The 250596-nt window shown below is 44.0% G+C and overlaps 4 protein-coding genes across 8 annotated transcripts; 1 reads left to right on the forward strand and 3 right to left on the reverse strand.

Moving 5' to 3' along the window:
- Positions 1-15966: 15966 nt before the first annotated feature.
- Positions 15967-75633, reverse strand: MGA (MAX dimerization protein MGA). Of its 4 annotated transcripts, XM_084208284.1 has the most exons (25): positions 68101-68188; positions 62405-63546; positions 56225-57155; positions 55806-55893; positions 55566-55661; positions 51869-51997; positions 50408-50506; positions 49237-49880; positions 48232-48589; positions 47103-47326; positions 46119-46259; positions 45630-45705; positions 43740-44260; positions 41973-42273; positions 39626-40249; positions 38718-39014; positions 35600-37290; positions 29168-29292; positions 27779-27830; positions 25924-26106; positions 25116-25227; positions 23348-23581; positions 22517-22693; positions 21936-22088; positions 15967-20963 (listed from the first exon to the last, which is right to left on the reverse strand). In XM_084208284.1, exons 2-25 carry the CDS (start codon positions 63466-63468, stop codon positions 19663-19665), a joined length of 9621 nt encoding a protein of 3206 aa, XP_084064410.1. In that variant the 5' UTR covers positions 63469-63546; positions 68101-68188; the 3' UTR covers positions 15967-19662. The 4 variants fall into 4 exon arrangements, with proteins under 4 accessions (XP_084064410.1, XP_084064408.1, XP_084064409.1 ...); XM_084208282.1 differs by lacking the exons at positions 41973-42273; positions 43740-44260; positions 68101-68188 and adding an exon at positions 75511-75633; XM_084208283.1 differs by lacking the exons at positions 41973-42273; positions 43740-44260 and having other exon boundaries at positions 38718-39011.
- A 12434-nt stretch (positions 75634-88067) lies between these two features.
- Positions 88068-129350, reverse strand: TYRO3 (TYRO3 protein tyrosine kinase). 2 transcript variants are annotated; one of them, XM_084207727.1, is made up of 19 exons: positions 128932-129350; positions 125469-125652; positions 123338-123438; positions 119145-119315; positions 116372-116458; positions 112325-112440; positions 109351-109528; positions 108766-108908; positions 107356-107500; positions 103135-103264; positions 102206-102306; positions 101167-101262; positions 99387-99467; positions 97644-97736; positions 96817-96938; positions 96395-96504; positions 94815-94974; positions 93358-93494; positions 88068-90509 (listed from the first exon to the last, which is right to left on the reverse strand). In XM_084207727.1, exons 1-19 carry the CDS (start codon positions 129017-129019, stop codon positions 90134-90136), a joined length of 2619 nt encoding a protein of 872 aa, XP_084063853.1. In that variant the 5' UTR covers positions 129020-129350; the 3' UTR covers positions 88068-90133. The 2 variants fall into 2 exon arrangements, with proteins under 2 accessions (XP_084063853.1, XP_084063854.1); XM_084207728.1 differs by having other exon boundaries at positions 125469-125617; positions 128932-129046.
- A 5855-nt stretch (positions 129351-135205) lies between these two features.
- LOC311154848 (transmembrane protein 151B-like) lies at positions 135206-155647 on the reverse strand (the record flags this gene model as incomplete). The annotated part of the gene is made up of 2 exons (XM_084207632.1): positions 135206-136636; positions 155558-155647. The coding sequence occupies 2 exons, from the start codon at positions 155645-155647 to the stop codon at positions 135206-135208; spliced, it is 1521 nt and encodes a 506-aa protein (XP_084063758.1).
- Positions 155648-179850: 24203 nt separating this feature from the next.
- On the forward strand, positions 179851-215480 carry RPAP1 (RNA polymerase II associated protein 1). The gene is made up of 24 exons (XM_084207989.1): positions 179851-180090; positions 180988-181136; positions 181673-181765; positions 183090-183270; positions 185345-185521; positions 188319-188525; positions 191970-192085; positions 192500-192598; positions 193063-193164; positions 193983-194150; positions 196395-196577; positions 198237-198371; positions 198549-198728; positions 200707-200864; positions 202215-202385; positions 203152-203353; positions 205266-205375; positions 207231-207426; positions 208327-208476; positions 208920-209062; positions 210196-211000; positions 211743-211919; positions 212591-212647; positions 213405-215480. The coding sequence occupies exons 1-24, from the start codon at positions 179901-179903 to the stop codon at positions 213558-213560; spliced, it is 4305 nt and encodes a 1434-aa protein (XP_084064115.1). The 5' UTR covers positions 179851-179900; the 3' UTR covers positions 213561-215480.
- The last annotated feature ends 35116 nt before the right edge of the window (positions 215481-250596 follow it).

The raw sequence follows: 250596 nt of genomic DNA on the forward strand, positions 1-250596 counted from the left end.
GCAATTCAACTGCACTGTCAACGCTCTGACTGTTGTTGTTCCTTTCAAACAAAAGCATTTACAAATTTTGGGCGCTTCCTTCCCCTTCAGAGTGGGTCGGCACACCACACCTGGGGTGTTGCTGTTGCTGGGGGTGTCACAGTGACCTGACTGCCCCACACACCTGCCTGGCCATTCCTGGCTGGTCACCACATCCTGCCTGAGGAATGACAGGGAAGGGGACCATGAGACCATGTCACCCTGCTGCCTGGGGTGGGAGAGGGGACAGAGAATGTCACCCTGTGCCCCCATAGTGTGGGACAGCTGACACTTCACATCTGGAGTGTGGATCTTTTACTGGAGCTGTGATGTTCACAGAGGTGGTGCGGAGGCTGCTGGCAAGAGCCACATCCATAAGCAGTTGAGCTGGGTATTCCTGGATGACCGCGGGAGCCCACAACCACGCAATGGCATGGCAGGGCCACACTGCATAGGTTCCCAGCTATGAGGAAATCCTGGAGTTCCTTCTCCCCTCAGCTCTTCAAAGTTTTTGTCAGGAGTCTGGCAGCACGCTGGCACATCAAGACACCCATGGAGTCAAAAATTTGGACACTTGTGTGCTGGGTCCTAGCAGGTGAGAGCCTAGAAGCAAATACACATCAGGCCAGCAAGAGGGCTTTGCCCTGGGGCTGTCTAATACCTGTTCCCCAAGGAAGAGTTCAGGAGCCATTATGCTAACTCCTTTGCTTCCCAAGTGGGAAGAGAGACAGCTGCCCTACCGTGCCTTGGCAGCTACTAACCACATGAGAGGAGGTGGGGAGGTAGATTTCACAAGCCAGCAAGCCTGAATTGCTGTCTGAGGGCATACATTTAGGACGTAGCTCTCTCTCTTTCAGCCCAAAGAGATTGCAGGTATCAACACTAGTCACACCACAGCCCTGAAGGTGGGGAAGGAAACCAGCCTTTCGTAGCATGGGAAAGTCCTGCTAGCTCCCTCTTCCTTAACATGCCCTGCCATTTACTGCAATTTGTCCTACATCCTTGGAGTATCTTTCTGGCTCCCTATTGCCTACTGTGGGTGACCTGCTCCCTTTTCTGTCTTTGGTGACTGTCCTGTCTTCAGTGACCAACTCAAACCCAGACTATTCATAGCAATTGGAGATAATCCTTCCAAAAATACAGGCTGTGAAAATTTGCTGAAGTTCAGGCAGAGATTTACAGTGACAAGTGATCCACACGTGCTATGGTCTTCCCCATGGTAGCCAGCACACTGCCAGCATCACAGCTTGTGACTGCAAACCTGCACCACCGGAATTTCAGGAAAAGTTTGTTTGCATTCCAGGTGGGATTCTGAGCAGGCACAAGGGCTTGCAGGACTAGGATCTTAAGGTTTATCTGGTCAGAAACCTGCATAAATTGATGAAAACACCCATAGGGCATGCTTCTAATCTCTATCAGTAACTTGCAGGAAGTGAATTTAAAATGTCAGTGTCTAACCTTTGATAGCTTTTGTTTTGATATGTGTGCCAGAGAGAAATCCGTGCTTGTTGCTGCATCACAATGTCATAAGGTTCTGGGAACTATGGCTTTTTAAAAGATATCAAATTTTGTGGGATTTACAACAAAATTGCAAGAGCTGGTAACATTGCAATTGTTTTTAAAATGGAAGTAATTAATGTCCATGGAGCTAAGAGTGTATATATAGAATCATGGAATCATGTGAGTGTCTTAGCTTTCAGCCCCAGACATAGTCTGCAACCTGAGAGGAGGCACATAAGAAAAGGATTCTTTTAGAAAATGGGAATATTGTCTATTCCTACCAAACCTGTTGTCCTATTCCTCAACAAGAGTATCTTTATGCTAAGGGTGAAGAGAAACTCATGAAGGAAACCAGGCCTGCTGTTGCAGCAAAAATAAAATCCCTCTTCTAGGAAGATTTACACATATGGTTAGCTTAATCCAGGTTATCAGTTCTAGTGAGTGGAACTACTCACAGTGGATGTGGAGTTTGAAAAGGGCACCAGCCTGTACAGGACTGGGACCTGGCACAGCACAGGGAAAAAAATGTAGTCAATAGTTCTTAAATTTCTGCTGTTCAACACTAAAACATCAGAGTCATCACATTTGGGAGAAGTGCATACATTTGAGAAAGAGCTGAGGGATGTCTTTGAAAACAAGGGACAGCTGAGATGTATGCTTGGGAGACGCTGTTTAAATGCAAGTAGAATTGTTCCTCTTTTTTTGGAAGCTGAGCACAGCATAATGAGATTTGTGATTACAATTCTTTGTGTCTGTGAAGTGACTGGAGACAGGCTAACTCTGAAGTATCACTGAACTTCTAAATTCACTGAAAAGGAACTGGGACAGGGAACGGATGTTTCTGATTTTCAGACTAAAGCATACCACCTTTCTAGTTATTTTTCAAGCAGCATGAAATGTCACAGTTTCTTCAGTTTGTCCTAAAGAGAAAGATCTTGCCAGTGGTTTTTAAAGAAACTTTTTCTATAGTTTTGTTAATAGAAACACTTGCTCTTTTTTCTTTGATCTCAATAATACAAAAGGGAAACAGGCAGGAAACAACAGTTTCCTTTAGGTATTGCGGTACAAGTCTCACCACACACCTGTTTCATTGTTAGAGGTATAGGATTTCCCAGTTGTAGTATCAAATTTACGGAAGGTTATGAAAGTGAAAAACCCTTGCACTGACTCTACAACCACCAGAGCTTTAGCTGGAGTGAAACCAGAGCAGATGATGCTGTCCTGCATGGCTTCTGTTCTCCCAGCCCTATCCTCCAAGAAATACCAACCCACTTGAAACAGAGAAACTGCTTTTCATCCAGACTAGAAGCAGTTGGTAAACCTGCTGCCCCATGACAAGCTTCCTGATGTTGCTCTTGCTTGTGGTGTCCAAAATAAACTCTCCTATGGCAGTAGTCAAGCTGGTTATCTGCTGGCCAGCCATTGTGTCAAAGCTCATTAAAGGTGCATGTGTGGCTTGTGCTGGGGCAAGTGTTTCACTCTGTGCTCACTCACCCCAGCACTTGCTGCTGTTTCTTTTGTTGTGCCATTATTGCCTCCTCGCTATTGCCACAGATGACCTTTATTTCTGAACAAGGCTATGTTCCTGTAGAGCCTATCTCCACAGGGCAGCACCTTGACTGAGATCAGTTAATGATAACCAAAAGCAACAGGACTTTCAGCTTCACTCTAGAGTCATGAATTCTTCCTTGACAGAAAGGATAATGTACCATGAATAAATTATGTCATTTATCTTTGGTGTTCCTGCATTTGGTCTTGAATTATGTGTTCTCAAAGAGGTCTTTCTGAGAGATGCCTTAAATAATGAAAGAACAGATGCCTCAACAAATTAAATGCCATATTTTTAAGCACTAGGTAATGAAGTATCTGAAAATGTTTTTCTCTGTTGCAGAAATCTGCTGTGCTCTTCTAAGAAATAGCATTTTGCAATAGTTCTGTAATCCTGTAGGGCTCCAAGTAAAAGGAGCACTTTCTAGTTAAGAAAAATGTTACTTTTCTAGTAAAAAATGTTACTTTTCTAGTTAAGAATGTGGTGATAAAATAAGAGCACATAAAAGAAGACAAAGCAACAGAGCAGAAGTGCTACATGAGCCCTCTCAGTGTGATATTAAACCTTTCCTTTGAAATTGTTGTCCTTACAAAGCTCTTCTCACTACCTGCGGCCAGGCAGGGAGCATGGGCTGAGTCGCCCGGCAGCCGCGCTGACAGGCTGAGAGCAGAGGTAGTCCCGTGAGTGGATACACTAAATGCTTTCCAAACTCTCTGTGTGATGGGCCTGCAAGGGGCTCTGTGCCTCTGAAACCCTGACATGCTGATACCATGTTGCAGCCAAGCCCCTGGGGGGTAGCTTGCTCAACTTGGGGTTTTGCCATTTTAAATTTGTTTTCTTTGTCAGGGAAACAGATCTGAGAAAGGATTTTATTTTTTCAGACACCAGGGTGCTGGAGCTGACCTGCTCTCTGGTACTAGAGGGAGCTCCAAACTGGAAGCTGCGGCAACCAGCATGAGCAATTGAGGCCAGCTCAGCGACCAGGTGAGTTAGTCAGGGCGCAGCATCACACTCATGCGGATTCATAGCTCCCACACAGCTTAGAGGACGGGTTGATCACCTTCACATGTGCCTGCAGAAATAGTGCGGACAGACATTTTACTCCATGCCCTCACTGCTATGTTCCTGAGCAGCTTTCAGGCCAATTGAAGAGCAGAGAACATATTTTTCTCACAAGCTTTAAAGTCTGTGTAAGAAAAGCATTTGGTCTTCTGTAAGAGCTGCCTACCCTCCAACCTCCAAAGGACCATAGTGCTGCTTTCCAGTTAGGATAATGACTGTCATTTCAGCCTCACAGGATGTTGATTCAGCAGGGTCATTATGGCTTTTTCCTCATGTTGACTTCTTGTTAGAGCAGTGAACAGAAGGCACTCAGATGTGGAGAGAGGGTGGAGGAAGAAAGATAAACAGCTTTGGTCTAGTCCAGAATAAAAATAACATATATGTAAAATATATGAGAAAATAGACAGGTAGAGTGTAAAAGAAAAGCAGCTACCAGGCAGTATACAGAGGACAGTTCATGTTTAACTTTTCTCCAACCATGAAAATGACTGTGAACTTACTAATAATTTCATTATTAACCTCTTAATTAAATATGAATTTGCCGTGGCAAAAGCACCAATAATTCTTTTCTGGACATACAGAGGTTTCCAAAACTCAATGTGTCAGGTGATGAAACCCAAGCAGAGTTAGTTGTTTTTGTTGCCTTGTTTGCTGACAGTGAGCTTTGTCCCTTCCTCTCTCTCATTTATTGCCACAGCTACAAGGGACAAGCAGAAGGAGTTTCTGGAAATTGTTTCCAACCATAGCTTAGGCCTTTTTAACAGGCTCCTGATACCTGACTTAGAATGTTTAGAATCCAGCCAGCAGTTACACGGGATCTTTTCTTCATCTGTTCCCATTGAAAAGTCATGTAGACATCTATGGTTCATAATGCATCCAGGGAGAATATGCTTATATCATAGATCCCAGCTGTGCTTTAAAAAAGGAAAAATATACATGCATGAATGCCATTCAGCTGGTTGCTAGGAAATTGTGCTGATAAAGAGAAACCATGGGGAATGCAAACAAAATGTGTAGTATAGAAAGTTCAGCTGAAGACATAAAGTTACTTCTTAGAAAAGGCTTGTCTCCACTAAGGACTGATAGTTTCTGGAATAAGACAAAATGTGTAGAGATGTAAATCCTAGGCACAGCTACACTCATTTTTTTCTGAATTAGAAGAATGTCCCCTAAACTGAAGGAAAAAATTACAAATCCATTTCAACTTTGACTCTGCTATTGTAACAGGTGAACTAGTCTGCTTATGTCTCACTCCTGTATTTCAAGGGATCAGCAAAACCCATGCCCTCAATTAAAACTATTTTGAACATAATTAGCAAAGTGCAGACAAGTGTCCATTCAGCTGTCAAAGCAAGGCCATGTTCTGACTCACCTGGTGCCTGAGGCACATGTGCATCCGGTACACAGTGAAGAGCACTTTCAAGCCTGCTGTGCTGTGGCAGATATGATTGATTAAAAAAAGAATCTGTGCTGGCTGACTGAAGCCTGGAGGAATGGCTGCTGGACTTCCCACAGCCACCTTGGGCAGCACACATGGTGAGCGGTGCTCAGGAGAGCGTCAGCAGCACCTGAGTGCTGCAGGGGCAGACAAGCCTGGAAAGGCACTGCAGGGGCCAGGGGCCAGGGGCTCCCTAAGAGCAAGGCCACAGCCCCCACTACTTCTGTTCCAGCCCCTCTCCTAGTACAACATTAGTTGTGTGAGCAGCTATCCCCACTAGCTGTGGCCTGGCTCACACATTTGTGCATTAGCCAGCTTGTGGAGGGAGATAAATGATGTTACAACCCTATTAAATTTCCACCGGAAGTAGGACCTGTCTTTGTTGTCCATTTCTCAGTGGCAGGGGCTAAGAATGCTACGTAGTAGCTGCTGAATGAAAATGTGTTGTGCTTCCTGCTGGCTGCATGGAGGTTATGAGGGAGGATCATCAAGTACATCAAGTACTGAGGCAAAACTCAGCCCGGACACTGCCTGGGCCAGTGAGTTCAGCACCATCACAGCTTTGGCTGGTCAGACAAGCCATGACATGGTACCCAGGCTAATCCCCAGGGGTCCTCTCAAGCTTAGATCTAGCAGAGTATGGCCCCATTTACACATAGGACCAAATGGTTTGACAGTCTCAAAAGCCCTTGGTGGGACTGCAGTGTTGCATGAACTCTGTCACTTTTAGACCGTAGTCATCTGGGACCTTAGATGTGGGTAGAGAAAGAGCAGCACCATGCAGATAGGAGAAGGCTGTCTCCCATTGACTGGACAGGTGCCAGGGCTGGCAGGCACACAGAGATTGGATGTTGGATACTCCTACTTGCAAGGGGAGTCCAGATCTGAAAACCGCAGGATAGGCAAGCATTAGACTGAACTGGTACTTAAATAGGGGATGCCAAATCCTTGTTCCTGTTTGTAGGACTTATTTGTCTTCCATTGTTCTCCCTAATTACTGCTCTCTGGAAATGCCTACCACAGGATGAAATTACCATTGAACTCTGTGAGGAGGGATAAAGGCCTCCCTTAGAGCAATCACCTTATACCTTTCCCAGTTTTGGGCCCATAAACTTTTCGAATGGGGCTTCAGGCATTTGCATGTTTCATCTTGTTGGCAGTGGGTTTAAGGTGGTTGTGAAAAGTAGCCAAGAAGAGCTACTTTCCACAAATGTCCTAAAAATACTTGCAAGGGCTCACTGAGCAGAGGCTGAAAGTGCTGCTTGACTGGTCTAAGATCACCCAGAGGCCAGTTCACTGTAGAAAGGTTGGATTGAGCTATGTTATATTGGACAAGGTTAGGTTAGAGAGAGCTTCTTACTGTTACAGGCACAGAAAGGGATCACAAGATAGGTTTTCCAGCATGTGTCTAAACAACTGATTGTCCTTCACTTGTCCTCCCTCTGGCAGCATGAGCAAGAGCATACAAAGTAACCATCCTCACTCCCAGCCTGTTCTGCAATGGAAAGCAGGGAGCTGTTATTTTCCAGGTTCTGCCCTCACAGAAGAGGCCTTGCAGCTTTCTATTGGGCTAAACAGGAACAATGCCACCGCATCGCTTGGCTGATGTCTGCCTGAATGCTCTTATGCGTTTAGGCCAGCTCTGCACAGACTTCATGGATGGCACTCAGCACAGAGGCTGGCCCTGGCCCAGGGACCTGAAAGGAGAGATGCTTGCAAACCCCTCTCTGCTGAGCCGGTACTCCCAATGGCCTGCTGTCTAACCTCCCCCCACTCCCCAAGAGAATGTAGGTCACTGTTCACATTGTTTTCCTCTGAGCCTCCACCGTTCCTGTTTTGCCACTTGGTTTGCAATTAGCCCATACTTTTGTAATTGACCTAAATAAGCCTGTTTGTTTCATTTTCCTCCATCCCATGCCTTAAGTTTCCAGAGAGTTGTAATTAATAAGAATGATGCAGCATGAATATCTTCTGCAAGCCCAGAGCAGGCAGTGCCCTGGCTGAAGTTAGTCCTGCTCTTGGTGCTCAGCAGCAAGCTGACAATATAAACCAGATCTCAGGCAGCTTTGGGTTTTGCCCTGAGAAAAAGACAGCACGACAGATTTTACAGCTTGACTGTGTTGTATGGCCACCACAGATGGCTTTTATTGTTACTACTGTTAGCAAAGTGAAAGAACTAGAGCAAAACGGTAAGTGAGCAAGCAAATAAGAAATACCTCCAATAACGAGTGATGTCCAACGTTATATTGCAAACCATGAAACTCACCCATTTCTATCAGTTTTCACAGCTGCTCACTTTGCTCTCACAACCACACTTAGCACAGTGATGATGTTCTAAATTTCCTCTCATGTCACAACCCTGACCTCCCCATGATGCCTGAAGTGTGAATGCTGGAAAATCAAATGCAACAGAGCATGGAAGTTACCCCACTAAATCTCTCATGCTGTTGGGCAATACTCAGCTGGACAGGTTTCAGGCACCACTTTTTGCCTCAGTTTTCCCATCTGTTCACATGAACTCCTGCTTGGAGAGGAACATCTCATGAATGTTTCCTTTATTTGCACTACTTTTTGCCTCTCACATCTTTAAAAGACAGAAGTAAACATAAAAACAAACCTTGCAACAGAGCTTTTCCCAAAATTTCCTGTTATGCTCCAGACCCTCCCGCAGAGATGTTCTGCTGCTTCCCACCAGGGTGCCCATCTCTGAGTCCCCCTCCTGCAGGCAGGGCTGTGTTGGGGTCCGTATGTCAGGTTGGCACAGAGGTCCGTACCAAACCTCATAGGAGTCACAGAGCCTGTAGAGGGCTTAGCACTGTGGTGTCCCTGAACACCAAGCTCCAGCCTCTCACTTTAAAGATGCTGGAGGAAGGCACAGGGAATGAAATGCAAACTACATGTCATGCTGTTCAGAAACCAAATACCAGAAATGCTGGCACTGCATCTATTTGTAGTTTTCCTGATGCGTTGCCAGTATCCTACCTAGCAGTATGCAGTCAATGTCTGTCCCCTTGCTTGGTTCTCTAGAAAGACTCTGAGAGGACTTTAGTAGGTGTCAGGTGCAAAGCACAACTGGGTGCCAGGGCAGCCTCTGTCCAGCAAGCCGAGAGATGACATGGAAATAGGCACAACAAGAGCTGTGGCATACGGTTATGGAACTGGGGTTTTCCAATAAGCCTAAATATTGTACCCAACTCTAACTTAATTTCCTTAGGAACTATAGCAACAAATTACCATAAACCTCTTTTATAATCCCCTCCATTTAACCTCTTGCTCCTTGAACACAGACTTGGAGATCCAGGTTTCCCGCTTTCCCTGTAATATACCCTGGCTTGCAAAATTCACCATGCAGAACAAAATATGAATTTTCCACTCCCCATGGCAACCATAATTCAATTAAACAAGACAAACCTTGGACAGCAGTTGGTCCTTGGACAGGACATGGTATACTAAATACGATACCAGCAGGAGGAGAGTGAAACACAAAACTCGTGAAACAATCCTGTTAAAAGAGAGTTGGCAAGTGGGTGCCCTTCAGGACAAGGACACACACAAACACACATGCTCTCCCCTTTCTTTAGTCCAGCACACTTCACATGGATGACAACAAATAGGAAGGACTGGGATTAATGGCAACTTTTGCGTGCTTGCAAGTCTATCTGAAGAGCACCCAAGGACACATTCAACTTGTATGGATGGATGCATTTGCTCCCTTTGCTAATGTGCAAATACAGGTCTGACTAGGGATGCTTTCCTTAAGCAGTGCCATTGTGGGCAGAAAACAAATGTCAAATACAAGAAAATTGCACACAGCCCATTAGTCATCTGGCAGGACAACTGACTGAGAGGGAAATATAAAAGTATAGCCAGATCACACTCTCACAGAGGTGAAAAAAAGAAAACATGGTGACTAAATACCAAAGTCACGGCAAACATTATTCTCAGAATGACTACAGTTAGGAAAGCTAGAAGGCAGGAAGCAACAGCCTAGAAATGTTGCCCAGGAAGAGGCACTATCTCCATCCCTTGAGGTTTTTAAGTCCTGGATGGAGAAAGACCTGATCAGCCTGATTTGATCTCATGACTGCCCCTGCCCTGGACAGGAAGCTGGACTATAGATCTCCAGAGGGCCTTTCCTATGTGAATTTTTCTGTGATCCTATGAGTGCCTGTGATTTGGCATACAGAGAAGGCAACTACTGACATTGCCATGACAACAAACTGGATTTCTGCTGGTCTTGCAACTTCCTGCAAAGAGAAGAGTGCACGCTTCCTTGAGAGAAATGCTCACAAACCCCCCAAGATTTATAGCACTAGTTTCACTGGAGCTTTGCTCTCAATCTAATGAAAGAATTAATAGGTATCAGCTTGTTGCTCAGTTCATTTCTGCTTCTGCTTCAATTTTCTTTTTTTTTTTAAGATAGTGAAGAGAAAATTACATGCAATTTTGCAAAAAGAAGATAATTACATCCTCCCCCTTGGGGAGACAACCAAAATGGCTCCAGCCAAATACTCTCAATGCCAGTGGGAGGCAGCCAGTCAGCAGCCAGGGCCAGCTGCATGTGGCTCAGCACAGCCAGCCCAGGGCAGTAAAGCATTTTCCTTCACCATTTGCCCGGTGGTCTTCCTAAATAGAAGCACATGAAGCAAAACGCTTCCAATGTTTTGTCCAAACACTGCAAATGAAATCTCAGCTGCAGCAACCAGGAGTTGAAAACTGGGAGTTGGGCAGATCCGAGGCAGAGGTGCTGCTGTGGCTGGTCACACACCCGGGGGTGGTGAAAGGGCTGTGTGACCTGCAGGGGTGTTGGTCTGCCTGAACCCCTGTGGGCTCCTGGGGCTGCAGGCAGAGGATGGGGTTGTGGGACTCTGCTACCGCAGCTTCTGCCCCGGCAATGCCCATGGGGGAGCTCGGGGACACGAGAGCACTGGGGCCTGAGGCAACGCAGCTGCAGCAGCAGCAGCTCTGTGTCCAGCCACACAAGGGCTCTGCTCCCTGCCATGTCTGCCTCGCACCCGGGTGCCGGCAGCACAGAGCACCCTCAGAGGCAGAGGAGTGCTTGGTTTCCTGCAAACTTCCCACTTGCACCGTCTGCCTCTCAGCCAGAGCCAAAGATCCAGCCCCCTGGGACTCACCTTCAGCCAGGAATAACTTCTGACTTGAGGCAATTTTAGTAGGTCACCAATGCTGCTGGCTTTTTACTTTGGCAGTTATGCTTTTCTTCCTCACTCTATGAAAATCGAGTTTTCTTTCAAACATGAATGTAGCCCTTGTAAGCTGATCTGCAATATAATTATTTTCTCCCTTGCTCAGCAAACTTTATGAAACTGGACATTTTCCCCATCAAAGCCAGACAATGAGGCCTTGTCTACACTGGAGCACAGTAGTAACAATTCCCACTGTGGCTGCCATCAGTTCAGCTCGCCTGGTGGGAGCCGTTTATTAAATTTTTTTCGTGAAGACTGAGCCTCCCAGTTCAAGTTGATTGCCACACATGTCAGAGCCACAAAACATTTGTGGGGTGAGATTTTTTTGCCATGGGCATTCAAAAGCTAAGGAAGCAAATTCAAAGCTTTCCAAAAGCAGTCACGTGCTACAAGTCTGCTTGAGCCATTTTTTAAAACCAAGTAGCCATTGAATTGTAGAAGTGCAGACACTGGTTGGGGAGCAGGAGTTAATCATTGTCCTAGCAAAAGGTTTGCCAGCCCCTCCTTTTCCTGTCGTGGTTTTATAGCCAGTCACCCTAACATAAGTTAAAACACGATCACATCAGACCTACACCATTAAAAAAGGTATCAAAATAACCAGAGCAGAAAAATCGTACAGCTGTGTTATCCATCTCATATGTGGAAACCTTCACATGTGTTTGAAGTTTGCTGAAGCTTGGCCCATCTGAAGTTATCCAGCCCCATAACCTGTCCCCCCATCAGAGGCCACACCACCACCTCCCACACAGCCCAAACCCAGCCAGCCCCAGCCCCACCCTGAACCCGAGGGGGACATGTGGGGCTCCACGGACCCCCATCCTAGTGTCTTAGTGTCCTGTTCCCACACAGGGCTGCCCAGGCAGGGGGACCTTTTCCAGGCCTGCTGCCTTTCCAAGGCTGAACACACAAACGTGGCTCCAGCCAGGCCCCAGAGGGACACTAATGGTTGATCAAATCACGTTTTACTCCAACTTCATAACGTTTTATAGTAACATCCAGGTCCAGCACATCTCCGAAATAAGGCACAGCATTAGTTCACACCTTTTCAAAGCTCAGCACTGCCTGTGCCTCTGGCTTAGGCAGGGACAGACAAGGGAGGGCCACGGGGGCCAAGGGCTCGTGGCCGAGGACAGCACAGCTTCATCCATGCCAAGCAACAGCTCCTGCAGGAAGAGGCACCTTTAGCTGCTGTTTACACAAACAGTTCCAGCCTTCATTGGATACCAAAAGAAACCAGACACCTTGTCTCCATTGAGGTTTTTCCTTCAGAAGAACCTCAGCAAGGAATTCCAGGATCCCTTCAAAAATTTTACTGCTATTTTAGCACTCCTTAGGTTGGAACATGTTTCGTAAATACAGAGTACATCTGGCAAGCCCTCAGCCATGCAGAGGGCAGGGTGAGCAAGAGGGAAGCAGAAGTGGGCAGAGGGATTGGCATGGCACTGCTGCTCTTCAGAAAAGAGAACCCAGCACATGCTTAGCAGTTGACTTGGTGCCAAAAGGCAAGTGTAGCCACAGGCCTGGGCATTGAGGTGCTGGTGTGTGGGTCATGGCAGGGCAGGGAGCAGTGCAGGAAGCAGCAGGGTCTAAGCCCCTTATTCCTTACACAGAGGATGGGGCTCAGAGGTCCAAGCCTGAGCAGGCAGAAGGACTGGTGGAAGGAGGGGAGAAAGAGGAGCACCTGCCCCTCAGGCCAAGAGCAGCTTGTGCAGCTCCTGCAAGGGGCTCTGGCACACAGGGCACAGTGAAGGCAGCAAGGGATGGGTGGTGCAAGAGCTGGCAGCAGCTTCCCCAGCTGCTTCTGCCAAAAGTCAGAAAAAACTCAGTCATACCGAGTCAGCTCCAGCGCAGACCCACCCTTCTCTTCTCACTGCTGCAGGAAATCCTGGCCAGGCACTGAAATGGAGGCTACAGTGGCACGTGCTGCTGCAACAGCCTTCAGCAGACAGCAGCATGCTGTCCTAAAAACACCTGTAAAGCTCTTACTGTCCTGCTAATGGGCTTCTTGTTAAACAGAACAGTCAAGCTGCTACAAATCAAACAAGTCTTGATCATACTTTCACTCTACAGAAGGTCCAGAAGAAGGGGAGGTGGTCATCAGTCATCCCATCCCCATGGCCTGAAATGCACTGTACTGTTCCATAAACCAGTGAGCTTGTGTCATGAATTCATCCTCCCTTTGGTTTTTTATGTAGGTTTGGTCCAGCACAATTTCAAAAACAAATTCTGGCCTTTTTTAAAGATGATTGGTATTAATAGTGTGGTTACTTGACATTTTTTATCTAAAAATAATCACAGATCACTGGATCTGAAAGTCCAGGGGACCCAAGTTCATTTTCCAGATCCAGTGGCACCTCAGAGGCATGAAGAGTTTTATATCTTGCAGTGCTCAGCTGCAAACTGGAGCCCATTGCTCAGGTAAGCTCTGCAGACCCACATGAGCCTACAGACTTTGCCCAGAGGCTTCGTGTCCGTACAGCCCCATGCCCTGGAGAAGCCAGGGAAGAGCTGCACACCCCCAGGTTTTGCTGCCCTGCTGTGGGAAGCCACAGCCCTGCCCCAGCAGGCCTGGGGTTTGGCCAGCAGGACAGACCAGGAGGAGCTGAGCAGGCTGTTTCATACAGCTGCTGTCTAAAGAGTTAATCGGTGCTGAAAGCGCTAAAAATGGCACACAGCTTATGCCTGCGTATCTTTTTTTAGCTGCTATTTAATTGCATGGTTTCAGCCCACGAGGCACAGCACGGGCACTTGCCAGGGGCACCGCTCTGCGTCACACAGGGGAACTACAGGGAGCCCTGTGCTCGGCAGGGACGGGAAAGGAAGGCAAAGGCAGCAGGAAAGCCTTTCTCCTCCTCCTTGGAGCTGGTCCCAGCAGGCTGGCAGAGAGACTGAGCCCTGCTCTTACAGCACAGCAGCCTGCCTGCTCACACCACGTAGCTCTGACTGCCCCTTGATACACCCCCCATCACATCCACATCTTACACAGGCAGGGATCCTGCTCCCCGGCAGCTACTCCCATGCTGAGAGCTGAGACAGCCTAAGGTGAAATGCTGCCTTTGGGTTCAAGCGTCACCAATCCGATTTCCAGCATCTACCTTACATTAGAGAGCCATGGCCAACAGCTGTACCCTTGAGGAACCACAGTCCTGTATGTTGACAGCCCTGCAAAAACCAGGGAACCCTCACAAGAGCAAGATGTACCAGGTAAGTGACCAGCATTAAAGCAAGGACAGGTCTTGGAGTTTTGTGTCACGGCAGCTCTGCTGGCAGCACCAAAACAGGGGACAGCGGGAACATTCCCAAACACACCAGCACAGGTGAGAAACCCCTGGCTGCTGGCAGGGTGCATAATTGGATTAGATAGACACAGCCATAGGTCCCAAAGGCCTCCCCGGCACCGGGATGTGGGATGTGCTCACGCTGATGAGCGTGCAGGAGGTGCTGTGGCTGGAAGCCTGGGGCAAAGGGCTCTCCAGCTGCCTGAAACACTGCAGGGAGGGTCGTGCTGGCAGCCTGCGAGGCTCAGGTGGCTGGTCAGGAGGACACACTGAGGCTTTCCTCTTCATCAGAAAAGACCCAGTCAAGTGGAGACTAAATCTTTCTAGGGTAGAACTCCATCAAGAGAATGAAGACAGGGACACTTCCAGAACAGCTCTCATCTGGTCAGACACCTCCAACTCCCAGGAGACAAGATGGACAACTAAAATGCGAGCTGAGGCACCACAAACTCCAAATGAACAGGAACAGTCAAGTACACTGTGGTGTAACGATGCCTTCTTGGTGAGTAGCAGCAGTTAAAAGGGCAAATAGATGAGGCACTGAGCTCAAGTGACAACAAATGGCATTTAATTCCTCCACTACCATGACCCCAAATGATAGTTATTTAGATTCCATTCACTGCCAATTATGGACAAACTGGTCCTGCAAATTTTGGATTGCATTTACGGACTCAAATCTGGCTGTAGCATCAGTTACTGCACAGGCTGCCTGTAACTCTGTATTGTCAACAGAGTTTATTTGTACTACCATCTGCATCTCTAAGAACACAACGAATATGCTGGAAAACACAAATCCCCAGCACAGATTATTGGCCTCTATTAGAAAGTTCTTTCCATTGCAAGGCTGACTGGATATACTTCATGCTTGTATTTCTTTCTATTCCAAGAAGTAACTTTAGCCCTTAAAATAAGTAGTAATAGGATAAGTAAGTAGTAATAGGATGAGACCTTGCTGAAGGGTTTAATGAGAAATTTCAGAAAATATGTTGACTGTGTCAACCATTTTTATTAATTCATTCCTCTAAGGTCTGATGTTTCTCTTTAAATAAAAATAAATTCTGTGACATGTCTTCTCCAGTCAGCTGCTTACCCTCATGTGTAGCTCTTCTCCTCATTGTATTTCTTTTCTCAGGTCTGTAAGACTAACTTCTCGTTTGCAGAAATGTACTACATAATGAAGAAAAAAATACCACCAAAAAAAGGAAAAAACCCAAACAAAACCAACAACAACAACAAAAAAGCACCACAAAAAGCCCCCCAACCACCCACCCACCAAACAAAAAAACAATCCCAATAAAAGAACCCCCACACACTTTCAAATATTATCTTCCACTTACTGCATGTGAAAGCCATAGACAGCTACTTGTTATGGGCATTTTATCTATTTCTTTTTAAAAAGCGTCTCTCCTGTGACATTTAAAGGCAGATCTGCAAACCTGTTCCCATTAGGACAGCCCTTGTGTTCAACTTCTCTAAAGGAAACAGATACAAAGGATAAACCTGGGCTTGGGGTGGGGGTAAGGAATCTAAGCTTTTCTGTGGGCCTAATCTCTCAGCTCTCTTTTTTTTTTCTTTTGGTGCCATGACTAAATGTTAAGCCCCTTGGCTTCCTGCTCAAGGTACATCTTGCTGAAAAGAAAGTCCCTCCCTTTAGGACCTTTTCTGCACTCAGCAAGTCAAGATCCCCTCTTACAAGGGATTTTCTGCATACTGCTAAGACTAAAGGGAGAAATCTCTGAGCTGCCTGGTCACTTGAACCAAAAGCCAATGTCTGAGCTGCCAAGACGGGCCTCAGAGCATTCATGTACCACTTGCTCAGGTCCAATGCCACATGTCACCAACAGCCCACTACCACGTCATTTCTGCTCCCCGTCTCTCCCTGTAACAAACTTCCAGAGCCAGTTTCTAGTTGACCTTGATTGGTTTATTTTAGTTTTACACTTTGTCCCTCACATACAGTTAAGAGTCTTGTACTGTTAGATTTCTACAAAAATATCAATTTTCCAAAAGCAAAAAAGAGGGAAAGATATATTTTAATATATAAAAGGAAAAAAGCTAAATTTGACATTTCATTATATTCTTAAAAACATTCCAGTCTATTTACAGATGTGTAAAAAAACAAAGAAAATCTCCAGGTCTCTTGGTCAAGCAAGAGCGTGTGCCTTGCAGGGGTTTCCTTGTTTCTCCTGTTTCCAGAATCTTCTCATAAAGTGTTAAATTCTATGATTATTGCCTCAAATGACAGCATATGTAATTTTTAAAATGTTTGGGAGCTTAAGGGAAGAGCAAAGAGTCAGCATTTAAATTCATAGCAAAATAATCTGCTGCAGACACAAGACAGTGAAAGGAGCAAAACCCAAGAGCATTTCAAACATGCTTTGTTGGCTGGTAGAACCCATCAAAGATCTTTCTCAGAGCCACACCAAATGCCACCTTTTACAGCCAGACTGGGGAGCTGTTCTTAGGTAATTTTCTAGTAACATTTAGGGACCAAAAGGTTTTGCTGTCACCTTGACATCATTACATGTTTACTGCAGTAATTTTTTTTTTCTGCCCAATGTCAAACAGTAAATTCACATACAGAAATTTTATACTCCCAGATAATAAACAGAACACCCTCAAAAGTTCATTTTTTTTTAGATCATGTGTGATCGGTTATCATGTTATAGCCTCTCTGTCTCACAGAGAACACACAATTCTGTGTGATAAGTAAAACTGGCTGTTAGGAACCATAAAAAAATGAGGTGCAAAACCAAAGGTTAGTGATTAGGAATTTAAGTGATCACAGAACAAGTCTTGCTGCTGTTTCTTGCACAGGAGGAATGAAATCTACTGGAAAAACAAATAACTACAACTTAAAACAATAAGCAACTTCAGCCTATTGGAAATACTCAGAACCAGATTCCCATGTAAATAAATTTGAGTGTGATGTAGTGCTAGTAAAATAATTTAGTTACTCCAGATTTCTACTAGTTTAAAATAAGGTTTAAATCCTCAATAAGAAGCAACATTTGTTTCTACTAGTTTAAAATAAGGGTAAAATCCTTAATAAGAAAAAACATTTGTTTCTACTAGTTTAAAATAAGGGTAAAACCTTAATTAGAAGCAGCATTTTTTTCTACTAGTTTAAAATAAGGTCAAAATCCCTAATAAGAAGCAACATTAGTTTCTACTAGTTTAAAATAAGGGTAAAACCTTAATTAGAAGCAGCATTTTTTTCTACTAGTTTAAAATAAGGTCAAAATCCCTAATAAGAAGCAACATTAGTTTCTACTAGTTTAAAATAAGGGCAAAACCTTAATTAGAAGCAGCATTTCTCTCTACTAGTTTAAAATAAGGTCAAAATCCCTAACAAAAAGCAACATTTGTTTCTACTAGTTTAAAATAAGGGTAAAACCTTCATCAGAAGCAGCATTTCTTTCTACTAGTTTAAAATAAGGTTAAAATCCTTAATAAGAAGCAGCATTTCTTTCTACTAGTTTAAAATAAGGGTAAAATGCTTAATAAGAAGCAACATTTGTCTAATTACTTACTGGGATTGTAAATCCCCTTTCCTAAGGCATTAAGTGACATCTGTAAAACCCTGCAGGACTCTCATAATGACCTAAACTCTCTTTTCCAAATCACTAATACCAGATTTGTACGAAATATTAGACTAGTAAATATGCAAAAGAGAGTTGTTCATAACTATTTGAAAACACACTGTTTAGAATGCCCAGGTGAAAAATCTTTTTTAATGTAGTCTCTGGAGTAACTTTACACACACTGAGCTTGAAGGGCTTCTCTCCTCTGTGGCATAATATAAATAATAAAAACGCTGAGGAAACACCCAAGGTATGCTTATTCCCTGATGGATCTAACCTAGACATGGATCCAGAAGATGCAGCGTACTGAACAGGGCTATGGTTGTACAAACGCTGCTCCCTCACTGTGGAAGAACATCGCTCGCAACACCTGCACAACCTCCGTGCCGGAAGGATGAAGTTCCTGGATTACTGCATCACCAAAAATGGGCAATTTGGATGGCAGGGGGTAATCCCAGCTGCTGTTGCTGGAACAGTTAAGAAATGGAATTACATTCCTAAACATAAAACAAAATGCACCATCGAAACTGTGTATGATTTTCAAATTTCATGGCAACATTTTTGACCTTTTTGGAACAGTTAAGAAGCCCCCCAAGCACACCGTAACTTATATTTACAAACTTGATAGGAAAAGATTGTGTATACTCATTAACAAATCATCTCTCCGAGGCTGAAAACTTCATTTGTCAAGAAAACTATGAAAACAGAAATTGTGTACAAAAATATAAATATCTTTACAGTCTGCAGGCCCCTCACAGTTCAACAGCTGAACAATGACGAGCATCTACAGGTTATTGAGTAAGCAGTGGCAGAGAAGAATAAAAAATACATCTTGTGATTCAATACTGCCCTATTTCCCTGGTAATGAGCTTTTTTGTTGACTTTTTTGCTATACACAGCTTGTGCAAATGCAGTGAGAAACCTCTGAGTACCTTTCCTGAATTTATAAAGAAATGAAAGGTTTGGAAAGCTATACACATATTTTCATATTTACACTCACATGTACACCTCGCTCACTTATGCCAGGCTACAAGACTCCTGAAAGCATTTTCTGGGTTTTCACAAAGCAATACTTGGTGTGAACATTCCCAGCCACCACATACATCTTGAAGAATGACAGAAGGAAAGAAAATAGGACCTGGGAAAACACTCGAGCTACTTCAGCAATGTATTTAAAAACCTGGCAACAGGGTGGCCACATTTCCTTTCAACTCTGCAATTTTTCCTTACGGATGTCCTAGGCATCAAAGGGGGAAATATTTGTGTGGGGGCAGGAGGTGAGAGTGAGGACAGTATTATTAAAGTTAACACACTGTCCTCCTTCTAATAACATTGTGAAATGCGGAAATGTGTTTTTCTTCCCCAGCAGTGAGAGTTGAGTTTATTACAATTTTCTGTGCATAAGCTCTTAAAAAGTCTCTGCTAGAGAACTGTCTAGCACCAAAGAAAAAAACCTTTTCACTTCAGCCCTCTGCAGCCTCAGATTTCCCTTCTGCTGCTCTAGGTATCAACTTTGAGAGTAACTACAACCTGATTTCTGCATATTTATCATATTCTGCAAATATTAAAACAAGAAAATATGAACAATGCCATTTCTGCATAGATAATTTGCCTGGTACAAAAACAGATAATCCTTTTTTTTTCCCCCAACAAAACAGCTGCCTCCCTACTGGGGAGAGAAAAAAAATCTCTTTCAACAGCGTCAGTTTCTCAGTCCCTCCATAAACTATTCCTGTGAAGAACCCAATTCTGGAAGGAAACCATGTGCCCAGCAATGGTTATAGATCATCTTTGTTGTCTCGAGAAGGGGAAGGAGAACACCCAGAATACAACAGCGAGGTAAAAGTACATCAACATGCTTAAAGTTTCCTAACACTTACTTGACAATTTGGGGCCTGCCCCTCAGATGAACACAGTACTGATGCTATACAGAAAACAAGTGTTGCGGACAATGGAGGCTGCTGAACAATGACACTGGCCACACTGCTCTAGACCTCTGTTCCAGTCTGATAAAAAACATCTGCACTTATTTGCCTGCTGAACTTGAAGGCAAGATCCCAGTAGTATTCACCTTCGCAACCACAGGTGCTAATGTGGGCATTACTTTGTTATCCTGTCCTTCTTGAAGAGTTGCAGGTAATGAATTTTTTACCCCACTAGGTGCCAGTTTTGCAACTATAGGTGCCAGTAAGGGCATCACTTTATTACTCTGCCCTTCTGAGTCTACTGGCAGACTTGCCACTTTTAAACCAAGTGGTGCTAGCTTCGGCATGGGCCTCCACGACTTGTCAGCATTACCGGCTTCTGGATTAGTCTTCATCTGCAAAATTGGTGGAGTCACGTTAGTGGTATCTGACAGGGTTGTTACTGTTTTGCCATTCCCACCACTAGTTACAGACAGATTGGAAAGTGGATTTTTCATTTCAGTACCTATCACTATCTTTAAGACATCTGCCTCAGATGAAGGCTCCCCTGAGTTCTTGTCCCCATCACTAAGGTCATCATCTTCCAAGTGCAGCAGGAGGGGGCTTAAAGAGCCACCGCCTCCTGGAACTTCAGAAAGGTCCTTAAAACTGCCTCCCAAATGGCCAAACTGGAAGGAAGATCCATCTGTAGCGGAGAGATCACTGGCTGTTCCCCGACGAGCTTCTGCGTCTTTATGAGAGAAATCTGAGCTGAGGGCACCAGGCAGCTCAGACATGGCTGAGGCATCATCGTTCAGCTGCTGGTTGAGGAAGGCGATTTCATTGAGCAGCGAAGTGAGGGTTTCATCGGTGTCATCACTCTCCTCAATGCCGCTCAGTATCTCACTTGTATCCAGGTCTGCCTCCTCCATTGCCGATGCTACTTTCCTCAATTCCATTTCTATCCTAGAGTCTTTGATCTGCAGCTTGCGGAATGACAATTCTTTGGATTTTAATCTTTCCCCTCCAGAATCACCATCTTTCCTCCTGGTTTGGCTTCCTACAAACTCACCAATGCAGAGCTTTTTGCTGAAGGACTCTGAAGGTTCCTTTGTACATGATACATTCCAGAGTTGTGGAAGGACATCTTTATTTTCAAAGAAAACCTTCTTTGGACCTGTGGTATTTCCTCCATCTCCACCACTGTCTACCAGACATGGTTTAGCTTTTTCTTCTGAAAGGATTTTGTCACTATTCATAGTTTCAAGGGGTGCTACAGCCAAGGATTGCTCAGAAGCTGGAGTACCTGCAGCTGCTGTTGCATTAGAATTTTTGTTTCGGTTCAGGTTTAGATTCATGCCTGCTTCAGCAGCCAGTGATGTTACATTAACAATCTTTGGCATCATGAATGAATCTTCACTTTCTGCAAAACCACACAAAGCAGCATCCATTAGGGCATGTGTTAACTGCAAGGTAACTCCTAAGTAAGTATAATTAGCTCATTTTCAGGTTTTCCTCAAGTAAACTGCAATTTAGACTGCTTACATAGCTCTGGTCAACTGAAGGTTTAACACACCAATAGCTTCATTTTCAACTTGTAGAACAAGAGCAAGCTCCAGTGCAACCAACTGCAATGCTCACAGTTCAGATGGTGATGCACAAGGCAAACAAAATGAGAATTTTCCCTCTTACTGTTTTTTTTTTATGCTTTGTTTTTATGATCACATCTTGCACTACTGTTTTTGTGCACCACAGAGACATTTCAGGGACTAAATGATTACCTATTTTCTGCCTCCTAGCCATTCCCTGTTAATAGCACTCAGATTTTTCCCAGCCCTACATCTGAAGTGAACTTTCCTTTTATGACCAAACAACTACAAGGAAGCAGAAAGTGAGTGGCTTGCTTTCAGCACAACAGATGGCAAGCAGAACCCTGCTGGCAGGAACCACCCCACATCTAGATCCAATGTACAGCACGAGGTCCTGAAAAACAGCCCTCCCATGGGCAGCAGAGCTGGCAGGGTATGGGAAGGGGCTGTGCCACAGTCAGAATCAGATGTTACAGGCAATGATTTTCAGCAGCCCCGCCACCACTCTGAAATGAAGGTTCCCCAGGAGGATGCAATACATCAGAGACACATCTCAGTATCTAATTTTCCTGACTTTCCTGAGGGCAAGCAGGCTCAGTGAGATGAAGGAAAGTTAAAAAGCTCTAATCCATAATCTCCTAGAGGCCCCTCTAAACTGTTCAAACATTTAATCGTGATTTTCTTTGAATACCCAGACAATAACACCTACGATTACTCCCTAGTGAGAAAACAATTTACCTTCAGCGTTGCAAGGATAATGTTCCCTACATGCAAGCACAAAGATCCACGAAAAACAAAGAGCTTACCTGAATGGGGTGGTGTAGCCGATACCACTGTTGAGGGTGCTGGATTCCCAGCAACAGTTGACAGTGTAATAGGAATGGTTGAGTTAGTAAGGATTCCTTTTACTTGGACAGGAACTGTTGATCCTGGCAGTTGAATCATCACAGAAGTAACACCTTATCCAAGAAAAGAAAAATGGGATAAAGAGGAAACAAAAGCCTTTCAGATACTCAGATACAGTATTTTCAGATACTTCAGATACTCCTGGTAAACAGGAGCAGTGCACTTCAAGACAAGACTTCATTAACATCTTAAAGCACTAAAAATAGAAATGCAGATCGCTTATGTGATTCTTCCCTATGTTTCCTTAATTTCTGAATAGCAAAATTTTAACACATTTTACTAACCTGTTGATAAACTCACAGTTTGAGTTAATGACAGTTTGAGTTAATAATCTAATCTCTCTTATCAGAGTCAAGTTATACCTCAGCCAAGTTGTAAAAAAAAATCCGAAATATTAAAGCAAAATTTAGTAACTTCATAAACTGCTCTGCACATCTATGAACAGTATTATACCGATTAACATCATCCCACATGATCCTACCGGGCTGCGTCGTCATGGTAGTACCAACCCCTCGAGGCTTTAATTCAGCCTGCAGTAGCGTGGAAGGAACAGCTGCCACCTGCCCTGGGACCAGGGGGCTCTTCAGCGTAAGCACCTGCCCCTGTGGAGTCATCACGACACTTGCAGCCGTGAGTGTGAGAGAGGTTGAGGAGTCCTCTGCAAGAAAAGAAGTATGTAAAACACTCATTTATTCTGGCACAGCACCCTGTGAGCCAGCATTAGGTACGGCTCTGGAAGGAGCCATTCTTTTGTTCCTTCCTACATTTATTATGGAAAGGTCTCCCCAAATGTTGAACACTTCTCTGTAAGTTCTCAGCTACAAAAAAAAAAACAACTCTCCAGCATCTGACAACTCTGCCATTCAATTTAAGAGTCAACTTCCATCCTTGTTAAGAGCTAGCATTTTGAGGAGGGAAGTTTTAAAGAGTCTGTTCTAGCAACCTGAGCATTCTGGGGGTTGAACTTCAGGTTTTGAGTCAGCAGAAAAAGAACCACCTTCAACTCTTAGAAGTTACTGCTGGATTGTAGTGAAACTCCCTCAGATTAAAGGACAACTTAGTAAGAATTTACTTCCCACCATTCTGAAACTCTGAAGTCACGTTCACCTGAAGACCTCAGTCCTCCTGGTCTCATCCTTACTGAAAGCAGTGGTTTCCACACCTATCATATGGACATTTCCCGGTCCTACGCACAATTCTGTTTCAGGAGTGAGGCTGCCTGCTCAAGCCAGCTGGCATTTTGCCTCCCCACAGGGTGCAGCTTCAGTGGCTGTTTCCCCTTGATGCAGGACATGCACCACTTGTAGCCCACCTGTGGCCCGGACTCCTCTCCTGGCAAGTATCAGTGGCTTGCCCCTTCTGTTTGTCATCGCTATCGGCGTTGGCTCTCTGGGGGCAGCAGAGGATCCTTCTTGCTGGGTGCTAGCAGTGGAGGGTGCAGCTGATTTCTGTGGCTCAGGTTCTTTCTTCTTTTTTTGTGCTTCTGTTGCTTTTTGTTTAGCATAAATATATTCCAGCTTCTTCAGGACAACCTCTTCTGTCTTTCCTACAGAAAAATTATCAGAGAGTCAGCTAACTTTCAAACTCTCTTTCCAAAACTAAAATACTGAAGGTAGAACTAATAAAGTGTTAAGCTCTCATCATTCAATTACTGTAAAACAGATAACCACCATCCCCACCAAGTAAATAGTATACTTAATATCAGAGTGAAGCAATTACCTATTTATTCCAACTATTTTTTTCCCTTCAGAAACATCCACACATTTTAGAATTTGTCAGCCACTTTGATAAGCAGAAATCAGCCTGGACAAGCACAGGCTCTTGCTGAACAAGTACTAGTAGAAAACACCCACAGCTATAAAAAAATCCACCCACATCACCAAATGATAAACATAGGACTACTGGATAAAATGTTACCTTTACCTGGAATGAAATTTTTTGGTCTAATGAACCCTGGTACTCAAATGACATTTGAATGTAAACTCACATACAGTTTACCATTGCCATGAAAATTCTAACCTTGGACAAACACACAGACTCCATAAATAACTTGTTTTCTGCATATACACACAGTTTTACAGGATCCAAGTTCAAGTGGCTATAATAGCTTGTTTTCTCCTTAGTGCTTATATTTTAACATCATGGTATATCTTTAATTGAGTTTATATTTAACTAATTGTCCTGAGAGAGGACTTTTTCCTCAGCAAATCTGAGGTCTCATTAGGAATGCAAAAAAATTGGATAACTACTTGAAGTTTTTTCTTTCAATCTCTGCTCAAAAGGCCTCTCATACATTTCTAGATTACTAGACTTCACTACAACACCTTTTACTTTTTATAAATCAAAAACCTCATATATGGATTAATGGATTCACGTAAATGCAAAAGATTTAAGTATCTTTCATTTCTACTTTATGGGTATTCCACTGTTTACAGTCCCAGACTGCAAGATTAGAATAACATTTTGTTTGTTCACACATTTTGACACTGGTTGAAAATGTGTCACATCTCTCCTACCCTTCCAAATGAGCCAGAAAGACACAGTAAGTACAAGATATAATGTCTGGATTAGACATTAGCAGCTTAGAATCTACTCTGGTTTTGTTCTGTGTACAGAGCTGGCATGTCCTAGCCTGTAGGAGCACTGGTTCTTGGAAAAGCAGGACAAGGAGGCATTTGCAAAGCTCTGCAAGGAGCTGGAGGTTTTGGTACTGACCAGAGACAGCTGTGTGTGACTGTGAAGTGCTGAGCAGAAAAGGCATTTCAGGAAGTGACCAGTGACAGAATGAAGTGACACCATCACCATCACCCCACCCTCCCAAAGGAACCCAAGCCTGTGGTTCCCAGCACAGAGAGCGCCCCACACTTCCTTTAGGCATGAAGGAAAACAAAAGCCATTTCTATCAGCATGATGAGCCTGTCACTGAGTCACAGCTTAGCACAACTTTGTTTGGCATCACAAGTCTGAATTTTATGTGAACCAATGACACACCTGGATGCACCAATTACTCCACACATTCTCACTCCTAAAAGCCTTTTCTTTCATTATTACAGCAAGTTTGCATCCAAAACCAGTCTCACCTGAAAGCGTGGAAACTTTTCGAATCAGACCATCTCGTTTCCGTGTCAGTAACGTCTTCTGTCCAATAAACTTATCTGCCTGATCTGTCAGTCCTTGGATTTCCTCAAAGGCCTAAAATAGTATCAGGGAACTGATTTATAAACCAGTGACACACAAAATAGTAGTTTTCCTTCCCAGAAACCTTTACAAAATTTATTTTCAAATTTCTGTAATCCTGAGAAAATAGGATTGAGAGAAAGCATGTGAAGTACCATGAATGCCAGCTTTCCCTAAATGCTGGTTGAAGAGTGATAAACATCGTTTGCCCTTTCTCCAAATGTCAGCAATTTTTAAGAAAGACCCCAAACTTTTATCTTCCAGTTTCTAGGTACAGTTGATAAACACAATTTCATATCTACCCCCCATGTTTAGTTTCTTGTCATTTACATCTTTACAATTAAGCTTTTAATGTCTGTATAGTGCCTAATGGAACGCTATCTTCTCAAGCATAAAAAGTAATGGATTTAATGGATTAAAAAATTTCCTCATGTACACAAGAAACCACTAAAGAATTAAGACATAACGTTCCATGATACACAAAGAATACAAAGGGAGGGCCAGTCCAAAAATATATGTTCATGTCAACAAGACTATGCATTTTGGAACACAGATTCTTTCAGGTATTGTTTTGTTCTAGAGAGTCCTGCAGAGATGACAGAAGTCCCCTTTACACAGGGACTCCCCTGAAGAGTTCATACTAGCATAATTACTCTGTCCAGATGAAATTATTCTCCTCCTCACTTAAGCTTCCTCACTTCAAATACCTACCTGCTTGAGAATGTAGCATTTGGAGACCTTGGGAAGGTTCAGCAGCCCCAAAACTTTCTTCAACTTGTCAAAGAGACCTCTCATTTCATTACGTCGCCGACGCTCATTTGCCGTGTGTGTCTGCCGGTAATGAGCAAAGGCTTCAGCCTGGGACTTCAGCTTTCTTTTCCAGGTCTGATGCTTCTGCAGGAGGAGCAACCAGATTGACCAGTTTAAGTAAAGAAGGCAATAATGTAGTGGCAGACAATGTTCAAATGCATGTGAGATTTACAGCCTTTCTACAGACACCTGAAGAGTCCACGTCATGCTATCCTGCTACTATGTCTTCCTGAAAGTTCAGAATCAGAAGGACACACAGTAAGAAATGAAATGCTGACCAAAGAAGTGACCAACACAATCACATCAACCCTAAGGGAAAAGAGCATGAGTCCCTCCAGTTCATAAGCTTTCAATTTTTGCAACACAAGGCTACTTAGATAAAATCAAAGCATTACAACAAAATCAAGTATGTTTGAGCCAAGTATTTTTTGTTTGCTTGTGAAGAAAGTCTACTAATGAATGAAATAATTACATCAAATACAGGAGACTTCAATCTTTCCCTAGAGTTAAACTAGTTTGATTTCCACTTTCTTTCATAGGTTCATTATGGGTTGGTGCCAAAGAGACATAGTAAGTCAGAATGTGAAAGATGGCATTGACATTTATCACCCCAGACATCCACCAGCAAACAGAATGCAGCCAAGAGCCTCTGGTTTTGAAATGTGCTTAAGTTTCTAAAATAACTGCCAGACAATAAGCAAAATTACTGATCTCCACAGATTTAGAAGTTTGTTATGTCATCATTACTCTTCTGGGTTTTGTACAGCTATGCTATTTATTTAATGGGGAAGAAATTAACACAGGTTTTTAGATAATTTTAGGTCTGCTTCAAACCCCAGATCATCAGCGGAAAGACTCCTCAGATTTAGTGATGGTATTTCTGAGCCTGCTGGTCTAGGAGGAATCTGAAGACTTGTCTCCTGAAATCTGGCTCTTGAGAGCCATTTTGCTCTTACAGGCAGACTTGAGCACAGTACAGCTGCAACCGCTCCTGTGCTGGCCATGGGTCCTGTCAAGGGAGGGCCTTACAAGGTAAATTCAAGGGCAGAGAGGAAGACACATGGAAAAGGTGAGGCAGACAGAGCATCCTGGACCCCATCCAGGGGTCTCAGGCAAAGGCATACATCCCATCCTGCTCTAGTAGCTAAGGCATACACCAGGTTCCCACCACACTCAAAGCCCCCCCCCACCACAGAAGGAAGCCCTTGAGCTGATGTCAAGAATATCACAGTTATGGACAGAGAAACTGGCTTCAGAGCCACCCAAAAATACAGCACAAGATTCTGAAGGACTGCAGTGAGTTTTGGTTTGAAAGGATTCTGTGATATCTTTAACTTGCCTAAACATATATTCAAACTTCTGTTTTTAGAAATCCTTCATCTAGTCCTGTGCCTATATAATTCTACATACTGTCTTCAACACATGAAATCTTTGCTCATTTATTATTTAAAGTGTGCTGTAAAAATTATTCATGCCGAGAACACGAAACCTAAGCAAACACAGTCAAAAATAAAAGGCAGATCTTCCTCCCGTATTGCCAAAGCTGAATCTGAAACCCACTGATGCCAGCACCAGCCCTTTTGTCTTAAGGAGATTTGGACTGAGCAAATGCCCCCCCCAGTACTTTTTGTTTCTTGCATTTAACCACAAGTATCTGCAAGGCAGATAAATCATATTAAGAGCTGCATGTGAGATGAAAATTTATCTTTAAAATGGAAGTGTGATACTAAAAGGAAAGAGGAGAGCAAACATATACCTTTGAATGTTTTTCTGATAATGTTTCATCCGAAGAATTAGGAGCATGGTATCTGGAAGAAAGGTAAAAAGTTTTTCCCAATGCTACTCATCTCATACACTCTATCCTCATTAACTACATTCCAACACTCTAGAATTGCTCATTTTTATGCCTTGAAATTAACTTTTCCTGTGTAATTGCATAAAAGCAGGAATCTGTTGAGTTTTCTCAAGAAAGTGAACTCTTATCTCCAATGCCATCATCCTGGAAGTAACTGAGCTGTTTTGAAAGTTGTGAAATTATCTCAGAGTGCAGAAGACAAACTATTTCACTATATGCCAAAAAGAATATAAATTCAGCTTGTGACTATTAGCTGCATAAAGTATCTTTTTAGATTATGTTTTGGTTCTGTTTTTAATAAACACAGATTTAATACAGATGGCAGAGCAATCCCTCCCCCACCAAGAACCACCAAAATCCTCAAACTTATTACTACCCTAATATATAATAACAGCAGCTTCCTCATATCTCAGGAGCTGCAACAAAACAAAGAAAACACACATTTGAAAATTATTTTTAACAAAACATGACATCTGTTTTTCTCTCTCAGTGAAAGACCATCAAAATTTAAAGCAAAGTCACCACCTAAGGATAAAAGTTGAGCTGTTATCCCTAAAGGGGTGGAAAAAAGAGGTAACTATCTGGTAGACATATAATAGCACCAAACAGTTTTTTTGAAGTTTCTAAAAATAAATCTTCAAACAAAAAGAATGATAGATGCAGTGTTCTCCATTCTTTTGTTTGATGCAACTGAGAAACAGCCACAACTATCATTACATTCCTCAAGTAAGCCATGTTTTTATTTTGCCTTTGTCATTATAAATGCGAGGGCAACAACAGTAACTAAAATAAACCAACCGAAAAAAAACTAAGTCAAGCTATCCAATCATGGCAGACTATATGTCAGTAAGAAAATACTTTCTTTGCTGGGGCAATGGTCCCAAAGACAAATCTTTCATTTACAGTGTCAGGGATTAACCTAATGACTGTTCCTGCCCAGAAGTCCACCAGCAAGAATAAACAAAGCTTACAAAATCACATGTAAAACAAAGACAACCCTGCCAATTTTCAGTTTGCAGGAAGGGAGGCTATTTGCTAGATAATTTTACAAGATACATCCCCATAAATGAATTAATTAGAGGGGAAAGAGGAAAAGGCACCTTGATACTACTCTTAGTGCTGCCAGCACCATCCTCACAGACACTGGGAAGCACCAGCGCTGAGGAAGGCATGCCAGAAGCCTTGCTTTATCTCGTCAGCACATGACACCTGTTGTTTAATGGGATCACTCCAGGGCAGCCAGCAGCAGGATACACAGGGGATACACAGGTGCTCTCCAGGGGTGCTTACTTCTGGTCGGAGGGTTCGATATGAGCAGCTGTGGCCTTCAGACGGGCAATGTTAATCTTCTCTGAAAGCTCCTCCACGGTCTCAATGTCCACCTGCTCGTCATCCTCTCTGTATTCCCACGCATCCTGGAACAGGTTTTGTTTTGGTTTTTTAAAATGAGTATCTACTCAGCAACAGCGCTCAGGCCAAAACAGTTTCACTTCAGTCTCAAATGAGATTACATTATAACATTTAGAACCATCAAGGAATCAACATCTCCAGCTACACTAGCCAGTAAACAGTGCTAAGCAGGGGGTTACTTTATCTGTCACCTCCAGGAATTCCTCCCACTAGCAACTCTATAAAATGCATTTAGGTAAGGGCAGAACCCATCTTTGTCCTTAATGTTTTTATTATGGCTGAGACAAAAGCTTTCACAAGGCAGAATTTTCCTGCCTCCACTTTCCAGTAAGATTAGACTGCCCTTACAACCTAATACCGTAGACTCTTGCTATTTGTACAGAATTTGAAATAGTTACCACCTTAGTAATGGTCTCTCATACCTAAGACAGCAAAAGTCAAGATGTCATACAGTCAGGCTTCTTTGGATCACATGGTAAACTGCTTAAATGATGAAGAGTAAGATTTTGGCTCTTTACAAAATCATTTTACATATTTCTTATATTCTGAAGAGTATGTTTTCTCCATGCTTGCCTGACCAAGAAAACATGCTATTTTGTGAAGAGAGAGATAAGGAACAACTGCAATTCTGTAGCAACAAAAAGAGTTAAATATCAATCTTGTGGCCATCTGTAAGTCCAGATGATGCCCCTCTCGCAAGAAAACATGCCTATTCCACCAATTGTTTTATATTACAGTTTTTAGTAAAGTTTTTTAATTATAATCTTTGGTCTGATTACAACAAAGAATGAAGAATTCTTCCTCCTTAAGCAAGAAAATGTGATTACACTTCCATTCTCTATTTCACTCAGTTCCCTGAACTACCCTGACTAAACAAAAACTATTTAAACAAAGATACTATTTAAATCACAGAACTACTGAATAGAGACTGCTTTTATGCCATTATGTTGAAAATACTGCATGCACAAAAGGTAGTGGCAACATTGATCTATTTCTTTACACAAAGAGCACTTCACAGTCTTGCCTGTTCTCTTGGATCATTCATAAATCCACCTTGATGTTGAAAGCCTCCTGATACTTTCTCTAAGCTTTTCTACTTTATACAGTACCATTTCTGTGTTTTGTTCAGTGGGCAGTACTACCCTGTCCTAACTACATTTGGACATCATTACATTGCAGGACACATGGTTAGGCAGGGTAGTTCAAAAAAGATGCTACAATCCAGAGAGAAAGAGGAAAAGCACCCCAGGAAATTAGCTTACCACAGAAACACTGCTGTCATAAAGTCTTCCAGTGTTGGTAAGTTATACTGAGCTAATCAAAGGGTTGATAGCAATTTTCCAGGCTAGAGCTGCTCTAGAATTGCAACAGTCTGTATACTATCATATTAGAAAAATGGTATTCAAAACCCAGTATTTGGTATCTTTTTCATGAAAGATGGACCAAAAAATAACAGAAATAAAAAACTCTGTTGCCCACCAGGAACTTAACATTTTTAAGTTCACACATTCTGAATGTGGATAAATGAAAAGCAGAAGTAATTTTTTCATTCTTATATCTAGCAACAAAGGGGAAAGTGCATCTGGTTGTAGATTTTCCTCTCCAGCCCTGCAACAGGAAAATATCATAATCATGAAGATCACCAGACGTAAGTAGTTCTGACATTAAGAACAGCTATTCCTACACAAGTACTGCCAACCTGCCATAGGCTGAACCTTATCCATGGTCCAGCATGATTCTTGAAGATGCTTGTGGAAGCCGTACCTTTCTAGCATCACTCAATCCATACTACTTTCAAACGACTTTCTGTAGTTACATAAATTCTAAATGCCTTTGAGTAAGGATGAAATCCCTTATGGAAGGAAGACACCAGAGGAGCAAAACCATTCTACAACAGAGTTCTGAAGTTGTTATGGAAATTACAGCAATTTTCCCTCTCTTCATTTCAATGCCTGTTTCTAAGCCCTCTCCTCTGATTTTTGTCTGTTCCAGGCAGCCTAAACCGCTATTGCTGATACCTAGAGCAAATTACTGGATGGTAGAGGAACCTCAGCAACAGTGCTGAGGGAAGAGCTTACATGACAATGGATGTCATTACACATTACCCAAGTAAATGTGTAATTTCTAAAGCTGCCTTCTAGGCTACAATATCTGCAGTTTACACACATGCTCTGAACTAAAAGCTCACAACATGCAAGAGGTTGTTAGAATTTATATTGTCCACAGAATGCATCACTTGCACTTTGTATGAAGCATTCCATTTTATAATAATTGATAACAGTCCTTATAATTTCAGTGTTTGGCTCAGAAAAAGAATGACTGAAAAGCACTTTTAAACAACGCTTACAATGCAGTACCTTGCCAGACATAGAAGTTGTTTTTATAGTGGTAAGCTGAACCATGGGACTCTTATCTGTAGCATTACAATACCAAAACAACCCCTGGCATGGTCTTGGCTTACCCCAACAAGGACTTTTGAACAATTAAGGAGCCACAGCCTGTGACTTAGCCCAGGCCAAGTAGTCGTCCTCAGCAGGAACTCTGTGTGCAATCATCCTGCCTTGGGGATCAAGAGTTTAACATCACCTCCCAAACCATGGCACTTGAGTTTGTTCAGACAGCATGTCCCCATACTCATTAGTCTGCTTCTACAGATATTCCCAGAAAGTTTTATTCATATCACCAAACCCACAATGATTAACCACCTTAAGTTCTTCTTGATGCAACTCAGGGTAGGAAATGCGAAAGGGAAAAGGTACCATCTCAGGAACCTTCTTTCTGTTGGACCCAAAGTCAGCACAAGGTAAGAAGGTAATCTGAAAGGCACTGATGTGCAAAACTAAGAACAATTAACCAGTGTGAGAAAATGTGCTAAAAAATAAACACTAATAGCTACTACAGGGAGGCAGCAATCTTCCTGACTCTCACCAGAGTTCTCTAAGGTTTAAATGGCCATTTGCTGAGCAACCAACACCAGTCCACATTCCAAACTAATAGAAGAGCTCTCTTAAGTATTTTCACTAAACAAAACTGTTAGTGGACATGCATGTACTCTTTGCTTCTGCTTCCACGAGTTTAATGAAGCAGATAAACATCATCTACTAGCTTGTTTACATGATGTGACTTCATACAGTCTGACAAAAAATACAGTGCAGCCTGTCTTGTAAGCACTATGATGAGAGAAGAGTACATCCCAGTGAAAAATAACAAGTTTAAATCCACAACTGATTTCTCCATTAGGCACTGATGTGCTAACTCAACCTGCCAGCAACAGCGAATGACAAATCCAAATTCCAGACAGGTTTTTACAGATCCCTGAAATCTCATTCCTTAGCTTCACTGCTCTAGAACCAAAGCTAGCTTATTGTATTCATGTGAGCTTGCAGTGAAGACATACCCTTACATGGCCTTCCAAGCCATATCAGTCAAAACCTGTGAGGCATGTTTCTTCCAAAACAAACATTTCTTATAATCTCTAATATTACTCATTTGCTTCATTATCCTTTTGCAAGATGAAAGAAAATAGTTTTCAAACATCAACCTTGATAAAAGACTACTCTGTGACCTAGACACTATTGTTGGTTTACCAACAAATTCCTAAGACTACCATGTCAGGGAAGTTTACCTGGCATCAGGAATGAATTAACAGTGGTTCTCAAAACTTGATAATAACTCTGCTCAAGTTATTAAAGGATACAGGACGTATGAAACTGCCACCACCCAACTGAAGACAAGGCAGCAACAATTCAGTTTTCCACTTAAAAGGTACTTCCAAAAATAACATCTGTATTCAGCTTTTTCACCTTCATGCAGCTGAGATCCTATCATCTTGTCTAAGAACAGCGAGCTGGAACATGAACTGATTAGTCAATTTTTCTGGAAGTTGAAGAGATTCTCTAAAAGCCAGAGTTGTTCACTGGGCTATCATGGAATAATAGAATATCCTGAGTTAGAAGAGACCCACAAGGATCATTGAAGTCCATCTCTTGGCCCTGCACAGCACCATCCCCAAGAATCACACCTTGTGCCTGAGAGCATTGTCCAAACTTTTCTTGAACTCTGTCAGGCTGGTGCTGTGACCCCTTCCCTGGGGAGCCTGTTCCAGTGCCCACTCACCCTCTGGGTGAAAACCCCTTTCCTAATATGCAACCTAAACCTCCCCTGACCCAATTCATTCCATTCCCATGGGTTCTGTCACTGGGTATCACAGAGGAAAGATTGGTGCCTGCTCCTCCTTCTCCCCTCATGAGGAAGCTGCAGACTGCAACAAGGTCTCCCCTCGGTCTCCTCCAGGCTGAACAGACCAAATGATCTCAGCCACTCATTACAGAGCTGTTCCTCACTTCTGTAAGGCCTTCTGCCACCCTCACAGCCCTCCTCTGGATGCTTTCCAACAGCTTAATGTCCTTTACACATTGTGGCACTCAGAGCTGCACACAGGGCTCGGGGTGAGGTCACCCCAGTGCAGAGCAGAGCAGAGCAGAGCAGGACAATCCCCTCCCTTGCCTGGCTGGCCATGCTGTGCCTGATGCTCCCCGGGACACGCTTGGCCTTCCTGGCTGCCGGGGCACTGCGGACTCACACCCAGCTTGCCACAGCCCAGGACCCCCAGGACCCTTTCCACAGCACTGCTCTCCAGCCTCTCATTCCCCAGGCTGTTCGTACACCCAGGGTTGCCCCATCTCAGGTGCAGAATCTGGCACCTGCCCTTGTTAAACTTCACATGGTTGGTCTCTCTGCAGGGCCTCTCTACCTTTGAGAGTCAACAGCTATGTAAGTTTGCATCTCTGGCAAACTTACATAGCATCCCTTCCAGTCCTGCCTCCAAATGACTTATGAAGATGCTGAAGAGCACAGGCCTGAGGATGGAGCCCTGCAGAACCCCACTAGTGACCAGTCACCAGTCTGATGTCACCCCATTCACTATCACCCTTCACTCCTGACCCATGATCCAGCTGCTCACTCATCACTTGACGTGTTTATCCTGATGAGCGCTGGGCATTTTGTCTACAAGGATCCTGTGAGAGAAAGTATCAAAAGCTTTACTGAAATCCAAAAAGATTGCATCAACTGGCTTCCACCAGTCAGCTAGGTGGGTAACCTCAGGGACCTTCCTAACTCATTCCTTGAGCAGCCTGAAGTCTGCTCTCCTCATATCCAGGGTTGAAGTCTGGCTGGCACTTTTCCTCCTGTCACCAGAGATTCGAACTTGATTGCTTCGTGGCTGCTGTGGCCAAGACAGCAGCCAACTGCCATTTCACTCACAAGCCTGTTAACAAGCAGCAGTTCAAGGAGGGCACCTTTCCTAGCTGGCTCCTGTAGGACCTGTACCAAGAAGTTATTGCCCAGGTGTGCTAGGAATCCTCTAGACCTGTTTGTACCAAAGAACTCTAGTCTGATTTTCAACTACAAGAAGATTACATTAACACAAAAGGACTAAAAGAATTCTATCCTGAAGACACAACCATTCTCTCTATTTTTAATTTGTCTGTTTTTCAACCCTTCTCCAGCTTAATCTTTCTCTTTTCACTTGTATCTCATTCCAAGAAAAGGCTATCTTAGTTCATATGTCCATTTGACTGATTCAGAAAACAGCAGCTTCATAATTTTAGGCAACAATGTACTGTTTCTTAAGTGACGTAGTGATATGTAAGAAATAAAGGAATTACACACTGGATTACTTCATTTTAATTTGAGGGTTATGTTTGATGGGAATTTTATGAGCATTAAAATCTAAATGTATCTTAGCTACACTAACCACAATGTTTTACCCTTTTCTGTGACTGGAGCAATTTGTTTTCTATCAAATAAGGAATGACAGCTCTAACATACTATTTAAATATATTATTAACTTGAAAAAGGAATTCAAGAATGGATTCAAATACTCCTTCCAGAAATAAATGTTAACCAAGGCTACAAAAACAAAATAGAAGAAAACATCTTAAAATAACAGAAATACTAGATTGGCCGCTAAATTTTTGGATCATTAAGTCACATAACAAGTAAGCAAATTATTTGAGTAAATACTGGAGGAAGACAACCTGCAACAGTTCTATTACAAACTGTTCAATATAACTCCTGTTATCTGAAAAACAGGCAATTTCTACAAGACCATTCCACTGCTACCTAAAAAAAAAAAAAAGCATGCAACTAAGAAATAGAAGATACTTCCACTCAGAAGCCAAATTTACACTTAAAGAAACTGAAGTCCAAACCACTAACATCATACTTTGTCTTTCAAATCCATGGGTTTTGACATGTTAGTTGGTCAATTAAAAAAAAAAATCCCTTCATAAATAGCTAAACGCTTACCACTTTTTCAACATCTACTTCCTCTTCACTTGGGAAGTCAGAAGCACCATCCAGCATCTCATCAGCAGAATCATCAGTTTTTTCATCCTCTTCTTCCTCCTCCTCATCTTCTTCTTCATCCTCTTCCACATCATCAGAAGTTATATCAATAGTGGGCATGCAATCCTTTTTGTGTGCCTTCTGTTCTGGTGCTGTCAGGAAGTCACGTTTCTCTGATGTATCAGCTTTATCTACTTCACTTCTATTTTCGAAAGGGGGCACAATGCTAGATATTTTGCTCCAAGAACTGTTAACATGTGTTAGAATATCATGGCCTGTTTTCATTTCTTCCAGAGAATCACAAGCACCTTGTTCTTTGCTGTTACTGCCTTCCTGCCTAGCTATGTTTCCTTTGCCTTCCTCCATATCAACTCTATGCTGTTCTCCTGAAGCATTATTCTGTTCTTTTGCAGAACCAGTTTCAGACCTACTTCTTGTTTTCTCTTCTATGTTTTCTACTTCTATAGGGCCCTTGTACTCCCTCCTTTCCACATCTGGCTGTGCAGCATCACCCTGGAATTCTTGTTTGCTCTCAAACAGTTCAGTCTCACTTTGTTCCTCCTTGATCTTCACCTGTATATCTTGCTCTTGTTGACTATGTAACTGCCCAGAACTTGCTCTGTTGTCCCCGTCCATCTGTGTCTGCGCATCTTCTTCCTCCTCTTTCACTGGTTTCTCCTCCCATTTAGCATGTGTTTGTTCCTTCCCATGGTTCTTCAACTGTGCAGCCTCCCGATTCTTGAGACTCTGTGAATGTGCATTATCCAGAGGAGCAACCGAAGACTCATCTGATGACCCACAAACAGAGCTAGCTGAAACTGCCTCCACAACAGTTTCAGAACTGACAGAACCCTCCTTCTCTTCAGAAGCCCCTTTTTCTTCCTCATCATTTGGCTTCTCACTGATGTACGAATGGTCAGATGATATGACATCTGCAGAAACATCATGCTGAGAAGAAAAGCTGTCATCACAAGAACTCTCTAGCACCTTTGAGTTCTTTTCCACTATCTCTAATGTAGTGGAATTTTTATCACCACTAGGTGTGACTGTGCCACATGCAGACCCTTCAGCAGCATTTGACTCGTTAATCGACAACTCACTTTCTTCTTGTTTCCCATGTGGCACTGTGACATCAGACTCTGTAACTTCTGCGTCACCTGAGCATGGAGCCTTGCCATTCTCCTTCTGCTGAGCAGCACCTGAGTCCTCTTTCTTGCATATTTTCCTGTAATCCTTCTTCATCTGAAGAGATGCAAAATGGTGAAGAATAGAGTTTGGCACAGTCTTCTGTCCTGGGAGCTGAAGTAAAGCAAAACTTCCAGACTGTAAAGGTATGAGATTAGCGGTGGTGGCTGACAGACCACCCGAGCTGCAGGCTATTTTAGACTCAGAGGCTGTTTGGTTTGTGACATTGCTGACAGCAGAGGAAGAGATCCTCAGAGTCAGAGTACCTGCCTGTGACACAAAACTTGTCACTGAAGGAAGAAGAGAAGATGCTTGAGTGGTTGAGTTGGATGGGGGGGATAACTTGGGTACTGCAGTTTGTACAGCTGAATTTGCAGCAGGAGAAGTGGAAGACACAGAGGAAGTGGGAGAAACGGGTGACTCAGGAGGCTTGGAAGGTGCAGGCAACCGGATTCCTACAATAGATCCTGTGAAGAAAACAAAAACATCAACTGAGACTTTCTCAAAGCAACTTTTTTCTTCCAGTTTTAGTATTTGATGCTGTACTAGAAGCAGACTCCACTCTCAAGGATCATAATGGAATCAGGTGTTTGACCACAAGCTCTCAGTGGAAAAGGTCCTGCATAAAGATATATAAAACGTGAATTTTTTAAGTAACACCACAATAAAACGCATGAATTTGCCATTGTAAAACTAACAGACCTAATGTTAAGTTCTAGCATTAAGATTTTTGATCAAAAAAGACATAGCATTGAAAGTCTTGCATTTTACTTTCCCATTTTACATTTATTGGAAAATGTTGAAACTGGGATTTTTCAAAGTAAAAAAGAAAGTAAAAAATACTTAATTTTAAAATATTTTTGTTTTTCTCTTGGAAAAAGACTTCCAAAGAGAAAAAACTATGTCAAAATTACACAGTTATACCACCATCCTTTTTACCTTTATGAACTCTTCTGCAGCACTTCAACACTCCATAAACAAGGAGGAAAAATATTACCAACTGGCAACTAGTTTCTCTTGTTCAGCAAGAGCCTCAAAACAGAAAGAAATTAAATAAACTTGTTGACTGATTCTTTACTGCACCTCATGCTCAAACCTCAACTAAAGCTCACCACTGTTTGCTCTCCTCCCCACAGTTTCATCTACTGTACTTGCTTCTGCTCTCCCTTCCACCCCACTCTATCTCCCTCTCTTTGAGGTGTGTTTTGAAACAGGGAGAAAAGAAGAAAAGGTCCTGCTACAGAGTAAACCTGCATTTAAAGTACATTTGTGTTAGAATTTACAAATGCATGCATACAATAGCATACCCAACCTGCAATTTCTAACTCTTCCAACCCTGTCTTCAACTGTGTACTTACTAGAGAAATAGCTGAAAATCACACTCATTTTTCTTCTCACACTCTTAAGGAGGAAAAAACCTGGCAATTTCATACTGTAGCATAACATTTCATCTGAATATCTTCTGTAAACATACTAACCAACCTGGAAACCTAACAAAAACAGAGCAGCACATCCAATGAAACATGGGTAACAGCTCATTCTCTTTAAGAGAATCTCCAACAAGAATTGTTTTCAAATCACCAGGCTGAGTCTCGTAAGTTGCAACAGTACAATGGACATGGCTCCACTGCCACACATACACATAGGCTCTTCTACTTGCTCCCAAATTTTGCTGACTTAGCTATTACCTGCACTTTCTGAATATTACACACATGGTATTTAAGTTGTGCTGCAGCTGAATAATTACGCTATGTTCTTCAACCACTCACACAGAACCAAATTAGACCCTATTCAATTACTTTCAGCAGATGAAAGCATCACAGAGACATTTATCTCCTTGTTCATTTCTGAGTGACACGCCGGTCAGTCACGAAAGAAGCACTGGAGTTTGTACCTGGATTGCGGAGCATCACTGGCTGCACGCTGGGCTGAGCACCCGCAGTTCGAACCTGCTGCAGGGGAACAAGCTGAATGATCTGCCCATTGGGATGCCTGAACAGGTTCACAGCCCCCGGGCTCCTCAGAGGCTGAAGGACCATCTTCTGCCTCTGTGCCACCTGCGTGTTCAGCGGCCGCAGAGCAGAGGCTGTCTGGTGCACCGGAATCAGCAGCAATCGAGGTCCAACACGTTTGTCTGTTCCAGGAGCTATCTTTGGGGGAGTCTTACTTGCAGCTTGTGGAACAGCATCTTCTGAAATATTTTAACAAGTTACAAAAAAAAAATCACTTTAAGAGACTGACTACAAATCAAACATTATTCTTAATAAATACAAGTGCAAATATTTTGGAAACAACTGCATTTCTTTTAAATTTATTTGAAAGCAAATTTTTCTCTTTTTATCCACAGAATACATGGAACCAACCAGGTCAAAACAGTTCTGGGTTTTTCTGTGCAGTTCCACTGATATTTTCCAACCATGACACAGGACAGTAATTCCCTACCTAATTCCTGAACTCTGTGCCAACCATGAAATTCTAGCAGTCATAACTGCACTATATATTTCTATAGGTCAAGAGATGATGCGATGCTTCCAGCTCACTTCACAGCAGTCACTGACCAGATAGTTACAATTTTTCCTTTCTCTACCAGTTCAGGCTCTTACAAAGGAATACAAAAAGCAACCTAAGAGATGACATTAGGGTGATGAATAGGATTTTTTATCTTGTTTTGGAAAGGGCGACAAGGCAAGTGAGTCCATATTTAAAACAAAACCAGACACAGACTGTATTATAGCTTTGAAAAGAAGCAGAATTTAAAAAAGCAAGTGTTTGCAGAAATAACCCAAAGCACCTAAGCATTACCTCTTTTTGGAGGACTTGAATTAACTCCTGATAGTATCACTGGAACAGAGACAGGAGAGGAAGTCAGTGTGGTCACCACAGGTGTAGTTGCTGCAGCTGTTGTCAGTACAACTGTGGAAGTGGATGTTGTGACAACAGCACAAGTAACAGTTGGTGGTGTTACTACAGGTTTTGGGAATGACGTAGTTGCTACTGCTGCGACAATGCCTGCTGTTTTTGTTGTGGTCACAGTAGCAGTAGGAGTGGTCGATGGAGTGGTACAAGTGCTGATTCCAGGTGTTTCAGGAGCAGCTGTAACTGCAACTGCAGGAGGAGAGCAGGGAGGTTCACTGGCTTTTGTCTGGCAAGGAGTGGTCACAGTAGATGCTGCTACACTGGTACTTTCCACAGTAACTGGAGAAGTGGTGGTAGCTGCAGTGACTGAAGAAGTGACTGTGCACAGAGCTGGAGATGCCACTGAAGGAACCACGGGAGCAATAACCGTGATCGGTGTGGGCTTGATACTGAGAAACTGTCGCCCTGAGGCAGCCTGGCGTGTGCTCGCTCCAGGAATCTTCTGCTGTAGAGCTCCCGCTTTGTTTATCACAAACTGGGCAAACACACCACCAGGTGAGGGCCGGGCAGCTGCAAATAAAAACTTGCAGGTCAAAATTTTAATAGATTTCCTCTTTGCCTTCCATGAGGTGCTACAACTGTAACTTCAGCATGAATTTGAGCCTCCTTTTTCTATGTACCTTGTAATTAAATCAAAACCTTTATGGCAGTCCTGGATATGCCTTACATGTTAGAAAGACCTCTGCCTTATTCCACTACTGTAGCTTTTTACTGCATTTCTTCCCAGATATACAAAAGAATCAGTTTCTGAAGGGTTGTTCCTCATCATGAAACTATGGACAATCCTAACTAACAGTGCAGGAAAACAAACATCTAAGTGAAATAATGGGTCCAACTATTTTCTAAACATCAAATTCTTTGTGTAACATTTTGTGTCATGTTTCCTTTTTTTACTGCTTCTTGATTTTCATCCCCCTTCTACTGTATTCATCTTACACAGGCACAGGGGAAAGGGATGGGAAGGATACAGAGTTTCCGCTTCTAACTGCACTGACATTCATGCAACTGCAGACTAGATGGAACAAACTGAACCAATGGAAATTTATCACTGTTAGGAAGATCCTTTACCTCATTCCTTACTCTCCAAGGGACCAGAATACTGCATTTACATCACCCCAGATGCCTACAGATGTAGACAGAGTACAGAGTACAACAGCACAGAGATTATGGACCAAGACCAACTTAAACACTGCAGTTATTTATGCATACAGCATTCTTAACCCAGATTATGCCAGAACTGGTACTTTTTACTTAAATCACATAAATTGCAATGACTTCACCCATCAGTGAAACACAGCCAGCTCTTTCACACTGCATAAGCACACAAAACAACAAGTTTTATTACAGGACAAAAAAAACAACACACCCATTTACGCGGCAAAGAAAATTTGGCAGAAAGAATAATAGATTATCAATCACAAAATAAAGTTTTTCCAGGACACAGGAAACATCCTTTTCCCTTGCAAAGCTTCAGATCTTTAAATAATGTGTGGGATTATGTGTATGGGAACTAGTCTTCTCTTTTTAAACTCACACAAAATGTAATAGTTAAGGCAAATTTCCTCTCTTGCCACACTGGGGTAACCATTTCAGTACCAACTCAGATATACAGTTTTGTGTGTCCAGTTGGATACACAGTTTTGTTGTTGTATTTACTTTTTTTTTAACTCAAAGTGCTGTCTAAATCCAACCCTGTTTAGCTTGTGAAATCCAATGAGATTGGAGACTGGCGTGGTTATTGGCTGCACACCTGTTGTTTCACTAATCCAGATTTGGACCATCCTGTCTTTCACTGCTGCTTCACACATCTTTGGCAGTCACAAGAATTATGAGTGCAACATCAACAGAAAATCTCATCAGTGAAGAACCATGTATTAGTGGTACTTTACTCATTTGAAGTTAATCTGTGTTTGATGGAAAGCAATTAAAAATTACAGTAACGAAACTCCAAACAAAAATTCCAGTTTATAACTGGAGAGTCTCCATCCACTCTCATCTCTTGAAAATATGTTCTAGTAGCATTAATAAAACAACTAATAGTCAATATCTGTAATCTTACTCTGAAGTCAAAACTTTCTGCTTTGAGGAGGTTATTCATTGCAGAGGCATCTTAGGTAGGCAATGCAGCCAAAGGCAGCACGCACTGTTGCACAGAAATCAACATTGACGCCGTACACTCACTCTGTACTTCAGCTTCACGCAATTTAAAACACAGTAATAAGTTCCAACCTACCTATCTGTCTCTGTGCTGGGACATGGGTTTTCAGAGTCGTCACAGTGGGGGTTGAAGTACTGCTGGTGGAAGATGTAGTTTTAGGAGCTGATGTTGTGGGCCCCTGGACTGATGGTGTCCCAGAAGCAGGAGTTTTAGCACTGGGTGCTACCTTGGAGATCACAGTACTGAGGGCTGCAGCAATATCAAGTACTGTGGGCTGCAGCCTGCCTGTGATATAAGCTGCTAGCCGATTGGCAGGATGTAATGCCCCCATCTGTCCCAAAAGCAGTTTGGCCTGAGGATACCTTTTATCATTAACCTGAAAAGAGGGGAAAAGGGAAACTTTGTGAAAAGAACGCTAATTCACCACTTCTGGAGAAGTGTTTCATTCTGTGGGACTTCTAGACGTCCTTTGCAAAAAACCATTGCAATTCCGACTGGGAATTCTTAATTTCGTCACTGCTTGGGAGAACTTCAAACAACTTGTTTTATCTTTGTAATACAGACTTTAAATGCTGCTCAGACTCTGCATAAAACCAGAGAGTCTAAGGAACATGTGAAATCACTGAAATTAGATAAGAATGAAGCTAGCACCTGTTTTTCCTGTCCCCTGCTTATGCTGTAGTCCTGAATTAAAAAAAGTTCCCTAATTGAAGGACAATTTTGGATAAAATTCTCAAACCTAATTAAGACCTAGCATCACAAAAGAAAGAATACTGATGACATATACATTGAGACAAAACTTTAAAGAGCTTGTAAAAGCTGCATCAACTTTTTCCTTATCCCCACTGTTGTCTGATACTGTAATTAAGGTACAATGAGTTCCCTAACTTCAAATTCCAAGCTGTAGTGGTAATGGACTGCCCTGGAAAAAACCAGAACATCTTGCTGAATGTCAGGCTTTATGCCTAGTGGACAATGGGAAGTTTTGGTAGTGCTGCATTCTGCTTTCATGTTGTTTGATAATACCTTCTAAAAGCCAAATGCATTTAAGACACTACTAAATAAACAGTAGTTTTTATTGATCAACTTTTGTTGACGGTAAGAAATCTCCTCACCTTTTTCTCTCCACTAGCTTCTCTTTCTGAGGGTGTCATATCTGCAAAGTGTCATAAAAACATATTTTAATCTCATTTTTTAATTCATATGATTTTCCTCCAAGTGGTTTTACTACAACCACAAATAGCTATGATGGAAGAAAAAGATCTTCATCCTAATCCTGTAGTTCCTACTACTAATTCTTAACATCATGCCAACAAAACTGCAGGGAAAAGACCCTGTGAATTTAGGATTATGAAGTCTCTTGATGAAAAATATATATTCTACAAAGAGGATTCAGGCTGTACAGTAAGCTGTGGCAAAAAGAAATCTAATGTTTACATTTTCATTTTAAAGTTTTGTCCCAGTGTATACTTCCCAAGGAAATATTCTTTCTGTGGACTCATACAATCGTTCTTTTAGAAGCATTACATGTCAAATGCAACTTCAGGGGGTTTCACGAAGAATTAAAAAGATCTTGAAAGAGATTCTGCACTTGGGTCAACAAGACCCAAATTGCCAAAAAGATATGTTAAACCATCAGATTTAAGGATTCCAGTAAGATTTCCTGTTATCGAGTAAATCTTGAAAGGGATAAGCTTATGGAGAGGAATGCCACTAGATACCAAGAACTCTTGTCTGGACAGGCAAAAGACATATTAAAGAGTGTTCTCCCCTTCAAGGAGTTCTTGGATAGTACTGGATGAAACTGCATCTAATCTCCACAGTAAAGGCAGAGAGACCCACCTGAATCAAGCCCGAGGGGCTCGTATTAGCATTGCATTTGTAGGCAACCAGCTTTCCCGCAGGAGAAACCCCTGCATAAAAAGGCAAGCCTTTGCCCCCATGCAGCTTCTCCCGCAGTTTGTCCACTGGGTCTGCTCGCATGACCTTTACATTTTCTGAGTTATTGCATGATGCCACTGTGCTATCAGGAGTCTCCAAGACAGGGATCTCAGGCTTCTCGTCCTTGTCCTGGTAGGACGGCACTGAAATTTTCACTCTGGAGGAGCAGACAGAAGGATGGTTCTCATCCTGGGCCTTGTATTCCGAAGCCAATTCAATACTGAAGCTACCCACTTTGAGGCACTGTGGCGTGTTACTGTTGATATGCTGTGATAAGATGGTCAAGATCTTATTGTGATCTTCCTCCAAGTTGCAGTCAGAGATAATCTCGATAAGTTTGGTTGGTTCACCTTGAGTGGTGTGATGAACATAGGAGGTGGAGAAAGAGTCCCCCTCACTACGGGAAGAACACCAGCTTTTCTCTGAGAAAGAATTGAAATAGGTTTCTGCAATACTATGGCATTTTAAGCACCTGGATAGTAAAACAATTCCATTCTGCCCACACCTCCACCCTTAGCTCAGCTGCAGGCCAACAGCAAGTAAAAGAACTGTTCAAAGCATCACTTTTCCTTGCCGAGCTTCACAAACAAGCAAAAATTCACTGCAAAACTCATGTAATTATTTCTCACAGTTCAATCCCTGCAGCCATACCACGTCACGTTGTATCCCATTGCATCACAAGCTAAACAAAGCCGGGTTGTTTTAATACATGGGTGAATATTCTCCAAACACACCAACACGGTAGAAAGCATCACTGGCCATTCAAGAGATGGTACTTTTCTCTTTGAGTCAGAAAAGCACCCGTGTCCTACAATGGCATAAGGGGACATGCCACTAGCAGAACTATCTTTTGCAGAAGATGCGTAAACAGGAGTGTGACCTTTTGTTGTCATTAGAGCTACAATGCCCCTTTTTGCAAAACTAAGGATGTTGATCCCTGTGTCCTGGCCATTTTAATTCCACCTACCAATGCACCAGCATTTTCAACTACTTGTATTATTTTTCCATTCCCATCCTTAAATGTAGCATGCGCTGCTGTATACATTAAACAGTAAAAAGATCAGCTCAAAAAGGCAGATATGGTTCATTAGTGGATGACACAATGCCTCTAGTATATGTCTCATTTACGGCTTGTAACATGATTTGGGCCGCCTCAGATGGAAAGAGAACATGGATATCTAGCCTATTTCTTCACAAGCTAGAAACTCAAACCCAGTATTACTAACACAGCAAAACTTCAATTTTTCAAACTGAATTAAACAAATTCAACATCAAACAATTCCAAATAAAGCATAGGCGCTTTCAGCACTGTCTCAACCAGTTCTGTGTGAAGAATATGAGGATCCCATCCTCCCAGTATTACTTGGATATTTAATTCTTCAGTAACTTACAAAGTGATTGTAAAGAAAAAAAGTGGGAGAAAAAACACCCAGACAAAGCAAAGCCATCCATCCCACTGCTTTCCAAGTATCTAATCATCTGTCTTGAAGACAAGTCTGCTGTGCAGTTTTATACTTTATTGCTAAACAAGCTACTGGCAGCACTGGTCATTTTTACACTTAGAGCAGCAGCAAGCACTAGATATTTAGTCTGCTGTATCTCCATGTGCCCCCCTCCAGATGCTAAGAAAACAGGAAGCTGTATGCATGTCATAAGATTTTTATTAACAACTGCAACAACTCCCCCTGCAAAACCACTTCTGTTTCATCAGTAGATACTTTTTTTAAAAGAAATACTACAAAAACATGTAACTACCAAGAAGTGGAATTATACTCCAGACTCAGCTCTTACCTCTTGATGCATCTTTGTCTTTGTCTACCTCACAGGTTGCCCTCTCAGGAGACTGAAGCTCTGGTTCATGCTCCTGCTGGAGGAAAGAAATACAAGAAAATATTCACCCTATACATCTTACTTCCACACTAAAAATCACAGCACAAGATTAACTAGGTCACCCCAAATCATAGATATATGCTGTCTTTGACTGTGTTACAGGCTTCATCTTGAAAGAGCTCTATCAACAATGAACATTTAAGCCTTACATAATAATGCACTTGTGGCAGACAGGAATCTCCCCAAACAAGAAAACGTAATATCACAGTAACAGCGTAAGTTTACCAACACTGCAAAGTGATTTAGGCTCCACCTTCCACAGCCCTACCACCACTAAATGCAAATCAGGTCCTCATGCCATGTAGGAGTTTCTGGGGAAAAAATTACTTCACCATTTTCAACATTTCTGCCTATTCTACAATATACACTAGTTACAGTGTGACTTCTTACCTTTACACTACAACTCTGTGAATCACTTTTGTCCTTTTGCTGCTTGTTCTCTTCTCTCCTGTGTTCATAGGGTCGCACCCTTGCACAAGTCATTAAACTTTCAAAGTACATGTAGACAGGATCCTTGTCCTCCTCTCGAATCTAAAAGAAAAAAGAAAAGAGACAAAACCCTCTTTTCTCTATTCTGAACGCACATCAGATTCACAAAACAGCTCTGCTTTCCCCAAATCTTCAACATAAATGCTTCAATAGTAAGGGTCAAAAGAGAAGTCTAGCATTTAAAGCTAGATCTGCCTCCTCAGTATCATTGCATAGCCACCACCAGCTCCCTGAAATTCAAACACATTCAGATATTCTTCTAAGTAAAGAAACAAATTTTAAGAGCCATGCATTGTTTAACATTATCTGTTATACATTAAATAGCTACTCTGGTATGTTAGTTCTTCAGATATAACTACAGACCACTCTACAGCTGTTTTTCCTCTACTGCTGTTTTGTCTGATACTAAGGTGAGGGGAGACACAAAGCCAGATTCTTAGAACCCTGGCAGAGAAACCTCAAGAAAGAACAAAAAAAACCCAACTTCAGAACTACACTAAACACATTGTGTCTGTATCCCAACATTTTTTGCAAGTAATTCATACTTAGATAGGCTACATTATGTAGGTATTAACTTTAACAAACATTACAGGACTAAATTTTGACAAAAATAGCACATATTACTGTATTTTTAAATGAGACTATTAATGAATCATAATCACCTTCCACCATTTCCATACTGCTATAATAAACTCTCAACAGAAGATTGACATAGTAAAATTCTATATACAATCAATCTATCCTAGCTTACCAACACACCTATAGGCAGTCAGTTCTAGGCTTTCATCTCAAACTTTTCTAAAATTGCCTAACACAGAGGCTTTTGGCAGTATTTGTTTTAATTTTCAATACAAGGAAAAACACGCTTTTTTTTTTCCCTCTTACCACTGGATTTGGTCTAGGAGTATACATTCTGACTGGTTTTGTTCCACTGGAAGATCTGTTCTTACTAGGAAGCCAGACCTCAGGGCTGGGCAGTACCATGGATTTAACTGGTTCAATAACAGATGGTGTCGGGACATAAATTGGCTCTGGATCTACTTCACCTTCCACCCTCACCCACAATGGACAATTCCTAACAGGTTGCTCTGGCTCTGAATCACAGATAGCTGAAAAAAAAAAAAAAGAAAAAACAAAAATTACTTACAAATAAAACACCATCTAACACAGCAGTAACAGAATTTTTTGTTTGAGTTTGAGGTCTAGCCATGCAGTAATCACTAATCCAAACTGCTAGAAAATACTTCTGGATGCTTTTCTTGCTTCAAATTCTAGTCAAGTGACTGGGATTTGTCTACAAGGAAGAAAAAATGAAAATAAAAATGTTTCCACACTAATCCTCATTTCTCACTTTTACTGTGATAGAAAATCTGAAGAACCACTGAAAATTAGTGACCTCCATTGATGCGGCTTACTGAAAAACTGCAAAACACCAAAAAAAAAGTCCCAGACCTGTATACTGGACATACATGGAAGAATTAATTTATTCCTGTAGAACACCAGAATACTTTGTGTTAGATATTGCTAAATATATTGTTAGGAAAAAACTGAAAAAGTAAATTCACAGGCAGTTTCTACCAATTTGGTTTTCTGAGCATACTTAGGCCAGCTCTGAAATTACCACAAATAACTATACTTCCAAGGAAGTCCAGCTACATACAGCAACTGAAAATGCAGCTCTAGATACTGACTTGTTTACAGGGAAAGATAACTGCACTGCAACAGTGAACATTACCAACAATGACAGCAGTAATTATCCCACATCCATCACAGTCTTTAAAGACATTTGGAGAGCTGAACAAGAGTTTAAACTACCAAAAAGAAACTCCAACTATTTGATTCAATAAATAACTACACAATGCCCAAAATGTTGATCACATAATAAGAATTAAAACAAAAAAAAGATATTTCCTGTAAGTAAGCTGGATTTAGAAATGGCATCACTACTACATCCTAAGAAAAAATGCCCACCAAGTTTGGTGGTTTGCTGTATGTAATCTCGACCAATACTCACTGTATTCCACTCTTTTTCTCTTCTTCCTGTCCTTCTGCTTTATTTCCTCTTCTTCCCCATCACCTTCTTCTTCCACATCTTCATCCTCTTGCTGTTGTCCTTGTGTTCCGAACAGCACAAGATTTCCACGCACAGCCTTTTTTATCATTTTCTTATGTTTTGATCCTCCCTTTACCAGCAAGACCCTTCTCTTGAGGCAGGTACACCCAAACATGCAGTCTGGCCTGCGGCAGTGGGTAGGCTGACGTTTCTCCAGTGCCAGACTGGCACATATGCAACCCAGTCGGCAGAAATCATTGTTGCAAGGAGGTGCTCGTCGTCTTATTATCTTGTGGATAGGTTTGCTTTTAAGAGATGCCTAAAGGAAGTTTTAAAAAAGCAGAAACTTCAAATTTTCATACAAGGAATATTTTACTAAAATGTAATCAAGTGTATGCAAAATTGCTATTTAAAGTCCATTTAGAAAACCCCTTGAGCTACACTGTTTACGTACAAAAACTTGTCCTCTACACCACAAAATCCACAAAATCCCCACAAAACAGAGTTTCGATTTGAAGTCTTTTGAGAGGCAACTGGAGGCAGCAAAACCATCCTGGTAATAAGCAGGAAGTGAAAAAAAGCAAAAGTTATCACATGACAACCAGGTTATAAGACCAGGATTTTCTTGCAGTTAGTTCAACTGAAAACAGCAACATGAAAATAGCAAGGAAATGCAGTTACTGAATAAGAATTGTTTTAACTCAAATTTCAATGGTGAGAATTTTAAACAATTCAAATTAATAATAATTTGTATCAATACACTATTATCACTATTATCTTTTTCTCATACTGCTAAGTCAGCACTCCTCAAGTTTCACTACAAAGACACACCACAAAGGAATCTCATGCTTTACTGTGATCTTCAGAAGCTTCAGTCTTATTTTCTGCATCGCTATGCAACATCCATAAGCGGGCAGATTAAGAAAAGCAACAGTACAGAAAAGAAAGAAACTATTACTGATGTACCTGAGCTGTAAGCAGGGTTACCAAAGAGATGTCTGCTCGCTCTTCTGTAATATAGGTCCGTGGTTTCCCATCCCAGAGAGCACAGTCTTCCAAGTCCATTAACTTCACTTGAGATTTAGACAAACCTGGTGGACGAGGTGCTTGGTGATGCTGTGGTGCTTGACGCAAACTGATCTGTTTTGGAAACGTATTTTCATCCACAGTTGGCAGCACAAAACCATCTGCCTGGTTACTCAAAGTGCTAGCAGACTTAGCAGACTTTTCCCCTGACACTGACACGTTCTGCTTCTGCTTTGGAGGAAAAGGTGAAGGCAAAATAGGTTTGTAAGATGATTTTGCTCTACTGTTTGTAGATGTCTGTCTGGTTTGAGTCTTTGTTTTCCTAGAGGTAGATGATGGAGGAACAGGCTTCAATGCGTAAGATGTTGATGGAATTACAATGGACTGCTTCTTTAAAACACTGTCAAGTGTTCGAACATAGCTAGTGCTCTTAGTGGGAAGCTGATATACCACAGGAGAAGTGGGAGTGTCAGTAGAGAACCCCATACTTGTTTCCATCAATTTCCCTTCATTTTCCAGGTACTCATCCAGCTTGTCACTACAGAACGCTGAGCGATTCTTCAATGAACCTTCTGAACTGCCACCTAAATAAATGGAGAGTACTTTAACTCCTGGAGTTAAATTTTATAATAATCAAACATGGTAGGATAGGTAAATACAGCTCTACAAGAACAGTATGTAATATAGGCACGCCAAATATAATCCATTTTGAAATACAACCAGCAGCCTGCACAAGTGTTTTGTGGAGATCTTACACATGTATTTGTGGTGGGTTGGCCTTGGCTGGACTCCAGGTGCCCACCAAGCGACTCTATCGCTCACCTTCTTGACAGAATGGGGGAGTTAAAAGTAAGCTGCAAAAAACCTCATGGGTCAATATAAAGGAAGTTTAATAAAGTAAAAGCCAAGTTTCTCTCTTCCCTCATTAATCTCCATTCTGACTATGGAACCAGTACTAAAAAATTCTTTATGGCAACAGTCTCAATATTAAAAATTACATCTCTCATTAAGACAGACACAAATACCAAACAGCAAGGTCTGTGAAAGGTCAGGAAAATGGCCACATGTTGGAAATATGTACATTGATCTCTCTCTTTTTATGTGCTTTTACCTTCATTTCTAGAAGCACCATGAAGTTTCCCTCGCCAGCCTTTGATTTTTGTGAAATCATTTGTCTTTCCTGTCCTGGAAACAAAAGAAAATCCAGTATCTGGAAAAGAAGAAAGCTAGCCTCAGTTTATGAACCAAGTTTTTAATTCCATCAGTGTCTTAGCAAACTCTGCTATTCCTTTTCAGGGATAGGTGAACAGAAGCAAAATCGAAAGATTTGAAGCAACTTAATTTTTCCTATTTGTTTTTTAATTAACAGAAGAAGAAGGCCAAATTCCCTGTACAGTTCTGCTCTATGGCTGAGCATCTGCAACCCCCCACAAAAAGCGTTTCCTTTTATTTTCTGTTTTGGTCTCCTTGGCACAGAGCAAAAGCATTTGGCTTTCAAAGTCTAATGGGCTAATCGATTAATTAGCAGGCTAAAATGGAAGAGGCAGGTTTTGAGCTCATACTACAGCCTCACTCAGCAAGAAAAGCGATTTCCCTCCCCTCAGTTAGGCCAATGGCTTTTATAACACCTGCCAAAACTTCATTTAAAGTTCACTGCTTTGTCAAATTCAGATGAGTATCTATTAGGGGCATGGCCAGTGAATAAGCACAAAAGGCAAACAGCTGCATCTCTGTCAAGTTATGCATCAACTGTGGGAGCTAAGATGGAATGTAAAGGTACAAACAGGGATCTGTGTGGCCATTTAACATATTCTTAGGCTAGAAATAAATGCATTGGACACTAAGCTGACTGAGGTCTTCTGAATTGAATCTTCCTCTCCTGCAGTGTAAATAATCTGAAATTCAGTGTCTGCCTCTACCAGATTCAAAAAGCAGTAGATTAAGAAAGACATAAGTAATCAGAATATTACAGTGGGAGAAACAGTTAACCAGAAGAAGATAAGCATATAAGATAAGCTACACTTTGTCCATCCAGTTCACTATTGAAAATAGTACCTACCAACAGTGTGAGAACCATAGTCATAGTATGAGAAATGCACTTGTTTGGATACCAAGCAAATGTAAAAAAGAACAATCAGTCACAACTTTTGTAATAAATAATTATCGTGAATTATAGGGTAGCCCCCATGTGGCATCTCAAGGCCTTCTTCTGGAAAATTCTGATACCTCTGTGAAAAACAAGTTTTTTTTCTTTGGTATGTGAGCAACATCAGACAAATTCAGATTGCTAATCTTTTTCTGAGCAATTTGAGAGGTCAGTATAAAATAGACAGACACTATTACTGGATCACAACCATCACAAAACGGGAACCCTCAAAATAATCCAGCCACAATTACTCAGGACTCCTTGCCCAGTAACCACAAAACGATCTACAGAAGTTCTGCTATTTTGTTATTTTAGTATCATTTTCATCTCTTTAGATACCAAGTTGAACTAAATAGTCATTCTCTCCTTCTCATTGACAAAAAAAAGGTGACACGTAAGATTACAGAAAATTCATATTCCACCCACCTGGAGAATTGGGGTTGGTACCTGGATAGCTCCACAGAGAGTAATTTGAATAGGAAAGAGGAAGTTGCACACCTAAATATTTCAAATCAATGCTCATTGTTGGGTCCACAGAATTCAACTTCAGTCCCACTACAAGAAACAAGTAACAATAAATGTCTCAAGGAAGCAAGATGTTAAGAAAAAGAAAATCAAGATATTCACTAAAAGATAAACCATTCAGTGACCATGGGCTTTTCTGGCATTTCCCCACCATTTCAAGAGACTTGAGAAAAGCATTAGTGCCATAACAGTTACTTACATTGCATATATAGCAAGTATGAATTAAAGAACATCTTACACAATGGGAATTTGAGAAAAAAACTGAATTACTTTTCATCATTTTTTTGACTGGTACTGAAGTTTTCACAGAAATTTATTAACCACTGTGCCAGTGTTGTAAAAAATCTCACAATAAAACCCTCTGTCTGTTTTTCTGAATAAATCGGCATCATTTACATCTTTGAAGGCCAGAGTTACTCTCTGAACCCAACCCAGCTGACTGATATTTCATATCCCTAAGTTACCATGCCTGCCAGAAGTACTCACACATCCCCTTTTGTCCTGAGCTAAACTCGAGCAAGAACATATATCACACATACATCTGCTTCAACTAGCAGTAAGAGACAAGAAACCACATTTTAGCTCTGAAGAATGTGTGCGTGTTTGTTTGACTGTTATGATATAAACATGAGTTTAGACAGCAATTTCAGGACCCATCTGGTCCTGAAATGGGGAAAAATGGCTATAAAGAAACGAAACAACCTGTGTCGCTAAAGGCACTGAAGCATTTTGTGGCGGCATTAACATGTTCCTTCATTAACAACCCCCACTCAAACTGAAAGATTTACTTGGTAATAAAAGCTACTTTTGTCAATGGCAGAAAAAATATAGATACAGAAGTGATGAGAAAAGTAAAAGCTAGGAAAATTGATATTGTACCTTTTCAGGAAATGCTGTTACACTGAATTCAGGAAGCCACTATCAAGAAAATTCAGCTCACAGCTGGGAGCTAAGAACTTTTATTTTGACTTTTAGCTATAGAAACTTTCAAGTGTTGCTCCTGTTGCCCACAAGTTTGAAATGAATACGTCAAATGTATGAATCTTGAAACTGAGAATGTATGGCTTGACAAGGGTCAAGAAACAAAGTCATATTTGCACATACAGCAGAAACTTTGTGCTGGCCATACACATTTATGTTCACAAGTGGAAACACAGTGACCAGATTACCAGCAGCCTGAAAACAATTGACATGAAACAAATCTCAAGCATGGTTATTTAAACAGATACTGTTATCACAGGCAGTCTAGTGAGATGTAATTTTCATATCTACATAGGGAAAACAAGAAGTTAGTCAGTCTGGTGTTTTGTATAAAAATATGTCGACTGACAAGGGTCAAGATGGCATCCATTTCTTTTTTTCCTATTCAAATCAAATTGAAAGAGAACTGAGTTTATTTTTCTTTACTCTCCTTTCTGCCACCTGCAAAAACAAGCCTCTCTTTGTTTTACACCTAAACAAAAATACAAACATGCACAAAATCTATTTTTTCGTTTAGGATCCTGAAGTAAAAAACACCCAAGACAAAACCCAAGAGGATGAGCCCAAGAAGTGCAACACGGAATGATTGCAGGCAGCCAGAGGTGAACAAATGGTAACAGCTAAGTATTACATCAATAAAGACATCCCCATACACAACAGGTGAACAATCACTTTTCAAAATTTCTATCATTTCCAGAGCATTGCTACATCTCAGTTGTTGTAAGCAAACAGTAGCAATGAAGAACTATAAGAACTTTCTCACCTCTATCAGCTGCAGCTGATTAACCTGAAATATGTTAACACGTTAACAGCGCCTTCAATTTTCAATAATATAGCCTGGGATTCAAATTAGCTCAGATAAAAGCAGCATCCCATAGCATTGCATTGCTCCAGCAGGAACTTTAACACACTTAAGTTGGATTCCCTTCTTTCTGAAGCATTTTCCTGCAATTCTGGTGCCTCTAAACAGACAGCCTCCATCACCCTGTTTTTAACTTCACAGATCAAGAGCAATTGTAACGTTCAGGTACAGCTCCAACATTTCATCAGTGAATCTCATATAGAACCTTAAACTTCTTAACTACACTGTTGAGAATCAAAAGCAGAGTTAAGATCAAAACTGCTGTGTCTGTTCCTTGAAGGATCTCAAGTCTGCAAGACAAGAGATCTGTAACTATTCGGAAGATGAAGGCAATCTGGAGAAAGTCTGGTTCCTTGTTCACATGCAGCAGCTGAAGTTAAACAACAAGAGTATTCATATTGTAATTCATTTCACAGCTCAATCAGATTACATCTATTGTAGTAATGCTCTTGATGCAAGTAGTTTTCCTGTGTCTTCTTTTCCCTCTAAAAATTAGAAGCTGTGGTTTATCTCCATCATTGCTGAATTGCAATTTCACTATTTAACAGGCTCAGCAGATTACCATCCAACATGATGGAAATGATGGCCATTACCAACTCACCAACTCAAGAAAATCAAAATTCTTCAGATATCTTTTCCTTAGCCTAATGCTTGACATTTCTTGTCCACTTTGTAGTATCTGTGAAGTGCTCAAAGCCCTTCAGAAGGCACCTCACACTTCAGCTGGAGAAAAAGCATGTGGGTTGTACATGTTCCCAGTTGCAGGATCATCTCATGAATCAAACCGCCCTCACAAGTGCTGTAGTTGCCAATGTACCACATGGTTGCCAACACACTGAATTTTATACTTTTTTTGGGTAAAGGTAACACCTAGGAGGTCCACAATAAAATCCTAAAATGGCTTAGCATTGCTAGTTCTAATCATATACCATGCATAAACCATTCAAGACAGCCCAGTATTCTTCACCACAGAAGCTCTGTGAGGGCCTAGAACAGCCCACATCAGAGACAAGATCAGTATTTGGAGACTCAGTCCCTACAGTGTTACAGTTACCTTGCTTAAAACATTCAGGGCCACAACCTCAGGAGTACGCAGTACAATGTTTCCATGTGTATCAACAATTTCATCACTTGCTCTGCTGCCAACCTTAATGTCACTGGTCTCAGGACTACCATTACAGGCGTCTTTCAGCATCGTCCTTCAGCATCATCAGAAGAGAGAACATGAAGTTCCACTCTGTGGATCCTTAACTTTCCTCCATCTACCTCAGGATAACATTGTATATAAACAGATCACAAACTACAAGTACCTTGCTTGGTCCTTTACCATGGCTAGTGGACTGGATGAATAGAGACTCATAGAAATAAGGACTCATATCACAGTAAATGTAGTCTTGGTTAAGTGTTGCTGGATCTCTAGGTCTTCTACTCATCAAGAAATGCCTGCTTTATGAAGAAGTAAAACCAACCCTAATTGCTTTCAACCAGTTCATTACAAAACAGGCACCATCAAAAGGCTCAGCAACTTCTGCAAGAGGCACACAGCACGCAGACTCCTGCTCTCCTGTTGGAGATTCAGGAGGCACCTTTTGCCACCTCCACATTTTTAATTTGCAACAAAAATGTGTGCAGATGAGAAGCCAGGTCCCAGCCGTATCAGGCATGCACAGTATTGGCACCAGTAGGAAATTATCAGCTGAGTATGGCTAAGTGTAATGATCAATGAGGCTTATCAGTATGTACATGACCACTCACCTTCCTGAAGGCTAGGATGTATTACTTGTTTGTGCCTCAAGGTCTTCAGCTCTTCCATCAACTCCTTTTCCAATACTTGTATTCTTGCTTGACAATCTACTCAAAAAATAAGAGAACATGTAAAAAACATTTGCCGTGCAAAAAACCTGGCCTAATTATTAATTTTTCAGTGTGTCTTTACAAATTCCCTTATTGCAGGAAAGAGCACTCACAAAAAAAAAAACCCCAAGAAAAATGTACCTGGATCACTTGTAGTCAACAGGGGAGCCTGAAGATTCTGTGACTCTTCTCCGCCAGCTCTATCAACAGTGTTAATGTCAAGAGCTTCCTACATACATGAAGAGCTTTGAGTAAGTTAAGATACCTTAAAACACTTAGATGCAAAGTAGGACACATCAAATATCACCAAATTATTCAAAACATGACACTGTTCCATAAACAAACATGCATTCTTTTATACAGAACTCTAGATCCCTCTACTTTTCCCTAAGCTGCAAGAAGTAACACCATGCTATGAATAACACAGAATCAAAATAAGAACAGATTTGGAAAGAGGTCACAAAACTCTAAACTCAGTTAAAAAAAAAATGTAACTTCAGTTACAAGCACAAAGGCTTTACAAAGTTTTTGAATTTTACTCCACAACAATGAGGTTTTACCTTTGATGCAAAGGACACGAAAAGAACACCATCAACATCTTCAAGGTCCGGTTTAACATCTGGAAGGATATTCCCAGGCCCCAGAGAAGTGTTCTTGCTGGCTACTACATTTTTCCCTATACCTTTAGGTGGTCGACCAGCCTTGGAAATTTTTAGTTTCCGGGGCCTTCCTCTTTTATTTGAAACTGATGATAGTGTGCTTTGATTGTTACCAGAGCCTTTGAGGGACATAGGGTTCTTCAGTATGCCAGGCCTTTTTCTGCCACAGAGCTCTTTATCTGGAAAGTCACAACTTACTGAGCCCCTGAGATTAAAATTAGGTAATTTGGATAGAGCCCACTGGGCCTCTCCGATTGAACAGTATTTCTGTGACATTTTACTCCCAGGAGATTCTTTCTTCATAATTAACTCCTCAGGCCCAGCGACTGTGCCTGAGCAAGAGTCTTTGTGATTTTCGAAACACACGGGCAAGGAATCCAGGACTGAACTCAAAGGGGATTTATCCTTCTTGCAAGAGGAAAGCATGGTTTGCGGTAGTTCAGATATCTTCACTGTGCTCTTTGTGACTGTACAAGGTTCCAAATAGACCACAGGCATCTTACCACTATCCAGTTTTAACATTTTCGCTTTGGCAACACCTGAAGGACTGGTTAGCATACGCTTCCTAGATGTGAATTCTTCATCAGTTCCTTCTGTTTCACGGCGTCTCATTAGGTGTTTTTGTACAACGGGATCATCATCGTCAGTGTTGGAATATTCATCAGTTTCTTCATCTGTGTCTTCCTGTTTCACAGTTATTCCTTGTGTGCAAATATTTGATTCGTAGTCATAGTCATCTGCTGGCTCCTCTTTAATGACTACATTAAATTGTCCATTTGGGTCCAATGGAGATGTCACACGCGAATTGCTTTCATAACTGCTAGCAATGGGACTGGGGTGGGAGAGAGGGGAGAAAACCAAAATACAATGTAAGATTTTTATTTTATCAAATCTCCTTTACCAAAGTTGCACCAACTCCCGTAATTCTTGGTTATATTGTAAAAAGCCTCTAAAATGCTCATAGACATAAGTCTGCTAAATAAGTTGTCATTTACAAGCTTACATTTTTAGAAGTACTCAAGAAACCCCAAGAAACTGCCATTATTAAGAACAATCCAACTTCTTATCTGAAGGCAGCAGCACAACTTCCTTCCTTACTAATATGAGGGTGACATTTGCATTTTTTCCTCTTTTACTCAACATGAACTCATGGCAAGCTGTCATATTTGAAATGCTCAGAAGTGGCCTTAAGTTTGCTATGTATCTTGTTAAGACACTAAAGCCACTGTGCTTGCAAGTAAGAAGCCAAGTGAGCCCTTAAAGCACCAAAATTTTAGTAAATGCAGCCTGAAGCCATATACAGACAATTCCTAAATTCAACTGCTGTTTGAACACTTACAGAATACTAATATCCTACTGAATTCTGCTGCATTTTTCACTAGGTCTGAATCCTATCTTAACCAGAATTCAAAATACCACGCATTAGATACTGAAGACTAACAGCACAGGCAGCTCATACTGGGCTTCTTTGAGGGCCAGACACATCAGTCAAAGAACTACAGTCACCAGTTTTCTTTAGTGTATCACAACCTGGCTCCTTGTCATAAGAAAAAAAAGGCTAATGTATGAAGCCAGAAACTCATATCCAGAATAAAACTCAAAAAAAAAAGTCAGAACTTATTTACTCAATGTATCACATAGTATTCCAATAATACCTTTATACTTATTGTATGATACACGATGTATAATTTAATTATATTAAATTATTATTGTCAACTTTGTGTTATTAAAATGTTATTAAAAGTAAAATTATTTGTTAATTACAACAATTTCAAGTAAAAATTAATGTATATGTAGTACTAATATATTATATAGAGAGTAAATATTGCTTTATACATACTGGAAGTATATATGTATGTGTGTCTATTTTATCATTAATATTATCCATGCCTACTCCTTTAAAGAAGTGCTAAGCCCAGCTGAACCCACAGCTAGGACTGAGAAAGGGAAAAAAGTGGAGGAAGAAGCTGCTTCCTCCTTGTGTAGACTGACTTCAGGGAGAAGTGCTAGGGCACACAAGAATCACAACATGGAGCTGGGAGTATTCCCTTTATGAAGAAACACTGCAGTATTAAAACAGGGAGCTGACAGTCAAGATACAAATGTATATATTTACATACAAAATTCTAAAGTGAAGCTACCTAGAAAATTTGTTGCAACTCAGAAGGACACTAAGTAATCAGCATTAAGCTTAAAGCAAAAACATGACTCCTGAGGGAACAGCAGGCAGCAGGAGACTGGAATACCAGTCCTGTTTTGCCTACTGTTTTCTCCTGACAATGAGCTTTCTATTAGAAATTTTCTAACTTTTATGTAATTAATAATGTGAAATGTAAGATTAAAAAGCCCTTCTGGGTCAGTGAGTTACTGTGAAAGAAATTAAAAGACAGACTACTCGTAAATTACTAGCAGCTGAAAATCCTGCTACAATACTAAGCTAAGAGGTTGATTCAGCTCATCCACAATTAAAATGAATATTATCAAGACTCATCTGCTCTGCTACTTTAAAATTGTTGAAAATCAAGAGGCAAAAAACCCTAGCAAACTTGCAGGCCAGGATTTCTATTTGATATCTGGAACTAAAAAGCCCTGCTGTAAAACTGAAACTTCTAGACCGAAATATTGTTTTATTCCGGATAACGCAACAAAAAGCCGGGTGGGTAAGAGTGAGGTATGACCCATGCATGTACATGCATAAGATAAAGGATTTGCACAAAATCCTGTTTTAAAATTTTGATGCAATAACCAACTTCTCAAAGAATAAAAAAGTTGCTTTTAAGCACTGAAGCAATTTCATCTGGCCTTAGTTTCTGAAGTTACATGCACCGTAAGCAGTCACAGAAAGTCCTCTTCCTCTAATTATGGGAAGATGAATCAAGGAAGTTTGTCCTCTCAAAATCTTCAATCCAAGACCAGATAAAAGTGGTGAAATAGTGTCTTAACTAGCTCTTTCTTTACCTGATATGGATATTGCATATTTAAACCAGCTTTCTTATAGCCCAAGTAATATATTTGGCACCCTTGCAATATAACAACAAAAGCAGAGACTGCCTTTTTGGCTTTTTCCAGATTAAAAACCATTAAGCTGCTCATTTTTTGAAAGCTGCTCATTTTTAAAAGATACATAATTTTTTTTTGGTACATCATTTTAAATTACACTGGGAAGGAGTTGGAGGGGGAATCTGATTTCTCATGGAATTAATCTAGCCATATATGACAGAGGTTTGAAGGATAATCACTTGCCTTTCTCCCCCAAAAGAAAGGCAAGAAAGAAAAAAGACTCAAACTATCAAGACTAAACACAAGACAACTAAATTAGAATAACAAGACTAATGGAGCATTAAAAATCCCACAGATGTTTAATTTTTGAAGGAGAAAATTCAACAGACCTTGGAAAGGAAGAGGAGTATATAATTATGCCTGTAAGACTTAAGAATTAGTAAAGTTTGTCTGTTCCATGGCCTAAACATCTGAGTACGTCCAGGGATAAGCATTTCTACTGAAGTATCCACAACCCAAACACTTTTTTTCTTTACAACACACCTAATTAAACTGAACATCCTATCAGGCCACAGAAGCAGAAGGAAAAAACCCTGGAACCTTGGTTAAAGAAAACAGTCCTTTACTTCTGAAGTCCTCTAATAACTAAGGATTAAAATTACTCATAGGTATATATGCAAGCTTTTACATGGTTCTATTATCAAAAACGTCAGAAGAACTGAGTATGGGTGGTAAGTATCACCTCAACAGCACTAGAAGCTCCACTTCTTTTGCAGAGGATTGATTGTCTGAGCGGTTGCATTTCCCAGCTTGCTTCTCAAATCTATGCTCAGCAGAAATCACTACCCTGCCTAAAAGCAAGATAGTGCCTACCAAGTACTACCTACTAAGAGCTTGCCCACCACAAAAACAAAACAAGAAAACAAACAAACAAAACAAAACAAAAACTCAACAATACAACACAACAAAAACTCAAACAAACAAACAAACACCACCACAACTTCCCAGTCTTCATTAATTTGTAAATATTAATGTGTTTGGTTTGATTAAGAAAAATGTCACACTCTCAATGCTGTCCTTGAAAGCTGACATACTTCTGAAGCTGACATACTTCTAAACTCAACTGTATGGCATGAAAACCCTGTAAACAGATCAGAATAAAGGAGGAAAACTAATGTTCTGAAAAACTACAGCCCTTAGAAAGATAGTTTTGCCATTTCTTGGATAAGATCAATTTTCTCTTTCCAAGTAAAGAATTTACTTTTTCACACAGATTACAAAAACATAACAAAAAGCTGGCCAATACTTGAGAGTTCTAGGACAGTGGTAACATTTATTCATCAATGACAGGTGCTTCCAAGTCAGACTTTGCAAAAACTTTGCAGTCTTTTCCAGTCTGCACAGATTTTAGCATATTTCAGAGATCAGCTGCCTTGGAGGCAAAACCAAAGAAGGAATCTAACATGCTCTGGATCAAAAGAAATTAAATATGCCAATTTGCATCACCTATTTTTAAGGAAGGTCCCAGAGTCCTTAAAACGCTTTTTATTTCTTGGTAATAAACAATTCTCACCTAAATCTGCTTCAATGACCCTCTCCAGGCAAATGAATACCATTATGAAAGCAAAATAAAGCTGTCAATAATTATTTTCTGAGTTTTATGTCTAACATGCAAAGTTATCTAAATTTTTCTCCATGCTCTCATTAACTCAAAAAAGTCCATCTTTTCTGTAATCAGTGTAGTTTCAGTATTTAAGCTGGGATAGAACAGTGTTTTCTGAGAATAAAGTAACTCTAGAAGATCTTTTTTCTAACAGACTGACACATGAAAATACTGCAAAAGAAAGGTTTGGGCACTCTAACTCTCCGAACAATTCTAGTACTCTTAAGAATTACTACAAATAAATTCAATAACGTGTCAAAGTATGAGTAACTTTGTAATCTGAAGTCTTTCAGTTACTCCAAAGGCAAAGAGATCCTTCTTGCAGAACAAAAACACCAGAGGAAACCTCTGACTTCTCTAAAACACACTGCAGTTGTATAGTAATACAGGCATTGTATAATACAGTCGTACAGTAATACAACCTTTGTACAACTACATCATAAATATAACTTTTCTCCAATAAGAACTGACCTCTAATTTCACCATTTATTTTCACCACTAATTTAACCATTAACATCATCCTGGTATCCTGCAGTTAAATAATTTTCTTGCGTACTGGTCTACAAAGGCTGCTTTAGTCACTAAACCTTTGGCAGATCAAGCCTGGTATTAACAAACTGACACGAACCAACATGGCAGAAAAGAAACTTCTAGGTTTTTTTAAAATAATTTCTTCTCATTCAAAGTATCTCTACATGGACATTAACTATTCACTAAGTCTGCTCCATGCTATTGCTTGGATTTTCAAAACTAAGTAAAAGTGCAGTAAACGAATTGGTTTTGCCAGGCTTGCTTTAGAAAAACCAAGTTGTTCTGAAATACTTCCCTTACCTCAGAGCAAATATGAGGCAACTGACTACCAACATGCAGGCTACCTCACACTTCTTTGTGGAATAAAAGAATTCACACCAAGCAGTTATTGACTAAACAGTGGCTCACTGCCAATTACAACTGCCTTGCAGCAATCCCTACACTTATGCAAACCTAAATACCCACACACCATTCACTTTCACTAATGAAAACTGAAGCTATAGATAGACAGCATGTCAATGTGGTGAGCAACCCTAAAAGCAAAGGCAATGTTTTGATGACTGCAATGTGCTCTGCCTAAAACTCTGAAAAAATTAATTTAGTCTTCTAAAATGCTAAGAAGGTTAAGAGAAATCACTCAATGCTTCAACAATAAGAACTAAAGCAACACAGAAAATAATACTGAACTCTTGTATTCCCCAGACACCTTAGAAAATCAAGACTGATACCATGACTGAGCAAAGAAAAGCTTTTAGTAATATTAACTGTTCCGCCATTTCAGGTCATGCAACCTTTAGCTGCAAACCTCTACACTGAGCATCCTGTTATGTATTTACAAAACATCCCACTTAACCAGCGGTTGTACTGAAAATGCAGTGTTAACCCACCTTTCAGAGACTTCTTGTTTTAGCTTTGGCATAACACCTGAAGGCAGGTCACTGTCCAGGAGACCCAAGAAGTCTCCTTCGGCATTAAAGGACTCTTTATCCAGCTCAGTGTCTGATGGATTTTGACTAATGAATGAAGAATCTAAACTTCTCTGATGCACATCTAATGCATTAATTTCAGCAGGGCGACCACAAATGCCAGGAGCGCTAAAAACACCACCTCCTTCCAATTCTGAGTTGTTGTTCTGCTTCACATCACGCTGAGGCCGACTATTCAGCCCATCATCTCTGAACCCTTTAGCGAAAGGATTGTAATCTATTTTCAGCTGGGTAATCTGGATGTTCTGGTAGGCTGTAACTGCGAAGAACTCTGTCTGTGGAAAGGTAAATGTATGGACATCAGGGCCATTAAGCTGAATGACTTCTGTGGCTTTGTTTGCAGGCACCAAGTGAAGTCGTGGCAGATATCGGTGCATAGAATGCAGGATTATGTGACCCTCCTGGTCCAGGGTATTGTTGGTAAGTTTGAGTTTGTAGAAGGATACTGGCTGGTGCATCCAGAACTGGCCAGTGGAAGGGGATTCTGGATGAATAAACACTCGTCCTAGAACATGTGGTTCTGCCTTCCCACTGGGCTCCCACCAACGGCCATTCCATTTGTATCGGTGGTTGTCCACCGGGGATATGTCCATGACTAGGATGTACTTCTGACTGGAATTCAGCCCTGTGATCCAGTATCGGCAGTACGGAAACATCCGCCTCCCCTGCTTCGTCAGGATCATCTCTGTGTTGCGATGGTAGAATTCATTCCACATGCTGTTGTTATCTAGGGTGACAGTGATGCCCCCTGAGACACAGTCAGCTGGGAGGCAGGTCTTGACTCTGGGTTTGACTGGAGTTGATACACTGCTGGCGAGAGCACAAGCATCATGGTTTGCTACTAGGATTCCTTGGTCAGCTTTTCCATTTCCCTGCTGCGGTTTCAAGATGACAAAGAAAGCAGGCGCTGCACCAGACACAGTCCCACCATCCCGGCTAGCCAAGACAATCTGCTGTTTCTCCATGATGAGCACTTTCACAAGCTCTCAAACCAAAAGCAAATTCTACAGAGTTCTGATAATCTTCTATGTGTGTTCACCATTCTGGAAGAAATGGAAAACACAGTTAAAATTATTCCAATACAGTTTAAGAAAGTAATTAAGTAGCATGAGACATCCTTTTTGCAATAGCTCTCCACATTATAAGCTTAAAAGATAAGCAGTACTATAAAACAGAGCACAATCAGGGTGAAACAAATCAAGACTGCATGTGTTTATAGAATTTTGACCTTCTAGACATGGGGGATATGACACCTTTAAATTGCTTTTTCATACAAGGTTTGCCCCAACAGAACTCCTTGCTTTCTTGGTATTTCTAAGCACTTTGTTCAGGCATTCCCTCTAGTCTGCAGATCATTCACTTAACAACATTAGGCAGAACATGCAAAGTTTTCAGGAGAGCAAATGGCACATTTCTGACACAAAGATAAAGGTCTTGCCAGAAAGAAACAAAGAGTTCCCTGAGGTCGACAACTTGTCAAAAATGTAAAGGAGGAAAGAAAAAAGAAATGTTAAAAACATTTTCTCTTAATTTCTTTATTGAAATTGTTGAAGTTTGTGTGTTTGGAATTTCTTTGCTTTTGCTACACTCCCCAGCAATTTCTAACTGTCTGTCAAGGGCAGAGAGAAAAAGAAGGGACAAAATACTTCAAATGGATAAGCTCTGGAAAAAGACACAAACTAACCCCCAAAAGACCATACAGCTAAGATTAAATGGATGAATGTGAAGCGTTGGGCAGCCTTAGCTTCCTTTATCTTCTCAATTATGGAAATAATTTAAACCAAACAAGAAAACATTTGTACTGTTATGATTAGCATAATCACTGTTTAGGGAACTAAAGAAATTACTTTTATCTGTATATACACAACACCACTTCTGTGTGTCTACCTCCCAGGTTAGAGAATTACGTCAACACTGTAACAAAAGATTATAAACTACTTCATTTTTCAAATAGCCTGTATATTTTTCTACATGAAAATTTAAAATATGCACTTCTGGCAACACAAAAATCTTATTTCCACATCCAGATGTTTGTATTTTGATCCTTACTGTATGTGGAACACAACACTGACAAAAAATGATTGATCCTCTTATCAAATACGTAGTTGGTGGGAGTCAGAGACCAGAGTTAATCACCACTGCTAGAAGCTGAGATACATCCCAGAGTCCTGAGGGAACTGGCTGATGTGCCAAGCCACTTCCTTAGTATTCAAGAAGTCGTGGCAGTCAGATGAAGTCCCAGGTGACTGGAAAAGGGAAATACTACACCCATTTTTTAAAAAAGGGTAGACAGAAGTATTCTGGGAACAACTGACCTGTCAACCTCACCTCTGTGGCTGGGAAGATCATGGAACAGATCCTCCTAGAAGCGATGTTAAGGTGCATGGAACACAAAGGTAATTTGCCAGCACAGTTCCACCAAGAACAAGTCCTGCTTTACCAGCTCAGTGGCTTTCTACAACAGTGACTGCATTGGTGGACAGTGGAAGAGTTACTGATGTTGTCTATCTGAACTTCCATAAAGCCTTTGTAACAGTCCCCCTTAAAGTCCTCTCTAATTTGGAGAGAAATGGATCTGATGGGTGGTCTGTTCTGTGGATAAGAAACTGGTACAATGGTCCCATCCAGAGGGTAGTGATCAACAGCTCTGAGTCCCAGGGGACATTCAGGACAAGTGGTGTCCTTCATGGGTCCATACTGGCAAGGTAAGTGAAGCTAACATGCCTGAATGTCGAAAAGGACCGGACAAACTTGATAAGAGATTTGACAAGTCCAAGTGCAAGGTGATACAGCTGACATGGGGCAACCCCAAGTATCAATCACAGGCGGGGGGATGAAGAAATTTGAGTAGTCCTGCTGAGAAGGACTACTTGCATAGTTGCATCCAAAGCAGTGTGGCCAGCAGGGCAAGGGATGGGATTCTGCCCCTCTGCTCTGCTCTGGTGAGACCCCACCTGGAGTGCTGTATCCAGCTCTGGGGTCTCCAGCACAGGAAGGACACAGACCTCTTGGAAGAAGTCTAGAGAAGGGGCACAAAGATGTTGAGACGGATAGAACCCCTCTCCTGTGAAGAAAGGCTGAGGGAATTGGGGCTGTTCAGCCTGGAAGAGACTCTGGGGAGACATAATAATTGCAGCCTTTCAGTACCTAAAGGTGACCTACAACAAATCTGGAGAGTGACCCTTACAAATGCAGCGAAAGAAAAAGGGGAAATGGCTTTAAAATGAAAGACAGAAATTTAGATTGGATATTAGGAAGAAATTCTTTACTACAAGGGTAGTTAGGCACTGCAACAGGTTATCCAGAGAAACTCTGGATGCCTCAACACCGGAAGCGTTCAACACCAGGCTGGAGATGGGGCTTTTAGCAACCTGGTCTAGCAGAAGGTGAACCTGTCCATGGCACGAAGGCTGGATCTAGGTGTCCCTTAAGGTCCCTTCCAACCAAAACTATTCTATAATCCTATGGGTTGGAAAATAACCATATCTCTTTCAGGAGAATTAACTCCTAATGCACAAGTTTTAAGTGAACTGGAGATTTCATAAGGCATCTTTATTTTGTTAGGACTGGAGTACTGTAGGAGAAAAAATTCCTCTGTGCTAACAAGCTGTCACACACATGTAGCAAATGACCTCAAAGCTCAAGAGACAATTTATACCCCATTTATCATTTATATGATAAATGTGCTTAACAGCTAAGAAATATGAGAGATCCAATTCTACCTCTTACACATCACACTTCAAAACTTAATGTAAAACTTAAATTAGAGAAAATAAACCAAAACTGTTCTGCCCAGATTTTGATACCTGTGAAGTTTCAAGGTCTGGTTTTCAGCTTAACTTTGCAGAGGAAATTTTTTCCCACAAACATACCCATAACCACCTACCCACTGAGGACTCCTTAACAGAGTCCAGGACACAAAATGAATTCAAGTATATTGCTCTGCTTTTTCAGTAGAATACACCTCAAGTCCCAGCAATGCAAAAGGTTATCCCCAAGAAACAAGCACTTTCATATTCACCTATAAGAACAGAATAGAAATAAATCTCAGATATACAGAGTGGTGAAAAAGGAACCACAGAAGTTCTACATGATTTTCCACCAACTTACTTTGCATATAAACACATAACACGTTTATATATATAGTAGAGAGAGAGTTGGAAAGTGAGTTCACACTAATGCTATATTGGCTCATAAAGGAAACACACCATCAAAGCGGTTTCAGATATGGTTTAACGTATGCAGCATGCCTGTAGCTTTACATTTACTTGAATCCTTGAAATTTATTTGACTAAATTATCTTACTAAGGACATACCAGAAAAAAAATTACAAAAAAAGCTCAGAAGTTCTATGCATTTAAAGACCTACAGAGTAAGAGTTTCTGTTCTCCAACACTCAAAGTTCTTATGTTGTATACTGCAGTAGCTATTTCTACCACAAGCACCACGCACACCACGCAAGTCAGTCTAAAACATACGTGGTTAAAATGTGATTATGAGCAATTAGAGTAATCAAAATCTACCTTATTTCAGCACTAGCACAGTCTGTTACCAGAAAACAATTCAATATATTGTATTACATTTGGTGACACACAGGAGCCTGTTTTATTATAGCATATAGACTCTAATCCAGTATTTCAGGGGAAACACGTGTATTTGTGGAAGCTGACGTTCTGAACAACGTCAGAGATTTCCCCTCTCTACACAGAGACCGTGGATTTGAGAAGCAGCGTCCAAGCAGGGCACAGTGGCCAAAACCACTCACAAGTCGCACTAAGACCGGCCAAAAGCAGGACGGCAATGAGATGCGAAAGCGTCCTTCTCAAATAAACAAACCAACCCAACTCCCCACGCGGCGACCGGGACGCGCGCGGCTCCGCGCGCGGCGCTCCGGGCCGGGAAGCGCCGTGGGAAGGGGAGCAGCGGCGGCGGCGCGCGAGCCCCGGGGTTGCCCCGCCCGCCACCACCCGCCGCGCGGTGCCGCCGGGAGCCCCACGGCGCGCGCCCAATGGCAGCGGACACCGCGCGCGCCGCGCCGCCGTTCAACACCGACCGACCGAGCGGGCACCAGGAGGGGCCCGCCCCGGGAACGGCGGCGAAAGACGGGGGCCCCGCCCCGGGCAGGTGGCGTCACGGCTGCGGGCCGAGCGCAGCACCTGTCGCTTTGAATGCCCTCCCCCCCCAGCCCGCCCCCCGCTGCCTTCCCCGACCGCGCCGGACGGACCCCAACCAGAAGCCTCGGGACGGGGAGCGGCAGCCGCCCGGGAGCAGCGGAGCCAGGACGAGTGCCCGCGCCAGCTGGCTGAGGGCAGCGGAACGAGCGCACGTGGGGAAACCGCGCCGCTCTTTGCCGGGACCCGGCGCGGCTCTGCCCGGCGGGGCGCGCGCTACCGGCGCTCGGAGGCGGCCCGCGCGCAGCGGCGCCTCGCGTGTCCGCCGGGGCGCGGCCGACGGGCCCGGGCCCGGCCGCCTCGTGCCCGCGCCTGGTGTCAATTTTCGCAGTTCGGGCGGCAGGCGGAGGGCGCGCGCAGAGGCGCGCGGGGTTCGCGCGCGACGCGGCCGCTGCTCCCGGCGCGGCCCCGCTCCCCGGTCGTTACCGTGCGCGAAGCGCGCGCGGCCTCCCGCTTCCTTTCTCACGCGGACCGTGTGTCCGCCAGCTGGGGACAACGTGCGTGCGCACCGTGCTGACGTCATGGCGCCGCAGCGCGCGCAGGCGCACAGCAGGTCGGCATCCCCCTCCCTCCCGCCTGCCCGTCACGTGCCCGCGCCGAGCGCAGGGCCCGGTGCCCGGCCCGGCCCGGCCCGCGCAGCGCCGCGCGCGCGGGGAAGCTTCTCGAACGGACGCGTTCGCGAACCGGCGGCCGTCGAAGGCCCCGGGGGGCCGGTCGCGCGACTCCGTCTCCCTCCGCGCCCGGAGTGCGCGCGAGGCCCGCGGCGGACGGCGCCCCCCAGCGGGCCGAGCGGGGCGACGCCGCCCCGCCATCCCCGTGCCCAGGGCAGCGGCCGCCTCCTCCGGTTAAGGAGCACCGCTCTCTGCGCCGGCAACGCGCACCGCGCCTCTCCACGCTTGGCAGCGCTGCCGCTGGCAGGAGCCGGCACCTCCCGTGGAAACCCTCAGCCGAGGAAGTAACGCAGTCAGCGGTATTTCCATCGTCTGAGCAAGTTCTCGCTGACCGGCCAAAGCGCGGCTCAGACCCTGACCACGGCAGCTGCGGTGCCTCTGGGAGGGCAGGCATAGACCTGTCACACCGCGCCCCCTGAGCCGGGCCCCGGGCGGTGTTACCGAGGCGCTGACAAACGGAGAGACCGGGCTCGGGGCAGCCCTGGCACGGCCTCGACAGAGCTCCCCCGCCCGAAGAACGGCGCCCCATGCCCAGCCTGCCAGGCCTTCACAGACACCAAGGGAATTACATGTTATAAACCTGGCGCTTCTGACAATAAGCCCACTAAAACACAATTTTGAACGTTCCAGGAATTCACACCAAAATGCGTCACAGCTGCAGGCAAAAACATCTCCATGAAACCCTCCATCCCATCCCTTTTTCCGTTACGGTTATTTATTTTACAACACTGTATCCACTATGAAACGACACTTACACATGGTGCTAGAAGGCAAAGACATCAGTTAGTAGGGCGACACCAGGGTCCAGGCTCATCCATACTCCCTAATTTTGCACTGACCGTTGCCTACCACAAACTATAAATTTGTCAGGATTGCTCTTTAATCTGTCAGGGTTTTTTTGTCTTATTTGAAAACGGGCAAAAGAAGAGCAACATTACAAAAGGTCAGCACCCCTTTGGAAATTTCTTGGCAACATAAGTTTATACTATAGGAAATTATCTCAGAAGCACAGAACTAAAGAAAATAGATTCTTAAGAGACTTGACAAACGTGCACCAAAACATTTATACAGGTGGGTCTGTTTGGAGGCCCAGAGGAATGTCACCAGCTCTGTGCGTGGATGCACACCTCTGTCTCTGATGGGCAGGCTCTTGTGGGTGGAGGGGTGCTGGACATCATGTAAGCAGGGCAGTCTCAGCCACCTGAGAGACAGAGCAGGTGCCAGGACTGGGAACAGCACTGTGGCCTGGAGCTGCTGTGTCCACATGGCAGCAACCAGGGAGAATGGGATTCAGGAGCCAACAGTGCCTAAACTCTGCTGCTGAAGGGGCTCTACCACACACACACACACACACACACACATATATATACATGTACATGTATGACCTCCTCCTGTTCAGACAGGGAAGGGAACAGGATATGGCTGTCTCTGCTGTGCTCCTGTATGTGTGTCTGCCTGATTGGCGTGGCCAGACATGTTTACATGTAAATGTCATGCATGCATGTGCTCTATGGGTTGTAGCTACCAGCAATACATTTTCAGCCTTACTACTGGTCATATTTGGGGCATGGAGCTGCAAGAGCCTCAAGGTGTTGGATCCAGCATAGTATTTTTACTGTAACAAATCCAGTCAGAAATAATTACACCAATTTCAGGGATAGTCATTTTATACCTATAGTCATCACATTCTGTGGAGCAGTCATCGAGTTTTAGGACCACAGGATAGAGATGCTATTTTGTATTAACCAGTTTGCTTCTGAACAATGACAATACAGAAATAAGTGGGGTTTTTTTTCAGCAAGAGAGTAATTTGTACAACTAAGAACAGACACAGAACTAAAGAGCAGACAGTATCCCCTGTTCATGGCCCAAAAGCCACATGTTCCAGTCATGATAAAAGAAACAAACCAGAGAATGTTGACATTGCCAGAGATTTTGCTACAATTTTACCTAAGGCAGGTAGAAATGCTTGCCTGCACCAAAATTGAACCCCTGGTTTATCAAGAGAACGGATTCATCAGTAGAAGTCACAGCAGTACTATAGACTCCCACCAGCTTAAGTAACCCAGTTCTAAGCAGCTTAAAGCTGACAAGAAACAGCAGTGCTGCACTAAAGAACATCATCTCATTTAGATCACTATGAACATCAGTTTTAAGGACTTGTTTGTGCTAAACATGAATTGGCAGCACAGAATTGAACTGGCTTGCATCTACTGAATCCCTGATCAGAGGGAGTTACAACCATTCCATTACTGGGTCGTATAAGGTACTTGAAATGCTCAAGTTCACTACCAATACGTACACTCTTCCCCCAAATGCTTCTTGTAGACATACTCCCTTGAAGGTATGAACTATAGTCTCTACAAGCTGCATTTCAGCACCCAGTAAATCACACTCCTGTTTTCAGTAACGCCTACATGGCGCTATAAAGCGCCCATTCAAGCTTACCTGCTACAAGTAATAGGAAACTGTAACTGTTAGAGCTGCAGCAACAAACTGTTCTTCAGCCATTCTTATGTTTAACCCGTGGTAAAGAATCAGTAACAAAGCAGGTATCAGAGGGTCACAAGTCCCAGGCTTCGCTACACATACATATATGGGAGAACAACATACCTTGTAGAGTATATACATGTGTAACGATACATAGTTAAGCAAAACAGAGCAGCTGCCAACTTGTGAAAAACACTCGAGAGGTGTTAATTACATTTTTTGTTAGCAATCCCCTGAATACAAAGATTGCTACTACACCAGTAGATACATGATAGGACATTTCTGTCACACAGCACAGAAAGACACTACTACAGGAGCACTACATGAGTATAAAGGAGGCTTTCAGCTCTTAAATTCACTTGCTAAAAACAAGCACTAGCTGTAACTACACTCACTACCTTGAAACAACAACTATCAAAACCAGCTGTGTCAGTGTAACACACCCACAGCAGCAGTCAGCAGTTTATTACAGCAGTCTAAAGTTTACCACTAACTACAACCAGACAGCCCTGACTGGGCTCAAAAATCCCACAGTTTGGACATTAAAAAATAAAACAAACCAAAAACAAACACACAAACAAAACCAATTCCCCCACCAACCAAAAAAAACAAAATCCACAAGCATTTAAAGAGCTGAAAACTTAGTGATGTTACAGCCAGAAGTGTTGAGCAATGTGCACACTAGAAGTTAAAATACAAAAACCATTCTTTCTTTAGATAATGTTTTGCCACTTTGGAGAATGATTAACAGTAGCAACCCACAGGAAATTCTGTTAATCCAACATAAACTCTGGATTAAACTGCATGTAGAAAGGTATCTAGTCCCATCTTCTATGCCATAACCAGCCCCACTGGCCTCCAACTCCTTCTCCTTCAGTAGTAGTCTCCCCGAGCTTAATGTTTCCTGTACACAGATGTCTCTAGCAGCATCTATGTCAGCTCCAGACCTCTGTCCTTAAGCAACAGAACCAGGCCAAATTTACTTTAGGAAAAGTTTACCTAATGTTATTTTTGATAGGAAACTAGCTTAAATTATTTTCTTAGCTTTGGTGAAGAAATATAGTTCAGTGCCAAGAAGATAAAAGATGAAAGTGGTGGCAGAATCTAGACGAAAAGTGAGATTAAGAAAAGAAAATATTGAAAGAAATGGACTGTTTCAAGAAAAAAATGTTTTTCAGATATTTTTAGAACATTTTTTAGCTTTCTTGCTGATGCAAACATACAGAAACACGTTACAGCTGCAGTCAGAAAGCACTTATGCCCACAAAAAGTCTGACACAGCTTGTGCACTGCCAGCTTTCAGCCTGGAGCCTTGCTTTATACTAAAACCAAATTCACGTCACACTCAGAGTCCCAACTATTGCAGGATGAATAGGTGGTAGTTCAGAAAGTGTTTCACCAACTGAGAACTACATGCCTGCAAGAGCAGCAGCTGCTTTTGGAGGAACAAGGCACATATCTGGGAGGGTGGAGGAAAGAGAGAAACTCCTGCTTTCCCTCTTCAATAGCCATACCATGCCACAAGAGTCCAAACTCCCAGCTTCTCATGAAGTCAGTAGTTTGTCAAACAGCATTAATCCTGCAGTATATAATGTACAGTATTTTACATTTCTCAAGAGTTACCAGAACTTTTGAGAAACACTTCCCAAATACTGAAGATTGCAAAATGGAAATGCACCCAACTGGACGTGGCAGTCAGTGCCATGGTCTAGCTGACAGGTGGTGATGGGTCAAAGGTTGGATTCCATGATTTTAGAGGTCTTTTCCAACCTAAATGATTCTGTGATTTCTTTTAAGAATGAACCACTCGTGAGAGGCCAGGGGGAAAAGCCAAAGTTAACTAATAATAAATGCTCTTTTTTATCTGTATAAAACATGTTATTTTTAGGTTAATGCATTTTATATTCCTTCCCATATTTCATCAGTCAGTGATATGCCCACTACTCATACATTCAATGAATGCTGTATTTTTTTAACATACTATTATTTCAACTACCAAAAATCACAAAATAAAACAATAAAGCAATGCTTTATGCTTTTTGCCATGCAACACTGGCAGAAACCAGACACAATCAGCAGGAATAGCACCATTTTGATGAATTTCAATCCCTTTATGGCCATCATGAGGAACATTTATCACATACATGAATCTTCAGCTGGGGATCTTGTCCACATCATAGAAGAGAAAGAAAAATGATGCAAATAGTCCTGAGCTCAGGACTATCCTACTCATCCAGCTATTTTATAGCAATACTCATTGCTACAGAGCCACTAATGGCTCAGCAAGTTAGAACTGCCAAGGAGCCTGTATTCCCCTTTTAAGTAAGGGTGAAAAAGAAAGTGACACTAATTAAAGTCTACACTGTTGGCAATGTGTTCTAGGTTTATATCTATCTTCATTACTGTTTATTGACTTACCCTATGGTAAGGCAGACCACACCAAATTAACAGAGAGCACTATATGAGAGTTAGCAAAACAGCACAATTCCAACATCACAAGTGTTTGTTTAACAGTAACTGGGTCACAGTCTGGTCATTCTCCAAATTGGCTTTTCCTGAAGATTGTGGTTGGAACAAAGAACGCATTTTTATTGTAGATAGGTTTTATCTACTTCCCATTCATTTTCTCTCTTTTATGCTGTTCAAATTTCTTTAATGCCTTTCTGTTTTGGGCTTGATTTAAAATAAAATAAAATTAAAAGAACTTTCTTCTGGTTGCTTTCTTCTTATGACACACCTTCATCATCCTTCTCACACATATTCTCACTGCATTCTTCCTTATCCATTTCAGCAAAGGATTTATCCCAGGTACTAAAACTAGCCAAAATCCAACAGTGAAAGCACATTTCATCTTTGTGTGGAAAGAGAAGAGCAACTCCACCATCAAAACTTGATTCTTTGTTCTAAGGTTACCCAGCCTTAAGAAAGATTAACAAAAAAGCAAACCAATACAGCACAACACATCCTTAGTTATGGAAGAATAAAACAACAGGGAAGCCCTGCTGGTGCTGCAGCTAATGGCATTGCTCCCTATGCACACACCATGGCTGAGGGTTTTTTGCAAATCCTCTGCTGTCTATGAAACAGCAAACAGACAACAGCCTCCTCATAGAAAAGAGCTCTTTCTCACTCCACTAGCAGATACTTATTTCATTGTGTTTGTAACGAAAATGTCTTGGACTTCCCATTTCTTAAGAAACTAGGTTTTAAAAACAACCACAAACTTAATAAACCATCTAGTGCATGTGTGTATAAATGAAGAGGTGGCCTACAGTCAAAGAGAAAGAATTTCCTTTTTTTTGACCTGGAAGGTAACCAAACAAGTTTATTCACAAGCAGTTTCCTCCAGTTGCACATTTTCCCTCATGGCAGGCACAACAGCATCTGCACCAATACTGAGCCAGCAATGAGTGAGGTTAACAGCCATCTGCTGTTAGATGAAATACAAAAGTGAACGAATGCTGCCCATCTCCACCAAACCTAAAAAATATGGGGTTTTTCCCTACAAAAAGATGTACAAAAATGCTCACCTACGGGAACATTTTTCAACCAGACTCAATTTCCCTTTCCAGTTCTCAGTACAGATTCACAAGGCACTGTGCCCGAGGGCATTGAAAGGGTGCTGCAGCTGCATCGGGCACAACATCTGCAAGCGACAAGACCAAAGCTTTAGCCTCCCGGTCTTCTTTAAATCGCCCTCGGTTTTCAGTCTGCAGCAACTTCAAATCTTGGGGGCACTAGCCCATCCCATCAAGTGCGACTACAGACGGCCCATGCCCTCACACAGTTCACGTCGGGAGAAAGGCAGCGTGACTGTTGTGCAAGATTTGACATCTTAATGAGTCAGGCAAGATGCTCCAACCACATAATGGGAAACCACTCATCTCCCCGGGCTGCTGAAACAGCCGCTGGCCCTCGTGCCTAGCTACTCCTCACTGAGCTCGCCTTCGCGCTTCGACTTCCTTCCAAACTCATCAGCTCAGTACGCGCACTTCCAAACAGGACGGTACCAAGGGCCACCAACGATGGCTGCCCCGCGCGCCCCCGCGGCCGCCCCCCGCGACGTGCCGGGGCGCACGCGCGCCGCCTGCGGGCCGCCCCGCCCCCGGCCGAGGGGCCCCGCTCCAGCCCCGCCCAGCCCGCCGGCCTCTGGCACCCAGGGGGCACCGGGGCCGCTTCCCGGGAAAGGCTCTCTAGCACCCCAGCCCGGTCTCATAGGTGGCGCCGGCCACGCCCCCACCGGGGACAGGTCCCTGGGAGCGCGATGGCTTAGGGAGCAGCGGCAGCTGCCCAGGGCCGGGCCTCACCCGACCCTTCCCGGCTGGAGCGCCCGGATGCCGCTCGGTTCCTTTAAACAACCCCCCCCGGTCAGGTGACCGCCGGCCGCTACCCACTGCCCGCTCCCCCGGGTCCCGCCCGCTCGCACCCCTGGACAGAGCGGCGCGGGGACGCGCGAGGGGTGCGAGGGGTGCGAGCGGCCGCCGGTCCCGTTCCCGTCCCCGTCCCGCGCGCGACCCCCTCGCCTCAAAAGCGGGCGCGGCGGCAGCGCGCGGGCAGGCGGCGCGCGCGCGCGTGATTGGGCGGCCGCCGCGCTCACGTGACGCGCGCACGCCTCGCGCCACCTCGAGTGAAAAACTTCCGAGGAGGGAGGGGAGGGGGGGCGGACGGCTCTTACCTGGCTCCGCGCGCCGCCCGGCAACGCCCCGGCCCACGCGGCCCTCGCCCGCCACGCGCGACCTCCTGCCGTTCTCATTGGCCGCCGCGGTCCATCACGTGCGCCGCGCACGTTCCCTGCCCCTTCCCCTGGCTTCTCTCCCGCCCCGCGAGGCCCGTGCCGGAGCGCGGCCGTGCGGGCGGAGCGCCGGGGGCACCGGGGACCGGCGGCGGCCGCGCGGAGCAGCTGCCTCACGACGCCCCGCCAGCGGCGCGCCGCCGATTGGCCGGAGCCGCCCGCCGACGCAGTTCCGCTCCCAGGGTGCCGCCGGACACGCCCTTCCCGCCCCTCCCCCGGCCGTGCGCGAGGGATAACACGCCGCTCGCGCGTGGGGCCGCGCAGCAGCGCCTCTGCTGGCCGTGCCGCGCGCGCGCTCTTCCCGAAGGGCGGCCGCGCCCCGAGCGCGTTCCCACGGCCCCGCCAGCCCCGGCCCCGCCAGCCCCGGCCCCGCCAGCCCCGGCCCCGCCAGCCCCGGCCCCGCCAGCCCCGGCCCCGCCGGCGCGCACCGAGCGCGACACCGCACTGTCTTCGGCCGCCTGCAGCGCCTTCCCGGGGCTCCTCGTCTTTCCTCCGCCTTCCGCATTTGTAAATCACGGGAGAGGGGCTCGTGCGCTGCGGGGTGCGATGTTCTGGCGGTAGCTACGGGCGAACGCCGGCGGAGCGCTGTTGGAGTTCAGAAGGATTTCCCACGCTGTGGGTGCTACTGCCGCTGGCGCGAGGCTCTCGGACCCTGCAGGGCTCCCGGGGACGGGAGTGTTTGTGGAGCGCCCACGAAACTGCACTCACAACAGTCCCCGAGTTACCGGAAAGCTACTTGTGCACCGAAAGAGTTAAATAAACCCCGCCAGCATAGGGACGTATTCACTCTGAATGCAACAGCCTACGTGGTTTAGGCAAAAGGTGATTCTGGAGACTCTTATCCGGAAAAATCTATATTTAGTATACAATGAAATAATGGAACAAATGTTGTTTGAAAAAAATACACAAACCCCCATGAGCTCTGGGCAACATGGATGTGTGCAGGTTGGCTGAGTTGTGTGGTCACTGAGGAAGGCCAGGCCTCCTGTGCAGTCTTGAATAATAATTGCAAGTTGACTAAGGTAAAGGCAGATCACATGTAATGGAAACTAATTTAAAACTTAAACAAAAGCTGATGGCAAACAGCACCATAATGTAGCCCTGGGCTGAAATTTCTGTGTTGGAGGTCTCGCCTCAAAAGGTGCTCAGTCATCACAGCAATCTGCATTCCACAGGCATTGTGACATTACTGAGAATGTGTGACAATGTGGCTGGGGCCTCCATGAGGGAGGTAAAAAGGGAAGTCTCATTAGACAAAGATTCATATTTCTGCAAAATTGAATTTTGTGTTGAATTGATACTGAATGGAGTGGTAGGTTCTCAGATCACTAAGAAGATCAAAGATATCTTTCCTCAGGTCTTACATCAAATTTGAGGAATCTGTATACAAAGGTTACAGATATATTAATTGGTACATAAACTTTTGTTGGGCTTTTATATTCTTACAACTGAAGTTCAGAAGGTTTTGGGTGTCAATGGAGAAAGCACTGGTGGGCTTAGGACCTGTCTTTTTGGAATTTCTGGGCTGATTGAGGGATCGTGTTTTTGAAATTCCTGCTGCTGTAAGGGATGAAGTGCCCAATTCACAGCTGCAGAATCTGTTTTACTTAATAGGCCAAACAGAGGAAATGTCACCCAAATAAAATTTACTGTTTAACATTAACATTTATATGTTGCAAGCATATAAAAGGATAAAGAAGTAATGCCAAGGCAAGCAACGACATTGGAGTTGGAAAAATGAAAGATAACACATGGAGGGGAAGTTTTTGAGAATCTCTCAGGGGGAAAAGACATTATGACTAGAGTGGTTTTGAAGAAAACCTGATGGTGTTTGTGAATATCACAGAAATGAGCCAAGTGTGTGTTTCAGCTAAAAAAATAAAAGTGTTGGTTTGGTCTCTAAGTGCAAAAAAATCCTTTATTGGAAAGAGGTAGATCTCATGACTGCTGTGTTGAAAAAGTTCCTATGCAAGCTAGATTGGGAAATCCTAACTTTAAAAATGTACACATCATTTGAAGCAGAGATACCCAAATTACAAGTGAGGTTTTGCAGAACAAACCTTCTGTTTGTTGGCTTTTTTTTTTTTTTTTTTTTTTGAAAGATAAGTATTGGGAAACTAAAGTTCATTAGAGATTGAGGAACCTTAAATAAGCAAGAAAAAGAATTATCCTCCTCTCCCCCTCCTTTCCCTTCTGAATAAAACCTTTAAAAGGGGGAAGTGGGGAAAGAGCAGTCAGTACCTGTTCTTCCAGGGGCGTGTTTGCCCGGAGACCACACTGCGCTTCAACATCTGTTTTCCCAGAGGCTCCCACTCACTATCCCATTTCTCTCCACCCTCCTGTTCACACATCGTTCACTGTGGGCCTCTTCACTTGAAATCAACACCCAACTTTTTCAGTTCTTCCATCCCCACCCATCCCATTAAGAGTGATAAAATGGGCCTGGAAATCCAATAGGAGTGCTCCTACTGAGGAGCATATATAGGAAATAAAGGCTTTAAAAAACTGAGCAGAAACAGGCACATCCTTTTATAAGAAGAAATTATGCAGGTTTTGAGTGGGCTGATCTTGTGGGAGGAAGGAAGTGTGATACAAAGAGAAAGGGTGGTGCTAAATCTGGTCTATGCCTAAGGCTGGCATTTTATTGCCAAACTCATTACCTGCTCTGTTTATTCCTGATGACTGTAGAAATCAAACCCCTATAAACAAATTTTGTTCTCCCATCAATAATATCCATTTATAATTAATCAAAATGTAAAAATAATTACCTTTAAATGACAATAATTGCATTTAACAACCACCACAACCCTTATGTTTGAAGTATGTTATGTAAATGCTTTAATCAATCACTCAAAGTCTACAAAATGTCAGATTAAGGATGCAACTTCCTGGGCACTGAGCGAGTCAGGATCATATGAAGAAAATAAAGTGTGAATTTTTCATGAAATCAGCATTACACACATGGGAACCAGATAAAGATCGCTGAGATAATTGTGAAGCTGACATTTACTGGCTTTGCAGCATGGATTTTGCATTCCAAAAAATGACCTTCTTAATACATGGAAAGGGTTCATTGATGATGGTTGCTTTCTAAGAGTTTCCCTTGGTTACACTGGAGCTGCTGTTATTGTGCATCTTAGTCACAATTTAAACCTGAACCTTCCCTTTATACCGGTCACCAGAGCTGCACATTACAGTGCAATTGTACAGCAAGAAAGGTTCTTCTTTCCAAAGCCAGAGGCCAGGAATCAGCCACTGGGACTGGAGAGGTAAGGTGCAGAGGAAAGTCTGTCCAGGTTTTCTTAAATAATTTGACAAGGAAAAATGGCAGGCAAAGCAGAAGACATGCCCCTAACTTTATTGCTGTTTTTGTTTCACAGATGTGATAAAGCCCCCCAGGATCTCATTGAGGTCTCTAGGATGTTCCCCCTTGCAGCCTTCCTTCTTACGTCTTCCTGTCTCCTGACACTCGCACGAGCCTGTGCCTCTCAGGCTGGGCTCCTGCTCTCTCTTTTACAGAAAACTGCAAGGAGGCTAAGTCCTCCCTTCTCAGGGTTCTCCCAGCTTCCCTCCACGAGGGCCAGGGACAGTTGCGACCTCCGAATTCCCAAGCTGCTGCCTTCCCCAGCCCAAAGAAGGCAGGGCTGAAACAAGGCTGCACTTCAGCTCCTCACCTCAGTCACTCTACAGAGAGCTGGGAGACGTGCTGCAGCACCCACAGGAGGGGAGCTGCTGGCGCCGGCGCGTCTCTCTGCAGTTTACTCCCGGCACGGTGTTTATCGAACGCAGAAATCCCCTGGGAATGCATCGGTGATGAGACGCTGGGATTTGGCTTTCTTGCTGCAGGCGAGTTCCCTAAGGGCACAAGGTACCTTTGGGATCAGGCCAAAGACCATCGCTCGCCCAAGGGAGCAGCCCCGGCTACCCCGGCGAAGCTCTCCCAGCCTCGCTGTCTTTCCCAGCTGCTCTGTGTGCCGCAGTTTTGGCTGCCACAAGCCTAGCCGAACCCTGTCTTTTTTCCTTCCTTTTCCCGTTTTGAGGAGACCGCAGCCTAACAAACCCTTTCCTGCCCGAATGGTTCAAACCCACCGTCTCTAGGCCTTGGGCTGCCCCCTCCTCACGGTGACGGGCGACACCGCACGCCAGGGGTTAAACCTTCCCCCATGCCAGCCCCGAGGAAGGAGGCTGCCGGCACAGCTCCCGGGTCAGATCGCTATCGCAGCGCCATCGACCTGAGTCCCGCTGGTACATGGGGGAGGGGGCCGGGGCACAGCCCTGCCCTGCCCTGCCCGGAGTGCGGCGGGGGCACGGCGTGCCAGGGGCCGGGGCACAGCCCTGCCCTGCCCGGAGTGCGGCGGGGGCACGGCGTGCGAGGGGCCGGGGCACAGCCCTGCCCTGCCCGGAGTGCCGCGGGGGCACGGCGTGCCAGGGACCGGGGGCTGCCCTGCGCCCCCGGGGCCCCCGGGCGGGCGCGGGCCTCGGGCGCCTCCATCCCCGCGGCCCAGGGCTCCTCCGCGACCGTACACACGCCGCGGGAAGCCGAACGCCGATCGCTCGTCATCCACGTGAGCGCGGAGCTGTCCCGCAGCCCCGGCAGGAAGCTCCAGCTGCAGACCGCCTGCACACGTCTGCCGGCAGCAGTGCGAAAGCAGCTGCGGCGCGGAGGCACCCGGTGCCAGCGCTCCTGGCTGAACTTCCCGACAGCACCCAAGCCTCTCCCTGGCTCCTAGAATTATTTCCTTTTAAACTGAAAGTGGTGGTGATTTCTTAGATATGTGAAACCAGTAGTTCTCATGCTGCAACATCCCCATTTAAAAGAGTTTTGAGAGCCCCAAACGATATTACAGATCTAACAGACAGACTCTCCCCGTGCCCTGCAGCCTCTCCCGGTGAAAGGAGACATGAAGCAGGCACAGCTCGTCCCTCCTGCAAGAGGCAGAGCTCTGCCCCTGCAGCCCAGATGGCCACTGGCATACTGGGGTCAAGGCCTTGGACCTTCCCCAAAGCGGGAGGCCCACCCGGTGGGTAACAGGGAGGGAGGAAAAGGGAGAGAGAGGAGTAGGGGAAAGGGACAAGGCAGGTGCTGGGGTACTGCTCAGAGGCAGAACAATGGGGTTACAGGTTTTCTGGGTGGTTGGAAACCATTCTTAGATTGTTGTTGACCATCTAGAGGCTCCCACAGATTGGCAAAGTTTTTGCCCTCCCCAAGGGTGTCTGAGTGGTCAACAGCAGGTGAGGGGAGCTCAAGGTATCGGCTGTACCACCTGGCCATGAGGGCACCCTCTGCCCTCCCCATCTCCCAGCCCCAGCAGCACTGCCCTGGCAGGACTAAGCAGCAGGGCAGACAGTTTTGCCATTCAAAGCAACTCGCTGCCCTAAGCACTTGTCTGCTACCCACATCCTGACTCTGAGGCTGATACAAAGGAAAAATAAAGCTCCTGAGGCAGGTGTGCAAAGCAGATACCAGCTCAGACACCCTGCAGCAGAGCACCAGCTCTCAGAGTCTGGCCTGAGGCAAGGAAACTTGCTCAAAAAGCTACAGCTGCATCAGTGAACAGCGCAGTCAGAGCATGTTCACAGACCAAAGCCACTGGCTTTAGCAGGCTGCTGCTTGTGCTGTACCCATTTGGGCAGGGATGGTTTCTTCAGTCCAGCTTCTCACCAGGTCTGGGAACTGGCAGCCCTTGGGCAGCCTGTGAACAGTACATGCATTCTCACAGCTCATCTCCCAGCATGTCCTCAGTCAAAACTCCCCCAGTCAATGTGAGGAGGGACTGTCAGGACACTTCACTCTGAAGGCAGCATCCTTATCTAAAACAAGGACATGCTAAGGTGTCCACTTCAAGTCAGCGTTTTCATGTTATGTATTTCACTGAAACGCTTCCAGAGAAACTACTAAAAAGGCACAGGCAAGGCAATTATCAAATATGGACTTGCTTCATAGATGCTGCTGATAAATAACATAACCACATCACAAAACTGCTCAAGCAGCTTAGGGCACAAACAAGCAACGAACTCTGTAGGGTCTGAGACATGGCACTTTGAAGGTGTTTCTGCATCCCTCCCAAGCTTGCTTCATAGGACAGCTCACCAAATCTATATCCAGAAATCTCATCAGGTTTTGCATGCTGAATGTCAATGCATGAAAAAATTACTAGTTTGGGGCCAAATTCTCATTTCAGTTGCTTCCTGTAGTTTTGCAGGAGTCAATAGGTACAACTGAGCAAAGGTAAAGTTTGGCCAGGAAAATCTCCCAAATCTTAGCCTGTATGGAGCTAGAATATAGAATTTTCTCTCACTCAGCAATCTGCTACTCCTTCTTGACAACTGAATCATGTTAAAAAACCATTCAGAAACATAAGCAGGATTACCCTTCACTGTTCACCAGCAAAGGTCTCTAAGCAGAGTGAAGCACTGAGACCATCTCAAGAAATGTGCCTGCTGCCAAGGACCCTTAGAGCAGTTCAGTAGCATGGTGACAAGATCCTGAATGGGTCAGCGAGGAGAAGGATCTGGCTGGTCACACACCACATCCTTGTGGGTGTAAGTGCTGTGAGTGCTAGCGGGGATCAGGGGCTGCTGCTGGCGCTGGGGCTGCCCCAAGCCAGGCAGGATGGCTGCTCTCAATCTGAGTTGGGGCAGGGACAGGAAGGAGAGTGTGGCCATAGGGAGGTATTGAAGTTGCATTTGTGAGATGCAAAATAGGATTTCATGGCTGAGCAGGCAGCAGGGAGAGCTGCAGGGGAAACAGAGCCTGCTGGGAAAGATTTCCCCTATAGACCTACAGATCATTAAATGACTTCAGCTTTCTGAAGGGCCTATGTTCAACTGCCTTTATGGGCATATTTCTTAGGATTATAAACAATGAAAGTGAGGGATTTTAAAAATCAGACAAAGTCTGCTGTTATACAAGTCCCAAGGGCAGCTCCAATTTGTTCTGCAGGAGAGGAGACTGGCACTTCTGAGACACAAATGTCATGCTAGAGACTACAAAATGTCCCCAACTGGCACATTATCCCACCTCTGCCCTCTCTGAGCTTTCTTTGGAGCAGACAACACTGGCTCACTGGCCAGTCCTTAGCAGCTGGCCCTGGGGGTGCAAAACTGAATCCATCCCCAAACTTCCTCAGGATTGCTCACTTCAGGCTGCCCCGGGCTCTTCTGTGCATGAGGGATCCTACCACCAAGGCTTGCTCCTGTTTCCAGCATCCTCCCTGCAAGCAAAAGCTCAAGTGAGAAGAAACTTCTGTAATAAAAGCCATTGTCTGTGGGTTCATCTGCACTGAGGGAAAGGCATGTTGTGCCCTTTAACCACACCTGGTGAAAATAAGGCAGTGCCTTGCTTCTATCTGTGCCAGCAGGTTCAGGAAAAGAGTTGTGGGAGAGACACAGATACACCTCATCCTGCTACTGTATGGCAAGACCACAGAAAGCCTTGTCTTCTTTAAGATTTAATCCCCCATTTGCACTAATGTTGTGCTAAGAGCAGCTTTTTCTTTATTTGCCAAATTCAGTGTCAGTGATGTTCTGTGAGATGTTTACTGAGGAAATAAATCTATTAATTTTTTCTCATGAAATTTTAGAGCCTTCCTGGAACAAAGGAAAGTGAATATTTTCTACATTCACAGATTTCTGATAAACAGGCAAGCTGCAAAGCACGATGTTGAATTCTTGCCAGCCTTGTGACGGCATCATCCCCTGGACTTCCGTGAGCTGCTGCGCAGTGCCCCTGCTGTGGGATCAGCATCAGGGCTCAGCAGTGCTACATAATGCTTCAGCAGCTGAACAGGCTCAAGGAAGAAAACCAACGTCATCCCAGCAGATCATCTTCACCCAGGAGAGGTCAGGCCATGGTATAAGGGCAGACTGGGTGCATTTCCAGGTTATGTACCACATCCTTCCCTCAGCTGTGCTATTTTCATGCCAAAAATCTGATCTGATGATCTCAGTGCCTTTCTCACAGATTTACACCACTATCAGCAATGGGTGGTTCAGACCTGCAGTGCAGGAGGCCTCTGGGATGAGATCTGCTCCACTGAGACTAAATGGTCAAGTGTGTGAGCATAAATTCCCCCAAAAAAGTCTCTGTAGGCCAACTGTGTCTTTAGTTCCAGCACTACAGCTCCCTACCATACAGCTTGACAGAGCTCAGCAGACTGGCAATATTTTGTGGAGTATATTAAGAAAGCAAACAGAGAAATACTGAGCCGTGCTCATTTCTGCCATAAATTAATAGGTTCAGCCCCTCTCATTTGGATCCTTGCCTGATGGTGCCTGCAGAAAAACCCACTGGCCAGTAGGGCAGCACCCCTGACCAATTTCAGTGGTTACCCAGGGAGACTTCATCAATAGGTAGAAAATTTGGGAAAGATTTTGCACAGTGAGCCTGATCATTGCCTCAGGTACAGCCCAGAGTATCAGTTTCAACGGAGGTGCATTGGCGTAATTGGGAGTGTTGGCAGACAAGCTGGAGTGAATCAGGTGGGGGGAGGGAGTGTGAGAAGTCACCGGCTGTTTGCTCTGCCAGAGATTTCCACCCCCTCAGCAGTGCTGGTAGAAGCATGTGCCTGTGCTTCATCCTTTTCTGTGCATCATTAGGTATATCTTCACTACCCTCAGCAGTACCAGCACTGCTGGCCCTGGCTGATGGGGTCCCCAATTACAGCAGAGAGGGAGCAAAACAATATTGGGGAGAGGGTCCTTAACTGCCCCAGCTGTATGGTGAAATGCTAAGGCTTGAAGTTCAGATATGACACAGGTTTTTTTACTTTGCAGGGCTTCTGGCAACAGCTAAGTGTCTGCTTCTTTCTGGAATGCAGTCTGGGTCCCCTGCATAAGCCCCAAGTCTGCATCTTCCCTTGCCCTTACACCCTGCAGCTGAGGTACAAGGTTCATGGTCACCAAAAGGCTGTTAAAGCTCAGTCCATCCTCATATGCCCTGCCACATGCCTGCAGAGTATTTCTGCTCCTCCTTCTCTTTGTGTATCTTTGTGTAAGAGGGATTCTGTAGGCAAATAACACCAGGAAACGTATTAATTAGCTCTGAACCTTGCCTGACTGTTGGGGAGTCATGCTGCTTTACATCACCTAGCAATGTGAACCTTGGGGGCTTTTAGCTTCCTTAAAGGTAATTTAATAAGAAGGAACAGCGAGAGGCAGCAGCAAGGGACCGAAGGGCTCTCTGCTCTGGCTAGCACCGTGCCACACAAGCAAAAGTCACTGTCGCAGAGGCATTCATTGGCAGAAGTGGGGAGGCAGCAGCAGCCTCCCACGCAGCTCAGGTAATGACAGGGTAGCAGCCAGGATCATTGTCTTATATATTAACTAAGAGAGCAGAGACCTTCTGAATTTGCTGCAGTAACTGCCATGTTGCAGTGTGCAGTCTGCTGCTCTCCAATGCCCCGTCATTTCTGTCAGCTCCCCCTTCCTGTCACTTTTACTGGCACTGTCTGGTTATCAGTATGTGCAGCAATCTCCTGTACTCCAGCTGGATCATTTATGCATGCAAGCCCTCCTTCCTTGTCACGAATTTGTGCTTCTTTATACCACATGCTGCCAAGAGCCAGCTCCTATAGACTTTTCTGGAAACTAGTCCAGTTCTACAAAATCTATACTGAACTGAGCAAAGCCTAAATCAACAAGTGCCATCTATCTCCTGGGGTCTCACATTTCTTTCAGATCTATTTCAAGCCAGTGAAAAGAAACTGGAAGAAACAAAAGCTGTTTAGATACTTGCTGTGCTGCTGAAATACCGGTTCCCTAATTTCAGTCCTACTGTCATATGTAACCAAAAGATGTTCCGTTTCACCTAACTGCAGTTGGGAGTGACTTGGCTTGGCATGCCTCAAGCTGGAGGATCCATGGAGTAATTAGGAAGTGAGGAGTCAATCATCTTTGTTGTTGCTAGACCTCAGTGCAGTGACTGAGGTCTGATTCATACCAACATTGAATTCCCTTTATATGACAGAAAACACAATCAAAACCCATGTCCATCAGTCTTTTCTGTTCTTGGACTAAGTAATTGATTTCTAGCTCTGTTTCCCATGGTAACAAGGCTCTCTGATCACCAGCTGCACGTGTTGGCCCTAATAGCTTTTGAATCCACTGCTTTATTTCAGCCAAATGCGATGGCAAGATTGAGGTCTGAAGGATAATTAAGTTCCCACAAGTTTTCTGAAAAAAGTCTGCATGTGGCAGACCCTATTACTTCCACATCAGTACTTTCACTGCAGATGGAAATTCAATGAGCATTAGATGCCAGAGACCCCACCAAAGCAAAAAGTCTTGTAAGAACCTTAACTAGGGGCAAGCTTCACCCAGAGGTTGCAATCATCCATTGGATCCAAATCCACAGGAATCCAGTGTTTGTAGAAAAACCTCACTATTTTAAGGGAGCGCAGCAGGTGTGAAATAACAAATCAGTATAAAATTAGGACTGTCCACGAGGGTTCCTCACAGAAATCCCTGGTGGAAACTAAGAGGATTTGCAAAAGTTGGTGATTGCTGAGCCTCCGGAGAGGATGAATAGTACCAGCAATGTATAGAATGTAAATCAAGAAAACATCTATGTGCAAACATTGTTCCTTTCACTGGTCAGCAAGACTCAGATTTTTACTCAAAATTAATTGCATTTCACTTCTAGGGAATGTTTTTAGAGAGTCAAGACTTCAACACTTCCCTCCAAACACATGTCAAGAAGGAAGGTGGCTGGTTCCAGTGTAGCTGTGCAGTAGCTCCAAAGTATATCCACGCACTCGCTGCAAGCATCTGCTGAGCTGCCAGCCCTTAGCACACCATTCCCCACACTGATCAGGTACCAGGTCAGGCTGCAGCAGCCCTGGATCTGCAGGCTGAGCTGCCAGCACAGCCCAGCTGAGGCCCATCATCAGCCCTGGCACTGGAGGTGACAGGGGCATGTCTCTTCCTGCACTAACTACTCCTATGCAACACAGGCAGTGCTGTGAGCTTCTGCTGTGCTCTTGCTAGGTGCTGTGGAGTCATGCTGCCTCACAACTTAGCTGGTAACTGCCCCACGTGGCCTGAGCCTCTGTCAAAAAGAAGGAGACCCTGTCTCTCCCTGTCTCAGGGAGATGTGGATGAAAGAGCGTGGTCAGGCTTACCCATATGGGACAGAAGTTGCTTCAGCATGAACGTGCACATGTTGGACATGCCACTGCCCCAGGATTCCAGGCAAGGGCTGCTGCTTGGGAAGATGGGAGGGACTGCACTGTTGGACTGGGTGATGGAAAAAAAGGGTGGCTGCGGGAGAAACATTTTGTTTAATTAAGAAAACGGTGTGCCAGGCTGGTGCTTAAATCAGAGCTGTTGGGCTGGAGCTTCCCTGGGGTCAGGATCACAGTGCTGTCTCCAAGCAGATGCAGGGTCAGGCCAGCTCTGTACAGCCTCTTTGTGATTTGAGAGCAAAATACTGCAGGGCACCTGGGCTGGACCAGAGAGAGCGCCCCATCCTTTACCAAAACACACAGCCAGCCCCCACCTCAGACACCTGCTTGGTCTCAGCTGAGGCAATGCCATCTCTGTTCTGTATCTCATATTTAAAATTTCACATTTCTGCTTTCTGACTCCCTCTTGACAGCTCATCCCATCTGTCCCCATTTTAAAATCTCCTTCCCTCCCTCTTTTTTCACTAGTTCTTCTTCTGGTGTTGTCTCTCCCACCCACAACACAGCCTCATTTGTACCTGGTCTCTCCAGGCTTTTATGCAAAAGGATTAAATCATCATTTGAAACAGATCTAAGGGACATAACTGGGCACTGGAACTTTAAAATATTAACTAAATCAGCTGCTTCATGCTTTGGAAGTCGTTTTTCCTGCATTGCAGATGGGGGGTGAGCGCTTGTGCTGTTTCCCATCACTCTTCCTCTCTGTGTGAGCTGCAGGCAGAGGGCGTGCAGCGTGCTGTTTGCCTGTGAAGAATAAAAGCGTGAGGTACGCCTTTTCTTCTCTGCAAGTTGGAAATCCAGGGGCTCTTTTATGTTGTGCTTGGAACATTTGAGTCAGGAGCTGAATTCTACCCACCTCCTCCAAAGCTCTTTTCCACTGAGAGCACTGCCAGTAGCTGGATGGGCACAGGTGACAATTTTCAGGGAGGAACTGACACACAGGTCTTGCATTCCTGGGTGGGAAGCACCACGTCCCAGTCAGGGCTTTTCCCCAGGTTCCTGCAGAGCGGTGGCAGCAGAGCCTCTCTTTGTGGAACCACTGGCCCCTGCCCATCAGATATTTAGCCTTCACAATCTCAAGGCCGGAGTAATGCAAGGTAACTGTCCCTGGGCAGGCCAAACATGTTCTCTGCCCCCGAGATGTAGCTCAGTCATGCTTGGTGAAGGAAGAAAGACGACTTTCAGCTGGGGCTGACTATGACCCCACACAGTTAGCGGGCATCATCACACGTTCTGCCACAGTTAAGAGGCTGGGACTCAAACACAGTACAGGTTTTATTATTAAAAAAATGCATAAAAACTAAAGACATGCTTCCCAGAGTTAGAGTCTATATGTACATCTGCACTTCCTAGGCAGCTGCAGGGAGCATAGCCTTCTGCCCTCGCTGCAAAAGTGCCCTGCACAGGTTTTTGTTACCCTTTGTTAGGTGTTATCTTCTCACCTGCATTTACAGCATTCCAGCTAAGTGAAGAGAAAACCCTGTACTGCCTGGGGCGTAAGATGGTAGAATTTGTATCTGTGACTGAGAAACCATACTGAATTTCTGGAGACACCTCTGGGACATCTCTGTTCAGTCGGAAACTTAACGGAAAGGACCCATGCTCAAGTCCCAGACTGAAATTCCCCTTCCCTAGGAAGAGTTCTCATAAGGGCTGAAGCTTGACCTGAATTTTATATTTAGACCCCGACCTTATGATAAGCAAATACTGTGTATTGAAGAGTGGAGTGTTCTGATACCAAGTCTGCAATCTCATTTGACTTTTTGGTCCCACCTTTGCCAACTCAGTAAATGCTGACATTTGTGGTATTAGTTTGAGGAAGTGCGATGTGGAATCCTAAGAAATACTGCCAAGTTTTCAGCGCAGTGAAAATAAAAGAAATTAAGATCTAGCAAATATTTAGGATAAGTAGATTAAGATGTAACTGCACTTCCTTGCTGGGAACCACTGCACAAAACAAATGCTGATTTACAGTAAAATATTAAATTATTAAAAACCACAAAAGCACTTGCAGTTACAGTGAGTCAGACATGCTGATTGGAAAACAAAACAAAACCCAAAGAGCAAACCCATTAATTTTGCCCTGTCTGGAAGGCTGCAGTGATACTACTCCATGTTTTATGTGACTTTTACAGCATGCCAGAAAGCCTCCTAAATAGGAAGGCCAGTGGTTCTCAAGCTTTTTCATCATGAGGCCTCTCTCTTCAGAAAGAATCTTCCAGTTGATCCCTCCCCTCAACACACATCTTTCTGAAATTGATTTCACATGTCACTGTAGCAGCTACAGTTCCTTGTTATTTGAAGAAGACATAGGACTAATAGAATGATTGAAAGAATCCAACTTTGAAGCAAATGCTGAATCCTGCTCCTGCTGAAACTGAGCAACTCTGTCATTCTGTATCTCAGTCTTCTTCCTCTCCTGGAGGGCAGCACTTAGCATTAATTAACACTGTTTCCCCATACTGCTGTTAAGTCCTCTCTACACTGCTTCCTTTCCATTCCTTTGAAGTTGGATTCTGCCCTCACACAAGCCAGCTGCTCTCCCTCCCTTTGCATTTTAATGTCAGCTGCAAGTCTAGTCAGGCCTGAACTGTCATCAAACAGAAGAAAAAGAAAGACATAAAAAAAAGGTGCATGGGGAGAAGAGGAATGCTGGATTTTCATTTTTTTTTCTAATTTCTTTGCTCACCAAAATTTCTGAAACTCTGAAAAGAGCCCTGGACTGAGGAAGCAGCAAATGTCACTGCATGAAATGAGCCAGATGTTCAAATGCAGCGCTGGGTAGGAGCAGATCCGCTGATCAGTTTGAGAACCACTGAGGTAGGCAACAAGTCTAGGCAGTACTGCTGAGTGAACACGAGGGGAATTTTGCCCTCTTGTCCTGAATGACAATATAAATACCCACTAGAGTTTTCAGGGGTACCAGTCCCAAAGTCACGCAGCCAGGATTGAAGACAACATCTACACAAGAGCAAGCACTGACTGAACAGAAGGTGTATTCAGCTCTGCTCCAGCACTCAGTGAGAAGAAGCAGAGCACAGATTCTGACTGCCGCCTTAGCTCTGAACTCCTTTCAGCAGGATGTGGTCAACCTGTAACCCCACTGCCTCCCTTCCCAAATCCAAGGGGTTGTTGGGGTTGCAGCTCTTCCAAGCTATTTGCCAGAGCAGCCCACACAGGTGGTGGAAGCTACAGAAGCTGCCCAAGAGCCCTGGCCAGTGCTGTTCAAAGCCATTCCAGATCCAGCATCAGAGCCCCAGGAGACAGCACCATGCTGCACACATCCAGTCCCAGGGAAGCAGAGTGTCACTGCTATGTACAGGCTAGCAACTCTTCTCTCCTTCTGTCTCTAGCTCACACAGAAGGCTTTTGTCCTCCCCTTCTTGTCCATCTGGATGCCTTTCACCCTCAGCATCATCTCCAAGGCACAAGGGGCTCATAATATAGCGATAGTCACTTGTGACAGCAGCAGCTGCCCCAGCAACAGTCTCTTCAGCATCCATGTTTCCAAAGGAGGCGTGCAGGGCAGGGTCACTTGCAGACGCCTCTTTGTCCTTCCCAATGTTGACATAGAGAGGATCTTGACTGGAAGAGAGCGTGGACATCCTCCCGCGAATCATTTCCAGCTGGGACCGGAGTACGCCAAAGCTGGGCCGTAGCTTGGGCTCAGGATGCCAACATCTGCACATGAGATCATAGCTGCAAAATAGAGGGGGACAAGAGCACTGAGAAGTGGAGCAGCCATGCCCTGCACCTCTGAACAGGGGCTCTGGGCAATGAAGCTTAAAAAACACAGACACTTCCCCCAAAACCTGTCAGCTTTGGCCTTGCACAGGTGACACAGCATCAATGGCCGTTATGGGTCTAATTTCTGGTTTCTTCCCATTTCTAAGGGCATTCTCCCTTTGGTCAAAAATGTTATTTATATGGTATCAAAGACCCAAAAGCCCTGTCAAAGTATGCTGAATTTCCTGGTAAAGCCCTTGTTCTGCTGTCTCTAGGGAGCTAGAATAGGACTTTGAGTGTGACATCACCTAGTAATAGCTTTTGAATTTATTCACAAAAAGCACCCTCACAACCTCTGCCACCCTGAAGCTGAAGCCATCCCTCCAAATTCTAGTTCAAGAGCAGATAAAACACAGGAAGAAAACAAAGATCAAACTGCGGGAGGTGCATGTTATTCCCAGAGTATCCTTTCTTTCATGCCATGTTAACTCAGCTCCCAGAGTAACGGAAGTGTGCTGCTGTGGCTGCCTGACAGGTTGTCAACAGGACTGGAAAAAGGCACACTGGGTTTGTTTAGAGGGCTGTTAAAGAATGGCCAACGGCTTCAGTGCTGGAAGAGGGATGCTGAAATGTCCTTTCAACTACAAAGGTGCCACCCCTGTGCAGAAGACATGTTCAGGGCCATTACAGGTCCCATCCTGCAGCCTTCCTCCTCTGGTCAAATCCCAGCGACCTCAGCTCTGGGTGCCCCAGGGGCAGCATGAGGAGACAGTCACTGGCTCTGCTGGCCCGTGCTTGGGCAAGGGAAGAGGAGCTGTGCTGCCCTGCACTCACAGCTCCGTGTCTCCGCTGGCCGCCCTCCCGCCCGCCAGGCCCGCGGCCGGAGCGCTGCGCTGGAGCACGGCCAGAGCCATTGTCCTGCTCCTCTTTGTGCATCACCCACAAGACTGGCAGCTGCATTCCTGTGGTGTTATTGTTGCCAGTTTTGCAGGGAACAGGAACAAAGCACAGTGCTGGCACTGAAAAACACTGCATACAAATGAACCTCAGTTGAACTTGTAAATGGAAAAAAATCTGATGTGGCCTGTACTGGGAAATAAAGCATTTCATGATGGGTTTTATTTTACTTTTTGTATTCCTTGTGATCAGATTTACAAGACTGTTTCTGATCTCACACTACTTTTACAGAAAGCTTCTATGGTTCAGTTGTCTTAATCCTGATTTACATCCCTCACAAACAGTAGAAATGATTATAAAAGCTGCAGATAAAACAAAAACTTTCAATTCTGTGCAACCAAATTAAATACTTGCTTTTACCTTTGCTGTCCATTGAATAATCCATTTGAAGGAAAGGTAGAAAAACACTGGCTGTACTGAATCAGCTCAAAGGTCCCTTTGCCCCAGTACCCTGTGCCTGACCGAGTCCAGTAGCAACACTTGGGGAAAGCATGTAAACTGAGGGTGAGCATGAAGTGAGATCTTTCTGGTATATTCTCTCAGGTCTCCATAACCTGTAGCTCAAGCACCTCACAAAAAAATGGTTGTACCTTTTCAATAGTTTTTGATGGATTTTTCTCCAGTGCCTATCTAGTAGGTTTTTGAGTCTCTTCTCTACTTTCTTCATCTCTAACATCTTACAGCCATAAGCTCCACAACTTGGAACCAAAGCTCCTCAGACCAGTCGAGATGCAGATGTGTAATTAATTTAAACAGTGATATAACTATTTTTATTTATACTCAGTAAAAAAATGAACTGCTCAGAAGATAAATGTGTTCACCTTTAGTAACATGAGCACAGATTATTCCCTATGTAGGAAAAAAGGAAAAAGCAAAAGCAACTACATTAAATAATCCACTATCAGAGCAGGAGGGAAGAGGGAGGAAAGAGGTCTTAGACCACTAAAATCAGCGCTTATAGTTATATCTTGCTTTGGGCACAACACAGAAAACAGAGCCTTGCTTGGGCCCTCAGTGAAATGATTTCATCTTGTCCAGGCAAGGCAAGTTTTACCTTGGGATAAGTTATGGTGACACTCCCTGGGGGATCCCAGCCCCGTGTGAGGAGACCAGGAATCTCCAACCACCACCCGTGGAAGAAGGGTTCCTGAGCAAGCATTTCTTGTGACCTGCTGGCCAAGAGTGATCCCTTGGCAGCAGGATTAAGGCAGGAGCACAGGTTGCAGCATGGGGCTGCCTGCTGCCCTGTGGACTATCTAGGTCCTTCCTGTAAGTCTAAAAAGTCTGTAACCAGAATCTTCAAGATTGTCCGGGATTTGTTCCTAGATGTAATTTAAGGTGAGACACTGATCTACACAACCTTAGTTTGTCCCATCTGATCTCTTTCAGCCTGCTACTTCTGAGAGTAGTAGATCAAAATCTGAAAACTGGGCCAAGATTTTGAAAGACACATGCAGGCCACTGCCTCTGCAATCCAGTTTCCTTGTAGTCTTGCTAGACTGCCCCTCTGTTCAGCCTTCAGGGTGTGCCACGGAACTCATCCCTTTGCTCAGATGCTGGCCTGAGACGGCAGGGTTCAGTGATTCTGGAAACACAACTACAGTTTCCACAAAGCCAAGAACTGCTAATGTTGACCCTGCTGAAACCATTGAGCCAAGTTAGCTGCTTGTGTAGTTACCACAGGTTCCTGGGAGCTCTGCCAGCAAAGAATATCTAGTAGCTAACCCAGGGACTTTCTAGTGAATGGCTCTGTGTACTGGAAAGTGGAGAGATTCAGATCAGTGTCCCAGCCAGCTGCCTCTGTTTCCTTCCAGCGAGCCAAATTTCTTAAAAAATCATGTCAGCAGGGTGAGGAAGTACTCACACATCTTCCAGGCACTCCGGGGGCTGCTTCAGCCTGTTCCCACTGATGAGGTAGTTGTAGATTTCTGCATTCTCAATGCCAGCATAAGGGGTTTGCCCTCGGGTCACAATCTCCCACATGGTCACCCCAAACGCCCACTGAAAGAGAACAGCACACAGAACAAGTGAACAGACCATTCCCTGCTCGCTGGGCTTGCTTTCAGTGTGCTCAGACTGCGCTGGGGAATGTCATCTGAGCAGCAGTGATGCAAGGACTATCCAAATTCTAGCTAGAAAACAGAAATGACCCACCAGATGCTGCTGGTGCTGGCACATCATCCTAGGAGACAGCTGAAGGCCCTGTCCTGCAGTGGAGCAGGGGAAGACTTGGGAGCTACTCCCTCCTGTCTTCCACCTGCAGATCTTTCCTACTTATGTTCTTTAAGGTATGTGGTATCAGTTTTTTGGTTCCCAGATAGAAGAATATTTTGGTTTGGGGATCACAAATCAGTTTCTTAATTCATTTAACCAGATTCTGAGCTTCTAGTAATGTACAGGCACAAGTGAAAGCAGAATTTAGCCAATAAGCACAGCAAGAACAAACCACTTATGGCTCACATTCATTTCTGCTTTACACTGTGCAGCCGTACTTGTACTTTTCAACTAAACTGCAAGGTTTGTGAGGTGCAAAAAATTATTATTTTTATAAGCAAACCCCTGTCCAATGTTTGTTGTAAACAGGCTGAACTAGTGATTGCCAATCACTAAACCCTGTCTGCAGTGGATGCAGCAATGGCTGGGCAACACAGCAGCCACATTGCAAGGCACTCTTGGTTATTTCAAGGACATTGTGACAGGGATAACTGGATAGGCAAGACCACAGGACTGAAGGGCAAAATTACTGTGAAAATAGATCAGAAGGCAGCAAGGAAGAGGGAAGATGGTATCACAAAAGAAAAATCCCAAAAGGAAAATTAGTAACAATTTCAGATGAATGGCTTTAGCCTTGCTCCCCAGGGGCAAAGACATGGGGAGTGTCTAAGCACTGATGTATCCAGATCTACGGAGTTCCACCAATGCCTTCTGCAGCACAGAGCACCTTTGCTGCACTTGTACCTAAGTGTGTGGGTCTCCCACGTTTCCATGTCACCTTCAAACTGTCAGGCAGAAGAGAAAGGAAAAATAATAATAAGAGAGAAGAAACTGCATAAAGAGAGGAAAAGGAAGAGGAGAAGGGGAAAGATGAAGAGGAGGATGGGGATAAACACTGAAAAATAAAGGACAAAAGGACACCAAGAAGAAAAGGTGGATGTTTTCTGCCATTAACCACTCTCATATATTTTTAGCCTTGAGTTCTGACATCCCTCAAACACAAGGTAAACTCCCTTTCCTATCACCAGGGCCTTTTCCCACCCTCAGTGGGATTCCTTCCCTCCAGCAGGAATACAAGTGGTCCCAGTGCACCAGAGCAAACCTCACCACATCGCTGTGCGTTGTGTACAGATTATCCGCCAGACTTTCCAGAGCCAGCCACTTCACTGGCAGCTTGGAGGCACAGCCCTGGCGGTAGTAGTCTCCACTGTAGATTTTCTTAGAAAGTCCAAAGTCTGCAACACTCACGTTCATGTTCTCATCCAACCTGCGGGAAAGTTTTCACAGTTGAGGAAAGGAAAGCATTTATTGGCTACCTCGGGGGGGAAAAAAAAAAAAAGGTATATAGCTCACCAAGTATTACAGAAAAGGAGAATGATTTCATCTATTGGTGACCAATGTGAAATAGTTTAGTGGTCTCAAACTAGTTCCTTCAGACTAACAGGGAACTAATCATGACTAAGGAAGTAAGAAAGTGGCTAGGCTCAGATAGTCTAGACTCTTACACACAGCAAACTCAGATACTTTCTGTTTCCAGGATTATCAGAGGACATCTGTAATGCTCACTGCTATCACCAAGGCCTGCACCCCGTATTAGAAATCAAAAAAATCATAGGGTTATTGCCTAGACTGCCTGTTAAAACTGCTTGAACTGCTAGATCTGCAACATCTCTCCAGGCCTGGTTAATGGTCTGAATTGCTCTGTCACCCACTTAAACCTATACATGTTGGCAGACGGTCCAAGTAAAGACCACAAACTTCATGCTCCCAGGCCTCATAAAGAACTCACTGCTTCCCCCAGACGATATGCTGAAACAGGCATTCAGCTTCCTCTGGAGGATGTCTTTGAAAATAGAAAATCAGTATGGGTTTCTCATAAATGCCAAAGCAGGCTAACCCATCATTTTTCATCATAACTATCAGGCTCTTTGTCTGTACATCTGGACATTGAAATGCCTTTGGAAATCTGTGTCTCATTGTGGATTTTATTGGTTGTTGTGGTTTTGTTCAGAGGCAGAGCTCTGCTGTCACGATGAGCTGTTCCTTACTCCATTCTCAGGAAGAAGCAGAGTGGAAAGGATAAAAAAAGGACTTTTCTTTCCTTCAAAGCAGTCAAGGTAGTCTGGCGTCAAGAACAGTCAAGTGGGATCATATGGTCTGTTCACCATGCAAATATTTTCAGAGGCATTCTCTACAAGCTTTCAAGGAAACTGCAATTCTTATATTGTGATAATAAAGTCCTCAAAATAGATACCAGAAATACAGACTTCATCATACAATGAACGTTCTTTTCTCCTAACACAGCCAAACCCATTCCCTCCTGCTGGTTACTTTATATTGTGGAACAAATAGCCTATGCTGACACAAAACCACTGCAGTGGCAAATTACAAATACATATTGTAATCAACTCTATGAAACTCTATCTGCAAACCAGTGATAGAAAAGTTCATTATAAAAAGGCTCTGTTGGAAAGATCAGTGGGACTTTAGGAGTTGCTCCCTGCTCCCAGCATCACGACCACACACCCCACCACAATGACCATGACTCCTCTATGTCTATTGTCACTTAATGCAAGGATCAGCATTCTTAGACAAGACCCCTTACACTTCTGTCATGCAAAGGGTTTTTCATCCCTCCCTCACCTACTCTGGTCTTTCTTTTCTCTAAAAACTCATGAACCACTTACATGCAGTTCCGAGCTGCAAGGTCCCTGTGTATGAAATTTTTTGAGCTCAAGTACTCCATCCCGCTGGCAATGTCAATCATGAACTTGAGGAGTGTCTGAACAGGCAAGTTCTGTAAGAAATAACAGTTTAGGTTCTATTCCTGGAGGCTTTCAAGCAAATATGACAGAACTGCAAGGTTTGCTGGCACTTCACAGAGCAGGGATGGGGAATACAGGGGGGGGATGGGATGGGATGGAATGGAGGAGCTGGTGCCCAGCATGCATGGAATGAAATACTTTAGGATCACATCTCACAACTTCCCCTAGTACTAAAATCCAATCACCTGCCAGTGCCTTTGGGAGACCAATCCTGAGCTGCTCCAAATACATTCTCTGAAAATCCCTAACCTCCCAGAAGGAATTCTACAGTAAGACAGACTTACAAATGGGTTTTCTCCAATCCTTGACATCAGCAAAAAAGCATGAAGGTCTCCATGCTTCATGAAGGGCAGGATCACCATGGGAATTGGGAGACGGCCCTTGGGACGGCTTCGTAGACTGACTCCTGGTGAGGACACACACAGCAAAGGGGTGTTAGCAAACAGATTATTCCCAGGAGGAATCTTACAGGCTGCTGTGCCTTCCTCTTACAGATCTGGAGGAGAATGTGCACTTTTAGTGCTAGATTCCATGCTCCAAGCTTCTGTGACTTTATGCCACGTGGTAAGATGCCTCTAACTCTGTTTGCTTCAGAGGCTGTACTAAGAGCCTAGTGGCCTCTCAGCTCTTCTTGCAGGACCAACTAAAAATGCTTCTAGGATCACTCCAGACCAGACAGCCCCAATCCCAGGCTCTGCAGAGCACTCTCCACATCATGGAAAATACCTGCATTCCAAAGTGTCTACCCATGAATGTCTCGCTTCTTACTCAGTATTTTGGAAAAGCACAATCATCCTCCTATTTATAGCCTACCTGCCCACATTTCACAGGAGTTCAGCCACGTCTCAGCCAGCCAACGTCTCCCTGATGCATTTGCAAGAACCAAAGAACCACTAAGTAGGAGATGGCTGTTCCTGATGTGTGAGGGCAGGTGTGGGGAGCATTACACACACTCCAGCCCCCTGGGGCCCGGGAAGGAGCAGTGCTGACCTGCGCAGGACTCCAGGCAGCACAGAGGAGGCTGCAGCAGCACTGCTGGGGAGAGTGAGGCTGTGAGGGATAATGCAGGAGCAGGAGGTGCTCTGTGGCACGAGCAGCAGCTCTGTCTTACCGATCAGTTTGGTGACATGAGGGTGGTCAAACTCCTTCATGCAGGCAGCCTCTCGCAGGAACTCCTCAATGTCAGTTGAGGTGAAGATGTCCGCTGGAAAAAGTGACTGTAAGTTTTCTTTCTTTGTAGGTGGCTCCAAGGGGCTTTACAAATAATGATTGTCAAAAGCTTGTTCTTTGTGGCACAGCACATCTTCTCAGACCTATAGCTAGATAAGCCATTTTACAACAAAGCAGAGCCCAACACTCTCTCCTGGGATGGGCAGCAGCCAGCCCATATCAGGGACATCTGGTAAATTAGTTCTTGGTAAAGAACTACTGGTTAGCAGCTCTTTTCTCAGTAAGAACTTTCTTTGGAAGCTCTGCAAACCGTGTGGGGGTGAAAGATGTAAGAATTAATTAGGTAAAAGAACCTAAACTACAAATGTCAGGGAGAGGAGACGTCACGCAAATGAAAGAAAATGTTGAAACTGAGGAGATGGCCCAGAGCCTGTGACTGGCACAACAGGACCCAACTAATCTCTGACAAGGAAGCCATGAAAGATAAATACTTTATATGTCTCTTAGCATGATTGAGTCTTATCAGGCACTAGAGCTAAGATTTCTTAAATAACCACACTACTGGACAGCTTGGAACAAATTCAGCAGTGATGTACATCAGCAAAATTCTGAAATAAATTATTTCTCATTGCTATGACTCCAGATTTATGGAAATATGTCAATATAATCAAGAAGCATCCCAGTCTACTATTCCCACCACTGCTGCTGCTGAATTTATCAAGTCCTCCAGTCCTGCTGCAAGATCAGACTCAGACCTGTAGGGGAGTGTTCACATTATCTACTTTAGACAAGTAATTTCAATATAATTCAGAAGACAAAAGGAGATTCCCTTTTTACAGTCAATGAAGGAAGGAAGGTGCCTCTGGAGGCTGACAGATTGTTCCTTAGTTATACGCCTGAAGGGAGACATTCTGACCACACAAAAGCTTGCAAGCTAATTAGAATCATTGTTGAAACTGGATAAAATGATACAAGTTACACTAGAATGGTACTAAGTGTATTTAGTACAAGCTGTTACTCCATGACAGCAAACTGAGCTCCAGAGATAAGTGAGTTTGACTGCTTTCAGTCAGTCACAGTTAATTTTTGCCTTACAGGCAAAAGGGATCAAATAACGTAGGTTAACATACATAAGCACAGATATATGCACATTTCCTCTATTTTATACCTATCTCTTAATTGCTTTTCTTGTTACAGACTTCTGCCTGTTAGTTGCCCTAGTTATGTACGCTCACCAAATGGCAAATCTGAAGGGAGCTGTACTGCTCAGTCAAAAGTGCTGACTGAGATGAGTTAGCTTGTCACTGCATTCAGCCCCGACACTCTTCTGTTTATTCCAGGCTATGTGCTTGCAGGAATACTGTTCTTTCACTGCTGAATTATTAGGGCAGAGCAGACCTGTCTGAACTGTCTGTGCTACATGATGTAGTGGTTTTGGTTGCATTCACCACGTGCTACATGTTGTAGAAGCAACTAGGTGGTATAGGTCCTTTCCTGAAGAGCTGCTACTACAAAAAGAGTGACATGAAAGGCATGGGAGACAACATGGGTGGAGTGGCTGAGTGGGAAGCTCAGAGAGAAATAAAGAGCACCAGAGGATGTTTGCTGAGAATAGGACAGACAACATTTAATCTTTGCAAGCTCTCTCTTCTTGAGTAATTCAGGTAGCCCTGCTCCCACATACCTTTCAGCATCTTCACTGCCACTTTCTGGAAAGAGCCATCATCTAGCTTCAGTAGTGCCTCTCGAACTGACCCAAACTCTCCTGTAAAATTATCAGAGTAGGCTGTGAGGGAACAGCTTCTTGTGAAGAAAGTATGATTCACAGCAGGTTCACTTCAGGGGTCACTGGCAAAGAAGCTGAGTACCCATAAGAAATGCTCTGTTTTTCATTCTGCAGTACCAGACAGCAGCTTTCAGCACATGTGTGTCTAGAAGATATCACTATCAACAGACAGAGCTCACTGTGCTGGCAGTCCAGAAGGGAAAAGAAAATGAGAAGGGAAAAAAGCAATTCCTGGCCAGACAGATGATGCAGAGACAGAGTTCAGGCTGGGCAGACATTTTTGGGGAAGCCATAGCATGAGGGATGAGTCTGATTGAGGTTCTGTTCAGAGAGGAGGCTCTTTGCTGGAGCAGCAAGTGGATGGGTTGGCTGAGGAAGCTCTTGGTATTGACAGCCATCAGAGCTGAGTGATAGTGCCAGGGCTCAACCATTTGAGACACAGTTATCTCTCAAAACTCAGTGAATTACTTCTATGAATCACAGCTGACCAGAGAAACCATAGAGTATCTACTTGTGTGTGAGTGATATGTTGATTCACAGAAGGCAGTATTTTGCCCTGATGTGTTCTCTAAGGGAGTTAAGAGGAAATGCAGCGGGCCAAAACCTCTTTAAATTATTTAGCCTAAAGAGGCCTTATACCTCTTTAGCCTAAATATTTATAACAGCCTCTCTGGATTAGATCTGGCTCTAGATTTGCTCTCCCTAATTTTGTAACTGCTTATCCCACCCACAATGTTTTAGTATGAGGAACTCTGATACTGAAAAGAAGGAAGCAAAATATGGCACTCAGGACACCTACCCCAGAAGTATTATCTTCCCACTGGCTTTTCACCAGTGTCCTTCACTACTCTATGGCATGTGCTTACTTCACAAAAACCATGAGCAGTGGATCTGACCACAAATCAGGAAAATGGGAAGGAACAAAGGTATTTTGTGCTGCTCCCATACTATGGAGCAGTTGCTCAGCTGTAGAGTCAGATAATGCAGTTATGTCATCTTATAACATGTGACCTGGGCTTGTGGCAGTGGGGCTGACAACATGGACCTGGTCCTGCCAGCTGGCATCCCCACACCAAGGCCATGCCCTGGGACCCCTCTGCAGCCAGTTTCAGTTTACCTGTCATGGGAGCAGCCCAAGAGGTTTGAAATAGGATCCCAGAAACTGGCCAAGAGCTAACACTCACAGATGACACGTGTTTGATTACTTAGCATTGTTAGGCCCTCTGAGATCACTTCTGCAGGAAGGTCATCTTCCTGCTCTGAAAAAAACACATTTGTTTTAGGAGGGACGGAGTGGAAGAATGCTCCCTGTGGGAAAGGGTCAAAAAACCCTGCAATAAAACTAGTCTTATAAAGAAAAATGAAAAGGTGAAGTTTAATTGAATATTCCTTTGTTTAATCTCTGCAAGAAATTCACACTGCTTTGGAAAGCTGAGCATAGGCTGCAGTTCATGGTTGTGTAGAGCCATATTACAGGAATGGCTTAGCCAATATCCTCTTAGTTATGCTAAACCCCTGAAACGTTTTATCCCAGCGGAAAGGATAGGTCCATTTAAATTTCCATCTACAAGCTGGAGAGAAAACAGGCTGTTTCTTGTAATTGCTTCTTCCTACTCAACAGTTAAAATAACACAAGTGGGATTTTCAATGTAAACCCTTGTTCAGTTTTGGTTCTTACCCTTGCCCAACATCCTTCCCAAGGTGAACTGCTGTTCTTGGATTAAGACATCTTTTAGTTTTGTCTTCAACTCATCACTGATCCCTACACTCTCCACTGGGGAAAAAAAACAACAACAAAACAAATGAAGCATCAAATGAGGGATATTTAAATATTCTGTCACAACATCAAGAGTCACCTGTTCTAATCTCCATCTCCAATCTGGTTCCCACACTGTAAGCAGGAAAACCTGAAAAGGGCAGAATTCCCTTCCATGTCCTCTAGCCTCACCTCAGACAAGTGGCCAGTACCTTTCAACCATCAGAAAATGTACCTACAGTACTTAAAGGGAGAGGGTGTGATAATACCACCCTCAAACAATCCAAGAACAACAGGAATACAGAAATAATGTAAAAATGCTGAGAAGACAAAATCCAATCTGAAGGGCCACTGATAGACACTGGTTCATGCAGCTTAATTTAAGCTGATGGAGCTGCACCATTTTAATGACTTGACTGGAGCATGATTCTACCCCAGCTAAGCAGTGCTGCCACAGAGAGCCATGCCCTTCCTGAACCAGGAGACAGAAATGGATGACCTCAATGGATCATCTGACCATTCCTGGGACTCCATCTCCCCTTTGATAAGTTACTAACTCCTGGCTTTCCAAGACTGATTAATTGGTTCATGCTTGTAGCACAGTTCAGCTTACTGAGTTTAAAAAGTCCTGCTAATATTGTTCAGCCATATTTATCTCACCACTGGATTATATTCCAGTTGAAGGAGTCCTTGTATTGTGAAACTGGGGCAAGGGAGTGGTGAATTTATGTCTTGCATTATTATACATAATGACTGTAGCTGTAATTAGCAAGGGCTTTGTAATTGGTATGGAAACAGCCACTCTGACCTTTCACCTCTGCAATTCACAGCGTCTAAGCCTCATTGTAAATTAATCCCATGTTTTTGATCAAGAAATATCAGTTTCAGTGAAAACAGAGAGAGCATTGTAAATGCATGAACACGGCTTCCCGGCCAGAATCACTCAGGTCATTTTACTTACATGTTGCTTCAATGAGCTCTGGGCCCTCCCTGTTGAAAGACCTGGCAGCTCTGAAATGGACTGCTGGATCCCCTCTGCCAACCACACTGCCAAAGGCATGGCTAGAAGGCAGAAAAGACACACAGGACCATGATTACATGGGGCATTCACTTCTAAAAGGGTGTGTTGAACAGTATGGATGATTTTTCGCTCCTTGCCACATAAATTCTGCAGACTGTTTTGTTAAAGAGGGTGTATCTGGAGAGGAGGAGCATGCTGCTTTGCTGATGCACCTACAGCCTTCCAAAACAGGGGAATCACTCCTCCCAAGTGAGAAGCTGCAGGTTGGGGCTGGTTGCAGGAGTTATAGGAACAGAGATGCAGGAGTTATAGGAACAGAGATGCTGCTTTGACAGGGAGGTCTGGGAGACTGGAAAGAACGAGAACCTTGTTTGCAGTAGGGAGCAAACCACAGCCAAATGTCAGAGGTGATGGAAAGGAAGCTTTACTGGGGATCCAGAAGGTTTTGGGCAGTCAGGAAGTTACAATCAGCTGATAGAATGAAAACCAGCATGGGATAAAGGGCTCAGACCATAAGAATACAGATATTTCACCTGTGGATTTTTCTCTTAAGCAGCAGTGCTAAGAATTACCTTGATAGAGTTTATATTTGTATAGTCTAATAAGGCCTTGCTATTAACATTTTTTCTACTGTATTGTTGGTGATGTCATTTTGAAGAAAAGGCAGGCTCCCCAAAATTATGGAAAAAACCCAATGACAACAAACCCCCCAAAAAAATCCCAACAAAAAAACAACCAATACAGTTACCTAAATAAACTGCCAAAAGTACTCCATCCACAATGCTTTTTTGAAAAATATTTGAGTCAGAACCCACAATAGAAGAGAAAGCAGAGATCTCTCTAACCAGCACAAGGAGAAACTGCCTTACCCAAACCGAGTTTCCTTTCTTCTTTTTCGAAGGAGAATAAGAGCCAGGGCAACAGCTGTGACCAGAGCTGTGAGAATGCCCAGTGCCACAGGAACCCAGGACGTGCCATAAGGAGGTTGTCTCTGGCCACCTAGATGATGGAGAAAACACCAGTCAGAAAACAGAAGACTGCTAATGTTAAACAGACCAGTTTCTCCTTTAGTTTTTAAATGGGAAAGCCATGCTGCTGGACCTGGTTGATCTTTGTATACTGGAATTTGGCATAAACAGGCACTCAGCCAATCATCAGGAAAAATAGCTGTTCCTCACAGCAAAGGCAGAGCAGAAGCATCTAGTTGTCAGAAACTATTGGTTTTGAGCCTTGAGAATGAAACAGGTGCTGCACCAGATTATATTATTTCACATGAGCTCATGATCTGGGGCACTTCGGACCAGAAGGTTCCTTAGCATGATCATTCTGTGTGTGGGCTTCACCCTGTCCTGTTTGAGACAGACCAGAACCTCGACCAGGTAACACAGCACTACCTGAATGTCAGCCAGGCAACATTTTGAAAGACAACAGGGAAGGACAATTGCCTCATGGCAATATGGTTAAAAATATTTACATTTTTTCTCTAACCCTTCCCACAAAGAGAAGCGCCCTGAGGGACTTGGTATTTAGCTGTAACTCTACAATGCTGTTTGGTTGGTTGCAGCTTCTCAATGTCTCTCCCCAAAGAAAAGAATATTTGCTCCCAGAATACATATAGTTTTGACTACAAAAGATCTACAGAAGAAATGAAGACACTGCCAAGCTGAGCAAGCTGCTGGGCAAGGAAGATAAGCAACACAGTTCTGAATAAAAAGAATATTATGTATGCCAGGCAAAAAAATGATAAATTAATCCAACTCCCTGAGAGACTTCTTCTCCAAATACAATTACTAAGGATTAAATGTGAATTTGAATGGATTTATAAAAATCTAGCCCTCATTCCAAATTGTTTAGGAGCTACCAAGAAAAGGTATCAGGTTCCTGAGCACCTCCTTTATCTTCATGCTCACTTGCTCACCCTCAGCAGCTGACTGCCCTTTACCCGAAGGTAAGGAAGAATCATCTTTGATGATGTAAGTAATCCTGATATAAGTCATGACAGTATAAATAAACCTGTTCTTAAAAGAGATGTTAGGTTCATGGGCTGGAATTTGGATGGATCTCTGCGTAGATGCATATGAAAAATAGTCAGACAGCCCTTGCTGGCGGAGTCCTGGCAGGCAAGAGGCTTCTGAGGCTTGATTAACAGCTACATTGAGGAGCCTTAGCATCCAGGTTTTTAGAGAAGTAGTATTAGTTAATAAACAGGTAGAGCTTAAGAACACAGAATTGTGACAAAGGAGGAAGCAGACTAGTACTTCTCCACTTGAGGCAAATTATCAGGTCCTTAGTACTTGTTTTCCAGCATCTTATCTCCTTCAGTGACTCACATTTTCTTTTACCACCCAGAAGGCTTTACAGGCTCTGGGGCTTATGATACTCCCTCTTGCTGCAGTTTTCAACCCAGCCTTCAAGGCTGTTTATGAGGAGGGAGAGATCAGAAACAGAAGCTATCTTTCTCAAATAAAATAGAGGTAACTCCAACCCTCTCCCCAATCCCCAAGCCAATCACTTGGTCTGATCCTGCCTAACAATCAGGGTAGAAACAGCTAACAACACGGATGAAAAAGGTCCTCTCTCATAGTTAACAATAAGGCTTCCTTTTCCCTGTGGTGACACAAACCTCTCTTGGCTTATTTTTCTAGTTTCTGTCTGGTGAGAGAGCAGGGATTTAGGTTAACTTCTGGGGAGCTCCTCCAAAAGGAGTATGGATGAAAACAAAACTAAATTATTCTCCCTGTTTCTAAACTTCTGGGAATCAGAAGCCCATCTCACAGTTTATAGTAAATGTGTCAGAAATAGAAATGAATGTTGAAATTCACTTCTTATCCTGCTCTGCCCCACACATCCTTGCTTCCCACTTGTGTCACTGAGCTTGAGAGGAGGCTGCAGCCCACAAGTTGCCTCTCCTCTCCCAACTCTCTCTCTGATCTCCTGCAACCCCTTTTTCAACCAGCACATGCCTTAAGACTGCACCAGGCAGAGAGAAGATAGTATTCTTAGAGGAGTTTAGAAGAGTATTTAGGAGCCCTTGGATGATGAACCCTTTTATTTCACAGTAAGTTTATATCTCAAAGGTGTGCAAAGAACATAATCCAAGAATCTTCTCTTGCCTACAATTGTGAAGATTACAGATAGGAAAAAGCTATGAAACCATTCTGTTCCTTGCTCTGCACTGAAAAAATGAGGTTTCTTCTGAGAAAGTTTCTGAAAATATTAAAACAATCTTTGTTAACAGCACACCAGATCTCTGCATAAGTAGGGTGGAGCTCCCACTAGCTTTGCTCTGATGACAAATTCGACTTAAAGTTTATAGGAGCTTAGTCATCCTTATTGCCGCACTGGGAGCTGGGCAGAAACCACCCCTGGCATTTCTCACATAAAGCAACCACTGCCAGTTTGCTATTTTAGGAAAGGAAGCGACTTATGTTTTCTACCAGGCCTGAAACAAAACTGCAGTCTTTCTGCAGTTCTGCTGCTTAAGGCCTGTCAGTGTTTCCACAGTGAACTTTTACTTCCAGCCTATTATGCTTGTGAAGAAATACATGTGCTTCCAGACAGCATTTGGCCAAAACAAGCACCACTCCCGATGCTGCTTTTTTTGAAGTGGTTTGTAAATAAAAACAATCGAGCAACAACATATAGTGCTTTCAGGATTATCCCATTCCAGCTCCCTGTAAAATGCGAACCCTAAACATTCCCTGGGGCTTCTTGCCAGTGATGGCTGTTTTCCAAAGGGAACTCCCGGTTCTTTCAGACACTTTTGTCTCTATTTGGGTGCCACAGAAAGTACCTGATCAAAAAGTAGGAGGAAAAAATTGATGGAGCCAATGACCAACCTCAGTAGGTTCAGCTCTGAACCTTCACACCCCTTCAATCTCTTTTAAATAATTTGAAGGCTTTGATCCCACAGTGACTGTGTGCTCACACTTGACCTTCAGTGCTGACTTTGCCACAGGAACTGGGCTGCCAAAGGACCTGAGTAATGTGCATGCTAAAACTAGCATTAAATGCACTACTGCAAGTAAGGATGCAGCTCTCTGCTGGCTGTTCTACCTGTATCCCCACCTCCTGCTTGCTTGGGAACTCGTCTGTTGAGTCCCCTGCCATCCCTCAGTGTGGAGGGATCAGGATTGCTCCATGTCCATGTGATTCCTCAGAGACATGTGGAGTGGGAAGATGTAAGCAGCAGGTGGATCAGCATCAGAAATTAGAGACTGATATCTTGTCCTGCCACGGCCACTTGGAAACAAAACCTCAGGAGACTGTGGAATTTTTGTATGGTCACACCTCAATGACTTCTTATCACCAATCCTTATCTTTATTTGGAATATTTTCCTCTTAGTTCTGTTACAGTTTCCTTCACAAGCAAGGCATTTTCCCTTCTCCCTTCTACCCATATAATATCCTGCCCTGCTTCATAGCCTGCCTCCCATTTCCCACTTACTGTGAAACACAAGCAGCAAGGAAATCACCCCAGGTGAGCCCAACTGCCCTTCAGCACGAGGAGTGCACTCCACATGTGCTGTTCTTTGCTCCCAACAAACCCTTCCACATGGTCCAGATTGCATGGTACAGCATCTTTACCATCATCTTTCTTTTCTACCAGTAGCACAGCTTTTCCATGGAGACAACTAAACTGGTTTAATACAAATACATTCAGTAAAACCATTATGAACCTCCATGTGGCCACAGTTTAAATTAAGCTTCACTAAAACTAGTCAGGAATGGCATAAAATTCAATCAAAGAAGACAACCTGTACTAGAGGAGTTTTCTGTCACATTTACTAGCGTAAATCAGTGTAAACATTCATTTGCATATTTTCTATTGTGTCTGCCCTTCTGCTCTGCACTAAGCACATTAAAACCCTGTTGTAAGAAGACACAGTAGAGGCCAGAAGCTGTTCTGTTTACACCAGTTCTTTGAAGATTATTGAATTTCTAGCCTCCTTGATGAAGTGTGCTGTTGTATAAGCCCACGTGTCTCAGTAAGTAGTAAGCACTGAAAGAAAAAGACTCAGAAAAAACAACAGTCCCAGTATTTCTGACTTCTTTCCCCCAAGTGAAGGGAGAAAATAATGGACACTTACCCATGACCTCCTGGGCTTCGAGCAGGAAGAGGTCACTCCAGGGCCCACACCCGGCAGAGTTCAGCACGCACACCCTGATAATCAGGTCTTTGAGAGGATTCCACATGGTGAGATTGGCTTTTGTGTCCTGCACAATCATCTCCCCCTGAGTGCAAATTACAATGAACTGTGAGCTGTCTTAAAAGGCATCTAATGTAAAGTTTCACCTTTAAACCAAAACAGTACCAAACATGTACTTCACTGACACTATAACAAGGGCTGGAATTGTGACTTCTGGGCCCTTACCTAAGTTTTGCCTGAGATTTGGGCTGTTGTCTTGGGTTTCTCTTCCCAAAAATTGCTAATAGTTTCCCAAGGCATAAGGGAGACAGGAGGTTTAATAATTTCTTCCTTTGAGGTCCTCCCATGCACGTTGCTATAGAAATATGGGGTTTTTTCTGCTATTAAAAGATATACCTCCTTCTTGTGGTTTACTGTAAAGCATCTGGTGGTTTTAATCCAAGGGAGGAATCTGTCTGTTTTAAATTGCTGACCAAATCCTGAATGGCTTCTGAATTTCAGGCCAAATTTTCACTTATGATGCCAAGGTCAACGTATTTTCAATAGTTTTATGGGCCTTCTTCATACAGCAAACCCATGAATGGGTGGCACCACTGACACAGTAAATTCAGTGAGAACTCAAAATACCATCACTCAAAGTCAATGACGCTGACCTAGTGTGAAATGGGTCATACAAAATAGGAAATAATTCTTTTTTCCCTCTAGCTGTCTACTATTACAGGCTTGCTCTTCATTAATAAGCACTGGGTAAACACCTATTAGGAAGCTGGAAACCATAAGAAATGCTGTGAACTTCAAAGGCTGATAGATACCTGGGAAAGGACGATGCCGAAGAACAAATGAAAGGCCTTCTATCCTGTCAGAATACTTACTTCCTAAGTATTATAAATGAAGCTAAGGAATCCACAACCTTCTTTCTGGGATTTACAGCACAACTCATTCACTTGTTAAATACACCTTAGCTGCTAGGATTTGGAAAGCCAAGGGCCAGTCACAGGAGACAGCCCACATCCTGTACTGTCTGAGCTGGACAGCCCTAGAAAGAGGCAGAGACAAAGTGGATTCTCTTTATGTTGTCCTGCTTGTGCAAGGAATGGCAGAGAACTGGTCTGTCTGCAGATGAACATTCAAGTGAAGGAATTCTGAATATGCCAGGAAGGAGGAAATGGTCCTATATCTTGAAGTCAAATGCTGAGGCATTCCCTAAAGTCAGAATACATCCATTTACACAAAAGCAATGTCAGTAATCTAAACCCCTGGTATGGATGAGGGACTTTAATGCCTAGAAAATTTAGTACAAACCTTCTGTAATTCTGTGCTCAATGGCTCAGTACCTTCTCAATCTCTTACCTGAGTTACATTATCCTGAATCCATTCCAGTCTGTATCCCAGGACATTTTCTTTCAGCACATCTGGAGCCACACCTTCCCACTCCAAAATTAGACCAGGATCTCTTTGAATAACATGGATATTTTGAGGGGTGCTGTTTGGAGCTGAAAGCAGAGAACAGAACACCATCACTTGTGCAGGAAAATAAGGCACTATCCACTCTGAAAATGGCAGTTTCACCCTCTTTCCTGAGATCATCCAGAAAAGAGAGGGTGTGTGGGGCGAGAACAACTTCTGCAAACCACCAGCACTCTGTGTATGGTTTCAAGTGGAGAAGACAGGTCAGCACCTCTCATTTCTCTCACAGAGCTAAAGGGACCAGCATGCAGAAGCCCCGTGGCTGGGTAAAGCCCTGTATTACACATTGCTGCTAACCACATTTGACTGTGTATTATTGTTTTGCTCTAGGAGACCCTTGGAGTGGATGAGCAATCTAACAGCATAATGTTTCCCACACTGCAGAAGCAGCAAGGAGTTAATGACATTTATAATCGTCCCCTTTTCCGGTTCAGAACTGCTGTCCTGCTCTTGTCTGCTGTTTCTTACCAAGCTCCAGGGTCTGGAAATAAACCCTGTCAGTGAAAGGGGAGCTGCCCATCTCATTGCTGCACTGCACACGGACGCTGTAGTTGGTGGAATGCTTCAGGCCTTGCACGGTGTAGGAGAAGGGTGGCACTGGGGTGACTTCAGTGGACACCTCCTGGCCATCTGGTGACTCAGCTACCTGTGCCAAGAGTGAAACGAGATGACTGTTACCATAAACAATATGACTAACATGTCCACATGCACAAGAATTCATTTAATTGTCAGTTTTGGAATGTGTAAGAATAGATACAGCACCAGTGGTGCTTAAAATACTGAAATGGGAGTTGCCAAACCAAGAATCATGAAGTGACATCACTTAGGCAGTACAGAAATTTTCTACCAGATGAAAATTTGGTTCCATATTTTAAAACATTTCCTTCCCTATGCCACAATTTCTACAGTTAATTATTATTCCTTCAAAGAAAACTAAATGTGCTTGCTGCTTTGAGCGGTAGCAGCTGGCTTCTGTGGCCTGTTTAAATCTGGGCAATGAAAACCAGTAGAGCAACTTGCCAGTTGCCTACTGTCACCTTTTGCCCAACTCTTTTTTCCAGAAGTTTGTATATTTTCAATTCTGTAGTGGATGAGAGGTATGGTAGACATAGGTGACTTGGTTCAACTAACTTGTTTCAAATTAAACTGGAAAAAAACTTCTTACCACTCCTACATCTCTTCTTTTTCCTGTTTCCAAATCTGAGCTTTAAAGCAGCATGAATGTTAATCTAAATCTGATATCACTGTGTGCTTTTAATGCACAGACAGAGTGAGTGTTCCTACTTTTGTACTAACAATAGCAGAAATCACTGCATAACTCCCAGGCTCAGACATTCTCTTCAAGTGCATGCAAAGTAGCAAAGCAGAGAGTAAAAGCAAGATGTACTGACAAAAGTGAAAAAGTCATATGGATTTTATGTATTTTACATGGCAGCCCTTCTTCCTTTCTCACTGCCCTTCTGCTCACTCTCACATACACTTTTGGCACACTGGTTTATTTGGCTGGTAGAAAGGAAGAATCTCAAGTTTCCTGAATAGAAAAGCATATTGTTGTCATTATCACTGTCACCCGCAGCACGGAAAAAACAAGACAGCTATTTTGTTAAACCCTGTCTGCTGGATGATGTATTTCTGTTCAACACTCCCAAGAGCTGGTGCATCTGCCCCTTCACACTCTGGAACTTGGCTTGTGCTAGCAGTCAGAAAACACTGCCATTCCCTGCCCCATCCCCAGAAGCAATCTGCTTGTCTGAACACGGTGCTCCTGGGGCATTGCTCCGCTGCAGTGCCTGAGAGCCAGAACAGCACAGCAAACTTCCAATCCCCCTTCTCTTTCTGGGAGACTCCCAGCAGAAGTGCAATCATGAGGAGCCAGGAACATGTGCATTTTCACATGGAAATGTAGGTCAGGGCCTCGCACAGAATCTCTCAATGTGGGAGTCAGAGGAAGCACAGTTTTCTGACAGTGCAGGGTCATTGCCAAGTTATCCCGCTCCCAGACTCAAATGCAGGAACTCCGTCCTCCCCAAATAGAACAGAAAAGGCTTAGAAAAGGGGTGAGAGACTGCTGAGTTGACAGAAACTGGGCTGCTCTGATTCAGCCTCTTTTCCACATGTCCCATCCCCCACCCCTGCCCCTGCCAAAAGTGAGAGGGAGAACTTAAACCCCAGAATGATTAGCATTGCAGCGTGCAAGCCAGAGAGAATAGGGTGCTCCAGCTCAAGATAACTGACATTGTAAAACAGAGGAAGAAAAGTATTTTCAACTGCAAAAAAGAACAGAAGTAGCAACAAAACCCACAAACCAGGGCCAGCTGCATTCAGGAGTTCTTTCTGCCAGTGAGTTGAAACTAAATTATGATTTCCTTTACTTCTGAAATATAATAAACATCAGAGCATAAAACCTCTAGTTTCCCCTCAAATAAAAAGAGGACTACAAGTAAATTAGCTAGACTGCTTCCAGCATACCTTAAGTTTATAATCCTCCTCTGCATAGTTGGCAACACCACATAGAAATTCCACTCCAGCTCATAAAGCTGCTGTAATCAGGTAGGAAAAGCATGGGGACCTGGCAAATAAATCCAGGGGGAATGTGCCTAGCTGTGTTTGCACAGCCTGCTTTGGGTATCACCATTTATTTTCTCACTGGGCTACCCGCTCTTTAATCTCATTCTACAGCTAAGTATGCAACGATAGAAACTAACTCTGCCTGAGGTTGGACACATCCCATTGTTCTCAGGAACTTCAAGAAGCAGACCGGTTTTTTACAGATGGGGAGTACTCTGCACCTAGCAGAGCTACAGAATAGTATCAAGCTTGATTTTCTGGGAAGAACTGGTCTTTGGCAATGGAAAACCAATCAAGATTTAGAGACAGGGCTTAAATTTGCTCTGAAACATGCAAATAGCCCTGATCTTGTATCAAAAAGCCCAATCTGCCTCCTGCCTCCACCATTCCTACCTTTCCTGTACCACATCCTCTACTCTGCAAGCTCCTCATCCCTTGGATTCACTGGTATGTCCGAATTCCTGCACTTCTTCTGGCACCTGCCCTGGAACAAGCTACCAGGGGCCACTGCTCCATGCAGGAAGGGTGAGCACCCTGCAGCCACAGCTGCTCCAGGGCATTCCCACAGAGTGCTGTGTGCTTCGTGTGTGCTGCAGTGTAATAACCTCTGTGGACTAGCTGCCACGAAGCAGCTGATAACCTGCTGGCCAGGAGAATGTGGCCAGTCTTTAACACTCAACTTTTGAGCATGAAGTTCATGACCAGCTCTTTGGCACCTATGAGTTGCCTCCTGTTAAGTTTCTATGTTTTAAGGATGTGAAGTAAGAATTGGAACACTGCTAAAAAGTTGGGAGAGCAAACAAGAGCCCAGGAAATGTGGCTGAGAAGAGTCCTATGATTTATGCAGGGCAGGCACAAGGCAGAGAGGCCATACCTGAAGAGTGCAAGAATGGAGAGGTGCACGGCCATCAAATCCTGGCACCCAGACCACGCTGGCATTGCTGCTGGTGACTTGGCTTACAGTTACATTGAGAGGCGGGAGAGGCATGGCTAGAAAGGAAACAAAGAGACCTTTCAGTGTACACAGAACTGAGCAGGTATTCACGTGGAAATGGAAGAGGCTTGAGGCTAAAAATTACGCAATGAAATCACCAACAGAAATGTGGTAAAATATCACATCTTTAGAAAGTGTCCCTGACTTGTTGAGAATGAAACTATTATTTTAACATTGGACAAGCTATTGTCAGCCATTCATCATTATCCATCGATGGACACAGGCAGTGGTTGATGTCTTTGATAGCAATGCCAGGGTGTGATGTTTACACCTTTGCTACTCAGCTCTCTTCCCTTCCCCCTCCATTGCAGGGCATGACTCAGCCCTGTACACAGCTGCCTGTGGACCCACATTGTGAACTAAATCAGGGCTTTAAAATCCCACCTCAGGTTTCTCAGTCCAGCCTCTGACACCAGCTCTGCCAGCACTGGGTGGAGGGTGGCTTGCTGAAGTGACCTGAATACCCTGGAGCTGGATTTGCAGTAGATCCCTTTGTGCTGCCTCCAGGTGTTCACTGCAAACTCCCACGGAAACACCCTGCGACAGAGCCTGGACTGAAAACTGCCTCCTCAGGCTTGGGATGAAAAAACTCCGTTTTACAGAGGGGAAACTCAACCCTAACCCTAACCCTTTCACACTGCCACACATGGTTGATACCACTCCACAAATTAAGGGCAGGGCCAGGAACAAAATGAGGATTCCAAGACTGGACAGTTAATCAGATGCTTGTGCTTCCTACCACCACAGTACAGCACCAAACTGCTTGACTTCCTTTTAGGACCCTGGCTTCCCTTTGACTTCTCCTTTCTTTTCACTGTAATTCCACATTGTTAATTCCTATCATTCTGGTCACCATCTCTTTTTCACCTCTGAGTTTTCACTCTGGCACTTCACTCCAGACAAAATTAGCAGCTTCATGAATACAAACCTCTCCCCTGACCTTCTTCTCATTTAAAAAAATTGTACACTGACGCTTGTAATAGTTTTCCTGCAGCACCTCAGTAAATTGTACCCTCAGGAGTCCTCTTTCAGAAACCCATCCTCAGGACAAGGCTCTGCCTGCAGATTGAATTTTCCATGCCTCCTGAGTTGTATCTATCAGAAAGCACCAATAGAAAAGTAATTGCAAGCCAGGATTTCTCCAGCTGCATCTTCTACCCTGCCAGAGCACCTTTGTATTTCACTGCACCAAGGACAACCACAATACTTCTGCCTTCAGCATACCCACAGGGCCATCTTGCAAGAGAAATGCAGAGCCCAAACACTCAGGTCTCTGCAGAGGGCCTGGAGGAGACCAATAGATGGTGACACAGATTAACCCTATAAAGCCTTTGTTGTCTGGTTAACCAGTTACCAGGACCCAGGGCAGAGCCCAGCACCTAGATAAGAACAGGGTGTGTGGGTGGAGGTGGGGCAGCAGACCAAGGGTCTGGGATGGAAGCTGGTCAATGAGTAATTAGTTAATTTAAGACTTTCCTGCATCTTTGTTTCATTCTCTTTTGATGTTTTGTGCTCATGACTGCAAGCTCTTTAAGGGCAAAAAATCCTGCCTTTACTGCTTACTGGGTACTGCTGAAACATTGTCAGTAACTCAAGTTTTTGCAGACACACCTGTAACTTTTGGGTTTAGCAAGGTGTACTTTTCGACATGGGATGGCAGGCCCAAAGGAGGTACTGGTGCTGGGCCACCAGTGAGAATAATCAACTGCTGCACACCCCCTGTGTGAAGGAGACAGTGGCTGAGCAGGGCTGGCTTGCCAGCACCTTCCCCTAACCCTGCAAGCAAGGGCCAGACGCATTGTCCCCCCCATCTCTTGGGAAAAAACTGCGGGAGGCTGTTTCCTGTTGTGCTCTGAATCACGGGATACAACCCTAAAAGTGTTAGCTGCACACATAAAGCAGAGAAAAGTCTGTCAGAAAACAGGACCTTGAGTGTTAACATAAGAGAGTTAGCTGCCTCTGTGCTTAGAGAGTGGCTGAACAATGGGGCTTTGTAATGGCTGGGGACTGTGGGCTACAACAACAGTAATTTTCTGCTTGGAGTACACCCAGCACATTGTGGGCACTACAGAGAATAGATAATGAACAGCAACAGGAGCAAATAGGAAGAAATATTAACAGTTTGTCAATGTCCTAGCAAAAATATTTGCCTCTGGAAACACAGAAGAAACTAATTGTTTAATAAATTGTAGAAAGATTTAAGAGTCCGCATCAGCAGATGGATTTGTGTAAGAGAGGAAGGCCCTGAACATGCATGTGCAGACAGCTACTTCCAGAAGTAACTTCATTGAATTCTGCATGTTCATAGGATCAAGAACTAAATAAACATTATTTGGGCCTGCCCTATTTCTGCTGTGTAGGAGTTTTGCTTTGATTTTAACAGGGCTATACTAGATCTTCGAAGCTTTCCTGTTTAGAAAAGCCTTGTCACTTAGGTAAATTTATAACTTATTTTTTAGACGTATTTTTGAGGTACTACAGACATTACTTTTATGACTACAGCACTGGACTTGCTATTCAAAACCGGAATTTTTGTTTCTAGGACATGCCACATACTGGTGCAATGTTAGCTGAGTGACTTAATCTTGCTCTTTCTCAGCTCCAGAACATCTGTGTGTGACCCAAGTGTGTGATGGCAATGTGTCCCTCCTAAATAGGCTGTGTGCTTTCATTAGCTGATGATCCCTGAGGAACACTTTTCAGCTAAACATAATTGCTGGGAAATGAGAGAATTCTGAGGTCTTTACCTCTTCATCTTATTAATGGTTAAAAAAATAATAATCTGCATTAACATCAAAAACTTAAAAAGTTCGTTTATGCTAAATTTTTTTTCAAATTATGGCTTGACAAGATTTTTTAGAGTGTAATAGCTTTGTGAACTAAATTCTATCCCAGGATAAAATATCCACAGAAGATACATTCTACAATAACTAACTGCACTGTGGAGACAAGCCTTTAAGGCAACAATTCCAAATGGTTTTAAATTAAGTTATAAATCTTACTAGCGCAACATACTGCATTCTTGGCATAGCAGTAACCACAATGTCCTGAACAAAAACACACTCCAAGAGCAGTAGGTTACAGCTGGATTTCGATCTGTCCTTTAATGAACATGAGCTACTACAACTACAGTACATAAAGGATCGTTTGTATCTGTGCTGAGCAATAAGCTACCACTTGGAACAAATTATTTTTGTGCCATGCCTCTCCTGGAACTGATGATCACGTAATTAAAAGTGCATTAAAGCATGACTAAAAATTTAAATGCAGAAGCATCTCAACACGAAGAAGAGGGGAAGAGCTGATTGCTCTGATTATCCCTGTTTCAGTTACCTGGAGGAACAGAGGAAATGTCACATCAGCCTGGAGACTTCCAAATAGCAACTGGTCATGCACAGGCTAGGAATTATTTGTTTTCAATGAGCTTTTAAAGAGCAAATAATTTAAAAAATAAAATTCATAAACCCAGTGTGGATGAACAGACCTTACTGGCCACTGGTGATCACCTTCCTTGACTTTTTTCAGCATCTAATATGATGCTAATAAAAGCAAGCAGAAGCAAGGGCCTCTTTAGCTCTAACAAGCAAGACCCATCTATTCCCAAGAGGGAAAGACTTCCCTGCTACAAATATATATCAGCTTCATCTCTCACAAACAACTTAATCACCCCAGCTCTCTCCTTTTCAAGGAAAAGCTGCCATTTGACATCACATTTCCACTCCCAAATCAGATATGGATTATTTTCAACAGCCTGGGATACGGCCCTGCATAGGAAGTGGGAACTGCTGTTAGAACACAAAGCATTGTTTTGACTGCTGAGAGCTCCAGCCAGCCTTGAGGCAACTCCTTGCATTAAGAAGCCCTACTTTCCCTCCCCAGAGAGCAAATCTGAGGCTCTTGCCCAGTCTCTGGCACCCAGTCTCTCACCTTTAATTTGAACAGTGGCAGTCCGAGATGAAGACAATCCCTTTACGTTGTGAGCTTCGCAGGAGAAAACTGTGCTTTGATTAATACCTGGAGATCAGCCAAGAAAAGGAAAGGAAACACAAATAGCTATATAATCCAGCTTCAACCTTCAGCAGAATTTCAGTTATTTGTGACATCCAGCTCAAGTTGTACAGGCAGTTGGAGGGGTGAGCTGGATGCCAATCAAAGGCATGCAGATTTCAATGTAATTAAGGTGCTAAACACATTTTTAATGGGGGGAGTGTGGCAATGCAGAAAAGCTTTCATGGAAGTGTCAGAAAGCACTGAAAAGGAAGGAAGAATCTGTCAGGACAGCAGCTCATAGTGCTCAGGTAGTAGATGTCTGCTTCTCACATTCTGGTGAGGATCTTTGGAGCAAGGATTGTGCTGAACTGTGAGCTCACACAAAACCCAATGCTTTGGGTCTCAGCCTACACCTGAGCAACATTCATCTTCCAACTGGGCTATAAGCCCAGGGAAACTTTTAGCCAGATGCTGTCTATTTCTAGTCAATGCCCACCTGTCCCTCACCTTGCATCAGACTTCTGAAAACACACAAAGGAAGTGGAAGTTAAATGCTATTGCATCAGCACTGAAACACTTTCCGGGGTGATACAAGTCAGAATGTCTTCTGTGAGCATCCATCCATCCATCCCATGGCATCACGGCATGATGTCTGGCTGTCCCAGGACACGTATAGATATTGCAAATGGGAATTGAGACAGATTTGCAAGGCTGCCTGGAGAACTGTGTCCAGCAACTATTGTCACGTGGCTTGGCCCTCAGTTGCCTTAACAGACTCTATCTGAGAAAAGTTAAAGACCGGCTCACTGTGGGCATACAATTTAGGAAGGAAAAACATTTCAGAGCTGCACAGAGCAGCTGGCACAGTGTCTCTGACCTTTGACTCATCTCCCAAGCCTGAGACTAACAGCATTGCAAAGAAGGTGAAATGGGAGAGAGGAGGGAGTGCTATTCTCATCCCTGTGAAGCAGAGGAAGATGCTGCCAACAGGCTGAAGGCCAGGCAGCAAAGCAGAGAGAGCAGCACCTGATGTGGTCGGTCTGTCGCAAGACAGAACCTAACACAGCCCTGCCCTGAGGAAAATACAAAATACACCACAAACCAGGAACTGCATGTTCCCTAACACCATGCCAGCACTGCTTTCCAAATACAACATTGCTGAACCTTCTAAATGCTTGCTTTCTAGCCAAGTATTTTGTTACTATTTTCTTCAGAGCGTGATACTTTCCTCAGCTAGCAATACTTGTTTTCTTACCAACTGCCTCTTTTGACATGCTTTGGTAACCCAACCATGCAGATTGTGTCCTGCTAATGTTTTAAGTTGCAAAGACAAGATACGTCCACAAGGGACACCTCAAAGTGCACTGAAAGAGGGTGTGCCCAAGGGGCATCCCAAAGAACACTGGAAGCAAATAAAGGTGCTGAAGACAATAAATAAAATAGCAATACATTTGGAGAATCGCTACGAGTAGATGTCTTTTTCAGGCTTCCAAGCCACTGCCCCCCAGCAACAGATATTTTGTGAGGCACTGTGGGATGAGTTAGTGGAGGAGGGGTGACATTTTTTTATTGTCTTTCTTCTCTTGACTATCCATCTTTCAGTTTCCATTTCAACAGGCAGATTATATCATAAGGGAGCAGTTTTCATTTCAAGCTCAGAACAGCATTGGTGGCTACCTAAGAGAGGGAGCAGATGATTAAAACTATTTCAAATCACAAATCATGGTTTGATTTGTGAATAAAAAAGGTTCTAAGGAAAGCCTGAATAGGACTGGACAGCTCAAAGGGTGGCCAAAGACATACAAAAACTCACCCTGGGTGTAATTGTATTAACACTGATAAAGAGGCCCTAGAGACAATTCTTAGTTGTAAAACCTTTTCTTTCTAAATAGCTAGTTAAACTTTGGGTCAGGGGTGTTGAGAATAATAAAACAGCAGCAAAGAGAAAACATAACACAAGGCTGTTGGACAACTAACTACAATGAAGTTACTTTTAAGAGCTAACTGCAAGAATAGCTGCAGTCAGTTCTAGGTAGAGAAACATCATCCTTTTCTAAAAGTGGTCTGAACAGAGGCCCTAACACCTACTAGCTCCTGAGCTTTTCTGCTGACTCTGCTGAGGAAAGCTCTGCTCTGGGGCAAACCTCGGTTTTGAAGGGTATCAACCAGCCCATTTCAGCACTGATACAATCACTCTTGAAGTATCAAACAATTACATGAGGCAGTCAGATTTTAATGATAAGAGCGTCCAGCGAGCCTGCAAGAACAGAGATGGGGGGGTAAGAGAGGGAAAAGCACTGTGTGACAGGGCTGTGCACAGGAGGGGGTGGCATCTGCTACGTGTGAATACTTGGAGAGTTCCAAGAGAAGCGGCACCAACAGAGTCACTTCATATAACCATGAACACCCTCCACGAGGTGGAACAAGAGGCACCCAATTAATAATGTGTTCAACAGCATCTTCCACAACAGTGCCAGGCACACCCAAACTCTGTAAGAGCCTGTGTGCCTCAAGCCAGCAGAAAACACACGGGGCAACCACCACCCCTCCAGATAATCTTTGTATGTGATCATGACCACTCAGCCTTTAACACAGAGTCAAACATCATTCCCACACTATGTGGCTACCCAATGTACAGGGCATGATCAGAAGAGAGCTCTTCTCCTCTTCTGATGCTCCAAGAGATCCCCTGCAGTGGCAGCAACCTTACCTGACACATTTAAGATGGAGGGGGAGACGTCTGGAAGCCCCACTCTAGAGTCTCCCATCCACCAGACAATTGTCACTGGTTCAGGGGGACCAACAGCAGCACAGGCCATATGAAATGGAGCATTAGGGGACACAGACACATCCTCAGGTTCCACAGTAAAGTAGGGCACACCTGGAAAATCAACAGACAAGTGACAATAACTGGAGCAACTGCCTCTTATTTATTTCCATTAATACCAGTGCCCAACACTGGACATCCATCTGTCCTGCTGCTAGGCTGAATCCGACGCCCGCCAAGCCCTTCACAAAAACCAAGGATCAGATATGTTTCATCACCTCAGGGCACGAAGATTTAAGTACCACTACTACTGGAAGTCAGAGAGAAAGAGTGCTTGCTTCCCACAATGCCTTCGAAAAACCACTTTCGATTCAAGACTCCTGTATGAAACAGCTTTTAGTGGTAGTATTTTCTCAATTTTTCAGCTGGAGAGATTGGAGTTTAAAGAGGCAACAGTCAATAACTTCAGTGGTGGCAGTCACCACTTTAAAAGACAGCTAATCCAGCTGCAGATACTTCTTGCCATGCATTAAAAACTGAAGCTTGAGAAAGTGTTGAACTACCGGCTTTAACAAACCCATGAATGAGGAAAGAATCCCCGCGGTGAGAGACTGGCAGCATTTACAATGCTCTCTCTGGAGCTTAATTGAATGGAGATGCCTTCCAGCACACTCTGACACCACGACAACCGGGCTGCCTGGGAGTCAGGGGTAATTTGTTTCAGAGCTGAAGGCTATCCACGGACACAGCTCTCTGGGTAATTATCTGTTCCCCACCGTGGAAAGACTCCTGGTTGGTACAACAGGCATCAGGATAGGCCCACAGGGAGCAGAACGCAGCTGCAATGCTACCTACCTTAGGTGATTTCTAAGTGGCAATAGTCGAGTGTAATTCCACACATCAAGAGACGTGGCTCCTCTTATGGGCAATGCCAAAGCTCTTGTGGTTTCAGCGCTCCAAACCAGTAGCACAAATTTCACCAGCCATCAGCGGCAGTGCTGACCATGCAGGACAGCCAGTATGTACTTCTGGTGATTGTTGGAAGAGCTGAAGGCCCAGAGAAATGTTCAGTTCCCTTCTATACAGAAATCTTCGTGTGTCAAACACTGCTGCTACCAACAGCACTTACCCCAACCAAAGTCAGGCATTCTCAGCTGGAAAAAGAGTGTTCTGGAAGCTGCTGATCTGTTGCCTCACAGAAACAGAGGAACTGACAACACTGCGCATTCACTGAAATTACACTGTCTGTCCCTGGCCAAAGATGACAGGCCCAAGCACCTCCACCAGCAGGCAATTAATACAGGTGCCTAAACAGGGATTTAGAAGCCTAACACTTGACATTTCCTGCAAGCTACAGCCAAAAGTGCTTTCCTCAGTCTTTCACTGACTGTCCAGTCACAGTTTGTGTCTTTCAGGTAGCAGCTCCTTTGTGCTTTCCTTGCCTCCTCCCCTTAGAGTAGTAAGTAAATGAACAGATTAAAACAGGTCTAAAGCCAAGTCTCTTGAGGAATGACAGCGCCTATCTGTGCAAAGGTCAATGTTCAGGACAGGTATATCCATTGTCACGGCGTACTGCTTTTTCTTGCTGACATATTTTATTTCATTTTTTTATTGCATTCGTACATAAACAACAAAAATGAGCAAGCTTTTGAGATACCAGCTGCGACACCTCTGCCTGCTTTGCTCTCCTTCTCCAAGGAAGATTAGAAGAGAAAATAATCACCATTTCTCTACCTGTGAGCAGGATCCCTGCCTCCTGTCCATTTGTCATGACACCCAAGGTAAACTTTCAGGAAGATCCTGCCCAGCTTAGCAGGTTTTCTCACTTTGGGAGCAGCTAAACAGAGCAGACAAGACCACAATTAAAAACTTTCATAGTTGAGGGAGCGCAGCTGACTCATCCAGCTGAGGAACTCGCACTGCCCCATCCGTATGTTACCTGGACAGCTTGCTGCCTGTGGCACATTTAGCCTCCCAGTTCCTGGTACAGGAGGTGAGTGCCAGCACATCCCTATCACAGGTGCCCCATGGAGGCACTGAACAGCCAGTAGTCAGGAAATCAGCAGAAAAACAAGGAAATGATCACACCTATTCCTCTAATCCAAGCCAGCATCCAACCTTTAAGGCTGATTTTTATGTACAGCTCAGTTTTGAGACAGTGCTGGTTCAGGGGAATGTGTCCATATGGGTGTGGCTTGGTCTGTAGCCACAATAGGGGCTAGCAGCCCCAGGAACAGCCATAGTCAGAGGTGTAATTTGAGACAGAAAGTGCTGTAAGAAACACAATCCATTTTTTAACACTCCACAGTGTGCCTCTGAGATCTCCAGCCCTCAAACACTACCATGTTCTCAGTAAGGCCAGAGACTAGTTTCTAAACCAGGAAACAGGTTCAAAACAGTTTTGGTTTTGTAAATTCAAAGAAGTGTTTCATAAGATCAAACATTTTTATTACAAAGACAGTTCAAATACCATTGCTAGAAAATCTGGCAGATACAGACTACTTAGGCAATATTACACAGCACAGAAATCCAGTCAAGCTCACATTAAGTTAGATCACCAACAGTCCACATTTGTTTGTGTGCCATACTGAAGCATGTCAGCACCTAGTGAAGGCTGCAAATCAACAGAGTAAAGATCCTTTCAGTCAGAGGACAGTTGTTATTGATAGAACAGCCCCTGCTACACAAAGCTGGCACATCCAGGGAAGAAATACACAGAGATAACAGCCAAGGTGGGTCTGATATCCCAGGCGCTTTCTTATGCTAAGAGCTGACACATTTTTTAAACTCCACCCCTTATCACTGCTTGTTAATTTTTAATTATATCCACCAACTCCCTTTACACATGACTACATGCCCAGTTCAAGTTTAACTACCTTCTGCAGTACTTGTTTTTCTCATAAAGGCAACTGGTTGCATTTTTTTTCACTTCTGCTGTAAGCTTTGGCCTTCATTCTCAACATACTCCACCTTACCTAACTGCAGCTGGTTTTTTGTTTTGATACTTTTTGCCTGTGCAGTCCAGAAGGGCAGCATGTTTATTTCAGACAGCTTAGCACACTGAGCTACCCAATCACTCCTAATGCACCCACCATGCAAATGCAGCCATCTCTGGAGCAGACCATGGTAATTGGACAGAAACAAAAACGCTGCATGAGAGAGTGTTTTAAGCTGTAAGCAATGTTCTCCAGTTGAAACTGCACCTGAAAATTTAGGTGGACAAAAGCCTGGGATTTATGGAAGGCAGAATGTGTTACTCCTGTTTGTGGGAGCTGCTACAAATGTTCCCATGCTCTGAGAGAGCGAGATGTTAGCTGTAAAACATCCAGACCACATCACCTCCCACAACACCCTCCCTGCTCCCCCCGTCTAGGACTGTCAATTCAGCTCTGCCCCAAAATGTTACCAAATACATCCAAAAAACGACTTCTTGATGCAAATGCATTGCTCCTGTTAACTTCTTCACCAAATATTAAGCCATCTTATGACTACTAGCTTCTAACAGAGGATCTAACAGAATCATGGCTCAAGGGAAATGAAGCTAGAGAAAATAAGAAGCCACCAATCCATACTGACTTGGGTGATGTTTAAGCCATGTAGAAGCCATTCCTATCAGACAGCCCCGGACAGAAAAGTGCCACGTGGAGCAGCCACAGCTATGAAGTGCTGATGTACAGCACTTCTCACAAAATTCACAACTGCGTTAAAACTGTACCTTGCCCACAAAGACCTGTTTGGCTGACACACAGTAGCAGGCTGTGACCCTGCTTAGAGAAGTGGGTTGGACCAGATGAGCCCCATGGATCCCTCTCAACCTGAACTATTCACCATTCTATGAATTATTTAGAGATGACCGCAAAAATGGATTTAAAAGCTGGAAAGAAATGTGCTTGCACAAAAAGATCTTGTTTCCTAACAAGCCAAAATAAAACCAGAAGGCAATGAACGGACAGCTCTGCTCTTTGAAGCAGTTCTCCTAGTTCTTACTCCTGCTCTGTAGCGATTTCCCTGCAGTCAGCAGCAATGGTTCAGAGCCAAGAAGCCTGTCACTGGAGCAATCTGCTCTCACCACTTCGACCTAGAGCATATTAGTGGGTCAGCCGTGAAAGGAAACCAGCACTACTACTCCTCCTTACCTTCCACTATGAGCCACACTTGTTGTGATTCTTCCTTCTTCCCCCCGTTCTCAACCTGGCACCAGTACTTCCCAGAATCTGTCCGCTCGACGGATTTCAAGCTGAAAAAAGTCAAAAGCCATATCGATATTTTATGTGGATAAAGCATGTTTTTGCCCCAAAGGACCCTCCAGTGTTTGGCAAACCAGATGCATGGAAAACACCCACTGAGACACAGCCAGCTCTGGGGAGGAGATCAACAGCCAGCCAGCACAAAGCACATGGCAAAACAGAGCAGAGATGGGAGGCTCCTCTCTAAAGTGGGTGGAGAAAGTCCTTGCAGAGCAGACAGTCTTCCTCCAAAACATTCTTGCAGAAAACCAGTCATCTGTGTCCTCTGAGGATAGGAAGGGGTCATCTCCATCCTGAATCGTGACTCTAGCTAGCCTTCAAGTGCGACAGCTTGGCCTACAACATCTGAGCTAGCAGGAAACTCCACACTGCACACCTCCAGCGAGCTCGACTGCTTTGCCTCAGGCGACAGGACTGACAACAGCCTCATACAGGAGCAGATGGGCCAAAAAGGGTCCCCCTTGCCTCAGCTGCACTCAGCACTATCCCAAGAGTGGCTCACGCTGCAAAACTCCTTGGGCCTCCCAGTTTGTGATTTCAAGGGGTTATGCTGGTGCATGGTGAGCAAGGGCAGAATTTGGTACCAAAGCAATGAGGTCTCAGCTACCAAAGGCAACAGTGTGACTCGGAGAGCCCGTCAGTGCACCAGCGCTGCCTGCTCCCTGCTCCGTGCAGCCCTGCGTCCGCTGCCATGCAGAGCTGATGCCCACCTTTCTAAGGCTAGCAGTCCTCCTCGGAGAAGGGGAAGGCTGTCTCAGGAAGGAAGACAGAAAGGGGAGAGTGTTTGCCGAAACGCGCAAAATGGACCCACTACAGCCCGATTTTCAGAGCTGGACCGTCAAATGGCATCAGCTGTCCTGCCCATGTTCTGAAATACAGTGATCACAGCAGAGAGTCACGTGTGTGTGGTAGAAATGATCTCTTTAGGAGAAGAAAGGAAAAAGGAGAGAGAGATTCAGATGCATCCAGATTTAGCACCCTAACTTATCTCTGGTGCTGCAGAGAGAGTTCTCAGCTGAGAAAAACAGGAGGCAAGAAAGGAGATCAGAATGAGATTGTAAAGGACAGAGTTAACTAGTGGAACAGGAGGGAAGTAAACAGTATAGTTTCAAGACAAACTGTTTCCACAACATAATGTTATGCAATAGTTTTACTGTGCACAGATGTTTTTTCCTACCAAAATGTTTTTTCACAAAGACTTTTAGTTGGTGGAATTGGAGACCCTGTGCAGTGTCAATCCAAGAAACGTAACAGGAGATGAAGCCAGAGCTCAGGGAAGAGCGATCCTCAGTCAGTAAAAGGTTTTGAGCCCTCGTGGTGTTGGTATGTTTGTCTGTACAAGCTCTTTTAATGCATAAAAAAAGAGCAGAATCTTGCGTCTTTTTTATCTCAGTACTTCCAGAACTAGCTGACATCCCTCTTCTGCTGAAATAAAAGTACAGAGATCTGCTTTGCACAAGAGTTTCATGCCTCTGAATGGGTCAGGACTGGTTTCATATAGTGTAAATGTATTAGGAATAAATTAGGATTCACTGCAAAATGAATCAGTGATGGTTCAGAGGACAAACACTCTTCCCCAAAGAAAGGAAGGGGATGTTGTCCTGGGAGTATCATTTCAATCAACAATCCTCACCCTTTAGGCAAACTGACAGCTCAAGAGAGAGAGTAAGAGAACAGGATGAGTACAAGAAAGAAAACCTATTTATACCACTGCATGGCAGAACAAGATGAACAAACAAAGCAAGACCATCCTTTCACCCTGAAGTCACGTCTCAAGCATCACAAGCATTAGCAAAGCACCTGTCCCCACAGTAGTCAGAAAACCAATATGGTTCTAGTGGATAAAATCTCAGCACTCAGTGGCTTCAGTTCTGCTCTCAGTTATGCCCTTGCCACACAGTGAACTGCAGACCTAAGGACTTTGCCCCACTGAGGGCACTGCAGTTGCAGAGATATAGCTGACAGCAGAAAACTGTGCAATAGTTTCCATGATATTCTTCCTTCTCTTCATCTGTTGTACCTGAGGAAGCCGATCCAGTGTTCTTCATCTACTGGAATGTACACCTGGTCTACGCTTTGCACCACTGCTCCGTCCTTGATCCACAACATCTCGGGATCTTCCATTCCCTCGAGGCTGCAATTTAGTTTCACGGGTTGACCCTGGGACACCTTTAATTTGATTGGAGGTCCTGTAAATTTCATACCTAAAAAAAAAATACTACTCCGCCCCACCCCCAGAAGAAGGGGGGTTGGAGTACAGCAAATTACTCTAGGTTGGTGGTCTGGAATTACATACCCTACCAGCACACGCTGCAGAGGAGTGTGTTAGTCTCAGCACTGCTCTACTATGTCTGCTAAGCAAATGCAAGCACTGAAAGCACAATTGCTGGAGAAAAGTGGTGGTTCAATGTGTACATGGGGATTTTTTCAACTCGTGTGACAGCAGGGTGATGTTCTGCAGAGCAGTGCCCAAGCAGAGATGCACAGAAACGCTGGGAGCTTCGCCATGTCAGTGATCCAGCAGTGCTAACTGCATCCCTTCAACAGGCTACCACACCTCCCTCTTTTCCCCAGGCCTGGATTTAAGCTATGGTGTTCTTGTGCTGTTAAGAAAACATCGTGCTTGCTCCATTGTATGCATTTGCAAAGAGCGTGGATATGAGAAAGAATCAATTATGTTTTGTTATTCAGCATACACTGTTCTCCTGCCTTAGAGAGAGCTTCTCTACAATTTGCAAAACCCACGAAAGCAAAGCCTATTCCACATCATACCTCACTGAGGAGCAAAACTGTTTAGAGAACAGATATTTCTGTCGCGTGATGTGGGTGTATGCTGAATGAGCCGCCTGGAGGACCCTTCAGTCCAGCCAAAGGACCACACTGTACCCAGAGCTACACCACTGCCACCCCAAAGCAGCAGGGCCAGAGCTGGTGAAGCTGCTCGGGTTTGTATGGACACAGAAGTGATCAGAATTTGGCCTGGAGCACTGTTACATGTGTGGGTGGACGGGGAGTGTTTCCCTTAAGGAGAAGCGAACATATGGAATTTGTTACCATGAGAAGACACAGAAGCCAACTATCTAAGCACATTTAAGAAAGACAGGCATATAAAGAAGGAACCAGAAGATCAAAGGAGACCGTGGGAAAGCAGGAAGGTAGAAAATAAATGTAAAGTTAGTTTTGTTAGGGAGAGTGGCTGTTTCCTATGCAGTGGCACAGGATTGACAGACCAGAACAGGTCTAGCCTAGTCCAGTATTATGCCCTGGCAGTGGACTCCACGTCCTTCAGAAAAAAAATACTCCATCACTCTTACCTGGCCACATATCACAGTACATTACAACTTCACACACTTCACTGGTTGGTCAGCTTCTCACAGGATGCCTTGCTACCCACACACAGAGCCAGTCAGAAAGTGCTGCTTAGTGAGCAGCCCTGTTGCTCTCAAACTGTTACAGCCTTACCAGCAATTCAAGACAGATTTCGGATCTGCCACTTCCCTTCTTGCTAAAACACCACCCTCCCACAGCCATGAGGGCACCACCTCACAGGGCAGAGGAGCAGCAGAGGAACTCACAGCATGATTGTAATAGCTGGGAGAAGGGGAGCCAGCACTGTGGGACCAGCCAGTGCTCTGCCACCAGCAGCCTGTACCCAGATGAGTACCAGTAGTCTAGGAGAAAACCCAGAACACAGGCAGAAGGTCTTTTTTCCTTTCTTTAATGAGATTCCCCAGCTGGTTTCCCGACACTCAGTCTTCTGCCTTTCTATCTGCTGTTACTCATTTAACAAATTCACGGAGAGCAAGCTGATCATTTGAGTTTAGTTATTACAGCTCATTAGCTGGGCTAAGGATTTGATCACCTTGGGTGAGGATGATCTAACCTCGCACTACTTAGCTCAATTGTGACACAAACTACATGTCCCAGTGCATGCCAGAAAGCATCCGCCCTTTCACCACTCACAGCACTGGAATACAACATGAAAGCTTCATAGCAGCTCTCTCTGTGTTACAGAAAACTGATACAGCCAGCCTGCTACACACGCAGAAACTGACATTTCATTACAGGTGCCTTTACGAAAAATCAAACTATTCATCAGCATCCTTCAGACTGCCCTGCTGAAAGAGTTAGCCATAAATTAAACCAGGAACTATTGTTAGAGATCCTATATGATTTTCAGTTAGCAGAGGAATGAATGATGTAAGAAATTAACATACAGTACAAGTGTTCAGTCAGAGTTGTACATATTGTCCAAGTATAATCCCTCCATCAATTTCAACTGAAATGAAGAATTACAGATCAGGTATTTTTAATAACTTCACAGGTCAATAATGCAGTTTTGGCTGCAGCATCTCTTCCTGCAGGTATCAGGAAGAATCACACAGGAGGCAAACAGGAATTTTAATTTCCACCTATTCCTCGTTTTACTCTCCCACTCACTATTTCTCATCTGACAACATTCTTGATTCAACTGTGCAAGAAGTAATTTCATCCAAATAGGTTCCGCCAAGCCTACCTGTAAGAGCTGCAGATTGTGAAATGTATAGATAGGAAATAGAACTGTTTTAAATGACTTAGCAAGCAATTGTCTAAATTGACAGCAAGCGAACACACTAGTTGTCAAAATACATGACACATCTGTTTGTTTGCTTTTTAAACTTGCTATCCCTGAATATTTTAATTCCTAGGAGCAGAATATGTTTTTTTGTGATGTTGGGAGTGGAGAGAGAGGAAGACGTCTGCTCATGCATGCAGGGCAAAGGTTTTTTGCTCCTCAGATTCCTGAGGACACTGATCTAGCGATCCAGCCTGTGCCACAGCCTCTCCGGCTCCGTGTCACTGCACGCACACCGCTCCACATACAGCGCGGAGCCCAAACTCCCGCCGAAGTCAGGAGGAGGTTGGCCGGGGTGCCGAGACGCTCCAGCACGCTGCCTTACCCTGCCGACCGGGGGGTGAAACTTCGGGAAATGAGTTCATGAGGGAAAAAAACAACAAAAGCCACTCAGGAATGCGTTAGCGCCCGGCTTTCTAGACGACGGCCCGCGCTAGGCACATACCAGTGCAATGCCTCCGCGAACACCGGGGAGGATTACTCGCTACTCTACTCGCAGGCAGGCGAGGCTCGCACAGCTCGGGCTCCCCGCCGGCTCCCGAGCGCCACGTCGCTGGCCCCACAAACGCGGCGGAGACGCCCGTGCCCGGCCGGGAGGGGCAAAATGCGCCGGCCCCGACCCCACCTGTGGCTGCCCGAGGCCCCGCGGCCGCCGCGCCGGGCGGACCAGGGGCCCCGGCGCCGCGCCCGGCCGCTCCTGCCCGGCGACCCTCAGCGGGCTGCCGACACTCGCAGAGGTGGCGGGGCGGGAGCTGCCGGCGGGGAGACTTGGCCCGGCGGCAGGAGCCGTGCCCCGCAGCCCCTCCCGCCGCGCCCGGGGTCTCGGGGGGCAGTGCCCCGCCGCCACCGGGCTGTCAGCCCCGCTCACCTGCCACGGCAGCGACGTCCCGGAGTGCCGCAGCCCAGAGTCCCAGCACGAGGAGCCGCGGGATCGCCATGCTCCGCTTCAGCTCCATCTCTCCCGCACCACCATCCTCTCCCCTGTTCCCGGCGCCGCGGGGGGCTCTCACCGCCCGTGCAGGCGGCGGCGGCGGCAGCAGCTGGGGCAGCCCCGCGTCGCCGCCCGATACCGGGCTCGCCCGGGAGGCTACGGGGACGCTCAAACTTCTGGATCCGGCCGAGGCGAGCCTTGGTAGAACCTGCTGCGGGGCTACGGCGCGGGTCAGTGGGGTCGGGTCGAGTCCGCTCCGCTCCGGTCGCCGCCGCCGGGCGATCTCCCCCTGCCGGCTTGGCCGCCGCGGCGCCACTCTGCGGGTCGCTCTGTCCGTCCGTCCGTCCCTGCCCAGCCGCCGCCGCCTCCTTCAGGAAATGGCGCTCTCGGGCGGTCACCGCGCGCTGTGCTCCCCCTCTGACATCACGTCATGAATATGCATGAGCCGGGCGCCCACCGCCCCCGAAGCGGCGAATCACCGCGCCCGCCGCCCCCGCTCCGCCGCCCCGGGACGGGACAGGGGCTCCGAGCCCCCGGGAGGGCGGGACGGGACGGGACGGGACGGGACGGGACGGGGCGGGGCGGGAGCGGGAGCGGGAGCGGTCGGGGAGGTGTGTGGAGGCGGCGCCCCCCGAGGGCTGCTCCGCCGAGCGGCCTGGTTTCCAGAGCGCCGGGAGCGGGTGACCCACATCCGCGGGAGCTGCCGGGCCACCGGTCATCCCCCTACCTACATGTGGCCCCTCTGGAGCCCCAGCGCACCAGCCAGCCCTCCAAGGGAGGAGGACCAGGGGCCACCACCGGGACTCAGCCCCCCCAAGCCGAGGCTCTGCCGGGATGAGCAGAGCCCCGCCTCAAGCACACAGCACCCCCAGCCCCATCTCCCTCGGCCGGCCCTCTCCAGCTCCTTGCTTGGGCCGCACGCTCTCACCGTTCGGCCCCTTGCTCCGAGGATGTCGGTCGCCCCATCCCGACAGCTGAGCTGTGGAGGAGCACCGGCAAGGTGAGGAGATCCACCCGTGCCCTTCAAGCAGGATCGGCTCGGCCTTGACCATTTTTCCGCTAGCGGAAAAGTAGGGAGAGAGCTTAGGAGTGAGATCTCTGCTGCCACAGGGTTAGTAGAACGGCGTGGAAAAAGTCACTTACAAACAGTTTTTTAAAAAATCTGGCGCTGCCTTTTCGTAGGAGTTAGGGTGAGAATCTGGGTTGAAAGGCGCCATAAGGAGCAATATCGTTACAACACGATGCAGCTCTTAGCTCTGCCACAGCCATCAGCGTGCAGCACTTGCCCAGCAGCTCCTGCAACACTGTGGAAACCTAGCTAAACGGAGGAGTGCAGGCAATCTGCATTATCCCCAGGAGGGGGAAGGAGAAACTGAGGCACAACTAGCTCTATAATTCCATTCCAAACTCTAATCTTCACTCCCCCTCCCAAGTAATTTGCATTTCTGATAGGAATTCCTAGGGGACTGGAGCAATGCCAAGAAGGTTTCATTACGGGAATGGAAATGTCACTCCCTCCCCAGTGCCTCCTGCTGCAATGAGGTAGCTGGGAGGAGACACTGACAAAGCCATCCATTCGAGTGCTTGTGGGAAGTCTAGTTGCACTTGGGGACAAGAAATCGCTGGGATCACTGCAGCTCTTGGGCTGAGAGGTTCTGTGCTGGTGCTTACTAAAGGCTTCATGCACACTTGCTGTCGCTGCTGCCTCTCCCCCAGGTATCCATCCAGCTACATGGTGTGTTTCTGCACTTAGGGCAATAGCACCCTCCAGAAGGTAGCTACTTTTGCAGATCTTAGTTGTCTCATGAGAAAAAAAATAATGGCCATTAGAATAATGACATGTTTCTATGGTGTTTTCCTTCTAAGGATTTCTTCCTTACAGAGGAATTACAGAGGCTTACACTACACTGGTCCCATGGGCTCAGGAAGTGCTCCTGTTGTAGCATGGCACAGGCCACATTCAGGGCTGGTGTAAGACAGCGAAGCTTTGCTGGAAGCAGTAGACCAAGGGGGATTTTCCCCATCAAGGGATCTGACTTCAGCTGTTCTGAGAAGGCCTTTGTGTTAACAGTGATAGGCAGGAAGAGCCATATGAAAATTGGACTGAAATTCTGCACACACTGCCAGTTGAAGTGCAAACTGCAGTGGGAAAACTTATCACCATGCAGAGAGCAAAGGAACTGGTGAATCTTAAATGTTTTTAGGAACTGGAGACAAATAAACTCTCTTGGCCTCTTGTGGCACTGATTTAGCACCATGGCTTTATTCTTCAGGCTGCAACATCAGTGACAGTGCTCACTGTTCACACACACAGGACACAGCTGTTGGCTCTCTGGATTACATTCTTTCCTTACTTCTGCTGCAATAGTGTTTTGCCACATCTCACCAGATACGCTGGGAAGTGTAGGTATATTCCAGAAAATGCCTGAATACCTATTATTATTATACAATAATCCAGAGGTGAATGCCCAGTGCTGGGAGACTTCTGAAGATGAAGAAAAAAAGAAGAAAGGACAAAAGGGAGGGAGGGGAAAGTGAGAAGGAAGAAGGAAGAGAAGTATTTGCTGGACTTCCTCACCTTCTTCTACTGTTCAGCCTTTTCTAACTACTGAGACCCAACAGGACTTCTGGAACAGGTTATCCCAGTCAGAAAGAAAACCCCCCCATTTCTACATGAGAAGCCAAAGCCCTAAAAGTTCAACAAAAGCTGCTGGCACATACCACTGCTCCATTGTCAAAGTAGTCAGTCTGCAACTGGATAGAAAATCCTTGTGTTTTGTACAAGGTGTTTTCTATAGAGGTGCCTGGTTTGCACTGGGATTGAAGAACTTGCCCGCTGCATCCTCCAAGTTGGGATTTGAAAAGCAGCATTAACCCCTCCATTGCTAGGGGGCAGGTCCCTCATCCTGCATCGGGAAGCCGTGGCAATGGCAAGAACAAGGATGAAGTGGCATTCAAGGATTGCAGGAGTACAGGAGTAGCTCTGCTCTACAGTGTAGTAGAGCCAGGATGGCTATTCAGGTGCTTCCTGAATGGGAGATCTGTTGAAGCCAGCATATTTAGTCCCACACTAGAACAAGAGCTGCTCCCAGCTTTTTGGTCACCACCAAAGGTTACAGCAAGTGATGGGAGAGAGCTCCCTGAGTGCAAGGGCTTTTGCAGCTTAGGGATGTCTTCTCAAATTAATGCCCCAAAGCTGGCCCAGAATACAGTGGCTGAAGAAGCACAAACCCTGAGGACTTTCCAAAATTTGACAAGGGCACAGCTTGAGAGCTACTGGATAATGCAATGGCTTTTCAGGTCACTGAAAAGGACTAAACTGAGAATAAACTGTCTCCATTCTCTGCCCAACCCATCATAATAGATTGTTCATGTCAGATAATAATAGTGTTTAACGTGGCCACTTCTGAGAACCCAAATAGAACTCTCCATCTCGGCATACACGTGGGATAAAACTGGCCATCTCAAGACTTGGGTATGGTATTTAAAGCCACATGTGGCTGCAGCAGCAACAGCAGCTCACAAGAAGGCTGAAACTCATCCTGCCTGTGTCTGGGCTAAGCTTACCATAACTGAGTTATGCTGCTCATTTGGGAATTCTCTTAGCTACAGCTGAACTCTGTTCTCTTTGAATTATTCTACCATCTCTTCCCTTCTCCTTTTTTGTCTTTCTCTCAACCACCTTCTTCAGCAAGCAACTGTGTTGAAATATCCCAGCCTCTCTGGTTCAGCCTCGTCCATCTCTTATATCTTTCATATGTGCAGGTTTTAACTTTCCATGTGAATACAAAGAAGGCTACTAAAGACCTGCATTTACTTTGTCTTCAGAATACCAGGATATCAGGTATGAGTCTGAGCTTTGAGCTCTGGCCTGGTCCTTTCCTAGTTCCAAAACTCTCCCAGCTCTGCCTGGGTGTGGCAGGTGGCATGGTATAGATGAGGGAAACTAGGATTAGGTCTCATTGGTGGATCTAAATTTGGATTTTTCTCTAAGTTTCAAGGTTATCCAGTTTGGCCCCAGCTCAATCATAATCATCACCCCAAGCCCAAACATTGTTCCTCCACATGTCTGGGATGGTTATTTTTTTTTTAGAGGTGATAATCTAACACATCATATGTGTTATCTGTCTTTTGTGATAAATGCCAAGCTGTCAGAATGAAAATGTCACATAAATCACACATGAAGTATTTACATTAAAAAAGATCAACTCATAAGAATTTTAAAAACCTTTCTGATGGTGCCATCATTTGCAGCAGGTTAACCAGGTATTGCCAATGTTTCTATTTCTGGAGTTGAAATAAACACAACACATCAAAACAGAGTCATCAAACAAAACCAAAATGTATTTAACATGGTGCAACAGTCAATGCCGTAAGAAAACACCATATAAGTATGCAGAGTTACATATAATCTACACATATCAATATGACTTGACAAATTTCATATTACACGTTGATACACACAAAATGGACTTGGGAGGAAGCACTTGTTGCCAGCCCCTCTGGGGGCTCAGTTTCTTACCTACTTGCAAGGTAGGGTGAGACAACACTGGTTTTGAAAGTGTATTGCGATTGTATTGCATTCTCCTGTGAGTCAGAGTGGGTGATGATCTCCACCAGCCACGTGACAAAAGGGTATGGAGCTTGCTCAGCATACAACCATCCCTTGTGGGATGGAGGCTTGGCAGGTGCGAGGTCCCTGCTGGGTCCTCAGCGTGGCCACAAGGTTTTTGGACCAGCCCCCGGCTCTGGGAGGGGACCAGGCCAGGGGGGCAGAGCCCACAGCCCAGAGTGCAGTGGCATGCTCTGTCAGGACCAGACACCTGGTGGATTTGGAGAGGCTGGCATTAATTCTGGAAGGTGCTACCCCTGCTCCAGGGGAAGTCTTGCAGGAAGAGCTTGGAGCCCCAGCAGGAATGGCCAGTGGGGCTGGCTCCCAGCTGTGCCCTCCGCCTGGGGCTGGGGTGGCACCACATTTTGCCTGGGAAGGTGAAGTGGGCTACAGACCAAAAGCCCTCCTCAGGGCACACAGAAAGCTGAAAGGTAATGTAGGCAGTCCTACAACTGCTGTAATAGACACTGTGGGTGGAAGAGCTTCCTAACAGCTCCAGACTCTGTGTGGGAGGGTTAATACCATATTTACCTTTCCCTCTCCAGCCCCTCTCCCCTTGTCAAGCCTGTGCTGCTGCACTCAAGTCAAAGGAATGAAACAACCACAAACCAGGCCTACTGTCCTAAAAATAGTGGCATTAACAGGGCACTAATCTACATTATGGCTCTCAAGGATTGCTGTCAGGGGTGGAGCTGGACAAGGTAAACTACAGCTGAAAATGCAGCAGCATCTCTGCTGCAGACCAGGCAGGGCAGTGAGAGTAAAGGGCATTTTGCTATATCGGTGTACATCACTGCTCCTGAAAGAAAGTCCTCAGCACTTCTCAGGGGCTTCATTTGTGGCTGTGTGAGCAGTCAGTGACAGTTGTGCCATGAAAACCTTACTTTTGCCCAATGGAAGATAATTACACCTCGAAAGATACCCTTACTGGCAAAACCCCAGAAAAACTGTAAAGCAGAAGTGAGAGAACTGAAAAAAAGGGAAGATGAAGGTGAAGCGAGAGGAGAAGAACATGAACAAAGGAGAAGAGGAATGACAAAAGAAGAGGAAAAAAAGATTGGGGAAAATGAAATTTAAAAAAAAGCACCTTGTTTGGGGTTTGCAGGAGGTGACTCAGCACCTGCAGATCTGAATTCTCCTTCTGACTTGACTCTGGCTGGCTGTGTGCCTTGTGCCTTGCTCTATCTAAGGTTCTTACCTTGCAAAGCATCCAGGAGGGCAAATGTACTGGCAAAGCACAAGCATTTAAAATCCTCCAGCAGCCACAACAATCAAATGCTGTGACTGAAATGCAAAAAAAAGAATGAGGGTGGGATGGGAGGAGAGGCAGGGAATCAAGGAGCAGAGGAAGGGTGAGGAGTGAAAGAGTGAGAGTAATGGGAAATGAAAGACGTGGGAGATCAGACGCAGGGGGAGAAAATCTTGGAAATGAGGTTAGGTGTTTGTCAGAGTCTCTATGTCCTCTTGCAATGGCAGGGGGAAGAGCTGAAACTCGTCCTGCTGACCTGCTGTAGAGACTGACACTTGCAGGCTCCCCACGGGTGTCACCTCTGCAATCCCTGTCCCAGAGCAGAGGAGCCAAGTGACCATGGAGGCCTGTCACAGAGAGGTTTCTAGGCAGGAAGAACGCCTGATGTAGAAATGCCGCCTGTCCTGCCCCTCCGGCCTGTGCACGATCAGGACAGGGAAGAATCGGGCATCGTGGTAGGTGGGGGGGTTCTCATTGACAGCCAGCTGGCTGGAGTAGGAGCAGCACTGCTCGTCCTGGCAGCCCCGGTCTGCAATGCTGCTGCTGCGGCTCCTCCAGAGGCCTGTCCTGTGGGAGCCGTGGATGCGGCAGAGGGAGAAGCGGCTGGTGTTGAGGGAGAGGCGGGAGTTGCCGCTGCAGCTGTGGAAAGCGTGGCGCGAGAAGATGGAGGAGGTGCTGGAGGCACGGTTGCAGCGCTCACAGCCGTGGGCCGTTTCACCGTAGCGACACACGGTGTAGCTGTTGTAGGCCGGGGAGCTGGCCAGGTCCATGAGCATGGCCTCCGAGTAGCTGGGGATCAGCTGCCGGTTGGTGCAGATGTGCCACTCCAGCTCGGTGCTGTCCTGCGTGCTGTCCCGCGGCATGCGGTACCGGTACAAGGGCTCCTCCGCCGTCGCGGGCGCCGTGTACTCCAGGCCCAGCAGCTTCTCCACGTGGTAATGCACATAAGCAGTCCGATACTCTATGAGTACCCTGAGCGGCCACGAGATCATCAGGATAGCTGCCACCCAGAAAGCATAATGGGACACGTACCACGGGAGGTGATCCGGGTCTCCGTAGGCCATCATGAGCTCTTTAAAATCCACATTTTTGAGCTGCATGCCTTCCCTCACCTCCATGTAGTCATCTAGCCCCTCGATCTCTGTGAAGAAATGAGCTCTCTGAGTCAGGTAAGAGTTCTCGGACTCGATGTTGGCAAAGCTGAAGCACTTGGTGAACCTCAGCTTGGTGGCTGTATAGCTCTCCAAGCCCAGGAGCTCCTTGGAGATGTCCTTGTATCCACAGTGAGAGTAGTCAAACTCAGCTTCAGCCACGTGCGTGTTGACCCTCTCATGGTAGACCTGCGTGGTGGTGTAGGCATCACCGTTGCGGTAGCGGGTCACCTGCCGGGTTCGCCGTACGAAGTGGTAGCTGATGGCCTTCCACCAGATGCACGGAGTGGCTTGCTGCATGCGGTTGATGCACTCGTACACGCTGTCCACGTCTGCCTTGTACTGCAGCTCCCTCTTGACGTGGCAGTGCCAGCACTCCACCAGGTACACCACGTACAGCATGGAGAGGAAGGCCAGCGGGATATAAACATAGCCGTCCGAGCACGGGCTGTCATGGTAGATCATAGACTTGCCCTTGAAGGAGCTATCGAAGCTGAGCTTGGTGACTCTGGCCAGCTGACACCAGGCCACTGCACCCAGGCAGCCATACATGAGGATGGAGAGGAGGAGGCATTTCCAGTGGGACTCTCGGCACATGCAAGCGCTCAGGGACTGTTTCACAGGGCGTTGCTTCAATCACACCGTGCAAGGGGAGAGAAAGACAAAGAGAGAGCGAGGAACCTGTCAGTCACGCTGCTTTGCACAACACACACAGTGGCTGCTTGCCATCAAGGCTGCGTCTGGCTTTTCTCTCGACTCCCTGAGAACTGGGACACCACCCTACTTAATAAAAATGTCAATATAAACAGAAACACCGTGCCAGGGACAGAGGGCTCTGGACAAAGCTCTTTCCTTGCTTCCTTCTGGCTCTGGGGAGGGAAGTTGTTTGTGCAGCAGTGACACGCTGTGCCCGCACCCTGGTCAGATGGGCACCTCTGCAGGGAGCAAGACAGGTCTCCATTTCCTTCTCCCTGCCTGCCACCAGCATAATTTACACACCCTGCCATCTTCAGAGGTCGAGAGTGCCGAGCAGGTGAACAGCCAAAAGTGTGGGGCTGTGGAATTGCCCCTTTGGTTTGCGAGTGCCCCATGCTTAAGTTCCCACATGCTGCTGTTGGGGAGGCTCAGGAGCAGTGTCTGTCGCAGAGCTGCGGCCCCACAGGTTGTGCCAGCACAGGAGGACCAGCACTTCATGAAGCTAAAGCTGCTGCCTGACTCAGAGCTGACTCACATCCAACCCTGAAACCTACCAAATGATCGACATCATTTTCTTGGAGATGAGCCATCAGGAAAATGACTAGATTCAAGCACATTTAGTTGAAAAAATTGTCAAGATTACTGCACGATGCAGCATTGCTTCAGGCTGGTTACACCAGCTCTGACCTAAAATACTTGCAAGCTTCAGTGTTGAAGCTAAGGGTGTATGCGTGAATATTTAAAACAGCACATCCCCCTCTTTCAAGTCCCAAAAGTCAGGCTGGGAGCAGAGCTAGGTTCACACTCCTGTATTCCCACTTCGTCCCCTGAGAGGGCACAATTGCAGTCCTTACCCCAGCCTGGTGCAGTGAATCAGCTGCATTGTCATGCGATGTTCAGCTATAAAGAAAAATGCCAAATGGAGCCAAGCAGCTCCAACAGAGTCGAGTCCCTGCAAAGAGCAGCAGCATGAGTTACACCACTGGCTGGCAGCTGTCTGTCTGTCTGTCTGTAGAAAGTGCATGTAGAAAGATCCCCCCCACCCTAGTAGATAATGAGGAGGGCTGTTTGCATCCCTTTGGTTACTGCCATCCTCTGCCTCTCTCCTAACTGAGGAAATGACAGTGAGAAAGCAGATACACACCGATACTCATGCATCATCATGCCCTCTGCTGAGCCTGATTTCATGCAAAAATAGAAGCACACTGTTACTCCTTCTCCCAAGGGCCCACCTCTAATGCATCAAACTGCTCTGTAGATGCCAACAGATGCTAGGTTCAGGAAATGTCTACTCTTTCTTTCTCCACAGACAAATTTCTCCCCAAGTAAAGCTTATTTTGGACCTACAGCAGTTAGGACTCAGTAAGTGATCTTGAACCAGCAAGGAATTTAAGAAGCAGCATCTTGTAACTCAGGAAATAATAGCATGGCGCCACTGGAAAGAGGAGTTTGCTGTCTTCTCAATAAGATGGAAGCACTGGCATCTAACTTTGCAGGGCTGTAGGGTCAGATTTAATACTGCTTCATTTTTTTTTTTCTCCTGAGAAAGAGAACCACTCCTAAGTAACCATAGAGGGTTTTATGACTTGCTGTGAACAATGCAAAACTAAATTTCATGTGGTTTGGTTTTGACTTCATAGCTTTTAATCTGACACTGTGTAAGTGCAGAGTAATTTTACTGATTTTAAGAAGTTACACCAGTATACACTTGCAGGGACTTTGAGCAGAATCTGGCCCTTGATTCTTCCTGATGCATCCAGAAGGAATCTGTAAAAAAAGTATATTCTTATCCCAAAACTTTTGTACATGTGTCAGAATAAAGTACAATTATTCTGGGCTGTATTCTGGCTTCTGAATCTCTTTACAGCAGCTAAAACAGATGTAGAGAAGCTAAGTGGGTTATAAAGTACACAGTACATAACTTCTGTAGGTATGGCAGTGAAAAAAAACCAGTATAGGTCAGAATAAGGCTGTTTTTCTTAGCCTTTTGCACAAAACTTAGAGGAAAGCTACAAGGTGGCTTCAGGTGGTCCCTAAATCAGCTAAAAAATAACTAGAGAAGTTTTGGGAGTGAATCCCCTACGTGCAGCCTATGTGCAGTCACAGAGAGTTTCAGCTCTTGAAACTCTTGTCAAAAGCCCACTGCTCAGTCTCAGTGTGGTTACTGCCCCAATGTAAGCTTCTGCCCCAGCTGTACACTGGACCAGGTCAGAGGCCCAGGCTCTCCTGACTCACGGGAAACCCACTGGAAATTACTGACTTTTATTCTTTGTCTCCTTGACATGAAACTAGAGAGAGTTTTTAACTTCTATAGTAATGCAAAAATATAAAGTGTAATGAAGCGCTATCCTTTTTTTCCTCCCCTGAAGGTTTTCTGAGGTGAAGAAAACTTTAACATTAACATCTCTCTAGGCCAGGCCCTGAGACTGTGCAGAAGGAACAGTAGGACAATATCCCAACACATGAATTTGTGTTCTCATTCAAGCTTCTGCAGGTACCTCTCATTTAAAGTCACTTATGGTTCACACAGTGAACAGTGCCAGTGGACCCACCAAAAAATGCCCAGCAGTCAGTTTTAGTGTAAGGTGAGTGCTTAAGTCGTCCATGCAGCTCCAGGAGCACCATTTTTCTCAATGACTTGTTGGAAGCACTGTCAGCCAGGCCCTGGGCACAGCCAGGTGACAGGGCTGTCCCCTGCCTGTTAGGGCACAATTTGCCAAAGGCACTGCAATCCCACCTTCCTTTTATCTCACTTGCTTTGACTAACAACTTCTCTGTGGTCTAACCTGCAACCCACAGGCTGGCTTCTGCCCAAGGGGTGGTTCAGCCAGCCCTGCTGCTTAGGGCTATCAGAGGCCATATCAAAGTGGGCAAATGCCTCCTAATGTGCTCATCTCCATGAAATGCCATGTCCCCTTTGGGGGATGAGATAGCTCTGGTTCCACCCAGTCCTAGAGCAGCACCCAGCTGGGTTGGCAGCAGCTCAGAGGTTTGCAGGTCTCAGATGACATTTCTGTATGCAACCTCTGGAGGCGCTTCAAAAGTGGTCTTCAACCCATTGAAAGGGCGGGATCAGCTCAAGACAGATTTTCTCCACTATTCTCACAGCAGCCTGCAAAAAAGGCAGCTTCTCTCCTCCTGGCATTAGTGAAAGCATGCAGCCATAGAGCCCACTGCCACATCTGATTCACACACCTACCAGTCCAGTTCAGCAGGGCCTTCATGTTCATAACCCTTCGGTAAAAAACACAAGTTCTTTCACCTGGCTTTTCTGACCCATTTTGTCGCTCCTGCTGTTGTTCCTAAGCAAAGCTCAATCTCTGCAGGTCCTCAGTTATAAAAGGATCTCTCTTCTAGGGTCTACATCCCCTGCTGTCCTGCCTGTTTCAAGCTCTGACCAAGTTCATCTGGCCTATAACCCCCTATTTCTCTTTCTCTCTGCTGAACTAATTATCTAACACAATTATACTATTAGAAACACTATTAGAATGTTTGTAAGAAAGACATGAATTAGAATATAACTCCAATAAAGGTTCAGACATTCAAAAATCTAATAAGGGAATATATCTTTTCATCTCTCTCTGCATAACAAATTCATTAATATGTTAAACCAGTGGCTCTCAGACTTTATTAATTAACATACCACCTTCTTACAAGAATTATGTTTGTGGTACTGTGTGGAATTTTCTCCTTTCCGTGCATAGTGTTTCAGATTGAAACAGGGCAAGCTTGTATTTCTGGATGAGTACAATAAATGCTTAAGGAAACTAGTAATTTCCAGGATAACTTGGGCTAGCCAGCAAACAGGAGTTGCATTCTTTGAGGAATGCTGTAGCATCTGTGTTGTTTTCATGTGGAATAAAAGCATAACCCCCTGGAAAATCTTCATAGAGAAACATAACTGAAAGAAATAAATAAAGACAGAAAAGACAGAGAGCCTGACAGAAAGACAGAGCCAAACAGAGAGCAGAATAGAAGGAGGCTCAGTTGTCAAGCACTTTGTCTGCAAGCTAGAATTAAAGGGCTTGGTTCTCTAACCCAAACCAAGAGAGATGTCCTCCCTCTCCTGCTTGTGGTGGGCTTTGCTTTGGGCTTTGCTTCCAGCACTGACCTGAGAAACATCCTGACAGATTAAATGAGGCACAAGTTGCCCAGAGAAGTTGTGGATGCCCCATCACTGGAAGTGTTCAAGTCCAGGCTGGACAGGCTCTGAGCAACCTGGTCTAGTGCAGCATGTCCCTGCCCATGGAAGGGGGCTGGAATGACAGGAGCTTTGAAGGTCACTTCCAACACAAACTGCTCTGTGATTCTACAAACACATATTGTGAAGAGGAATGGATTTTTCAAATCAAATGTTTCACCCAAACGGTCCCAACCAACTCTGATGACAGTTCAAATGGTAAAAATCCCCTGTTATGAATGGAATGCCATGAAGCAGCACAGCTGAGCTGTCAGTATCACTGTTTATGAATTTCAAGCTGTGTTAAATACACATGCTGTTAATAACATCTTGCTAGTCTCTGGCATGCTGCTGAACTGCTTTCAGAGGCCTCCCTTCTCATTGCACCTGACTGGATTGGAAACTCTGGGTAACTCTTACCGAAACTATCCACAACCTCATGCCAAAATTCACTTAACTCTTTTACACTTAAAAACAGTAACCAAAAATATTTTTCAAATTCTTTAGGACATGTCAGCATGAATGAGGAAAATGCCATGAGTGAGAGGTGGCATGACTGGGGGCTGTGAGTGTCTCTGTTGTGAACCTTGTGGAGAGTGACAAGGTTTAGGGATAGCCTGTCCTGAGCTGTCCCTAGCCCCAGGCAGTCAGTCAGCCCCACAGCGCTGCTCTGTGCTTGATTTCTTTGGCCCAGCATTTCTAGAAAGCTCAGACAGAGCAAAGGCTGTGTACCACTCAGTCAGCTCCATATGGTTTGTTTGCTCTCTGGGGGTGTGAAGCACTCTGAGACACTAAAATGATAGATGCTATTTAATTTGTGGCCATAGTCACTGGAAAATAGTCTGGAAATCCCAACTGTTGATGGAGAACTGGAATTTCAACCAACACCTGCAGGAGACAGGAGTTTCCAGGCTAGCAACATTTCAATTATTTCTTCTTTAAGAAACTCCGCTTGCAAATGATAAAACATCCAGGCAGTGGCCGAAAGGGCAATTGCCTTCAAAGGCACCCTCTGATGGCAGATGCCCAAGATCAAAAGCATGTTTGCAAGGGCTGAGGTAAAGCCTCCTTTGCACAGGCATACCCACCCAGCTCATCCTGGCTCAACAGCAGGCAGGTCAGGTTCCCGCTGCAGCAACCATAATTAAAACCATTCAAACGTGCTCTGTGCTATAGGAGAGTGTAGACTTGGGCTGTTAATCTTGCCTAGTGTAAAGAGGTGGAGAGAGAGAGTCTGTACAGCCTGGCACATCCCCTGCTTAACATCTGGTGCAGGTGGCAGGAGCAAAGGGCTGGTGGTCAGCGTTTTGGCTCTCTGACCCATCCCCTGACTCCTCACAAGTGACCAGATTTAGGACACTAGTAAGTAAGTTGTACCTGGTAACTACCCTAACTGAGCCTGAAAGTGACTGCACTGGGGGTGGCCAAGAATGAAAAAAAATTTACTTTCCCTCAAACCCTGACTTTTCCTAAAAAGATACCTTCAAAATGTAACACTGATGCTAAAGAATGAGAACAACATAGTTCTGGAAAATCAAATTGTGCTAATGACTCTAGGTCCCCTTTCTCTTGATGGATACATAGAACAAATTAATTCCTCAAGGCAGAAGCCAAGGTGGTCTGGCTATTCTTGTTCCTCTAAAGGAGCTCCCCACTCAGCAGGAGGAGGAGGGGCCACACTCAGAGAAGCCCAGACTGATTCCACCAGCCCAGGTTTTTGAATGCCTAACCTGAAACTCTGGCGCCTCTGTTTTGCCAGTGTTGGCTTGCTGCTTTTGCTGGCCTCTGGATACGGGCGTGGACTCAGCCACCAGCCATCCCCTAGTGGTAGGGATTTCTCCTAGAGAATAAACAGACAGTTCTTCAGCCCTTATAGGCAGTCACAGAAATTTCTTCTACCAACTTCGCAAGGTTGTGTTGGGTCAAGAAGGTTCAGCTTACATTAGAACTCAATTTACATTTACACTTTAAGACTGGGAGACACTATGCCTTCTTCTCATATCTCCTGTGTCTCACAGGCAATGCAATTTCACTCTGCCATCCTAGGGACAGCCCAGAAACCAGAGGCTGGTAAAAGCTCATCTTCCATAAATACACTCTGTTTTAACTGATAGCCTAAAAGAAATTAAGAACCTGCCATTCCTTTTGAAACTTGTTCTGGTGACGAACTTCTATGGCCTTTGTACTTTTGTCTGGCTTCAGCCCCCATTCATGGCAGAAGGATGCCCATTATCAAAGTAACGAAAGACTTTTTTTATATGACTGCCTTCTCACCCAGAGGAGACTTCTCCATTTTAATTATGACATCTCTCAGCTTTCTTTCTGACAATTTAAAGGAGCCAAAGTCTTCAAGTCCTTCACTTGACTGCTCTACCTCTTTCTAGTGCTCTGCTCTCTTCTGCATCTTGAGATCCTTCTTAAGTCTGTAACTTGCAAGTAAATACAGGACTTCAGCACTTATTTCACTGGCATCATACCAAGAAATAAAATCACCTTCCACTCCCACTCATTCCCCCTTTTTACTGTCTTCAAGGGTTGCATTAAGATATTTCTGCCCAGCAACATCCCAGGAGTTCATGTTCAATCTCTCACTCACTTGGCTCCCAGGTAGTTTTTGAGTCACTCTGTTTTAGGACAGCTGAAAGGTTGGCTGTATTCTCCACCCTGAAATGTGTAACTTCAGATTTGGCTTTGGATTGAGTAACTAAATTATCAAATTAAGGAGATCTGTAAACAGAATTGTGCTCATCTCATCATTATAGACCTGCCTGCTAATGTTTGTGCCAACTGTAAACGCTACCAGCAGTGGTTTTATGCCTAATTCCAGTGAACAGTGTCAAATCTGGTAATTATTCCTGCAGAACTCTGCCAGTCTAATAGCTAAATACCCCATTAACTTATACAAGACAACTGTTTTCACAAAGCTAAGTGCCAATCACAAAAACAAGGCTGTAAGCATTACGTGGACACTGAGGTGCTCCTCACATTTGCAGTGTTCACTGCCAGGAATAATTCCATGAGCAGCTCTGCATACAATACTAAGAGAAAACCTCCCAGAGCTTCAGTAGAGCACATTATCACCTAGATTGCTATGTATGACCTTCATCAGTAGCTGTGTCTTACTCCAGAAGCAGCTGTGTAGCAGTGTGGGCTTGAAGCATCTGTCATTCTAGCTGCCTCAGTAGTGCTCATGGCATGCAAATGGTTACGGTGACACTGAAAAAACCCTTAGTTTCCTTCCCCTGCCGATTTTGACCAGCACAATAAATTTGAACTGAAAGTCGCCAAACTGACATCAATAGAAGGGGAAGAAATAGCCTGTGATGTCTAAGGGAAATACGACCAATTATCTTGGAGTCACATTCTTTAAACATTTAATCTATAATTTTGACTTGTCCCTGCTATTTCCTCATATGTGTCTATTGACAAAAGGACTTTTTCCTCTTCTGTCAGACTTTATTCTTCAGTCTCCTTGAAAACTCCAGCACGAGCTGTATAAGCAGAAAATATGCTGCCACAGCATGAGTTTGTTCTCTTTGTTTTGTGGACAGTTTGGGGCCAAGCTTGACTGTCTGTGCCTGGTTCACAGACAGGTATCTGTGTTCCCCAATTTCAAAAGCATTAAAATTCTCATTTGGGGAAATCATGTCAAAAGCATTTCCTGTCCTTTTAAATCCCACGTGTGTTTGTCCTTGGTGGATGACCTCAAGAGCTGCAAATTTGCTGAAGGAAAATGCTATCATGTCTAAAATGAAAGAATGAGAGAAAACAGAGGGTAGCAAAGACGTGGCCTGAATGGAATTAGAGAAATGAGAAGGAAACACAGAAGGTGGGAAGAAGTGAAAGAGGGAAAAGGATAGCCAGGACATGCTCCAAATGCCCAGGCCACTGAAGCAGGTGGAGGATAGAGACTGCTCACTGGTGAGGATAGAGACCAGCCAGCCTGGGCAGGGCAGGGGCAGGGGAATCAGGGAAAGGACCTGGGTGAAAATTATTGGAGGCAGCACTGAGCCTGACAGCACCAAAGCATCCTATGAGCCAGCAGTTACCCCAGCCCATCCACGGCCTGGAAAGCAGATACTCCTGAATGGCTGCTTTCTCGCTGCTGGGAACTTCTCCAGAAACAGATCTATGCCACTCTCTCCTCCCCACAACCTGGGGGGAAGGATAAGGCTGTGCTAAATTGAACCAGATATTTCCACGGAGGTGAGAGCGTACTGCAGGGCTGATGCTGCAGCTGTGTCTCAGCAGGATGTGGCATCACAGCATGCTCCTGCTCTCTGCCAAAACCTGGCTTTGGGGCTACAAGGTGACTTGGCTGTCTTCAACAAAACAACCCCACATCTTGTGATTACTCATGTAAGCAAAGAGTTAATCTTATATTTTTTTCCTCTTATTTAGCAAGAATAATCTTCCTGACCATGGGGAAAAAGGAATGGGGGAAACACTGACAGAGAACTGCAAAAAAAAAGAGATAAAATCAGCTAAGAAAGAAGAAAAAACGGTGGATAAATTAACATAGTCATAACTGAATTTGGCCCTGTGGATTTATGCTTGTGATTAATATATCCCAATGAGATACTTGAGAGGGAAAGAGTAATCAATAACCACAAGTCATACACTCTGGCAGGTGGTGACCAGAGTCTGGATGAAAGCAGAATTTTGTCTCTAACTATGACAGACTCCTCAATCTTGGTCAAGACAGGGCAGGGGAGGATGTTCACCTCCTGATGGCAGGACATAACACAGAGTGGACCACTGAGTCCTTGCTAGACAAGCCCTAGGTTGTGCTGTTAATCAGAACTGAGGAGAGCCCTTACACCAGGACCGGCCTCTGGTGATGAGAAGGGCTTCACCACTTCTGCAGCGGACAGGAATGATACAAGAACAAGGAGATTTCTATCCACTGTCCCCAAGCAGCCACAGCAGATGTGGGTGCAGCTATCATCTTCAAGCTCCTTAGGTGATCCTGGTGAAAGATAGCCTAAGAAGTCGGGGATGACCAGGGAGATGACAATTGCAGGAGAAGTGCAACCTCTCACTGCTTTCCAGGGCTAAATGAACTCCCAGGTCAGATGCTCATTAGTGCAGTGAGAAGGAGCCTGACAGGCTGTGCTAACCCAGACCTTGGTGTAATGGTGGGCAGAAGTGCTCCTCCTCCACCATGTGACCCAATCCTGGCACCACATGGGGCATCAATAATAAGGCCTGGTAAGGAGAAAGGGAGATATTACGACAGCCATCCCATCAATCCCCTCCCGGGGAGCCTGAAACAAAATGCCTCCTGCCATCCGTCTTGAGCGGCAAGAAGCCCATTACCCCTAGCTCCTGCTGTGCCAGTAGCACAGAAAGGGAAATACAAGGGATAGAAGGCAACAAAAAAAAAAAGCCATTTTGCATCAAAGATAATCTCCCTCCAGTCCTTGAACACATAGATAGGTTGCTGCGCATCTATTTGCTCGTCTGCCACAGAACTCCTGTGAGAATAAGAAGTTCCTGCAGGCAGGGGCCATGATGTCAGCGTGCAGCAGAAATGCTGTTACTAGGTTTGAAAATAAGAACCTGCATCATGCACTCCACGTGTTTGTAGCGTCACTGACTCAGGCGTTGGCAAGTGCCCTCCTGTGGTGAGCAGGGATTGTCTGGTTTCTCATGATTTAAATCCCTGTGGAGACATAATCTCCTCCTTCCATCAAGGGAGCTGTCAGAGGGAACACCTCAGGGTAGGCAGGTGCACAAAATGGTAGTGTTAAATCCTTTCCGCAGCAGAGCCTATTGCGGGACAAGTCAGAACTATGAAAAGACACAAATCTTGCTGATCCACCTGAATTGCAGATGCTAGGATGCCCCTGAAATACCATACAAAGACAGTCTGTTATTTCACACACTAATCATCCTCATGAATTCAAGCCAGCATCTCAAGAGGAGGAAAGCAGAGGTCAGGACAGAAGCAGCCTACAGTATTCTAAAATGTCAGATTCAGGATTAGGTCCTGCAGGATACATCTCAGTTCTTCAGGCAGAAATAAAGGAAATCCCAGAAAGAAAAGCCATTTGGATCCCTGCCAACATATATGCTGCTCATTACTGCAGGATGGGAAAGCCACTCAGTACAATACAAGGGTGCATATGTGATTGTCATGAAGAATTTGGCCCTAAACACATCCATAAGTGATGCTTCCTCATGCTGCTCCAAGGAAAACTGTGCAGTTGCATCTTCAGTGCCAAGGAATCCTAGCAACAAAATGGTCACGATTTACAAAATAGAAATCAGGGCTATTTTTGTGGCAGCTTTTTACAAGATCACCAAAATACTGCACTAACAAAATTACTGCTTTTCCCCCCAAATTGCTGATGTTTCTGCCACTGGCTTTTGATTCTGTATCAATTAAAAAAATGTATTTTGAGGCAGAAGATTTTTTTACAGTAATTCCAATGCTGGGTATGAGTTCATCAGGAAAGGAAAGCTGGGATTCAAGCTGCCCCAGAGCAAGAACAGCTCTTTTTTCCCTACGCTTTAAGAATCCATTGTACTTACCTCATATTATCTACTCCCCTGCCTTGAATAATGATGGCTTCCAGTAGACTTGGGGTAAATTGCACAGGTATAACTAAATGGGCTTACCTCAACACTTATCAGTTAACTGATAAAAACATCACACAACACAAGAATGCTCCTGGGATGCAGTTCCCAGCCACTGTTGGATTAGTAAGGCCAAGTGAATGACACGAGCCATAGCTGGCTGTGTCTCTGGTACAGCCTGCCTCATGCCTAGGCAGCCCCTTCTCCCCCACCACAGCCAGCCAGGCTGCACAGAGGTGCCTGGGCAGTGCCCTTGCCTCTGCTCCCACACTGCAGGGACATCCTAAAAAAGGGCTGATGGCAGCATCATCCATCTGTTTGTCCTGTGGCTGCAGAGTGGAGCAATCCTCGGCAGTGTGCTCCAGCCTGTGAAAGCCAGACCCAGCTCCCTGCAGCCCTGGCGTGCTGCCAGCAGCACAAAAGTACCAGGGCCCCTGGGGATCAGCCAGGTGCAGCTTGCTGACTGGTGCACTGGTGTCCACTCGGTGGCTTTGCTGAGGTAAAGGGAAAATTGACACCAGCCAAAGGGAAACAGAAGGGACAGTGGGACTAGCTCCCACTGCTTCAGCCCTTGAGGCATGGGGAAGGGAGAAGGGGAGAGTAGCTATCTGCCAGCCTCTGTGCTTGACAAAATCTCATCTAGGTTCAACAGGAACCCTGTAATGCTTGCTTTGCTCCCACCTTTACACAGGAGATGCAGCTCCCCATGGGTGAGAGAAGAGCAAGCAGGGAGAGGAGGCTGGCAGTGCTCCAGCAGATGTGTGCTCTCCTGTGCTGTGCACGCCGTCAGCCTGCAGCAGGGGATCTTAGTGCCACAGGCCAGCGGGGTACAGAAGCTCGTTCCTTCTTGCTCCCAGGTTCCTAGGGTCGCTGGGGCTCTCCTCATCCTTGAGGAGCATGTCCTGTGCCTTAGTGTTCTCACCACTGCACAGGTCCTGTGTCCTGCCCAACCTTCCCTCAGCCTCAACATGAGGAAGTGAGGGACTGATCCGAAGCAAAGATGGGCAACAGCTATGGACCAGTTTCCCCGAGGGAAAAAGCAGAAAGCCAGTAAAGACATCCTCATCAGGAAGAAGCCAGAGAGGTGTTAGTTCCACACCAGTTTTCTAGTTTGCAGCTTATTCATTGAATGCCTCTGTCATAAATGAGAAAAATAGTTCATTATTATGAATCCGCTTTAATCTTTGCTCAGTCTAAAGGAATGCCTTGAGATTTAAATGAAGGATATAGAAACAGCTCTCAGATCCTCAGGAGAAATATGATCCAGGACTGATCTGAGCTCCTGTGAAGTCTGGGTAAGTCTTTCAAAGTGATCTGTGAATGAAGGTTTGCCCAGAATCATGGTGTTTTATTTTTATCCTCACTTAATTGCAAGGCCATCCTTTTATCTAGCTAAACCAGAATAACATGGCTCTGTGATTTGAACTGTCAACTTCCAGCCTTCCCATGTGTGACTTCCCAGCCAGAGCCCTTCAGCCACAGCTCAGCAGAGGCAGTGCCAGCCAGCCCCATGGTGCTGGGCTGATGCAGCTCAGGCTGTGGCCATGCCAGGTCCCTCATGCTGCTGAGCTGAGCATTCCTTGCAATAACACCCAGCCACTACTCAGCCTTCAGCTGCTCTGTCAGATTTGGGGAGTGTTTCCCCATCTCTGCACCTTGCTGAACACAGCTGTAACCTCAACATGTCAGGTTTTTATAATGGTACTCCACTTGAGAAAAGGGAGTATCCCAGCAGCTAATGCTTCCCTGGGAGAAACAAGTTTTCATTATAAATATAATTTTTCTCTCCTTCCTGCTTCTCTGTGACACATTCTGCAGCAGTACGTGACAGCACAGCAGGTGAAAACTTCACTGAAAATTCATTTAAAAACCTAATGGTTAAACAGGATCCTGAGAGCCAGGACACCTGGCTTTTATTTCTTGCTTTGACTTTGACCTATGGCATGCTGTCAGCACACCCTCTTACACCTCCTGAAGACACTGCAAAAATAGCACTTATAGAGTGATTTCACATGAGCATTGCAGCAGCACACTCCAGGAAGGTACATTATCTGCATGTGAGCTGTTGCACCCTGCCACTCTGAGTACCAGCTGTGGGAAGCAGAGGATTTAGCTCCTTGCCCTGGCCTGCTGACAGGGAGTTCCCTGCAGAGAACCATGGAACTCCTCAGGCCTGAAGACAGACTGCCATCCCCATCCTTTCAGCAAATGCCCTCACTACACTCCTACCAGGTACTGGCCCTTCGGCCTGGCCACCTTACCTCCAGGAAGCCATGAGGGAGCTGTTCTCTATTTTTGGTGTTTAGAGGAACCCTAATGCTGACAGGATGGCAGATGCTACCACCTCAGCCTGCACGGTGCTCTGTGCTCCCTCTGCCCATTGCAGGGTGGGGGAGATGGCACAGCTTGTTCCTATGGGCGTGTTGTGCTCCACAGTTCTTGGGCCAGCTCCTAAGGGCAATTGATCACACAAATATGAAGGAGGCCTCCAGCCATAAATCCATCACCACAAATCACTTCTCTCCCAAAATCACGACCTGCAGAAGTCTCTGACTGATCCCACCCTCTTCCCTGGTAAGGTCACGTTATTCAGACTCCTCATTGCCAGTCACCTCAGTTACCTACCCTTGGTTTCCCTGCCAGGAGCGGGACCCTTCATGACCTGCTCCTTGCCCTTTGCTGTCAGCTCCTGCCTTGCCAGGCCCTGCTCTCACCAGCTGGTGGCTGTTTCCAGCCCATCTTCCCTGAGGCCCAAGACCACCAATCTTTCCTGAACAAGGCCTCTGGTGGCTGAACGCTGCACTGGGATGTGCAACACCTCATCTCTATAGGAACGATGCTGTGTGCGTGTTGGGATTCTCTGTGCATTATCCACCTGGTGTAAAACCACACAGGCCAAAAGTTCACACATGTCAGGGGGTGTGAGCCCCCTCATCCTCTCCCAGTGGCATGCGTGGCACCTTGAGAGAGGCTGCCAGCTACATCAGACACTGCTCCACAACCTGAACTCCACACTGGGAAGGCTGCCAGCCTCCTGTGCTGCTGCTGGCAGAGACCTTCCAGCTCCACTGCAGCAGCGTCCTCACTATAACACAGGGCTGGCTCCTCTGCAGGGTGCTGCTGAAATGAAGCTGCCCCGGCAGAGTTTTGGGGAGTTAACAGAACTGTTACAGCAACTGTGACCTCAAAAAGTTTCACTATGTGCTATTTTTAACTCTACAGGTCTTAAGCTCTGAGGAGCACGATGAATGATTGGAGTCTGAAAGTGAACTACATTTTCCATTATTAGAACTTAAAAACTAATTAACTACTTAACCATACTTTATGCAAAAAGTAGAACTTGTGAAAACTCAGACACAGCTTTATCTGCTGTGTCACAACAGTGTCACTGTAACAACTGAAGGGCCTTACAGCGCTGGTGACAGCTCAGCAGCCATTACTTTTGGTGTCAATTCATGACAATGTGTTAGGACACATGGAGAAACAAGTCCTACTCACTGTGGATTACTTGGGGATACTTTACTCCTTCTACTCTCTGTTTCCACAAAGTCCCTGCTCGCTGGCCGTGATCTGAGCTATTTTCTTGCAGGTTGTAGAAACAGATGAAAGGAAGTAAAGTGCTGCAATCCCAGGGAGAAAATACCTCCTACCTCACTCTTGCAATGGCTTGCACTGATTGCAAAGCATCCTTGGTATCCACACTTCCCTTCCTGGGGAAGATCATCCTCTGGGGTCTCTGAAGTGAGAAAGGGAGAACAAGGAGAGTATTTGGGGCTTCCAAAAAGTGTGCAGACCCATTGCTTTTCCACCAGTATCAGGTGACTGTCTGTCCACCTGAAGGAACAGCATTGGAAACCAAGTCTGAAGGGGACCTACCACCAAGTCACCTAGTCTGTCCCTTCCCCACGATGTGACATCTACACATTCAACAGCCATTTGCCTAAATTGTCCTTGTGACCCTCCAGTAGCAGAACACCATCAGCTCCACAGTTGCTACAATCCAGTGCTTCACTGAGAAAATTCCCCTGCTGGAGGGGTTGGAAAAGTCAGCATGAAGGAGCAATTCACTTCATTCTCAGCCATGGTGGCGAGAAGCAGAAGACTCTGCCTGTAGTGGCCACACAACTGGAGACCAGGCTGCCCTTCAGAGCTCACACATATTCATTTGGTATTTCCTATTAATTTTTAAAAAACTCTTGACTGTTTCTCATGTGAAGTGCAGAGAAGACAGCCAACTCCAAACCACCAAGAACAGACATGTGATCAGAAGATAAAGTGGGACAACAAAAAGAACAAAAGCAGAAAAAAGATGCAATGGCTCAGCTTGGATTTTCTTATGACAGAATCTGCAATGCAAATACTGCCTGAAACTGCAGGATCATGAAAAATACTGCCACTCCTCATGGACTTTTCCCTTTGTCTCTATGAGGGAAATCATTTGGAACAAGGAAAGAGGAGCACTCTTTGGTTATGTCTGCTGAGTAGACCAAGGGCAGGAAGGGAAGAATGGGGCCTGTCCTATTTGACTTTCATTCAAGAGGGGGAATATCATGCACTGAGCCTTAAAAAAGATAACTGTTTGGTCAGTCATACTCACTTGGGATGGTGACAGCCTTCCACCAGGCTAAGCAGCACCTATCATTCGGGGGATTAGCTGAGCTGGTTTTTGCATGAGGTTTGGAAGATCTGAGGAGAAGAAAGACAGTTTTCCTAGGAATCCTGTCTCACTCTTTTCCTACCTTTCCCTGGACAGTGTCTGCCACGTGAGTGCCCTGGGCAGCTTTTGAAGGGGGAGGTTTACAAGGAAATAGCCCCTCTCTGGAGATTAATACCAGCAATGGCTCAGCAGCTTTTGCTTAACCTCTCATCCACCTGGGTACAACTCAGCCCATAGATGGGGACAATTTAAAGCTAACTGGTCTGTTAGTAAGGGCTGTATGCCTGGTGTTTTCAATGCCATAAAATAAGCCTTGACAAATAAAAGAAATGTTGGGGGAAAAGGATCAAAAAGCTGGATAACTAAATGGAGTCAATGCCCCAAGCAGAAGGTGTCTTCCCTGGGGCACACTGAAATGTCCCAGCTACCCTTTTGACCCGAAAGCCTGTAAAGCTGTAGCCTGCACACAAGCACTATGTATGGTTTCTTAACTTATAACACCCCTTTGGCATTGTTGTGACCACAAGCAGCACTTTACAAATTAGTCCCTGTTGTGTTTTGCAATGGCAACATGAGGAAAATGAGGCAGTTTTAAGTGGCCCCTCTCTTCTGTAAAATATCCATCAGAAAGCCAATAACCATGGGTTTCAGGAACATTGACCCATTTATTTAAATAGCTTAACTGATTACATTATGTCATACCCAATTTAAGTTTTTAAATATAGAAGAGAAGATAAAAACAGGCATGGACAACTGCTGTTTGACTTTGCCAGTACAAACAAGACAAATACATACTTCAAAATGTCAAGTGGCTGCTGCTTTCAGCTTTCTTCAGTGATTACTTGGCTTTGGAAACAAAAAATGATGTTTCTACTCACCAGCTTTGTTTTCCTGAAAAAAAATCCTCTTGATTTCCAAGTAAGTTTTAAAGATTTTAATATTTAAGACCATTTCCCAACTGATTTATAAATTGGCAGAAATTAAGAGACGTCACTATCAACTCTTCAGTGTAGGCACAGGCTGTCACAGTAACAAGAAAAGCAGCCAGCCTACTACTTAACCAGGGCAGTACAGAGCAGCAGGTTCTGCTATTTCAGAGAGGAAAGCAAAGGCAAGTATCTCCAGAGAATCAATCTTCAGCAAGAACTCCTGAAACATTTGGAAAAAGGAATCCTTTGCATACTCTCCCCTAAAAGATCTTGATTCCTCTTCACAAGAGTTTGTAGAATGGTAGAATGCTACACTAATAACAAAAGCACATCTGTTCCACGTCATTCAGCTCAAGCAATTAATGTTTTATTAGAAAAACGCCAAATCAGAACACCTCAGGTAATCTGAGGGCTTGCTCTGGCATTCAGAAAAGTCAGCAGGAAACCCATGTGGTCCTTGGCACAAGAGGACAAGGGCAGAGGCAGGTAACTGAACTGCTGCTCTCCTTCCTGCTCTGCAGCTGCACCTTTGCTTCTTTCAAAAATAAAAACTTAAGACTTCAGACACATTCTCTGTTACTAGCTCAGGGTTGTATTAATTTAATACTCAATAAAGGCAATTTTTAGTCGTTGTTACCATGTAGGTCCATGCATTTGATCCAAGTGAAATCCATAAAAGAGGAGCCCATGAAATGCCCATTTAATACTAATACAGGGCATTTACATGCAACTGCAGGTCCAGGTGCAAAAAGACTATTTACATGGTGAAGGGGAAGGCATGAGGAAAGACCAACATGGTAGGACTGCAGTGTTAACATATCACAGGTATTTGAGATATAAACTCAAATGTGCAAATGTTTGTGTTGGAACAGAAGAAGAACTGAGAACAGGATGAAAGAAGGAAGATACAGATAGTGCTTAGCAGAGAGATCAAGTGTTTTTCTTCTACAAATGGCTTAGATGTTTTTATGGCGGACTTAATACATTGGAAAGCCTTCAGTAGCTCCTGGCCCTAGACCAAATAAATTAAAAAATCCCTTCCAGCATTAAATATCTATTGATCATCTGCAGGGCTGTAATTACATTGGTGTGCTCCACTGCTGGAACATCAGCTGTATCCTGGATCCAGCCACAGCTCTTCACAGTGAACTGTGTCACAGGTGTTTAAAAAGCAATCAAACAGGAGAAAACCCTAATTTTCACCCACAAATGGAAGTTTTTTCAACCTGAGCTGCAAAGCCAATCTTCAATTATAGGTTGTTTCAACTGCTGTTTGGTTTTCAGCTAAGTATCCTGCAGCTTCACATAGGCTTTGTTGAGGCTACTGGATTTTGACTACAGGATTATGTGACTGTTGATGAGCCATGGGAGCTGCTAACAAAAGCTTTAAGCAGACTAACTGCACACAGCAATGTTCCAGGGCTGCTTTCACTTCTGTTTTCAATTTTCTCTTCTCTAAGGCTGTTTCAAGGCTGCTTTCTGTATTTCTAGGAGCATGTACATTCATTTTTAACTCCATATTATGAAGAAAGTTCACTCACTTCCATGAACCACAGATGGATTATATGACGTAAATGGCAGACCTGTCAAAACTGTTGGAAGCGAAGGCTACATTAAGCATAGAAGGAAATCCCAGGTATTTCTAAAACAGGACAGCTTGCTGTCCCGGGTGTGCAGGATAGCACATACACATTGTCACCTACTGTCACACAGCCCTGCAGTTCTGTCTGGCCAATACCTCGTGGCTCAGGATTCTGTGTCAACACTCAGACACATCCATTAATCCCTCTCTGTGATGTGCAAGATGATCTGAAGAAACATATTACGTTATATTTTCTCCACTGATTTCTGTTGCAGATTAGGCAACCGGAATGTTAGGCCCCAAGGGAAAAGGAGACACATGACCTCCTCCTTTTCCCCAAACACCTGAAAGCCGCAGAGCTCCGGACTGCAAGCCCGTTATCATGCTCCTTGTGCCCCTCCGGCCACCTCCACCGGTGCCTCGCAGAGCTGCAGTCTCCTTGACCATTTCACGAGTCCCAGGGAAGAGGTAGGCTCTCCTAGGCCAAACCCCAAGGGGCTCATTTGGCCAAACTTCCACTGGGCAGGCCCCCTTTCGCCCCCGCTGCATCGTTCCGGTGCTGAGCCGCTGCCCAGCCGCCGCCCCGAGCCCGGCAGCCGGCGCAGGGCTGGGTGCCGGGGCCCGTCGGTAAAAGCCCGCACGCAGCGGCCGCCGGGCTGTGGCCGCGGGGGTCCCGCCGGCGGCCCCGGCACCGCAGGGGGCGGCGGGGCAGCACCGCAGCGCACCGCGGCTGCAGGTACCCGGGCGGGCTGGAGCTGCGCTCCTCGGTTCTCCCCGCGCCGCTAACACCCCCAGCCGGGGCACCCTCCTCCGCCGCGGCTCCCCACACCCCACCGCCCTGCACCCTGTGCCCGCGGCGGGGCTGTCTTTGCCCCTCCAGTCTCCCCCGGCCCGGCCCGGGGCGGACGCCCCCGCCGCCGCTCACCTCCTCCCGCTCGGCGGCGGCGGCCCCCGGCGCGGGGGTGCTGCCCGGCCCGCTCTCAGCAGCCGCCTCGGCTTCCCCCTCCGAGGACATCCTTGGCCATCACCGGCAGCTGCGGCGGCGGCGGGGGCTGCGGGACCCCGAGACGGCGGAGTCCCCCGCGGACCGCGCCCCGCGCCGTGGCCAGGGCTGGGGCGAGCCGCCCCCCGCGCCCAGGGCTGCCCTGCCGGGTGCTCCCGACTCCCTCCACCATCCCAGGCAGGCGGGCAGGGAGGGAGGGAAGGAGGCGGCAGAGGGGAGGAGAGAAAGACGAGGCGGAGTGGGGGGGTGCCCCGGCCGCTCCCGGCCCCCCCAGGTGGGCAGGCGACTGCCCGGCGGCTCCCGGCGCGCTTCTGCGGGCGCCTGGGAGCTGCCGGGTGTGCAGCTCCTTCCCGGGATACGACCTCGCAACCCCTACCCTTCCGGGGTGCCCTCTCTTGTCTTCTCAGGGTGAGCTTCGCTCCTCATCCCCGGGTGCGCCCCGCCCGCCCCGGGTGCACCCCCGCCGGCGGCCACCCCCCTCTCAGCGCATCTTCACGCCTCCGCCGCCCGCAGCTCAGCCTCGGCCACTTCTCCCGCTTTTCCCCAGCGCCCGGAGTTCGCCCGAGCTGGCGGCGGCACGCGGCCCGGCAGCAGCAGCAGCAGAAGGGGCAGGAGGAGGAGGAGGAGGAAGGCAGGTCCGCGGAAGCGCTCCCTCACGGAGCAGCCCGACGATGCCCCGTTCCCCTCCCTGGTCGCTGGACCTGCGCGCCGGGATCAGAGGGCAGCGCTGTCGGGACGGAGGTCTGGGGCTGCCCCCGCACCCCGCAGCCGGCCCTGCTGCCCTCCTTCATCTCCTTATTCTCGGAGGAGTAGTTGGCAGTAGAAATGGAGGCACCCCGCTGCTCCTGCCCCTTCCCACCCTCCTTGCGGCCTGAGCCTTTCTTCTGGTTTCATCTGCCCCCTGCACAGGCTTGCCCCCCCAACTGCAGCCTCCTGCAAACTCCCTGCCCTGTCAATACTTCTTCCTCCTGCTTGCATCTGTGCTCAGCACATCCAGTCATGATTGGCTCTCCTGCTGATCAGGACTGGTGTACTGCACCATCTTACCTCGGCATGTTTGCTTCATGTCTCATTATACTCATGACACTCATCCCATTTGATCCATTTCTCTCTGTGTGCCTTAAAGCAGCATATATTTTAAATCCTTCATAAAAATCTTACGAACAGGCAAGTGAACACTCTTGAAGTATCAACCTTCACTTTAATACTCATAATTCAACTCGTGTCACAACATGCTTGTTGCTTTTTCAGGCATGCTGCTCTGGAAAATGCCACTCCAGGTTCAAGGCACTCAGGCTGCACAAGAGATTGTTTAGAATGACTATAGAGCAGAGAATGGTGCTTGGTGTGCGAATGCATAAAGCAAAAAAAACCCCAAAACTTGTATTTTCATAAAGTATTGGACTCTGCTAAATCTGAATTTTAGGATAGTCAGTGCATTGCAGAAGTCTCGGCTGATGCCACGTTGAGAAACCTACCCATTCTTGGGGGTGCAAGTTGTCCATGAAAGACAATTAACAAACTCCCTTGGCCTCAGCTGTCTCTGGCTTACACTGCAGTGCAGTGACTGCCACTGTAGCTGCAGATTCATGTGCCTTGTCCTGCCCCAATGGCATGTCCTCCTGGCAGAAATGGCATTTGGCTGCATCCAATATATATGTCCAAAGTAGTCTGGCTTTTACTTCTCTCAGACCTAGAGAGGAGCTGTGAGATGTACAGTGGAAGGGACTTTATATACAGGTTTATAAACCACATGAAATTGCACATTTAAAATACCCAATTTCCTTTCTGTAAGTGGTACAATGGGATATCTCTGGAGGATAAGATAGTCAGCAGATTGGCACAGAGTGGGTCACATCTAGGACACAGAAAGGAACCAAAAAGAATGCATTAGGAGTGCCTGTGACATACACACCAAGATCTATAGAGCAAGAGTGATATTCAAAGTGTTCTTTACTGTCAGCTCATACTTGTTTGTCTAGGTGGTTTTAGTGACCCTTAAATATGCTATGGAATGGGTACTGGGGCATGATGAGGTGTTGTGGTTGGAAGGGAAATGTGCCAAGACAGAAAACTGTGCACTGAGAGACTGGGAATGAACTTCATATTTGTGCCAAATTTCTATTTGTAAGGACTGTTAAAAAGCCCTAATAAAAGGCAGAATAGAAGGAGATAGAAGAAATGGGCTTCAGTGTATTACAGGGCAGCATGAAGAAGCATCCCCATTCAGTAAGGAAAAAGGTTGGCAATTTTCGGAAGATGGGGCTCCAATTTGTACAGGCAGTAGGGTGAGGCTGTGCATCAGAAAGGTGTCAGCTTGGCAAAGCCACACAGTCCAGGAGTAAGAGCATCATATCCAAAAGCTGAGTCAGGCAAGAAAAGAAAACAAAGACCTGGCAGAGCTCAGCCTTTCAGATTTGTCTGCCATCCCAGTCCAAATGGCTGCTTTTATTTATTAAATACATCTAATACCCACTGGACTTCAGTGATGCCTGAACAGCTTCATGAATTTATTTTCAATTCCACAGTCACTCTGTTTTGATGTTGAATAAACTGTGATTTATCATCTAAACCAATCCTGATTGCTGTTTGGCTACAGCTGCCAGCAGTCCCAAGGACAGGCTAATTGGCCCTTCCACCTTTATGAGATGAAGTTGTCTCTGAGGATATGTAGCCCCCAGTTGAATTTAGGCTTTCAATCTGGAAGGCACACGCATATACATCTTCCCACCTGCCATACCATCAGAATTCTGCTGGTACCTGAAGCCAAAACACAGGAAAAAAGCCTAGAGATGAAAGAGATCTGGAGAAGGGAAAATGAAGGTTACTATCCCTGAGATTTAAGCTTTGGAAATGTCATCTCTCACTAGGTGCCTTTGTTTCCACCTCTGTAGCTCCAGATTCAAGGTATCAATCTCTGCTATCAAGGTCACCCTCATAAATTGAAGGATCAGGGCAAAAAAGGAAGCTTGAACTCAAGAGACTTCTGCAAAATCTATGCAAAGAAGCTCATTTTTTAATTTCAGAAATGGAGGGGATCAGTGTCACTGCTATGAGATGCCTGAAGGGGCTATTTTTCTTCTTTAGAAGCTTTATACTCTATTTTAATACTGATTAATTATGAATATTTTTATATATAGCATCAAAAATGTGATAAGCAGTTTGTGGTCTGGCTTGCAAAATATGTATATAATATTGCAAAAATCAGCTCTCTCTTCTGGGCTTTGTGCCTGGTCATTCAATCTTTCTAAACAGCCAGCAAGGAACAGAGACAACATGCATGTGTAGCTTTGCTGCCTCTATTCAGAGCAAGAAGAAACTGGTGCAGTCAGGAACTGCAGTTTGTGTCAGTTTAAGATCAGCACACTGTCATTCAGAGCATGCCACTGTAAAAATGTTTATAATCCTTTCTCTGAGCTCAGCTGGGCCATTGCACTGACTTAGCAGGCAGAATTTTGCTCTGCTGTTTAGTGAGAGATGGCATTTGGCCAAATTTGCAAAGATCTGGTACCATTTTGAAGATACACCTGGAAGCCTAGTGTCTTTCTTTAAGATGAGACAACTATGAAGATCCTTAGCATTTCTGGCCATCAAAGCTCGTAAAATACTTTATTGAAAAATTAACCCTTCTGTTTTGAGGAGACTCCTACCCAGAAAATTGCAGTATGAGAGCTTCAAATTACTTCTCTGCTGCTCCAAAACTGGCATAAATTAATAGATGCTGTTAAGTAAGTGCCACATACTGCCCCAAAGCTGACAGTAATGGAAAGACTATTTCCAATACAGATGGTTTGTTAGTTCACTTATGCAAGTAGGCATATTGGAAACGAGGAGCTATTGCTAAATATAAAGTAAGTCTTACCATCCTATGACTTGTATGTCCTGCCAAAGAACTATGCAGACTATCTGCAAGGACTAAATACTGTGATCTCAACAGGCTTTCAATATTAAAAAAAGGTGTATTCCTAGTTAATAATAAGCTCTGCCTTTTTAAGATTACAAAATCAAACATCTATTGCAGTTACAAGTGTCATATCACTGTATCTATTTATGAGTGTGTAATCCAAAACATGTCTCTTATCTTTTGCTAAACCTGTAAAGAGAGAACACTATGTTGTTTCAATATTAACGCTTAGTGAAATATTTGTGAATCAAATTGTGGATATAGCAGAAGAGAATCTGTCTGGACCATTCACAAAATGAGCTTTGATATCCTTTTAGTAAGTAAAAAGCTGAAGGGAGACATCAATAATTTATTAGCACTTGGATTACATCCTCCAGTGCTTGTAGTTTGCTGCCTTCTTGAAGGAAAAGAGGACAAAGGCGATACTGGCTCTTAGGCTGTAAAGTCTTTGCGTGCTCTGATCTCTTGGCTCTGACAAAGGATGCCGTATATCGAGGGGATTCTGACAATGACTGTGATGACCACAGCTCCGAGGATCACGGTGGGATGAGCCACCAGCCCGCTGTCATGTGATGCCTTTCCAATTACCGGCATGAAATAAGCCATGTGGTATTGGTACCACCCTGGCACAGAGGCACCCCTGCTGTAAAAGAGCAGGCTTGGCGTTCCGAGGGGCCTGAGTTTTAACAAACCATCTCTACACTTCAGGCTTTTTGCTTCCCTCCTGTTCTCTCAGATGTCTGTGCCCTGTCTCCTGCCATCTCTTTCCTGGTGGCAGTGATGCCTATGCTCAATCTTTAGATTTAGTGATGGAACTGCCACATTGCACAGATATGCCATAATTTGCACTGACATTCGCTCTTTCTTTTCAGAATGAAATGTTCTCTTCTCTCATCTTTTTCTCTGGCTTGTGTCTTTCAAATTTGGCACCTGTCTCCTATTTCTCTCTTTCCCTTATCTTACTCCTTCTGAGGTGCTATTTGCAATACCTGAACAATCACTACTCTCCCAACTTGTTTCCCAGATTTTTCAACCTTTAAATCCTGAGAAATCTTTCCTAATTCTTTTTCTATCACTGTCACCAAGAGCTTCATCTTCCCTTACAGCATTGTCTTGAGTTGTTCCCAAGCAGCACTTAGGAGTAAGCAAAGGCTATTCCTCTGCTGTATTGAAACAGAATCCAACAACTCTTTTCTTCTGCTTCATCAGCCTCCACTGATGGAACAGATACTCCCAACCCGAGATAGGACAGGAAGGGGCGTGGGCAACCTGAGGGATCTAGATGTGCCTCTGCCCTTCTGTGTGCACAAGGGTGTTGTTTCCTGCAGGTGTTGACATTTCCTGTTCCAGGTGTGCAGTGTGCAGACAGGCAGCAGCAAAAGGTCATGTCTATGATAGTCTACCAGCATCCTCTGAGGCTGGTGCCTGCTGCTCACGTCATTCCAAGCCTAAGTTGTTGCACCCTGCTTTTCAGTGGGACTTGGTAGCTCAGCCTAATGCTAGCAAGGCTCTGTCCACAAAACGTTTTGTAGAAAATGAGACAAAACTCTTTTTACAAATACTGTAAAAATATCTCAATATTAATGGGGTTCTATGGACAGTCATGAGAAATTTGAGCCCCCAGATTTTTCCTCCACAGCACTGCAGGGCTTTGTAAATCAAAGGGAATACTAGTGAAAGAATCTGCTTCAATATTTTGTTATCTTTGCTAAAGAAAGAGAGGTTCTCAGGCAGAGTGGCTGACCAGAGGAGTAATCCTAGGCTAGGCAAACCACCAATAGCTCCAAGCACCAAAATATTGCATGTATGGCTGGAAGATGAGGAAATACATTTCTTTCTTATCAGGAAATACCTAACCATCATGGGGCTTGGTCAACTTCTTTCCCAAGTTGAACTCAGAAGCCCAAATCCATCCATTAAACTCCACAGCTCATGACTTCAGACGCAAAACAGCCATCTGGTCAGTGTCATTCCAGAGCCAAGCAATAATTTGGAAAGTTACCAACGTTTTCCCATGGGAAGAAAGCTGGGCAGTTGCTGCTGCTGTATGTCTCTAGAAGGCAGTCTGCCAGCACTCAGGGCTGCTGTCCAGTGCCAAATAGACTTTTAAAAAGCGAAGCCCTCCGTGACAAACCATAATGGAAAGGTGCAACACATGCACCTGAGCAATCAGTGCTCCCACACGGGGACACTGAGAAGCACTGCAGTGATCTCTGCCATTTCTCCTGTAACTGTGCTGCAGAAGAAAAGAGCTTTTAAATATCAGTGTTGCTAATGGTATGGTACTACTTTCCACTAACAGGAGGGGTTCTCTGCCAGTGAGATTCACTTTGGTCACTGTCATCTTCTTTGCTCTTGATTTAGGCAACTGTCATGAGAGATCACAATAACTATAAATACTTCTGAAAATAAATTAAAAAGAAAAAACAACCCACAACACTGAAGAGAACTTGTTGTCAGGCAAAAACTAAGCATAAGAGAGTACTCTGCAAAGATGCCTACATATCAGCCTGGTAGAAAAGCATGTACAGGTGAAGCTTTCTGCTGATTTCACTTCCATCACCAAATACTACCAGTGAGAGAACGGTCCTGTCCTGCTGCCATGCATATACCAAACCCCACAAGTACTGACCCTCTGGAAATACAGGGTGCAAGCTCCTATTCTGTGGAAGACTGGGAAAGTAATTTCTTCTATTTATATGGTAGCAAGAGAATTTTAAAGTGATGCAGCACTATGTAACAGAGACACATCTAGGCATTAGATATTTCATGTGATAACAATACAGTTCTGGTAGCTTCCTTGGAATACCCCTCTTACAGGTACCTCTTCCACTTTGCTGAGCTGTCCTTTTGTTCCTCATTAGGATGCTTGTCTCTCCATACCAGAAAGCTGGGTGAAGCAGTGTGTTGCAACGTGAGAAGCAGAAATGCATGCCACTGGCATGCTCCTCTGGGAACCCACAGCTTTTCACATCACTCCCAAAGAAATGGGAAACCTGCTCTGGCCTAATAAAGACTCATGGAAAAGTACTTAAGAAGACAAGGCACAGTTACCCATCACAGCCCTTTACATTTCCAAAGATGAAGGTGAAAACCCAGCTCAGTGTGACTGCAGTTAGTTCTGCCAGACCACTTAAATCATCAGGACATCGTGAGCATCACTGTTAAAAACTCTTGGCAGATCTAGCTGCACTAGCACAGCTATTTAGAGTTGAGTACTTCAGGCTTGGGTCCACTGGCAGTAGGAACTGCTGCTGTGCAGGCATCTACATTGAATATTCACAGAATCATTGTAGGCTTTGGGCTGGAAGGGCCTTTAAAGATCACCTAGTTCCACCCACCCTGCCGTGGGCAGGGACACGTTCCACAAGAGCAGGTTGCTCAAAGCCTCATCCAACCTGGCCTTGAACACTTGCAAGGATGGGGCATCCACAGCTTCTCTGGGCAACTTGTTCCAGTGTCTCACCACTCTCATAGTGAAAATTTTTTTCCTAATATCTAATCTAAACATCTCTCCTGTCAGTTTAAAGCCATTTCACCTTGTCCTATCATTACCTGCCATCATAAAAGTATCTCCCTAAAGCAAGAGCACTGCACAGGCCATGCTTTCTGTTCCCAAGGTGTGAGAGTTGAAGCTTGGGAGAGATGAGCTTCCCTCCTGGCACTGCTTTCAGTACATATGCTGACTAGTACAGATGGATTTTGAATAAAGCATGTACACATCACTCTCATCCTGTTCAGGTACAAAGGTATAAGGTTTTCCTCATGATACAACAGTAAATAACCTGAAAAGAAGAAAGGAACAAAATATAATGCCAATAAAACAGGAAGTTCTTCAGGAGATTTGCCATGGAGGGTAATCATGGGAGCATTTCCAGTGATTTAAACTGTCTCAAAATGCTTGAAATCTCAGGCTTAGGCACTTTGACAGGCTTCCTTTAAAGTCTGTGACAGTGGATTTGAATGCATTGACTACGTCACTCAGATTTTGTCAGATAGATCCCACAGCAGCAGACAAGGGAGACACTGTCCTTAGCCCAGAGAAGCTGGATTTCAGAAATGTTTTCCTCAATGATAAGAGGGGCAGAGGGCATTGTCAGGCAGGGTTGGCTCAAGACCATTTTCATTTAAGCCTTCAGTGAAGCCGTGACTGTCAATGACAACACATTCACCGTCTGTGCAAATATGGATTTTCACCTGCAACACAATTCAGAGGTAGTGTCTGAGTGACCTGACTTGAGAAATACATTTACCTGACTGCCCATTCCAATTTCCAGAGGAGTCTGTTCTCTGGAGTCCCAGCTGTACAGTGACTCACTTTTAACTCATTTTCATTTGGATGTTGTAGTGAGGAGAGGAAAACCCAGTATGATAAGGATACAATATATAGACTGAGCAAGAAATATCTGTATTTGCTGAAGAGGTGTGTTATTTCAGGATATTTTCATCTAGTCAGATAAAAATGTCATTTCTATAGAAACAACTGATGAAAAAAACAATAAAGAGGAAATCCCATGCTAACTGTCAAAAGACAACATAATGTTCGACAGATGCATTACTAGGGATGAGTAAATACTCTGCAGTTTTGGGTTTTTAAAATATGCAATCCTTTCCTCTCACATGGTTAAATCACTTCACATTGAGTATGCATGTGTGGTTTTTATTGGTGAAAAAGCAGAGACTTGATTTAAAATATCCCTGCTTCACCTTAGTGGTGTGTTGCTGCCATGGACTGCCAGGATTCCACCCCAAAAGTACATCAGCTTTAAAAAAAGCTAACAAAAGTAAGATTTATATCTTGGACTGATCCCTTATGATAATTTGTTTTCCATTCACCAGCAGACCTATGTGCTGCCCACCATGCTGCTCTCCAGCTGCCCTGTTCTCAACTTCAGTTTCTGTCTTCTCAGCAGATTATCTGCTTCCATGGTCCCCTCCTCTTAAAAAACTCATCTTAATATTTGTCATCTCTGCAACATAGATGATACTGCTACATTTGCAGATTTACCTTTCTAATCACACCAAGAGCACTGCCATATTGTTTTTGTAGTTCTGATCTCTTCCTGTTACCATCCAATGACAAAGCATTTAGCTGTAGGCACTCCTGCCTCTCTCTGCTTGGGAAGACCATGTTTTAGACAGTCATGCGAAACTGACTTGTGGCAAGGTAGAAGAAGGGATGAGAGAGATTTTCAGGGCTTGTGAGAAGACTGAAAATCTTTTAAAATCTTATAAAATAGCTGTCATTGAGTGAGGAATATTTGAGTTCACCAGCAAAGCCTCCAAGACATGCACTGCTGGGAATTCTGTTGCTAGAATTCCTTAGCAAATCCATGCAAGCATGTTGGTACTTATAATTTTATAGGATAAATATGAAGACACACAAGCATGATTTATTGATAGAGCAGAAGCTATATATAGTACCCTTAACTGTATTATTAAAACTGAAGGTAAATAATTAATGGAATGAAGGAAAGATACATACAACTCTGACAGTTTTGATGGGAAGCATTCCTGTCTTGCAGTAATTAAAATCAAATATATTCTATTTGTATGTCTTTCTGGCAAAAAAGATTATTTCCTCATTTCACCTGCCTGCTAAGAGACACCGAGTGTGTGGCCACAGAAGCTGTGCAGCCAGTGTGAGAGGAGTCAGGGAGGGAAAATGCTCATGGCTGTCTTGAACCAGAGCCATAGGCAGCTGTCAGACAGTCTAAGCAGTCCCAATGCTTCACCCAAACACGTTCCAAGGCAAGCAGTGTCACGGCCTCCCTGCCTTACTGTCCAGCTGGGAGAACTGAACTGGGTACACGGGGAACCATTCCCAAGTTCAGCTCCAGGAAAGGCTGGAAGGGGCAGAGAGAGAAATCTGCTCACACCACTGCATCTGCCCCACCCTTCTGTAAACCCAGTGGTGCTCTGATGTGTGGCCTGAAGATGAGTAGTGCAAAACCTAAAACCTTGGTTTCTCATTTTGCTTCAATCAGAGTCACAATCTGTTGATTTCAATAGATTTTGGAGTAGCCCCACCTGACCTTCACTGCCCCAGAAGCAATGATTACAAAAGGCAACTAGGAGCCAAAGGACACCTTGAACTCCTCACTTCAATCAGACAGACCTGTGGTAGCAACAGAGTCCTGGAGCCATCAGGATGGTGGGTGGTTCCACAGAAAAAGGATGAGAAGCTGCTGCTCTTGAAGTTTAACTGCAAGAAACCTGCACAATTATTTCAAAGTGTTTCTTGCATCCCAAACACAAATTGGGAGCAACAATATTAAGTGGCAGATGGTGGTGGTAGGGTGGCAGTTATTTTCAGCGAAACAGAGCATTTGACACTCCATTTCTCAGCAGGCACTGCTATTCCTGAACTAGGTTTGACTTTAATATGATTTCTTTTGCTTCAGGGAGCACAAAGCAGAGCTCCCCCAGCTGATGAACTGCAGTCTGGCAGGGCAGCACTGGAGAAGCACTCCAAACACTTTTGAAGCTCCCTTCGCACGTCTCCAAAATGTAAATAAGAGCAGATCTATTTTTTCCTCCTGCTGAAAGCATCGATAAGCACACGAGATGTAACAGCACTAACTTCTTAAACATCTGTGCCAGAATCCTATGTCTGATCATAAGGTTAGCATCACAGTCACTCTTGGTTATCTAGTATGCCTAATGGGACATCTTCAAGTCGATTCCTACTTCAAGGAGAGCTCAGTGACCTAAAATAGTGCAGTTGTCAACTTTACCAAGTCAGGAACATGGTTGCTCATCAGAAGACTTGAAGCTGAAGGAGATATTTGCTGCCTGGCATTAAAAAAATTGTAATTTTCATTCCAATTTTTTATGAGTTAATCACAGTCCTGTTTCCCTGACGATATAGTTAAGGCTGGCTGGCTGCTGACAGGAGGAAGGATTACCTTTGTTTCCATAGATATAAGTGCTTTCAGTGACCATATTGGATAAAACTTGTTCCTGATTGTAATTTTGCCAGTATCACAGATTTCTGAAGGGATAAAAACCATGACTGATTATTTGTAATACGTGCCAAGCTTTATTAGAAACTACGAGAGAGCTGTTGGAGCTTGCAGGAGCTTTATTTTGATGCTGGTTATTGATTTTAGTGCTTGGTCAACTTTCAGCCTTTTCACCTGGGAAGTGAATTCTCTGAGCATGAGAACAGGCACAGATCCTCTCTGAGGCTTGGGCTGGAGCAGGTGGGCTCACTGTTAGGGAAGGACTCACTGCCATAAGAAATGAAACACTGGGGGTCATGAACAATAAATTACAGCCATGTGCACAGAGCTTTATGCATCTGCTCGCCCAAAACACCTCCGATCACGACAAGGCACGGCTCCTGCGCGGCCACAGACGCGTTCCTGTGCGCAGAGGCTCGCGGTGGGATGCAGGCGGCCGGTGTTGGGGCGCAGGAGAACACGGGCGGAGCTGCCTCGGGCCGCACAAGCGCAGGCCGAGCCCACAGCCGCGGCTCGGCGGCGGGATGTCCCTCCAGGAGCCCGGGGCCGGGCGGAAGCAGCGGGTGGCCGTAACCATAGTGCCGGGACCCAGGGCCGTGATTAAGGCGTCAAATGCCGAAATGAGCATTCAGTTAATTCAGTTGAACTCCCCGCGGGCGGCGAAGAGCAGGCCGCGCCGGCGGAAGTGACGGCGGCCGGGCGGAAGCGCCGCCCGGGGAGGGCGGAGGTGCCGGGGGAGCGGCGCGGTGCCGGCGCAGGTGAGTGGCGGCCCGAGGTGCCCAGAGCAGCGGCCCAGAATGGCAGCGTTTGCCTCAAAGCTTAAACGCTGCTGCTGGAAAGCATTTGGGAGAGCATTGTGGAGCTCCGTTTCTCTGTAAAGCAAACGCCGTTCGCTGTGACACACTGGTGCGGCACTGGTGCTTGGGGTCCCTCACTGTCATAACTGACCTTCCTGCCCGGCCTCACACTTGGATTAAAGTTGGTTAATTCAGAAGTGGATCTTGGCCCCCTAAGCGATCTGTGGCTTTATTGCCTTCTGTGCTCTCGTGAGTTCTTTTAAGTCTGAGATCTCTCCTCCCAACCACGCCTGTAAAACTTCCTGCAGAGCTGGTGGATTTTTCAGACTCTCCACGGCAGGACCACACCACGACAGAAAACTCTTTTGTGAGACTTTTAATATAGACACGGTGTGCAACAGCAGATGATAGTGTGGGCACATAACAGTTGATACGTTGTGCAGTGCAGAGGTGCTCACAGACCTTGGCCAGCATTTCTGCTCTCTTTCCTGTGTTCCTAGGACAGTATCTCAGTGTGTTGCCTTTGCTGGCTGGCTGGAGGTCCCTCTGGGCAAACAGATGGTGTATGGTGAGCTTTTAAGTAGCCAGTTGCAAGGCTGGAGGTAAGCAGGCTGGGGTTAGTGCTGATCCTCAGGAGTTTGTTAGTTGTCCTGCATGCTTTCTCTGAGCTCTGGGGGCAGGAATGAGGACTCCCTTGAGTGTTGCTGATGTGCTGTGATGGCTTCCGTGGGACATGGGAAAAGGTGCCCTGAGAAGAAAACAAGGAGTTTTCCCTGCATTCCTTCTGTCTGCAGGTCCCACATGTGTTGAGGAAAGGGTTCCTGGAAGACCATCCAGCCTCATTAACAATGGCTGCTTGGTTGTCTTGTTGTGCTGACAGTTTTCCCAAGAAACAAAGGCAGTTTGAAGACACGCTGTATTTCTTGATTAGGTTTTGGTAGGGAGAGACTTGGAGAAGTTTATGTAGAGCTCTGTGGAGGAGGCTTCTTGCAGAAAGCTTAGCAGCACTGTTTGCTTCCAACTGTGTGTTTTGTGCCTGTTAAAGCAGGCATCCTCCTCTTTTGGGCTTTGAAGCCTGTGATGACAAGGCAGGGAACACTTGGCTTGGGATGTGTGTTCCGCTCCTTATGGATATCAAAGAGGGTCCAAGCAAGTGAAGTCTGGCTGTGGGAGCCCCTTTGTGGCAGCAAGCTCCATAAATAAACAGTAAGTAGGTGTGCGCTTACGCTAGTACACAGAAAAAAAAAAAAAAAAAGGAGCTGTCTGGGGAGGTTTCAGTTTTTGCTGTGCAGTTGCAAGGGGAGTGGGCTGAAAGGGAGCAGTTCTGCATTCTCAGCATCAGTGAGATTCCAGGTGTTTTTGTGTTGGTCCCTTCCCTAACAATAGCAAGGTACCATAGCAGGGTGCTCCTTCCTGCCCTGAAGTGCCTTTGGTGGATGGTTTTACATCAATACCTTGCATAAAACCAATAAACAAATGTAAAACACCATGGCTCCCTTTTTTCTCTCAGAACCAAGAGCATCTCACTTAACCAGCCTTGGTCAAGAATGAGATCCCTGAAAACAGTATAAATATTCCAAGGGTAGGTGATAAATTCTACAGGCAGTAACTCTTGTGTCTGAGCATTTTTCCCCACAAGGTTTCTCCCTACGTATTTTACAATCAATTATGATAATAGTATAAGAGAAACTGTGGCTTCAGGGCAGTGGCTGTGCCTCCTCAATGTTTGAACTCTGTTTTTCTCTGAAATTTGGACAGGGACTTGCTTCCATGCTTTGCATTTTCTGATGTGTTCTGCCTATCCCTATGGCAGATAATGGTAATTTTAAAAATCCAAGTCTACTTTTCCTTTCCAACTTTTCAATAAATCATGCCTGAGTCCTGCTGGGTTTTTAGAAGTGGAAGAAATCAAATATGTGCACACTATTTCAACATACTGAGGGTGGGAGGGTGCCAAGTCTGCATCAGTGCTGATCAGTGGCTGAAATTAGCGTGAAATGTACTTGCAAACAGTTTACTTGCTGCCCGTGAGTAATGGATTGCTGGTCCCAGGCTCTGGGAATCAGAGGTGGGAAGCGAGAGTCACCAGTATTTTCCTGCCTGGTAGATGGGAGGTGGAGTGGTTGCCTTCCTGGTGAGTTGTCATGTGCAGAGTGTAAAAAAGTCCATATAAATCTCACCATTGTTTTTCAACCCCAAATTGGCCTGGGCAGCAAATGAAGATGCTTGGAAATAGCACTGCTTCTGCCAGGAAGGGGCCAGTGAAAGAGAATGAGAACAGGAGGGTCCACATGAGGAAGAAAGACATTTTTCACTTGGGAGATGTGAGTGAGAAGGAGAGCAAACAGAGTCAGGGAATGCATGTCCAGATCTGTGTAGACAATCTCTTGCATCCTGCCAGGGATGTTAATGCTGGGATCTGGAGAAGATAGCATGCGCTGTAGTGATGCCTATGGAGGGAGTTAAAGCAGATTAGGGCATTAAAAAATATATTGGTGGGCAGCCCCAATGCCACAATAGTAGGACAAACCCAAACAGAGATAATTACTCACCCTGAAAATTTAGGTTTTCAAATTTCAGCAGAAAAGGCACAAACCCCATCTTCTGAAGTAAAGCTTCTGGGAGTATGGTGGAGGGGAGGAACAGTGTGTGTTCACCCCAAAACCTTGACTTCCCTTGAGCAAATTGAAATTCCTGGATAGAAGGAGCTACAACATGCCCTTGCCCTGCTGGTAATTTGGAGAAAACACATTCTGGCTGTCTCCATCATAGCTCATCCTTAACATGTTTTAGCACACCAAAGGACCACCTGTGACTGGATCCCTGTCCATGCAGAAGTCTTAAAATTGGTAATATTTGAGGCTGGGTTATATCAGGTTTTAGGACCAATGCATCCAACAGATCTACTTCAAATGGGGCCTTACAATTCCTGGATTATCATGCATGTGTGGCAGCTGAGACCTGAGGGTCCAACTTGCCCTGTCAGGTTTTATTTGCACAGCTCTAAAGATGCAAAAAAACTTTATTCAGTTTGGTAGGAGTGCTTCTGTGGCTAGTCTAGCTCTACAGGGAGCTGAAAAAGTCATATGGCAGAAACCAATTATTCTAGTGGGACTTTTCAAGATCTTGAAACTCATACTGGCCAGAACCCCACCTGGTGTCTGGGTTTTGCAGGGAGAAGCAGTAAGAAGGTGGTATGAACAATTACATCATCGCTGCTATATGCCTCAGATAGAGGAGGGAGCACCCAGAGTGGTCCAAATACAGGAATTGCCTGGCAGTCTACTGGATCAGGAGCCTCCCTTCTTATATAAAGCCTACCCCTCAAGTTGAGCCCCACCTGAGAAGTGTGTGGTTCACTGAGGCATCCTCCAAAAGAGAGAGAAATACTGAGCACCGTGTGTTGATTCAGGGGACAGAATTGTGACAAGGGGAGAAGAAAGTGCTCAGATGGGAGAATCGGTAGCCATGTAATTGTTAGCAGGGTGGGTAGGTAGATGGATAGTAGGGTGATTGTTAGAGGCTGACACTAAAGAACCAGTGTTTATACAAACCCCAGTGCTGTTTTTAAGGAATGCACCAATTGGTTCCCATTTTGTGACCAAAAGCAGTGGGGGATCTTTTGAGTTGCCAGTATGGCAGTGAGAGAAATAAGAAGACATCCTAAACTTGTTAAGCAAAAATATTTCTTTGTGGGATGGAATCCTGCCCACCAGAAGAGGGATAATCTAGCTCATCTGTATGTAGGTATGTACATGTATGTCTACTCACCTCTACTGTATGTAGGTAGATTCATTGACCTGTGCAGCAGATATGGCAGTAAAGGGTGAAGAAAAATGGAAATACCTGCTAGGGTGGTTACATGCCAAGGGAGACCATTCAAGGTTTAAGGATCTTTTTAAGGGAGCTGGTAACACAGGGTGGCCTGTCCGTTGAGAACTCTGCAACACTGTCATATCAGTCTGTGGCCAGTGTTGTACAGGGCTAGAGAAACAACACCCATTGCAGGAGGCATCCCTTTGCTAAGAACACAGAAAAAGCCTCTGGGAGACCTGGCAGGTAAACTGCATAGGGCCTTTCCTGAAGTCAGAATGGAAGCTGAGGCAGTAGCAAGAGCAGCAGGGCACAGCACAGTAAAGGAACTGAAGCTGTGATTTAATTATTTGCCATGGCCCCAGTCCCTCCAATCCAACAGTATTCACTTTACTGCCAAGGTGTCTAACTCATCCCCGTACAGGTCACCAATTGTTAGCATTGGTCCTTGGCAGCAGTTTATTATCTTACTGTAAAACTTTCCTACCTTCTCTCTGTGAGTTCCCAGGGGCAGCTCCTTGCAGCACTGACTCCTTTTTCTTTTGTTCTGCATGGCCAGCTGACGCCTTCCTATCCCTTGCACAACCACCTGCCCCTCCCTCTTCACAGCATAGCCAGCAAATTCCATCTCTCTTCTCAACTACCTAACCCACTCTTTTATAATACCCATCCTTATTGGACATAGCTGTGGCCTGTTAAGGGCAGGGCTGTTCCTACTCTTTGGTAATTAGTATAGCTGCAACTGCTCAGGGGTGAGATTGCCTTCAGCACTATCTCTATTCTCCTACAATCCATCCTCTCTCATCAGGGTGGTTCAAGAGTGGGCACAAGATGAAGGAATCCCATGGATCTTTCACACTCCATACTACCCCCAGCCAAATGAGATTGTTGAATGCACCAACGGACTCTTAAGTGGAACCTGAAACCTCATGAACCTGAATGGGCAGGAGGGTGTGAAATGGGGTACATAGAGTCAGTGGCTTCTGGGGCCTATAACTCATAGTGTTTTGTCTTCATCCCCACCCATGCTCCCTGGAACAAAAGAAACTAGAGACTCTGAAATTGTCTCCATTAGTTAGGACAGCTGGTTTTGGTAGAATTACCAAGAGTGGGATTGGTACTCATGACGTTAAAAAAGCCACTTAACTCTAGTACCAGGTGGGGGATTGTTCCCTCCTTTTAACCATGTTTTGTTTTTATGCATGTATATGTTTTACAGATTATCTGAAATCCACTGCTGGACCTATGCTTTCAACTGTTGAGTGGACGGATCATTTTTAGTATTTTTTATTTTGATTTTGCTAAGCCTATTTTGCCTTTTCACTAGCAAAAAAAAAATGCTGTGGGAAAACTTTTTACTCTTATGTTATGGATGTATGATTTTGTCTCAAGCAACTGAAAATCAGAGTACTGAACCAAATTTAGCTTGGGAGTTGATACAAGGATTTATGCATATTTGGAATCATACAAATCAAGGAATATGTATTAACCTCCCCAACTCTGCATCAGAGGGGTTTAGATTTATGATGATTTGGTTAAATTTTTCGGAAATATTAACGAGAGAACTGGATAATCTTAAAAAACCAGAAAGAAATGTTACCTGGGGGATGGTGGAGTCCCGGTTCCTAGACCAGAAAGAAGGACAACAGTGGGATGCAAATGGGACATGGGTAGAATACAAGAACGCCTTTTACCAGCTCCCACGTGACTCTACCTGGAGCGATTTATGGAATCAGACATGCTATCGGTCATTAGACACCAAGCCTTCTGAGACATTGCAAAATGTCACTTCTATCCCTTGCACGGTGGTACCGTGGTGGGATTCTCCTGCTGAGGGTGGGTTTTTTGAACATGAGTACAATTTACATTGGGATGCAGGATGGTGTATACAAATCCCTGATAACCCAGGAACCGCACACCAAGTTAACCGAACAAATTATGAGTGGGCCTGGTCTTTGAAACAAATCTTTGACCCTATATCTACACTACAATGGGCTTCCAGGGTCCCCACAGGGAAAATAGTAGAATGGGAAGTGGAGAAATCAGACTGTAAGGACTATCAGACCACACTACCTAATGGAGAGAGCATCTGCTGGAAAGTGAGGAACCGTAGGAGTCTTGCCCAAAGTAAATCAGAGACCTCCTTTCTGAATTGTTCCCGTATATTAGATTGTACCACAGGAGCAGGTGAGCCTATAGAAACCTGGTACATCTCAGAGCTGAGAACTTTTATCCGGGACATGTGTACCTGTTGGGATTATCCCAACTATGGCTATCTAAACCAAGACACCCGATGCAATGGGTCTTACGAAAATTCAGAGACAGCGCTATCCTGTGGCATTCCCATTACACATGGCCTTGACCAAAGAAAGGTCTGGAATTCGAGTAGCGAAGCACCCCAAGGTGACCTGTATCAGTGTTCACAGACCAAGTATCCAGCTCCACGGGGAACAGTGTGGGCATGTTCAGATGGGAAAATGTATTCCCACTTGAACATGTATGATATGGCTGGACTCCAGTGTACTATTGGGTTTCCTACCATGTGTCCATCTAAAACATTCAATTATACACTTTATCGTAACAACAAGGTGCCTAGAGACATCCACAATCCAACAGATGCCAAAGGGTGGATTCAGGGGATTCAAGTCCCCGACTATTACACCTGGGGGCAAAACGTTGCTTTAGACTTAGAATCATTTTTTGTCTCCAGTGGAGTTATCCAACGGCACAAGTATGTCTTGGAGAACTTAACTAGGCAAGTCCACGTGTTAAGCAACTGGACCGGACGCTCACTCAGAGAACCGAATGCGCAGGCCCCGCAGGCATCAGAAATGGCTTTGCAGAACCGATTAGCCATAGACATGTTGTTGTTGAAAGAGAATGGAGTGTGTGGGATGCTAAACCTAACAGATGGAGAATGCTGTGTCACTGTCCATAACGCCACCACCACCATAGAAGAGGCACGTCAGAAGATGAAGGAGATTGCTGAGCAAACGGGAGAATTGTTTCAAGCAATGCAACCGAAGGACTAGTTTGACGGACTGAGCCTGGATTGTGGATCACATGTATTAAAAGTGCCTTGGATTTATGGGATGGGGAAGGTGACTTGTGTGCACTGACCTTGCGATACTGTGTGGATTCTTGGGTTTGATGAAAGGTCAAGTAGTCATGTCAAACTGTGATGAGTTCATTATGGATATAGAGGAAAGGGATAGAATTTCTAGCACTGTATAATTCCATACCATTTGTGTCATGGCAAGAATGTGATTGGAGCAGGAGGAGGTCAGGGGCTGGAAGTGGAAGGGTGGCCATCTTTTGCTATGCTCGGGGATGTGGCTTTTCTGGTGTGATGCTCAAAGACAGTGGTGGTGAGCCCAAGAGCTGGTGAGCTGCTCCAAGAAAAAAAAAAAGAGAGAAAGCAGCAGCATGGCAGAGCCCAGCTGAGCCATGTGCAGCCCAGACTGCAGCTGCTGTGACAGCAGCCACTGGAGCTGCTGCTGGAACTGCCAAGCTCTCCAGTCCCGCTCCCACAAAGTCAGGCCCAGAAGGAGGGTCCTCTGACCTGCTTCGGAGCCCTGTCAGGTCCCACCAGGTTTTGCCTTGTCCCTGTTCTTCCATTGTTTTCAGTCTGAGTGGGGAAAGTTAAATTGAAGCCTTTCAAGATTTTGCTTTTGTTTTCCCATATACTCCGTGCTGCCTAGCACAGGGCCAGCCATCATTTTGCCTTTTTCTTGGAAAACCACACTGGATGTGGTCTTTGGGAAGTGTTTTTGTTTGTTCAGTAGTGAATATATTTTTGTGGGTAAATCACTCTCTGTTTTGTACACTCTTTTTATTAATATTGTTGTGGTTATTGCAATTTTTCAGTAAACTGTGATTCCAATTTATAATCTCTCCTAGTGCTTCCTCCACTGCCGGAAAGGGGCAGGGGAAAGAGAGCAGCTCAAGTAGGTTTAATATTCCCGCTGGGTTTTAAATCAGCACAGAGATGTAAGAAGGGGATGAAGGAGATTGTTGGGATTTGTGAAGAGACTGGTGAGCTCATAAAATAATAATAAAAAAATCTCATAAAAAGTCTCATAAAATAGCTGTCATTGAGTGAGGAATATTTGAGTTCACCAGCAAAGACTCCAAGACATGCACTGCTGGGAATTCTGTTGCTAGAATTGCTTAGGAAAACCATGCAAGCATGTTGGTACTTATAATTTTATAAGATAAATATGAAGACACACAAGCATGATTTATTGATAGAGCAGAAGCTATATATAGTACCCTTAACTGTATTATTAAAACTGAAGGTAAATAATTAATGGAATGAAGGAAAGATACATACAAGTCTGACAGTTTTGATGGGAAGCATTCCTGTCTTGCAGTAATTAAAATCAAATATATTCTATTTGTATGTCTTTCTGGCAAAAAAGATTATTTCCTCATTTCACCTGTGTCCTAAGAGACACTGAGTGTGTGGCCACAGAAGCTGTGCAGCCAGTGTGAGAGGAGTCAGGGAGGGAAAATGCTCGTGGCTGTCTTGAACCAGAGCCATAAGCAGCTGTCAGACAGTCTAAGCAGTCCCAATGCTTCACCCAAACACGTTCCAAGGCAAGCAGTGTCATGGCCTCCCTGCCTTACTGTCCAGCTGGGAGAACTGAACTGGGTACATGGGGAACCATTCCCAAGTTCAGCTCCAGGAAAGCCTGGAAGGGGCAGAGATAGAAATCTGCTCACACCACTGCATCTGCCCCACCCTTCTGTAAACCCAGTGGTGCTCTGATGCGTGGCCTGAAGATGAACAGAAATCTAGTTTTAAATGCTTTCAGTGGTCATAAAGGATAACATTTGTTTCTGGCTGTAATTTTTCAGTAGTATTGCAGCTTTCTAAAGGTATAAATAAAAAAACCCCAAACAGTGAAAAAGTGCCTAATTTTTTACAGCATCAGGGCACTTTGTGGTGAGTCCTTCCCAAACAGTGAGCCCACCTGATCCAGTCCAAGCCCTAGTGAGAATCTCTGCATGTTCTCATGCTCAGAGAATTCTTTTATCATGTATATAATCTTTATTCATCTCACCAGTGCCTATTGGTATCTCAAGGGAGGGTGTCAGAGGGTGGAGCAGAGCCCTTCTTGATGGTGCCAAGAAATTGGACAAATAAAGAAGGGGCAGAAACAGATGCACAGGAAGTTCCACCTGCACATGAAGGACAACTTCTTTATTGTACCTGTGACCAAGCACCGGAAGAGTTTGTCCAGAGAGGTTGTGGAATCTCCCTCACTAGAAATATTCAAGAACCTGGATGCAACCCTGTGCCCTGTGCTCTAGGATGATCCTGCCTGAGGAGGGAGAGATTGGACCAGACGACCAACTGGTGCCTTTCTACTGCCTCATTCTGTAAAAAAAGCTGAAAGTTGACCAAGCACGAAAATCAATAATCAACATTAAAATCAAATCTTCTGCAAGTTCTGACAGCTCTTGCATAGTTTCTAATAAAGCTTGGCACGTATTACAAACATTCAGTCATGAAAATAAATTACAGCCATGCGCACAGAGCTTTATGCATCTGCTCTCCCAAAACACCTCCGACCTCGGGCCCGGCCGCGCCCTCCGATCACGAAAAGGCACGGCTCCTGCGTGGCCACAGACGCGTTCCTGTGCGCAGAGGCTCGCGGTGGGATGCAGGCGGCCGGTGTCGGGGCGCAGGAGAACACGGGCGGAGCCCACAGCCGCGCCGTGCCTCGGGGCCCCGCCGGCACCCGGGGCCGGGCCGGGCCGGGCGGAAGTGACGGCGGCCGGGCGGAAGCGCCGCGGGGAGGGCGGGAGCGGCGGCGGGAGCAGCGGCGCCGCACAGGTGAGTTGCGGCCGGGCTGTGGCGGCAGCGGGGCCTCTCCTGTCCGCGGGAACCCCGCGGCGGCGGGGCAGGCCCGGCCCGGCCCGGCCTGGCCTCGCCTCGCCTCGCCTCGCTCGGTGTAGCCGGCAGGGGCCTAGCACTTCGTCTGTACCCTGGTGTAAAGAGGAGCGCGGCTGCGGGCTCCGCGCCGCCGCCGGTCCAGTGGCCGTGCCCGCCGTGCAGGGAGACGCTGCGGGATCTGTGCCGCTGTGTGCCTCCCTCCCTCTCCTTCCCTCCCTGCCCCCATCAGAGAGGCCTTGCTAGGCCGAGTCTCCGTCAGCTGTTTGAGACTTGATTCAGAGTAGTTTGTGAAAGTCCATGAGGGCTGTGAACGCGGTGGGAACGCTGGCGCTCATCAGCTCTTCAGTGTGTTAATAGCAGCTGTTGTTTTTCATTTTATTTTGCGCAGTTCTGGTTCCTGTTTATTGCAGATACTCTCGAGACAAGCTGGGACAGCAGCGTTTCTCTTGGCAAGGTGCTGTGTGCATGCACACAGAGTGTGCCCGACAGGCAGAGTCATAGTCACTGAGTCTTTTGTGATCAGCATGAGATGTGGAGCCTCTTTGAGGAGAATTTCTTGCAGTTGTTGACTGTTGTGGCTGGGGTTTTTCATCTGTGAGGAGTGTCTTTCTAGTGTCTGCCTTCTTTGTAGCAAGTAAAAGTGTCAAGAAGACTTGGCCATTACAGCATTGTGTGCAGAAAGTGTTTTTGTGACAGAGCAAGAATGCACATCACTATTTTGTAAAGGAGACAATAATCCTGACTGAGGCTTTCATTGCCTGCTGATCTCAAGTGGGGAAATTGTGCTTTTCCACTGGCTGCTGGGCTGCCCAGAAGAGACTGAGGCTTGACTCTCTGCTTCTCCCTTTAAATTCTTACCACAGCCAACCAGGTCTGAAGAAAGAGGTTAGTTTGAGGCGCTGATTGTGACAGCAGGAGCTTGTATTGCTCTTTCACGCAAATCTGATAACTTTATCAAAGTAATGCAAAGTTGTAAACTTGAGAATGGCTAAAAAGGCCTCCCCCAGGGTTCACAAATGACAGTAGCAGTTGGAGATGATTTTTTCTCTTCAACATATATATCTTTTCTCTTTTGACTGTGTCTGGTTCATAGATGTAACTGTCTCCCTTTGCATGTTGGGCTCTGCTGCTGTGAAAGAAAAATGCACTGTAAATGCAGATGAACAAGAAGAAATAAAAAAGCCTACAAGTGTTGGAATTTATCGAGTAAGATGACACCGTGTTCACACAGCAGTCACTGTGTAGTGCGGTGCAGAGGTGCTCACAGACCTTGGCCAGCATTTCTGATCTGTTTCCTGTGTTCCTAAGACAGTATCTCAGTGTGTTGCCTTTGCTGGCTGGCTGGAGGTCCCTCTGGGCAAACAGATGGTGTATGGTGAGCTTTTAAGTAGCCAGTTGCAAGGCTGGAGGTAAGCAGGCTAGGGTTAGTGCTGATCTCAGGAGTTTGTTAGTTGTCCTGTGTGCTTTCTCTGAGCTCTGGGGGCAGGAATGAGGACTCCCGACGGCCAAGGGAGTGTTGCTGATGTGCTGTGATGGCTTCCGTGGGACATGGGAAAAGGTGCCCTGAGAAGAAAACAAGGAGTTTTCCCTGCATTCCTTCTGTCTGCAGGTCCCACATGTGTTGAGGAAAGGGTTCCTGGAAGACCATCCAGCCTCATTAACAATGGCTGCTTGGTTGTCTTGTTGTGCTGACAGTTTTCCCAAGAAACAAAGGCAGTTTGAAGACACGCTGTACTTCTTGATTAAGTTTTGGTAGGGAGAGACTTGGAGAAGTTTATGTAGAGCTCTGTGGAGGAGGCTTCTTGCAGAAAGCTTAGCAGCACTGTTTGCTTCCAACTGTGTATTTTGTGCCTGTTAAAGCAGGCATCCTCCAAGGACCCTCGAAGAGGGTCCAAGCAAGTGAAGTCTGGCTGTGGGAGCCCCTTTGTGGCAGCAAGCTCCATAAATAAACAGCAAGTAGGTGTGGGCTTATGCTAGGGGTACAATGAAATGTATTTGCAAACAATTTACTTGCTACGTGTGAGAAGTGGATTGCTGGTCCCAGGCTCTGGGAATCAGAGGTGGGAAGCGAGAGTCACCAGTATTTTCCTGCCTGGTAGATGGGAGGTGGAGTGGTTGCCTTCCTGGTGAGTTGTCATGTGCAGAGTGTAAAAAAGTCCATATAAATCTCACCATTGTTTTTCAACCCCAAATTGGCCTGGGCAGTGAATGAAGATGCTTGGAAATAGCACTGCTTCTGCCAGGAAGGGGCCAGTGAAAGAGAATGAGAACAGGAGGGTCCACATGAGGAAGAAAGACATTTTTCACTTGGGAGATGTGAGTGAGGAGGAGAGCAAACAGAGTCAGGGAATGCATTGTCCAGATCTATGTGGACAATCTCCTGCATCCTGCCAGGGATCTGGAGGAGACGGTATGCTGGAGGGGGAGGTTTATGTGATACTGTGCCTCTGAGGTTCTTGGTTGGCATTGATAACTGAGCAACTCAAATCTGTTGTCTTGGACAAGATGTTACTCTGACTTTGAAAATCCCAGGCCATGTTGTTGGCATTCTGGCAGTGATGCACTTTTTGTCTGTCTTTTTGCTGGCTGGATGCCATTCTGCTCCTAGCTGGCTGCCAGACCTTGTGCAGGCGTGTCAAGTAGTCTTTTGTTCAGCAGTGAAGAACAGGGTTTCGTTCATGTAGGGCTCCCATTTAAGTGTTTGTATGATCCTGAAGTAGGGCCTTTTGAGGTATGTACAGAAATGTAAGAGTGGGACAAAAATGAGTTTTCCTGTGCTGTCTCCATCTTATCTCCAGGCAATCAGGTTCTGTTACCATTTTCCATGTGTTTGAGTCCTGTGTGAAAAGCCCGTGTGGCTGAGCTGTAAGAGGAAGAAGGCAGGATGCTGTCGAGACCAAAGCCTGGGGAGTCCGAGGCAGACCTGCTGCGCTTTCAGAACCAGTTCCTGGCAGCCAGAGCTTCACCTGCAGTGAAGATTGTGAAGAAAGCAGACAAGAGGAAAGGGAAGGAAGGAAGCACAGATGCTGAGAGACCTCCACTACAGGACAGCAAAGATGTAGTCATGTTGGATGGTAAATTCATTTGTTTCTGTAAATTAATTACTAAGATTCTCTGTCTCTCAACCCAGTGTTGCTTTTCCCTTGCACTTGTGCCCTTCTTGGAGTATTATTTATTCCTTAGGCTTGGAAATTGGCTTGTCCAATGTTACTAGCATCCAGTAGAACCACCTTTGGTGCCTTAGTCCACATTTATCAGCTGTCTGTGGTACCTTGCCAGCAAGAGGTGTTTTCTGTAATTTGTACTGTTTGGACACTCACTGCTTATTTTGCCAGCTATCCAGACCCAGTGTTTTTGAGATTTACTTCTCCTAGCAGCTTTAGTTTTCAGCCAGCAGATCTGACTTGTTTTTGTTTTCTCTATCAATAGTACCTGTAACACTTTTGTCATGTGCTTGATCTCAGAAGCACAAGGTGCTTTTTTAAAAGCAGCGATATAAATCTTGTGGTACTTTGTTTCAGGTAGAGGAAATATGATCTGCTTATAGCAGGTGAAAACGAATTTGTTCATGATCATGCAAATCCCTCACATTCTGCTGCATAGTTTGCAGCAGAAATACGCTCTTTTATGCCTCAACACAACTTGCAAGGACAATCAATATTTGTTTCAGTACAGCCTTGCTTCTTCCCTTAATACTTGCAGTGAGATCTCAGTGCCCTTTCCTGTTTATGGAGCTCTTTGGAAAGACCTTGTGCCAATACATAAATAAAATCTTCAAGCATGTTTCTCTCCGCTACACAGTTTAAGTTAGAGACAGGGGACTCTTAATCGTCTTATTGCTTCCTTATCTTTATTTCTCATCAGAGGAATAAAAGGTGCTATTAGGAGGCCTTGGTCTGGTACCTATTGCACAGTGGTTATACAGCAATGACTTGACTGCTTCTTTTTTTGTTATTGCTTCCTCTCCTCAGGTTTTCCTGATACTCTCCCAGCTCTAACTCCAGCTCCTCCAAAAAAGTCCAAGATCAAAAGTGCTAGTGTCCACTTTGAGGATGAAGATCCAGAGGAAAGATTGGAGAGTCATGATCGACACATTACAGCAGTCTTCAGCAAAATTATTGTATGTCTGTCTTTTGTGTGATCTAGTGTTTGTTTATTTGAATGCTCTGAACTAAGCAGGGATGAAGGGCTCTGTGCCTGCTTTTCATTTCTACAGTATAATGAAGCAGCACTGTAGACCAGTGTCCTAGAGCTCCTTAAAAGAAAAAAGCTCTTTGGGAGTATTTTTTTTCCTCTCAGTTAAATATAGTTTCAGATCTGCCTTCCAGCCCTGACTGCCTACAGGTCACACTGATTGCTTGCAGGTATGTGCTGTAGTGTGGATTTGAGTGAGTTTCTGGACTCTGCTGGGGAGTTCTCCTTGCTTTGCACTGGCCTAGGTTTTCCTTTATCTGATTCTTTGAGTGATGTTTGGAGTTTGGCAGCCCAGTCTTTTGGAAAATAGCCTCACTTTGTCTCCAAATAAGCACAAGATATTCTGAGCCTGATGACAATGTGAGCTGCAGAGCTGGGAGATTTTGAACCTGCTCTCAGTTAAACGATACAAATATGTCTGGCTGTTGCAATGGTTTTACAGGGTTTGAATTTTTTCTTCAGGAACGAGACACAAGTGCAGTCGCGGTGACCGTGCCAGTGCCCACGGGAGACCCATTCCCAAGGACATTTCACCGCTCTGAGATAAAAAGTGAGGTAAGATTAGGAGCAGATGTTTTATGCTACTTTCATTAACAATTAAACTTTCTCCCATTTAAGCCTAATGCTTAGAGGGGCTTGGTATGGCTCAAAATAACCAATTTAGTATGCTGGAGATTATGAGCTAGCCCAACGTATCTGTGGCATTGCCACCTGAGTGAAGGACAGAGATCTTCTACCGAGCTGCCAACAAGTAGCTGCTCCATACCCTGCAGTTAAGTAACATTAGAATCTTCTTGGTTTAGCCTTCTTCAGCTAACTTTATGAAGGTGCGTCAAATCTGCAGTGCTGTAATAGAATTGATCCTGTTCTGCTTGTTTTTCTCTGAGGAGCAATCTCGGTTGCTTTGTCCACCATGAAATTGCACCTGATTTCTCCTGGCATAACATTTGAGTATGGTTGGTCAGGTTATCTTTAGCAGCTTTTTTGATTTTGATATAATTATTTTCTGAGGCTGTAAAACTGGAAGCCATGGTTGCTATTATCAGTCATTGCTGTAGTAGCAAGGACTGCTAGCTGAGTGGGAGTCAGTTGCTGGGAGTTGGTGCGTGATTGACAGCTGTGGTTGCTTTGAGGAGGTAGCTTATTTTGAAGGACAGCTTTTTTGAAATGTGAGAGTGATATTTTTTAAACTACCAGTTTTGTTTATCTGATGCAGAAGCGCTCAAAGCAGCTACCGAATGCTCAGACTGCCTTTTAAGCTTCTTCTGTGGACTGGGGACATGCATGAGATTTTTTGCTTAGTCTCCTTGGATTTCCTGTGCATGCCCTGTGCAAGGCTGTTCAGAGCCATGCCCTTCCATTACCTAGGCAAACAACACAGTAATTTAGCCAGGATTATTTTAGTACTACTTGCCCACTTCTTACTGTATAAATCTCTTCACCCTGCTGCTCACTAATCACCTTGTAAGAAGTCTGTTCCAAGCATGTGGTGAGCACAGTGATGTACAGCCCCATTTATGCTCAGAAATCCAAGGTATTCAGCTATGCAGAGCTTCCAAACAGCAGGAAAGCTGTAACTATTGTGTTTGGTGGCATTTTAAGTGTATTTTCCTTGCTTGAATTCACTTATAATTAATCATCTTCCTTCTCTAGATGCCAAATCGTCCATGTCTTTGTCTCTCTGCCATAGCAGTAAACTGTGTGTTAAAAAAGTCACACATGCACAGAAAAGGACAGGTGACTGCCAGCAGCCTCCCTATATCATGTCCCAAAGTCTGATCTGAGGGTGTCTATAGGATCAGATCTATAAATTTGTTAGTGGCAGGTGTGTAGGGAGACTCTGGATAGAAAACTGAATACGTGGCTTCCCCGTTTGCAGGTGCAGGTGGGATGTGGAAGAAAAAGCATCTTTGCACAAAAGATGGCAGCAAAAAGAGCTGCTGAAAAGGCAGCGACGGCCCCCTCTGCTGCCGAGTGCGTGGAAGTACGATCAGCTGCTCCGGATGCCTTGGATCCTGCGGGATCCGTGGGAGAGGCACCTCTCCCCGGCAGCAGGAGTGGTAAGTGGAGAAGGTTCTGCTCATCCAACTGACCATATTTACATAGCCTTAGCAACCACAACGTCAGCGCACCATATTTATAAATTAGGGTAGCATTGTTGTCCTCAGTTTAGGAATCTCAAGGTCAGTTGGAATGTCTGTATTGTGGCAATGATTAGAAATGTTCTGAGATGCAAACTAAAAATTCTAAGGAGAAGATTCTGAGATGCATTCTAAAAATTTGGTTCGCTTTCTCACTGGTTTCCTTTTTGCTTCACACAGGGAAGTAGATTTATTTTTCAAGCTTCTTGTCCTCCTTTTCCTTTCTGTTTGTTATATGTAAAGTTTTTCTTGTTTCATCACTGATTTCCACAATTTTGGGAAGAGGGTGGTTCTGTGTTGAAAGCGTTTGAGACCACTGTGATGTGGGTTCTCACTCCTACTGAAATGTTTGAAAGCTCAGTTTTCTGTCACCAGATCTGCTGCCATGAGAATGTGGCTTTGCTCCATAAGGAACGCTGTGAAGCAGTGCTGATGAGTCACTGCCACCTCCAGCAGTTACTTGTCTGACAGCAATGTGACAAGGAAAGATGAAGTCAGTTCAACTGTTACCAGCATCTCCAGGCTTTTTTAAAATTTGTGTTGTCTGGTGCAGGCCAGTTTGCTTAGGAGCACCCTGTGTCTGGGTTTTAGCCTGACATGCTCTTTTTCACATTGAAATTGAGGCGAGATGTCATTTCAAGATTATCACCATTTGGCTAAGATTTGTGTCAGCCCTGCCACCTGTTAGAGAATTGATAAGAGAGCTCCTAGGTGTGCTGTGTTGTGTGTGCATAAATCCACCATCCAGGTCACTATACTGTACCTACTGTATGTCCTATTATAATTGGACATGTATAATTCTGTTTGAGAAAGCTGAAAGGGAGATAGAGCAGCCATATAGCTGTCATCCTCTTGACCATGAACTCTTCTAAAATGAAATAGCATGACAGAGCGATTACAAAATGGCTTTGCCTCTTCAGCCAGACTGTTGTGGCAGGATCACTAGAAGCAAGAGAAGAGGGAAGCTTAATTTCTTGTAGTAACAACGTATTTGTTCATTGTAATACTTGGTTTAATTGCTGGTGGTGGGAGGTTTGCTGAAGCTTTTGCCAGGTCACCCTGTCTTATCTCTTTCTGCTCAATATGCAAAACAACTGTGGCAATGACATCAAATCTTCATGGTGTTATGTTGAGAGTCATTGGTGCTGTTTGAACAGGGATTTTATGCTTTCAGGGCTGGCTGGTTTAGGGGCATAGGGATGGTCCAAGTCAATATATGGAGCATATGAATAAAACACAAGCAATGAAGTTGCAAAGTCAGCGCCTTGTATAGTGGGTTACAGAAGAGCTGGAGGGTTCACACTGACCAAAGGAGCATGTTACCTGGTGCTATGTTAAATGAAATGAACATTTAAAATGGATTTAGATCAGATGATAAAGGGGACTTAATTTTGTTCAGAGTAGGGAAAATGTCCCTTGCTGTAACTTCTAATATGTTTAACCCTTGAAGGTGAGTATAGGACATTGTTAGAAGCAAAAATGCATGTGTTGAGAATTGATCCTATATCACTCTGGAAGCTGGTTTACCTAATCTAATTTTCTGTCTTACTCAGCAGCTATTTACTAAGTCACGGTTCAGCTGACTTATATGGGTTCGGACATTCCCGGGCAGAGAAAGAATCTAGTACTCACTAGGTTGGAAGAATACTGTGATGCATGAGTTGTGAATTATGCTGTTTACCTTTTCATGCTGTTGCTTTGCATTAAAGAAACATAATTCCTTTCCCCTGCCATCCTCCTCAATCTCCCTAAGAAACAAGCTGGAAATTATGTCAACATGTTTGTTGTAACACGGGATGAAAGCACAAATGGTTTAGTTTTGTTTGAGGCTAAACTAAACTTCTTTACTTCTATTCTAACTTTACTACCAAGGTAAAGAAAAAAAAAACAAAACAAAAGGAGAAATTATGTAAGCCTGTTAATGACAGAGTTGAGATTATTCGTGATGCTGCCGACACAGATCACTAACTGCTTTCTCTGCTGCTTCTTATAGATAAAGATGATGACTTTTTGACCTCTCAGCGTCCTTGTCTCATAACGGGAGAGGGTCTTGGAAGCCAAAAGAGTGAGCAGGAAGCTCAAGCTATTCACAAAGAGAACTTGGAGAAGCTGCGGTCCATGTCTGAGGAGGAAATCCTGCAGGAGCAGGCGAGGCTTCTGGCTCAGCTGGGTATGTGCTTCCCAGGGTCAGCTCTAGAGTTGAGGCAACTTATTGAATGTGGAGGTGTCCCAAAGTCTTAGCAAATTCACAGGTCAATGATGGGAACTTGGAATTCCTGCTCATTCCATATGTGGATAATCTTGCTTCCATGTCATGTCAGTAGCTTATGAGTAAGAACTAAGTGTGAAGAAATGAAAAAGTGTTTTTTCAGCGAGGGTTGGTTTGGCTTAAGTCTTTCTTGTCACCCCTTTGCTGTGGTTTAAGATGATCCGTGAACTTTATTGGCTTGCACTCTGAATACATGGTTGCACGTAAATGTTTAAGGTCCTAAAATGTAATTTTTTGAAGCTGATAAGAAGCAGTGTCATAGTAATACTGAGGTGAGAAAGAACCCTTGGTCTTCCCCTCCAAAATACCTAAAACTCGGGCCAGAACTGTCGGTACCCGGATAGGGAGAACATATGGGCATGTGGGAGATTTCAGTTCAAACCTATGCTTGTAGAGCACAAAAACTTGAAATTAGCCTTGACTTTTAGAAAAACTGTTTTAATTATCACGCTGTTGGGTACAGGCATATTCTAGCAGGGGTCTGGTCTCTGGTTTGGAGCCCTGTCCACAGTGGTGCTTTGAGAATGCCTATCACTGGCAGCTGGTGACAAGGTAGAGGAGAGCACTGAATGTGGTGTGTTTGATAAGACTTCATGTGATCTGGGCCACTGCAACACTTGTTGGCATTAGTTTGATGAATTTATATGCTCAGGAAGAGCAGATGTACAGATGTAGGTGGCAGACAAGGATTTTTTAAATTCTCATGATTTCAGGTCCTCTAGCATCAAATTTAGATATGAGTGGCATTTTAGATGCATAATTCTCTTGTGGGTTCAGCTTAAAGATCATATTAATTTTCTGGATTTCCCTGCAAGCAACATGGCTATAACTGGAAAGGTGGCAAAGGAACTACACAAAATAATTGCAGCCAGATTGTTTAGGTACATCCTTCATTCAGAGACCCAAGTATTTTATTTGGCTTCACTGCTTATAACAATGGCATGTGTATGAAAAATACCCTGATTATGTACTTGCTTCTTGTGAGTGATTTGTGGTTTTTGCTCCTTGTCTCCACCACTCTGTCCTTTGGGATATTAGTGAAGTGAATACTTAGAGTTCAAAAAGGATGGGATGTATTGTAAGTATTTTTGAACAAGACTTTCTGAAGCAATGTATTTTTTATATGCCTTGTAGATTACAATAGTGGATACTTTAGTCTTTTGAGGCCTTAAAGAAACTGGGAGTAATTTTGGAATTCCCAGAATATATGTGGGTAGAGAATTATACATTATGAAACACTCCTAAACTAAATTGCTGACATACAGATGGATTTAGGAACTGGACAGGCACAGAGCTGTGAATTAAGGAGACTTTTTCTCCATATTCGGGAGCATGAATAATTTATGCACGTTAAATGCTGTCCAGTCCCTGAATTAACTTCTTAGTTATGAAGCAGATGATACTCTGTGGTGTGAAATATGAGAATGGGTACATAGTTCTGTGCTGGGCAGTGTCTTATTGTTGGTACTGTGCTGGTTTTGTTGGTGGAGACTCTGGACAGAAGTAGGCTTAGTTTCTGACATACTGTGCACAGATTGACATCAGTGACTTTTTTGTCACTGTGTGAAATGATGAAATAATGAATACAGTCTTTCCTTGCTGTGTACAGTGAAGTGTAAGAAAGTAAGAGCTCTTGCCTGCATTCATAACAAGTAGGAATACTTTATTGAAACTGGGTTGAATACCTGTCCTTCACCAAGGACAGTTTAAACTGCATCATTGAGGAGAACATGCAGCAATCATGAGTGGAGGATAGATGTTTCAGAGACATGGGAGTCATTTTTCAGATGACTTATCTCAGGTACGGAGCATTTCTCAACTGCTTGTCCTTTGTCCTCCAAAGAGTAAATAACCACTGTAGATGTTATGTTCTACTCCATATATCTCTGACACTGCTCAGTAGAGTATTTCTGTATTTCATTGAGGCACAATGCACAATCTCTCACTGTTCACCTCTGGCATAAGCATCCCAACATCATCTTCTAGAGAAGAGTGTTCAAAGACAGTGCACTCCATCCAGAATGATGTGGGATATCTGTAGCAGATCTGAAAGTAAAATGATGATCTTGGAGCCATATGGACATAATCTATCCTTCGAAACACATCTACCTCCCAAATGTTTCTCTTCAAAGCATGAATAGAATGGCTGTGTCTTTTGGAGTGGGAGTCAGTTCAGGACGAACAAAGGTCACCTTGTAACAAAATGTCTGAGCTATGACTTGCAGTTCTACTGCAATTCAGTAAAGATCAGGTAATCCTTTTTGTGGGGTCTGTCGTGTGTATTCTTCTAGTGTTCAGATTGATGCCACTGAGCGGTCCACAGGCAGGGACCACAGACCAGAATTCTCTCCACAGTTAATAGTTATGTTTAGGTGTCCCATTTGAGTGGCAGTGAGGGGAAAAGAAGCAGTTATCTTTATTTGTAAGTTGGGAAAATAGAATTTTTGTGGTGGCTTTACCCTGAAAGACATTTGTCAGTTCTTTCTCTGGTGTCTCCTCACCAGACAGTTACACCCACCTTATGTGTCTAAGAGGTCATAAAGCAATGGAGGGCCTCAGTTTGAAGAGAAGTGACAGCTGGTGAGAGAAAGAGGACATGTAGAAAAGACTGAAACATAAATAGCAGGAGCTATAGGCATATGAAGTATTTTGATACTTTCTGTCACATCTCTGTCTGTCTCTTTGTCAATACTTGCAGATCCCAGTTTAGTTGCTTTCTTGAAATCACAACGTGGTAACAATGAAGGCCAGAAAAAGGAATTAAAAATGGAACCGAACAAAGTGGAGGAGTTTGTGGAATCTCTGCCTGTGGCTCAGCATGGTGTAAGATCATCTCTTTCCATGCAGGAGTCAGGTCTGGAAGAACATGTAAGGAAGGAAGAAAATATGAAGGTAGAAATCATGGGTAAGAAATAAAGTGCATATTGTTAATTTTCTGAGCAGAAATGTAAGGTTTGTGTGGTGTTTGCATCAATCTACTTTGTAGTGATCCAAATCTGGATTTCATCATTATATTTAAAAAATATGTATTTTGGGTTCAAAAAAGATGTCTCTAGATGGGCTCCACAGATTAGAAAGGTGGTACACTATGTCATGGAAGTGGCCTGTTCATTGGGAGGTCCTGTTCTTTGAAATTTGTTCTAAGGCCTCTGAAGGGAAAATGTGTGTTAAACTAGGAATCATTGCTCTTCTGTTCAGTCATGTGAACAAGGAAGCAGAAGAGTGTAGTAGTGAGATTCAGCTGGTTCCTGAATAATTTCTTTTAACTCGTACTGGTTGGAGACAAGAGAGTTTTGGGTAGGTAAGGGTTAACAATTTGTTCACAGGATAGCACAGAGATGACAATCACTCTCACTTCAGGGAAATTGCTCATATAGAGCATGTATGTCTTAGTGTGACTCTGCTCCTGATGGCTCCACTCTGTGTTTTGTATCTCAGAAGCCACACAGTGATTTTCACATGATGGAGTTCTTTTCTTTGTGCTTTGGATGGAGGGGGGAAGTATTAAGGTGTAGAATGTCCTGCTTTTTGTGGAGTGCTACAGAACTATTGCATCTTATGACAGAATGATCAATATGTGCCTGTATGAGGAGAAAGCTGCTTTATCTTCAGTAGCTAGAGCAACCCCATATATTCTCATGGCAGAGAAAGGAATAGTATTCCATTCCTAGTATTTAGGCTTCTGCTCTTATTGTTCCTTTCCTCACTGCATTTTTTTCTTTAACAATTTAATTTTCTCTGTTGTGATTTTTAAGCTTCCATTGTCATTTTCCCCGCACTTTTGTTCCTGACATACTTGTTTTGCAATTCCATATCAATTTTTGCCTTTCTCTGTCTCTCGAGCCTGTCTTCTAATTCATCCTTTGTGTTCCAGTGTAACCTGCAGAGTGATTAAAGAAGTCTCTGAATCACTTCGGGATTTCTCTTGATGTTTGCAAGAGATAACAAGCATTTACCATTTTCTTGCTGAGAGGGATGAGTCTGTCAGTGTATATGTGTGTGTGTACATGTGCAGGAGAAGTAAAGCTCAGCCTCTTTTTGAGGAATACACTTCACTGAACAGTCCTTTTGCAGTTTCTCCCAAAGTTTTACTTTTCCACAAATCTATCTTAATTAATGGGACTATTTTTAGTTCTTTTGAGTCCCAGAACAACTGAGTGCACAAGTAGCACCAGGTCAAGTGACATCTTTTCATCTCCTGGGAGCAATAGAAGCACGTTGTTCAGCCTGTAATGGTAATAATAGTAATGCTCTTGGGAATAGCTCAGTGTTTAAAACATTGTGTGCTGACATCTTTTGCCTCCTATAGAAGGCAGCACAGAAAAAAAAGAGGAATTTTTCCAGGATGTTTGGAACAGCAAGGGGTGAGCTGAAACACAGTAAAAAAAAACCAAGGGAAGCCTTTTCAGTACTTTAGTTTGTGCCTGCAGCCCATCTTGGCCATTACGAGATGTAAAAATTAATTTGACATTAGCACTTATTGTTGAAATTTAAGCATCTGTTTATACTCAGAATAGCCCAGCAGAAATGGTCACACAGAATTTCCGGTGATGACACAAAGCAATAAGATTGCTCAACCTGCCTCTGTAATGACATAAAAGGCTACTGTTTATTAGAAACAAGATGGTGAAACCTTTATCCAGCAACCTGTAACCTTATCAAATGGAAAAGTTAATTCTGTCACTTAGAGAAAACTGGAAGCAGAGCAAAAAGTGAAGAGGTTGAGTGGTACCCTTTAATGTAACCCTAGTCTGAGAAAGTTTGGTGCAAATGTTGCATTCTCACTGCCAGCTTGTGCTTCTGTAAAGGGATTTCTCAGTAACAGTTTGCCGATGCCTTGAAATATATATCTAACTTTTCTTGTTAACAAGATTGCTGTACTAAGGGCTTCTAGTTAACATGCATAATCTTATTCATAAAATTATTGTCTCAATCCTGTCAATTTAGTGATTAATAGAGACAACATTTTGTTAAATTACAAATGTCAATATATTTTGTTTTTCTGCTGATTCTGCTTCCTCTCATATTGCATCTACCACCCACAAACATTCCACTTTCATACATTTCTGATGCTTTTTCCTTCACTTCAATTAAAATGCATGCTGAGCCTTTGGCTGAAATTCTGCAGAACAGCTTTCTGGCTGAGCAAGATAACTCTGTGCTTGCTTCCTTGCCTGATTCAATACCACATTGATCATGAGGGTGAAGCTTCATTCTGGAGAGGATGAGTGCCCTTCTTGAGACTTTATCTGCTAATTGGAAGAAAGTAAAAGGTTAAGTTTCAGGCCAGTTATCAGCAGGAAAAGATCTGATGAAAGAAGAGCATCTCTGTGGGACTCCTTGTTCCTTGCAAGAGAAGACTGGAGTGCTAGGATTTATAGCTGCAATGCAGATGACTTCTGGGCTGCTCCGGCAGGAGTGATGCTAATGCTGCCTGTTACTGTCCTTACATGTGCTATCTTTTGAGATATCAAAGACTTCTTAGCTCATCTCTTCTTATTCTGGTTTGGGGTAGTATCCTAGTAAGCAAAGCCTTACCTTTCCTGGTTATATCTTCTCTCTGGTCTCTTCACTTGTGAGATTCTTCCACATGCTGATGTTTCTCTTTCCTAGGGCAACTGTTGTGATGTCAGGCACAAATGTCTTGTTTCTCAAATTCTTGTAGTCAAAGCTCTTTATAAAGTTAAATTAGTAATTTCTTCCTTTAGTATTTGCACCTTTGAAATTCTTGTTCAACTGTCCAGTTTCTCCACTCAGCTGTCTCTGGAAAGCTGTGCAAATTTTCAGCCGTTTTGATCTTTTCCTCTCAAGCTGATCTCTTCAAGCCTTTAGGGAGGGATACTGAAGAGCAGCATCACAAATGCAACCAAAGCACAAATATTGAGCTGCCTTCAGTGTATCTAGGCTAAAATCTTGCTGGGTTCCTATCATTTGCTGGGACTCTGTTTAATACTTTTCAATTTCATGTCCCCCCTAACACTCCCCTCCTTGGATCATATTAGTTTGCTTTCTCAAAAGTAGGGCCGATAGTATTTTTTCTGCGCTGGTTCTGATAATTTTTCCTTACTTGTGTCCTGACTTCTGTTCAGCTTCTCCTAAATTAGCATTGTCTGAATTTCATTACAGTGGTGTTTACTTCCTCTTCTTGCTCTCATGAAAGATGAAAATAGCTTTAAACCTTTGTTTATGCATTAGACAGCAGTCAGTTTGAGAATAGTTTTTTTTTTATTTTACATAGTCTTATATTTGATACAGTCTTTAAGCTGAGTAGCTTGGCAAAGAAGGAATAGTGTTTCCTTCATCACTGCCTTGGAAGGTAAGACTGACATTTCTTTCTTCCCACACAAAGATGATGATTTGCCTGTGAAGCCCAGGAAGGAGTGGATTCACATGGACAATGTAGAGTTTGAGAAGCTGGAATGGATGAAAGATTTGCCCTCACCTCGGCAGAAGAAAACCAAAAAGGTTTGAAAGCAAAAACTGATACTTTGCATGTTTGTGTCTGGATCATGGTTCTCAGCAGTACAGTAACAGTTTTGAAGGCTTCAAAAGCAAGTCCTCTGGCTGCTCAGTCTGTGGAATTTCATCAGGTTGAAAGATTCCCCATTTTCTTTCACAGGATGGGATGATACAGGATTAGTTCAGTCTGTAGCACTCAGGAGAGCTAGGAAGTGAGTCTAGCCATTGTAATCTGGGGTGAAACAGGTGTAAAACTGAGAAAAAAGGAAAGATAGGAGTGTATGTTTTAAAAAGAATTTGAGGCCTGGGGAGTTTTTGAGCTGTCATCTTCCAGCAGATGTAAAAAGTGGTTTTTAAAGAGATGAATTGAGCGGACAGCGATAGAAATAATAGTTTTCTCCCTCCACCCTTTTGCTATAGGGAATGCAAGCTCGATTCAGTTTAAAGGGAGAATTGATTCCTGCGGATGCTGATTTGCCAACACATCTAGGCTTGCACCACCATGGAGAGGAGGCAGAGGTAGGTGGGTGTAATATAATAGAAAAGGTACATGCATTTCTGTTTTCTGTGTTTGATTTGGGAAATTCCTTTTGTATCAAGTTTTTTTAGTGACAAAAAAACCTTTTAAAAAGTGCAGTAATTTTTCTTTAGAAACAAACTCCTGAAGACAAATTGTGTCTGCATGCATGAGCTGCATTACTTCCAGAAAACTGTTGTTGCTTTTTCTCTTTAATGCTATTAAAGTTCTGTGGTGTTGCAAAAAGGTGCACTTACTTCCTTTGCTTAAGAAGTTCAATTTTCTCCTGTGACATCTAAGATTAGAATCTCTTCTATAATTACCACAAAGTGGCAAACAACGTTGGCTTGCTGTTTGTCTTCTGTTATGCAGTATGTTACAGGTGATCTTATTTTAAGGAGCCTGTTTTTAGCTGTAGCTGAGGGTGTTTTTTGGTTTCTTTGTTTTGTTTCCCCCTGCTATTTAGAGAGCTGGTTATTCTCTGCAAGAGCTCTTTCATCTGTCTCGCAGCCAAGTTACACAACAGAGGACACTGGCTCTGCAGGTCTTAGGTTGTATTGTTCAAAGGGTAAGTCACTTCAAGGAATTTCTCCCCATAACTCAAGTTTCTGGTGGACCAGGGCCCAGATTTTCTGGTACTAGTTGTTTGTTTTCTGCTGATCAATGAAGATGCGCAAAGTCACCAGCAAGGCATTCTGTTCCACTGAGGATCCTTACTGTTAGTAAAGCTAAGTGTTGGGATATAACAAACTGAGATGCAGGTTTCTCTGGATAGTTCCAGAGTATTGTTCTCCCAACAGAGAGAACACTGCTGTTCAGCAGCAGTGGTGCAATTTCAGTTCTCTTGTTAATTTGGATGCACGTTGATTTTTTTAAATGTTATTTTTGTGATAAGCCTATTCTTGGCATTGACCCTTTCACTCCTGTTGTCTGAGCCAGCTTCATGATGTGCATTTTCTGTAGGAGGTGAGAAAGAGCCAAGCCTACTCATAGAGCAATGTGCCAAGAGGAAAAAGCAAAATGAATACTTCTGTGCACATTTCTACCCAACTTTTGGGGAAGTGCTAACGTTCCCTCTAATGGCACTGGAACAGAGAAGAAGAAACCTGATAGTTACGAGAAGGGTAATGGGGCAGAACAGGACAAAGTCAAAATATGAGTGCAGACTTTAGAAAGACGGGTTTCTTGCACTAAGGAACTGCAGTTGTGTTCTTCTGTAGAATGAATGGAGGATAAAATACAGGAAGAATAACCTCCACACCGTTTAGCAGCTTTACAGTAGAAGTGGAAAGAGGCAGAGATGTAAAATGTTGAGATGTGACAGCCCAGATATGTATCCAGCTGAGATGGCACAGCCTTAACCCTGGCTCTGTCTGGCACTTTCAGGCCAGGGCTGGAGAGTTTGCTTCCTCGTTGAAGGGCAGCGTTCTGCGCCTGCTGCTTGACGCTGGCTTTCTCTTCTTGCTGCGCTTCTCGCTGGATGATGCAGTGGAAAATGTCATGGCAGCATCTGTTGGTGCTCTCCGGGCTCTGCTGGTGTCACTTGATGATGAGGTAAGATCATCACTCGGAGCCTGGGTTTGATTTCATGCTGAGCTGTTTACAGGGATCAGAATGAGAAGACATGGTAAGTTGCTTGAATAAAGGTTTACTGGACATATTAGCTTAATGGTGAGTAGAATGTCATTGCTGTGCTTTGAGGCAGATGATGGAGTGTGTCATCCCAGTTTGAGAGATTCAGGTATCTTTTTTTCCTCACTGTTTGAATTAGCTCTGCTTCAGTGCACACTGCTGAGTTTCTTCTTTTTATATCTTTGCAATCTAGATCAGGCCACTACTAATGTATATGTAGAGTTTATTTTTTTAATATATTCTCTTAGGTTGTTTTCTTATTTCATAGTTTTTCTGCTTCTTAACAGATGAAATATTCTCCGTGCTTTCCTTTATGCCTCATAATAATGCTGTTTTCTTTTTCTTTCATTGTCCATTTTCTGTGGTTCCCATGTGTTTTTGTAACACTGATACGTACCTAAATTCGCCTGCTTATGTGTTTATTTTCTCAGTGATGCTTTTTCATCTGTTAGAAGGTTGACTTCTTGTAGATTTTCAGGGCTTCTAGAGAGCTTAGAGCAGCCAGATTAAGATGTACTCCTGGTTGGACAGAAGCAGTCTGATATAGACTGTCTTCCAAGTACCTTTCTTGAGAGCTGTTTTTCTGTTTGACTGCAAAGGGGCTGGTGATAGAAGAGATGGGTAGAAGTACCCTGCAACTTCTGCCAGGCCTGTAGAGCTGTCCCTAGTGGGAGGCAAGAGCAATGAAGGAGTAGGTAGCTTTCTCCATATTTTGCTACTTTTCTATCTATGAGCCCAATGGAGTTCTGCTAGATGAGTCCTGCCCACCCATTGTAGGTAGTTAGTACTATGAATCAGCTTCTTAATGTACTTTTTATATCCTCTGGTTTCTAAGTGTCTGCAGTGCTCTGATTTTTCAGATCAAAGCTTATGGTGAGATGTCTTGTGTAAGTGGGGATTGCTGACTCTTGCTGCCAGAAGCAGCACTGTGAATGCTGTGTCAGTATATTTTCTAACCCAAAGAGTCCTTCCTAGAGTCTCTTGTTGCTGAATTTCAAGAGGTCTCTGGGAAGGGGACAGGGTTGGAAGCCCGGCCTACCCAGGATTTGTAAGACAAATAGGATTCATCCGCACTATAAGCAGAGAAGATCAGCACACGTAAAAATCATGCTGTCTGAAGGTTTTGTTTATCCTTCAATGGCCATGGGAAGGAAGCAACTTTCCTTTTGTTTCCTTTGATGACCCAGCTACCTCATCTTAATGCTTTTCCTTCTCTTAGTGGAAGGAGGACTATAGTCCCAAACTCTGTATTCCAGATGGACTCATGGCTTCATCCCCTCAAGTCAGGCCTCTTCTCACCATGCCATTCACTCACCGTCTTTAGTTCATATTGCATTGGAGGATTTTTTAATGTCTGTGCTTGTGCTTCCTTGGTACTTGGCAGTTGAAGTCTACCCCTACTTTTCTGTCTAATGTGGTGTTTGTTTCTGATTGTGGATGCAAGAAATAGAAAATGATAGCAGTTATTAAGCAGTGCAAGTGTTTCATCTGGTTGTCTTTCATATTCTAAAACATTTTGGGGGAAGTAGGTCTGTTATGGGAGCAATCCCCTCTTGAAGAATTGGAACTATTACCCTAGTTGGGCTGTTACCCTAGAACTTAAGAGTACCTGGCACGGTCATCAGCTGTGAACAAAAAAAAGAGGTTTTTCTAATTGCTTAAGCTGAGGGATGTTCAAACAAAAGTGAAGCAAACATGAACAAATAGACCAAGCAGTCTTAATCATATCAATTTTTGCATGATCTTTCTGTGTTATTTGTGACCTAAGTTCCACACAGGTGCAAAAATAGGAAGCCAATAAATACCAAATTTCTGTTTAGTGCCTAGGGCCTTGGTAGTTGTTTTATTTATTTGTCTACTTATTTATAATCCTATTTTTTTTCCAGTTAAGCTACATTTCTGTTATCTGTGTAGTATATTTAATTCACACCCTTTTTCAGGGTTTTTCCAAGTCTATGTGTGTGTAAGGCCAAAATAATTGCCCTGAAAAAGCATTGAATTCTACTTGTATATGTTTAGAATAGCTTTTATTGTCTTCACATTTTCTTGGGATTATATAGGAATCAATAAAGCATTCCATATGCAAAAGCATCCCCAAAAAGTTTTTGTCTTTGTCTTTTTTTCTGTATGAGAATTTTATTATGTATGCTTTAACACCCCTTATAGAAATATCTCGATTGGACTTTCTCATGGTACCAAGGGATGGCTGCATTCCCCTTTGTCCCTAACAATGAGGAGGAAGAAGAGGAGGAAGAGGAAGAGTTAAATGGAACAGAGAAATCTCAAAATAAAAAATTGAAGGATGAAAACAAGCCAGACCCAGATGTGGCTCGATCTGATGTTGTAAAGGTAAGCACCTTTAGAGTGCTTTTAAGAGTTAGAACCAGAATCTTTTTATGAAAATAGGCTCATCACAGTGCTCTATGTGCTGTTCATGCTGGTCAAGAACATTCTGAACAAGAATTAGAACTTTCCTGGCTGTTGGTTGTTGTGTTTCTGTCATGTATTACCAGAAGGATAATATTATTGGTCTCTAAAAATGTTGAGAGTTGACTCGTGTGATTTCAGTATTATTAATATCTCTTAACTTCCTCTAGGGAATTCAACAACAAACACACTGATGACCTGATAAGATGTCCTGAAAGACTGCATACAGACATGACTTTTAGACTCAGTTACTGGAATTAAAAATGAAAAGGTTCCAGCCATTATTAAAATGTCTATATGTACTTTTTAGAAGTTAAACTAGAATGTTACAGATAGTTCAGAACTAGTAGATTTGTACAGTGATATTCTTTTTTTATTTGACATAAGGTGGCTATTTACCATTTCCTCAAATGTCATGTTTGCATTTTTCAGATTAAGATTTTTACAGTGTTCAGAATGAATTCCTCCCACATTTTAAACCTAATCCTGTATTTTTCATAGGAGATGGAAAAATAGCAAACTTCATTATCTCAAACTCAGCCTTGGTGGAGCCAATGCACTCCTCTTGCCTGCTGCAATCATTAAAACCTGTGATTACATCACTTAATCCTTGAGCTTGTGTTTGAACAGCACTTGGTGTAAAAGCATCATTGGGTGCATGAATTACTGTACTTGGGCATTTGGTCTTGTTTAGAGGCTTCATGATTTCAGATGTGTTCTGCTAGGTGTGTGGCACTGTTTAAAAAATGTAGCAAAAGAGTGGTAGATGGACAGGAGATCAGTTTGTGATTCTGTAAACTGTGTTATGGTTCAGAGTAATTCAGCTTGTTCTGAGTGGGCTGAACTTAGAAGGTATTTGGGATAAAATTCCCCTCTGTTCCCATTGCTGTGCAGTTCCATTTCATGCTTGCTTGTTGGCTGTTACAACCCAATTGTTCCACACAGTTGGAAAAGGAGTATTTAAACCAGCCGCTGAACTTGGTCAGGCCTAGAGCTACAACTTGCTTGGCTGCAAATTTCTAAAAGCATCAGTAATATGAACACAGGTATTATGGATTTCCCTTTTCCCAGAATCAGGAATGCATCACACTGTTACGTAAATTGATGATTTGTTTCCTGGCGCCGCCACTGGTCATAAAAATCACATCATCCCTATGCATCTCTTCTTGTACTGCAAAATAGGAATTTGTGTCTGTTCTCTGTGTCTGTCAACTTTCTCTGATGTGACAGGTACTCTAAGAGGGTTGCATTAGCTGGAGGTGGTGTCTAGCCAAAATTATTCAAGGACCACGAGAACCTTTTTCTTTTATAGGGAAGGTTATTTCCCTGTCACTTAGAGTTTTATACTTTGGAAAACACAAGTTCCTACATTGATGGAACTTTAGTTCTGCTCTGAATCAGATAACTCTTGCTCATTTGCCAGCATACTTGCAAATATGCAGAAACTTGTTTCATGACTGCTAATTTTAAAACAGTCTCTGAAGAGGATGTAATCTCCTTTTGGCTTCCAGCAATTGAAATACAGAGAGCATTTGTTTAGACCCTTACAGATTTTTTGTTTCTTTTTTTAACATCTTTCAGGGACTTTTGAAGACAAGGATCCAGCACCGGCTAAGGTACATCCTGGAGGTGGTGCGACCTGTTCCATCAGTAGTTCTGGATATACTGCACATCCTCACCCATATAGCAAGGCACTCCTCTGAAGCATGCAGCCAGGTAAAACTCCCATTGTATAAGAGCTTGGGAATGATAGAGAAAGGTTTGGAAAAGGAAGAAAGATCAGGTGAAGTTATGGCAAGGAGATCAGACAAACTTGTCTGTTTTACATGTCTTCTGCATGTCTGCATGACTGCACACCTTTAATTATTTGTGCTCCCTGTTATTTCTCTGCAGCTGCTCGACTGTCCTCGATTGATTGAGACTATTGTCAGGGAATTTCTCCCTACTCAGTGGGATCCCAAAGTGGCTGAACCAGGATTTTTACTTACTAGTCTCCATGGAGTTGCTTGTGCCAGTGCTATGAAGTTCATCAGGGTCTTGGCGTCTGGAGGCCGAAATGCAACAGCCAGGCTGGTGAGTGGTTCCTGGAAGAGCTTTTCTGATTGCACAGGCCTTGGTTCTCTATGCCTTACTGCCTAAATAAAGACAGAAAGCTAACTGGAGGTGACTGTGAGCTGAAGCTGAAGAAATCAGAGCGAGGAAGGTGCATTAGTATGTTTCGAAGGAATTGTTGACAGTCATAATAATGATGCTTCTCCTGCACAATTGTAGATGAGCTGGTTCGAGTTTTACTCTGCTTTTTTATGGTTTATGTAATGCACTCATGTGAAAGTCACAGAGCCCAGTGAGGTGATACTGACCAGGAACAGATTTTTAGAGTGTCCATTGATGTGTGATGTTCTGTACACTCCCATGTTGCAGTCATAGACAGCATAAGACTGTATAAACCAGAGACTTAATCACTATCCTTGTGTTTTACAACCCTGGTTGAACTTTTCTGCCATTAATAACTCTGTGATAATTCATCAGTGTTTTCAACTCCTCTTAACTTCTGGACAAGTTTTCCACTTCAGAGGTAATTGCATTCCCTCATGTAGATTGTCATGCTGGTGCTATAAATACATGAAATCTACCAAGAGCAGCACCCATTACAGTGCAAAGAGCACTTCTTAGGCTTTTTGGTTCACTTTTGTTAACAGCACCTAACAAGTTGCTACCCAGGAAAATGCTACTGTCAACAGAGCACCAGTCTGTGATGTAAATTATAGAGAACGGTGATGGATAGTGGGACGTTTAAAGACTTCAGGTCGTACTAGGAACATAACAGAGTAAAATTCAGATATTTTTCTACTTCAGGCTTTATGTACTCCAGGTATTTCAAGCCGTGGAAAAATTGCTTAGAAGGTTCCTGACACTCAGACTTTGCTACTGTTACACTCTCATATGTTCCGTTGCATGCAATTAAACGTGGGAGTGGAAAATAATAAAAAACTAAATCAAAACCATCAGTGTAGGAATTTATTTTAGCTAACAATAAAGTTCTTCCATCTTTCTCCTGGAAGTAAATTTGACTTTGTCCTCTCTTCTGTAGAAGAGGTATCAGAATTTATAGTTTTGACTCATCAGATCCTTTGCTTTCTTGCTGGTGTGCATTGATTTCTGTACAAGATGTCTCTAAAGCATTTGAAATTTAAATTACCTATAATATGTCCTTGTGCTATGGAAAAGACATTGTTGCCTCATTTGTTTAGACAGAGCACATAGAAGCTTTTGTATGTGTGGGAGAAGGAAAGAGAAGCTCTTTTTTATGGTTAAGTAAAAATACCCAGATGTAGGGGAGGATAAAAATTATTTCTAGAGAACTGCAAATGAGTCATGTCATGCTTAATTCAATACCAAAATAACCTCAGAACATTTCCAAAGCATTAAAATTCTATAACCTTATGAAAGTAATAGGCAGGAGGTACCCTTTGCATAAAATAAACACTGAATTATAGAAAGACTTAGGTTGTACAACCTCTGAAACACATCTAGTGTGACCTCCCCAAAAGAATGTCAGCATCAGTTCAGTACTTTTGTAGACATCTTTTTTCACAAAGTATATCTTTACATGTAAGCTTGACTAAGAGAGTTGTATTTATGGCTATTTAAGGAAGGATAATTATATATTTTTTTAAAAAATCAGTTAAATGCTGCAGAGAGCATCCAAATCAGGAGTGTGTGCGGGGCAGAAAAACCTCTATCAGAAATTATTTAAGTATAGTTGGTTTGTGTTAGGAATGGATTAGGTACCCTTAGGCACCTCTTCCAGGAATAGTTCCTCTTAATAGCCACTGAACATTTAGTCATCCTTTGTAGTCTGCTCCTTAAGATTGCACAAAATAAAAGCAGATTTGAGCAGTGCAAGAAGAGCTGAGAATGAGCTGAATTGAAATCTGCAGCTCTTGGTGTGTGTCAGAACAATGAGGTAATGATGCATGCAGCTGATGCCCCTTATCCCTTTGTCTTTTTTGTTCTTCGTCCTTTTCTTTTTCCTTCATTTGTTTCACAGCTTAACAAATTTGAAATGAAGAGTCGGTTAAGTCGCTTTATCGCTGAAGAGCCTCTGGATGTGCCTCTGCCGAGGGAGGAAGCCACGCGGCTGAGCACCGAAGCCTTCCGGCTGTGGGCGGTGGCTGCCGCCTACGGGCAGGCCTGCGACCTCTACAGGTACAGCTCCGGGCTGGAGACCTGGGCGTGGGGGCACGACAGAGGCAACGGACCCCCTGTTCCAAGGGGCAGAGAGGGGCCTCTCCAGGCTCAGCCTCTATTCCCTTCAGGGTGTTTCACCTCACTTTCTCTTACCTCTGGCAATAAAACTCAGTTTCTAAGGGCAGTCGTGCTGTGTATTGCCTTCTTCTGGTTGTTCACTATCTCCTGTGCTTATGTGTATTGCCTTCTTCTGGTTGTTCACTATCTCCTGTGCTTAAGCTCTGCTATTTTGTTGTTTCTGCTTTGCAGTGGGAGACCACTGTAGCTTTTTAGGGCTGCATCTTTTTCCCCTTGAAGGGCTAAATAATCTGTGCTTGTATGACATCAAAGCGTGGTTTGCAGCACACCCAGGACTGAATGTGCTTGACCTAGGGGCAGTCTGCAGCAGTCATCACACTGAGTGGGGCAGACAAACTGCATGATGCATCGACTTCCAGGTCGGGACAAGTTCATTTGCTTGACTGCCTAGGTCTGCACCTGGTGTATGTCTGACCTGCCTCAAGCATTAAATCTGCTTCCTGTAATTGCATTGAATTGGAAGAAGAGAGATGGCTGTAGAGTTGCTCTAAAGTGGAGTAAAAGGGAGGCCAGTATTGAGTTTCAGAAGGGAGATTCTCATCCACAGCAGCATTTTGTGTTCTTTGGCGCAATCTGATGCATGATTTAAAAAGAGTAAAAACTGTATATACTATTTTAGCAGTGTAGATAATGTTGAGGAAAGAAACAGCAGAAGATTCCTTAACATTGCAAGATTATAAGTGTGGCTGAGAATCTGAGAAGTATTCCCCAGCAAGAATAAAATCAAAGTAGTTTTTTCAAGAGATAATCAGAGTGCATGGAGGCAGAGTATTAGGTAGGCCCCATTCAGATGAAATTGGAATAGCAATAGTTTTCCTTTGTCATCTTTTTTCTACGTCAATTATTTTTGTTATTGTGGTGGTGGTGATGGTTCTCATAATCAAATTTTAGCAATCTTTGTCAATAAATTATTTGAGAGTGTAAAGAAGATAAAGCCAGATTCTTCCAGTGGAAAGTGAAGAGACAATGGGCACAAATGGAAGTACAGGAAATTCCCCTGAAGTGTTTTTACTGTAATCTTTACTAACTTTACTGTAAAGGTGATCAAACACTGGAGCATTGTTGCATAGCAAGGTACTGAAGTCTTCATTCTTGGTGATACTCAAAATCTGCCTGGATATATCCCTGTGCAGTCTTGGTCTTGCTGGCCTGTCTTGAACAGCAGATTGAAGTACAAATGATTCCCGGGGATCCTTTCCAACCATATGCATTCTGTAATTCATACTACAGTGATCTCTACCCTGTGCTGGTGAGGATACTGCAGTCCCTGCCTGAGTTGCTCAGTGGGAAGAGCCCTGTGGTTGAATTGTCTGTGCAACGGGCTGCAGCAGTGGTTACTCTGTTGACACATATGACACAAACAGCGGGATACGCGGCAGAGCTGCAGGCCAGGTTGAGCAGGTAGGCTCTCTAAGTCACCATTCTCTGCATCTCAATAGTTGTGTCCCGTCTTCCCTTTCTTTGGTTTGGAGACCTGGCTGTCACCTTTTTCCCTCCCTCCCTCATTTTCAGTCGTTTACTGTCCTACACGTGAGCCCCTGCATGGTGGGGTGTATTCCCTCTGACACAAGATCAGTAGTAGTGTCTGGTCTGACAGCTATGCCCGCTAGCATGGCCAGAGGTAGGAGTCAAAATATACATTAAACTAGGGAGCATAAAGAGCACTGTTAGCCAAATGACCTGCTGAAAGGAGCTACTGAGCTGCTTGGAACTTCTTTTGGGAGTAAAGGAAGTAAATGTCTTGAGGTTTGGAGGAAAGAAACTCTCTACAGAAACCAGGATGAGTCAGGATTAAGATGTGGTTGGTTTTGGTAGACATCAAAGCAGTAGGATCTGTTGCAAACACAGGTACTTTTTCTGGTGGAAAGCAAGAAACTCTTTAGCTAAAGCTGAGTACTGAGGCAGCATTGCTGGTAAAGCTAGAGCATAGCTCAGGGGCAGAATAGTGCAGGAGAAGAAACTTCAGCTTTTTAAAGTACATTCTACATTTATCCTTTCTGCCTGAATTATTTGGTCTGGGTTGTGGGACTATGCAAGGACTTTTCCTCTAGTTGTGCTATTGGATATAATTTTCTAGACTACATCTTTCTGTTAAAAATAATGCTTTAGAGAGACAGTTGTTTGATTCTTATTTGCTATCCTTTGTCATTCTTCCACTGGGTTTCAGCGGTAACTCAGAAGATAGTGAGCCGATCCCACCTCCTCCAATAGCATGGAGTCAAGTGTCAGGCTTGCAGCCCTTCCTTGAGACAAGTCTGAAAAAAATCCTTCAGCAGCTATCCCAGACAGAAACTTGGCAAACTCTCCAGCCTCTAACCACGACTTGTGTGATCTTTTTGGGAGTTTATTACAGTGCTTACAGCCAACAGGTAAGGCCTGAAAATACAGTCTATCTTCTCGTCTCACGAGCATCACCTTGTGTATTACCTCTGAAAACTGGAACCTACAAGCAGTGCTGAAAAAGATGGATATTAGGGCATCAGGCTGAGCACTGATTTTGTAACCATAGCTCATATCTAGGCTGCATGACATTCTGAGTCCCTTAAGTCTGCTAACCCTATATGTTTAGCAGTGCCAAATATCTGTCTTCCTTTTTTGTCCTTTCTTCCTTTGGGATCAGGGTCTCAATCAAGGTACGTGGTTGTGCTGTAATTGTCCTGATTTACTACAGAGCTCCAAAGCATGCAGCAAATACAATGTAATTTTATTTAGCAGCCATTTTTCCTAGTGGGATAAATCAAGTCATGTGTTTTTGCATTTGCTTTGGTCTGAGAGCTTACATGTGGACACCTACACTGCAATCATCTGAATGGAAGATTGAGCTGTAGGGGTCGTGCTGTATGAACTTTGGATAGGAAATTATAAAGATAAATTTATTTGTTGCACCACTGACATTCAAGGTCAAATTCTGTAATGCACAGTTGTAGTATGTGATCATCTTTTAAAGTGAGTGTTCTGAAGGTGATATGTCAGTGTGATGCTGTTGAAGAATAATGTCTTACACTTTAGCTACCTTAAAGATTCATGTTCTAAAGATAAATGCAATTTTCCTCTTTACTGCCCAGCTGATATACCTGAGTTCCAACTTGGGAGAGCTGTGTTGAATGTGTGGGGGTAATTTAATGGCTGTAGTTATTCACACTTGTGCAACTCCTCTGAAGCATGCCAAAAGCAACTGAGTTTATTAGTTGTGGCTGAGGTGGAAACTGCCCGTGTCTCTCAAAGATGTCTTCAGGGCCCTGAAGGTTGGTATACCTTTTGCAGGCTGTGATTGTGTCCCGAGCATTAGAGAACCAGGACAGCCAAGAGTTAAATGCTCTTTTTTAACCTTTACAGGTATCCCAGAAGAGTGACTGATGAAATAATTTCTTCAGTCACTGAATTGTGCTGGGTTCTTGAATTCAACTTCAAGAGAAGTTCAGTCATCTATCTGTAGTTAGCTGATAAAAAAAGAAAGTGTACATAGCATGTTTGAATAGATTAGTGCAAAAAAAATCAACTTGTATAGTAATTAGATGAGTGTATGCTGGGACCTTCTTGGAATATTTTGGTTAGACTATTAAAAACTAAGGTTAACATCTTCACAAAGGTTTTACTGATTTCTGGAGGTGGATTTCACCTGGGGTAAAATCAGATTTTATGTAATGGAAATGAGTATTTCTGTATCCCAAAGCAGCATTCTAATAAAGATAAAAAGTGTTAAAATTTGCCAGCATGTTCCTTCAATCTGGAGTATTGCTTACTAGTGTCAGAAGAATTTGGATGATTCTCTAAAAGCCACAGTTCCTCCTCTGTGCAGTGTTCATTGATAGTCCTTTCATGGGTAGGTCAATCACATTTTATACAGCTGATTTGTTTTGTTTTGGTTTCTTTGGACACCCTTGTGGTGCCACTCAGATTTCTCATGGTAGTTCTGATCACCTTTGTTTCATCTTCAGTTTAAATAGAAACATGTAGATGGTAGGGAGATGAGGGTCTAGCCAAGTTTTCATTTAGGGAATCTTGATTCCAAAAATCCCATATCTTGCTTCCAGCCAATTAAGAATTTCTGGGATGCACTTTAATACTTGAGTGTGAGAACACCTTGAGATGCTGGCTCTCAGCTTCCACACTATGGGCAGTAAGGCCAGCTCTAACGTAGAGCAGTACCACTATGTAGGTGATGGGGTCTGGCAAAAAGATAAACACAGAGGAAGTAAATAAATCAGGCTGTCTCTTTGCTATCACTGGATGCTATCGTCATTCACTCTATTTTCCTGTCATTGTCCATGTCTTTTACAGCCATCAGTCAATCCAGTTGACTGCTTAGAGGAGCTGGAGCGTTTGACATCGGAGGTGCTGCAGCCCCTTCTCAGCCAGCCAGCCATAGACAGCATGTGGGACTTGCTCAGGTAAAACCATTCCACTGCCAAGATACTGTTGTCAGAAGCCAAGGGAGCCCCATTTCTGTACATATCTATGTACTATGTGACAATTCTCCCCCCTCTCTTCTCTTTTCCCTGTGCAATGTGCCCCAGGTATGGGAGTTGGAGTGCAGTAGGGCTGTGTCTACATCCTGCTTTGTCCTCTCACCCCTCACAGAAAAGGCATGATGGCTGCAGAGGTTTGCAGCTCCTCCTTTTCTACTGGTGCTGCTGCATCTCTGCTTTGCCACATAGCTGGGGTTTTCATATCAATTTCAGATTATTTTTGTCACTCTTGGTTTTGATTCTTCTTTGGTTTCACTGGTCTAAAAAAAATAACGCAAGTAGCTTTTACATGAGTTGCTTTTACATGATGAGGTGAGTGTGTTCATGTACTGTTCATGTTCTCTGTGTGGTGCTGCTTATATGAAAGAATTTAACTAGGTTCAAATCTTCAAGCTCCTGCAGAGCTTCACTAGGGCTTTGAAAACCCCTGCAGAGCAGTGAAGAACAGATACCAAACTGTTCTTGCAGACGTTTGGGTAACATAAGCTCTGGCTCTGGGAACAGTTAAGCGCTGCAGATATTCTGTCTTTCTGCTGTAGAGGGAGCCTCCTTACTAGGCTGTGATTAATCTTCTGGAGTTCTTCTGGAGTGGGGAATCTAAAAGGCCTGACTTGCAGTCAGAGAGGCGTCCATCTGCCTCTGAGAAAATGTGATATAAAGGGCACTTGAAACTTTTGTTTTCAAGTGGTATTTGAATGGCCACCAGTTTGACCCATGTTCTTTCATGACTGAAACTGAGCTCTGAAGCTCTTGGCACTAAAGCTTCCAACACAAGAGTACTCATTAGACCCTTTTCTGCCTGTCCATTGAAGACAATGGATTTGGTTAGGCTATAAAAGCTCATCCACAAGAATTCCTGCTGTTCTTAATACTGGCTGGTAAAAAACAGTGACAGCTGATCTCTGCCCTAATAGTTTTACAATTTTGTCTAAACTTTCTGGGCAGTTTAGGTCCAGGAGTTCAGGGTACTTTGTGAGCCCCACATGTGTTTATGCATCTCCTACATGTAATACCAGTGGTAGGAAGAGCAATAAAACTAATTTAAGCAATTAGTTTTCTGCCATAGAGTAATGATATGGATCTCTGACAGGGTTTGCCCTATTACCCCATTACCATTGAGCAGCTTGCTTGTGATCACTCTTCTTTGTAGTGGTTCTTACCTATACAGGCATGATGTATCTACTCTGGGCCCTGCAAGCACTGCTGGTGTGGGAATTTGTAGTTTCACCTGCAGAGAACACACACGTCAAAAGTGGTCTGCAAGTCATGTCCATGTACATTAAAGCTACGTTCTTTCTGAATACAGTTTAAAAATATGCATTTCATTAGTACATAAAGGGCAGCATTTTTGCAAAGTCAATTTTAGATATAATCTGGCTTTTGGTGTTGCCTACAAGTTTATTATTGAAATGTCTTGAGTGGGTGGGCAGCCTTATTAGCCTGGCATGCGTATGAATGTGGGGAACGGCGTATATTTTTTAAATCAAAGGTCCACACTTTCATGTATTTGACATCAGAGATGCGTCACTGCATCAGTATTTCTGCTCATCATGACCAATTTAGCTGAAGAGTTCCTGACAGCTCCCTGGCTTTAGCTTGTACGGCAGTAGTGCTTGGTGTACCAGCTGAGACACTGGCTTATTGCTTTCACTGTCTTCGGGGCTTCCATTTTACTGCAATGTGTGGTACAGTTCAGATAGATAGCAACATTTCAACAAGATAATTCCTCAGCACTATGAATGCTTTTGGCCTAACCCCTCTCTATTTCTGCACACAGGCCATGTTCTGCTTTGTGCAACCCTCTGACCTGTTCCCCAGCACCGGAATCTGTCAGCAGCATTGCATCTCTGAGTTGCACTGGAGGCAAACCTCCTTTGAGCCTGGTTGGCTCCAAGTCACCTTTCCCCTTCCTCACTGCCCTCTTATTTCTCATCAATAGCATCACTCACATTCACAAGGGCCTGACCAACAAGGTGAGAATAAACCTTTTCACTGTAAATACTAGATGAATGTTGATATACTTGTAAGGGAGGTTAGTATTTGTACTTTCCCAGGCATAAAAGAGATGTTAGAAGGACTGTTAAAAGCAAATTGTTGTGCATTTTTGTTTTAAAAATATTGAAGTATTATAGAGAGAAACAGCCTGACTTTCAGAAAAAATAGGATGAGGATCAGAAAAATATCTTGTCTTTGAATTCCAATATTCAGTTGACACCAGGAAGCTGGAATTACAGAGCAGGTGATGCTTAAAGGATGTATTTATAAAGAATGTTGAGAAGAGTTGAACAGCTGTTGTTTGGCTAAACTTGAGTGTCAGTGGAGGAAAAGCATGGTTGAAGCATATATAACAAAGAAAAATGGGGTAATATTAAAGAAGAGAATGAGTGCTACTGAAGAAGGTCCTTCCTACTTTGGTTCATTCTGAATTTTTAGAATGAGTGAGTCATGGAAGGTTTCAGACTCTAAAGAGCAAATGTCTGAGCCTTAGAAAGATGGAATACGTAGCATAAGCTTTCTCAAAGCCTTCCTGTGTGACCTTATGTTGAATTAGCTGATTGGCTACTAATGGAAATACCTGGCCAGACGAGGGAAAAACATTTTAAGCCCCTGGCCAGATTTGTGCTTTAAGGAACACTATGGAAAATGTAGGCAGTGACTGTTGGTTATCTGTTATGGGGATCGTCATGATGGATGCCCTGAGGAAGAAAAGCAGATATTTATTAGGCTATTTTTAAATATGGCTTTTGGAGTAGCCAACAGTAATAGTCATGTGGGAGGAGGTAAGGGAGGGCCTTGGACAGGGCTGTGTTTTGCTTTCCTCCAAACACAAACTACATTAATATTATTTGTCTCCACTTGTGATTCCTTTATAGTACAGCTCCGTGCTGGGCTTCAGAGGCTTGAAGGATTATCTGCATCAAAGCTGGCAGACTGGACCTCCCTCTGTAACTCCCTCATCTGCGTGGATCCTGCGCCATGAATATCACCTGCAGTACTTTGTGTTAGCGTTGGCTCGGAGGATGGTATCATTATCAGTTCTTTCATTTCTTTCCCCAAGGAACTGACTTCACTGACAGCTGGTCTTCATGTCCCTGTTCTTTCTTGTATCTGACTTAGGTCTGGTGACTCTTCTGCTGACTTTTATGACCCATTAGCAAATAACATCTTGCCAGTTATGGATGTGGGGATTTAGTTCCAAAACACTTAGGTTGGAAAAATTATATTTTTTCCTTTCTTTGGGATAAAATAAGAACAAAGTTTTGAACTGTGTTGCTAAAAAAAAAAATCTGACTATCTAAGGCAGTCAGGGGAAGCAGAAATATCTTTTGGTATGAATGCTGCCAGCTCTTGCAGTCTGCCTCAGTCTTTCACTTTGCAGTGAGATCTGTGTCTTGTTTGACCCTCCTGTCCTTGTTGATTGTCTTGTTGACAAATGCTTTTATCTTTTGTTTTCTTTCCTGTACAGGCAGGCACTTGTCCGGATTACACCCAGCATGCCTCACTCCATCACTGTGTTGCCATGGCATTGCTAAGCCGTCTGTTGCCAGGGAGTGAGCATCTGGCTCATGAGGTCCTACTGGATCTTGCCTTTAATCCAGAGTTTCTTCCGTAAGCTTTGCATTTTTTCCTTTTCCTAGTCTGGTATGTGGGAAAACATAGGGAAAAAGGAAAAAACACATTGGCACTGCAATTTTGTCAGAATTTTTGGCCTTTAACAGGACCTGTAGTTAAATTTTACTTACTCATTGGCATATTCTTCTCTGATGTACCACTGTTGAGAAATGTGACCAATTTCTTTTGATTTCCTCAGTGACAAGGCTTGTGTGATTCCTGATTGAACTGATCCTCCCTAAGGCCTAGCATCTTCCATCCTGAGAATAGGGAGTCTAGAAAATAAATGAGAATTTGACATAGCCTAAAAGCTCAATGAATCTTCCTCAAACCCATATTAATCAAGTTTGTTGATTTGACAAATGCCATGTCTTCCACTTTACACTGGAAGAACTCATGAGCATCTCAAATATGAATCCTCTCATATCTGGGCAAGAAGATGGTAGCAGTTTATCTTGTGCATCTCAATCTGTTTGAAATTAGCCATGGTGTATCTCTGTAGGAGGTTGAACCAAGGTGCTGCAAGGAGGTACTATGTTTTTTCAGAAAGAAGGAAAATGTGTTAATGGATTTGTTTGTGTGTTGGTGTTTTGGTTTTTTTGTTGGGTCAACAAAATGGTCTTTGGTCTGAGATTGTGGCATATGGGTTTGACAAACACCCTCCACATGCAGAGTTTCTATCAGTCTGTATGGCTCCCCTGACCTTGCCACTGCCAGCTGCAAAGCTTCTGTTTTGAGAATTGTCTTACTAGTTTGTGTAGGCCTTATCTGATATGCAGTATTTCATCTCAGCACTCTCATGTCTGTGTTGGCAAGTAGTCTGCCTCTCTGGACAAGAGGTTTCAGGCTCTGCACTAGACTGGCATTGTGTGGAGGGTTTTCATGGCACAGCCTCAGTGTTGCTGACTCCAAATGTAGTTCTGGGAATTCCCTCTAAATACCAAAGTAGCTGATGCTTTATAAACCCTCTGTATTAGAATAGCTCAATGATGTAGAAAGTGTTGAGTGCTCTGCCTGTACTACTCTTCCTGTTCCAGGAGGACTGTAGAGATGAATTAATATGATATGTTGTTTGTTTGGCATTTCAGGTTTTTTTTGTTTGTTTCTTAAACTGTTGTTTGTCTTTACAGTGAAGGGAAAGCTGGTGGGCCAGAAGCAGCTGACTTCTCTGATATTCTGCATCTGGGCACCAGTGCCAAACTGGCACAGCCTGGCTCTGCAGCAGCATTTCTTCCAAAGGTTACTCGTGGTGCCCTGCTGAGAGAATCATACCAGAACCTGCCTTCCATTCGTTCCTGCTACCTCTCCCACTTTCTCCACTTGCAGCCCACCCTTATGCGTTCTCAGGCGTCCTACCAAGGGCAGAATTACCTCATCCAGTCAATGCTGCTTCCTGAGGCCAAGGGGCCCATTCTGCCTTCAGACTGGCCATTCTTTCCCCTTATCAGCCTCTACAACAAAGTGACTAATGCAGAGACACGTGGGGCCATAATGAACTCTCTCCCACTTGATCTCATCAACACTGTGACCTGGAACCTGCAGTGGGTCTTGTTGCTGGAAACCTGGCGTTCTAAAATCCTCCAGAGCATCCCAACTGCTGCCAAACTTGCACGACTTATGTGTGTCTTCCTCACTGGCAGTGACCTCTTTCTAGAAGCACCAATCCACTGCTACACAGCTGCCCTTCTCTCTGTGTATTGCCAACCCAAGGTCCTGGACTCCCTGAACTTGGATGCTCCTCTCCCTGGTTTGGCATCCTTCCACGATCTCTATATAAATCTCCTGGAGCAATTTGAGGGTGTCTCTTTTGGAGATCCACTCTTTGGAGTCTTTGTTCTTCTACCTCTACAGAAGCGTTTCAGTGTTCATCTGCGTCTCTCTGCTTTTGGGGAGCACACAAATATCCTGCGGGCGCTGGGAGTGCCCTTACAGCAGGTAATCCTGGCTTATGGTAATTGCCTGTCACTGTGTATTTCTGTGTTACTACACTCTTACCTGTGATTCTCCAACCTTGATTTGTGTGTATATGTGGAGGACAGTAGCTGTGAGATTGCTCAGTCTTCACTGGAAACTGTCCCAAACCTTGCCTGGATTAACTATTCAGAACCTTCTGATTTATAGAAGGGCTGGTTGCACCCTGTGTTCTGCTAGCAATTACCTTTCCCTTAAGTAAGTGTTTTCATAGCTTGGTGAGAAATTTTTCCTTGCCCATGCATAGACAAATAGTCATTTTCCCTCTCAACCACCTTTCCACGTATAGTTATACTGGAGTTGTGCTCTGCTGAGTAACAGCAAGACAACTTGGTCTGTCAAGTGTAGGACTGCATTTCTTTTGAGTGAGCAGAGCACAAGAGATAGAATTTAGCAGTGCTGTCAAAAATACTGTCTTCTTACTTTTAGTGCTCATCTTATCTGTGCCAAAAATCAGCTGGAGTGATAGGACCAGTAAAATATCTCTCCATAAAGTTGAAGAGGTCTTGACAAGACTTTGTCAAGGCATGTCACATCAGTCAGGGTGGGCTGTAGCAGCTCTGCTGCAAATGGGGATCATGCTGCTGGGGTAACATTGTGTTACAGGAGGGCATGCACAAGGTAGGGCGCTCTAGTCATGAGCTTCCTCTCACCACTTAGACCTTGACAAAAATTGTAATGTTACCTCTGGATGGGTTTGTTGCAGTTTCCTGTGCCTCTTGAGCGCTACACTTCCCCTCCTGAGGATAACCTGAACCTCCTGCGACTCTACTTCCGAACGCTGGTCACTGGTGCGCTGCGCCACACCTGGTGCCCTGTTCTGTACGTGGTGGCCGTGGCTCATGTGAACAGTTTTATTTTCTCCCAAGAAAGCACAACACAGGTGGGTAATGGATAGCAGAGCTTAAGGGCTGCAGTCGTTGGGTTTTGCATCTGCTCTCCCTGTAAGTCCAGTGTGCCTTGCAATGAATCACTGACCTTTGGGATTTGAAAACAAAGATTGTAAGCAAATGTGTTGAGGACTCGTCAGCTGTTTGAAGATCCACATACAAGGCAGCAGCTTTTGTTCATTTTACCCTAATGCACTTGCATTAATGGTAGCTATTCCTAAGTCTTTGAGGTCAGCAATTGTGTTCTGGGGTGTGGGGGGAAGAATAAGCAGAAAGAATAGGGAAGGTGATCAGCCAGAGAGAGCTTGTAATAGATTTGGCCTTTGCCTTAGCAATCTTGAGGTGCATAGTACTCTTTTCTTTGACTTTGCTTAAGTAACCAAGCAGAAGCCCTCCTATGGCCTTGAGGCCTCTATCAGTGAACAGTTGTGCTAACAAGACTTCACCTCTGATCTGCAATTCTACCTGAAGGTTGAGAAGTCAGCTGAGATTCAGATCAGGGAAAGGAGCAGAGAGGCAGGATTTAAGTGATAAGACATCTCAAGCACTTTCTGCTGGAACAAGCTGCTCATCATTATAATGAACAAGCCATCCTGGAGTGCTGTATGCCCTGGGCAAAGGTGTTACTGCACCATATTAAGGAAAGTATGTGTTTTGTTCCCAGGAGACAGATGCTGCTCGGAAAAGCATGCTGCGGAAGACATGGCTGCTGGTGGATGAGGTAGGATTTGTAAGATTCAGCTTGTGCTGCTGGGAATTAAGTTTTCCATACGTGGTACTCTTACAGACTTATATTTAGCTTTGAAATTTGTGTTTAATTATGTTGCTAATTTGACAATGAGAGGAGATTAGCAGCAAGATTTTGGCCTGTAATATCTATAAATACTCTTAACCAGTTCTTGTAGTAATTGACCTCAAAACACTGAGCCTGTTGGAGCTTAGATGAATTTCCTGTACTGTATTTCCATGCCTCTTGTCCAAGCAGCATTATATCTGGATAGCTAGAGATGTTAGAGGGATGATTGTAGCACAGTTATGAATAGGTGGCTAGCAGTGATCTTTCTTAACTCTTAGTTGGATGCTTCCCCTGAAAAGAACAGGACAGATGTAAGGTTTCTCTTTTTTTCAAGGAGCTTGCCAAAATCTGTCCTTTGTGGTACAGAGCTGGGTCATTTGGCCCTCTGTGATTTGTGTCCAGGGTAAATTATTAGATCACACTCAAATATCCACTTCAGTTTCTGGCAAGAAGTCATTGTGAGGGGCTGTTGAGGAGACAGTGGAGTTCTGTTTAGAAGAGGAATTCTCCTGCAAAAAAAAAGAGTGAATTTTAGTGGAAGAAACTTGCCTTTTATAGCTCTTCTATTGATGGTGATGTAATTAAATATCTTGGGCATGATGGAATTGTACTATTTGCAGATTTGCTATGTTGTGTTGGAGATGGTGGAAAAGATTAGGTACTTTTCTGTTCTGTTTTTCAGAACTTGAAAAAGCACCTGCTGTACTACAGACTGGTGAATGCAGAGAGTCCTTTGGGATTTGACCTTTATGAGCAGCTCCCTCCCATGCGACTGAGGTACCTGCAGATAGTGACACAGAAAGAAATTACAGAGAATGCACCAGCACTCGACTCATAGCAAAGCACTTGTGCAAGAAGAGGGCCAAGGTGAAGAATGGAAAAGCTCAATTTATACTTCACTGATGAAACTACTTTCAGTTGATATGGTTTTAGTGTTTTACCTGGACACTCTTGGCATCTTTGCCTAGTGAAGCACTAGTAGAATGCTCCCAGCCCTGCAGAACATACATGCTATCAAGATATGACAGCATGTATGTGTGTGACCTCTCTGTGATGGATGATGGAGCATTTTCCTCCATTCTTCTTCAAGTTGTTCTGCTTCTTCCCAGAGGAGGTGAGAATGTATCTGAAAGGCACTGGACTGCTGAATAAACTGAAGGGACTGGAAAAGCTTTTTTGTTCACTCAGGCTAGAAACTGGGTTCTCAGGATAATGTCTGTTTTTCCCAGATCCTTCCATTGCTTTTTTTTACCTCGGATTTTGAATGGTCCTTTTCTTACACTATTTTGTGCAAACAGAATGACAGTGTGACAGGGAGGAATCTGATCCTGAGAGGTTTTTTTTTAACATATACATACAAGCAGTTTCTCCAAGGTAGGGTTCTGTGCATACACTCAGTAACACAGATGTATTGTGTCAGACCTCTAAAAAATAGCAGTTCCTAGTGCAGTGATGCAAACACTGAATATCCTCCCTTGGCTGTCTTTTGGATGGTCTCTAAACTGCTTTCTTTTCTCCCTTAATTTGGTTACATGTATAACAAGATCAAAAATAAATTTTTTTTGCAGGCCAGAATGCTTGGCAGTAACCACCCCTCATTAGAGAAAAGAAAAGTATCTGCTTGTTTAGTTAGACTATGTATTGGTTGCCCTCTGAAAAGAATGCAATTTAAATTTTGAAGTGGAGTCTCCTAGCTCAAAGCTAATTTTAAAAATGTTTAATTTGATCCCATTTCTACATCCAAATTCTGAATTGCAGCCTCGGACACAAGGGCTGCAAATACAAAGCCCTAAAAGGCCCATTACAAGTGCCACATCAAGCCCAGAATTTCCTCTGGGTATATGCTCTCACTGGGTGTTCTCTTTATATTTTTACTTGGTCACTCTGGCAGGCTTTTGTTTGCAGAACTTGACTTTTATGAACAAAACTTTTAAAAGAGATTTCTGATGTTTTGTTCTTATGAATAAATTCCTCTGGAAGCTGCAGGGTGATACCTGGTCTGAAGAGCTCAGCCTCTGTCTTTACCTATCAACAAGGCCAAGCTAGCTTCCCTCTGAAGAAACCAGGCCTGTATTAACCTTGCTCCAGTGAATGTCCCAGCAGCAGTGAGAATCACTGTTAATAGGCCCACTTGTGACTGAAATTGTTCGTACAAGAAACAAATTCCAACTTAATAGAATCAAAGAATCATTGAGTTTGGAAAAGACCTTGTGTCCGACCATAATACAGTATCTTTCTTTCACCTGACAGTCAAGTGTTGCTGTCCCCTCAAATGCCTGCATAGTCACGTAGGGCTTAGGGCATTTGTGACTGATGTTTTCTTTGTATTGGCAATTTTCTAAGTGTACCAGTCCCCTTCCTAAGTTTGCCAGAAAATAGCCAGTTTGATCTTTTTTCCCCTGTATTTCAGATAGGAAATGGGCAGAACTGATGTTTTCTTTTTCTTCCCTTTTGATGTGGTTTCTATCTGCAGCTGATCAGTGTCATGTAAAATAACAAAAGACAGTGGTCTAACAGGATTTTTAAATTGTTGTTAATTATTTTTAAACTATTTGATGTGATTAAAAGTTTAATCAAAGTCATTCAAGTTTAAATCTGTCTAGATGGTGAGAGCCCAGCAGCTGTCTTTCTGAACAATGGATGGTAAAATTGAAGGACTCCTAGCTGCCCACTTAAGAGCAGTCTTCTTCAAGGACTTTACCTTTTTCTTTTAAGAGTTTCAGTTATAAAATCTCTTCTGGTCCTTTGTGGGATGCAAAGTTGAATTTTGTAATGTGTACAGGATGAAAATAAATATTTTGATAGCTCTGCAAGAGTGTTTTTAAACTATGAGAATGCTTTGTTTGAGTCTTTCTTGAATTTGGGTAGTTCTGTTTGCAGTTTATCAATATCTTGGGACAGCTGCTGCCTTAAAGAGTTCTGCTAAACTTTGGAGCTCTGTAAGAAAGCTCCTCAAGCCAAAAATTCCATCCTTCTGGTGTGATGGGTCAGTAACACAGTGTACCGAATTCTGTGTGTACTTGGGGAAGGTGCAGGTGGTATGATGTGATTTGACATGTGCCCCAGGTGGGAGGACTGTCCACAGATGGTATTTGAAATTATGATGCAAGTATCAGCAGTGGAGAGAAGGAAGAGAATGGATCCCAAATAGTTCTGCAGGCACAGTGATACACAGAAAATTCCAAGGATGCTGCATATGAGCTGTAAGCTTTCAAATCATTTACTGTCCCTTGAGATGGTACATTAATTTTTTGAAGGCTTTCAGCAATTTTGTATGGTATTTCTCCACAGAACACTAGAGGGCATTGTTTTATCTAGTTTAAAGGCAAGATTTCTCAGCCACAGTGCTATTGGGACCTGAAGAAAAACCAAACACCCTTATACATTGTTGGAATTTTCTGCGTTTTTTATTTTTGCATGTACTTTTGGAGCAAGTGTGGAGAATTAAATGTTTTATGTGGTGGGTTGTTAAGAACCATACAGTGCTTTGACAGCAGGAGCATTTGTGAAAAATCATGGTACAGTGAATGTAAGGTTTAAACTTAAGCTGAATGCAGTCTGAGACAGGACCAAAGCATGCCTACTCTGTTCATACAGTTTAATCCTGGTCATGGTAAGAGAGGAGATGAAGAAAATTAAAACTGTCCAAAAAAACGGTTGTGACTTCTTGACTCCTTACTGAAAGCTTAAGATTTCTTTGAGAAGAAAATAATTCTGCTGAAATAGGACCCACAAATAGGTTTCTGGTGTTGAAGTGGTTCTAAGTCAGAATAATATAATATTGTCTGGTATCTCTCATCAGAAGTCAACAAAACCAGCAACAACAACTATAAAAATTCCTGCCTGTCTTTTAATTCCTAAAAAGAGCTGCCAATTTTCTGATCCTTTGTGGCTAGAATATGCTTGATTTCATCCAAGCTACTGGTGATGTCCCATGTGGATAAGAGTGGAATCTCTATTGGTACAAATCTATCATGTGCTGGAAGGCAGCAGCAATGCGGTTTTAAAAGCAAATGCTTGATTGGACTGAAGATGAGTTGAAGATAATCCCTTTAGCATTGCTGTTGAGTAGGCAGGTGAGAGGGTGTGGCTGTCACAGGTTTGCATCCTATGACTTGACTGGCATTTTACTGAATTTTCCTTTACATTTTGAAAGGGAAGAAAGAGCTCTCCCATCAGCTTGGAAGCACATCCTTTTGTGCTTAGAAGAAATGGAGTTGATTTGTGATTCTTCAACTGTGTGAGTGGTTTGAAGTCCTGGAGTTTAGAATCCATATGTGGTGACTTGGCTCACTTTCCTGAGTAGGGATGGTTCCCAGAAAGATGTAAGCAGCTTGGTAGCTGGCAGTACTGCACACTGAGGTAGGACAAGGCCTGAGAGAAGAAAGTAAAGGGTGAGGCTAGAAAGAAATCAAAGCAGAACTGAAACCATACTGTATGGGAACTTTTTAACAGTACACATAAAGCATTATATAATTGAAGGACTTTCATTCCACTGTATTTACTGACTACTTCAGTTTGACAGTGAAATTTAATAATCCATTTCTAGACTAATGCATTCTGTCTGGCCACTTAATGCTAGGCAAACCCTAAACACCTTTTGCTGATGAAGTCATGGACAAAGCAAGCCATAAGATGTGGATGTATAAATACACTGTGGGTCAGACAAGTACATTACTTCTAGTGTCAGACATAAAGTAGAGCAGGAAGTCATGTTAATCACTACTTTTACTTCCTAGTTCTGCAAAATTCTTGGAAATTTCTCACTGGTGAAGTGGTGCTGCCATCAGCTGATGATCATATTTGGGAGGCAAAAACATTTTTATTCCCCTTGGCTTACAGAAGCTCATATCAGCTTTACATTCACAAAGCTGGCTTTCTGGTGTTCCTTGTTTAAATAATTTTATGGTCATTTACTGGTCTTTGCCCTAGTTTTTGAAACTGGCTTCTCCTCTCCCTTTGAATGGAGAATGTGCAGGAAGCCCTGCTCACAGAAATGCTGTGTTTTGCATGGTTAAGTGGTGGTTGTAAGCAAAGACAAGTTTGCCACAGTGTGCTCCCCTCCCTGTCGTGATTGTCATAATCTTGAGTCGGGAGCCAGCTCAACAATGCTGTGTTTAGGTTTCTGGCCAGCTGCAGCACCAGGAACTCCAGCTCAGCCTGAGGATGGTGCTGGAGGAGCAGGCACTGCACAGCTGTATTGAGTCTCCAGCCATCCCTGGCCCCAGCAGTAACTCTGTGCAGGTTAAATTAACATAGGTATTTTAGACCAAACACACCTGGCCCATCTTCAGGTTTATTTGTAGATGGGGGTAACCAGCAGATACCAGCAGACACCTACGGCTCCAGAGAGCAGATGAATGTCCTTTAATCTGTGCCTGGCCAACTTTCTGCAGTACATTGTTGACTGTCGAGCAACCAGCTCACAAACCCATGAATACTGGTGATGAATATTCCCAGGGAGTTCTGTGTATGGACATTAGAACCAAGTCTGAGGCGCAGGGGCAAAGCTCAATGCACTCCCCCCTGCCCTAGTCCAACAGGGGTGACAAACCAGACCAGCGGTGTTACCCTCATTGCAAAGCAGCAGTTTGTCCTGGCCACGACAAAAACGAGGTTTGTGCAATGTAGAAGTACCACTGATGTCAAAGCACGGCCGGATCCATGACAGTGTGTGCTGGAATCAGGTTTTAGTTGATGGCTCAGGCTGGAGGAAGGTTCTGTGGAACAATCTGGGTGCCGGGGGCCGTCCTGAGGGGCAGAAGCTGTGGGGCCGGGCAGGTGACAGGGAGCACCTGGGCCCAGCGCCGGCCCTCAGCGAGCGCGCGAGGGGCCAGCAGCCGGTAAATGCCGTGTTCTGTGCCTTTTATCTGCTTCTCTGGGGCGTGGGGGCCTGGCTGAGGAGAACATGGATCAGGTTGGTGAAGTTAAACTGTGTGTGTCTTGTGCTGGGGCTGCTATGGCTGTTGTCCTTTTGGGTCTGTGCTGACAGCACTGCCTCACGTTTGCCTCAGGGAAGGAGGGAGGCCTGCCTGAGTCCTGGGCCTGGTGGCCATCCTGCCCTCAGCAAGAGCTCTCTTTGGAGTGCTTTGGGGGCCCTGGGTGCAATGAGGGGGCTCTGGCAGGATTGCTTGGTATGGAAAAAGGAGGCAGGAGAAGCCCAAACCTTGTGGTAACTGAGGGGACAGGAGTGCAGGTGCTGGAGGTCCTGCCACAGCACAGCCTTGTTCCCTGACTATAGTGACCAGTCTGAAGCTTTGGGCAGGGACAAAGAGCAGGCTTGAGCGAGCTGGTGGGCTTGTAGGGTGACTTGGCTTTTGCTTCTGAGTCTCTCAGGTTGAGAGGAGTTTTGTGATTCCTCTTCTCTCTTGAGTTTCCTTAAGTACTCCATGGTGTTCCATCTTTCTTGTCCTTCACGAGACTCTCCTTCCCTCTCTTTGCCTTTTTATTTTTAATTTTCCACCATTTTAGTAACTTCTAGTTCCCTCTTGGCTTTTCTCACTCTTTTGGCTGTTTGCAGAAGCAATCAGTAATTCAACAGTTAAACTGGAGAACTGAGATGTTGTTACTGAGTTTGAGGTGGAAGCTCACATCTCTTGAGTTGTTCATCTGAAGGTCTGGGCAGATGTCCATAAATAACATGCACAACATGCCTATTTGGAAACCTTACAGCAAAGAAGTCTGTAACTTTGCTTTTAAGACTCAAATTGCCGTCTGGTGTAAGCGCAGCACACCATTTGGGTCTGATCTGTCAGATATTTGATGACTCTTTAGCAATTAATGTATTGGATCTGTCTTCTGAAAGGGAGGCTGACGCTTGTGTATCAAGTGACTATTTACTGTTCCTGCTTCAACCATGCTAAACTTTTGCCTCAAAAAATGAGTGTCTCCAAAACAGTATTCCAGGTTTCCTCAGTGCATGTGGACTTTCCTTAACAGCTTTCAGCACAATGCATGTTCAGGGAGGGTCTTTAATATCTTCCAAGTAGCAGGAAGTGCAAAGAGCTCTGAATTAAATTAAGGTATCGCATTGCTGGCAGTGAATTGTAGTTTCAGAGGGATGTAATGCACCATGATGATACAATGACAGCCACTGGGAAGGTATGTTGTTAGCATCTTTCACAAAAAAGCAGCTTGCCAGTCCTGGCATCAATGTGTCTTTCAATATAGATTATAAAAACACAAATTTAGAATGATACAAAAGTTTCCTAAAACCATCATGCATCTCTTGTCTCTGACATGAGTGTCAGCTCACTCAGAAAATGCTAGTTGTGCTGCCACCCAGAAGACACCACAGATGGTGGCTCATTTTTGTTCCTCTTGTCTGCTGTAAGATTGATCATGTTTGGATTGATGAAATTATTTGGGCAGGAGCTGCCATTGCTCTCCTCCTGTCTGTCCAGTGTTAAGAGAAGTGGGAGGCAAGGGGATATAAAATATACTTTTTAGTGTCTTTCTCTCTTTGGTACTGTTCTATTAACACTTAAAATATTTATGGAGGAGGGCGTGGGCTTGCTGACCATGCTTCCTTGCAATGAGCTCTTATCAGCAAATTTTATATTTTATAGCCTTCTCTGGGCTTTTTTTTTTTTTTTTTTTTTTTTGTAGTGCTACGATTTGCAAATTAAAGTTAGGATGCAGAACTCTCAGTATTTGTTTTCATCAGTGGCTAAATAACTGCTCCTGTGCAATGCAAGTCAGAGGTTTTCATTCTCAGTGTACACTGGAGCCATGAAGGCCAACCATTGCATTGTTGGAAAAGTTAGCAGGTGCTCACCTGCATTTTGCAGAGCTCCTCTAGAGTTAGTATATTATTGCCAACATTGTTTTAGGGAAAACAAATTTTCTTCTTGTATGAGTCTCTTCTGCTACCAAGATGTGATTATGCAACCTCTCAATTTTGCAACTTAACTTTCCCTTTGAACAAAAAACTTTTGCTTTCTGCTTTTTGCAGTTACTTATTTTGGTGATTCCTATGCTAGCTGCAAATGGAAGAAAGAAGCAATAAGTCTACAGCTAGCATGGGATTCTTGGCCTCTATTTAAACAGAAAATGCAATTTTATAGTCAGACTAAACCCTTGCCACAAACAGATCCTCCCGGGAATAATACTAAGGTACATGGGATATAAGAAGGTGATTAGTGACAGCCAGCACATCTTCACTAAAGGCAGATGGTGCCTGATGAATTTGGAGGTCTACAGTGAGGTTATGGCATTGGTGGATTAAGAGAAGAGCACTGACATCACCCACTTGGACTTGTGCAAAGCATTTGACACTGTCCCAGATGGCATCCTTGTCTCTAAACTGGAGAGACATCGATTTGATGGATGGACCATTTGGTGGATAAGGAATTGCCGGGATGGTCATGGAGAAAATATGATACACTCCAGAAAGACAAATAGCCTCAGGTTAAGGTAATTTTTCATTATGTGGGAGACCCCAATTGCTGTGTTAACAGCTCTTCTTATGTGAAAGCTTTTCCAGATTTTCTGAGGTTTCCACTTTTCACGTCACTGACAAAATTGTATCCAAAATGGAATTCTTATTTTCTGGTTCATCCTCACCAGACTATTTATGAAAAATTAATTGTTATAGGAAAAATGTTCTCAGAGTGTGATAAATGTGTTTTGTGGCTTAGTTCAGCTTCTTTTTTATTAAACACATACTCTTCCAACAAATTGTACTAAATCAGTAACTGGAGAATATTCCCACAGTCTCATTACTGCACGCTATAAGCTAAACTTTACCAGTGCCTTTTCGGCTTGCGAGCTTTTCCCCACTGTGAGAGGAACAAGAAAGAGTGAGCATGAGAGTCCTATTGGGGTGCTGTTCTCTTGACTCCCATGCACAATTGTTTTACCAGAAAAATATTGCATGCATTGAAAAAGCTGCTGTGTGCTCCTGTTCTGTAGGCTCAAAGCATCAAGTGTAACCGTGAGAAATAACTTGTTCTTGGATCCTTTTGCATAAATTGTGCTTGGCTTTTGGTTACATAGTCAGACTGCTGAGGAAAATAGTGAAGATCAGGAAAATGGTAGCCTAGTAGGCTTTTTTGGTGAGGAAATCTTAGATGTTTTAGTTTGACAAGATGGAGGTGAGAGCGTCTCTGTAATCATCTGCATATAAGCCTTGATCTTTTCTCCAAGGAATCCAGTCTTAGATCTTAGTGGGAATGGAATCATGGCCTCTGTTTAGTAAACCAAAGGATTGTGTGAGGTACCTGCTGTAAGTAACCGTAATTGAGTGATGCTTTGATAACAAGCTTTCATTTTCATTTGCAAAATAATAACAGTTGCCTTGACAGATAGGTGGGAACAGATAGCTCAAGTCAAAATAAACCTTGACTGAGGCACGCTGACACAGGCACTCTTACGTGTGTGCGGGTGTGCTACTGTTAAAGCACTATGTCTCTCAAAGCTTAATCTTTCTGGTGACAGGTGTGATTGTCCTCTTACATTTTTATTACAGTAAAAATCCACACTATTTTACTACATCCATATTTCAAGTCTTCTGTAGCTTGAGCCATGTGCCTTCAGGAATTTATTGCTGCTTTATTCCTCTAAGAGATAATTATTGACTCTTTTGGCTGACTTACTGAATAGCACAGTTGATGTTGTGTGTGCTTGGTTTTGTCTGCTCTCTCATCCACTCCTATGGATTTCCATATGGAATGCACTCCAAGAAGTTTGGGGCGTCTTGCGGTGCTACTTGTAAAGAAATTTTGAAAACAGGACAAGTTATGAATCCTCGTGGGTGGAAGCTGGAAGCTCTACTTGGGAAGAACTTGTGTTTCCCTTAAATGCCTATCAAAGAACCCTATCCTTATGTTTTGAAAATTTAGCGGTTTGCACCTCCTGTAGTTTCACCTACTGACCACTGATGTGTTCAGTGGCCATAACAGAGGCAATATCCAACTGTCTCAGACTTGCCCCTTTGAATCTTGTTCCATAGGCTTATTCAGTGGCACGGGTATATAAACATTCTGCTCTTCTGATTTTTTAATTTATTTGTTAGCTCTCAAAATTTGGGAACATCTAATTTCTAGCTACTCTAGTGCGAAAAGTGTTTCATGGAAACTGAGTTGTGCTGAACATGGTAATAAATGCCTTTTCCATTTGTTGTGGTTTAGGAATGGTACTCCAATATTTAGTGCTCCCACTGAGACTCTCCCGAACCAGATGCTGCTTGTTCCCCTTCCTCCCCACTCTGATTGAAAGCACAAAAGGCAGAGATCATGGTTTGAGATAAGAGCAACCACCCATGAGATAAGAAAACAAACAGGAGCAGTAGCAATATTAGAAACAAGAGGTATAGGACAAAGAAATGACAAATACCAGCTGGCTCTTCCCTACTACTCAGAGTGCCTTTCTCCACCCTGCTAATTATGTGAGGTGGTATCAAATAATATTAGGGTCTGGCCACACCACACTCCTGGCTACTGTAAAAAATTAACTGTGTTCTGGCTGAAACTAGGACACCAGTGCACTGTGCATGTCCAAGTTCCTTAACACATACTGAGGTTCATAACCCCCATGTAGGAGTGGCAGTGAGTGCATATAAAAAGATCACTTTATCTAATGCTGAGATAGGGAGGACTCTTTTAGTATATTACAGCGCACAGAAATGCCACAAACTATTCTAGCCTGGAGAAGAGAGTGCTGTATTTAGATAAATCTGTAAGATTGATTTAGGTAGTTACCTAAATTGGATTGTCTCCAGGCCAGTGGGATTAAGAATCCGCTTTTTGCAGAAAGTGTTATGAGGCCTTTAATGATCATACAAGGTCAGGACCCCGTTTTATGTCTCATCTGAAAGACCATGAACTTAAAACTACTGATCTGTCACTGTCTGATCTGACTATCTGTTCTAGAGACTGCTTTATTTTAGAAGAGATTTGTGTAGCCAGGAGTCTAAATGCCATCAAAGCTTTTAGTTCTTGCTCTGTTCCTTGCCTGAGGAGGTTTCTAACAAGTTTTATTATGAAATGTTGTCTTGGGTTTTTTTTCCCTTTTAATGGCAGCCCAAAAATGAGGCTGCAAATAATATTTTGCAGTTTGTATGTCTGTCATTTGCTGTACTGTGCACAGAACTGCTTACTGATCTCTGCCTGAAAATTAGTTAGTTTCTGGGTTGTTCAGGAGGGTGTGCAGCTCTCAATACTTTTTCTGGGTAAGTTCATCTTTCTGCCTACATGGCCACCTCTCTGTGAGACCCCTCATTCCCCCTAAATGCAAAACTGCAGCCACAGCAAACTGCATAAATGTAGCAGGAATGCGTAGACTATGCCAGTCCTGCTTTAAGCATGCACAGGTAACTGGATTCTGTGTGCTTGTGTACCCATGTTAAAAAACCCTCTACTTATCATATAAGCAAAATCTTTCTGCACAGTAGTTGCACTCTAAAAAGGCATGTGTGAGGAGGTTAAAGAAACTCTCCTTCCCATCTATTCTCATCACATTATATGTAACTTCCCTATTTTTTTTCCGTATGTTGGGACCCAGCTCCTAACCGGATTGTTTATGTGGTGTGGCCATCTGATTCCCACCCTCTTCTGTACACCTTTTCATGTGCCCATATGATTTCCACATTGTCCTCAAAGGCACACTCACTGTAGTGCTGCTTGATAGCACAAAGTGTGTGTTCCTGTGATTCCTGTCAAGAGCCTGTTTGGCCTGCAGCAGGGAAACCTGTCTGTGCCAGACGTTATCTGAGACGGGAGAAAACGGACAGAAGAAAATGCTCTCCTATTTCAGTGTGTCCAAGGAATGAGCTGTGCCAAGTTTTTGCATTGATATATTACGAAGTTTTGCCTAGCCCAAAAAAGACATTGCTTCGCGTCATCTTAGTTTTTTGCAGCTTCATTTTAGCAGCAGCAGAGGAGGTGAAATTGAAATCAGAAGGTCTTAATTTCAGAGAGAAGTAAATGTGTTCAGAAACAAAAGGCTTTTCTCTCTTGAGTCACCAATATATTACAACTCTTGATTGGATTTGGAAGCTATTTAGGATGCCTCAGTTATATGGCTGGCTGGCAGTCTGGGTAACCTCATCACTGATGTGCCCATGAATGGCAGACTGTGAGTTGGTCACACCATACTGTTTGACTCATGGATTCTGAAGGTCAAATGCAGCAGCCTTGTTTGAGGGACTTGGTTGGCACCAGCAGTGAAAGGGATACAGGAGTTCATAGTGAAATGTAGCAGCAAATCAGTCCTTTCTGAAGAGGTGGGTGGAGAAAGAAGCCAAGTACACAAAATGAAAATATGACTGGTGGTATTGTACATTAGTCAGAGTTTCTGAATCATCTGGGGAAGTTGTGCCAGCCAAGCCTATTTGTCTAAAGGAAACTTCTTGTCTCAGAGCTGAGGTGGCAGAGCAAACCTGAAAGGCTTGTTTGAGCTTTTGTGACCTGTGCATTCTGCTGTTTAGAACAGAACAGAGTAATCAAATTTCCTGACCAATTCAGGGCTGACCAAAGTAAAGCAGGTTATTAAGGGCATTGTCCAAACGCCTTTTGAACACTCTCAGGCTTTGGAATTGAACACCTCTCTAGGAAGCCTGTTCCAGGGTTTGACCAAACTTTTTGGTAAATCAGTGTTTTCTAATGTCCAGTCTAGACCTCCTGTGGTGCAGTTTTGAGCCATTCCCATGTGTCTCTGTCTCTGCATCACAGGGAGAAGAGCTCAGCAATTCCCCTCCCCTCCACACCCCCCTTCCCCCCCCCCCCCCCCAATCCCATCTTCAGGAAGCTGTAGAAAGCAATGTTGACACCCTTTGGCCTCTTCTCCAAACTAGGTAAGCCCAAACTCCTCAACTGCTCCTCAGAACATTCCATCCCCTTCACCAAATTAGCTGCCATGCCCTGGTCAAGTTCAAGGACCCTCACTTTCTTCTTAAATTATGAAGCCTGAACTATGCACAATATTCAAGGTGAAGATGCACCAGTGCTGAATACAGCAGGGTACCTATGTATAGTGCCCTGCAAGGCCTCTTGTCCTTCAGGAGTCAACAGCACCTCTCAGTTTGGTACCATTAGCAAACTTTCTAATGGTGCATTCAACTCCTGAGTCCACATTCTTGATAAATACATTAAACAGAAGGGGGCCTGGAATGATCTCTGAGAAATGCCTTTAAAGCTGATGCTTCAAAATTTGATCCTTGACTTGCTCGCCCTCCCCAAGTTTTTGTTCCCCCCATGCCCAGCATATGTCGAAGCAGACCATAAACACTAATGCACTGAGTAATTTGTTGCCGGTTTGAAATGGTTTGCTTCTTTCTCTTGTTTGACAGATGAGAAAATACAGCACAAACTGCAGGGACTGCTCTTGCTCATCCTTTAGGATCCTGATGAGGTGCACCTGCCTCCATGACTGACTCCCAAGTCACTGCTGCTGAAAGTGCACACAAGTGCATTCCAGCTCAAGTATTTTGATAGAGTAGTTCCTGGGGAATCCTGCAATCCAGTCAATTTGAAACTGTGCGACGGAACAGAAAGCAAATGTATGGAGTGCTTGTGTGTTCCATGGGAACTAGGCAGTGAGTAGAAGAGAAGTGGGTCTCTGTTTGTGTCTCTGCTGAGAAAACAACTCTGCTATTTCTCCCATGTCTACTCAGTCTGGTTGGAGCCAGCTGGCCAGTTACGCATCCCTACTGGCCACAGAGCATCTTGCTCTTCTGCTGTCCCCCTCCATTAAACAGGGAAAGGCATGGGAGCCTGAAATTGACAAGTGGGGAATGTCTGTGTAGGGAACTGGTAAATAGCAGCAATGAGGCTGAGGAGCAGAGTCCAGGCACAAGTATTGCTGAAGGGCTTGTTCTGTGCAAGGCCTTGACTAATGACTGGGGAAACAACAAATAGCCCATTAGTTCACTGATGCTGCTAATGTGGAAAGTGGTGTTGAATACCACATAAATACGAAGGCAACTAAAATGTTGAGATCTGGACAGAAGTCAATACAACAGGATTCAAACAGGGGAGATCATATGAAGCTTAACTAAAAAAATAAACCTGTCCAAAAAGGGTTGGAGAGTGGTCAGCCTGGTCTCCTTAGGAACAAAGTGCCAGCTGAAGCCATTGGGCTTGGGTGTGCACACTGGCCTCTTCCCAGGGATTGAGGTCCCAATAAGATGTTCTATTTTATGCAATTTGGAGCTGTGATCCAAATGACATTCCATGACAAAACTCCCCTGAGCAAAATTGCTCTCTGAATGAGTAGAGAGAGTTTCAAGTACAGAGTACAGTGCAATATTTCACATGTGATGATGTGGTCTTTTGGGTAGAGTTCAGAAAAGAGTCAGAGAGCTGTAGAACCGTGAGGACCAATTTGGGAATGCTGAAAGGAGCAAAGTAGGTAATTGCTAGACTATACACAAATAATGAAAATAAAATGAGCAATTTTATAATAGTTTGTAACCAAAAGAAGAGGAGAAATAGTAAAGACAAACTGTATAGGGAGGAGAGCTCCCAGAAGAGCAGTGGGGATTAGTGGGAGAAAAATTTACACAGAAATCATCCCTATTGTTTGTGTTTTGTTTTGAATAAAGGACTTGTACAGAGAAGGCCTAAGGCATCCTATGCTACAGTAGTCAAAGTTCCAGAAATTTTCTGATTAGATTGAGGTTAGAAGTAAACTTGAAGATGCAATTTCCTTGTGTGGAATGTGCTTGGAGGCATTCTCTTCTGCTTGAGAATAAAAAACCCTTAAAGAGCAGTGACTCCTCTTGGATCCTTCCCATTTCTACTTTGATTGTGTTTGTTTTCATTCTTTTCTGGCTGGAATGATACCTCCCCTTCAGTGTATATTTTGATGAGGTGTTCAGGTACAAATGTATTTTCCCAGAAAACCTCAGGCATGTCAAGCTGCAGCAAAGAGACATGTTGTGGTACCAGATTGTGTGGCACCGCGAATCCTCTCTGGACTCAAGTGTGCAGTTCATGCTGATTTGCCTGAGTGGTTCCTGGAGGCAGTCCATACACTTCAGAGGCTGTGCTGGTAAATAACACCACTTCATCTCTTCAAAGGATCATGGACATATTTGTTTTCTTAACAAGCTATTTTCTCTGACTAGGAAGGGCAATGCTTTTTTTCCTTTCAAATGTCCCTGAGCTTTTGGTTGATTTTTTGGCCATCTGTTTTTCCAGAGGTGATCTTACATCACTTGGCCTCTCCCATTTTTCTCTGTTCTCTATAGCCTGCTCTGTGGAGTGCCAGGATGGAGGGGTTGTGTCCTTGTGCCCCAAACACCTTTATGTCAGTCTATTCCACCTAATTGGTGCAGTTGGTTTTGTTTGATGGAATAATTGCAAATTCACTTACTATGCCTAGGGCAGGGGCAGGAAGAAATCCATCTTTTATGTCATTAGAAGTTCAGACAAAAAAACCCAATCCAAACCAGATTCCCTTGGGGGCATCTGTGGCTTTTAATGTCATTTACGTGTAGCTTGTTTTTTGCTAACGAACAAACTGTTTGTTTAGGGCTCTTAAATGAACCTTCAGCTTCAAGGGCTGCTACTGAAATAAGGGAGAAAGAAAGAGAGCAGAAGAAGAATGTGTAATGCCATGAGGATATTCATGTGAATTGTTCTTTTTTTTTTTTAGCTAGAGGAGCTGCTCTACTTTGTAATCCTCAAGCAGCTCCTCTGTCATTTGCAAGGTCAGGATTTTCTGGCTCACTTGGAGAGGATGCTCTCTGACCAATGAGGCATGAAATAGCAGTTGGAGAAGGGCTTGATAAATATTGATTCAGAAATTGCCATGGCTGCTGACTTTGCGATTGGCTTGTTTACCCAGCAAAAGGAAGAGGAATGGAAAGAAAGTTGTCCATTTCTCAGTGATGGCGGCACATGCATTTTTCAACACCACCCTAGATATTTGAGGGGAAAGGGTTTGAAAGCTCAGCCCAGTAAGTTTTTTTAGGACGGCATTAATCCATCACAGCAGATTAGACTTTGGAATCCTTCCTGCTGCCAGGAGCCTTCCCTTCTTAGTTTCATTATACTCTATGTAGATGGCTACACTGGCCCTCCAGGAGGAGGAAAGTTTTCCAATGCAAGCAGGATAGGCGTTTTGCTACTTTGGGGCATATCTGTGCGGTGTTCAGACTCAAATGAGAACACACTATCTGTGCTTTAAGCTGAATGAATTATGTCTCTCTTGCCAGCTCTGAGCCTGAATCTGTGGTTCCCCTTCGAGTGGTTTATGTCTCTTACCCTGCTGGGTCTCAGCAGTATGAAATGTGAACCAGCAGAGTGTTATCAGACCATTTCAGTATTCTGCATTTTGCTGTTGTGCCACTGCTAACCTGGTATGAGGGACCCAACATTCAGGTTTCCTTTCTTGCCAACTAAAACCTGAACTGAAAGCCAGAATTATGGTAATTAATTCAAGCTCAGTGCTATGCCAATGCAGTTGCCAGGTTGTTGGAATGTCTCAGAGTACGGGTGAAAATGAACTCAACATCTGATGGCTGGACTCAGTGGAGGCATCCCCTGGGTGAGCTGTTTCCAAATGCCACCTGAGCTTATGGCAACCCTTAGCAGTGTTATAGGGTAGTCCCTTTGCCACACACTTGAAAGGAATCCTATGCTTCTGCAGTGCTTCCAATCCATACTTTTCCTGTTAAATATTAAATTCACACACAAATTGTAAGAGGCTATCACTGAGTCTCTTCTGCCACAGGAATTTTAACACCACCTAATCCTTCTAGTCTATACTTTCGGTGTGTTCAAACCTCTGCAAGATTAATGGGTATGATTTTGTTTCCATTTAATTTCTGTTTCTTGATAAAGATGCTTCAATTAGAGAGGTGGCTGGGGACTTTTACAGAATCAGGAGTTCTCCAGATTAAGTGTGTTGAATGCATGTGGTGGTACTGAGAAGGCTGGGAAAAGAAAACTTTGTTCTGAAGTGCTTGTGGTCTAGGCAAACAAAAACAAAAAGGAATGGGAGAAACCAAGCACTGAGTTCAACTGTGTGGAATCATTTTGTGAATAATGAGTCAATTGAAAAAAAAGGGAGCATTTTTTTGTAGTATTTTCATTAGTCAGTTTGAATTTTCCGATGCTTTTGACTTGATGTGTTGTTTGAAAGCCCAAAATTCACAAATAATTTACAGTGATGAGATGGAGAGCTTGTTCCTCAGCACTCTCCTGTCTGGTAGCTCAGTTGTCCTATGACAGCCTTAAGTTCTGTACCCCAGCTCTTAATATTTGTGCTCTCAACACCAGAGCTCAGGACCCAGAGGAAAAGCTCATCACTAAGATCTGTGTAGCCTGTCCTATGGAAGTCCCCAGGCCCAGAATCACCATCCTTTGACACACCAATCCACCAGTGTCCTCCTAAGCCAGCCCTGCCCCTTCACAGCTGGGACCCCAGCCCCACAGGGACAGAACTGAGGTCAGTTCCTTTCAGCACAAGGTATCACAGTGGTCTGGTCACAGAGCTCTCTTTGCTTAGCCCTTTTCACCTGGCACACAGGTCTTCCCTACTGCTCCTGTATCCTTGATGTTGCCAGCAAGGGCAGTCAGTCTTTCTGACCATGCACATGAACCCTTTTGTACCCTGCTGCTGTGTGCTGGGGGACACCCCTCACAGGCCAGGGCATAAGTGCATCCTGACCCTCTGGAGAAGGAAAGGAATTGAGAAACAAAAGTATATGGAAGCTGGTGTAGGCTGCATAGAGACAGGGCTCTGCTCTGCCACAGGCACCTCCTCGTGCACTCGCTCCTCATGACTGCTCTTCTTGGATTAATAACCTTCACAGGTCACTGTGCAGTAATACCTAAATCCTGATAACCTCCTTCAACCTGCTTGGGTAGTGAGCTGCTTCTAGAGAGAGACACCTTTTTATTAACATCCAGCTATAAAGAAATATGGCTGTGGGTTGGAGCAGGGCTGAGAGGGAGCGGAGCAATGGCGTATGGTGAAAACACATTTGGGAGGCTTATGGGTGTATCTTTAAAGAAGGACAGGGCATACAAAATTACCACTGGAATAAATGACACTGATACATTTTGGGAAACACAAGCTGTTAAAACATAGATACAGTGACACTGCCTTTTTCTTGCTAAAAGAATTGGTTTAGAAAAAAAAGTCTATTTAGCATTGCCCAGAGGTCAGAACATGAAGATTTTCAAACTGAGTTTTCAGTTTTATTTGAGCTTCATATTTAAGAAGGACGGATTCTAGCCAGCATATTGTACTCAGCTGCGAGAAAAATGCATACAGTACTGTCTTCTAAGATGACTTGTCAGTGCAGGCTGAGTTTTCAGGTGGTTTAAAAAAAGAAAGTCTAATGTAAAAACAAAACTTTACTTTCAGTGAAGCAGCAATAATGTACTGGTGTATTGCTTTTGAAATTGCATAGCTGTTTGGTTTTTTTTTTGTTTGTTTGTTTGTTTGTTTTTTTAATAGCTGCACTAATGCAGGTTTTCCACAGTTGCTGGGTTTTGTACACCAGCCTGTTCTTACAGGAGAAACATCTCATTAGTGGATATTTCTGCAAACCAGCTTGGTGGTGTTTTACAGCTTTGTAACATTGCTTATCAGATACTGTAATATTAAGAAACCACTTCTCATCCAAAAATGAATTCTTCAAAATCGAAAAGAGGGGTTTGTCAGCCTGGCTGATATGATGTTATGATCATGCAAGAGTGGTAGGAATGGATTAATCTATTTAAGACTTTCTGTTGCAAGCCTGTGAAACTACAGACTAAGCAGTAAAAAAGCTGAAGAAATGGCCCCTGTCAGAAAGATGCTACAGGTGAAATGTAAGACTGTAAGATAAATATGGTAATACCAGAAGTGAGAGAACTTTTCTAATACTTTAAAACAGGGGACTAGGTGGTTCTTGTCTTCATAGCTGGGACATTATCAGATTTTTTCTCAGAATCTTCATTTTTTCCCAAAAAGTCCCTGTCCCTTAGGCTAAAGAGTCACTGGAGTTAGGAAGTCCTGGCCACTGCTTTCCATTCCGTTCTTTGGAGTTGTTAGTTCATTATGAACAATATGCTGCTGTTTCCTTGACAGGTGAAAACTGGCCACAAGCTGGTTTTTCTCAGAGGACTCTCAGTATTGGGACCTTGCTCAGGCTTTTGGTATTAGCAAAGATGAGTGATGCAAGGCTGAAATGGTCACCTCCAAGCAAGACATGCTACAGGAGAGTGAGTGGGTCTCTCTTCTCTGTTCTTGCTCAAAACCTCACCAAGGCACTTGATTGTTCTACATTTTGAGCTCATTTTAAAACCTGGCATTGATTGTCTGGCCTTAGGACAGTTTGAAATACAGGTTTCCCACCAGTTGCTAGCAGAACTGCTGTGGTGTATTCTCAGTGCCAGTTTTGCATCCACAGTGAGTGCTGTCTGAAGGGTGTCAGCAACTGCACTGGCTCTGAATGCATAACGTGCTGAGTGGATGCAGCTACTGTGTGCTCCTCATTTGCTGCTGAGCGCACCTTTGGTATAAGCACATGAAGAACGCTATACATCTGTCAGGAGATTGTGCCTGGATGTACTTCCCAGGAGTACTGTTATTGGTCCTTTATTATAAAATACTGGTTTTGAATGTAATTCAAAGCATTTTACAGAGAAGGTCAGTTTCATCATCTCTCTTTTACAAATGTCAATTTCCAAAGGTAGATGCAGGAAAAAGACCTACCTATGGTTACAGAGCTGGAGGCCTAGATTTCCAGTTTTCCACATGCAAGAATGCCACTTGATCCAGCAGGCCTTGCTGCAATGGATGGTGTGTCGTTAGATCAGGTTTTTTGGGGATCATTTGATTGTTGTGATGGAGGTGTTACATTAAAAGGAAACTCTAATTAGTATAGCTCCAAGTTCTAGATGTTGCTCACATCAAGGATTTCATAGCTCTGACCTTTCTGATGCAGCTGTGATATGTGCAATGCTTCTGTCTCTACATTGAAATACTAAGAAACTAAGGCAGGGAAAACAAAGTGACTCCCAGAAGTCAGATGTGGAGGAAGTAGCAAGTCAGTGGATTTGTTTGGAATGTTTTGTAGGTGTAGCATGACGATGTGCTTCTTCAAGCCCTGCATATGCGCATATCTCTAAGCACCAGAGAACAAAAACTGGCAGATGGCGATGGAGAACACATGCTTCCAGGCTGTGATGGTGTTTCCCAATTGTTTTTAACACACAGTGAAGAGGAAATGGTGGAAGGACAATGGGAACAAAGGCAAAAGACCCTAACCCATGTGTGTATGAGAATAACCCTCTCCATGTGTCCAGTGGGATGCTGACTGCTTGTGGCTGTATTTTAGGACAAGATGGGGTGGGGGTTCCTAGTGCTCATCAATAGTGTACAGCAGCTGGTTCAATCTGGATCTTTGATTGCCTGTGGCCCTGGAGCCCTTCAAGCGTGTGTATGTTTGCATGGAGCCTAATTAGCGCCATTATCATTGTCATTAATGGCTTTTAATGAAGAACAGATGGTCCTGTCAGGGTTTCAAGCTGTGAAGTTCACTGACCCATTTGTGCTAAAAGGAAGGGAAAGAAAACAAAAAACACCCCCTGGTTCCAAACTGATGGTGGTAGACTGAAAATGAAGATGGCCCAAACATAAACCTTATGTTTTCCTGTACAGCACAATTTGAAGGCATATGCAGATGCTGACCAAAGCCCTCCTTTCTCTGGGGAAAACAGGATTTCCTGGCACATATCTTTGTAATGTTTGAACTGAGACTTCTCCATAAAAAAATAGAGGAAGGAAGGGATTGAGATGATACACTCAGGCCTTGGAAAGGGTCATTAGGCTAGGTCGGTACTATGGAGTTAAAGAAACAGAGAAAGGGAACATAAATTTGGAATGATTCTCACTAGTATTTACATCACCTAAGTGAAGACTCCTAAAGAATTTTCACTTTACCCTCTTAATCTCTTTCACTTTTTCTCAGGCTTGATTATCACTAGCTGTAAATGACATTTCTCTTCAGGGCCATAGTTAGAAGGTTTTCTTCCAGAGCATGGAATGCTGCTCTTCTTCATTAGGAACTCAGATGGTCAGCAGGAAGTATGGGATCTTGGTGGAGAAAAATTGGAAAAGATGAATCCCAAGAGCAGATCATTTGCTAGGATGTAACTGTCTGCCCAGGTAGCAGCTTTTCTTGTCTTCTAATTTGCTTAATAATTATTGAGCAAAAGGGGATCTGTAAATTGTAACTCATATTGATCAGTGCAAGGTCTGGCTTAATGAAAACAAACTTCTTTTCTCTTTTAATTATGAAGGAAGCTTTTAGTCTGCCTATGATTCAGGATTAGCTATCTGCTTTTGGCATGGTGCTCTCCATCTGAATGAACAGCATACGGATAATATGGAGTGTGCTCTTGGTGTTCAGTTTTGTCTTCTGTTACTGGACCCATCCCATTTATATGGATCATTCAAGAGTATCTGCACAGGACAGGAAGGGCCTGATCAAAAATCTTATCATTATCATGTTCAAAATCTTTCCTATCAGAATTCCAGTTAGAATTGCCAGTGTGTTGAATGCAAGTTGTGCTATCACTTTGTAGAGGAGTTTCACACAGGACCATGTGTTTATCACTTCAGATCCATGTGGGTCCTACTCTTCAGTGTGGACAGATGAGATATGGAGGATGAAATAATTATTGGCTCAATTGCAATGACCTCAAGTTAAACTTCCAATGTGCCCATTTCTTTAAAAATTTAGAAGCATTTAAATACATTGGTGAAAAGTATTGTAAGTAAGAGTAGTGAATAATTTTATCCTGGTGTTGGAGGAACGCACCATAGGAGTAAACAGTAGGTGTAAATTCATCTTCTCCCCTGCCAGCCCTCTCTTCTTTCCCCTGCCCTGTCTTCTTGTTTTTACTTCATACTTTCATTTGGAAAAAGGAAGACATTAAATCCATTAGCACTGGTCCAGTGCCATATTTAATTAGCTACAGTATGGGGCACTTCTGTAATCTTGTATACTGAGTTCTGTGAGTTAAGAGGTTTTGTTCAGTTTGGGTTTTTTTCTCTTTCCCTGCACTAGCATCTATTAAGGATTAAGTAGTGATATATTTGATTAATTTACATTGCCTTTATCAGGCTGCAGAAATAATTATCTCTCACTGGGAGAGTTTTCAAACCAACACAGTCATATCCATGAAATAATTTCCCAAGGAGCTTCTCTGGAGCTGCAAATGGAGACTTAGAGCATTAACAATCAAAAATTCTACTGTTCTTCCCCGAGTCCTCCCCAGCTGTTTTACAAAGCTTCACCCACCTTCCTGCCTGGTTCGTGCCTATCAGGAAGAGGTTAGGCTCATAGAAATTAAGACCCCTTATTTCATGAGATGATTTCAAGAACTGACTTGCCACAATCCCTTAAGTTGTGTTTTAGATGTGTGCTTGGGAGTAACGCACCCTTTGTTATACTCTGTCCTGTGGAAGTTTAGAGAGGAGGGATTGGATCCATATGCAGAGCATCCATATGCAATGGCTTTAGGTGCTTAAGCTTTCCTACATAGCATGCACAGGAAAGGTTTTCTCATTAACTCCAATACCAGGCAGCAGCTGAAGACCAAGGGTAAAGAGGAAGCATGGCAAGTTTCATTAGACTGAGTGGAAATATTTTCATAGGGATTTATGGACAGTGAGAATGCCATACTAGCAATCAGTAGGAAGTTTAAAAGCTGCAAATGTCTGCCCTCATTCCATCTCAAGCCAGGCTGGAGGATCCTTTCTTTCCGTCCTTCTCTTTAGTCAATACTTCATTACTTACATATACAGCAAAGCTCTTTAAGGCTTCTTTTTAGTATTTCCTTTATCTTAATTTCAATTTTCCTGGGTTTTGAGGTGGTCAGGTGTGTGTGTGATTTTTTTTTTCAAGGTGTGTAACCCATATGGGAAAGTGAAATATTTTCCAGGTAGGAGCCTGCAGGAGAGACAGGGATGAGGAGAGCTTGACTGGCTGCTGCAGCAGCCAGCTGTTGAAAACAACACTGACTGCCAGTGGCAGGTAGAAGCTTGACAGAAGGAAGGGTTTAAGTCCAAAGAGAAGGTCTAGTCTATGCAGACAGGAAAATATTCTAGAGGCTGGTGAGAGACAAAGTAGAAAAACACTCAGGTATGAGCCAGTTTTGAGAATCATCTACTTGAATGCTTTGGAAAGTTCAAAGAGATGAAAAGAAGGAGCAACCTCTGAGTAAGACAGCAAAAGATGTGGAGGCTTTCTAGGAGGGTGGCTTGGAAAGCACAAGAGTGAGAGAGAGATGACTGAAAAGGGGTTTAAGGAAAGAAATTTGGGGAGAGTCAGGACAGGGAAGGCTCTTGCATAGGGCAGTCTAGTGCTTCGAAACCAAAGTGTTTCCTGAACAGGTTTGGATGTATCAGGGTAGGAGTCTGAACACTTTTCTTTTTTTGAGAAATAAGGTAGCTCTATTCACCAGCATCGATGTGCTTCTTTATTTCTATCTTGGATGCTTTTGCCAGGCTTTTTAATGTACTAATAACTTTCTTTTGAAAGGCTTTCTCACTCCTGATTAATACCTGTATAAAAAGAGCACAATTTAAGTACACTCAGATTTGGTCCAAAAAATGTGATTTTCAGGTTTAATGTTAGTTAGTGCATCAACACCTGTTGCAGTCTTAATTGGTTTCTATCTGTCCTTAAGTACCTAAACATTTAGACAAGGGTGTAAATACACGATCTTCACAACTTGCATTTCCAAGAATTAGTCACTTTCCAGTGCTGGCAAATTGCTGTTCCAAAGTATATCCTGGGGCAACAATTGTCAGTTAAGATCTAGCTAAGTTAAGCCATTTATTATATTAGATATTTGATTTCTTTCAAAACGATGCCATCACTACTCTTTTCCTCACTTCAAAAAGTATTCAAATACATAATTGCCTGAATGAAATCACTCACTTGTATTTTTCTTCTGTTTTGAGATGCACCACACCATTTATTTTAGAGGGAAAAAAAAATATTGATGAAAAATTTGTGGCTTTATAGCAGTTTCCATGGGAACCAAGTATGAGATACAAAGGCTGGGCACATGGCTCATCCACCAGCTCTGTCCAGGTAACCTGTGCGGGTGACAATGAACAGCTGATGCCACGTGACTGTCCCTTACATAATGATTTAAGCTATAACTGGATACATGCAATATTTACAGAGAAATTTGAACCTTGAACCAGTTCAGCTGGCTTTGTATTCCGTTACAATTTAAATTACCAGTTTAAACTTGCCAGTACAAAAATGTCAGGTTACAGCCATGTTTGCAGAATTGCAATAGGAAATGACACGAATAGAGCAGATACTGAGAGTGTGTAACTGCAAATATTACTTGATATGTTTAAGACACTTGACATTTTTTTAAGCCATCTGTAAAGTGCATCTGAATGTTCACTTAAATTTCAGCAATCTCTGGAGAGTCCTAGACTCAGTTTTCAATGCTGTCCTATTTTAGGGTGTTGTACCAATTTACATGCAAATAGTATCAGCATACTATTTTGAAGCAAAACCCAGGGAGAATCTGGTAGAGGTCAGAAAGGTTGAGCATATGGCTTGTATTTAGAAATCACTGAAGTTTCATTTAGCTGTACTTGGTGCCTCATATGACTGTGAAGTGGATAAATACGAATGTATATGTAAAAGTGATACTTAAGGTTATGATTTTAAGGGTATTCCACAGTGAAGTACAAGGTGTACAATGAAAGAAATTTCCTTTTTTTTTTTTCTTTCAAGAGGGAATATATATGTTCGTGGAGACTTGTTTGTCAGCCCCATACATATCCTTGGTTTCAGCCACTCCTCTTTGGAGTGCCGTGAGTATTTGTTGAAATTATACCTGCAAGGCAGATGGTATTCAGTAACACTACAGCAAACAAGCTTTGTGGGCACCTAACTCCAAATCCCCATGTTTCAAAGTGGGAGCCTAGAATTTGCCTATTACTAGAAAATTGAAGTATGTGGGATACAACATGGAGATTTCCCCAACAACTACTGAGTGTCCAGCATGGGGAGGAGGAAAACAGGTCTGAGACAGGATTCCTTCCTGCTGGGCACAGGCTGAAATTATGGCAGAAATGTTGCAGGGCATTATCCTGAGCAGCTGAACCCTTGGGTACCTGTGTGCCTGACCATTTCTGATCAACTTGATATTCAAACTGATTTCTTTTACAACTTAATTGCTACCAAAGCTTTGAACCAGCAGTGTTCATGCTGTCAGCCTACAGGACAAGTAGACGTGGCAGCTGTTATGTCTTGATTTTAAGTAAGGCTTGGCACAGTGCTGCGTGGCACTCTTGTACGCAAACTCAGGAAGCAAAACCCACATAAGATTGGCACAACCAGTGGAAAAACTAGACTGAGTAATCTATCAATAGTTCCTTGTCAAGCTGAGAGAACATTCAAGTGTGGTCATCAGAAATCTGTCCTGAGTCCAGAACTATTCAATATTTTAATTTGTTATTTTGACAATGGGAGGACAAGCATGCTTATGGGATTTGCACATAATACAGAGCCAAAAAGGATTGTCAGCTTTTTGGAGGAAGAATTAAAATTCATAATGACCTTTTAGACTGAAGAAACTATGTAAAATTCAATGAGATGAAATTCAGTAAAGACAAGTAGTTAGAAAAATGAAAAATCAAATATACAAATACAGAAGTACCCAGTTTTGGCACCATGCTTTGAGAGTGATAGACAAATGTGAGAGGGATCAGAGTTGTAGAAAATATAGAAAGATGAAAGGAAACTGTGTGAAAAAGAAAGGAATAAAAAAAATATTTAATCTAATAAATAACACATAATAATGTGCTATCTAATAATATACTAATAAATATATATTAATATGATTGTTAATATATGCCAGGTAGTTGCAGTGAAGATTAGATATTTTCAGTATCTAACAAGGTAAGAATATGATGAGTTTTATCTGTAAGGAGAGTTTAGGATTAGATTTTAAGGGAAAGCTGCTTGTACCTTTAGGAAGATAGCACTGTAAGAAGAGCTGCCTTGAGAGGTTGTGAAATCTGAAGTTTTCAAGTATTGGTGAGATGAAAATATGTTTATGGCGGTTTTTGCATACCAATTCTACCTCATGCAAGGGAATGTATTAGGTGGAAGATCTTTAATGAATCTGCACTAGACAGGGATGTAAAGGAGAATAATATGTAGGTATGAATGTGTGAAAAATGGAAATATCTGTCTTTTTGTTCTGTAGTATAGCTTCACCTTTGCATTCTTGATGTTCTCATGGGAGATTGTCTTGTGTCTGTGGTCTTCAAATAATATGGGCAAGGCCCTGTGAAATTTTATTTCGCTTCAGAGTTATTTCTGCTTTGAGAAGACTGGCAGAGTTGACTCCAGAATTGTCTTTCACCTTCAGTTAATCTGTGAATCTGTTTTATATGGCCTAAGATTATCAAAGCTCTTGCTGCAAAAATTTTAAGGAAAAAGGTTTGACAATTTCTACTGCCAAATAGATAGGAACTTCTGAAAATGTTGATCTTGCTTGGGCTGGGTAGAACAGCAAAAGAGGGATTAATAGATGCTGAGCATTTATCTCCTTTGTATTGTATGCTAAATTAATACATTTTAAAATATATAACTAACTCCATTAGGAAATTATAACAAAGATTCTCTAAATATCTCAATCCAGAAGCTGTATACAATATTTGCATAAAAATGGGCAGGTTCAAATTAATTCAAAGATCTTTAAAAGATTTGGTAACTTTGCCAGTATAGAGAGAGCATGGCAGTGGGAACTATGAATAAAGCATGTCTACTTGCAGGTATAAGAAATGTGATGGCGTTCACTTGCTTTTATGTGCAGCAGGTCAGGCAACTATGAGAACTCTATGATAATCATTGTACTCTGCAGCAACTTTTTCCATTTAATTACTTGAAGCTGATCCCAGAACAAGAGGATGTATATTGCTGTGTTGGTGGACAGCTAAGTGTCTCCCATTGAAATGTAAATACAGAGATTAAATTTATAGCAGGATATGGCACAGTAGACTATGTCATGAGTCAGAGTGAGATAATGTATGAATAGCTTCAAGGTCAAGAGACAAAATGTGTGATGGGCTGATCTTCGTGTTTAGCTTATAGATAGAGAAGCTTGAAACATTTGTGAAAATGGCTTTTGTTTCTAAAAAGCTGTTTCATGGAGCTGGTTGAATGCCAGCTTTGCTTGTTGCTTCAGAAAGAAAATCGAGTTGCCTGATGACCTGTGTGTTGTGCATTCTTACACTGGTCTCCTGACCTGTCTCTGGTGCGGCAACTGGATGATTTCCTGGACAGCCTCATGACTTCTGTGATTGTCTGGTTCCTTCTTACCAAGGTACAACCACTGAAGGTATACTAACGTGTTGATCCACTTGCTTAAGATTTTAAAGTTCTGAACAATGACCAATTGAGTATTTGCCTCGCAGTACAGAATGGCCGCCTTCTTATGCCCACCATTGCAGCTGTCATTGGGGAAGCTCCACTGTAGTTTCCTGGGGAATTTCAGATATTGGATAACAATATGATCCTTATGAACACTGGAATGAACACATCAGTTAGTGGACTACACACCCAGGTGCATAGGCTGGGCAAAGGCGACACTTCATGAATTCTGTTGTCTCCCAGCATTTGCACACTAGTAGACAATACAGCCTAAAAGAACAGTGGAGGTGGAAATGCAAGGCAGACTGTGAGGTAGAGAGAACATGGGCCACAGGAGCACTGAAAAGCTATGTTTGCCTTATCATATGCAACCACACGCTAGTTTCCTCTCCCCACCCCCATCTTTTTTCCTTCAAGGCAGATTGTAGATTCTCAAAGACCTTTTCAAGCAGGATATGACTGAATTTCAAATCTTTTCTTTATTGTGGATTATGAGAAGGGAAACTGATGGTAACCTCCCTACACAACTTTGTTCAAGCAATACTTTTCCCTGGCTCTGTGTGATATTTCCTGCTCCAGTTCTCTATATGAGCTTTAATTAAGCCGTAGCAAGTGGAACAAGGCAGGGGTCCTTTATTTTCTTGAACAAATGGCTGGCCTCTAAGACAGTCTTCACTGTCCTTTAGCTGTGCTGCTCTAAATGCCTGTTAAATGTGGAAGAGGCATGTACAGTGTATATTCAAGTTTAAAATTTATTAAAATGTAAGAAGACTGCATTTATTTAGTCTGCTGGTCCACTTTAAAAAACTTACATTTCTTCCTTCCCCCTGACGTACTCATACATCTCACATGAGCATTAGAACTGTTAATCAATCCAGTCTGACTTTTTGAAATTACAGCCAGCTTCTTTGTGTTGTTTTTGCAGGCAGTGACGAGCATCTCTTTATTGATTTCACCAATACTATGTATAGTGTCCAACATAAAGACAAGAATAAATCAGTGAGGGATTTGCCCCAGCTTAAGGGCTCAAAGTTATGAGAAGGACATAGCCTTCACAGTCTGCCCTACCTGTGCTGTGGTCTACTGCCTGCTGGTAAGTTTGCCAAATGTCTGTATCCCAGTTACCATTGCTATTGTTTGCCTGTGGGAAAGTTGGTGATTTCAATGGCTGACCTGTGAACTGCAGTGCTTAGAATCATAGAAATGTAGAATGGCCTGGATGGAAAGGGGCCTTATATATATCATCTAGTTCCAACTGCCCTACCCTGGGCAGGGACACCTTTCATTAGACCAGATTGCTCAGAGCCCCATCTGGCTTGGCCTTGAACACCTCCAAGACTGGGGCATCTCCAGCTTCTCTGGGCAACCTGTTCCAGTACCTCACCACCCTCACAGTAAAAAATTCCATTCTAATACCTAATCTAAACGCACCCTTCAGTTTAAAGCCATTCCCCCTCATCCTGTCACTATATGCTCTTGTAAAAGTCTCTCACCATCTTTGTTGTAGACTCCTTTCAAGTATTGGAAGGCTGCAAGATGGATAGCTTAAAGCCTTGCCTCTCCAGGATGAACAATCCAATTTTCTCTCAGCATTTTCTTGTAGGAGAGATGCTCCACCGCTAAACACCTTAGTGACTCTCCTTTGGACCCCCTCCAACAGGTCCCTGTCCTTCCTGTGCTGAGGACCCCAGATCTGGATGCAGCACTGCAGGTGGGGTCTCATGAGGGAGGAGTAGAGAGGTGGAGTACCCTCCTTCGCCCAGCTGGCCGCACTGCCTTCAATGCAGCCCAGAACATGGTTGGCTTTCTGGGCTGCAAGTGTATGTTACCAGGTCATTGCAAGGTAAATTGTTCAGCCCCTCATCTACCAGCACCCCCAAAGATTTCTTGATAGTGTTGCCCTTGATCTGCTCACAACTGAGAACAGAAGGATACACTAAACATTTTGTGGACTCTCCTGTGGGAAAGGTAATCTGGGTAGGAACCCAAGAACTGCTGTCTTTGTCCTCACAAGTGATCTCTAGATCAGCGGAGGTTTGTGAATCAAAGCCCTGTGCTACCTTAAAGGCAGTTCAATTTTCTCATGTAGCAGAATCTGTAGGATTGCTCACTTAAAGGCACATTCATGACAGCTTTCAGTGGAAAATGTTCATTGCAGGAAACTGAATCCACTCTTGGATTTGCTAATTCAGTGCTATTTACATGCCAGTCAGTCAGTCCAGCCTAAGTCATTCTTTACTACACAGCCTCAAGCCTATGGGATACTTCAGCTCATGAACTGTCTGTCCGCTCTCTACAGAACACATTATGCCACAGCTTCCAGTGGTAATGCTGATTGCATTCACTTGTTTGCATTGCTGTAATAAGAAAATATGACTTCTCTCCAAGACTCTAGATAAAGACATGCATTGTTAACAACTCTGGAAATCAACTAAAATAGGTTTGGTGGGTGGGTTTCTTTTTAATTCTTTTCATGTCTACTGAGGCTGAGATGTAATATTGCCCCTGTGTAACAGAATGAACTTGAGAGCACTATGGTTTCTCTTGCATTTGCTACTTCAGGTTTGAAACCCAGTTTCTGTGGGAAAGGTAAAAAGTGCTGAGGTGATACACTGTCAGAATGCTGGGACTGGTACAGGTACACAAGTTCCCAGCTTTGCTGCTGCCTGTGCAGTCTCTGACATGTCATGCAAACTCTGTGTCTGCTTTGTGCAACAAAGCTACTGTTTCCATGGCCCCCGTTGTGTGCTTGTTCCGCTTGTTTAGCTGTTGTCTTTTAAGCTGATTCTTTCAGTTCAACTGAAATACAGTTTAATTTATTGTGTTCTTTCTGCTTTGCATCTCAGTGACGTTGATTGGTCATCTTCTTTCCTCCTCTGCATGTCAATATGTGCATAGTATCACATCACAAGAGGATTGGCTGCTCAAGGTAATAGCAAATGTTTTTCAAAATATGCAGCTAGGTAAGAATTTTTTTGTGCATCTCTGCTTCTATTATGCTTCACAAAGCAAGCTGAATTTCAAAATGTCCATGCAGTTACTCTGATATTTTCTGGGGATGGTGAAAAGAAGTTTTTCTATCCTTCTGACAGCAAGTCCTTCAATTTGTCAAATACTGTATAATGGATAGACAAGCTGGGTGCTCAGCTTCTCCCAGGAAGAAACTAGTTTGGAAGAGGTTAATAGTTGTTACCATAGATATCCCCCTCAGTGTTTCCTCACAATTGAATAAAGGTGTATTTTTCCTTTGAAGCTCAGGTGAGGGTACATTTTACAACTAAGGAAACAAAAGGACAGAGAGTTTTCTTTCAAAGATCACATTACGATCAGGAAATGAAATTAGATGAGAAACCTGAAAGCAAGTAAAACTCCCAAACTCTCAAATGTTTCAATTGATGCTAATTATATACTATTTTTTTTCCCTTTTTTTTACTTCTAAGGGTATTTTAGGGATTAAAAGTTAAGACTTAGGGTCAGGATGTGGGAGTTCTGCTCCTGCTTTTATCATGGTTGAAAAAAGGTTTTTTATGCAACTCTGTCTAGAATTTGTGTTAGAAATACTACTCGGCTTCTTTACATGGAGGAAAGAACTGCCACTCATCCCATGTCTCAATTCCGTGTAGAAGCCTTACATGTAGCTACATATTTCCATGGTTTTTCAGCATTGTTTTGTGATTGTCTTTGGGAAGTATTTTGAGATTGTTGAAAGGAGAGAGACACCAAAGGGAGAAAGATACAAAGCTCTGCATTTTAACTTTCATAAGGGTCAGTTTTTGTTTTATCACTCTCTGGGGATGACTGGATAGAGCTCCTGTTGAGTTTAGCTCATAACAATCCAGCTGAATCAGTGGTATGTGGTATGATGTTTCAGCACCTTTCCTTCCTCTGTCTCCAGAACATGGATGTGCTACTTAATTCAATAGACCTATGCTTGCTCCAGCAGCAGGATGGGACAGACCCAGGAGCAAAACATGGTTGGACAGAGGTTACAAAAGCTATTTTGAACAACTCTTAGTGATGTGTCGTGGTTGTAGGGAAAAATGCACACATCACCATTGTTTGTTATTCAAGAGAGCAGAAGTGAACCTTTTATTTAGGTAAGTCCAATGTGCAACTCTGGAGGGCTTGCTCATTAGAAGTGAGTGACTTAGTAATGATATTCTGCAAATTAGGAAGAAGGATGAATCGCAGGAGCTGGAGGCCAAGGCTGCTGGGAAGTGAAGGGAGTGTGATTGGTGTGGAAAAGGGCAGGCTGTCAGCATCCTGGTGTCTGGCTTAGTACCTTGCCTAACAGTGATTACTGGCAGGCTGTCAGGTTTCAGTGAAAGTGAACATCAAGTTGGTGATTCATAGCCAGTGCCTTTAAAAGAGCCTATTTTCTTCCAGATGGAGTATGAGGAGGGCCGTGGCGCCTCCATGCTTCCCTACCTTGCTTGCAGTCAGGTGCTTCCTAACTTCTGGTGCCCACTGACAGTGCAGTACTTCAGTCCCAGTTCTTTAAGCCATTTACTGCCCCCTCTCCTCCTCTGTTCCTTTCTTAGCCAGCTCTCAAGCTGCAGGCAGTGCTTCCTGCAAAGATCTTGCTCTTTGAGTTCTATGGCATCTCCAGAATTCAGGTTCTGGCTGTTTTTAACTTTGTTTTGGAGAGGGACTCCACAACTGGGCAGCACTAATCTTTCCTTCCTGCTCAGTTGGGGTGAGACCTATTTTCTGGTAATGGACCAACAGATTACTTAGGGATGCTATCCATCACACAGACAGAGAGAAAACCTGCAGGTTTTCTTACAGGGCTGAAGATTTCAAAGGATGCTGAATGCGTCAATGCTAATCTTGCACTGGGCAGAATGCCAGAGTCTGCCTAATGCATTTGCTGGTCTGACATTTGAGCCTCCATCCTAATGGATGCCAAAGCGGATTCCTCCACCTCACAGAGCCATTAATTAGAGCTTAATGACTTTCTGAGAGAAAGGCCTCGGAAATGAGATTCAGAGAATTTCCTACTGATAATGTGTGGCGTAAGTTCCAGGTTGGCCTGCTTTGGTCAGACTCAGAGGTCTTTTAAGTCGAATGGTCTGTGCTTCTGTTTACAGTATCCACCTTTTTTTTCTGTCACTGTCACATCAAACACAAAATCTACTCTGTGTAGAATGCCAGCTTCTCTTACTTCTGAAGCCATTTTCAGTCTTCTCTGGGCATTAAATGAGTTTTAAGCTCTGCTGATACTGTCATGGCTCTTGGAATGACAACTCCGTTTACACCCAAAACTCTTTTCAGTCCCAGGTTCCTGCAATTGTGGTTTCTTTGAATTTTTGCTTTATCTGAAGTTGGGTCTAATTGTATAAAGATCCCATTTTTGGTTTTTATTTATTTTTCCTTTCTTTAGATAACATTACCACTTTTTTTCCCCTAGACATTGAGTTCAGTGTCCATTTTCCATCTGTTTAACTTTGAAACTCCCGTTTTCTTAACAGAACTGAAATGTGAGCTCTCCAGACATTGAGAGCAGTTTCCCTTCCTAAATGTTAATGCACTGAGGTTTCTTATGCATATTCTAAGATTCTTAGGCTTTAACCTCTGGCTGTGAACTGTACTTGTGTGTTGATGGAGTATATGAATATGAGGTGACTGTGTTTTGAGAAGTCTGGTCACAATTATGAGGGTTGGACGTATCAATATTTTCTATCTGTCTCTTTGTAAGGTGACTGGAAGTTCTGAGAAGTTCAGTTCATACTGGTAGCAATCAAATATATTTTCCCAGTAATTTTTTTAGAAGTACTTGTGTAGTCTGCACAATGTACACAATGCTTTTGTCAGATAGTCATTTGGTGTTGCTCCTGTGGGATTATTGTGCAAGTATCGGCTTGCACAAGAGTTGGAGGAAAAAAGCTCTCTGAATTTTGACTTGAAGGCTCAATCATGTAATTTTTCCAGGGTAACCAGCAGCTACCCTGACTTCAAAATGGCTTTCCAGGAATTTGGATTCAGTTAATGCAATCATGTTTTAACAGAGACTTGGTTCTGAAGGAAAGTCTCTTCCATTTTTTTTTCTCTGTTGGGTAATTGTATCTAAGAGCTGGGATCCCTTCTAGAAGGTTATTTAGGACATATTACATGTCAACCACTATACCTCTTATATAAGCCTTATACAAGAATTTTGAAGTATAAGGCTTTTTTTTATTTTCTATATTTCAGTGCTTCTACCTGTGTTATTTTTGCCAAGCCAGGATCTTCAGTTTCATTATAAAGTGAACCAAAGCTGAAGAAAATTGGAATGAGTATGGCTTTTTATTTCTTCATCATCGTATTTTTTTAATGTGTAAATTAACTTTTTTCAGATTTTCAAACTTACCTTTTTACTTTCATTATATCTTTAGCTATATTTAAAATCCTAGTATAATCTTACAGTTGAAAATATTTGTAGGAGAAGAGGAAAACCAGAAAATGTTGCCCTTCTACTGTGCACTTTACATTACAGGGTGGTGCTAAACTTCAACTCATAAAAAGAGAGCAAAGCTCTCTTGGAGCCATGGGGTGTGTATGTGGGTATGTGCAAGTACAAGGCAGGGGGCTGATATAGCTAGAAGCAGGATGGAGATTTTAACTATGGATGGGAGAGGAGAGGGGTTCTGTGATGTTTCTGAGGAGGTCTGCACACTCCAAATCCTCGTGGAAGAGATGGGAGTTGTGCCTTCTGTAGCTGAATGGTTCACAGTGTGTAATGCCAGGAGCACCCTTCTGTCCCAGCACTGCCTCATGATCACAAGGCTCAGTTTTACTGTCATCTTTGTTTCTCTCACCCACTTATTTCCTCTTTTTTTGCATGAATTACCTTTTCTCTTTTGAGCTCAGGATGCCATAAATTTACCAGTGTGACTCACAGGATTAATGTCCCTCTCAATGCTCTAAGAAAGAGATTGGCACCCCTAGCTCCAAGGCAAATGTCCAGTCGGACATGACTTCATGATCTGACAGGACGTTGTGATCTGACATCACTGTGTGATGGCCCAGCACGTGACAGACTGGGGAGGGGGCTGGTTCAGAGAGGCCTTTGGCTCAGCCTTGGGAGGGAACACGGGATGTCCAGGCTGTGTTCACTGGCTGCTTTCACCATTTTGTTGGTTGCTGCATTTGGTAGCGGGTGCACTCACTGTTTCTTTGGGTTAGGATAGCTTGGTGCTGGAACAAGAATACTCTTTGCTTTTTGGAGTCTAAACTGATTTCTAGGATGGGGAACTATAAATTGTATTTTGATGTGTGTATTTGATAAGGACAGGAGACTGAATATTTGAGAGGGATACTCTTACTGTAGTACCTACAGACCTTTCAGATATGTAAGCATAACGTACATAAAAGCCTGAGTTGATCTCATCAGAATCTAAAAAAATCACTGGGCTCACTTTTACCAGATTGATACCCTGTCTATCCAAAATGCAGTTGTAAGCTGTGTCTGACCTGTGGACTCTGAGTTTCTCAGCCACACAATGTGAAAACAGGGAAACGTTCAAATTTGATTTTTGAGGGCTCAGATCTATTTTGCACCAGTGATAGCAATAGTGGCTGTTGCTGTGCAACATTTTGTTTGGACAGGCAGAAGTCAAAATCTTTAAATTATATCTTCTGGCAGAGGGGAGGGAAAGAAGGAAGAACAGATTGTTTAAATGTATGATTTTAATCATGTAGGAAAGTGGCAGGAGAGGAGGTTTTGTAAAACCCCTTTCACATGGCTTCATTTAAAGATTGTAGATTGGACCAGGCTTCTCTTTCTTCCTTTTCTCTTACGTTCTGAAGAAAATAAATTTTTTTTGCCTCCTTTTCATAGCTAATTTTGTAAAGATTTCCCAGCAAGCTTTGAAAAATGCTCAGGTTTTGTTTAAAAATAGTTGCCTAATATTTTCACTTTGCTGCATGACTACAAAACCACAGACAATGATCTAAGTCATATCACTTGCAGGGATTGATGTCAGAGTGGAATTCTCTAGTACTTCGGATACAGCCGGGAGCCTGGGTCTGGCCTCAAGGCTGGTGCCTTGTAGGACTATGGCTGCAGCACAAAGGCTTTATTTGGGTAACATGAAATTATTAGACATGAAAAAATACATGAAACACATGTGTGTTTGTTTGGTGTGGGGTGGGAATGATGGTAACAAATTACTACACACATTCAAGGCCCTAATTCTTGGACTTCCAGATCCCTTAAGCTTGAGGAAGCTAGGGTAGATATAATTCTGGAGGAGCATATAAGGGAGCATTCACCAAGGACAACTTATGCAAAAAATTCAAAGTAGACAGGTTGCTGGTTCCCCTTTGAACCAGGAGTGGGGTGGGACAGGGAAAAAGGTTGAGAGAGTAGAGAATGGCATAAGAATAAGGTGAAAGAGGGCAATTCAGCAGTCAGCACTTTCCCATCTCCGGAGGCTTGCATTTAAGCACATCCATCCAGTGCAGCTGCAGCTTCATTTTAGGAATCAGGAAATAAGCTGAGTGGCAAAGAAAGATAGGAACTGACAGCTCTCAGTGTTCAGGCTCTCCCCTTCGCACTGGGAGAGCAAGTAGAGAAGAGCTTTTCTCCTGCGGAAGCATGTGCCATTCAGCAGCGGGATCATTGCTTAGTGGAGAAAATGGGATAGAGAGAGAAGGACTTGGGAAGTGTATGGACCCAGCTGCCTGGGTGAATTAAGCACGGGCCCTCTGCGAGTTTTGCTGACTCTGTGCCTCCAAGTGATCGGGATGGGGAGACATGGGATGGAAGAGCAAATGACAGGTGTGAATCTGCTGACACTTTGTTTCCAGTGGCTTCACCATTAACAGCTAAGCTCATGCTCTCTGCTTTAGCAGAACCCTTTTAGAGCTCCATTAGTGCTGTCTTTGTTTCTTCTAGCCTGTTTCATATATAATTGTATCTTGTTTATGGAAAATCCTGAGGTGAAGTGGAAGCAATCTCTCTTCATTCCAGGTGGCAGCAGAGTGGAAGCCAAATCCTGCTGATGCCAAAGACCAGTGCATTCCTGAGCCTTAATGCTTCTTCCCCCTTTTCCCCCTTCTCATTACATTTTTGCCAGGACCAAAAAACCACCAGCTTGGTGAGCTGTTTTCCTTGGAATTATTGAAGATGGCCTATGGGCTCTTTTGCACCATTTCAAATTCCACAGCCTTTTGTGGAGCCTGGGGTGAGAGGGGACACCTGTATGCAGGCAGATTGTGTCCTTGACTGTGTCACAGCAGGATGCTTCTATCACATCTCTGCTCTAATGGTAGTGCTTTTGCCAGCTGTACTTACCAAATACAGAGTGTCTCTCCCAGCAGCTTCTGGTGTTTTGTGATTGTCTGCCAGAGGTTTTTAAAAAGTGCAGTGCTTCCCCTATCAGAAACCAAGACTGTTTATGAATTATGTTTCTAGTGGATAGCAAGTAGAAGTTTAGCAGTCAGTGGTATCTGCTTCTTAGCAACTTTGAGTGCAGATGTGGTGGGTAGCACTAACTATCCATCCAGCTGTCAACTAGTCCATAAATAATACACATGTGCGAGGCACTGAATGTGCCAGCTGTCTGAAGTGTAACCCCTGCCCTAAAAAAGCTTGGTTACAACAGTAGCAGAAGAAATACTAGACTGAACATATTTTTTCCTTGTGATACTTTTGGTCACTTAGTTGGCTTCTTTTCAGGGGTGCCTATGTAACTTGTGAGTTATGAAGATGACAAGAGGCCAAAGTAGTGTAGCCTGCTCATCATTTCTGTAGTGCAGTGGGCTGTATGTGGTGCTTTAACAATAAACCTATTTAGTTTCTAAACCTATTTAGAAACCTATGTAGTTTCTAAGAAGGGGTGTATAGAAATTGGCTTATTGATTTACACTTTTTCCAAATCCTAGGTCTCATTAAGCAAAACACTGCATTGAAATAACTTTTATTTTTGGTTCTCCCCCTCCCCCCAAACTAGAACTAGAAATGTTTTAATTTGACTTCAGTTTAATGTTTCATTTAGAATGAAGTATTTTCATTTCCAGGTAATTACAGGAAGAGCCAGTGAAAAGTAAACTTAACATGTCAAAGAATTGCCTGATACCCAATTATTTAATGTTTGGTATCTGAATTGTTTGGGTATTTTCTCAGAATATGAGAAAAAGAGAGAAGTGCTCTTCTGCATCAAGACCTGGACTCTAAATTACATTCTCTCTCTCTGTCACCAGTACTGTGTTTTGAAGTTTGCTTGAATTGCTGTATTTTGTTTGTAAGTCTCATCTTCATTCAAATGTGTTCTGTTCTGTGAAGAGTCTTGCTGAGCCCATCCTAGTGGCTGGTAAAAAGCACAGTACTCTGGCTTGCTTTTGTGCTGCTGCTCTCAGTGAAGGTAAAATCAGAGGAATGGTAATGGAAAGTGATTGAGGAAGAGTTACAGAATATACTGCAGTTTTTAATCTGCTTTAAAAAACAAAACAAATAATCCTCCCATACAGCCTCACTGCAACTATACCAACATCTACTTGTCACCAATTCTTCGCAGTTCCTTCAGTCCTG

The sequence above is a fragment of the Fringilla coelebs genome, assembly GCF_963513975.1.
Source record: "Fringilla coelebs genome assembly, chromosome: 6".
NCBI lineage: Eukaryota > Metazoa > Chordata > Aves > Passeriformes > Fringillidae > Fringilla > Fringilla coelebs.

What these genes read in the sequence shown, in the direction of transcription:
- MGA (XM_084208284.1), bottom strand. Translation starts at nt 63,468, where the DNA reads ATGGAGAAACAGCAGATTGTCTTGGCTAGCCGGGATGGTGGGACTGTG. An exon ending in TACCAACCCCAATTCTCCAG is followed by an intron (nt 50,507 to 51,868) that starts GTGGGTGGAATA and finishes CTTCTTTTCCAG; the next exon opens with ATACTGGATTTTCTTTTGTT. An exon ending in AAGTAGATGTTGAAAAAGTG is followed by an intron (nt 29,293 to 35,599) that starts GTAAGCGTTTAG and finishes AACCTGTTCCAG; the next exon opens with GATGCGTGGGAATACAGAGA.
- TYRO3 (XM_084207727.1), bottom strand. Translation starts at nt 129,019, where the DNA reads ATGGAGCTGAAGCGGAGCATGGCGATCCCGCGGCTCCTCGTGCTGGGA. An exon ending in TCCATTCTTGCACTCTTCAG is followed by an intron (nt 109,529 to 112,324) that starts GTATGGCCTCTC and finishes CTCTTGGCACAG; the next exon opens with GTAGCTGAGTCACCAGATGG. An exon ending in GGATTGGAGAAAACCCATTT is followed by an intron (nt 96,505 to 96,816) that starts GTAAGTCTGTCT and finishes TATTTCTTACAG; the next exon opens with AACTTGCCTGTTCAGACACT.
- RPAP1 (XM_084207989.1), top strand. Translation starts at nt 179,901, where the DNA reads ATGCTGTCGAGACCAAAGCCTGGGGAGTCCGAGGCAGACCTGCTGCGC. An exon ending in GGCAGAAGAAAACCAAAAAG is followed by an intron (nt 192,086 to 192,499) that starts GTTTGAAAGCAA and finishes CTTTTGCTATAG; the next exon opens with GGAATGCAAGCTCGATTCAG. An exon ending in TAGCGTTGGCTCGGAGGATG is followed by an intron (nt 208,477 to 208,919) that starts GTATCATTATCA and finishes TTTCCTGTACAG; the next exon opens with GCAGGCACTTGTCCGGATTA.